At 41.6% G+C, this 288,358-nt stretch overlaps 6 protein-coding genes across 9 annotated transcripts; 4 read left to right on the top strand and 2 right to left on the bottom strand.

The window, feature by feature from the left end:
- The first annotated feature begins 460 nt into the window (after window positions 1-460).
- Window positions 461-11,401, top strand: LOC137333343 (tubulin beta-3 chain). The gene is made up of 4 exons (XM_067997496.1): window positions 461-568; window positions 6,580-6,688; window positions 7,386-7,496; window positions 10,043-11,401. Exons 1-4 carry the CDS (start codon window positions 512-514, stop codon window positions 11,116-11,118), a joined length of 1,353 nt encoding a protein of 450 aa, XP_067853597.1. The 5' UTR covers window positions 461-511; the 3' UTR covers window positions 11,119-11,401.
- Window positions 11,402-19,380: 7,979 nt separating this feature from the next.
- On the top strand, window positions 19,381-70,833 carry def8 (differentially expressed in FDCP 8 homolog). Of its 2 annotated transcripts, XM_067998033.1 has the most exons (12): window positions 19,386-19,754; window positions 30,938-31,066; window positions 37,505-37,599; window positions 38,909-39,058; window positions 44,745-44,886; window positions 48,778-48,942; window positions 52,595-52,722; window positions 54,435-54,548; window positions 55,388-55,468; window positions 56,402-56,542; window positions 57,746-57,855; window positions 66,968-70,833. In XM_067998033.1, exons 2-12 carry the CDS (start codon window positions 30,949-30,951, stop codon window positions 67,059-67,061), a joined length of 1,338 nt encoding a protein of 445 aa, XP_067854134.1. In that variant the 5' UTR covers window positions 19,386-19,754; window positions 30,938-30,948; the 3' UTR covers window positions 67,062-70,833. The 2 variants fall into 2 exon arrangements, with proteins under 2 accessions (XP_067854135.1, XP_067854134.1); XM_067998034.1 differs by lacking the exons at window positions 57,746-57,855; window positions 66,968-70,833 and adding an exon at window positions 56,978-57,455 and having other exon boundaries at window positions 19,381-19,754.
- Window positions 70,834-74,680: 3,847 nt separating this feature from the next.
- On the top strand, window positions 74,681-122,510 carry LOC137333723 (mitochondrial inner membrane m-AAA protease component AFG3L2-like). Of its 2 annotated transcripts, XM_067998035.1 has the most exons (17): window positions 74,681-75,033; window positions 79,077-79,161; window positions 80,588-80,650; window positions 81,794-81,897; window positions 84,069-84,218; window positions 87,491-87,562; window positions 89,537-89,661; window positions 91,377-91,647; window positions 92,371-92,508; window positions 92,731-92,884; window positions 95,241-95,348; window positions 99,996-100,121; window positions 100,786-100,896; window positions 110,601-110,716; window positions 111,733-111,933; window positions 113,966-114,160; window positions 120,877-122,510. In XM_067998035.1, exons 1-17 carry the CDS (start codon window positions 74,893-74,895, stop codon window positions 121,090-121,092), a joined length of 2,376 nt encoding a protein of 791 aa, XP_067854136.1. In that variant the 5' UTR covers window positions 74,681-74,892; the 3' UTR covers window positions 121,093-122,510. The 2 variants fall into 2 exon arrangements, with proteins under 2 accessions (XP_067854136.1, XP_067854137.1); XM_067998036.1 differs by lacking the exon at window positions 111,733-111,933.
- Window positions 122,511-131,033: 8,523 nt separating this feature from the next.
- Window positions 131,034-151,457, bottom strand: dbndd1 (dysbindin domain containing 1). The gene is made up of 4 exons (XM_067998037.1): window positions 151,206-151,457; window positions 142,152-142,298; window positions 135,034-135,174; window positions 131,034-132,870 (listed from the first exon to the last, which is right to left on the bottom strand). The coding sequence occupies exons 1-4, from the start codon at window positions 151,234-151,236 to the stop codon at window positions 132,695-132,697; spliced, it is 495 nt and encodes a 164-aa protein (XP_067854138.1). The 5' UTR covers window positions 151,237-151,457; the 3' UTR covers window positions 131,034-132,694.
- A 15,315-nt stretch (window positions 151,458-166,772) lies between these two features.
- gas8 (growth arrest-specific 8) lies at window positions 166,773-186,972 on the top strand. The gene is made up of 11 exons (XM_067998038.1): window positions 166,773-167,046; window positions 169,284-169,376; window positions 169,830-170,027; window positions 171,179-171,385; window positions 172,908-172,962; window positions 176,107-176,312; window positions 176,909-177,076; window positions 180,656-180,742; window positions 181,822-182,031; window positions 183,674-183,739; window positions 184,864-186,972. Exons 1-11 carry the CDS (start codon window positions 166,987-166,989, stop codon window positions 185,011-185,013), a joined length of 1,500 nt encoding a protein of 499 aa, XP_067854139.1. The 5' UTR covers window positions 166,773-166,986; the 3' UTR covers window positions 185,014-186,972.
- A 1,062-nt stretch (window positions 186,973-188,034) lies between these two features.
- Window positions 188,035-198,426, bottom strand: uraha (urate (5-hydroxyiso-) hydrolase a). Of its 2 annotated transcripts, none has more exons than XM_067998040.1 (3): window positions 198,145-198,426; window positions 194,435-194,570; window positions 188,035-193,932 (listed from the first exon to the last, which is right to left on the bottom strand). In XM_067998040.1, the coding sequence occupies exons 1-3, from the start codon at window positions 198,423-198,425 to the stop codon at window positions 193,843-193,845; spliced, it is 507 nt and encodes a 168-aa protein (XP_067854141.1). In that variant the 5' UTR covers window position 198,426; the 3' UTR covers window positions 188,035-193,842. The 2 variants fall into 2 exon arrangements, with proteins under 2 accessions (XP_067854141.1, XP_067854142.1); XM_067998041.1 differs by lacking the exon at window positions 198,145-198,426 and adding an exon at window positions 197,651-197,780.
- Window positions 198,427-288,358: the final 89,932 nt, after the last annotated feature.

A 288,358-nucleotide genomic window follows, 5' to 3' on the forward strand; every position in this document is an offset into this window, starting at 1 on the left:
ATTAGCAACTTAGTACATTTGCATTTTCATTTCTTTTTCAGTTATAGGCACATTTTAAAAAAAATAATGGGGGTACCAGAATTTTGTAACGCGACAGCAATTCTAACACGTAATGTATTTTTCACAAAGGCCTGCTTGTCCAGTAATACTAGTGATCTAATCCTATGGTAAATTCGCAGTTTAGCATCATGTCTGTGCTTGCCCTTTTGTTTCTAATATGGCATGCACAATTGTATTGCCAGTATTTGCACCACTGGCTATGCCTTTCGTGGGAGGCGATTCTGGCGTTGCAGGGATGTTGCAGTGTCCCCGTGATCCTTATTGGCTGCTGAGTCTTGTCTCCCAGGAGACTGACGCAATCCTTGCCTGAAATCAACCTGCTTGTGGCATTGATCAGCTGGTGCAGTGAAATGGTATAAAAGCGCAGAGAGCACCATGCTACCGCCTTCTCCAGCCAGGATCGCCAGCTGAAAACTCTCACGACCGCAGTTAAGAGGCAAACAGCGCGAGAATGAGAGAAATCGTCCACATCCAGGCTGGCCAATGTGGCAACCAAATCGGTGCCAAGGTAAATGTTATTGCTCCAATATTTGATATAGGAATATTTATATGATTATGATAAATCGCGCTATGTATTGAAGTAACAGATTATGCCTGGAGAGAAAAGCTGAAGAAAAATGTACTTAAATATTGATAACTGTAACCTTTTGTGAAATAAAACCCACCATACAATAAGGCAGTGATGTGCAATATTGTTTTTGCTATAAATAAAATGCATTGTGCTATATATAAGCTGCTTTGTTCAGTTGTTAAATAGAATTATTTCTGTTTTTTCCCCATTTTTCTTTGTACAATTCATCCTGTAAATCTAGATGATTGTCATCACATTTTCAGTTTGGCATTATTTTAGTTAGGACCTCGTCGTTCTTTTGTTAGATTTTTTAATCATTTCTGGAAGGTTTGTTCTGGAACCCGCGCCTGTGGCTGCTTTTAGGCAGAGACGCAGGCTCTGCAGACAGCCACGCCCGAGACTGCAGATAGCAGGGGAGAAAGGGATTAGCTCAGCTCTGCCGCACTGTCCGAGGACAGCACCACCGCAAGCAAACCCTGTATCTGCATGGATTCAGCGCCGACAGGATGGAGCCGTGATTTTAATAATAGGGAGACAAAGAGCCTCCATTCAGAGTTGAAGTCATAATAACGGTCCGATCTCTAAGATGAATGACCATGGCAGGGGGCATTGTCATCTCTCTCCTCCTCTAATCACGTAGAGAATGCATTAAAATATTTTTTAAAACGTTCACTCAAATGTTTAACGATAGCGTTCGGTAAAGCTGCAATAGAAGTGGTAATCTACAAAATTGTTTTAGTTCATATATTGTTCTGTCATGCAACCGCTTCGTGCATTTAAAGGGTGACAAACACGAAATAGGCTTTAGACGAAGCACTAATCTGTCATATGGCGAATCTCTGCTCTTGCCAAATAAAACAAGTCTGATCAAAACGGCAACCCTCTGACTGGAATCAGAATCAACCTTGGAGCAGAGCTTGAAATCTGAATAGAGGTTAATTCATGCCCTCGGAAAAATCTCGACCCATTGATGGACCACGTCTTTGTTCCAGTGATGAAGTGTTATTAGAACGGTTGTTTAAATATCATACAGGAATTATTACAACATATCGCACATGGCAAGGCGAAACAACGTCCATCCAAGACAAAGATAGGTGAAATGAAAATATTGGAACAGACTTAAATGTAGAACCTGTCGAGTAATCCAATCCGCAAGGGCTGGGACAAGGTTATTTGTATTTAAATCCGTTTCTGGGTATCTACCGAGTGAGACACTCAGATTGTTATGTGAGTGGGCTTTGAATGGTTGTCTGCAGGTGGCTTCTTCACCAATCACACCATCAAGAGGGATTCGGGGTTAAATATGGGCGTGGTTGACTGATGCAACCAGGGAAACTGCCTTAATTAAATCGAGGCATCAGGACACAAAAGAACCCTTTTCTTTCTTTGCAGACAAGCAAAAATGAAATCTTTCTGATGAACGTCTTAATTTTTTGATGTGGAGATGCCGGTGATGGACTGAGGTTGACAATTGTAAACAATTTTACAACACCAAGTTATAGTCCAGCAATTTTATTTTAAATTCACAAGCTTTCGGAGATTTTCTCCTTCCTCAGGCAAATGTTTCAAGATCTCCTTGAAGCCTACGCATTTATACATATTGAACAATAATACATGGTGTTTACAGACTGCCCCTGCAACTGCCCGTTGCCAAGGCAATCACCGTGTTCAGACAGAGAGGTGTTACCTGCAGAACCTCCGAATGACCCATTATATTAAAAACAGATAACATTTGTTCGCTGGTGGGGTAACGTGTAGCGTGACATGAACCCAAGATCCCGGTTGAGGCCGTCCTCATGGGTGCGGAACTTGGCTATCAATTTCTGCTCGACGATTTTGCGTTGTCGTGTGTCTCGAAGGCCGCCTTGGAGTACGCTTACCCGAAGGTCGGTGGATGAATGTCCATGACTGCTTTTTTGAGGGGGAAGAAGAATTGGATCATTCCAAACTAAAGTGGTCCAAACAAAGCCAGGGGAGATTCTTGCTTCACCTCTGGTGAGATTGGATGAACAAATTGAGGATAGGTAGACACATTGATTTAGACAGCCAATGAAAATGAGCAGTTACTTTCTCTTAGACCACCAAGGATCTCTTAACATTTACAATTTTTTTAATAATCAGATAAAATCTATAACACCTGCCATATCATCATGGCTCCTGTTCTAGGCAGTATATAAGCGTGTCCTGAATAAGCAATGATTCATGGCTTATTAAACAGCAGTATGGCACCATGTATCGGTAAAATGGCACTGTGTTCATGTCTTCACAGAATAGGCAAAAATAAACAATAGAATGTTAATTTGGAAATAAAAAGAAAAAAATGAAAGCTGGAAATCTGAAATAACAAAAATGTTGGAAATGCACAACAAGGCTTCCTGCATCTAAAATAAGAAAAAAAAGCTTAACATTCAGGGTTGAGATGCTGTTAAGATCCTGATGGACCTGCTATGAATTTCAAGCATTTTATGTTTTAATTTAAAATGTTAGGTACATAAAATAGAAATAACAGCACAATAGGAGGGAGAGCATTCAGCCCATTACATGTATTCCAGTACATGTACAATGGGACATTTCTACTGTTACATTACTTTGAAGATAGCAGTGAATGGATGCATTTGCTGCAGTATTTACAGGAAGAGGACTTCAGATGGAAAATAAGTGACTGTACTGTGCATGGAGGTGATCCTGGCCTGTGCACATGGAGATGGTCTGGCTTAGACTACTGATCTGAACAGATCCCATTTGTAGAAGGTCAGACATGCAATTTGGATGCATAATGGCTGCAGGATACATTTTTAAAATAATTTCATTTGTTAGAACTTTAATGAAGATCTGTTCTATCCAGTCAAGAGTGGGAACAATATGGTCTGCAGTAGTATCAATGAGCATGGAGACAATCGCTAAATAGTTGGTTGGCAGGAATTGTTGTTCAGGTCCCTTCCCCCAAAGACCCCCACCAATCAAGTTGAAAATCAGTTAAATTTACCCAAACAAGATAGAGATTCAAGTGATAGACATGCACAAGACTCAAGTCCATGACTTTCTGGTCAATGGACAAATGTACTACCATTCACACTACTAACCATTTATCCTAGCAAGCTTTTCAGAGTCCTAAACTCCAATAATGTAGTTTCATATAATGTAAGTGTGTAGTTTTATGAAAGCAGATAGCAGAAATGTCAAAGAAAGAAAGAACTTACACCTTCCATATCCTCAAAGCGCTTCAGTCAATTGAATATTTTTTTGAATAGTAGTCACTGTTGTAATGTAGGGAAGCACCTCAGGCAATTTTCACACAGCAAGGCCCCACAAACAGCAATGGAATAAGTGATCAGATAATCTGTTTTTGGTGGTGTTGATTACTTCAGTGATAGATTTGTACCTGCGCTGTACAAGGATTCGGATAAAATGAAAACCAAAAATGGATCAGTCAAGAAATGTTTAGTTTTTTACTGCTTGTCTGCTTTATCTGAATATAGTTTGTTACTTTATGACACTGGTAATAAAAACAATAATAATGCTTTGATTAGTTTTGAATGTCTCCCATGAAACAAGATGGCAATAGCCATTCTTTATATTTATGAAAATCATTCTCTAAATGACATTCTATTATACAAGTAAATGAAGATGAGACCTTTTTGTCCACTGTTTTATGGCAATCCATTGTTATAGTCCTGAAGTGGACATTTTTGGTGAGTTCTTTTGTGCTCATTAATATGAGAAATGCCTTTGTTGAAACATTGAACATTTTGTTGTGGTTTTGTGACCATGTATCAGCATCAATACTCCCATGTCAGGTACAACATGGGCCTACTGTAGACTAAAGTTCATACTTTTTTGGGCCAGTAACATACCTAATCGTCACATTAGAAGAGCACGTCCTCACTACATGTTTGATTTTCCACTTCTCAAACCAGCCATACTAATGGCCTCTGGGGAACCCTTCCAATTTGGATCAAGTTGCTGTTGGCTTTGTACTCTGGGCTCATGTCTACTAGGAGCTGGATTCCTATCATGCAGGATCCTTATAGTCAGCAGAAAGAGGAGACTTTCATCTCTCTCTTCTAGTCTAGCTAGATTTGATCACTGTGCCATCCACTTCTCCTTTCAGAAAGGATGAAATGTATGCATTGATAAAATAGCAGAATTTTACTAGCAAAAATCATTAATTTGCACCTGCTGCCTTTTAGAAAGATTAAATATGAATCTATTAGAAACCGGAGGCAGCTGGGTCTGAGATGAATAATAGAACTGGGAGGGGCCCCAAAGTGCTAGATTGCATCCAATTTACTCTCTGGAGGCCACAAAAGAAGAAATTAAATCAGTGCCGTATCTGCCAGCTGCACTCAAGACCCCGGCTGGTGTTGAAAAGTAGGTGAGCTTGTGATGAATGAGACAAAGTGGGAAATTCAGATTTATTGGACAGCTGAGGGCTCCCACTCAATTAATTACCCCCAGGAGATGTAGAATAAAATTACAGCTACAGTGTGCACTCAAACAACCAAACCAATCCCTAAAAAATTAGGTGGGGTAAAATATACCATAAAAGATAATGCTGGCACTTTCAGTACCATGATCATCTGCTGAAGGAAACATAGTACTGTACCTTGCACTGTGCAAGATTAAACCCATTGCAATGAATGATCCCTCTTTTAGAAAAAGGGGAACGTAAATAATGCGGGTAAAATGTTATACAGTACTGTAATGTTCTTCTGTTGAAAAAGAGTTTCACAAGATTTATTCACAAAGCCAAGAAAATACAATTCATTTGGTAAGTCTTACTGTTAACAATAGAGTTAACAGTTATTGTTCTCTTTTATAGGGTGGGTGTTTGCAACTAGTCTGCATGCAGCTTTTAAGATGCAATGATGAAGTGGTTTGTGCTAGTTGCAGAAATCTAAAAGTGGATTTATATTGGCTTCCCTTGACTTGCTGGTTAAATGCCTTCCAATTTTACTAATCTTATCATACTACTGATTTAGTTATTTAAGGGAGAAAAGTTACTGTTACCTTCACTGATATTATACCATTTTTTTCCCAAAATACAAAGGTAATCAAATTGCATTTTTAAAACATTTAGAGAGTGCAGCATGTTTCCAATACAAGTAAATTAATATTAGATATTTCCATGGTATTTCAGAATGAATTATGTTTATGAAATATATTCAGCTCACAAAGAAAATAGTGGCTGAAAGGTTCATTTCTCATCTATGCCTTTAATATATTTTGCTACCTGATATCAGTGAATTTGATTGATGTTTTAAAAAGTTAGCATCTGGAAAAAATTCTATTTCATTTTGAGTACAAAGAACATATAAATGAAGTGAAGTGAGATGTACTTAGTTTTACTTGCTGTCCCTACACCTGCTGTTTCTGATATTATGATAATTGTTGCCTGTCAGCAAACAGACAGCCTCTTCAGACAGTCATCATCACAAGAGACCAAAAATAACTTTGGGCTTTTTAATCCTTAAAAACATTTTTTTTGAATCTTTGGAAATTAGATTCCAGCTTTACTTGGGAGAAGATACTACATTTTAGTATTCCAACTGAATTCAAATTGTTGCAAGAATCCTTTTAGAACTTGGCTAAGGCAAAACAAAAACTTAACAGAAATTATTAAAGCAATAGACCTGACCACATTATTATAGTCATAAATAGGGACATAGGAATAGAGCTGGACAAAAACAATTAGAACTCATGTATATCTGCACTGATTGAAGACCTGTGCCAGTGACGTACTGTGCTATTGACTGATGAAAATAATTACCCTATGTCTATCATTCTGTCACGTTTGAATAATTAAGCACACTGAAATCCATACATTAATTAGAGCAGTCATTTTCCCTCTCTTTCATAAATACACACAGCATTTAGCTTAATGCTAATCAATCTGGCTGTCTTGCCGGACATCTTGCATTTCTTGATCTTCCTTCTTTTCTTCTCAGTTTTGGGAAGTCATCAGTGATGAGCATGGAATCGACCCCAGTGGGAATTACGTGGGTGACTCAGACCTGCAGCTGGAGAGAATTAGTGTCTACTACAATGAAGCATCTTGTAAGTAATACAGAGCTACACAATGTTAAGGTTCAGTGTGAACTGTGTGATGTCAAGGGGAAACTACAAATCAGAATTAGGTGCATTAAATATAAAGGCCAAGAGTGTTTATATGGAAATCTGAAAAAACTACAAATTGCCTGCCTTATTTGATATACTGGGGTTTCTCAAAGTTGTAGGAGATGTACAACATTTGGTTCAAACACTTAGCTGAATTAAGTAGATTCTAAATAATAAAATGCATGAAGTATTAAAACCTGTTGTGCAAATATCCAAATATAGATCCTAAAAGATCCTAAGTTAAAATTAACTCTGTTTCCTATCACAAAATCTTAAAGCACTTGAAACATAAGCTTGGTATTGTCTAATCACTACTCTCTGATTCAATTCTTTTAAATCTTTGTGATGTCCTATTGCCCCTTCATCTTAGTTTCTCAATAATAAAAAAAAGCTCAAATTTGGCATTAACATAGCAGTTGTACTCTCAAGACACCACACACATGGAATGGGAAATATGGATTGGAATAGCAGGGAATCCTCTTAGGAGACAATGATAGGGATGGTGCCAGGGCAATGAGAGTGGAAGCTTTCTAATTTGGGAATGTATATGTTTGGAATAATTTCTTAGCTGTGCCACATTTCCCCTTCACAAAAGCAAAAGACAGATTTACTGATTATCCTGATGTTATCTTTGCAGCTCTTAAATATGTACCCAGAGCCATCCTAGTGGATCTGGAACCAGGCACAATGGACAGTGTTCGATCAGGACCTTTTGGACATCTCTTCAGACCAGACAATTTTATTTTTGGTATGTAGAAATCAAGGCAGAAAAAATGAGAAATGATAAACAAAACTAAGGTTTTCTATCTATTACCTTCAGGTAACACATATAATTAAGTTTGATTGCATCCCTTGTGGTAGAAATCGGTCATCATTGCACCTGTATCCTGGACGGAAAACAAGGGTAGAAATGACCAATTGCGCAGGGCTCTAATGACGCCTGAAAAACGTCCGATGCCATATTGATCTCTGAGGATTTTCAAGCGTCTTGGGTAGCTGCCTAAAACAGGCACTAGGCTCCTTGCATATACTAATGAGGGGCTTAGCACCAGTGTTAGGTCCCCTTTGAGAAATTGGGCTGCTCTGAGCTGTGCAGGTATTGGGTCTGCTTCGCTCAGGTTTTCCGGGCGTGGATGCACTTTCGGAAGTGTAAGTTTAATTTTTGTTTTAAATTATGGAGCCAGGTGAAAGAGTGCTCCTCCTGGCCACAGCATTCCTGTCTGCCGAGATCAACCCCCTCCTCCTGCTGTCCCCCCCCACCCCAGCACCTACCTGAGGGCTGTTGCCTGCGAGGCAAGCGGCCAGAAATTCATGTGCTTCAATGAGCGAGTTGCCTGTGAAGGCCCGACAGGCACCAGCAGCTCGCCAAATTATTGAAATGAAGGCTGAGGGCCCAATTTTGGGCTGGCTAAGGGCTTCACTTTTTGGACACTAAGGGAATTAAGGGAAATGGGGATAGGGTGGAAAAGTGGAGTTGAGGTAGAAGATCAGCCATGATCTTATTTAATGGCAGAGCAGGTTTGAGGGGCCATTTGGTCTATTCCAGCACCTATTTCTTACATTCTTATGCCTGTGCAGCATTGAAAATGGGTGTGAAAATGGGCCCAGATGAATTTCTACTCAGTTCACTTCCTGACGTCAGATTTTTGTAGCACTCTTGTGTCAGCATTTTCTCATTATAATTTCCTATGTCCACATTTAAACTGGCATTCTCCTGTGTAAACTTGACACTCATTGTGCAGTCGTCAGTGTCTCTCGAGCAACTTTTGGTCCAGTATGTGTCAGCTCAACTTTTTTTTGAGTGTTCCCCCCTCAGTGAATATTGAACTCAGTTTAAAGAATTATTTTTTATCTTTATATAATTTACATAAATTCTGGAAGCTCTGTTATGATTTTTATGCCAAGATTTTGTTTTCCAAGTGCTGCAATCGTGCTTGTCCACCACGGACTCTTTCCCAACCATTCCAGACCTGGGACACTAGCCCCATTCCCACTCTGCTGCTCCCCATGCCGCCCCTAGCCACCTTCCACAGCAATAGTCTTTACCACACTGCTACCCTTGTAGATTGGCTACTCTCTATCCCATTCCCATGCGCTGTGATTTTGGCAGATTTGGACCTTGTACCTTGAGTTTGTCCCCCAACTTTCGCTGCTTCGGGCCTCAGTGCAAATATTTGCAGTCTGTTCAGGCCTCGGCTCCCTATGTTGCTTTCTCTTTCTTTCCCTCACCCTCAGCCCATTCAAACTTGACTCCCCAAGTACAATGCCATTGGAAATCGACTACAAAAATATTAAAATGTTGTGTCTATGTACACCTGCTGTCATAGCTTTCCTTTTATAAATGTAGACACAGCTATTTTTAATGGAAACTTCCTATGTGTACTTGTCACCCTGTAATTACATTCTCTCAGTGGGAGAGGTGCTGCAGCACCACCATTGGCAGAAAGGTGAAATTACAGCGTGACAAATTTACATAGGCAGTTTCCATTATAAATATGGGTGTGGGAATTTATAATGGAGAAAAAAAATAGACAGAGACCATGACTTTAAAATGGGAACTGAATTACACCTGGTTATCCTGGAGCATTATTCCATGCCCTTTAACCCTGCATTAGCTAAAGACCAAGTTATAGTCCAGCAATTTTATTTTAAATTCACAAGCTTTCGGAGGTTTCCTCCTTCGTCAGGTGAACGATGTGAAAATCACATCGTTCACCTGACGAAGGAGGAAACTTCCGAAAGCTTGTGAATTTAAAATAAAATTGCTGGACTATAACTTGGTGTTGTAAAATTGTTTACAATTGTCAACCCCAGTCCATCACCGGCATCTCCACATCTTAGCTAAAGACTACATTGGTTTTGACTTCCCATGTGCAACACCACAGGAAATTGACTGTCTTACAGAGATTAATTATGTTTTACAGATGAAATGTTTTTTCTCATTTTAAAGTGTATTTGTATCTATAAAATCATAATTGTCTGATTAAGACAAAGTAAGCAAAATCATTTAATCGCAGTGATCATATAATCACTATAAAAAAGGCCAACTTTGACATTCTCCTCTTTGATCACTGACAATAGTTACATTTTGTTTCCTGTGTAATCACCAGAGAGAGAAATCAAATCACAAAGCAAAATAAATGGTTTCTGCATTAAGATATTTACCTCACCAGGGAATCCATTCCAAGATATTCTATAGCAGTGGCTATTTCTACACATTTATACCTTGCATGTTCACTCTTTCTCGTTTTGTTTAATGTTTATGAATGTGATTGACTTTCCTCTTTATCATAGGACAAAGTGGAGCTGGAAACAACTGGGCAAAGGGTCACTACACAGAAGGTGCAGAGCTTGTGGACTCAGTCCTTGATGTGGTGAGGAAGGAATGTGAAAATTGTGACTGTTTGCAAGGCTTTCAGCTTACTCACTCTTTAGGTGGAGGTACAGGGTCTGGCATGGGAACCCTGCTTATTAGCAAAGTACGAGAGGAATACCCTGACCGAATCATGAACACTTTCAGTGTTGTTCCTTCTCCAAAAGTTTCTGACACAGTGGTAGAACCATACAATGCCACCCTCTCCATCCACCAGCTTGTAGAAAACACAGATGAAACCTATTGCATAGATAATGAAGCTCTCTATGATATCTGCTTCCGGACCCTCAAACTTGCAACACCCACTTATGGAGACCTTAACCATTTGGTATCAGCTACCATGAGTGGCGTCACCACTTCCCTGAGGTTTCCTGGGCAGCTTAATGCCGATCTGAGGAAGCTTGCAGTGAACATGGTTCCTTTCCCACGTCTCCACTTCTTTATGCCAGGATTTGCTCCTCTCACAGCCCGAGGAAGCCAACAGTACAGGGCTTTAACTGTCCCAGAACTCACCCAGCAGATGTTTGATGCCAAAAATATGATGGCAGCTTGTGATCCTCGTCATGGTAGGTACCTGACTGTAGCCACTGTCTTCAGAGGCAAGATGTCCATGAAGGAAGTAGATGAGCAGATGTTGGCTATCCAGAGCAAGAACAGCAGCTACTTCGTGGAATGGATTCCCAACAACGTTAAAGTGGCTGTCTGTGATATCCCACCCCGTGGACTTAAGATGTCCTCCACTTTCATTGGAAACAGTACAGCTATCCAAGAGCTTTTCAAGCGCATCTCAGAGCAGTTCACAGCTATGTTCCGCAGGAAGGCCTTCTTGCACTGGTACACTGGTGAGGGTATGGATGAGATGGAGTTTACTGAAGCAGAGAGTAACATGAATGACCTGGTGTCTGAATACCAACAGTACCAAGATGCCACAGCAGAAGAAGAAGGAGAGATGTATGAGGATGATGAGGAAGAATCTGAAGCACAGGGTCCAAAATGAAACCTGAATCATTCATCGTCCATTGAGATGATTTGAAAACACAGTTTACCTTAAATCTTCTCTTACCATGCTTTTAATTGTCTTTGCTACGAGTTAGCTCAGTCATAGATTACTTGCTTCTGGTAGCCTTATCCTCTTATCCTCTTTACAGTCAGTATTGGTCAGTAACCAACTCTAAGTTCTGGATATTTAAATCTCCCAATTTTATTTTAATAACATGAATTCCTGATATTTTATTTGTTACTGTTTTGTCAATTTATTTTTTGAATATTTAATAAATTATTGCTGTGAAACATTTTCTGATGTTTGGCATTTTATGGAAACCTGTGATTTAAGAATTTTCTAAATTATTCAAGTTAAAAGAAAACCAACATATATGTGTCAAGGACTGGCTGAACAGTTATGCTGTACCAGTATTTCACTTATCTCTTACAATCTGTTTAGTATAGTCTGTTGCTAAAGAATGACACCAACACATTCATATACATTACTGTCCCAACTCCAGCTCCCATAAAGCCTAATGCATATGCCTCACATTAAAATTACAGTAATGCTTCAAAGCTTTGACAAAGTTTGAAGCTTTATTCTCTGGTTCCCTGTATTTTCCACCTATTCCAAATTCTATCTCCAGGTGTTTGTTTCTAAACCTCAAATGGCCATCATTTTCATCCCATGCTAACTGTAATCTTCACCCACTATGGCTATGGCTGACTACAGCCCTACTTTGATTTGTAATTGACCATTTCTATGGTGTGCATTATGTAGCTGACATTGTAAACAGTTCCCTCTCCTCAACTACTGTCCCCCTCTCTTTTCAAATCTACTGTCATCACTCCCCTCCTCAAAAAACCTACCCTTAACTCCTCTGTCTTTGCAAACTATCGCCCCATCTCCAAACTCCCTTTCCTCTGAAAAGTCCTTGAATGTGTTGTCACCTCCCAAATCTGTGCACATCTTTCCAACTCCATGACTGAACATCTACAATCAGGTTTCTACCCATGTCAGTGTCAGCCTTGGCTCAGTGGTAGCACTCTCTTATGAGTCAGAAGGTTGTAGGTTCAAGTCCTACTCCAGAGACTTGAGCACATAACCTAAGCTGACACTTCAGTGCAGTACTGATGGAGTGCTGCACTGCTGGAGGTGCGGTCTTTCAAATGAGACATTAAACCGAGGCCCCCTCTGCTCTCTCAAGTGGGTGTAAATCATCCCATGTCACTATTTCGAAGAAGAGCAGAGGAGTTCTCGCTGGTATCCTGGCCAATATTTTTCCCTCAATAAACATCACGAAAACAGATTATCTGGTCATTATCTCGATGTTTGTGGGACCTTGCTGTGTGCAAATTGGCTGCACGTTTCCTACATTACGACAGTGACTACACTTCAAAAGTACTTAATTGGCAGTAAAGCACTTTGGGGCATCCTAAAGTTGTGAAAGGCACTATATAAATGCAAGTTCTTTTTTCAAATTACATAAAAGAAAAATAACTCCTAATCAAGTCAATGCAGAAAAGTAATTAAGAAATTAAATACACTTTAAACTATTTAGTGTAAGATACCAACATCTCCCTCAAGCATAATGTACCATAAATGAAGTCTTTTAAACACCAATAACAATCACATCCTCACCCTGGCTCCACTGGATGATATAGTGATAAGGCTGTCCAGTGGACCAGTGAAATGGTCAACTGGGTAGTCTTACCACTGGATGGTCGTCCTGCAGAGCACCACCCTATGCAAACTCCAACATATCCAAAACTCAGCCACTTGCATTCTATCTCCAACAAAGTCCCACTCACCTATTACGTTGCTGCCCTCCATGGGTTCCCTTTCCTCTTTCCCCCCCCCCCCACCCCCCACACATAAATTTCAAAATCCTCATTCTCATTTACAAATCCCTGTATGGCCTTGTCAAATCCTATCTTAGCAGCCTCCTCCTACATCCCAGCCTATGCTCTGTGCTCTTCCAACTATGCTGTACTGTGTGATCCCCTTCATCGTGATAGCAGAGCCTTTAGTCATCACACCTCTGCACTCTTGAATTCTCTTCCTACACTCTGTTTACATCTTTCCCAATTGTCAAAAAACCTCCTCACAGCCTATTTCTTTAGGCAATGGGAGAAAAGTGTCACTCTGTTGCCATGTCTGTTTCCGCCTCTTGAAGCATCTTGAGACATTTTGCTGTATTAAGGGCATTAAAGAATGTAAGTTGTTGTCTTCCTAAAGGACCAGCTTATCCTCGATTGAAGCAGACAATAACAACAAGGTAACAGAGGCCAAATCCAACAGTATCCATCTCCTTTATGATGCATCTAATAAATGTTCCCAAGTCAGGGCCCTGGTAGACAAAAAATAAGTTCCGAGCCTCGAAATTCCTCCAGACAGCTGTATCACCAGAAGTGCGGCACAGCAGAACCTGCCTGCCAGGGTGCCCTAGCACCAACCCTGTCATTCTCAGGTTGGCAGGCTGCAACTAGTGGGGTGCCGCAAGGATCGGTGCTTGGGCCTCAGCTATTTACAATCTATATTAATGACTTAGATGAGGGGATTGACTTTAATGTATCAAGTTTGCTGACGATATAAAGCTAGGTGGGAAAGTAAGCTGTGGGAGGACACAAAGAGTCTGCAAAGAGATATAGAAAGGTTAAATGAGTGGGCAAGAAAGTGGCAGATGGAGTATAATGTGGGGAAATGTGAGATTATTTACTTTGGTAGGAAGAATAGAAAAATAGAATATTTTTTAAATGGTGAGAAACAATTAAACGTTGGTGTTCAGAGAAACTTGGGTGTCCTCGTACAATAAACACAAAAATTTGGTATGCAGGTACAGCAATTAATTAGGAAGGCAAATGGCATGTTGGCCTTTATTGCAAGGGAGTTAGAGTACAAGGATAAGAAAGTCTTACTACAGTGGTACAGGGCATTGGTGAGACCTCATCTGGAGTACTGCGTACAGTTTTGGTCTCCTTATCTAAGGAAGGATATACTTGCCGTAGAGGTGGTGCAACGAAGGTTCATTAGATTAATTCCTGAGATGAAAGGGTTGTCCTGTGTAAAGAGGTTGAATAGAATGGGCCTATACTCTCTGGAGTTTAGAAGAATGAGAGGTGATCTCATCGAACCATATAAGATTACAGGGTAGATGCTGAGAGATTGTTTCCCCTGGCTAGAGAGTCTAGAACTAGGGGGCATAATTGCAGGATATGGGGTCAGCCATTCAAGGCTGAGATGAGGAGGAATTTCTTCACGCAGAGGGTTGTGAATCTTTGGAATTCTCTACCTCAGAGGGCTGTGGATGCTGAGTCATTGAATATATTCAATTGTAAACAATTTTACAACACCAAGTTATAGTCCAGCAATTTTATTTTAAATTCACAAGCTTTCGGAGATTTTCTCCTTCCTCAGGCAAATGAATATATTCAAGGCTGAGATTGAATATATTCAAGGCTGAGATTGAATATATTCAAGGCTGAGATTAATAGATTTTTGGACTCTATGGGAATCTAGGGATATGGGGATCGGGCAGGAAAGTGGAGTTGAGGTCGAAGATCGGCCATGATCTGATTGAATGGCGGAACAGGCTTGTGGGGCCGTATGGCCTACTCCTGCTCCTATTTCTTATGTTCTTAATTCCTAGGGACAAGGTCATTATAACAAAGGCAGATGGAGCTTATACATATACAATACTTTCTGGATATTCACCTGGGGATGGGTGGGGGGGAGGAGGACAGAATTTCAGAGTCGCATCTCACCACTCCATAAAGGGATCAGGTCATTCCAGCCACAGATGCCATTTACGATGCTGGAGATGACATTTGCCGGTTTCTGAAAAGCAATCAATCTCTCTGTGATCTATTGCCATTCAGAAACCAGTAATGCATGCCTTCTCATGCTGGGATAGGTTATGCCTAGATCAAGGGAGGTGGAAATGGCTGGATTTCTGGTAGGTGATGTCAACCTGCCAGACCCACCTCCTCCTTTGAGCACTCACCCTCACCTTCCCTTCGGGATTTCAGAACCTTCAAGAAAAGGGATGGAGATCTGACAGAAACAGATCTCGTCCCAATAATCTCCCACCTTCCCAGATAATGGAGGCTTTACATTACCAGATGTCAAGACTTTTAGCCCCAGCTTTCTCTCACCAAGAGGATCTGGGCAGGTTTCTTCCCCAGTCATTCTGTTTGCCCATTATGAGAAGTTGAATAGGATCCAGTGGTCAAAGTGTGGTGACTACCTTGAAAGGATACCAGACTAGGACACCCATGAGATGTGGCAAGAATAATACCCTGCAGATAGTCAAACCAAACACCCTGACAAACTTAATATGTAAAGTTGTCAGTGATCAGTCATTTGGTGCTTCACAGGCTGATCTAACTTCCTTCAAGATCCACTCAAAAATCTCTTCGTTTATCCAGGGTAGTCTGTTAAGGTAACTGACAACTGACTTGCCTGTTGGACAGGATAGGGATGCTGCCCCATACCATATTTAACCTTTGAAGATGTCTCCTCCAGCATCGGTAGGCATTCTCCAGCACTTCACCGTGCCCAGGTTTTTCTCTTTAAAGTTTAGTGTGCCGTACTCCATGTTTAAATTACTTTCTTCCTCTGGTATTTTACACCATTCACTGGTGAAAAGAAAGACAGATGGCTTGCTCTGAAGTCTCTGCCAAATGCTGCTGTGTAACCAGCTGCAAAAAAGGTATTTGATATTTTAATTTTCCCTACTTCCTGCTGCTAGTGTCAAACTTTAGTGCCTTTCAATTGAAAAATAGCATTCTGCGATCCTTTGTATGTTGAGCTTGCAGTCTATGAATAACCATGAAGCAGAGGTGAAGTACATCTTGAAAGAAAAGTATAGATAATCAAAGGAGGAGTCAACATAGCACTTACTCCCACCTACTAACGGCCAGCTCAGGACTGAATGCACACTACTTGGCCATCATCCGTTTTGCCAGAGAATTGTACACAATCAGATGAATATATGGGGAGGATAGGAAGAAAGAACTTGTATTTATCCCAAAACATTCACATCAAATTATGTACTTTCTGAAGTGTAATCACTGTTGTAATATAGGGAAACACAGCAGTCACTTTGTGCACAGCAAGGTCCCACAAAAGCAATGGGATAAACGATCAGATAATCTGTTTTTGGTGGTGCTGGTCGAGGGATAAATGTTGGCCAGGACACTGGGAGAACTCTTGCTCTTCTTCGAATAGTGCTATGTTATCTTTTACATCCACCTGAGAGGGCATACAGGGCCTCGGATTAATTTCTCATCTGAAAGACAGCATTTCCAACAGAGCAGAACTCCCTCAGTACTGGACTGGAGTGTCAGCCTAGATTATGTGCTCAAGTCTCTGGTGTGGGGCTCAAACCCACAACGTTCTGACTCAGAGACGAGAGTGCTCTGAGCCAAGGCTGAGAGTTACACATTACTTTATTCTGTGTAAGGTTTCTACAAAGTTCATAGGCATGAAACTCCTTGGTACACTGTTTAACTGACCTTTTAGCCAGCTAAAGTAAAGAGAATGAATAAATGAAAATATGGGAGAGAGGGATAAGAACATGCAAACCCATTGGTGACACTTACCAGCTTAGTCAGTTCTTTGTGTCATCATAACTATCAAAATCAATTGAGACAAAGCAAATTTTTGATATACGAATATTAAAGGTTGAGGCGATACAATATTACTTTGGGCCCATTCATAGTAAACAGAGAGGATATTAGCAGTAATAGAACCTACAATTTAGAATGTACATAGTACGTAGAAAGATATTAGCAGGCAAATGCTTCATATGTCTATACACCATTCCTCTGTTGCATTATATTAATCGAGGTACCAACCTAAAATAACTTACACAGTAAGGGTAGAACCTATTCCACCAGCTCACAAGACTGATCCCAACAGTACAGCTGATTACTGTAAGAAGGTTGAAATGGTTTGGGCATGTGTCTCAGACTGAAGAAAAAATAAATTCTCTGGAAATCAAATGGGGCTGCCCCAGATGTGATGGATAGATAGTCTTCAAACTGTGATGGAATAACCAGAAATTTAAATTAAGGCAAATAGTTGTCGATAGAACTCTGTAACAAGCTAGGTGAAAAACATAAAAGAACTGGGAAGATGTTTAATATAATAATTAATATAGATTTAAAGACTAAATTACTTAATCTGCAACACTGAAGGATAAATTTTAAATCATTGTATGTTGTAAAATGTTGAGACCAAAGTTTGTAATTGTAAGGGAAACTTATAAGGTGATTTTTTTATGTAGCACCTTCCTCTGTTGGATGCAATAGGTACCATCAAAGAAATGTATTTATACAGGTGAAGAACTATAAGAATGATGGGAATTATTATCTTCGGCTATTTCACAATTATGAATCATTAAGAATGAGGAAGGTCATTCGGCCCATTTTAATTCATTCATTCTGAAACATTCATGTGGCATCTAATTGTTTCTTAAATGATTCCAGGGTTTTCACCTCCACTACTCCATCTAAAATCTATTCCATGGAATTTATCTTTCTTTGTGTGAAGGATAACTTCCTGATATCAGTCCTAAAATTTCTCTTTTACTAGCTTGAACCTGCATCCCCTTGTCCTACTCCAACAATTTAGTTTTAAGTAATGTTTCCAGATTTACTTATTCCATACTTTTTACTACCTTATACATCTCTGTAAGATCACCTCTTAGTCCACATTTTAATGAAATCTGATCTATCCCCAGCACCTCCTCTTTCTCATCTATATTCTGAGATCAGCCTCCAAATGTACTCTGATGACACCCAGTACTACTATTCCACTAACTCCAATGCTTCATGCTGTCAAACTGCCTGTCCTATAGCAAGTCATGGGTGAGTCAAAAATTCCTCCAACTGAACAATGGAAATCCTGCTGCCATTGTTTTTACCCCCTACCATGCACTCTGCTACCTTGCCGCTGATTTCATCCTCTTCACTGACCACTCACTTAGACTGACTGAGACCGTGCAACCATAAACACTAATCTGTCAAAAACTCAGCTACTAGTACCCTGTTCCACACTAATTCCAGTTCGTCCATCCCTTCCTATCCTCACGGACCTACCTTGGTACCTTAAACCAATGCACTAAATTCTTGTTCTGATCTTTAAATCCTTCCGTGGTCTCACCCCCACCCTATCTCTGCAACATCTCCAAGCCTGAAATCCCCTCTTCATCCTACAGTCCTCTGGCTCTGCCTTTTGTGTATATTCCCTTTCCTTCAACCCACTATTGGTGGCAGAGTGTTCAGCTACCTTTGCCCTACTCTCTGGAACTCTCTCCCCAAACCTTTTCAGCTCTGTACTTCTCTCTCAATCTTTAAAAACTTTTCATTTTGAACAAGCTGTAAGGACAGACTACAGAAGCTAAGTTTATTTACACTAGAGAAGGCTGAGAAAGGAGCTTATTGAGCACTCAAGATCCTTAAGGGTATTGAAAGAAAAACTTGCATTTATATAGCGCCTTCCACAACCCCGAGGACTTCCCAAAGTCCTTTACAATCAATTAAGCACTTTTGACGTGTAGTTATTGTTGTAATTGACGAGTTGCACCCTGAAAATCTAATTACCACGGCCCTGAGAACAATAATGGGGACGGGCATGGAATGAAGCTCAGAAGAGGGACAATGAATGGACAGATCAATTTAGCTAATTCACATAGACTGTGGTCAATTTTTGGAATGAACTGCCCAGGGAGGCGTTTGAGGCTTATAACATCAATAACTTTAAAGGGAATTTCGATAGTCATTTGTGGAGAAAATCAATTAAGTGATATAGTTAGTGAACTGTGTATTCCATTTTCGAACTCTGGCACTGGCCTGATGGATTGAAATGGTCTTTTCCGGCCCTATATATTCCTATGTTCCTACATTGTTTGCCAAACAGAGGTCTCAATTATTGAAACATGTCATTGGGTCAGAGAAACTTTGTTCGGTTGCTGGTGCATGACATCACTGCAATAATGAATCATGATGCAGTTTCAGTTTTCACGTGATAGTCCAGTCTTTGATCAAGCTGTCTCCAATTTCTAAAATGTAATCCAGACACCAAAAGTCCTTTTTAAAAAAAACCGATTGCGCTGTTTTTTTAAAACTTATTCTTCTATTCTAAAATGTGGGAAGCGGCAATTAATGTGTTCAATGAACCTTCTGAAGTAGCAAAGAAAACATCACAACTCAAGGAATGATCCCACCCCTTACTCCGCCCCCTGTTGGGTTTTGTCTCGGCAAAAAGTGGGACTCCCATCTCTAAATGTTGTCCCTGCACGCCACGAATAAAAGAAAGGCCTCTTTAAACAGATCGGATTTTTTTTTGCGACAAGTTGCCGCATCACCAGTACATCTTTAAGATATTACGCCCAGGTTGTGCGGGAGTTGTGTAGGTCAGCCAGTATCCCGAGGTGCCCTGCAGCCTATTAGGTTGTTGGTTGTGGACGGTGCGGATCGTTGATTGTTGGAGCTTCGTCGGGCGGGTCCGGCGACTGATCCGAGCTCGGTTCAGCTGACGTGAGAAGGCGCAGCGGGGCAACATGTCGCTTTGTCTCGTTCAAGTGCTTCAGACGGTCTGATTTGCTCCAGCCCCGGTTTCACTCCCATTCTGGCCGTAACGATGAGGTACAGTGTCCGACCGGTTTCTGTTGTGGTAACGTATCCATGCAGCAGTTGTCAGGTTCTCGGCTGAAATGAATGCGATACAAAGTATCCCCTCCCTCACTGTAGATACAATGATTCCCCGGGTCCTGGGCCCAGCTGCTCCCTCCTATCCCTTGTACTGTACTAGTTATAACTGATCTGAAGCTGTAGTAATTGTGTAATCCTAGATTCATTACTCGGTCTAATGCTACTTTGATGCACATACCGAAGTAGGAGGTTCAGAAATAGGGTATTATTGTATATTATGCTTTCAAAATCTCTATTCTGTGGTTCGTGAAGATTTCTATTTATGTTTGTGCACGTCTGTCACACGATATGCTACTGCTATAGTAATTGTAGATTTAGCTGCTTGCACTCTTAAACCCATACTTCCTGCAACCTACTGATAATTTAAAATCGTTTTTAGCTAAAAATGAATTATCCAGTAATTTGAATTAAGCAAAGTGGGAACGTAACACTTTAAACTGAATTATCAGATAGTTTGTATCGAGTAGTTGACTGTTATCTTTTGTCCTTGTATTGTATTCAGGTTGTTTCCTGGATCCTGCGTGGAAGAAATGTTTTAAAAATGTAGTTAACCTTGTTTTTGTAATTATAGGGTTGACATTACCGTAAAAATCACCTTAATGTTTGTGAAACAGATGAGGGGATTTCCAGCAGACTAAATTTGAGATTAATGTAAGAGATTGCGAACAGAGAGCGGAAGACACCTTTTTACACAGAAGGTTCAGAGGCTGTAGAATGCACAGAGTTGGTGATTGCAACAGACACCATGTCAATATTTAAGAATAGGTTTGATAGGTGGTTGAAGGAAAAGGCAATAATGAGATACGGGAACAGGGCAGGCAGATGGGACGAGGGTTACTGTTCATGTGGAGGATAAACACCAATATGGACTAGTTGGGGTAAATGGGGTGTTTCAGTGTTGTAATTTCTATGTAATCTATCATAAAAATATATTCAGCATTTAAAAATTTACAGACTATAAGCAACAGATGCACATTCAGATGTCAGCCTTGGCTCAGTGATAGCACTCTCACTTCTGAGTCAGAAGGTTGTGGGTTCAAATCCTACCCCATTCCACAGCCCCTCAAAACTTTTGTGTGTGTGGGGAAAAACATTCCTCCTGCTTTTTGTCCTAATTGTTTGCATTTAAGCTTCTATGTCTCCTCATTCTAGACCCCTCAATCACTGGAAACTGTCATTTCCTATCAACCCTGTCCCATCACTTCATAATTTTAAATACTTTGATAGAAAACAGATAATGGGGTGATTTTAACAAAAACAACCCTAATTTTTCAGGTCTTTCTCCATATTTGTATTTCCTCATTCCAGGCAGAATCCTAGTGCTGTATCCTCTCTGTTGACTCAACATTCTTCCCATAGCGTGGAGCCCAAAACTGCACTCGCTATTCCAACTATGGTCTTCATAAGGTTTTATATAGATACACTGTTACATCTCAGCTTTTGTATTCTATACTTCTTGCCATGTAACCCACTATTCCTTTTGATTTTCTTGATGGCCTTTTCACTTGAGTTGCTACTTCCAATGTCTTGTGAATCTGAATCTCCAAATCCCTCTGCTCTTCTGCATCACCCAGCTTTCCACCATTTCAAAATATAATTATTACTTTTGAATTCAATCTACCACTTTATTTGCCTAATCCACCTTATCATCAATATGCCCTTGCAACTTCTTTTGGTCTTCAGAATTATTTTACTATTTTAGTATCATCTGTAAGTTTGGACACCATTCACTCTAGTTTATGACCAAAGCCAACTGTGGCTAACTAGAGAAGTTAAAGATAATATTAGATTAAAAGAAGAGGCTTGCAGTGTTGCCAAAAAGAGTAGTAAGCCTGAGGATTTGGGAGGGTTTTAGAAATCAGCAAAGGATGACCAAGAAATTGATAGAGGGAGAAAATTGAATGAGAGTAAACTAGTAAGAAATATAAAAACAGATTGTAAGTGTCTACAAGTATATAAAAAGGAAAAGATTCACAAAAGTAAACATGAGTCCCTTAGGGGCTGAGACAGGAGAAATTATAATGGGGAATATGGAAATGGTAGAGATGTTAATCAAATATTTTGTATCTGTCTTCACAGTAGAAGATGCAAAGAACATACTGGAAATAGTGGGGAACCAAGGGTCTAATGAGAGTGAGGAACTTAAAGTAATTAAGATTAGTAAAGAAGTAGTACTGGAGAAATTAATGAGACTAAAAGCTGACATCTCCTGGACCTGATGACCTACATCCTAGGCTTTTAAAAGAGGTGGCTGCAGAGATAGTGGATGCATTGGTTTTGATCTTCTAGAATCTAGGGAATTCTGGAACGGACCCCATGGATTGGAAGATAGCAACTGTAACCCTGTTATTCAAGAAAGGAGGGAGAGAGAAAACTGAACTATAGGCTAGTTGGCATGACATCAGTCATCAGGAAAATACTAGAATCTATTATTATTGATTATAGAGATGGGCAATAAATGCCGGCCTCGCCAGCGATGCCCACATCCCATGAACGAATAAAAAAAAAGAGTTAAGGGGAGTTTCTCAGAGTGGTTGGAAGCGAGTAGCAGTTCTGTTCTGGGATATCAGTGATTTGAACATAAGTATATAAGAAATAGGAGCAGGAATAAGCCATATGGCCCCTACAGCCTGCTCCACCATTCAATAAGATCATGGCTGATCATCTACCTCAAATCCACCTTTCCACCCTATCCCCGTATCCCTCGAGTCCCTTAATGAACAAAAATCTATCGATCTCAATCTTGAATATACTCAACGACTGAGCATCCACAACCCTCTGGGGTAGAGAATTCCAAAGATTCACAACCCTCTGAACCCCTTGTGACTATGACCCCTAGTTCTAGAATCTCCAGCAGAGGAAACAGCCTCTCCGCATTTACCCAATCAAGCCCTCTAAGAATTTTATATGTTTCAACGAGATCATCTCTCATTCTTTTAAACTCCTGAGACTATAGGCCCGTTCTACTCAGTCTCAGGATAACCCTCTCATCCCAGGAATCAATTTAGTGAACCTTCACTGCACCCCCTCTAAGGCAAGTCTATCCTTCCTTAGGTAAGGAGACCAAAACTGTACTCCAGATGTAGTCTCACCAGAGCTCTGTATAATTGCAGCAAGATCTCCTTACTCTTATACTCCAACCCCCTTGCAATAAAGACTAACATACAATTTGCCTTCCTAATTGCTTGCTGTACCTGCGTGTTAACTTTCTGTGATTCGTGATCAAGGACAAAAATCCCTCTGAATACCAACATTTTAGTCTCTCACCATAAAAAACATTCTGCTTTTCTATTCTTCCTACCAAAGTGGATAATTTCACATTTCCCCACATTATACTCCGTCTGTCACTTTCTCGTCCACTCATTTAACCTGTCTATACCCCTTTGCAGACTCTGAGTCCTCCTCACAGCTAACTTTTCCACCTAGCTTTGTGATGTCAGCAAAGTTAGATACATTACACTCGGTCCCCTCATCTAAGTCATTGGTATATATTGTGAACAGCTGAGACCCAAGCACTGATCCTTGCGAAACCCCCACTAGTTACAACCTGCCAATCCAAAAATCATCCATTTATTCCTTCCCTGTTTTCTGTCTGCTAACCAATCCTCAATATATTATCCCCAATCCCATGAGCCCTAATCTTTTGTAACAACCTCTTGTGTGGCACCTTGTCAAATACCTTTTGAAAATCCAGATATATTACATCCACTGGTTTCCCCTTATCTACCATGTTAGTTACACCCTCAAAAAGCTCTTAATAGATTTGTCAAACAATTTCCCTTTCATAAAATCGTGTTGACTCTGCCTAATCATATTATGATTTTCTAAGTTTTCTATTACTACATCCTTAATAATAGTTCAGATTTCTCTCTCCCTCCTTTCTTGAATAACAGGGTTACAGTTGCTATCTTCCAATCCATGGGGTCCGTTCCAGAATTCCCTAGATTCTAGAAGATCAAAACCAATGCATCCACTATCTCTGCAGCCACCTCTTTTAAAAGCCTAGGATGTAGGTCATCAGGTCCAGGAGATGTCAGCTTTTAGTCTCATTAATTTCTCCAGTACTACTTCTTTACTAATCTTAATTACTTTAAGTTCCTCACTCTCATTAGACCCTTGGTTCCCCACTATTTCCAGTATGTTCTTTGCATCTTCTACTGTGAAGACAGATACAAAATATTTGATTAACATCTCTACCATTTCCATATTCCCCATTATAATTTCTCCTGTCTCAGCCCCTAAGGGACTCATGTTTACTTTTGTGAATCTTTTCCTTTTTATATACTTGTAGACACTTACAATCTGTTTTTATATTTCTTACTAGTTTACTCTCATTCAATTTTCTCCCTCTATCAATTTCTTGGTCATCCTTTGCTGATTTCTAAAACCCTCCCAAATCCTCAGGCTTACTACTCTTTTTGGCAACACTGCAAGCCTCTTCTTTTAATCTAATATTATCTTTAACTTCTCTAGTTAGCCACAGTTGGCTTTGGTCATAAACTAGAGTGAATGGTGTCCAAACTTACAGATGATACTAAAATAGTAAAATAATTCTGAAGACCAAAAGAAGTTGCAAGGGCATATTGATGATAAGGTGGATTAGGCAAATAAAGTGGTAGATTGAATTCAAAAGTAATAATTATATTTTGAAATGGTGGAAAGCTGGGTGATGCAGAAGAGCAGAGGGATTTGGAGATTCAGATTCACAAGACATTGGAAGTAGCAACTCAAGTGAAAAGGCCATCAAGAAAATCAAAAGGAATAGTGGGTTACATGGCAAGAAGTATAGAATACAAAAGCTGAGATGTAACAGTGTATCTATATAAAACCTTATGAAGACCATAGTTGGAATAGCGAGTGCAGTTTTGGGCTCCACGCTATGGGAAGAATGTTGAGTCAACAGAGAGGATACAGCACTAGGATTCTGCCTGGAATGAGGAAATACAAATATGGAGAAAGACCTGAAAAATTAGGGTTGTTTTTGTTAAAATCACCCCATTATCTGTTTTCTATCAAAGTATTTAAAATTATGAAGTGATGGGACAGGGTTGATAGGAAATGACAGTTTCCAGTGATTGAGGGGTCTAGAATGAGGAGACATAGAAGCTTAAATGCAAACAATTAGGACAAAAAGCAGGAGGAATGTTTTTCCCCACACACACAAAAGTTTTGAGGGGCTGTGGAATGGGGTAGGATTTGAACCCACAACCTTCTGACTCAGAAGTGAGAGTGCTATCACTGAGCCAAGGCTGACATCTGAATGTGCATCTGTTGCTTATAGTCTGTAAATTTTTAAATGCTGAATATATTTTTATGATAGATTACATAGAAATTACAACACTGAAACACCCCATTTACCCCAACTAGTCCATATTGGTGTTTATCCTCCACATGAACAGTAACCCTCGTCCCATCTGCCTGCCCTGTTCCCATATCTACTCTTTGTTACTCTCTTTGAATTAGTTTTTAATCCAATTTGCTACCCTCCACCCTAATCCATACCCCTTAATCATCTCCAGTAGGCTTCTTTATGGTACCTTGTCAAAGGCTTTCTAAAAGTCCATATATATACCGTATCCACTACATTTTCTCCATCCATCCTATCTCTGACCTCCTCAAAAGATTCATCAGGTTTGTTAAGCATGATCTTCCTTTCTGAAGTCCGTGGTGGCTGCTTCTAATTATTTTCTCTTCATCTTGGTATTTAGTAATTTCATCTTTAATTAGGTTCCAAAATTTTTCCTGCCACAGATGTTAAATCAACTAGCCTCTAATTACCCAGGTTAGGTCTGTCTCCTGTTTTGAAAATGGGTATTACATTGGCCATTCACCAGCCCTCTGGCAAACTTTAGCCCTGAATTATAATTTCTAAGGCCTCTGCTATTTCTCTCTTCCCTCACCTTCCCCTCAGGATTTATAAATGTGTACTGTCAGGTCCTGGCATGTTGTCCTCCTTTAGCCTAACTAACTTCGCTAACACTTTTACTTATTACAATATCTCTCATGTTGCTTTTAACCAGTTCAGGAGTTACCGCCTCTCCAATATCTTACTTTTGTAAACAAATGTAAGGAGTCTTACAACACCAGGTTATAGTCCAACAGCTTTATTTGAAATCACAAGCTTTCACCTGATGAAGGAGGAAGCCTCCGAAAGCTTGTGATTTCAAATAAAGCTGTTGGACTATAACCTGGTGTTGTAAGACTCCTTACATTTGTCCACCCCAGTCCATCACCAGCATCTCCACATTTTGTAAACAATGAAGCAAAGTACTTGTTCCGTATCCCTGCCAATTTCTGCTCCTCTGTTAACTCATTATCCTTTTCCCCTCTGGGTCCCACCTCACATTTAACCATGTATTTAATGATACTGTAAAAATGCAAGATGTGAAGAGGTAGGAGTTATACACTAATAAAATACTCCGAGCATTATAACTTTCAGTTCCCATGGTGCATATATGGTACATTTTTCATATGTACCTGTGCTGCATGATTGTCTCCATGGAAACTCCATAAATGCATAATATATGAAAGTTGAATGCCAATCATGACTGATGCAGTTCTTTTTGGAGGCCAATAACTATTTGTGTGCTAACGTTTTCAGATGAGTACACCAGCCGCCCAGGGATGGTGATGAAGTTATGAAGAGCTCGCTGAACTAAGTTTAGATTCTTAAAAATTTTTTGCTTGCATGCACAGCCAGATTTAAGTATAGGGTGCCCCAGAATTAATATTTTATACCTACACTGAAAAAGTGAGCGTGTGTTTTGCCTGCTCTGAGGAGCACATATGTCAGGGCTGTTAACTCCTCCTCCTCCAACTCCTCCTCCTCCCTCTCCCCCCCCCCCCCCCCCCCCCCCCCCCCAAAGCTGGCATCAGTAGTGTGCCTGCCCACACATGCGGCCTTGGAGGGAGGCTTACAAATGTCTCAAGATTAGCTCTGGAAATGTAGCAACTGCACAAACAAAAGTGGATGAACGCCAGGTGTAATACCTCTCACGGATTCTAAACCTGTAGAGTTGCTCACTGAAGCAGACTTGTTGTAATTGGAAGCCATCCCTCTTTTTAAGCAGTCACTTTCACTGTAGAATAAAGGCAAGCATGCTCTTTCTGAACCTGATCTCTCCAGCAGCAACTTTACTCTTTCATTCCTTGCAAAGGTTCTCAGTTTCTGTCACCTTCCAACTAAAAGACTTTCTCCAAGTGTTGCACGTTGATGCTAGTCAGTTAATATTTCTAACAGTACTTTCCTGAGCATGGTCGCTGTGATTGGGGGCCTTACAGTAGATGCTAGATCCTATGGCCTGAAGTTTACTCCGAGAGTGCAACCCAGAAGTTGCACCTGAAATTGCATCCGAAGCTGCGCCCATTTTGCCGATGTCGGGTTACACCCAAGTATCGTCCCAATCTCATTAGAATACGCCTGAACTTAAAATGCACATAAATTAGCTTAAACAATCTTGGGGCTCAAGGAAATGCCGAACCTACACCAACATGTTCCTTCTTTGAGTCTTAAAATTAAAAGTTTCAACTCAATTCACCATCATTCATGCAAATTAGGCACAGCATGTTCAGGATCCCGCAACCGGGGAAGCTTTTCAGTTTCTAATGTAACTTATATTTTTGCCATAAAAATGCATTAAAAGAAACAGAAAATACAAAGCAGGTCTCGTTGATATTAAAATGTTTTAAAAAAATTTTTTTTTTTTAAATCGCAATTAAGACTAGAAAAACGGCTCTTTCCTGTTGTACCTGAAATTCTGGTGGCAATGTTGAGACCATTTACCACCCACCTGACCCCCACCAAACAAGTGCAATTGGAGGATACTTGCATTGGAGAGTCAGTGTGTGGACAGTTTTGTGGGCGGAGAATCGGACGGATGGAAATGATCGAGGAGACTTGGGCGTGTTGTAGCTACGCACGTAATTGGTTTGCACCCAGATTATGGGGGTAGTATCTGGGTGCAAATGCAGAGGAAACTCCTGGCCTACATCTGTGTCTCTGGTGTGTGAAGTTATTAATTGGAGCAATGTGAACAGCATTGCTGAACTGCTGCAAAAATCTTGTATTTGTTTTGTAATCTTTTGTTAACCTCATCTTTGGTTAATCAGTTTAATGAATCATACAAATATGAGTATAGTAGCTGAAATCCTCTCGAAATTTGTAACATCTTCCTTTACTGCTGCTCTTGACAATATACTGAGAATTGCTAAGAAAATTAAGGCATTTTTGTCTTGAGAAAATACAACATTTAAAATTCAGTTCACTACACCATAGCCTAATGAAAATGCCATGCTGGATTTGTACATCTAAGTATATCTATGTTATGTTTTTGTTTTGGGTACAACCTGTCTAAACTTAGAGGTTCTGTCACTACCAGTTGAAAGTGCCCAGGAGGAGCATGAGGTGCCTGGCCCTCCCATCTGCTCCCTCTTCCTCCCTGCCTCTGTCTTGGCCTCTGCAAAGACGTGACTGAGATAATGAGCTTGTGGAAATCTTGAGCTGTGTTCTACTGCTCCCTGGCTCAGCATTGGGCTCCAATGCACTACACTTCCAGTAGTGAGAGTATTTTTAAATACAGCATTAAACAGACATTATATAGCAACAATTCCAGGAATGCTGTTATAAAAAATTGGAGACTAGAGGTAGCAGATATTTAAATATGAATTAAACTTTGCACTGAAGCATACACAAAGTTTCCGGCATTGGCTTATTATACTTATGAACGGCTGAAGGAAATTTTTTCAAATCTTTACACAACCATGTTTTTTTAAGAAACAACTTTCAGGTCCTTTATTTCCTTGCTGTTGTGGAAAGTCAGAGCCTTATTAATGTGGTAAGAATAGTTTTTTTTAATATACCAATAAAATTGCACTTTTAAAATCTCTCCATTTCATTTTTTAAAAATGTGTGTGTTCGTTCGAGGCTGTGTTACCGTGAGCCTTTGCCTTCCTTAGTGCATGAGTATGTTGCTGGCCTGAATCAAAATGCACTTAATATCCAAAAACTGCAATGGCGGATGGTTTGTGAATGAGACACTACTGTGGAGTACTTGTTAGGTAACTAAAAACTATTCCATTGATGGGACCACATAGCCCATGCCTGCTACTGAGGCAAATATTGCACAGTGTCAATCAGTAACTGCTGTAAGACTTCATCCAGATATTATGTAGTGATAATCAGTGGTTGCTCACTCACATACATTCAGTATTTAGAATTATAGAAGTTTATAGCAAGGAAGGAGGCAATTCAACCGATTATGTCTGTGTAGGCTCTTTGCTAGAGCAGTTCAAAACTAATCCCAATGTCCTGCTGTCTCCACAGCCCGGCATCTTTCTTTGCTTTTACTCTTGAGATGCAGTAGTCTCCACCTCATCTACTATCTTTTTGGCAAAACATTTCATGCTCTAATAACTGCATAAATAAATTTTTCCTTAACCTCCTTAATCTCTTATTTGGGTGAACCTCTGAAGCAACCATGGATTATATGGACCTAGTCTAAGAACTGTTGTTTCTAAACTAATTTTTGCAAGGGTTCTATTAGTTGGGTAAACCATTGCTCCCCAACCGCAGTCACAAAGGTTGTATCAATGATTTACATTGTTTAGCATGTCATGTGAACATGATTACAGTTTGCTTATAATTTTAACTTCCAGCCTGCTTCACCTTACAACGGTCTCATTATTTTTGCTTTCAATGAGAAATAACACTTCAAATACTGTTGACTGCTAAAGTTTTAATTAAGGGTTGCTCTATTGGCTCTTTTTGTGAATGTTGTGGGGGGGGGGGGGGGGGTGGAAGGTGGAAGGAAGAGAGCCTCGTATAGCAAAAGATTACAACATTCATTGTTAAACCCTATGTTCTCATAGTTTAAATATGTAGGAAAGCAAACTGATCAAATTTTGCGCCCAGTTAGTTGCATAATCATAACAAACAACTAGTTGGTACATGCTTTCAGCACATAAGCAACAAGCAGATATGGTTGAAATCTAGACCAGAATATATTTTCCCGATTCATTAAGCTGATGATCCTTGTCAACCTAGCTTATTTTACAAAAGCTTACATTTGAGTGTTGGCATAAAATTTACTCTCTCAATATTAGATTTTTGTTTTCAACCTGACTGTTAATTGTCATGTTGCTTTTGAAATTTTCAAATGGAGATGTACACTGCAGTAATTCTTTGATAAGGTCCCAGAGAATACTTGGTTCTTTGCAATGGGTTGTTCATGCTAGACTGAGGTAATGTTTCCTACTGTACAACAGACTTTAAATTTTGTACTTGGGATTGGGTGGTGGGGGGGGTGGGGGGCAGGGAATGGATGTTATAGCACACGTCATGAGATGATGGAACATAATTTTGTAGCCATGACTCGTACTGTACCTAATCTTAGGGTCATCAGGAACTGCTAAGCGGAGACCATATACTTCTCAGTGATTTTATGGTGGTCAGTTTGTGAAAGACGTTGGAGAGGCTTGTGAACAGCGGGCATGGCTGGGGAATGGTCTGCTGCACAAGAATTTTTTTTTAAAAGGGGGGACTTGTATTCAGATATTGTAATCTTGTCTTTACTGCAAACATACTGAATTATTGCATCATTTACTCTCAGACTTACTGCAGATTGATTTAAAAAGTGTGCATTTGTAGTCGCACTGTGAATAAAACTATAGAGAAAATTAAAGCAAAACAAGAAATACTGGGGCAAAAGAATAGAAATAAAGTAGAGTAGGTATAAAGATTGAGCTAGCATTAGTTGACTGAAGTAATTGATGGTGATCATTGAACAAGTCCCTGCCAACTCGACATTGAGGCACTAGGTCTGCAATTGTGGTTGAGACTGCCGTTTTCTTGCTAAGAAGCTCTCGTTTGTAACAAACTATTGTAATATTTTTAGTACCCCTGTGAACAGCCCAAATTCACACAGTCACCTCTTGCATAAATTCTGGTATTACACTAAGATAATTTAGTACAATGTTAAACACCTCTTGCTATAATTTCCCATTTCTGCTGCAATTGATTTATATTTTACTTAACATCTGAAAAGGGATTAAAATATTGAAAAGATTTTTCACTTCCTTGGAATATGTAGTATTGTTTTTAAATTATTCTTTCTATTCAGGTCAGACTGACATGGAATACGATGAAAAACTGGCACGATTTCGACAAGGCCATCTCAACCCCTTCAATAAAGATCCAGTTGGAAAGGTGGAGGAAGGCGACAAGGAAGAGGGTGATCTGTCAGTAAAAGGTTAGCATAGTGGAGTTTGACTCTTAAGTCTGACAATCTAGAGTGTAGCAACATTGGGAATGGTGGAACCAGCAGCCTAGTTTTGTGGTATTTTCCATCATGTACAGTTTATGGGCTAGTATTTCCCAAGGGTTACAGAACAGACCATTGTGAATTGGAGTCAGGGGCAAGAGGTGATGCATATTCCTTTGCTTTGTCGCTCCCTAAAGAGCCCAGCTTGTAGTAGCCCCACCATTACCCCAGCTGAGATCAACCCACTATAGCACAAGGCTGTATAAATTTGAATAATCTGACTACCGCACCACTTTGGAAGAGGGAGAGATTTCCTTTGTGCTCTATACAGATAACTGTGTGTTTGCGAAGGTTTCATTACAAATAGCAAATAGAGGAAACTGGCCCCCATGATGCATTCATCCACTTATCAAATTAGCACAGAAGAGCAGAGTGGTGCATCCTGTTTTAAAGCTTCAACAGCAACTAAAGCTCCACAGCACTGGGAGATGCATCTAGATTCATTCCTCTGCAACCCTCTGAACTCCTGATCCACAGGGTGATAGAAAAAAATTCTAACATCATCCTTGAACTCCTGTTGTGTGTTATATTGCTTTGAGCAAACAACTGCATATGGGCAAAACCTAGGATTGGATCAGCTGGCTGGCATCTTGGTTGCAGGATCTTTTTTATTTTCTCTTGGGATGTGGCGACACTGGCCAGACTTGCATTTGTTGCCCAGAGCAGATGGTGGGCTGCCAATTGAACTGCTGCAGCCCTTATGATGGTGCTCCCACAATGGTGTTAGGTAAAGAATTCTAGGATACTGACCCAGCAACGATGAAGGAACACAATATATCCAAGTCAGGATAGTGTGTGACTTGGAGAGGAACTTGCAGGTGATGGCATTTCTAATACATTGCTGATCTTGTCCTCCTAGGTGGTTTCAAGGCCGATAAAAGCAGTCTAGAACCAGCAAAAACTTGATAGCAGAAGTCAAAATTTAGTTGTAGGCGGCAGAAGAACACCCAGAAGTTAACCAACAGCCTTAAAGGACAAATCAGCAACTAAACTGTATGGAGAGAATGAGTTGTTTAAATGGCACTTACGGGGTTCTTGCTGAGCGATTTATCACCTGGCGAGTCAGGTGCTGGGCCTGCCCAATTTTACAAAAGTGTCCTACAATGAGTATAGGACCCTTATTTAAATATTATAATGAGCCTTTCACATGCTTCTGGCACATGCTGTTGGCACCTACGGAGGAGCCTGATCCAATATGGTGGATGGCACGGAATGTGTATGGGCACATCACTTGACATATTGGACCATTTTTCACCTGTAAAACGGGCGCAGCACAATCAAATTTCTAGGCCAAAGTGCCTAAACTCTGCACAATATTCCAATGTGCCTCACCAATGATCTATAAAAAGTTACAAAAATGTGTTTTGGCTTACAGTAGTTAAAGTCCTCTAGATATATTCCAGTACATGATTAGTCTTGTTGATAACAGGTTCAAACTGACTGTGTACCTCCTGTGAATGATGAACTATCCATAAATCTATTAATGGACACTTATCTCTTGTGTATTGATCCTGCCTCTTCTCTGTTCAGTTACAGCATATGCTGTAGAGAATAGGAAAAAAACAAGCATATGGCATGTATAGTTTATTATTTGATATTGTGATTTATTTCTTTAAGTTTCAGCAGATTGATTCACTCTTTCCCATACATACATTTTTGAGATGCAAACACCAACAAATCACAGCAGAACATTGTCGTATAAGGTGTTTGCCTTTTTTAATAAAAGAAAGCCTCTAATTCATCTTGTGTCTATTTAGGCTACTCCCTCAAAGGACCTGAACAGTGACTTTAAAGGCCAAACATGACAATTCTGCTCCACATCCTAGCCTACATATGAGCAATGCTTTTCTTTCGAAAGCTTAAGCTAATTTGTGTGTGTGCAAGAGAGAATGAAATGAGAGTGGGTTGCACAATAGGTAGATAGTGGTCTTATTTTACAGAATACATATGTATATTTTTTGACTTTGCTCATAAGATGCCTGACTCCCAAATTTTTGTCTGGATATGCTCCTTTGAAGCGCCTTGGAACATTTTACTACATTAATGGGACTCAAAGCGGATAAATCCCCTGGACCTGATGACTTCCATCCTAGGGTCTTGAGGGAAGTGGCAGTAGGGATTGTGGATGCTTTGGTGATAGTTTTCCAAAATTCCCTGGACTCAGGAGAGGTCCCGGCAGATTGGAAAACTGCTAATGTAACACCGTTATTTAAAAAGGGTAGTAGGCAGAAGGCTGGAAATTATAGGCCAGTTAGCTTAACATCTGTGGTGGGTAAAATTTTGGAGTCTATTATTAAGGAGACAGTAACGGAACATTTAGATAAGCATAATTTAATAGGACAAAGTCAGCATGGCTTTATGAAGGGGAAGTCATGTCTGACAAATTTGCTTGAGTTCTTCGAGGATATAACGTATAGGGTGGATAAAGGGGAACCAGTGGACATAGTGTATTTAGACTTCCAGAAGGCATTCGACAAGGTGCCACATAAAAGATTATTACTTAAGATAAAAAATCACGGGATTGGGGGTAATATTCTGGCATGGGTGGAGGATTGGTTATCGAACAGGAAGCAGAGAGTTGGGATAAATGGTTCATTTTCGGACTGGCAACCAGTAACCAGTGGTGTTCCACAGGGGTCGGTGCTGGGTCCCCAACTCTTTACAATCTATATTAACGATTTGGAGGAGGGGACCGAGTGCAACATATCAAAATTTGCAGATGATACAAAGATGGGAGGGAAAGTAGAGAGTGAGGAGGACATAAAAAACCTGCAAGGGGATATAGACAGGCTGGGTGAGTGGGCGGAGATTTGGCAGATGCAATATAATGGAAAATGTGAGGTTATGCACTTTGGCAGGAAAAATCAGAGAGCAAGTTATTTTCTTAATGGCGAGAAACTGGAAAGTACTGCAGTACAAAGGGATCTGGGGGTCCTTGTGCAAGAAAATCAAAAAGTTGGTATGCAGGTGCAGCAGGTGATCAAGAAAGCCAACGGAATGTTGGCTTTTATTGCAAGGGGGATAGAATATAAAAACAAGGAGGTATTGCTGCAGTTATATAAGGTATTGGTGAGACCGCACCTGGAATACTGCATACAGTTTTGGTCTCCATACTTAAGAAAAGACATACTTGCTCTCGAGGCAGTACAAAGAAGGTTCACTCGGTTAATCCCGGGGATGAGGGGGCGGACATATGAGGAGAGGTTGAGTAGATTGGGACTCTACTCATTGGAGTTCAGAAGAATGAGAGGCGATCTTATTGAAACATATAAGATTGTGAAGGGTCTTGATCGGGTGGATGCAGTAAGGATGTTCCCAAAGATGGGTGAAACTAGAACTAGGGGGCATAATCTTAGAATAAGGGGCTGCTCTTTCAAAACTGAGATGAGGAGAAACTTCTTCACTCAGAGGGTGGTAGGTCTGTGGAATTTGCTGCCCCAGGAAGCTGTGGAAGCTACATCATTAGATAAATTTAAAACAGAAATAGACAGTTTCCTAGAAGTAAAGGGAATTAGGGATTATGGGGAGCGGGCAGGAAATTGGACATGAAGCTGAGTTCGGATCGGTCAATGCCCTGTGGGTGGCGGAGAGGGCCCAGGGGCTGTGTGGCCGGGTCCTGCTCCTACTTCTTGTGTTCTTTAGATTTGTGGTTGGGATCAGATCAGCCATGATCTTATTGAATGGCGGAGCAGGCTCGAGGGGCCGATTGGCCTACTCCTGCTCCAATTTCTTATGTTCTTATGTTCTTATTAATGATGCTATATAAATGCAAGTTGTTGTTCAAGACTCTATATCTGGTTTTCCCTTTACATCTGACTGTAGATTTCAATTCCTTTCAATATTTCCATTCTAGTTATTACCATTATCTTCTTTCTATGTGGGTCAGCAGTTTTCACCCCCAGTACAATCCTCTAACCTTTCTAGTCAAGTGATTAATCACCACTGCTAGGGTGTGCTTTGAGCCCATGGCTAGTAATGCTTTGTAAATTGTTGATAGACTTGATACTTCTGTCTTGATAACTCTGCGGCATGTGAGTGAATAATAAAATAGATTGACATGTTTAGTTATAAAATTGTAATTGGTTTTCCATTACTGACAGTGGATTATCAATTTGATAATTTAGTCTTACTATTTTCCCCACTGTGTTTTCTATCTACCAGGACAGATTAAAGCACTTAGTGTTTGATTTTTTTTCCCCGATTAATGCAACACATTTTGCTTATCCAGTTAATTCATGTTGTAATTCTTGTCATTGAACATTCAAAACCTTCCCACCTGTGAGTCTTGAATGTTCATTGTTGAAACTTGAATATTCTGGTAGATGAGGGTAAAGAGTTTTTGCATCAGTGACTGCTTCTGCAGAGCTTTCCCTAGCTTTTGTTGTGCTGTATTTCCTTTAATTGTTGAGTCTACTAGTAAGTTTTTACTGGGTATTTTTGGAGGGCAGCTGGTAGATGCATCAACACACCATCAGAAAATAGTATGATGTGGTTTGTACCTCCGTTTTCCTTTTGTCACAATCTTGACCCCACTCAATCTAGCTAATGAAGAACATGATGTACTTCCCCTCCCAAATTGCTAGATGCTCATCCTTGGGATTAACTGAATTTCATAATACTGGAAGACCCTTGTCAACTGTACAGTTTGGAACAGGAATTAAACCATTCACCCTCAGGGAAAGGAATGCATATGTGTATCTCATGAAGTTTTCTGCTAAAGTTTCATCTAATTTTTTATGATCCTCTCTAGAAAATATATTCCAGTAAGTCAAACAATGTGATTAAAATTGTTACAGGTTAGAATGTGAGTTTGCCTGCTGAATTCCAGATCTCAACTAAGTCAATTTTATTTATTGAGGAGAGGGAGATGGATTGAAGACCATATAATTTACTTTAGGACATGAGTTGAGATTCTACTAGTTGGAAGATACCCTCACTGTTCAATTGGAATGGCATGTTGGGGAATACTAAAATGGATAGGTTAGTGGGTCAATGCATTGCCTAGTGTGTTCCTGGGCCATAAAGATCAAAAGGTCCCAGGTTCAATCCACAATCTAAAATTAATTAGCTGATCTCACCTGGGACATCATTGAGGGCCTCATGCCCCTGAGTAGAGAGTGGAAAAATAATCAGCCATTGTCCCTGCCCCAAATCATTATCCAGTGACCCCTGCTTTAAAGTGTACAAATGTGCACATTGTTTGAGGACTGGATTGGGCTCAACTGTGATACTATATGGTTTTAAATAGTCTGCTAACACTCACATATCTGGACTAAATTCTATATTAGAGGAAGTACATGTGAATTGCTGCCTTGTATGGAAGAAGTGTTCAGGGTCTAGGACAATGGTGTGGGAGGAGGTGAATAGCGAGGTGTTGCATTTGCCGCATTTCTACGGGAAGGTGCCAGGGGAAAGGCAGTAGGTGGTTGGGTGGTGCAACTGTGTACCAGAAGTATCATGGAGGGGATAGTCTCTCCAGCAGGCTGAGAGCAGAGTGGAAGCTGTGTTTGCATGTGGGATCGTGCTGCAGGTACTGGAAATGGTGAAAGATGATCTGGTGAATGCAGAGGCTGCTGGACTGAAAGGTGAGGACAGGGAAGAATGATTATACAGATGAAACACCAGCAGGTTGCTGCTGTCTGTAGTGCTGTAACCCAGCAGGAGTCACCTTTTGGGGGGGGGGGGAGCTGGAGAAAATTGAAAGTAAAAAGTTGAAATCAATCAAGAAATCACTTTTAAAACTTATAGCTGCATTATGGCCAAATCAAGCATTAGAATGTGCAGGCTCCATTGGATCAGCAAAGAGTCTTTCGCTTTCCGTATCCATTGGGGCCAGCTGTGTGCTACATAATGAAGAGCCGTATGACTGCTGAAAGCGAAAGCTAAGTCTGAAGTAACCAGTCTTATGACTCTTGAGGAAGATGGGAGGTACATCAGAGAAATTACGTAATGCATACCCAGTGAACGAAAATTGTTGACACAGCAGTCTACTTCCTCCATTTGTTTTTAACTTGGCAGCTGAACCTTTTGAGCTAAATGAATTTAAAATAAAAGGTGTGTATCTTTCGCTTGAGTCTGAAATTTTCTTTTAAATTTTTTTTGCTGATGTATTTTAAAATTACTAAGGGCTTAACAATGAATCAGCCATTTCTGCATTGAATCTTCTGCAATGAGATTTATATTAAGCTGGCTGGAGAATACCTCTTAATCCCTGTTGGTGATGGCAGTATTTGCACGAAATTCTTTCAAACTGCACACATGCTTTAATATTAATCCTGTAATTGTTGCTTCTAGATGTATTTCTGAATCCTTTTCTCTTTCAGTAGCTCATATTTCCATTAATGAATACTGTTCTTTGTATTACAGGACTACATACAGACTCCTTATACAGGGAGGTCAATGCACATACAGACAGAGTGATGGATCTTGGCCTGGCTGAGGATCACTTCTCAAAACCAGTGGTGAGTATTGATTTTTATATAACATTGCAGTAGCATTAGTGTGTCATTGAACTGCACTAAGCCTTTGCTGGTAATGCAGATAAGTAAGACATTTAAATTGCTGAGTACAAACCAGTGGGTTGGACAAAGTACTTTTGGAGAAGTACTTAAATTCTGTACGCAAGAACTGTTTTCACGGAATGAAGCTGAAACATTTTTTTTAAATAAAAATTATTGTGGTCTTCACCCCAATTCTGATGCCAGGTTTGGTTGCAGTACAGATTCCTCTACCTAAAATGTCGCTCATTATACTCTGCAGCGTAATCTTCTGTGGAACGCTATTTGAATTAGAGTTAAAATTGTTCATATTGTACTTTATGACACTATTCTCTGAACACGAATTCTTTGTTCTTGAATGGCGATCAAAGAGCAGGCTCAAGCATGAGGTAATACCATATTTCCCCCTCCCTCAAATTGTGGAACAGTCCAACAGAAATCTATTTTTACAAAAGTCGGTGGAGGGCAATTTTCCTCTGCTGTGCTCCAAAATAAAGTCCAAAAATGAATGCGATGTGGAGTAAAATGGGCGTTAATAATTTGCTCCTAAGTAGCACTGTACACAAACCCCCTCCAAGCTGGTGACTACTCCTGACTGCACCTAGAGGGTTCAGGGGGGATAAACTGCGGCCAGAAAAACCTGGCGCTACTGATTCCAGAGCTGCCATTTAGGTGGTAACTATCTTGAGGGAAAAACTATTTCCAGGAAAGGTCTTTGTTTGGTGTTTTTGAATATATCTCAGAAATGGCTTTGCTGCTTCTGTACTTGTTGCAAAATGCTGTTATTCCTTTACACTTGGTGATGGAGATTGTGTTAGTGCTGTGCTACCTGCCCTTTTGCAATATGACTTATTTGGAGGCAGACAAGAGGAAATAACCACAGGTCCCCTTGACAACTGCTGGAGGCATTCGCCTGGTCATCTCCTTCCCTACCACAGAGTAGGAATCCACTCTCTCTGATCGTACAACTGTTCCATGCCACCTGGAATAAAGAGAAGCCCACAGTCAATCCAGCACATTGTTCAGGTCCTGGTGAGTACACTTCCAGTGCACTCCACACTAATTGCTCCCAGAAAGCATCAGCAGAGAAAGGTCGACCCTGGTATGTTCCATCTAGCAGTTTGTCTGAAAAGTATGCTCGTGCATACGTGCTAACAGGTTTTAGTGCTGGTTTCTGTTTCTGGGCCACTCTTAACGTAAGCACATAAGGAGTTTAATGATCTTCACTTTGGCCATTGTCTGCTTTCTGATGAGGTGTTTTTGTATTATGCAGGGTTCATTTGTGGCTTTGGACATTGAAAATCTGAAGCGTGCAATTGATGAGGTGAAACAAGTTATATTAGACTTGCCGGAGCACTCGGAGAAGCAGAAAGATGCTGTTGTTAAACTTATTCACCTCCGGCTTAAACTACAAGAACTGAAGGTTTGAAATGTGCATTGTAAAAATAAAAACGCTACTTTTTTTTGTAATCCTGAATTGAAGGGAGGGTAAACTACAAAATGATGTTCACTAGTATACTAATCTGGTGGGCAATAGAGGGACAGGTTGGGGTTTCTATCCACAGTATTTCATTAGTTGAGTAGCAAGAGGGGTAGAGAGGGGAGCATCAGGAAGATGCCAATAGCCTTTTCAGTGGTTAGGAGGGAAAATGCTGTTGTCAAGTAACATCGGCAAAGGATTTGAACGAGCTGCTTGGCCAAGAATGTCACATCACATGGGGGGGTGGCAGGATTCAACAGAAGCATCTTGTTTAAACAAGTTGGATTTGGTTTCTTTGCATTTCTCAGCACTGGAACTAAAAACAGAATGGTGCCATGAAACCATTGCATTTCCAGCAACTTTCCTCAACAACAATAGCCTGCGTTTATATAGCACCTTTACTGTAGAAAAATATCCCAAAGTGCTTCACAAAAACATAATGCAACAAATGGACACCAAGCCAAAGGAGGAGATGGTGGGAGCACTGACCAAAAGATTAATCCAAGAGGTGGATTTTTTAAGAGGGTCTTAAAGGAAGATAGAGAAGTGGAGAGGTTTTGAGAGGGAATTCCTAAGCATAGGGCATAGGCGACTGAAGAGACAATGGTGAATGATGGGGCAGGGGGATATGCATGAGTGGCTGGAGTCAGAGGAATAGAGTTTGTGGGGGGGGAGTGGGGGTTTATATGGCTTGAGATTAGAAATGAGGAGGGTCCGGGCTATGGAGGAATTTAAATACAAGGATGAGAATTTTAAATTTGAGGCATTGGGGGATTGGCAGCCAATGTAGATCAACAAGGACAGAGGTGATGGGTGAGCAGGACTTGGTGTAGGATCGGATACGAGCAGAAGAGTTTTGGATGAGCTGAAGTTAAGAGGGTGGAGGATGGCAACCTGGTCAGGTAAGGATTAGAATAGTCTAGTCTGGAGATGGCCAAGGCACAGATGAGGATTTTGATGGCAGATGGGCAGAGGCAGAGGTGGGCAATGTTTTAGGTGAAAGTAGGTGGTCTCAATGAGAGGATATAGGGTTGGAAGCTCAGCTCGGGGTCAAATAGGATGCCGAGGTTGGAAATAGTCTGGTTCATCCATAAACATTGGCTGGGGAGGGGACAGGAGTTGGTGGCAGGATTACGGAGTTTGTGGCAGGGGCTGAGGATGGTGGTTTTAATCTTGTTCAGCTGGAGGAAATTGCGGCTTATTCAAGACTGGATTTTCAACAAGCCGCCTGACTGCACAGAGGCAGTTGCGAGAGGTGATGGAGAAGAGTAGAGCTGGGTGCCGTCAACATATATGTGGAAGCTGACCCTCCCCCTCTCTGCGGATGATGTTGCCAAGGGGCACCAATAAATGAGTTATTTAGTCAAAAGTGGAGGCTTGTGGACGTTTGGCATTGAAACTGGAAAGTTGATAACTGCACTCCCTCCAAACTTGCCCAGAAGAGTGGGGAGGGGGGGTGCTTCATGTGTGTCAGGACTAGAATTTGGCGAATGTAGATACAGGATATGCTCTGACATCTTCTAATGTAACAACCGGGTATAACTCTCTCAAAATCACTACTATACCAATCTTGGAACTTTGGAGCCTGACCTTTACTGATTTTTTTCTTCTTTGATGACTTCATTGATTACAATTTAAATATTTACACTGTGCACATAGACAGCAAGAGATTTCAAAACTTTCATCCGATTGTGAAGCCCATTCAAAATCAATAGTTCTGTTCTGCGGTTCATTTTGGTTTTATATGTCTAAAGGAATTGCAGATTTATCATACTGCAGAAAATGCCAGGTTTTTGCTCATCTTGCTGTTCTTGACCTTGTTGTATGAAACCTTGTGTGCTCAACTTTGTCCAGTTAGGAATGGTAAGAATGTGAATGCCTGTAGTACCCTCATTAATGACCAGTTCAGATTACATTCATGGGAAAAGGTATTTGGATATGTGAGCTTTTCAGCAAGAATGCTTTACTGAGCCAATTATTTTTTTTCTCATTTATGATGTGAGGCCCTGTAGTCCACACTGCAGATGTTAAGTAACATAGCAGTTAATTCATAAAATTTCCATTATTCTTGCGTTGGTTGCACTGCGTCATTACCATCTCCTGTGCTAAGTTACGATGGATTTTGTTTCAGCTGTACATTTTCAAGTTGCTTTTGGATTTATTCTGCTTTGGGGTTTGGCAAAAGCAATTGTCTTCACTGTAGATCAGCACAATCTTTTGTGAGGGCAATGTTGGCATTATATTATGAAAATAATAGGCAATCTGTTGTTTACTGTGAAAGAAATTATATAATTGGCATAGATGTATTAACATGGCCATTATTCAAATGGAGTTAGCAAATGCAGTTGGATTTTTCAGTGCAGTTCTTTGCGAAGGACGAATTGTGTGTGCGTTTTTAATAAGCCATGCTTTTAATGTGCATTTTAACGTCCATTTGGTTTAGAAAACATTTTGGGCTGGATTTTGCTGTGAACGGTGAAATTTGCACTTGCCCGTAGCCTTTCTAGGAGCTTTTGCACGCCAAGTTCCTCTAAATGAGAGATCCAAAAAACACAGCAAGCTCTACAGGGTATCTGGGACCTGAGAACAGGGCGAGCAGCAGTGTATCTCCATAACCAATCAGATTGAAGTATCTTTAATGAGCAGTGCAGACTGAACTAAGAAGTGTAAGTTAGAATAGTGAATTCAATATCTAATCAGGTGCAGTGAACGAAATAAAGAGGGGGAAATAAATATTGAATTAACTGAGTTAAAGGAGACCGAAAGAAAAACATTTTTTATTTAAATGTAATTTTTTTTAAACGTCCAACAAGAATTAAAAGCTGAAGGAATGAGGCTCCACATTTGTTAGTTAATTTTCAGTGCCAGAGAGGTTGTTTAGCAGTAATTAAGACTTACCATACCATTAAAATGGTACTTAGACTTGAAATGATTTGACTTAACTTATGTTGACCAGTTTAATCCGTATCTGCGACGTCAGTACAGGAACTTCATGCCGTTCAATACATTTGAACGGTGAGCCAGCCGGTGAGATGCCATATTCGTGCAGCTTTTGGAGGAGCAGGGCATCTGGTACAGCAACTTCTGGATTTCTGCTTTTAACTGCACATGTGCAGTTGCTGGAAGCTACTGTCCAATTTGCACATGAATAACGGTGAGTGCTGTTAGCCTCACTGTTATTTTTACAGTAAAATTTGGCCCATTGTATTTGGTTTTTCTCCATCTCCAGGTAAACCAAATGTACATATCAATAGCATGTTAACTAGTGACATCACACTGTGTCACTCATAATGGCTGGTTCAGAATCTCCTCCGAATGGGCTGGAATTTCCTGGATCGTACTTACACAGAAATTATGCTAAAATTTACGCCGGCTTCTGTGCCGATCTTACCGATGGGAACTTTTACCTAAATTTCCTGTAGAACTCACTTGCTTACTCTGGAATATAAAAATTGGCACAAAACAAGTGCAAATTCAGTGATATTGTCTTGCATTCTAATTTCTAAATATTTGGAGAGAGGTTTAAATTAACAGTTGTTTCAGTCATAGTTATAACAAAAGTTGATCAAAATGATAACCTGTATGCTAATATTTCTAATTCATTGTATATTTCTTTAAATAATTCAACTTGCCAATAAATTAAATGTCGTTTTTCACTAAGTCCTTGATAAGTGCAACTAATTCAGGAAGCCCAAATGAGAATTTTTAGAAAACCAGATTTGAATAGTAGCTACAACTGGATTACATTGTCTCATACAGCCACTTTTATAATTGTATTTCTGAATCGGGCCAGTATTTATTTATTTTGATTACTTACTTGTAAAGTCTCTTCTACCCAATGCATCAATCTCTATTTCAGAAAATCATATAATAACGAAGAAGTAAGTGACTCTAAAGAACTCTGCAGTTGTGCTTTAGGCATTTGCGAAACATAAGTAGAAGAATAAAACTTCATGACCACAGTTCTTTAGAAATTACACATGCACCAATACAGTCCTATGGAGGATGCTCCGAATCTTGCAACTTATGTATTTTTTTTATTTGTTCATGGGATGTGGGCGTTGCTGGCAAGGCTGGCATTTATTGCCCAACCCTAATTGCCCTTGAGAAGGTGGTGGTGAGCCGCCGTCTTGAACCGCTGCCGTCCGTGTGGTGAAGGTTCTCCCACAGTGCTGTTAGGTAGGGAGTTCCAGGATTTTGACCCAGCGACAATGAAGGAATGGCGATATATTTCCAAGTCGGGATGGTGTGTGACTTGGAGGGGAACGTGCAGGTGGTGGTGTTCCCATGTGCCTGCTGCCCTTGTCCTTCTAGGTAGCAGAGGTTGTGGGTTTTGGAGGTGCTGTTGAAGCCTTGGCGAGTTGCTGCAGTGCACCCTGTAGATGGTACATACTGCAGCCACTGTGCGCTGGTGGTGGAGGGAGTGAATGTTTAGGGTGGTGAATGGGGTGCCAATCAAGCGGACTGCTTTGTCCTGGATGGTGTTGAGCATCTTGAGTGTTGTTGGAGCTGCACTCATCCAGGCAAGTGGAGAGTATTCCATTACACTCCTGACTTGTGCCTTGTAGATGGTGGAAAGGCTTTGGGGAGTCAGGAGATGAGTCACTCGCTGCAGAATTCGGGTTGAATGTTCGTTTAAATAAGTTGGTGCTTTGGAGGGGAATTTGCAAAAGTATTTGAATCTCTAGGGCAAACACTGCAGTTTCTATTTAACAATTAAAATTATTTGTATAGAAGGAAATAAAAACAGTATTTTTGAACAAGGAACTGCCAATAGTTGTAAAAGTGTCTCTTTCCTAAACAAATTAAAGTGTCAGACCTGGGAAATGCAGATACTCCTCCAGTTACGCCAATATCTGTTGATTTTGGGTTCTGCTGTGTTTACATTTTTTACATAGGATGTAAACCTATGCCAGCGCATTGCTGGCATCATTGCAGGAAACTCGCATGAGCTGGTCTTTTACATGGAGGCGGAGCTATGTGACTGAACAGCAGAGGGTTTTGCCGGATGTACCTCGAGAGACACAAATGATCGAGGAAATCTGTGCGTAGTAATGTTTTGGTCAAAATCGGCGTAAGTTAGTTAACAGACAAATTTTCTCAGGGAAAAAGCAGCGCAACTTCATTCTTACACCGATATACCGCCAAAGTTCCAGCAACTTCTGGGACAATATCAACCAGCTCCCTTTACTCCAGCCTCTGGAGAGCATATTCTGCTGCAACACTGACATTTCTATTCCTCACATGAGTCCTCCATTTATTGATAGTTTTGTGCTGTGGATTGTGTCCTCTTTTCCGACTCTCCAGAATTGGATTCCCCTACACTTCAGTTGGGGCCCTTGTAGGTTGTATAAAGAGGAGCTTGGGATTAGTTTTAGAATCTCATTTGCTGTGCCATCCACTGTCCACTTGCCATTAATTCGGACACCATGGAGGGGTGGGAGGAACCATTTAGGAAATGGTTAAATCTGTGAACTTGCAAGTGTGGCTTCCACAGACGATATGGTCCTCCGTTACAAAGTTAGTGAGAACCTCTGATTAGACACATTGAACTGTTGGGGTAAGATTAATGTAAACAGGCCATTGTTAAATAGATGTTTAACAACCTTTGTATTGGCTTTCTTTATAGGATCCTGATGAGGATGAGCCAAATATTCGAGTTCTGCTTGAGCATTGCTTCTACAAGGAGAAAAGCAAAAGTGTCAAACAGTTCTGTGACAAGTGTAGCACCATTATATGGGGCTTGCTTCAAACTTGGTACACGTGCACAGGTGAATGCCTGATATTTACCCCAGTTTGCATTCACTGTTGCCTAGATCTAATTAAATAAAATCTACAGATAAACATATCCACAAATATTTCTTTTTGAATACCCACTTTGGACTAATACTAATATTTTAAATATATTTTTAGATCTACTGTAGTATTTTTATAATGAGGCTAGTATGGTTGTCAAGCTGAATGGGCCATTTCCTCCTGCTGAATCAATGAAGTCACAGTAATTTCCCTTTTTGCTTGGCAGCATAGTTGTGAGATTAATTTTTAAATGCTGAGTTTTATGCTTCATAGAATCTGAATTTATGAAATCAAAACTTGAATTTTTGTTTGGATTAAATCTGGCACTTAAGCCTTCATTCAGGTGAGTTATTATAGTTGTTGATCTAAGATATTGGAACTTCATAAGTCCTTGTGGACCTCTTTTAAAAAAAATAGTTACAGCACATCTTCAATAGGATCTGTAGTACTAGTGTGTTTATCTGAAATTGCTAACATTTTATATGTCCAAAATCATTTCCAATATGATTTTTATATATACATATTAATGTTCAGACACTTTAAGATGCTTTGTGGCCAAATATTCTATTACAATGACATGAAATTGGCAGGCATCGTGGTCCTAAATGAGTTATTTTTAACAATCCTCCCTCTTGATGGATGAATGGACCGAGACTGGCTCAGTAGAAGTCCTTGAGACAATGACACAATGTTAACTATTAGGAGAAAACCTTTTGGCATTCTGTGTAAAGTGCTGCTATTGTGAATGTCCCTTATCTGCTTCTGTTCAGCATAATTTTATCTTTACTGAAAAATAGCCTATTGTTTGCTTAAAATGCAACTCTTTTTATATTCCCACAGCTAGCTTGTAATGCTGGAGTATGCAGTAGTGGTATTCAGGGGCACATATTTGTACAGTAAAATGTTGCTTATACAAACTTCTTGCTCTTGTGCTTAGTCCAGCCTTTTAGACCCCCTCAGTTCAGTAATTGTGATGGTTCTTGGTGCTAAAATTGCCGCTTGCACGTGCAGAGTTACAATTCCGCCTTCAGCAGTCTGGTCACTTGACCTTCCCATATGTGATGGAAGGGTAATATCAGCCAGCAATGCCAAAAGCACATTGTTGGTATGTACAAGTGGACAGAGAGTACAATCTCCCCAGGGCCAAATCCAAGATAGGTTACCTTTTGCATCACTGGTGTAGGCTGTTTGTGCTGCCTGCATTTGAAGGTATCAGATGAAACCCTTGTCTCAGGAGAATTTCAGTGTCTTTAATGAAAAAAGAATTGGGTAATTTATACTAATAGGATTGCTTTTAACAGTATATGGTGCAATATGAAATGGCCATTAATTTGTGATCTTTCCTCTTTTTCCACCCCTCCCTTGTTTTTATGTGGGGAGGAGGAAGAGAGTTACTTTTAAGTGTTGGTGGGGTGATTAAGCAAAATATATTCACACAAGCTTTTAAAAAGGTACTGAGATGATGGGTGATTAAAATGTTAGTGATCTGAGCTTTGGGATTTTTATATATGTGTGCGTGTGCGTATATTTTCCAGAATTTGCTGTTTATAATCAGCAAGTCAGGCAGCATCTACATCTGTGGAGAGAAAAATAGTTAACGTTTCAGGTCAATGACCTTTCATCAGAATAATAAGGTATTGATTAGCCTGTCTAGGCGATTAATAAAACATATTACACCCACTTTGTTGGGATGAATCTGCTCCTTTCTGGCCATGAATTGAAGGAGGAAAATAAAACAGGCAGAGACATAGGCAATCAGTCAGGCCTTCAAACAGAAAGCTGCAAGGACAGGATTTGGCCAGGCTCAGAAGTAGTATGTGGAGAGTAGTTTAGGGTTATTCTGCTGAAGTCAAAGTAAGACGATCCACTGATGTGAAGTGTAGCATGTTAATTTGTGTTATTATGCAAAGACCAGTTATACTGACTGAATTAAGTGATTCCGATCATAACGGTTGCTCTATCTTTGTATGCTGTGAAATAAAGCATCTTAACAATTTGCATCTAGCATCGTGCCACCAAGTGTTTTCTCAGTTCGCCTTCAAAGAAATTGAAGTATAGGTGCAAATATCCAGTTCAGATCCTGAAGGAATACTGTTAATATACTTTTGGGTTACGCTATCATATAGTTAGATATTGGGCAATACACTCACAACCTTAAGCGCAAGATACTCATTGCTTAGGGGAGTGACTAGCATTGCTGTTTGAGAGAATATCTATTGTAGGACCTTAAGCTTGTAACAATGTCACATAACTAATTCGAGGTAAAATATTGCACATATTACTGATACTGAAAGATAAAGGCCGTACAGATATATTTGTAATACTATTTAACCAAGTTGTTTAAGTTGCAAATAGCCTTGTTCTTCCCTCCCCAAACCTCTAATTTCCATTTATTGATGCACGTTCATCTTGCCTATCAATTTTGTGTCATTGAAAGATATATTTATTCTTCTTCCATCCTCAAAACCTTCCTCTTTTTTTCTCAGTTTTTCACATGATTATAAAAGTTATAAGCACAGCCAAGAGAAGTTTTTCTCACTCTTGTCACCAATGGCCAAGTGCTCATTCATCATGGTGTGGGACTGGACACTCAACTAAACATCCACCTCTGGCCCTGACATAAACATCAAGCCACCTGACCAACACAAAGAATCTCATGCCAAAAAATACCATTAACTCAGAATTGTTGTTTAATGGCTTAAAACTATATTTCAAAAGCTGAAAATAATGAAATTATATTTTTCCCTCAGCTCCTACTTTACTGTTTATAAATTTTCTACATGGGCTATATAGTCTGCTCTGGGTATTGTAGTTTCATGGGAGGAGGATGAAAATTATAAGTCCCTTGATGCATCTCTTGCACGCAATTTCTCCATAGGAGGTAGAACTTGCTAGGCATTCTCCCAAGTAATTATGACATGGGTTGCCAGGCTCCAGAAACGTCTTGTGATTGACTCCTTGCAGGCATTTCTAGCATTAACTAATTTTATGCACAAGTTTAATGACTTTGTTTCCAAAACTGTAATTTTTTGTTGTTGCTTCTAGCTAATATACTCACCTCTTAAGATGATAAACAGCAGAAAAACCTGTCTGAAGAAATTATTTGAGCAATTTGGTTCATTTAGTGATATATTCTGTTTAATGAATGGTTGCTTTGAAAACAATTGACTGATTTGATTGCTCAGTTTTCCTCCTTGGTTACCAACCAAATTGAAGTGCTTTTGATTCGTACAAGTTTAATTGCTGGAATATTTCATTGGATGAAACAAGGACTTATGTTAACTTTTGCTCTAGGAACCTTGTGACATCTTTTGAAGTGCAAGACAATGGATGGTTTTTGGATGAAAATGTTTTAATTAGGTAAATCATCATGCATGAAATGTAGAATAACATTCCCCTGAAAGAACAAAATTGCTCTATTGGCTGTGCTTTGCAACAGTTTTAAATAATTGGTAGAGGTATAGACACATCTGATTTATACACTGAATATTGTTAGTACTTTTGACTGCAAACTAAAGTTAATTAGCAAATGGTACAAGTTAACAAACTGATCAGGATGAAAGGGATTCCCAGGAGACAATGCTTTAATAAATAACATAATTCAGTTGTAATGCAATTTGATATTAATTTTATTTCTTGTCAAGTAAAGTTATCTCATTTTTTGAAATCCTGCCACACTAACTCAGTGCATTGTACACTTGCAGTCCAGTGTAAAATCCATGCACCAATACTGAGCATTCTTGTCCAGAAACGAATGTATTGCCAGGAAGATAAGTCCAATAAAGTATATGAGCAGCTGTGGTTGATTTATCCCTCTGACGCTGCAGGTCACCATTTTTAACTGAGTTTAGTTTCCTTGTTGGCAGGTTGTTACTACCGTTGTCACAGTAAGTGTTTGAACCAAATCACCAAATCCTGTGTAAGATCAAAGGTTAGCCATCAGTCTGAATTTGAACTCAATATCTGTCCAGAAGTGGGACTGGACAGGCAAGATTACCGGTGTGGAGAGTGTCGGCAGCCAATTTCTCTACGTGAGTACAATGTTGTAATCTGCTTTGAAGCATTAAACAATTATCATATTAATTTATACTTTAAATGAACAGCATCTCTGTTCCCTTTAAAGGTGAAGAATGGGGAAGATTTGCATCAAAATCTGGTTGCCTATTTGAATCTTAATGAATATATCAATGTCTTCCATCACTAACTAATATTTTGTTCTTCAGCAATTCAAGATTGCTCAGAGCTAGCCCACGAGTAGAAAGCTAACAACTTGATCTGTATTTAATGAGCCTTCTGCAAAGGAGACTAATTCGTGCAATTTGGTACTTTCCTATGTATTTGTGTATTTGTACAGTAGGTCTTGACAGCATGATTGGATGATTAGTAGAGCTTCCTTAGAGCGATGGCTACTAGTGTCGAGGTGTCATGACTGGATTCTGGGGACTTGTCTTGTAACTTATTTTCCTTACTGTTTTCAAAAGATGATGGGGGAACCACCAGATAACAGCATGTGTGGTAACTTAGGATCACACTAGAAACACACTTGGAAAATCTGCAGGATATCTCCAGTAAATGTGATTGCGAGAGGCCAATGCCTTTTTTTGTTTATGGAGGATTGAATTAATAAGAGGGACGACTCAGTGACAGACAGGGTTATGTGGTTTTTTTAAAAATTTCTTTTTCTGAATCACTTTTGGTGTCTGGACAAAGCAGATCTGAAAAATGTATTCTACTATGGAGTAGTAAGGTAATCGAGAACAAAATAGCATAGCCAGAGAAACTTATCTGTAATTGCCCTTTGGACTAGAAAGTTCTTCATAGACTATTAATATAGGTTCAGATGTAATGTTGAGGTCGCCATTAGATGATTTAGAGACAAATTTGTATGGCAGATTTCACTGTTCTTTTCAAAGTTGAATAGGCTGTAATAACTAACCAGTTTTTAAAAATCCTTCTTTGAAAAGCTATCTAGGACTTTGAGGCTTTGGCTGAGCATCTCAACTTATCTTGTTCTTTTAACTTAGCATGCAGAAATTCTGAACCCAGAATCTTCACTTTTTAATGTTGGGCTTCTTGGTCTAGGTTATTGGTTATCGGTATTTGCAGGTGGACAATGTTAGCTATCGAAAGGAAGACAATGCTACAGGCTTGCTACTAAGTCAACAAAAATAGGGAAAAATGTAGAAATCTCGTGTAATCTATTGCCCTCTAGGACTTCATAGGTCTAGGGATCCCAGTTTGAAAGCCTATGTTTTACAAGGCTGAACTGATGTACTCTAGAGAACTTCTGCTAACTATGGTCCCCTGATCCTAAACCATGAGCTCTTCATATTTTAAGCAGTGACCCTCCAATAACAAAGTTGTTGGCAGAGCACACTGCCGACAATATACTGTAAAGATTCACTACTGAAAATATTCAGTATAATTTCTGAATGTTTGTATCAACATTTCAAACTTCATTTTTGATACTTCGTTTCAAGTCCTGACTCCTTCATGAAGCAATCCTTTTGAGAAGGGAACAATGTAAAATTGATTACTGTTTTGCAACTTTGTTTTAAATTTATAATGTAAGATTCGGCTTCTTGAGCTTTCGTGTGAGTTATAACTGTATCCTAAAGTCTTCACTTGTTTTATCCCACCTCAGTTGTACAATTCAGGTTCTGCTTCAATAATTTACTTGGAAGAAATTGGAGAAATGTAGTTGGTTATATTTATATCTAATGGGAGTAAAATTACGTTTTTAAAATGTAGCCATTCAGCATATCCAGCTTGTTAAGTCACCCAATTCTGGCCATTTTGTGTCTCCTGCTCCAAATCTATATTCCTGAACTCCTTGCTGAGTCAGCAGTTAATTAAATCCCCTCATGAATACTTCAGCTGAATCAATATTTACAACACTAGATGGCTGTTGTTTTTTTCAATAAGTCAATAATTTAAAGTGTGATGAAGATCAGATTAAATTTTGCTTGTGGCCTCTTCAGGTTACAATCACATATTCTAGCTCGCTAAAGAAAATCTTAAGACGCCAATCGATTTTTCTTTTATTATTGTAAAAACTTAGATAATATTCCTAGGCCTCTTCTCACCACGAAAATTTGGCTTCCTTGGCACCTTCATAGCACAATGACTAAAATCTACAAATAACAACAATGTTGGGTTTTACAGTTCAGCCTTTCTCCCAACACTTTTAACTTGTGTTCAAAAAGGCAGTTTCCATAAGCAGAACAACGCTTATGAGCTGAAAGTTAGGCCCTTGTGCATGTTGAGTGGAATAGCATGTTACCAGTTAATTACATTATAACAGATTATAATTACATTATAACGGGAGAACCGTCACCACACGGACTGCAGCGGTTCAAGAAGGCGGCTCACCACCACCTTCTCAAGGGCAATTAGGGATGGGCAATAAATGCTGGCCTCGCCAGCGACGCCCACATCCCGTGAACGAATAAAAAAAAAAGATTGGAGACCACATGGACATTCACCACCTTCTCGTATCTATTATGAAAAGGGTAAATACCACACTGTCAACTAAGACAGACTAAAAATTAATAATCAGATTTATTTATAAGTGGATAATTATACAGAAGCAGTAAAAAGTAGTAAGATAATGATGGTACAAATTCTGGGAATACAGTAAGATAAAATCCATTCATAAGGGTCAAATATCCTCTTCTAGAAAGTATTTCTTAAACCATTCATTGTATGATGAGGCTTTTGGATGAAAATCTAGTGTAGATCCACATACAAACATTGAGTTGTTGAAGGTGATGAGAGTCTTTGAGAGTATGTGGTAGGGATGGCCACATTTTCTGATTGTGCCCAGAGATCCGGCCATACTGCGTGACCTAAAATCAGCATTCACCCCACTGAACCATTGCCTCCTCAGCTTGACTATCCTGGCCACAGCCCTCACCCCAGAGTTTTCCAATGCCCTTCTAGCTGACCACTAAAGCTGCATCCCACACAAACTCCAATTCGGCTAGAACTCTGCTGCTCATATCTTTTATTCCCGCACCCAACATGGCCACAATGATCCTGCAACACACAATGCTACTATATTGATGGTTACAGCTATACCAACATGCTCGTTGTGTCAGTGTATGCTCTTGTATATTTTTTTGTGTGTGACATTTACAACCATACCAGTATGTAAAATTTTGAAACATGAATGTCTTCATATAGTCCAGGAACATTGTGCAAAAAATCTCTGAAGTGTACCTGACTGAAGATGGATGGGATTTCTCCAGTCAGGGGGATGGGATTATTTTGCTATCTATTTCTCCACGACCAGCTCCATTATTGTAATATCAAATTCTCCTCCCCCCCCCCCCCCCCCCCCCACCAACAAAATGTAATGCCATGTTACTTAAGTGGCATGGTCCTGTGACCTGATGATGAATGGACATCACTGGTATTGACCTCCTGACTTGTTTGGGCCTCGAATGTGAGCCTTTGTGGTCCTCATTTTGGAGATGCTTAAATTTGTCCTATACATTTTGTCTTGTAAGATGAGCCTTTAAGTGGAATCTTTTGCATTATCAAAGGAATGTAAAGGATTGTCATGAAATTCAGATTCAGCTCAGCTGCTCCCCCTTGTGCTTGTGTCTTCCACCTCTAATTTTTTTTTGAGACTTCTGCCGTCACTCATGCTTTCTTCACCTCCTTTATTTTACACTTCAGGTGGTGTGCCTAATGAAGTGCGAAAGTGTGACTACACAGGACAATATTACTGCAGCAGCTGCCACTGGAATGATGCAGCAGTCATCCCTGCACGTGTCATACACAATTGGGACTTTGAAACCCATAAAGTGAGTGTCATGGGTGGGAGGAAGAGGTAACATTTGTGTTTGGGAGAGAGAACACTCTGGTAACAGCTATGAAGATGGAAACTAGAAAATAGTTAAGAGGGGGTCATTAGAAAATGATGCTGACCACAAGCAGAATTGCAATTCCAGTATATAGTTTTTTATATATTAATCTTGTAACTTGGTATAGTACTTATAAACCTACATGATGGAATCCAGAAATACAAAAGCATGTCTTTCCTCTTTCACACTGCCCCCACCCCCCAACCGCATTTATAGGGAAACCACTGCAACATGTTAAAATAGTGGGAAAAATAAGAAGTGAAACAAATGATTCAATATTGAATCTCTTTTGAAAGAGATGCACAGTATACCATCAATGAGGTCAAACTGTGACAGATGATTAAAATAACTATCATGATGAGTTTGTCTGTAGAACTTAGCCTGATTTATGGAAACTTTTATATGCATAAACACTCTCATAATCATGTATCCACATTTTCACACTCTTGATATGTATGCAAAACAAAGTGAATGCAACTGTTGTGATTTGAACTGGCTTCAGATAGGTTTTTCTCATGACCAACAGGCAAAAAAATGCTTCCACATGCAAGCCCACGTTCCCTAATAACCATGTGATTTTCTTGCAAAGTAATATGGAATATTGGGCTACGGGTGAACAATAAACCCTTTAAGATATGCACTGAAAATGGTGCGAGTTGCCACCACGTGGTTTAGATCTCTGGGCCAGGCATAGAGTGTTTCACTAGCCCCAGTTTGTTTGCTGCCTGGCAGAGGTACATCAAAGCAGCTTTGATACTCGGCAACAGTTATACTCATTCTTTGCTTTGAAGTCAGAACTGGAGCAAAGGAAGATACCGTAAAAGTAACCTTCCCAATCTCTCAAATCTATAAATAAAAACTGTTCAGTGACACAGGAATTGCCAGGCCAGTTTTCCTGACCTGTTTACACCTACGGAACATCACCTCTGATTTAAGAGTGATGATTTTCCTCCATGCTGGGTTGACTCGCACCAATAATGGCAGTCAGCAGTGATACCTGTTTGTCAATCCACCTGGCTAAGGTTAGCCATGATGTGGAGATGCCGGTGATGGACTGGGGTTGACAAATGTAAAGAATCTTACAACACCAGGTTATAGTCCAACAATTTTATTTGAAAATCACAAGCTTTCGGAGGCTTTCTCCTTCGTCAGGTGAACGAACGAAGGAGAAAGCCTCTGAATGCTTGTGATTTTCAAATAAAATTGTTGGACTATAACCTGGTGTAAGATTCTTTACATTGGTTAAGGTTAGGCATTTAAAGTGACATTGACACCTTAGTCAAGACGTGCAATTCCCCAGTACAAAAGAACAGACATCCTTCAGAATGTAAGGGAGACGTTTAAACTTTTCACAATATTACCAATCTACTTATTCCCATAGAAATATTAAAAATATAGTCTTTATGATTTTAAACAAGACAGATCTTTTATGCATCATAGCAACATTGTAGTCCAAGGTCTGTTGTGGTCTCGTATAAACAATGTGAAAATGGTGCCACCGTAGGATGTTATTATGTATTACCAGAAAGAGAGTGTGAATGCATTTAAACTTGAGGCTTCTATATGCAACAGGGGTCCTGACACTTGCAAATATTCATCAGCCATTGCTACTTGGGACAGTGCCTGATTTTTTTCCTTTCCCTTCTCATTAGGTGTGCCGCTATAGTATGAGGTACCTCACACTGATGATATCCCGGCCAGTACTGAAACTTAGAGAGATTAATCCACTACTCTTCAATTATGTGGAGGAACTTGTGGAAATTCGGGTACGCCTAGATCCAGTGTACACTTTACACCTGAGCATGTGCAACAAATAAGCCTGATTTCTATTGATTAAATTCAACCAGAACTGCATGTTACTAAAGGTACTAACTAGAAAATAATGTAAATATTGGGGAGAATTGTGCAGACCCTCCAATTACAAGCCAGTTTGAGACTCAACACATGATTTAAAATGTTACACTCATGTCAATATTCAAGTTATTTTAAGTTCTCAAAGCTATTTTTACTAACAGTTTATACTTTTTGAATGAAATCAAATATATCCCATTTTAATTTAGGGGAAACTGCATGAAAATCAGTTGTTAAGCAAGAAAGTAATCTGTAGTTACAAATACATGAACATTTGATCCCTGTGCGTCACTGCTATCCTTGAAGACTTTTCACAATTTAAAAGTTAATCTTTCTTTGTTTGAATTGGAATTTTCTGGAAATTTTCAAGGTTGCTACATCACATGTGCTGCTGAGATTTCACCCCCCCCCCCCCCCCATAGAATGTCTGGCATAAAGGAAAGGCAATGTCTGCCCTATTTTTTTTCCCCTTGGTTTTGGGGGTGGGGAAAGATAGAGAATTTAGCCTGTTTGAGTGCTCTGTCCAGAACATTTGGCAGAGTATTTTGTGAGAAAGCTGAAACGTTAAAACTGAGTAGAATTTGTTCTTGATAAATTCCCACTATCTATTAAGTTATTTTCTTTTCACTTTACTGTATGATTTCTATTGAAACTTACTGAGAATTTTCTGTGAACTGATCTTGAAGGAGTGAAAAGCATGTATGTTAAAATTGTTTCATTAGTTATATGTATTGTGTTTGGTTTCTGCCTGCAGAAACTCAGACAAGACATCCTGTTAATGAAACCCTATTTCATCACGTGTAAGGAGGCAATGGAGGCAAGGCTATTGCTGCAGGTTAGTTTATTCTGTCACCAGAGCCATGTCCATAAGTGATATTGCATGCTGCAATATTGATTCAAAAGGGAAAACAAAAACAGCGTTTTAGTCCAAATTGCCTATTTTGAAATTGAAGTTGTAGGAAAAAATCCACCAGGCCAAATCTTGCAGCATATGCCATTAGTTAGACCTTTTCCCTCCCCCTTCAGCTCAAATTTTTTGCGCCGTAACTTGCTGGAAGTACGAGCTGATAATGGCATGGTGAAGGCAACTGGGTTTCTGGGACCTTAGTTAATGGTGAGACCAACAGTGTATCTCCTTAACCAATAAGACTTTCTCAATCCTTTAATTGACCTTCCTTCTCCATCGTTCCTCTGTTATTTGAGTGGGTGAATTGGAGTCAAATCAGGCACAGAAAGAGAAATAGAGGGAAAGAAAGATTGGATTAAGAGAGAGAGGGGGCAAAAAGGAAAATTAAGAATAAAATTGAAATTTTAAAAATATCTAACAACAATTTACTACATGCAGGCATGAGATTGAACAGTTCAAATTGTTCCTTTTCCTGGCCTCAGAGATTGATTGGTATTGCATTAACACTTTTATATTGTTATAAGGGTACTTGCACTCTTAATCACCAGCCCTAACTTTCTGTGGCAAGTTTAATGGGCAACTAATGTGCAAATCCAGCAAGTCCTTAAAAATAATAGGGAGGCTAGGGGCGAGATGCCGTTTGTGTGAAGCAAACAGCAGAGCAGTGTAAATTGACCCTCAAGTTCGGGAGATTCACAACTCACGCTGTATCGCTTAATCCCTTAAACTTGCCGGCCGATTTGCGCATTAATAACAGCGCGCATCGTTAATATGCCGTTATTTTTCCAGCATGATTCGGCCCATCATATCCATCTTTGTGGAAGAAATTTTCAATGTACCTCTAAATGTTTGCATTTACAGTTACAGGATCGACAGCACTTCGTGGAAAACGATGAAATGTATTCTTTACAGGATTTAATTGACACCTCCACTGGGCACCTGAGCTGCACTTTAACTGAAATCCACACCATCTTTGCAAAACACATCAAACTGGACTGTGAGGTACAGTCAGACTTTTACTTTTAAGGGACCCTTTAAGATTACATCAGTCTTCAAAGGGGAGACGGGTAAAGTATCTTAGTTACCAGCATCACTTTCCTCAATCCCACGCCTTCAGAAAAATCTTGCACATTATAGTGCTTCTTTAAAGAGCATTACAGTATTGGTTCTCAAAGTGGTGTTTTTTAATGTCAAACTTTAACATTGTTTGTCAGAAAGAAGACTTGCTAAATCCAGTTTCCTGTCACCTAATTCACTGAATTGTTAAGTGTTAAATTAAGAGCAATAAGGAGGTGCATCTGGAACTCAGGCCTTGCACTTCATGCTTTAATTTTTTTTCAATAGAATGGTGAAATATTTTGCTTAAATGTTTTGCCAATTATACAACTGCCATTGCTGCATTGCACTTTGGGCCTAATTTAAATTTTTTGTCAACAGAGCAAGTTGTGCTCCCCCAATGGCTCAGCTGAATAAGGCAGTGAAAATCTGAGTGATATGGACCAGGAAGGACCTAAGTTGATCGACAGCCTGGACTGTTTTGCTTGCTCTAAACTGGGGTGGTGGTAGGGGCATTACAGTTGGCCTCAGCATCTCTGGGTTAAGAGAGGAAGGTAGAGTGTGAATGCCGCTTCTGATTGCCATACAGCAGTCCCTGCTAGAAGTGTGCATGTGTAGACATTGGGAGGAGTACAGGATCAGGCTCAGTGCTGATGTCCTCTCTCCAAATGTTTGAATAGCCTGAAAACTATTTGCACATTTAATCACTAATGGGCTGAGTGCAAAAAATATATTATGAGGGCACCGAGAATGACATGCCAATCATGCCAATTGTTACCCATTAGTTCTACTAACTGCTTTCTGCAACAAAATATCTAATATAATTGTGTATTTGCAACTTTTGAGTTCATAATTTTCACCTGTGTATACTTTGAATAGAAAATTACTACATAATTACTGCATGTGTAAAACAAACTTATTGACTAAGTTCTAGTCAGTAGTATTCCACATGATCTATCTGTAGATTTTTTTTCAATCTCTAGTCAAATATATAAAATAAAATGTTACAGTAACTTTAGAAATTCTTTGTTCCAACGATTGTATTAAGCTATATTTTAAAATGATGAATTGTATCAACATGTGGAAAAGTTGGGTTTATAGAAACAGGTAGCTGTGAATCAATCTTTGATTCTGTTGCTTCTTTTGTAGCGCTGTCAGGCTAAAGGTTTTGTCTGCGAGTTGTGCAAAGAGGGAGATGTGCTTTTTCCATTCGACAGCCACACGTCAGTGTGCCAGGATTGTTCGGCTGTATTCCACAGGTTGGTACAAAGAATTCTAGGTAATGTTTGCACCACTTCCTGGTTGATGTAGATGACCAGGCCCAATCACACTGTAGGTGTCAATTCCAGACTCTTAAATTTGCAGCTTGACCCAAGATAACCGATTGACTCACAGTCTATGCATCAAGGAATTCATATTAGGATGGGCTTACATTGGAATGGTACTTCATTTTTCTTTTAAATGGGAAATGTATTGCAACTGTCTGTTAATATTGCCAACCCATGAACTGATTAAAGACCACTACCAGTATAACTGCTGTCAAAAAAGAAATGAGGAATCAACTAAAACAAATGGATTGGCGTAGGCTGCTCAATAACACTCCAGTAGAGGACCTGAAACTTTTAAAAGTATAATGCTGAGCTTGCAGGATAAATATATTCCTAAAACCAACAAATTCAGACTAAACAAATAAGACCTAAGTGGACTAACCAGCAAGTTAAAAGTGAAATAGAGGAAAACAACCTCTACAAATCTTGTAGGGTGAAAGGGGAAGGGCTTCACTGAGTGTATTTTTTTTTTAAATGGAGAAACGTGTTAAAAAGGTGAAGAGGGGCAAGAGGAACCTAGAAAGAAAACATAGCAGCAGAGGCTGAACACAATTTTTTAAAATATATATAAAACTTTCAGTGCTACAGCAGTAAGAGGGCAGTCTGAGAAGAGGCAAGTAAGCTGGAAACTGAGAACGAACAGGTAAAGAAACTGAGAATTTGCAATTATGCAGCGAATTTCACGATTTCTGGACATCCCAAAGTGTTTCCAAACCAATTAAGTACTTTTGGAGTGTAATCTCTGTTGTAATGAGGGGAGATGCAGCAGCCAATAGCAATGAGATAAATAATTAAATAATCTGTGTTGCTGATGTTAGTTGAGGGATAATTATTGGCTGGGATACCGGGAGAGCTCACATGCAATTCTTTGAATATTGCCTTGGGATCTTTTAAGTTCATCTGAGAGGGCAGACAGGGCCTCAGTTTAATGTCTGATATGAAAGATGGGACCTCCAAGAGTGCAGCACTCCCTCAGTATTGAACTGAAGTATCAGCCTAGTTTAAGTGCTCAAGTCTTTGGAGTGGTGCTTGAATCCACAACCTTCTGTCTGAGGGGAGGCAGACACCCAAATGAATATATATTCTGAATAATTACTTCCAAGTAGTCACAAGGGAAGACACAAGCAACATAACCCTCCCCAAACAGAGAGCCTAACGTAAGTCAATGACTTTAATATAAACGAGACGCAACCAACAGAGTACCCTTTGTCGTCCAGTACTTCCCCGGAGCGGAGAAACTACGCCATGTTCTCCGCAGCCTTCAACATGTCATCAATGAGGACAAACACCTCGCTATGGCCATCCCCACACCTCCACTACTCGCCTTTAAACAGCCACCCAACCTCAAACAGACCATCGTTCGCAGCAAACTACCCAGCTTTCAAGAGAACAGCGTCCACGACGCCACACAACCCTGCCACGGTAACCTCTGCAAGACATGCCAGATCATCGACACAGATACCACCATCACACGAGATGACACCACCCACCAGGTGCATGGTTCATACTCCTGTGACTCGGCCAACGTTGTCTACCTCATACGTTGCAGGAAAGGATGCCCCAGAGCATGGTACATTGGCGAGACCATGCAGACGCTGCGACAACGGATGAACGGACACCGCGCAACAATCGCCAAACAGGAGGGTTCCCTCCCAGTCGGGGAACACTTCAGCAGTCATGGACATTCATCCACCGACCTTCGGGTAAGCGTACTCCAAGGCGGCCTTCGAGACACACGACAACGCAAAATCGTCGAGCAGAAATTGATAGCCAAGTTCCGCACCCATGAGGACGGCCTCAACCGGGACCTTGGGTTCATGTCACGCTACACGTTACCCCACCAGCGAACAAATGTTATCTGTTTTTAATATAATGGGTCATTTGCTGGCTCTCTCTGCCTTCCGGATGTTTCTGCCTCTCTCTCTGTTTTTTTTTTGTCTCTTTTTTTTCTCTGTTTTTTTTCCCTGTTTGTTTTTTTGTGAATGTGTATTCGGGGGTTCTGCAGATGACACCTCTCTGTCTGAACACGGTGATTGCCTTGGCAACGGGCAGTTGCAGAGGCAGTCTGTAAACACCATGTATTATTCAATATGTATAAATGCGTAGGCTTCAAGGAGATCTTGAAACATTTACCTGAGGAAGGAGAAAATCTCCGAAAGCTTGTGAATTTAAAATAAAATTGCTGGACTATAACTTGGTGTTGTAAAATTGTTTACAATTGTCAACCCCAGTCCATCACCGGCATCTCCACATCATGACTACCATCGACACCACAAACTGCCGGCTCACAGTGGAAAGGATATCCAAGAAGATCGCGCATTTAGACACAGACATCAAGTTTTTACAGAGCTGCAAGAAAGCAGACAAGATCCCGAAAGGACTCCAGATCACGAACCCACTCAAGTCCACATACAACTCGGATTACGCTGAGAGACTCTGCCGCCGTACCTCTCGCACACTCCGCAACCATCTCATACACCAACTCTACAGCAGACGCCACAACCTCGAAACCAAGATAGAGTCCATACTCTCAACCTGTACTCAGGACACAGCAGACCAGCTACGTTATACCGCCAAACAGACGAGGCAACGGAACTACGCTGCCTACATGAAAACCAAGAGCAGGAAGCTTGAGAAACTCGGCATCACCACCAGCAACGACCAAGCTTCCCCTGGTACCACGGTTGCAACCACAGGGAAGTCTATTGTCAATTTATCCGACCACACCCTTCAACCAGACGAAATCGAAGTTCTCAGCCGAGGGCTCAATTTCTGCCCCACTACCAAAATGGACCCCACTAGTCTCGCGGCGGACACAGAGGAATTCATCAGGAGAATGAGGCTCCGGGAATTCTACCACAAACCCCAAGATTTCAGCAGCGAACCCAATGAGACAATCGACGATCCGGAACAGCAGACAGAGGGATCCGCGGTACAGCAACCGAAGAGGAAAGAGTCAAACTGGACTCCTCCGGAGGGTCGCTGCCCTCAGCTGGACATGTATGCTCAAGCTGTCAGGAAATGCGTCAATGCCAGATTCATCAGCCGCACTCAGAAGACAGTCCAGAATGTCACCCGAGCACAACGCAACGCCATCAACGCTCTCAAGACCAACCGCAACATCGTCATCAAACCAGCGGACAAAGGAGGAGCCATAGTCATACAGAACAGAACAGACTATTGCAAAGAAGCATACCGACAACTGGACAACCAGGAACACTACAGACGGTTACCCGCAGATCCGACCAAAGAACACACCCACCAGCTCAACAAACTGATCAAGACCTTCGATCCAGACCTTCAAAGCATCCTACGCATTCTCATCCCACGTAATCCCCGCGTGGGAGACTTCTACTGCCTCCCAAAGATACACAAAGCCAACACACCCGGACGTCCCATCGTATCAGGCAACGGAACCCTGTGTGAGAACCTCTCTGGATACATCGAGGGCATCCTGAAACCCATCGTACAGGGAACCCCCAGCTTCTGTCGCGACACTACAGACTTCCTACAAAAACTCAGTACCCACGGACCAGTTGAACCAGGAACACTTCTCACCACGATGGACGTCTCGGCACTATACACCAGTATCCCCCACGATGACGGCATCGCTGCGACAGCATCAATACTCAACACCAACAACAGCCAATCTCCGGAAGCCATCCTACAACTCATCCGCTTCATCCTGGATCACAATGTCTTCACCTTCGATAACCAGTTCTTTACCCAAACACACGGAACAGCCATGGGGACCAAATTCGCACCCCAATACGCCAACATTTTCATGCACAAGTTCGAGCAGGACTTCTTCACTGCACAAGACCTCCAACCAACACTATACACCAGATACATCGACGACATTTTCTTTCTATGGACCCACGGCAAGGAATCACTAAAGAGACTACACGATAACATCAACAAGTTCCATCCCACCATCAAGCTCACCATGGACTACTCCTCAGAATCAGTTTCTTTCTTGGACACACGAATCTCCATCAAAGACGGGCACCTCAGCACCTCACTCTACCGCAAGCCCACGGACAACCTCACGATGCTCCACTTTTCCAGCTTCCACCCTAACCACGTCAAAGAGGCCATCCCCTATGGACAGGCCCTGCGAATACACAGGGTCTGCTCAGACGAGGAGGAACGCGATGGACACCTACAGACGCTGAAAGACGCCCTAGTAAGAACGGGATATGACGCTCGACTCATCGATCGACAGTTCCGACGGGCCACAGCAAAAAATCGCATAGACCTCCTCAGGAGACTAACACGGGACGCAACCAACAGAGTACCCTTTGTCGTCCAGTACTTCCCCGGAGCGGAGAAACTACGCCATGTTCTCCGCAGCCTTCAACATGTCATCAATGAGGACAAACACCTCGCTATGGCCATCCCCACACCTCCACTACTCGCCTTTAAACAGCCACCCAACCTCAAACAGACCATCGTTCGCAGCAAACTACCCAGCTTTCAAGAGAACAGCGTCCACGACGCCACACAACCCTGCCACGGTAACCTCTGCAAGACATGCCAGATCATCGACACAGATACCACCATCACACGAGATGACACCACCCACCAGGTGCATGGTTCATACTCCTGTGACTCGGCCAACGTTGTCTACCTCATACGTTGCAGGAAAGGATGCCCCAGAGCATGGTACATTGGCGAGACCATGCAGACGCTGCGACAACGGATGAACGGACACCGCGCAACAATCGCCAAACAGGAGGGTTCCCTCCCAGTCGGGGAACACTTCAGCAGTCATGGACATTCATCCACCGACCTTCGGGTAAGCGTACTCCAAGGCGGCCTTCGAGACACACGACAACGCAAAATCGTCGAGCAGAAATTGATAGCCAAGTTCCGCACCCATGAGGACGGCCTCAACCGGGACCTTGGGTTCATGTCACGCTACACGTTACCCCACCAGCGAACAAATGTTATCTGTTTTTAATATAATGGGTCATTTGCTGGCTCTCTCTGCCTTCCGGATGTTTCTGCCTCTCTCTCTGTTTTTTTTTGTCTCTTTTTTTTCTCTGTTTTTTTTCCCTGTTTGTTTTTTTGTGAATGTGTATTCGGGGGTTCTGCAGATGACACCTCTCTGTCTGAACACGGTGATTGCCTTGGCAACGGGCAGTTGCAGAGGCAGTCTGTAAACACCATGTATTATTCAATATGTATAAATGCGTAGGCTTCAAGGAGATCTTGAAACATTTACCTGAGGAAGGAGAAAATCTCCGAAAGCTTGTGAATTTAAAATAAAATTGCTGGACTATAACTTGGTGTTGTAAAATTGTTTAATATAAAAGAGATGGAAGTCCGAGACAGTCTAAAAGAGCTCAAAACAAATAAATCCCCAGGGATTGATGGTATTTATCTCGAGTGCTGAGGGACACAGACTAGAGTGCAGATTTGTGAGGCGCTGATTATCATTGAGGGAGTCACTGGACACTGGTGAGGTGCCAGTAGATTGGAAACAGATGAACATGGCGCCCATATTCAAAAAGGGGAATAAAACAAACACAACAACTACAGATCCATTATTCTTCCGTTCTATGTAAAATAATGGAACTGATTATCAGGGGTAAACTTGATTTATACCATAATAACCTAATAAACAGTAGTCAACATGGATTCAGAAGAGCAAGTTCCTACCTGATCAACTTTCTTGATTTCTTTGAGGAAGTAACAACCCATATGGACTGTGGGAGGGCCTACAATGTGATGTACCTATACTTTCACAAACAAGGCTATTAGCTGAATTCAAAACATTAGAAATCAAGGCACACGGGGAGTAGATAAGAAATTGACTGAAGGGTAGAAAAAAAACTCTTTAGACGAGTTATATTGGAGTTAGGGGCAATACTGAGTGGGGTGCCCTAGGGGTCAGTGTCAAACCACTGCTGTTACTGATTTATATAAATATGCATTCAGAAACTCAATACAAGGTGGTCAAATTTGCAGATAATGCCAAACTAGGAGAAGCAGCTCTGAAATTACAGAATGTGTTGGATACAATATGTAAGTGGGCAGAATAATGACATGATATTTAATGCAGATAAATGCACTGCACATAGGAAGAAATATTAAGTGACACAAGTACTTCATGAATGATGTTGAAATAGTTAAGGATGAAACCAAAAGAGACCAATGAGTCTTGGTAAACTCAACGTTCAACATATCCAACCAATGTAAGGAATCTTACAACACCAGGTTATAGTCCAACAATTTTATTTTACAATCACAAGCTTTCGGAGATTGTCTCCTTCGTCAGGTGAGTGAGTGAAAGGTTCTCAAATCGCATATCTTATATTAGGCTGGGACACCATCACACCAATCAAAGGTGTCGTTGGTGTTCAGACAGGTTAGCCACGGAAAACAGTAGGTCCCAGTATGCTGAATACACATTGTGTCAAATCACACAGAGAGAAAGAGACCCAAAAGGCAGAGATAGAGAGAATATTAAAAACAGATAACTTTTTTTTCCCCTTGCTGGTGGGGTTACGTGTAGCGTGACATGAACCCAAGATCCCGGTTGAGGCCGTCCTCATGGGTGCGGAACTTGGCTATCAATTTCTGCTCAACGATTTTGCTTTGTCGTGTGTCTCGAAGGCCGCCTTAGAGAACCTGGAATTTCCAGAGACTGTTATGAATTAAATATCCACCAAAGTTCAGCAGGATCCAACAATTTCTTCAAGGATGATATTTTTTCTTTTCAGTTTCTTTTTCCTTAATCCTTTTCTTCATGGCATTGTATTTTCTTTGTGTATTTTGTAGAATGCTATGCAGATCAGGGAGTGGGCAGGAAGGAAACTTATACTAAATACAGGTTTATTGTATCCAGAAGTCATCTGTACAGATATCATATCATTTGTGCTTTTAAAAGTATGGTGGGGAGGGGAAAGGGATAGAATGTCCATAAGTGGAGCTGATATTGCATCTTCAGAAACCAGATTAAAAGTGGGTTCTAGTGATTAGAATATTAGTACACTGGAGTGTGTAGCCAGAGGGGTAGAAAATAATTGCAAGGGGCCAATAGTGAGTTTGTGTAGAGCAATGTTTCGGCCCTATCTAGAGATGTGTGCAAAGTTCTGTACTACAGTTGAGACGTCCTGGTTTTGTGGTGAACATAAGAAATAGGAGGAGTAGGCCATCCTGCCCCTCGAGCCTGCTGCGCCATTCAACAAGATCATGGCTGATCTTCTACCTCAACGCCATTTTCCTGCACTATCCTCATATTCCTGATGCCTTTAATATCTAGAAATCTATCTATCTCTGTTTTGAATGTACTCAATGACTGAGCCTCCACAGCCCTCTGGGGTAGAGAATTTCAAAAATTCACCACCCTCTGAGTGAAGAAATTTCTCCTCACCTCAGTCCTAAATGGCCTACCCCTTATTCTGAGACTGTGACCTCGGGTTCTAGACTCCCCAGCTAGGAGAAGCATCCTCCCTGTATCTACCCTGTTGAGCCCTGTAAGAATTTTGTATGTGTCAATGAGATCACCTCTTATTCTTCTAAACTCTAGGGAATATAGGCCTAGTCTACTCAATCTCTCCTCATACCACAATCCCGCCATCCCAGGAATCAGTCTGGTGAACCTTCGTTGCACTCCCTCTATGGCAAGTATATCCTTTCTTAAGTAAGGAAACCAAAATTGTACACAATACTCCAGGTGCGGTCTCACCAACGCACTATATAATTGCAGCAAGACATCTTTACTCCTGTACTCAAATCCTCTTGTAATAAAGGCCAACATACCATTTGCCTTCCTAATTGCTTGCAGCACCTGCATGTTAGCTTTCAGTGACTCATGTACAAGGACACCCAGGTCCCTTTGAACATCAACATTTTCCAATCTCTCACCATTTTAAAAAAACTCTGCATTTCTGTTTTTCCTACCAAAGTGGATAACTTCACATTTTTCCACATTATATTCCATCTGCCACGTTCTTGCCCGCTCACTTAGCCTGTCTATATCCCCTTGATGCCTCTTTGCATCCTCCTCACAACTCACATTCCCACCTAGTTTTGTGTCATCAGCAAACTTGGAAATATTACATTTGGTCCCCTCATCCAAATCATTGATATAGATTGTGAATAGCTGGGGCCCAAGCCCCTGATCCCTGCGGTACCCCACTAGTCAACCTGAAAAAGACCCGTTTATTCTTGCTCCCTGTTTTCTGGCTGTTAACCAATTCTCAATCCAGGCCAGTATATTACCCCCAATTCTATGTGCTCTAACTTTGTTCACCAACCTCCTGTGTGGGACCTTTATTGAAAGCCTTCTGAAAATCCAAATACACCACATCCACTGGTTTCCCTCTTATCTATTCTACAAGTTACATCCTCAAAGAGCTCCAGTAGGTTTGTCAAACATGATTTCCCTTTCATAAATCCATGCTGACTCTGCCAAATCCTAAGTGTCCTGTTATCACATCCTTTATAATAGATTCTAGCATTTTCCCTACTACTGATGTCAGGCTAACAGGTCTGTAGTTCCCTGTTTTCTCTCTCCCTCTTTTCTTAAATAGTGGAGTTACATTTGCTACCCTCCAATCTGCAGGAAATGTTCCAGAATCTATAGAATTTTGGAAGATGACAACCAATGCATCCACTATCTCTATTGCCACCTCTTTCAAAACCCTGGGATGTAGATCATCAGGTCCTTGGGATTTATCGACTTTCAGTCCCATGAATTCTATATCCAGAGTAAAAAGGACTCGATGAAAAGATGGAAGATGAGCAGATAGTTTAGAATCAACTGCTTGACAGAGGGTGGTGAACGTGTAGAATAGATCGCTCTGAGAAGTTGTAGGAGAAAGACGCATCGTATTTTTTGAGCTGTGGGACCAGCCTGACAACCACAATGGCCTTTTCCATTCCTGAGCATATTTGTTTCCATGCTATTTCATGTAAATCAGAGGCCCTGTTTTATCTGTAGGCATTCTAGTGAGTTTGATTTGCAGTAATAAACATGTCTCTGTAACTAGTATGTTACAATGGTAACTGGTTATTTTTGTTTTATTCTCAGAGATTGTTATTATGACAATTCTACCACGTGTCCAAGGTGTCCACGGCTGTCAATGAGAAGACAATTTCAAATTGGACCAACGCACCCAGACTGAACCCCAGTCCAAACGAAGGATTGTCAACCGAGAATTTGTGATGCTGATCATTTCATTTCCTGCCAGCTAACTTAAGCTGAGTGGTGTGGGAAGATAATGTAGATGTTAACAATGGAGGTGTTTAATTCCATTATTGGACCAAAAAAGTAGTATAAGCCATTGAGACCTGGATTAAGTGCACGTATAAGAAAATTTAAAATGTCCCTGAATTTGTGAAAGAAGTCTGAGTACAAACAGTCAATGAAGGACTAAAAAGGCAGCTCCTAATCCAAGGAGCAGTTATAGAAATTGAAATGAGAACCTTTGAAAGGTGTTTTCTTAGATCTTTTAATGGTCTATAAAATCCAACCAGCATAATACCAAGAGGAGTGCACTTTTATATACATTTCTTCCTGAGCACTTTCTATTTAAAATGTATTTCAGTTTTGTTATATGTTTAGTCCATCTACATCTGACTGACTGCAGACACATTCACTGTATTTAAATGGATTCCAGGAAAAAGATTCTGGCCTCATGTGAGAGGATTCGTTAAGAAAAAACTTGCAGTAGTATAGCGCCTTATCACATCCTCGGGACAAAGACAAAATGTTAGTAATAGTGCCTTTTTTATTTTCTCTTCACTAGCATCAGTCCAATAATTTGACAAAGGAGGAAACGCTTCCCTAATAACTTGTGCTTTGTTAAATCTACCTTCAGGATTAGTGGGTCAGATGTTTAAATTGGCAAATAGTAAGTATAGATCTGGGCCTGTTAGCATTTCAGATAGCAGCATTAGCAAGTTCTGATTCTTTAGTTCAGAAGCTAGAAACTGTAATGTGAAAGGAAGGGGTGGAGAGTGAGCACAGTGGAATTGTGTTCCATTTGGGAACAGAAGAGCTGATGCTTTAGTGAGCCAGTGTTCCCAACCTACATGTAGGAATGGAGGATGAAAATGCCTTGCAGTGAGTGTGCACCAGTTTAAAAATCTAATCCTGTGCAGCATTAGACTGTAGGCAGTGGTGCATCTGGTAGCAAGCTGTTTAAACATGATTGTCACTGCCATTTGTCATTCTGAAGTCTTTTTTTGTCATTCGGGTGTCTGACACATAGAAAACCCATTACTGAGTCTCCAAAACAAGCTACTAAGAGATCTACACAGGCAATGACTCATCTGGAGAGATACAATCCACTTACCTAAGCATGGAGTTATATGTAGGTTGGCGGACCCCCCCCCCCCCCCACCTACAAAGCATTGGTAAACTTCCTGTTGTTTGTCCAGCCAGGGCCATCTGTTACGGCATTTGCATTTATTTGGACCTGAATTTGAAGAATCCAGTTCCCAGTAATAGGTCTAGCCCTCCAGGGTCTATTAGTGAGCCAGGCTGGCCAGTCAAACATCAACAGTACATTTGAATACTGCTGATCTGCTTGGCTCAGGTATAGGTTCACTGGCACAAAATATTGTTTATTCTGCAGATTGTTACAGTGTTATGATATGAAGTGGACACCTGGATTTTAATTTGTCTTGCTGGAAATGGTAATAAACCAGTAATCTTTTGTTAAATCGAATACTTTGACTTTGTTGGACCTGTCACATTGTTGTTTTTGTTGAAGGAGAAAAAAAACGAATGTAATTGATGTTATATTGTAATTCCCAATGAAATTTGCTAGTTTAATAAAAAAAACTGTACAACATTGATCACTGCTGAACATTCAGAATTGACTTTGGATCAACTGTATTCCTTTGAAATGTGTGGTTATCCTTTTTTGGTAAGTCAGCTAATTAGAAGCTTGAACTAGCAGCCAAGTTTCGATGCTCACCCCTAGTATTTACCCCTTTGTTGCAGCTCTAACCAGTATCTAACCAAGTAAAGGATACTGGTTGTTCAATGGGAAAGAGGGATCTCAAATGATATAACAAATGAGTTGGCTTAGTATACCTGATGAAATAAATACAGTCAGTTCTATGATGATGGCTCTTCTGCCATCTGTGTTGACTTTGACAATCTGATAATATGGGTGGGGGTAAAAATACACTTCTTATTACACTAAATGTTAGATGTTGACACTTACTCCGGTCTGATACTTTTCCTATGAATAGTTAACTAGTACTTGGTAATGTGACAATGTGACTTCTTTTAGATGATGTCTCTTTGAGGAATTATGCAGATATAATCAAAAGCAAAATACTGCGGATGCTGGATATCTGAAATCGGAAATTATGCGGATATAATCATTGAAAACAAGATCAAAAGCAAAATGGAAATCTTTGTCTCTGCATAAAGAGCTTGTTATGATCTATAATCCCTTTCCTGGTCTATTGTTGTGACTTTCTTAATTGTTTTAAGATTATCACAATGGAGGGAAGGGAGGGGAAGTACCTGAAGCACTTATTAGGCCTTGCATAGCTTGATGTGCTGGTTTATCCCCTTATCCTTAACAAACCCTGAGGTAAAATATAACTCTTCAATTACTGTACAATCCTTTCTGAATTCCCACCACCACTACTATATAAAGAATCATGCTGCTAATTGAAGTTTTTGTATCAAAAACTGCATTGTGTTATAGCTAAACATTGTTATGCACTTCCTGAAAAGTTTTAATTTCCTAAGTATTGCCATTCAGATCGCCTCCTAAAGAAATTGTGCTTTCACCATTTTGTGCACTTTTAAAAAAAAATCATTTGTCTTTTTTTAAATTCAAATATAACCTGTTAGTTAACAGAGGCCAACCTGACGAGTGGTCTTTGGGAGGTACATGCAGCAATGTCTCTCTACTCTGCATAAAATCAGGCCAACCTTTTGTTTCCTTCAATCCTTTTGAGTACTAAAGAGGAATATGCATGTGAAAATATATCCATTAAATGAATACAGGCCAGTGACTCTTTAAGTGGGAGGTTGATTATGGCTCTGTATAGTTCTTTCACTTAATGATGTTTGGAATTGAAAAAACTATGGATTTAAAAACAGAAAATGCTGGAAATACACAGCAGGTTGATCAGCATTTGAAAGAGAATGATAAGCTATCGTTTCAGGCTAATTAAAAACAGAAAATGCTGGAAACACTCAGGTCAGGCAGCATCTGTGGAGAAAGCAAAAAGGTTCTTGATTTAGGCCTATGACTCCTTCATTGGATTCTGATGAATGGTCATAGACCTGAAACATTGCCCTAACTAAATTTCTAGCATCTCCAAGATTTTGCTTTTTATTCAAGTTCACTTTTGGGTTAATACTTCTAATGTAATATGATTGAAACATTAGGGTATCTTTCTCTTTTAAATGCTGATCAACCTGCACATTTCTACCACTTACATCATTTTCTTTAAGTCTTGGTATCTAAAAAGGAAAGCTGCAAAAGTATTTGTTTAAAATCTGACCAAAAAGTGAGTGGAAATGTATTTACAGTAGTGGTATTTAGAAAATACAAGTACTTTTCATACAGTAAATTGTTTAGTCCTTGGGACAGGCAGCTTTAAAATATCAACTCTTGAAACTTATTACAGAACAATTTTTTCCCTCTGAAAATGATGACGGTTCTTGGCATGTTTGTTAATTATATATATAATTATGACCAGAGATTGATTGAGATATATATATATATTCATAATCCCTGGTAGTTTTAATGTAATTTAGTTTGCATAATCGAAAAGAATACTGTTGTATACTGTCCACTAAGGTCAACTCGTGACATCTTGTGCTATTCCTTTTTAAATATACTGTATATGGTGCTTAAATTACACTGACCATTTCTTGTAATGTGCAGATTAAATATTTAATAAATTTATTATATTTCAGGGTTTGTTCATTTTTTTCATTGGACCTCTGTTCAAAATTCTGGCCACTTGATATATTACCCAATTCAAATGAAAGCTGAAATGTTTGATCACTGTGCAGTTGTGACTGTGTAGAATCTCATTTAAATATCACATTGCCTGTCAAAATATAAATCACAGTATTAGTGACTGAATGTTTAAATAATGCTAATGTATAAGCTTGCATGGTTACATGGTTGGGCTGACATTTCTTGGTTAAGGTATCTTAATAAGCAGGAAGCTATATTTGTTAATGTGAACTACAACATTTACATAGCACCTTTAACAGAAAAAAAATGTTCACAGAAACATAAAGAAATAAACAGACACCAAGCCAAAAAAGGAGAAATGAGGAGGGTTTGTCAGGTACGTATTAAAGAAGGTCTTTTAATGGAGGAGAGAGAGGTGAGCAGTTGGAGGGCTGTAAGAAGGGAATTGCAGCATATGATTAGCAGATGGCTAAAGATATGGCCAACAATGGTGGAGAATACACATGAGGCAGGTGTAAGAGAAACCTAGGGGGTGATTTTAAACCCCAAGAACAGGTGCGTTGGGGGCGGGTGAGAGTTGAAAATAGTTGTTTTTTGGGTCGTGACCACAACCCGGCTTTATTTCCGGATTTAACGTCCGCGCATAAAAGTACAGGCTTCCTACTGGCAATGCGAAGTCCTAAAATTTTGCAGTTGTGACCCAAAAATACAACTATTTTCAACTTCCACCTGCCCCCAACCCACCCGTTCTTAGGGTTTAAAATCACCCCCTACAGTGGGAGGGGGTGGTTGTAGCACAGATGGGAATTGCAGAGAGAGTGTTGAGGCCATAAATGGATTTAAGCTCAAGGATGAAAATTTTAAATTTCAGGCACTGGCGATCGGGAGCTAATGTAGGGCAACAAAAGCTGGGGTGATGGGTGAGCAGGACTTAGTGTAGAATAGGACACAGGCACCAGGGATATTTCAGATAAGCTGAAGTTTATTAAGGATGGATGACAGAACCAACCAGGAGAACTTTGGAGTAATCAAGTCTGCAGTCGGCAAAGGCATGAATGGGATGAGCGAGAGGCAGAGATAGAAGATTATTACAGAGATGGAAGCAGGTGGTTGTGATGGGGAGAATTTTTTTTCTATTCATTCTCCGGATGTGGGTGACACTGGCGAGGCTGGCATTTATTGCCCATCTCTAGTTGCCCTGAGAAGGTGATGATGGGCCGCCGCCTTGAACCGCTGCAGTCGGTATGGTGAAGGTGCTCCCACAATGCCGTTAGGTAGGGAGTTCCAGGTTTTTGACCCAGCAAGGCTGAAGGATTGGTAATAAATATCTAAATTAGGGTAGTGTGTGATTTGGAGGTGATGGCATTCCCATCGCCCCCAAGTTTTGGGGGAATATTATTATTATACAGCTGGAATTCAGGTGAGTTGGGAACAGGTTACAAATCTATTCAACAATGCTGAATGTTATAGGGACCTGATGGGAAGGAACTTGTGTATATTCAGAATGTGCGTACAGATGTGTGTGTCTCCATACTCAAATGTCCTTCATGTGAGTTCTTTTTTGGAGAATCTGCATGAACTCGGATAGTAAAAATTTGATTTAGAAACTGAAATGGGTAAAACCATTTGAACATTAAGGGGAGGCGGGGAGTGCGTTGCCGGGGGTGGGGGGGATTCCAGAAATCCCAGGATGGCGGTGAAATTGCTGAATTTAACAGCAGGACCTCACTATCATTTTTTAATTCTGTTTCCAGCCCAACGGCTGGCCGGCTGCCAGGCAGGTAAGCCAGTGGTAGAAGGCTGCAGCCGGGGAACATTGGGAATGGTCCCTGGCAACCGGGAAAGATCTGGGGTTGGTGGGGGGTGAGTTGGACCATCAATTGTAAGGGTGGGGAGACCGGGAGAGGCGGCGGGGTGGTTGGACTAGCAATCGGGAGGGAGAGGGGAAAGGCTTGGGATCGTGGATTTGGTGAGGGTGGGCGGGGGGGGGGGTCGGCCGATCATGGTAGAAGATTTGCTTGAAGGACCAGTGAGAGCACTTCTGCTCCGGACTCATGAGCAGTGTAATAAAAAGCACTCACCTGCTTGATCCGGCTCCTCCCATCTCCATTTTGCTGCCAGGTTTCCCGAGCCCTGGGAAACCTGGCCGGCAGCCATTAAAATTTAAATCAGGCTCCCAACTGCACTGTGGGGTTGGGGTTCGGGTTACACAATTTTTAATTTTTTAAATGTTGTTTGGCGGGGAGGGGTTTAAAATTCCAACCTAAATGTTTGACATTGAGATCCATGCTTTGTAAAGAGTCTGAGCGTTTATTGAGAATGCTTCGAAATAAGGGAGCAAATAGGACCTGAAAGAGGAAGAACAATAGTTGGCAATGAATCTTGTACTTTGCCCTCACCTTGAAGTGATATTTCTTTTTTAAAAATCACCTTCAGCAGTCCCACAGTATGGTTAAGCTGCAATGTTAAATGTAACTAACTTGCACAGAGAATCGATTACCCTGACATGTTGTTGCCTTTGAGTTATAAGGACAGACCATGACCGGAAGCTGACCCAGCACCCTCATTAATATATATATTAGAAACCTAATAAATTATTAGAAATCAAACAGACCACTTGAGCAAGGGCCTTCTATTTCTAACCTACTAGGAACCTGACAAATACATCATAGCTTCCCAGGCTGAGGGTAAACGGGCTTTCTGGATCTAGACTTTTTTTTGAATGCTACATTACTGAGATGTTAGAAGATGGTTATAGCTGTCAAGTGGTAATTTGAATTCCTCAGAGAGGAAAGGAGAAAACCAATTACTTCCTCATTCTGCTCTGCTGAAGAATGGGAATCGCTAAATAGCATATCTCCTTGATAGCGTGCGCAAAATCAGGCAGTCTATGGAGTATCTCAGAATTAAATCCATACCTTTTGCTTTTTGGCTTACCTAGTATTGATGCATCAGTTCAATATGTTACAGTTACCAAAACATAAATTTAATTCATAAGATGATATAAAAATAAACTGGGGAGGCTGTCTTACTAACTGCAAACATTTTCCCAGCACGGTAATGATATATCTTCAAAGTCCTTTGCATTCTTCAATTCTCAAGTTCATCCTAACATGTTCCTGCATAACAGTGACTGCATTTCAACAAGTATTTCAATGTATGTGAAGCACTTTGGGACATTGGGAGAAATGATAATGTACAATAAAAATGCACATTATTTTTGATTGATGGTATTAGTTTGACGCAGTGGCCAAACGTTCAAACCATATGGCAATACTGGGGCATATAGTCTAGGCTGGTGCTGCAGTGAGGTACTGGAGGAGTGTTGCATTGTCAGAGGTGTGACCTTTCAGATGAATTGTTAAACTAAAATTGTCTGCCTGTTCAGGTGGGCACTATTTGAAGAAGAGCTGAGGAGTTCTCCCAGGGTTTTGGCCAACATTTATTCCTCCAACACCACCAAAACAGATGAACTAATTTAAAATAAAAACAGAAAATGCTGGAAATATTGAGTGGTTCCAGCATTTTCTGTTTTTATTTCAGATTTCCAGCATCTGCAGTATTTTGCTTTTATTTTAGATTTTTAAATTTGCTGTTGGGGGATTTTATTGTATAGAAAAGTGGCTGATCTTTGCTTTTTTTTAAAATTTAGAAATATAGCCCCAATTCTTGACTCTCATACAACAGAATGGTCGCCTATAATTTGCAGAGCAGACCTGACACACACAGTAACAGAGGCTCTGATTTCAATGAACACAGTTATTTCCAGAACTGCAGTCCCGGAACATACCAGCAGGCAGAACGTTTTTCCATCCGGAGCGCATTAATTAAAGGACTGGGGACCTAATTGGAGGAACCCTTGCAACTTGCCGTTGTTGTGCTCTTTAAACTGTTTCAAAACACAAACTTTACAGAAGGAAAAATAGGGACGGGAAAGTTTGTCACTTTACGTCTGAATAAATCTAATTTTATTTTAAAGCTAAAGTGGATCGTCAAATAACGTTGCGAGCTTGATGTCCGTGGTCGCGGCGGGAGGCGGGCAGCCTTTCCAATGAGCTGCGGCCTGACATTGAGGCGTGGAGCGGAGGCCATGGCGCTCGCGTTGAGGCTGCTGTCCGGCTGGTCGCGCCTCTTCACCCGGGGCCGGGGACTGTGGGGCGGAGTAAGGCCGGGGCAGCGCGGCTGCTGGCGGGTGAGAAGGGGACCTGGGGGTGTGTGTCCTGTTGTAGCTGCTCCTCCGAGTAACAACCAAGATGATTGAAAAGTGTCATTGTGTGAATTTATTCCGTGTGCCCTGTTGTTCAAGTGGATGTGCCGAGATGATGAACCTTACGGGTTCCAGTAACTTACAGTCCTGTCATGAACAACAACAACAACTTGCATTTATATAGCGCCTTTAAGGTAGTTAAAACGTCCCAATGCGCTTCACAGGAGCGATTATCAAACAAAATTTGACACCGAGCCACATGAGGAAATGTTAGGACAGGGGAAAAGAGATAGGGTTTTAAGGAGCATCTTAAGGAAGGAGAGAGAGGCAGAGAGGTTTAGGGAGGATATTCCAGAGCTCAGGGCCTAGGCAGCTGAAGGCACGGCCGCCAGTGGTGGAGCGATTAAAATCGGGGATGTGCAAGAGGCCAGAATTAGAGCAGCGCAGACAGCTCGGAGGGTTGTAGGGCTGGAGGAAGTTACAGGGCTAGGGAGAGGCAAGGCCGTGGAGGGATTTGAAAACAAGGATGAGAAATTTAAAATCCGAGGTGTTGCTGGACTGGGAGCCAATGTAGTCAGCGAGCACAGGCGTGATGGGTGAACGGGACTTGGTGCGAGTGTTGGATGAGCTCGAGTTTATGGAGGGCGGAAGATGGGAGGCCGGCCAGGAGAGCATTCCATTAGTCAAGGCGAGAGGTAACAAAGGCATGGATGAGGGTTTCAGCGGCAGACGAGCTGAGGCAGGGGCGGAGACGGATGATGTTACGGAGGTGGATGTAGGTGAACTTGGTGATGGAGATGGTATGGGGTCGGAAGCTCAGCTCAGGGTCAAATCGGTCAAGGTGGTTGCAAACAGTGTGGTGCAGCCTCAGGCAGTGGCCAGGGAGAGAGTTGGAATTTATGGCTGGGTCCGACGACACTGGCTTTGGTCTTCCCAATATTTAATTGGAGGATATTTCTGCTTATCTAATAATGAATGTCGGACAAGATACGTAACACGTCGTAGGTGGTGGTGAGGTAGAGCTGGGTGTTGTCAGCGTATATGTGGAACCTGACATATTTTTGGATGATTTCGCTGTGGGGCAGCATGTAGATGAGAAATAGGAGGGGACCAAGGATAGATCTTTGGGGGACTACAGACGTAATGGTCCGGGAGCAGGAAGAGAAGCCATTGCAGAAGATTCTCTGGCTACAACTCGATAGATAAGAATGGAACCAGGCGAGGACAGTCCCACCCATACGGACAAAAAGAGAAGCATTAGAGGAGGGTGGTGTGGTCATCCTTGTCAAAGGCTGCAGACAGGTTGAGAAGGATGAGGAGGGATAGTTTACCATGGTCACAGGCACATAGGATGTCATTTGTGACTTTCATTTCTGTGGCAGGGACGGAAACCTGATTGGAGGGATTCAAACATGGAGTTGCTGGAAAGCTGGACACGGATTTGGAGAGGAAAGGGCGGTTGGTGATGGGGCGGTAGTTTGCAAGGACAGAGGGGTCAAGGGTGGTTTTTTTGAGGGGGCGGTGATGACGGCAGATTTGAAGGGGAGGAGGACAGTACCTGAGGAGAGGGGCCCATTAATAATATTAGCTAACATAGGGGCCAGGAAGGGAAGTTGGGTGGTCAGCTTTTTGGTGGGAATAGGGTCGAGGGAGCAGGAGGTGGGTTTCATGGTCAAGATGAACTCGAAGGGAGCGTGAGAGGAGAGAGACTAGAGTTCAGGGCTAGGGAAGGGAGGGAACCTTGGGGGAAGTTTGGCTTGGTGGGCTAGGGGAAGTGGCAGAGGCAGCTGAACGGATGGTCTCAACCTTCGTGACAACGAAGTCCATGAGCTCCTCACACTTGTTTAAGGTGAGGATGGAGGGGCAGGGGAGAAGGATTTAAGAAGATGGTTTGCAGTGAAGAGAAACTGGGTGTTATCTTTGCGTTCCAGAATGATCCTGGAATAGTGACCAGTTTTGGCAGAGGAGAGCAGGATCATGCTTGTTTATCGTTAATCGTAGAATCATAGAAAGTTACGGCACAGGAGGAGGCCATTCTTTATATCCTTGCCGGCCGAAAAACAGCCATCCAGCTTAATCCCGCTTTCCAGCACTTGGTCCGTAGCCCTGTAGGTTATGGCACTTCAAGTGCACATGCAAGTACTTTTTAAATGAGTTGAGGGTTTCTGCTTCTACCACCCTTTCAGGCAGTGAGTTCCAGATCCCGGCCACCTTCTGGCTCCCGTCTAATCCTTCCACCAATTACTTTAAATCTATGCTCCCTGGTCATTGACCCCTCTGCTAAGGGCAATAGGTCCTCCCTATCCCCTCTCTAGTCCTGTCATAATTTTATATACCTCAATTAAATCTCCCCTCAGCCTATTTTGTTCCAAAGAAAACAACCCTAGCCTATCCAATTGTTTCTCATAGCCAAAATTCTCCAGCCCTGACAACATCCTCGTGAATCTCCTCTGTACCTTCTCTAGTGCAATTACATTTATTCTCTAATGTGGTGACCAGAACTGTACGCAGGACTCAAGCTGTGGCCTAACCAATGTTTTCTACAGTTCCAGCATAACCTCCCTGCTCTTATATTCTATGCCTCGGCTAATAAAGGAAAGTATCCCGTATGCCTTTTTAACCATCTTATCTACCTGTCCTGCTACCTTCAGGATCTGTGGACATGCAGTCCAAGGTCCCTCTGTTCCTCTACACCTCTCCGTTTCCACCCATTTATTGTGTACTCCCTTGCCTTGTTTGCTCTCCCCAAACGCATTACCTCACACTTCTCTGGATTGAACTCCATTTGCCACTTTTCTGCCCATCTGACCAGTCCATTGATATCTTCCTGCAGTCTACAGCTTTCCTCCTCACTATCAACCACACGGTCAATTTTTGTATCATCTGCAAGCTTCTTGATCAAGCCCCCCCCACATTCAAGTCCAAATCATTAATACAAACCACAAAAAAAAAGAACGCCATTTTACGGACACCCAGGCCGCTTGCATTTTCTGCGGCCTGGAGGAGTCCGTTTTCCACTTGTACACTGGGTGTGCGAGACTGCAGCCCCTGTTCCATTATTTGGAGGGGCTGCTCCTCAAGTTCTGGCTGCATTTTAGTCCCGCGCTCCTGATCTTTGGCCGCCCGGTGAGGAGGGGGGCGGGCAGATCGGTGGACGTCCTCGTGGGCCTGCTCCTGGGCCTGTCCAAGGTGGCTATCCACAGGTCCAGGATGCTCGCGGTCCGTGGGGGCGGTCGCTCGGCCTGTCTGCCTCTCTTTCGCGGGTTGCTCCGCGCCCGGGTGGCCCTGGAGATGGAGCACGCGGTGTCTGCCGTTACGCTTGAGACTTTTCGCGACCGTTGGGCACCGCAGGGACTGGAGTGCATCCTGAACGAGGATAATAAAATTTTGATTTGAAAAAAAAATTTAAAAAAAGAAAAAAAAAAGTTCTTCCTGGTGTCCTGATCAATATTCATCCCTCAATCAACATCTCATTGCAAATTGGCTGTAAAGTGCTTTGGGGCATCCTGAGGTCATGAAAGGTGTTATCTAAATGCAAGTTCTTTTTTTAGACCCAATCCTACTTTTAGCACAATAAGTTTTGCTGTAAATCAGAACACAAAACTAAACTTGTTAAATACAACCTGCTATGTGTTGCAGTTGTTTTTGCTGAAAAAGATTTAATTTTATTCTGTCTATTTTTGAAGAAATGCTTTTAGAATCGTATTTTTAACATGGTAAATCGAATGCTGGAAACAAAGATTGCACAGTTTGAAACCACTACACTTTTTTTGTCGCACAAACTAGTGAAGGAGTATCATTGAAATATGTTGAAAGATGATTAATGTAGCATAACAGCAGCTTTATACAGTTGAAGGAAACACTACATTTAAACTTAAAATAGTTTCAAGTCTTGTTTTAACCAGACTTGGGACAGGACACTTTGCCAAAATGAAATATTTAATAATCCTGTTAGAAAAGTGTGTTGCATTTTGATGCTTATAGTGAGAATTCCCTGTGCCGAGTTTAATTTTTTGTTCTGAATCCAGTATATCAGACCATGCATTGGCAGAAATTCCGGATATCAAGAAAATATGATGACATTTAGATTGCTCTGTTCGAAACAGCCAAAAGGTAATGTGTAAATGAATATATTTTTATTTATATCATTGCCAAACTAGTGATTTACAATGATTTTTTATTACTGAAATTTAGTGTATGTATATTTTGTAGAGTCAACTTAGCAGCTTTGAAGTCTAATGTAGTATGGTAACTGCTGTAAAAGTCAGTGCGACAATAGGCTTCTGGCAGATTACTGCCAATTTTTTGCTCCCATCCCCCTAAGAGATTGAACTTGTACAGTTGGCGACCTTTAAAAGATCAAAGGCTTTGGAATTACACTGAATATTAACCTACAAATGCTAAATGTATTCATATGAAATTCATGTGTCCCGGTTAAGACATCAGTTAAAATAGCAGACGTAGAAATGGTGTCTGAGCACATTAATTGTTCATTGGCTGATATTTGCACCATATAATTGTAAGGCCAAGATGTGTTAGTTTCCCTCATCTCAATCAAGGTAATTTTATTAATTTTCTTAAAATGTTGGAGGTTCTATCAGAAACCAGAAGGGACTTGTCAATCAACTCTCCTTTGGACTATGTGCAGTGTTAAATGCAGCACACGCATCAACATTGATCTATAGAACATGGGGCCTGATTGTAAAGATGCGGCATTCTACTAATTCCTACCCACTGGTCTGGATCTAACATGGTCGTCTTGGACACGTAAAAGAATTACTTGTGTTTTTTATTTGTCTAGAATTTCCTTTTTTTGTAGATTCATAGAAAGTTACGGCACAGAAGGAGGCCATTTGGCCCATCGTGTCCTTGCCGACCGCAAAAGAGCTATTCAGTTTAATCCCACTTTCCAGCACTTGGTCCGTAGCCCTGTTGGTTATGGCACTTCAAGTGCACATCCAAGTACTTTTTAAATAAGTTGAGGGTTTCTGCCTCCACCACCCTTTTGGGCAGTGAGTTCCAGACCCCCTCCACCCTCTGGGTGAAAAAATTGCTCCTCAGCTCCCCTCTAACCCTTCTACCAATTACTTTAAATCTATGCCCCCTGGTCACTGACCCCTCTGCTAAGGAAAATGGGTCCTCCCTATCCACTCTATCTAGTCCCGTCATAATTTTATATACCTCAATTAAATCATCCCTCAGCCTCCTTTGTTCCAAAGAAAACAACCCCAGCCGATCCAATCCTTTCTCATAGCTAAAATTCTCCAGCCCTGGTAACATGCTCGTAAATCTCCTCTGTACCCTCTCTTGTCACATCTTTCCTGTAATGTGGTGACCAGAACTGTACACAGTACTCAAGCTGTGGCCTAACCAATGTTTTCTACAGTTTTAGCATGACCTCCCTGCTCTTATATTCTATGCCTTGGCTAATAATCACCTTACCAGTAGTTGTTTTAATCATTATTGGAATTATTTCATTAAGCCGCATTACTTTAAGTATGAGGAGAGAGAGATTTAATTTAATTATTTCTTGTTTCAGGATTTGAGAAGTATTTCCCCCAAAATAAACAGGCAGCAGGACCAAAAGCCAATGACACTAAAGGTAAAGCACTCTTGGATTTTGACTCTGAGAATGCACTTCTTGATGGGATAGTACACATGCTTGTACTAGTGCCTCTAATACCACTACTGTTCCACTTCTGGTATTTGTAATGGCCAAATTTTTTATCACTCACCTTTTTAGCTCGGTTGGCAGCACTCTCCATTCTGAATCAGAAGGTAGTGGGTTCAAGTCCCACTCCAGAGACTTGAGCACATAATTCAGGCTGACACTGCAGTCCAGTACTGAGGGATCCCAATATTGCGCTATCGAAGGTGTCTTTTGGATGTGACGTTAAACCGAGGCCCCATCTACCCTCTCAGGTGGATGTAGAAGATCCCATGGCACTATTTTGAAGAACAGGGGAGTTCTCCCTGGTGTCCTGGCCAATATTTATCCCTCAACCAACATTACTAAAAAAACAGATTATCTGGTCAGTATCACGTTACTGTTTGTGGAAGTTTGCTGTGTGCAAATTGTCTGCCACGTTTCCTACATTACAACACTGACTATACTTAAAAAGTACTTAATTGGCTGTGAAGCGCTTTGGAACATCCTGAGGTCGTGAAAGGCACAATATAAATGAAAGTCTTTTTATTATTCATTCTCGGGATGTGGGTGTCGCAGGCTGGGCTGGTATTTATTGCCCATCCCTAGTTGCCTCGAGTAGGTAACTGAGTGGCTTGCTAGGCCACTTAGGGCACATAAGAGTCAACCATGTTGGTGTGGGACTGGAATCACGTGGGCCACACCGGGTAAGGACAGTAGGTTTCCTTTGCTAAAGGAAATGAATAAACCAGTTGTCTTTTTTAACAACCGTCTGATGGTTTCATGGTCACTTTAACTGATACCAGATTTATTTCCAGATTTTATTTTTAACTACCATGATGGGATTTGAACTATTGTTCCCTGGATTATTAGTCCAGGCCTCTGGATTACTAGTCCAAAAACATAATCACTACGCTACCGTACCCATACTATATTAGTTGATGTCACCTAATAGTTTATCTAGCTATTGGCTCATTGCTTCCCCTTCAATTAAATAATTCTTGTATTCAGGTGGGTATGTCTTGATGGGAGGATTTGTGCAGATAAAAGCTTCTAAATACAGGAGTTATCTCAGTAATGTGATGCCTTTGTCTACAGCAAAGCCAAAGGAGTCTGGAGGAAGTACTGGAGGTGGGGCAGGAGGCAGTAGTAAGAAAAGCGGGAAGAAAGAGGAATCCACCTGGTGGAACCGGATACAGAAGGTTTGTTTTTTTGGGAAAGTCAGTTCTCCTTTTGCTGACTAATAGGCACAGCTAATTAGTGGCTTACAAAGTAGAATACTGTACCTTTAATGAAATGTAAAAAAAATTCCTGTCCGTCCACTCTGTAATTGAAACAAGTGACCTCAGTAACTCGCTGTATAGAGATAAAATCTACTGAACTAGATCTACATACATAGAAAGTCAAGTTTACATTGAAGGATTCATTATTATTGTTTAACATTTCTAAATGAAAGAATTGCTTTAGTTATCATTCTTTCAGTTTCATTGCAAATGTGACTCAAATGTTACTTTTAACTTTGTTACTTTTAATGTGTTATCGCCTACCAAATCCATATCCATCTTTCCCATAACTCCATGTTTGAATCCCTCCAATCAGATATCTGCCCCAGCCACAGTGCTGAAATGGCCCTTATCAAAGTCACAAATGACATCCTATGTGACTGTGACCGTGGTAAACTATCCCTCCTCATCCTTCTCAACCTGTCTGCAGCCTTTGACACAGTTGACCACACCACCCTCCTCCAACGCCTCTCCTTCGTCATCCAGCTGGGGGGGACTGCGCTCACCTGGTTCCATTCTTATCTATCCAGTCGTAGCCAGAAAATCACCTGCAATGGCTTCTCTTCCCGCTCCTGCACCGCTACCTCTGGAGTCCCCTTCTATCCTTGGCACCCCCCCCCCCCCCCCCCCCCATTTCTCATCCACATGCTGCCCCTTGGCAACCTCATCCGAAAACACAATGTCATGTTCCACATGTACGCTGACAACAGCCAGTTCTACCTCACCACTACCACTCTCGACCCCTCCACTGTTTCTCATTTGTCACATTGCTTGTCAGACATCCAGTACTGGATGAGCAAAAATTTCCTCCAACTAAATATTGGGAAAACCGAAGCCGTTGTCTTTGGTCCCCGCCGCAAATTCCTTTCTCCAGTCACTGACTCCATCCCTCTCCCTGGCCACTGTCTGAGGCTGAACCAGACCGTTTGCAACCTTGGCGTCCTATTTGACCCTGAGATGAGCTTCCGACCCCATCACCAAGACCGCCTACTTACACCTCTGTAACGTGGCCGGTCTCCACCCCTGCCTCAACTCATCTGCTGCTGAAACCCTCATCCATGTCTTTGTTACCTCCAGACTTGACTATTCCAATGCTCTCCTGGCTGGCCTCCCATCTTCCACCCTCCATAAACTTGAGCTCATCCAAAACTCTGCTGCCCATATCCTAACCCGCACCAAATCCCGTTCACCCATCACCCCTGTGCTCACTGACCTACACTGGCTCCCAGTCAGGGAATGTCTCAATTTTAAAATTCTCATCCTTGTTTTCAGATCCCTCCATGGCCTCGCTCCTCCAGCCCTACTACAACCCTCCAAGATCTCTGCTCTCTTCCGATTCTTGCTTCATGCACATCCCCAATTTTAATCGCTCCACCGTTGGCAACCATGCCTTCAGCTGCCTAGGCCCTAAGCTCTGGAATTCCCTCCCCAAACCACTCCGCCTCTCTACCTCCCTCTCTCTTCTTTAAGACGCTTCTTAAAACCTACCCCTTTGACCAAGCTTTTGATCACCTGTCCTAATATCTCCTTATGTGGCTTGTTGTCAAATTTTGTTTGATAAAACTCCTGTGAAGCACCTTGGGATGTTTTACTACATTAAAGGCACTCTATAAATGCAAGTTGTTGTTGTTGTTGCTGCTGCTGCTGCTGTGAGTGTATGAATTTCTAGTGTTTTGACCGCATGAATAATTCAGAGAGAATAATAAATACTTTTTTAACAAAATCAAACATCACAAGTTACGTCACACCACTAACACAGAGCAGTTGACTCTGACGTGATTCTCTGAGCATAAACACATACGCATGTGCCATATTATAACGTCATTCATTGAATAAGCATGCAAGCTTATTCTGATATTTAACCAGGATTTCAATCGTTATTTTCCATCTAGCAGTCTTAGTACTTTTTCATTAGTATTTCACAACTGAAAAAACTTTTCACTAGAAAATTAACTTACCAACAAATCTTGTGGTGACTTAATTGGCGTTAGTTTCCATTACTAATAATTCACTTCAGAGGGACTGAATGGCTGACACAGGAAAACATTTTTATGCAATGTCTTTTATATTGTTCTGTTTATTCATTCTAGGGAGACCTTCCATGGGATGATAAGGAATTCCGATATTTGGCTGTGGGAATAGCTGGACTTTTCTCTGGATTCATCTATTTCTACTACCGAGACCCGGGCAGGGAAATCACTTGGAAAGATTTTGTAAATTATTACCTGGCACGAGGTGTGGTAAGTAATTTTAAAACACAAGAAATCTGCCTCCCCATTACAAAAAGAAGTGCGTGAGTGTATGAATAAGATATATCACGTGGCACGTGTACAGCTTGGGCTCCCTCATGGCCTATGATCAACACACCATGTAACATGGTACTTAACCATAGAGATGAGGAAGGCTCCATGTTCCATCACTGTTGGGCGACCCCACCTGACATGGTTCCAGCTCTGATTCCTGCTGGAAAGTAGATATTAGGTGAGGACGCAATATGGCTCACTTATGATGTTCTCAATTGAACTGACAGCAGACACTTGAGTGTAGATTTTCCTGGTTCAGGCTCTAAGGCTCCATCCTGGAGCTGTGGTGCGCTTTACGTCTGTCAGTTTGCTCACAGGCTGACTTTGTGGGTCCATCCAGGTATGATTTTCAAAGCCTTTCTAAAGGCTGTCTTTAATGGGTAAAAATTAAAAAGCCTTTATAAAAAGGTTTTATGGGGCATAGCGTTAACTGACAGAAATCAGTGACAGACAAAATATATATGGAGGAAGGAAATGGAGTCCGTAGCAAAGTGATGGAGCCATGCAGCACCTTAACTCCCTGTTTGATGACTGGCAAGATGGATGTGCTGCTGTATCAGGTGGGTTTGAGGAGAGCTGTCCTATTTGTCACTCCAGGGCACTCTCCCCAGAACACAGCACACGGTTAGCAGGAGCCGGTGGTCATGCTCAGTGCTGTGTGCAGTTCCTCGCGTGAACTGGGAACTGATGCAGAAGAGAGTGGCATACCTTGAGGGAGTTGCCAAGGTAAGCCTCTCTGCTCCCCCCCCCACCACTACTTTGGAAAATGTGGTGACATTGGCAGCCATGTCATGCCCCTAGTGCTAGTCGGTTATAGAGGAGATGGAGTAGCACTTTATTCTGACCAAGCATCAGGCACTGGTTCCATGCCTCTGTGGGCAGCATATTGGCTGATGGTGCTGATAATCCCTGTGCTAGACTGGACATAGGTGGAAGCAAAAAAATCTGAGTGTGCTGGTAATCTTGCCTGCCGCTGACGGTGCTGTCCCTATGGTGCAGGTTGGGTGCAAGCGTCCTTGCAGCAGGTGGAACAGATCTGCAAGCGGTTGACCCGGAGCCTGCAGAGCCAATTCACTGCAGTCATTGACAGGTAGGTGTGCTAGGGCCTGCTAGATATCATTGAATCATCACATTTTACAGCACAGAAGGAGGCCATTCGATCTATTGCGCCTGTGTTGTCTCTGAAAGAGCTATCCACCGCCCCATGGCCTTCCCTTTCTCCATACTCTTTTTAATAGAATCATTGATTTTTTTAATTTTGGTTGTTGGCATCATGGTGGGTGCAAACTTGCCCTATTGCCCCCCGATCTCCTTGGCATGCCTTTTTATGTTAAGTTCCACTTGAAGCGTGAAATATTGCGACTGGGATGCTTTCAAAGCAACCTCAGCATTAAGGTAAAAGTCACTTGCCAAAGGGCACAGACGCGGGGTATGTTCCCGTTAGATGTTATGGTGCACTCTGGGTGGAATGAACCTTGATATTGTGGGTGATGCTTAACAGATCTCGTCTTCTTTAAGGATCTTCTTGTTTTGCAGTACTCTTGGAAAGAGTTTCTGTACAGTAAGTCTCATTATAATGGCAGGGGTCTTGCGGGGGCGGTTGGGGAGTCCTACTCGGTGGGTCTTCTGTCTAAAAATTGCACATTTCAGTGAGCCTGCTAAGGGCCTCCATTGACATGCTGAATGCTTGTGTAATTTGCCTACCGCTCCAAATGAGTGGGAGTGAAGTACTCGGTTATGTATCTCCAAACTGAAAGTAGGTCGGGGATGAATACAGTATGGACTGGATAGAAGTGCTCGTAGCCCAATTTCTCATTCCGCAGTAACCCGAAATCCGCCACCACCAACAACACCGCCGGACAGAAAATCATCCCTTTGCTGTTTAGGCTCACACATGAAGTGTGCCAGCACCAGGTCTGCCAGCATCTTTGGGGTTGTGCACTAGGAGGTGAAAAAAGGGCAGAAAATTAAGACTGAGAAAATGAAGAGTTTAGTCCAAATATTAACTGCCAACATGTACAGGTCTGTACTGTACTTGCTGTTGCAGTACTCCGTTTCTATCACTGTATACCAGTGGGTTTAACCTGTGGTACTAGGGCTACATGGCAATCTGGCCCTTGATACCTGGTGAATTTAGTCCTATTTGTGCTTTTATTTCTTATTGGCAAGTTTGTCCTATTTGAACTTTGTGGGCCTGAAAGTTTGGAAAGGGCTGTTTTGTGCACCATTGCCTCGTTTGGTGAAATCCAGAATCAGAGCACCTAGATCTGTTAGTACCAGCAATTTGAGATATATGCAAGTTAATGGGAACATGGATTTAAACTTTATATGTGGTCCCTGAGGCTCTACGATCTATGCCACATGAAGACAAAAGCTTGGACACCCCTGTGGTAGGCTGTTAATAAACTGTGAATGTTGTAGTAACCTCTGCTGGCTGGAATCTGTTACTGTAACAATGTGTTTATATCACTTTCCTTATATTAAGGATGCTAACGTAAGTGAGGTATACTGAGCAATACTGCCTTTGCCATGGCAACGGACAAACCAGTAAGTAGCAGTCTGGCTTCCTCTGAAACGGCTCCCTATATCCGGATCCGCACTTATGTGATTTGTATTTGTGTCTGCAAATCCACAATGGCATCCTGAGTTTCCAAAGAAACATGTGTGGTCATTTTTCACTTGACTTGCTTAGAATTACTTATTACTTAGAATTACTTATTACAATTTAAAATAAAATTGCTGGACTATAACTTGGTGTTGTAAAATTGTTTACAATTGTCAACCCCAGTCCATCACCAGCATCTCCACATTATTGGAGGGAGGGTTGCATTTACTGGTAGGTTTCCTGATGTGCATCATAACACACTTTGGTATCTGCAACATCAAGCCACCAGCAGTGGTGGTCTTACTAGAGGTGTGGAGCAACAGGATTGGAGTGCAATTCAGCTGCTTTGTACTGAGATTTGCAATGGAATTTCAGTTCAAGATTTGTTTACCTATTCATACTTGGGAAAGTGTGAATTTTAATTCAGAAGCTATGAACTGGTTATTACTGTACACTGACTGCAGATCAGAACTTAAGAAGCTGTAACAGTTCTCTGGAGTGTTAAAAGTATCACATTAATTGTCTTTTCACATGTATTGAAAAAACACATTTCTCACTATTGCTGGCACAGGAGTCTCTTCATTCCGTTTGTTTCTCATTTCAGGTCGATCGCCTAGAAGTTGTCAACAAGCAGTTTGTGCGGGTGATTTTCACCCCAGGAACTACAACTGATGTAGTAAGTCGAGTTTAACCTAAACTGTTTTGTCCCGATGTAGTGAAAACTTTACAAACAGTTTTTTTTTGAAGGACAGTTCTGACAAAGGGTCATGGACCTGAAACATTACCCCTACCATCCTCCCTCCACAGATGCTGCTTGACTTTTTTTTATTCGTTCATGGGATGTGGGCATCACTGGCAAGGCCAGCATTTATTGCCCGTCCCTAATTGCCCGTGAGCCACCTTCTTGAACCACTGCAGTCCGTGTGGGGAAGTTCTCCCACAGTGCTGTTAGGTAGGGAGTTCCAAGATTTTGACCTGGCAACGATGAAGGAACGTCGATATGTTTCCAAGTCGGGATGGTGTGTGACTTGGAGGGGAACGTGCAGGTGGTGTTGTTTCCACGTGCCTGCTGCCCTTGTCCTTCTAGGTGGTAGAGGTCGCGGGCTTGGAAAGTGCTGTCGAAGAAGCCTTGGTGAGTTGCTGCAGTGCATCCTGTAAATGGTACACACTGCAGCCACGGTGTGCTGGTGGTGAAGGGTGTGAATGTTTAGGGTGGTGAATGGGGTGCCAGTCAAGCGGGCTGCTTTGTCCTGCTGACGATTTCCAGCATTTTCTGTTTTTATTTAACATTAAAAGTGAGACTGGCCAAGAGAGGGTGCTCATGTCCAATATGCAGCGTACTCAGCAGCAAGGCTAGTGAATACTCCTTTAAAGCTATAGTAACCTGAGTTAAAACCTCAAGCGTTTGGATCTCATTTAGTATGGAATTTAGTTATAAGTAGCAAAAAATATTTGGTAAAACCTTAGAGGAATACATTAAGATAAGATTTATATGGACTTGTAATGTTTTTGTAGCCTTATTAAATGTGATATATATATTTTAAAATGTTATTGATAATTTTCTTTAAAAATCAATGGTGATTAGTGCAACTACTGCCCACTTGTAAGTGGACTGAGATGCTCTGGATATTCGGCAGAACATCTGATTATTATCTCCTTTTTCCCCTCTTCTGAAGCCTTCTCTTTGCTGCATGTATTCTCTTCACCAGGCGAGAAAGCAGGGGCAGCAAGCTAAATTTTAAAACTACTTCCTTATTTCATGGGTTGATTAGTTTATCTTAATCTAGGTGAAGAATACCTCTATGAGGGGGACTACTTTAAGCACCCAATATTTTTATCAAGCATCCCTGCTAAAGCATGACCCATCACTTGCCTGAACTCCAACTTCATAAAAGCATGTGCATCTACACCAGTATGATTTTTTTTTTCATTTTATGGCTTTTCTGAGACTGCCAGTTCGTGCTCAATTATGGGCAGGTATATAATGTGGACCTATGTCCTTTGATGCTGTCCAAACTCATTTCACATAAAACAATGATCTGGGTTGCATTTAAACCCAAGTCTCAGGTCAAAGGACAATGAGTAAAACTTCTGTCCGTCAGTCTCCCAAAATGTATGTACATAAGTGTTCAATTTTTATAAAGAATCCCAATGTTGAGGATTGAATGTATATAAATTTGTATTAAAAAATCTAGGGAAAAAAATGCTGCATTGTCTTGAAAGGAGGATCGTAACACCTATATTTTAACTTATCTGTGCTTCATTTCATTATCACTGTAGAGGAATAATCTATTTGTTTAAGGTACAACCTCTGCGCATTTAATTGATGCTTCAGAGAATATTGAAAAGATTAGGCCAAAATCTCTGGATATAAAGTTACACATTTAATTTTGATCAAATAAAATGTTATTAAATTACCAAATTTGTTACTCAACAAAAGTACTAAATATAGGATGATAAGAACATAAGAAATAGGAGCAGGAGTAGGCCAATCGGCCCTTTGAGCCTGCTCCGCCATTCAATAAGATCATGGCTGATCTGATCCTAACCTCAAATCTAAATTCATGTCCAATTTCCTGCCCGCTCCCCGTAACAATTATAAGTCACTGTATTATTTACTAATTTGGTATGCTATTCCTTTTTCTCTCAGAGCTATGTGTGGTTTAATATTGGAAGTGTGGATACGTTTGAGCGCAATTTGGAAAATGCACAGCAGGAAATAGGAATAGAACCAGCAAATCGTGCAGCAGTAGTGTACAACACCGAGAGTGATGGGTGAGCAGGAAACAGAATGTGTGTATGGTCTTTTAAAATAAGTATATGTGTAGGTGTATGTATAGTGGTGTGTGCATAGTGTCGTAATAACTCTGTGCTGGGTACTTTCATTCAGGCGATAGGGACACTCCGGTCTTGTAGAAGTTACTAAGCTCACTGGCATCAGATCTTGATTCAATTGCATCTAGATGATCCTTTTTGCATTGTCTAGATCGGTAACTCCAAACCAGTTTTCCTAAAAGACATTCTACAAATCTTTTGTACATTTTTGCTTTAAAGGGGACAATGAGGGCGAGACTTGATCTTCAAGAATAATTTACTACTATGTACAATGTTGTGAATTAACAGTAATTCCTGACGGATGTTTTTATGAGCATGAGTAAAATTGGAGTATATATCCCATATATCACAATGGTGTATGTTGGATTCCCGGACCAAAAATGATTAAAAGGCTTTCAGAAAAGACACAAAATAAGCATTAACCAGATGTTGCAGTCATGAATAAAAGAAGAAGAAGTATCTAAAAGTTTGCTGAAATATTACGGTTCAATTTGCTAAAAATATTCATCAATTCAAGTTAAGGATGGACGTCAGACAGGTTAATCTGTTGAATCTGCTCTCATGCCTGTTATCTTTCGCACCAGAACTTCTGAAGTGTCTTTCTTTTTCCTCAACTAAGAATTCTCCTCTGTTGTGGTCAACAAGGTCTTTGATCCATTTAGCTCATTTCCCGTGCTTCTATCTTGACCTTCTCACAAACATGAGAGTCTCCTTTCCATCCAACCAGCCATCATATTTGCCAGATAATTTTCTGCTACCAAATGTATATTCCCCTCCCTTCCCTTCTTCGCTATCTTGTTCTCTCTGTGACACCCCGGTTCACTCTTTCACCACTCCTACTTCCAGATGCATCACGTGCCCATCCACCTCCTCCCACATAGTTGTCCAGGGTCCCAAACACTTCTTCGAAGCGAGACAGCAGCCTAGTATATTGGATTCACTTTTCGTGGTGCGGTCCCCTCTACGTGGGGGGAAACCAAATGCAGATTAGGTGAATACTTTGCTGAACACATCGGTATTGTTCACAAGTGCGACCCTGAGCTTCCTGTGGCTCATCGCTTTAACTCCCTGTCCCATTCCCACTCTGACTTCATACACTGTTCCAACAAAGCTCAATGCAAGCTTCAAGAACCCTACAACACTCTGATCTGAACACAAACTTCAGATACTTCAGACTTAAGCTATATTTTCATTTTCAGACCTGTTTTAATTTCATACTTGACCCCCAGGTTGTTATGTTTTCCATCTCTCCCATTTTATCCATTTCCACAGGCCTCCCACTTCCTCAGCTTTTTGCACACCCTTTATTTCTCTGATGTCTTAAAGCTGCTCTATATTACTTGTTTGAGATGATCTGTTACATCATTCCAATCATGATTCCTCTCTGTGTTTGATAATAATTCCCCCCTTTCCTTTTTCTGATTATATTAATTTGCCTGTCCACCTCTTATTTTTCAGTTCTAAAGAAGGGTTTGCACTTGAAATGCAAATGTACCTGTTTTCTTCACAGATGCTGACTGCCTTGCTATGTGTTACCAGCATTTTCTGCTTTTGTTTTAAGTTAATTGACAGATTGTATAGTAACTTGGGTTAATGCAATTATTTTATTTCGAGTCTTTTGTTTGTTCTAATCTGCATTTTTGTTCTGGCTGCAGTTCGTTCATGCTAAGTATGTTCCCCACACTGTTACTCATTGGCTTTTTGCTCTATACACTGCGACGAGGATCTATGGCAGCAGGCCGTGGGGGTCGAAGTGGTGGACTCTTCAGTGTGGGGGAAACAACAGCAAAAATACTGAAAGATGACATTGATGTCAAATTTAAGGATGTTGCAGGATGTGAAGAAGCCAAATTAGAAATCATGGAGTTTGTCAACTTTCTGAAAAACCCTAAACAGTATCAGGAATTGGGGGCCAAGATCCCAAAGGTATGGAAACTATATTTTGTACAAAACTATGTTTGAAACATCAGATGAAAGCATAGCAACTTAATTGCAAGAATTTTCCAATTATAGTGTCTTAACATGAGGAATGTTTTGCGACTGTAATATATACACACAGTGCTAGCAAACCGTTGTCAATGTTACATTGTGCAATAAACTTCTTTCTCTCCTACACCCACACTCGAGTTGATAGTTAGTTGACTTACATATAAGCAGGCTATTGGTAACTGTGTCTTGTGGGATATTACAAAAAGAGCAGCAGAAGAACATCCAATATTAGAGATAGAACAGTACAACTGTGACTACACCTCAAAAGTACTTCATTGGCTGTAAAGAGCTTTGGGATGTCCTAAGGTCATGAAAGGCCCTATATTAAAGCAACTTTGATTTTTCTTTGGCAGATAAAGGAAAACAGTCTGATTATTTTAATTAGTTGATGTGTTTTTACTTGTAATTTATAGAAACAATGGCAATGCAGAAGTGTAAAATATATAGAGATATATTTGAGAAAGTTAGGGTGTATAGATTGTATGCAAGTCCAATTTATGTTGCAGTATTTGCAAAGTCACATTAAAAATGCTGTCTTTTTAGTTAGATTTATTTATAGATCAGCTCATTTTAATTCTCCAGATCTTGGAAACAAACCTGTGCTACTGCAGATTCTGAACCTGCCCAATATCTGTAGTAATGAGCTCTCATTGGTTACAGGGCGCTGTCCTATCTGGACCTCCAGGAACTGGGAAAACCCTACTGGCTAAAGCGACAGCTGGGGAAGCAAATGTTCCTTTTATAACTGTGAATGGATCTGAGTTCCTGGAGATGTTTGTTGGTGTTGGACCTGCAAGGGTAAGAAAGGGAACTGCTATATGTCACCTGAATTGAGTTCGAATTTTTTAGTATTGTGTCTTTCTGTTCGGCAACTGACACTGCACCAAAGCCAGAAGTGAACCTCGTATGATGGGACATCTGTAAGGATATTACAGCATTAATATTTTTATATTTACACGGCATGTTAGAAAACAAGAATTGGAGTACTTGCCAATGTTTGTCTGGTGGTTCCTATTTCAGGTGAGGGACATGTTCGCAATGGCACGGAAGAATGCACCCTGTATTCTCTTTATTGATGAGATTGATGCTGTTGGAAGGAAGCGGGGAAGAGGAAATTTTGGCGGACAGAGTGAACAGGAGAACACCCTAAACCAGCTGCTGGTTGAGATGGATGGTACGTGACAAGGGTAGATGTCGGCATCTTTGTTACACTGGTTTTTGTACTACCCAGTTAATATTGACTAGGAATGAAAAAATATCAAGTGTATGTATTCTATCTGCAATAAGATTGGGTATAGCACACACCGTCACACATTTCCTGTAATGCTTTTCTGTACACTTGATATCCCCAACCCATTTTCAGTTCTTGGGGCCCATTGAAGGCCTGAAGCCAGTTTTTAGTGATTTAAGTGTTTTATATAGGCTTTGCCCACTGTATTCACAGTCAGCAAATATAGCATCAAGCATGTAAAGCACTGAAAACTGGATCTAGGGTTAGAACGGGTAAGGGGGTAGCAAACCGACTGGGAACAGTTTGAAGGAAGAACTTTCGCCAGTACTGTCAAATCCCAGGACCAGTTTACTCCCCATATGAGTAAAGCCCAAGACCCCTACAACTATTTGCCATCGCCAGTGCTGCAAGATGCCTACTTTCAACCCGCTACATCATGCCTACCATCTCGTGTATCATGAGCTTTAAAAAATGTAAGATGAAAAATTGAATACATAGGTAAAGCAACATATAATAATGATTTATGGTTTTTGCCGTAGAATTTAATCCCCATAATGCCGGTAAAAATTCAAGAATACCATCTATAATACATTAAAATGTGTCAACCTTAGCTCAGTGGCACTCTCGCCTCTGAGTTAAAAGGTTGTAGGTTCAAGCCCCACTCCAGAGATTTGAGCACATGACCTAGGCTGACACTTCAGTGCAGTACTGAGAGAGTACTGCACGATCGGAGGTGCTGTCATTCAGATGAGACGTTAAACCAAGGCCCTGTCTGCCCACTCCGGTGGATGCAAAAGATCCCACGGCATTATTCGAAGAAAAGCTGGGGAGTTCATCCGGTGTCCGAGCCAACATTGATCCCTCAACCAATGCCTTAAAAAACACACATGATCTGGTCATTTATTTTGTTGCTGTTTGTGTGACCTTGCTGTGTGCAAATTAGCTAGCCCGTTTCCTACATCCTGAGGTTGTGAAAGGAGCTTTATAAATGTATTTTCTTTATTTCTTTAACATTCTTGTGTAAAGTGCACATTTCCTGTAAATATCACACTTCCTGTAACACTTTCCCCATCACATTTTTTTGATAACACCGCCTTTTGTTATAAAACAATGTGTCCTCTGACTTGCAGTGAGCATTACCACAAGGGATCTGCTAGTGTAATTAAAAAATAATTTTACATTTCCGTCCCTGTAAATCAATAACCCAAATAATATATTACAGATTACATGGCATAACCTCTCTGTTGTTTACCAGTGTATCCTCCAATTCACTGTGTGCAGCGCCACGGACCCCGCTAGTCTGTATGTGTGAATGAGAGAGAGATACATCTAGCATATGGTGTTGCATTTTTACGTGTAAATAGTGTTTCTATATGAACTTGTATCTAGTATCACTCTTTAGTGTCACACTTTTATATGTAAATTTTGTGCACAAATTTTTAAAAAACTGTTAAAAAAGCTAATCTTTTGCAACCTAGAAGGACATTTTTCCAGCAGCAAAAAATACCTTATTGACTCGGGATTCAGAATGTCAGTGGCCTCTATTTGACCATGTGAGTCACACTTTAAAAAGAAAAACAGTCAACCATAAATACACTTGTTTAGTTACACCAGTGTTCTCCAATACATTAGCCACGTGGTGAATTGGGAATCTGGATGTGGCAAATTGCATTTCCGATTAGTAAATTAAAAAAATTAGTAATTAACATCGGGCATGTGATTTCAATGTTCATATTTGCACGGCGTATGTATGTGTACTTTGATCTTTTTGTGAGTTTGTTGGTAAAGTGGGAAGATGAAAAGCAGAATGTGGAGGTGTTTTTGATCATTGTATGTGCTTTACTTCCTTGGTTACTGCTTATTGGTTATCTTCTAAAATGGTGTATCACTCGGGCACCATGGAAACATCAGCAATATTGTATGGAGAGGAGAGTTGTCATCGTGGTCAGCTTGACCAATTGGAATAACTGCTCCAGGCCAGCAAAACAAAGCAAGCCCAACCAATAATGGCAAAGGGCAAGCAGCATCCCACCACATCCTGGATGGAGGGCAGGCTGGGGCTGCCACATCTTGTGAAATAAAAATAAAGGATTGATTAGCACAAAGTCGCTTGCTGAGAATAAGGTGGATAATTTGAAGAAACATTTTGAACATATGCGTTCTGGATTTGACAGAAAATTTCCAGTCTGATAGCGTAGCTGGGTTGTCTATATTCTCTATCAATATTAGTACCATGTTTTTATTTGTAACTATCTGATCATACTGTTGTTTAATGTCCTAATTTTAATTCTCCTTTTAGGGTTTAATACGAGCACCAATGTTGTTGTTCTGGCAGGAACAAATCGACCTGATATCCTTGATCCAGCACTGATGAGACCTGGGCGATTTGATAGGCAAATTTATATTGGTAAGTTGACAGCTAATGCATTACGAAGCCAACAAAATTCATGACTCGTTGGGCCCGATATTAGGAGGGCGGCGGGTTCGCAGCGGGGGGGTCAACTGGGCGCGTGGGTAACGCGCCCAGCGTAATCAGTGGGTTTGGCACGCAATCGCAGGCTAATTACAGCCACTTACCTGTGCTTCCGGGTTTCGCGCTGGAAAGCTGCGCAGCGGGCGGACTGCGCATGTGCAGCATAGGCTGTCAGCTGGAGGAGCTCTATTTAAGGGGGCAGTCCTCCACTGACTGATGCTGCAGAAAATAGGAAAAATTACAGCATGGAGCAGCCCAGGGGGAAGGCTGCTCCCAGGTTTAATGATGCCTCACTCCAGGTGTTGTTGGATGGGGTGAGGAGGAGGGGGAGGACAGAGATCTTCCCCCCGGCGGGCGGGAGGAAGCGGCCTGCCTCTGCCACCAAGAAGGCCTGGCTCGAGGTGGCAGAGGAGGTCACCTGCACCACCAACATATCGCGCACCTGCATACAGTGCAGGAGGCGCTTCAATGACCTAAGTAGGTAAGCCGAAGTGAGTATACTTACTCATTCCCCTACACTCCATCTGCCACATCACCGCCCCCACCCCACATCTCCTTCTGCACTGCCAACACTACTCTATCACATCACTCCTCACACCCACTCAAAGCTCATCCTCATCTTACCTGCACTTACTCACCTTGCCAGTATTCATCCCACCACTACCACTCAACCCAATCCTCATACAATCTCATGGCTCTATCTCATACTCACCCTCTGATGCATCTCTTTCACGGTCAGCCTCACTCAACCTGCCACTACCTGTGCTGCAGCCACAGGGCATGCATCACATATGTGCAGTAGGAAGCGTAAGGCAAACGTGCCGTGACCATGAAGGGGATGCACAAGGGTATTTGAGGGTTTGTCATGGTTTTTACTTATATTTAATTTCTGATCAACTCACATAACATATTATATTGTCACCGCTACTGCCACACCTTTGTGAATCTTGTCTGGTTTGTGCAATAATGCCCTTTCCTGAGGATCACTATGAAGACCCACAACTGATGCCACCCATTGTGTCGCTGCAGAGTGGGTGTAGGTGTATTTGCAGGGCTCTTTTGTGCAGACGACTGAGAGACGTTGGCGATGTCCCCGGTGGCATCCTGGAAGGATGCGGAGGAGAAGTTGTTGAGGGCATTGGTGACTTTGACAGCAACAGGTAAGAAGATGGTGCTCGGGCCAGCCGGGAGCAGCTCGGCATGAAGGAGGCTGCAGATGTCCACGACTACATGTCGAGTGACTCTGAGCCTCCGTGTGCACTGCTGCTCAGAGAGGTCCAGGAAGCTGAGCCTCGGTCTGTATACCCTGTGGTGAGGGTAGTGCCTTCTGCGACGCATCTCTCTCTACCATTGCCCTCCCTCCTGCTGTGCAGGTGGATGTGTCACAGCACTGTGTTGTGGGGCTCCACGTGTCAGAGGTGGACGGCGAGGCTGGTGAGGCTGTTCGTCCTCCGAGGAGGTCATGCCTTCAGCTATGGCGGCCCCCATCCGGAAGATGTACATTTGAGGGAGTCCGCAAGGTAGGTAAATGTGTCTGGACACCGGGGTAAGTGTGCAAGTTTGTGAATTTTATTGTTAGGAGGAGGGTGGTGGAGGCCAAACTTTGTCCAAAGTGACAGAGTGGCCTCCTGCAATGAGTGAGGGTCTCCCCCCCCCCCCCCCCCCCCCCCACCTGTCAAATGGACCTTTGCAGCTGCCACAGGCTGATGGCTGTAACACGTCCATTTCAACTGGGAGTGTTTCCCCCAGTACGGGAAACAGTCTCAGTTGTTTGGAAAATCCCACCCCTCCTAAAATATCATGTTAATCAAGTCTGTAAACGACCTGAAATACCTAAATAAATTACCTTAAGTGGCATCCCGCCGGCTTTAATTGCTGGCAGGAGTCCCACATGTGGGGGCTGCGCGCGCATGTCAGCACGTCACTGGGGAACCCGGAAGTGGGCAGGTTGGAGCCGGGCTCCAGACACGCCCCGGGAATCCCCGATTTTCGCAGCCCGCCCGCCACGAACGCACCTGCTCGGGGGTGAGAAAATCGAGCCCATTATGTGAGTTGCCTGAAGGTAGATAAAGATCAGGTTATTTGTGGTAGGCTTTTTTCTCCAGTACCTGAACACAAGAACATAAGAAGTAGGAGCAGGAGTAGGTCATCCGGCCCCTCGAGCCTGCTCCGCCATTCAACAAGATCATGGCTGATCTTCTACCTCAACGCCATTTTCCTGCACTTTCTCCATATCCCTTGATGCCTTTATTATCTAGAAATCTATCAATCTCTGTTTTGAATGTACTCAAAGACTGAGCCTTTACAGCCCTCTGGGGTAGAGAATTCCAAAGATTCACCACCCTCTGAGTGAAGAAATTTCTCCTCATCTCGGTCCTAAATGGCCTACCCCTTATTCTGAGACTGTGACCCCTGGTTCTAGAATCCCCAACCAGGGGAAACATCCTCCCTGCATCTACCCTGTCAAGCCCTGTAAGAATTTTGTATGTTTCAATGAGATCGCCTCTCATTCTTCTAAACTCTAGAGAATACAGGCCTAGTCTACTCGATCTCTCCTCATACCACAATCCCGCCGTCCCAGGAATCAATCTGCTGAACCTTCATGGCACTCCCTCTATGGCAAGTATATCCTTTCTTAGGTAAGGAGACCAAAATTATACAGAATACTCCAGGTGCGGTCTCACCAAGGCCTGATATAATTGTAGTAAGACATCTTTACTCCTGAACTCAAATCCTCTTGTAATAAAGGCCATTTGACTTCCTAAATGCTTGCTGTACCTGCATGTTAGCTGTCAGTGACTCATGTACAAGGACTCCCAGGCCCCTTTGCACATCAACATTTCCCAGTCTCTCACCATTTAAAAAATACTCTGCATTCCTGTTTTTCCTACCAAAGTGGATAACTTCAGATTTTTCCACATTATGTTCTATCTGCCATGTTCTTGCCCACTCACTTAGCCTGTCTATATCCCCTTGATGCCTCTTTGCATCCTCCTCACAACTCACATTCTCACCTAGTTTTGTGTCATCAGCAAACTTGGAAATCCCCTCATCCAAATCATTGATCTAGATTGTGAATAGCTGGGGCCCAAACACCGATCCCTGCGGTATGCCACTAGTCACAGTCTGCCAACCTGAAAAAGACCCGTTTGTTCCTACTCTCTGTTTTCTGGCTGTTAACTAATTCTCAATCCAGGCCAATATATTACCCCCAATTCCATGTGCTCTAACTTTGTTCACCAACCTCTTGTGTGGGACCTTATCGAAAGCCTTCTGAAAATCCAAATACACCACATCCACTGGTTCCCCCTTATCTATTCTACTAGTTACATCCTCAAAGAACTCCAATAGGTTTGTCAAACATGATTTCCCTTTCATAAATCAATGTTGACTCTGCCAAATCCTATTATTATTTTCTAAGTTTCTAAGAGATTGGGAAATGTTAATGTTCAAAGGGACCTGGGTGTCCTTGTACATGAGCCACTGAGTACCAATAAAATTCCTGACTTTGTTTGATTTGAACTATGTTGGTAGAGCTGTCATAGTGTTAGGAAAATACCGTGCTGTTTTGCCACAGGGCTGCTTACTGTTTGTAATTTTTCAATGGATGGGATAATAGAGGTAGCAGTAACAGTTTATGTTTTGATGGCAAAGGTACTTTGGATATTGCCAGACACTAAAAGGGCCTTCGTACAGGTTTTTAAAATGTTTTTCTTTGAATTTGTCTTTGGGAGTTTAGAAAACTATTGCTGCTTAAAAGAGTAGGATTTCTTTGCAATATATAAAGTTCAATCCCCTTCGCCTGATTTATTTTAAAAAGTCTTTCACGTGCAATATAAATTGGTTTGTTGGGTCTCGCTTAAGAGTGATTTATTAATGGTGGGTCAGTATTTCCTGCTATTAACCTCCAAGATGCATGCGAGTAATTGGGAAAGCTCAAAAGTAAACTGTAAATGCATATCTCCAAAGTCTTATTTTGTTTATAAGTCAGAATAAATCATGAAAGATCTCCTGGCGTGTATAAGAAAAATTATATAATTTCTCATAGTAGAATCACTAACAAACATAAGACCCCAAGAATATTAAAAAGGAAGAGAAGATCGTCCTGTTTTGAGCTGTTCAGCCTTGCCTCCTTTGGAGTTAAACCAGATATCAGATAATAGCTTAAGGAACAGCCTTAGGTTCTGTTTTCCCACATCAAGATTATAATTTTTCACTCAGTGTTATATGAACATGATTGTCCAACTTTGTAAAACGGTTCCACAACTGCTTTAATGTAAGGGGAGATGGTCACGTCAATATTTAAAAGCTTCTGCAGATGAAGTGGATAGCATTTATACCATAAGTAGATTAATGTAAAATTGTGTCACAGATGGGGTCCTTTGCCACAGCTGACATTACTACAACTAAAAAAGAATCTTTAAATATGAAATGTGTATTTTTGCTCAATCAGAAAATAATGGTGTGTACTATTTCACAGGATTTAATCGATTTGTGAATATATAGCAAATATATTTACTGCGAAATTAGCCAGTTTTATAATAATTCATCTAAACTTTGTCCTGATGTTTTGACATGCAGGTCCTCCTGATATCAAAGGACGAGCATCGATTTTCAAGGTTCATCTGAGTCCATTGAAAATGAATCCTAGTATCAGTAAAGAAGCATTGGCACGTAAACTGGCTGCACTGACTCCTGGGTTCACTGGTGAGTCCCAGAAAAAGGCAATGAACTCAATTATATTGCTGACCTTATGTGGTGTAAAGCTAGTAACATTGTACATAATTACCAAATTTATAACTAAGAGCTTATGTATGTAGTCCCCAAGTATTCATGAGACAAAGAAAAGTTGAATGAGTGTTGCAGTTTAAACCAGTATAACTGTTTGAAAAAAATGTTTTGTCACAGTACAGATAAGGGTATATGACAGACTTGACTGTTGCTCATAACCATTGTTTAGATGGGCTTGGTGATTTGTGGGCTCACATACTATTATTGCACTTCTGGAACTTGGACTTAAATCCATGTCAGATAGATGAGACGCAAACCTCCCAGATAGATAGCTATCTGAAATGAGTTTGGAAAGTGTTAATCTAGTTCCTGGCAACACAAAACCTACTGATTTGTACTAAATTGGCAGTCTCTATCAGAGGTCTGCAGTGAGAGATCTTACATTGGTACGGTTGGGGCAGTGCAGAGGTAGTTTTACCTCATATCTGATTCATGATCTGCTTGGCCTTGGAGAGTTTAATGCTGACACTTGGTAGAAAAAAGGCATTTTTTATTCCCTAATATTGAAATTCCCATCATTCAGAAAATGATGATTTTGTAACTTGTATCTGAGACTAATGTGGCTTATTGTTCTTTTCAGGAGCTGATATTGCCAATGTATGTAATGAAGCTGCTCTTATCGCTGCTCGGCATTTAAATGAATCGATCCACGTGAAGCACTTTGAACATGCAATAGAACGTGTGATTGGAGGTGAGGACCACTGATATGTGTTTACTGTATGTTTAGCATCCGATGTTTTGATCTTATTTCTGTTCTCTTTGATTGCTCAACCTTGTATATGCAGGATGGTGATGGTCCCTAGTGATGGTGAGTTCTGATGGTTCTTTCACTGGTTGCAGGAGTAAGCAAGTTATGATCTTAGAAAGAATGCTTGGAGTTTCCACTGCTGGTGAAATAGTCTGTTTATTCCTTGCTTCTATAGCTTCTGGTAGGACTCCAAATGGATCTTTTAAATTCTGGACTCTCCACTGCTGCCAACTCTTTTGGTGCTTGTGAAAAATCAAAACAATTTATATCTGTGTGAAATTAATGAGCTTTTTCCCATAGAAGAAATGTGGGCATGAAGGCAAAATCTTCTTTTTTTAAAAAGTTACATACAGATAGTAACGAACTTGGCAAGTCAGCCTTGCCGTTTCTTTATATCTGTGTCACTCACACAAAGGTTGGCGACCAGAAGTATTTCCCTCACTCGGGCACGCAAAATGCATTACCATCTAATAGATACTGATAGAACTTTCACAGATACATTGTTCAATTCACTGGTCTAGTTTTTCCATATAGCAAGTCGAATAACTGAAGAGATATTTACGTGTTAACAGGAAGCCAGATGTACGTGTATGTCACCAATGATTAAATAACCCTCTTTGATTAAGAGGGGAAAAATAGAGTGAGAGTAAACTTGCAAGGAACATAAAAGCGGACTGTAAAAGCTTCTACAAGTATGTAAAAAGAAAAAGATTAGTGAAGACAAATGTAGGTCCCTTACAGTCAGAGACGGGAGAATTTATAATGGGGAACATGGAAATGGCAGAGCAATTAAACAAATACTTTGGTTCTGTCTTCACGGAAGAGGACACAAATAACTTCCCAGAAATGCTAGGGAACCAAGGGATTAGTGAGAAGGAGGAATTAAAGGAAATTAGTATTAGTAAAAAAAATAGTGCTGGAGAAATTAATGGGCTGAAAGCCGATAAATCCCCAGGACCTGATAATCTGCATCCCAGAGTACTAAAAGAGGTAGCCATGGAAGTAGTGGATGCATTAGTTGTTATTTTCCAAAATTCTATAGATTATGGAACAGTTCCTGCAGATTGTAGGGTGGCAAATGTAACCCCACTATTTAAAAAAAGGAGGGAGAGAGAAAACAGGGAACTACAGGCCAGTTAGCCTAACATCAATAGTAGTGAAAATGCTAGAGTCTATTATAAAGGATGTGATAACAGGACACTTAGAAAATATCAATAGGATTAGACAAAGTTAACATGGATTTATGAAAGGGAAATCATGTTTGACAAACCTACTTGAGTTTTTTGAGGATGTAACTGGTAGAATAGATAAGGGAGAACCAGTGGATGTGGTTTATTTGGATTTTCAGAAGGCCTTTGATGAAGTCCCACATGAGAGGTTAGTGTGCAAGATTAAAACACATGGGATTGGTGGTAATATACTGGCATGGATTGAAAATTGGTTAACAGACAGAAAACCAAGAGTAGGAATAAACAGGTCTTTTTCAGGTTGACAGACTGTGACTAGTGGGATCAGTGTTTGGGTCCCAGCTATTCACAATATATATCAATGATTTGGATGAGCGGACCAAATGTAATATTTCCAAGTTTTCTGATGACACAAAACTAGGTGGGATCGTGAGTTATGAGGAGGATGCAAAGAGGCTTCAAGGCGATTTAGACAAGATGAGTGAGTGGGCAAATACATGGCAGATGCAGTATAGTGTGGATAAACGTGAAGTTATCCACTTCGGAAGGAAAAACAGAAAGGCAGAGTATTACTTAAATGGTGATAGATTGGGGAATGTTGATGTACAAAGGGACCTGGGTGTCCTTGTACACCAGTCACTGAAAGCAAACATGCTGGTGCAGCAAGCAGTTAGGAAGGCAAATGGTATGTTGGCCTTCATTGCAAGAGGATTTGAGTACAGGAGCAAGGATGTCTTACTGCAGTTATACAGGGCCTTGATGAGACCGCACCTGGAGTATTGTGTGCAGTTTTGGTCTCCTTACCTAAGAAAGGATATACTTGCCATAGAGGGAGTGCAGCGAAGGTTCACCAGACTGATCCCTGGGATGGCAGGACTGTCATATGAGGAGAGATTGGGTCGACTTGGCCTGTATTCACTCGAGTTTAGAAGAATGAGAGGGGATCTCATTGAAACATATAAAATTCTGACAGGGCTAGACAGACTGGATGCAGGGAGGATGTTTCCCCTGGCTGGGGGGTCCAGAACGAGGGGTCACAGTCTCAGGATATGGGGCAGGACATTTAGGACTGAGATGAGGAGAAATTTCTTCACTCAGAGGGTGGTGAACCTGTGGAATTCTCTACCACAGAAGGCTGTGGAGGCCAAGTCACTGAATATATTTAAGAAGGAGCTAGATATATTCCTAGACACAAAAGGCATCAAGGGGAATGGGGAGAGAGTGGGAATATGGTATTGAGATAGAGGATCAGCCATGATCATATTGAATGGCGGAGCAGGCTCGAAGGGCCGAATGGCCAACTCATCCTCCTATTTTCTGTGTTTCTGTGTTGTAGCATGATCACTTAAATTGATCTTTTTCAGCATGTATTCATGAATTTGAATCACATCAATACTTTCCTGTTTAATATCTATCTGCAGAAAAGCCTAGTATCTTCCTAGAGTCTTCTATAGCCAAGTTTTTATTCTTTCAAAATATAGTAACTCTGGGATACCAGCTGATTGGGTTTAGCGTCCCTCTATTGAGAGCTAAATGCACATGAACAGGTTCCCTCTAAGCTGCGCGCGTGCATGGTCACGCAGCAGTCTGTTGTTTGCCGCGCACTTATTCATTCCATCCGCGCACCAAACCTGGGCCACGAGGTGCCATCGTCAGTCACATCCGATCTTCATATCCACCGGAACGGATGCGCCGGAATTTGGAATTGGCGCAGGCCCTGGTTGTCCTCTTGCTTTGTGTCTGCAACTGCTCCCGGACTTGCTGCCCGTGCTCGGATCCAGCTCTGTGTGCACCCGTGACCGTGGAGAATCAGTTTGAAGTGGGCGTTTCGGGGTCGGGGGTGGGTGTCCCAGGTGTTGGGTGTTTAAACAACTAGGTCCTGTAGATCAAGATCCTTTCAGGTTCAATCTCCTCTCTGGCTGAGTTAGCCAATGGTGGGGACACTACATTTACCTTCCGTGTTACTGGACAGGCAGGAGAGAAAGGTTCCATGTTTGCTCCAGACTTAAATCCAATGATCCCTCCTGGAAAGTGTATGTGCATTCAAATAAGGTCATTTCTGAATTCCATCTGCGTTTCCCCCATGATCAAATAGCCATCGGCAAACACGGCACTGCACAGGCCAGACCAGGGATTGGACCTGGGACCTAGTGTGCATGGTTTGATTCCACCGCAGGGATGCAAATTATTAACTGAGCCATCGCTATACCCCATTTGTGCCAGGTATCTATGGCACTGGCGAAGTTTGAAGCACCGACAAGGCAAACGTTTCCAGTTGCACCTCAGATAGTAGGGCCACCTCTGCCTGCAGCGTTAATAGAAGTATACAGCCTTCACTGTCCCGGCTCATATGTGAAGAATGGTAATTTGGATGAGGTACCGGAGGACAGCTAACACTCTGAGCTGTGCCTCAATGTAAGTCTCTAACTGAAGAGGAGTATAGGGAGAAAGTGGAAAAAGTGGCAGATTCCACAAACACGGGAACAGTGTGCATCTGCATGCCTAATTGTGAAGGTTTAGGTTTTTGCAATGGTGGAGTGGTTGTTTGTTCCCATCACTGTTAGGGGATATAATGTGTTGAAAAATATCAGTAACTTCTGTACTGGGGTCTCAATGGACAGATTCTGAGGCTAATTATTGAGGGAAGTTTCTGTACATTAGCAGAAAATTCCAGGCTCCTGCCCTTGGGAAGAGACAACGTAATGAAGGTCAGAAAAAGCAGAAGGAAGTGACTGACTTTTTCCTTATACTTGTGATGTGATGTGATGTCTGAAGTGTGACATCTCAAGTGTGATGGACTCATGCTAGATCCAAGACATATACTGTATATCAGGCACAAAAAAATTACTGATCTCATGAAAATAATGAACTCCAAGGCACATGTGTATCGGGGTAACTAACACGCCATAACTGTTTTAGCAGACAATTTCACTTTGTGCTTGAACAACCCCTGGCTGAGCTGAACCATCAAACCATATAGCTGCTCCACATGACTCTAACAGAGACACAGCCTTTATTTACACAATAAAAACATCCAAACCAGCGACAATCACCCTCTCCTCCATCATCTGGCCTGTCATCGACAGACTCTGGGTCTCAATCAGGATGTCCCCATTCCTCTGGTGACAGTTTTTACTTCTGAAATTTCTATAACCAGTTTTATTTAATTAAAAATCCTTGACAGTTCGCCTTGTTACAATTATCCATTATTTTGTACATTTGTCCTGTTTGTTTTATACCCTTATTAATGTTTTCTAAAAAGATGTTCTATTCAAAGCTGTGATTTTCTTTTACGGTGGCGCACACACCCTTTATATTGGTGCACAAACCCAAATTCATTCCGCACATGGCCAAAAAAAATTAGAGGGTACATTGGTTGCTACCTTTAACACCAGTAATATTTGACTTCTGTAGAAAATGTTTTCCTTTTAAAGCATATTATAATTTAAAGGTATTCATTTCTGCAGTTCTGTTTACATTCTATCTCTATGATAAATTATGCTTCCTTGGGATTGTGGACTCTCTCTTTCCTTTCTGATTGATCCAGCAGTGACCAATCCAACTGCAAAATCAGAAATAGAAACCAACCAAGACAGTTACCGATGTGGGGGCTTGTAATGCAATGTGTGCAATTCCAGCGACAGCAGCAGCTATGTATCTGTCCAAACTCTCAGAAAGGGACAGTGCTAAACATCAGATACCGTTCCCAGGCTTCAGAGTACCTGTAAGCAGTGCCATGGGGGGATCTATTAGTAACTGTAAAAAAAATCCGGTGATTGCCTCCATTTTTATTGTGCTTATAAGCATTTTATTTTGGGCTTTTGACTTTTTTGAGGCACAATGAGGAGTTTACTTTGGCTGCCCTGGTAATCCATGCAATGTCAGACTATTTCTTGTATTCAAATAGCTGCTGTTTTGTGTACAGTAGTACCTCCCAATAATAGTTAATTGCCCGAGGAGAAAGTGGAGAGTTTGCCAGCAGAGGTTGATCCAGAGGACCGGGGTGGTGCGTGGTGGCCTCAGTTGTTAGTGCACATCAGCAGAGGAGCAAGAAGCAGTGGGACTGAAACCCAAAGACCAAGAGCAGTGAAGTGCAGTGAGCCAGGGAGGGTGAAAGGTAAATCCACGGGATCAGTGCAGGCAAGGAAGCTAGTCTGAGGGACAGCTATAGGGAGGTAAGGAGCACACAAGATCAGGAGCAGTAATAGGAGCTTGAGGAGCCAGTCCAGCAAAGGGTGACTGAGGAGTTCTGAAGGATGAGTAGAGTCAGTGACCATAGGAAGCAAGCGGAAAGCAGCAAAGTAGAGATTGTTCAACAGCAAGGGAGCAGCATCCAGAGCAGGAACAGATCAAAACTAGCTCAGCATAGAGTGAAAAATTTCCAGTGGCGAACAAAAGACAGGCTGCAGAAGCAGTCCAGGTACTGGAATAGAGCTAGTTCAGCAGAGAATAAAGTCTCAGTAGAAAACAGCGGGGAAAGTGGAAGTCACAGTAAAAACCAGAGGAGAAATGGACTTCAGTCCAGGAGAAAACGCGTTTCTGTCCAGCACTCAAGACGACAGCAGAGTAAAGCTGAGAAGCCAGTTGTGCACTGAAGTACAGTCCTGAAGCTCAGCAGGTAACCGCAGTAGAAGGGGGAGATGATAACTTTAGGCTGGAATAGGTTACCTTAAACTTGAGGCAATCGAGTGGCAGAGTAAAGTCACAGCAGCTGAGACATACGGTGTAGTCCAGGCGAGCAGTGCAGTCCTGATGGCAGAGGAGTCCAGGAGCCTGGGAAATCAAATGTGAACAGAGTTCTTGTTGTTGAAAAGAGCACAGTATAAATATAGAACAAGTTGGGTCAGAGGATTGGCAATGTGCTCTCCACAGGTAACATTAAACTTATAGCTTAAACTTGCAAATGTAAGGAATCTTACAACACCAGGTTATAGTCCAACTGTTTTATTTGAAAATCACAAGCTTTCAGAGGCTTTCTCCTTCGTCAGGTGAAGTGTGGGATTCCTTGAATGTTACCGCATTTATAGTCAGAGAACAATACCTGGTGATTACAGATACTCTGACTATAAATGCGGTAACGTTCAAGGAATCCCACACTTCACCTGACGAAGGAGAAAGCCTCCGAAAGCTTGTGATTTTCAAATAAAACAGTTGGACTATAACCTGGTGTTGTAAGATTCCTTACATTTGTCAACCCCAGTCCATCACCGGCATCTCCACATCTTGAACTTGCAGATTGAGCTAAAACTATTAGATAGTGGTGTAGTCATTTTGTAATTCCTAAACCCACAGTCCCTTTGTAATTAAAAATGTTTTATGAATTTTAGTTTTGTGCCTGTACATAATTTTTTTGGCATATGTAATTGATATATTGCTACAGTTAAGAAATTTCCACCTGTACATTAACAACAATGCGCATTTATATAATATAAGGCTAATCTTGCTATCACCCGTGCCTTTTTACGCCAATAGTTTCTCACAGACAAGGCTATCTCTGACCACGTCCCTGTATACCTCAACATCCACATTAACAAACTTGAAATAAATCTGCCTATTGTGTTTATGGACTTTCAAAAGGTGTTGGATAAAGTACTACATAATAGATTTCTTAGCAAAATTGAAGCCCATTGGATTAAAGGAACAGTGGCAGCATGGATACGAAATTGGCTAAAGAGTAGTGGTGAACGGTTGTTTTTCAGACTGGAGGGAGGTAGACAGTGGTGTTCCCCAGGGATGAGTATAAGGACCAGTGCTCTTTTTGATATATATTAATGACCTAGACATGGGTATACAGGGCATAATTTCAAAATTTGCAGATGACACAAAACTCAGAAATGTAGTAAGCTATGAGGAGGATAGTAATAAACTTAGGAGGACATAGACAGATTGCTGAAATGGGCAGACTCATGACAGATGAAATTTAATGCAGAGAAGTGTGAAGTGATACATTTTGGTGGAAGAATGAGGCGAGGCAATATAAGCTAAATGGTACAATTTTAATGGTGAGGAACAGAGAGACCTGGGGATGTATGTACAAAAATCTTTAAAGGTGGCAGGACAAGTTGAGAAGGCTGTTAAAAAGCATACGGGATCCTTGGCTTTATAATAGAGGCATGGAGTACAAAAGCAAGGACGTTATGCTAAACCTTTATAAAACACTAGTTAAGCTCCAGCTTGGGGTATTGTGCCCAATTCTAGGAACCACACTTTAGGAAGGATGTCAAGACCATTGAGATGGTGCAGAAGAGATTTACTGGAATGGTACCAGGGATGAGGAACTTCAGTTACGCAAAGAGACTGGAAAAGCTGGGGTTGTTCTCCTTAGAACAAAGAAGGTTAAGAGGAGATTTGATAGAGGTGTTCAAAATCATGATGGGCTTTGCTAGAGTAAATAAGGAGAAACTGTTTCCAGTGACAGAAGGGTTGGTAATCAGAGGACAGAGATTTAAGGTAATTAGTAAAATAACCAGAGGTGATGAGTAACATTTTCTTTTATGCAACAAGTTGTTATGATCTGGAATACATAGCCTGAAAGGGTGGTGGAAGCAGATTCAATCGCAACTTTCAAAAGGGAATTGGATAAATACTTAAAGGGGAAAAATTTGCATGGCTGTGGGGAAAGAGCAGGGGTGTGGGACTAATTGGATAGCTCTTCCAAAGAACCGGCACAGGCACGATGGGCAGAATAGCCTCCTTCTCTGCTGCATCATTCTATGATTCTTGATTCTCTTAACTTTGAAACTTAAATAACCTAAAATTGTACCATACTGAAATTGCTTAAGCACTTAGCTCACTGTGGCCGTTATAGGAACATAGGAACAGGAGTAGGCCATTCAGCCCCTCGTGCCTGCTCCGCCATTTGATAAGATCATGGCTGATCTGTGATCTAACTCCACATACCTGCCTTTGGCCCATATCCCTTAATACCTTTGGTTGCCAAAAAGCTATCTATCTCAGATTTAAATTTAGCAATTGAGCTAGTATCAGTTGCCGTTTGCGGAAGAGAGTTCCAAACTTCTACAACCCTTTGTGTGAAGAAATGTTTTCTAATCTCGCTCCTGAAAGGTCTGGCTCTAATTTTTAGACTGTGCCCCCTACTCCTAAAATCTCCAACCAGCGGAAATAGTTTCTCTCTATCCACCCTATCCGTTCCCCTTAATATCATATAAACTTCGATCAGATCACCCCTTAACCTTCTAAACGCTAGAGAATACAACCCCAGTTTGTGTAATCTCTCCTCGTAACTTAACCCTTGAAGTCCGGGTATCATTCTAGTAAACCTACACTGCACTCCCTCCAAGGCCAGGATGTCCTTCCGAAGGTGCGGTGCCCAGAACTGCTCAGTACTCCAGGTGCGGTCTAACCAGGGTTTTGTATAGCTGCAGCATAACTTCTGTCCCCTTGTACTCTAGTCCTCTAGATATAAAGGCCAGCATTCCATTTGCCTTATTGATTATTTTCTGCACCTGTTCAAGACACTTCAATGATCTATGTACCTGAACCCCTAAGTCCCTTTGGACATCCACAGTTTTTAACTTTTTACCATTTAGAAAGTACCCTGTTCTATCCTTTTTTGATCCAAAGTGGATGACCTCACATTTGTCTACATTGAATTCCATTTGCCACAGTTTTGCCCATTCACCTAATCTATCAATATCGCTTTGTAATGTTATGTTTTCATCTACACTGCTTACAATGCCACCAATCTTTGTGTCATCGGCAAACTTAGATATGAGACTTTCTATGCCTACATCTAAGTCGTTAATAAATATTGTGAATAATTGAGGCCCCAAGACAGATCCCTGCGGGACTCCACTAGTCACATCCTGCCAATGTGAGTACCTTCCCATTATCCCTACTCTCTGTCGTCTTTCGCTCAGCCAACTTCCTAACCAAGTCCGTACTTTTCCCTCGATTCCATGGGCTTCTGTCTTAGCTAACAGTCTCTTATGTGGGACCTTATCAAATGCCTTCTGGAAGTCCATATAAATAACATCCATTGACATTTCCCTGTCCACTACTTTAGTCTTCAAAAAATTCAATCAGGTTTGTCAGGCACGACCTACCTTTCACAAATCCATGCTGGCTCTCTCTGATTAACTGAAAATTCTCGAGGTGTTCAGTCACCCTATCCTTAATTATAGACTCCAGCATTTTCCCCACAACAGATGTTAGGCTAACTGGTCTATAATTCCCTGGTTTCCCTCTCTCTCCTTTCTTAAAAAGCGGAGTGATATGTGCAATTTTCCAATCTAGAGGGACAGTTCCTGAATCTAGAGAACTTTGAAAGATTATAGTTATCCTATTTAAAGTTTAGTTTTGTTTTGAAAAGTACAATAGAGAGGGAGAAAGGAGGATACATTGAACATCTAAACCAAGATCTCACTGAACGATGTCTGAATTTGAATCTGCATCTTTCTTTTGCTACTGATCACCTTTTTTTCTCATGTTTCATTTTAGGATTAGAGAAAAAAACACAGGTCCTGCAACCAAATGAAAAAAAGACTGTTGCATATCATGAGGCTGGACATGCAGTTGTTGGCTGGTTCCTGGAGCATGCAGACCCTCTGCTTAAGGTAAAGAATTAACTGTTATCGCTGTATGTTTGGAAGAGAAGTAGTGTGCATGAGAAGTAGGCATTAAATATTTTAACACTGAATAGGATGTGAGAACTCAGTAGCACAGCACAGTGCAAGTAATGATCTGTGCGAAGGATTGGCAGTTCGCTGGTTTTTCACTCTGATTTATCCAGTCCAGAAGTTATTACTGTCAAGCTGTCTGCCTAGTGGAGGTACTGGATGAAACAAGATGGTTCTTTCAAAGAGGTGGAAGAATCTGAGGAATGATCTGTGATACAGAAGTACTAAAGCAAAGAAAATGCATTATAAAAAACAAGTGATGAAATGGGAAGTAATGTAATGGCACTGTTTTTCGCCGGAAAGTTTTTGAATGAGTTTATAATTGATTTTTTTTTAGGATAAGCATAATATCCAGAATCACCTATAAGTCAAATGGCCCTTTAAATACCACAACAACCTAGAAAGAAGATAAAGGGATAATTTTACGAGTTTCCACTCATGCCGAGGAGCCTCACCATTTATTTTAATAGTCAAAAAGCAATGCAAGGACTCGTAAATTTACCTCAAGAAGTATCATCAATGTACTATGTATGTCACCAATTCTTTAGGAAACATTGAACAGTTTAATTTCTTAATTATATGCTCTTCTTATTTTGCTGAATTCAGATTGTGATTGCACCCAAACTATAGATGAAAAATGCAGAAGAAATTTTTTCCCTTTGTTTTTTTTAAAATCTGTTTTGTGTCAACAAGAAAATTTTCATGCCCGTACATTTTCTGCCGTTCATGTGTCCTGCTGATATTTTATGGTGATTCTAAATGTATAGACACAGCCTTGATGGCAGGCATTATTGAGGTTTTTTTCTTTTTAAGTGTATTGAGAGTATTTTGACACATTTCAACTGTTGACATAGGCATAGCATAGATTCTAGGTCAGATTTAATGCAGATTCCTAATGTTTCACATTGAAATTTATAAATATCTAAATGTGTGATGTGTAACTCTTTCTGCAGGTGTCTATTATACCTCGTGGGAAGGGCCTTGGCTATGCACAGTACTTGCCCAAAGAGCAGTATCTTTACACAAAAGAGCAGCTTTTTGATCGTATGTGCATGATGCTTGGTGGCCGTGTGTCCGAACAGATATTTTTTGATCGCATCACGACTGGTGCTCAGGATGATTTGAAAAGAATCACACAGAGTGCTTATGCCCAGGTAAATATCCATTCACATGTAATTATCATCTAACTTGTTTTGTTGGAGTTGGGAGAGTGTTGGCTCCAACACTTGAAAACATCCATCCAGAGGACCAGAGTTTGAATCCCAATTTGACCTGTGATTCACTCTTGGGCTTCTCGAATAAAGTTTCTCCAGTTTCAAATGAGTCACCTGCAGAAGGGGGGCTCCCTTCTTGCACGACAAAAGACTTTTTTTTTCCCTGGGACAACCAAAGAAGTGTGTTGTCCACGTGCCTAACGTGCTTTCCTCCTGGTGGGTGGGGGAAATGTAAACAATTTTAAGAGTTGTGTTACCACCAACATTTGTTCTTTTACATGTGGTAGAAGGCATTTTAAAAACATTCTTTTCATAACTGAATTCAGCCATGATGTATAACTGTCCTAGTAGAATGTATCTTAATTTGAGTTACCATTTTTATTTTTAACCAAACTTAATAGTTTGATTTGACATCAATTTTGCAATGTCAGTATATTTTAATTTTATATATGTGCTATTTAAGAGAAAAACATTTTCATTGTAGTGTCAAGTGCAAATTGCCTGATCTTGCTAAGTGTCTGTTTGCACTATATAGGAACATAGGAACAGGGGTAGGCCATTCAACCCTTTGAGTCTCTTCCGCCATTCATTGAGATCGTGGCTGGTGTTTATCCTAACTCCATCCACCCGCCTTGGCTCCGTATCTCTTAATACCCTTGGCTAGCAAAAATCTATTGATCTCAGATTTAAAATTATTAATTGAGTTGGCATTTATTGCTTTTTGTGGGAGAGAATTCCACACTTCTACCACCCTTTGCATGAAGAAGTGTTTCCTAACTTCTCTCCTGAATGGCCTGGCTCTGATTTTGAGGTCATGTCCCCTTGTACTAGACTCCCCTACCAGCAGAAAAAGTTTCTCTCCATCTACCATATCAATTCCTTTCAAGATCCTAAAAACCTCAATCAAATTACCCGTTAGCCTTCTATTTTCCAGGGAATACAAGCCTAGTTTATGTAATCTCTCCTCATAATTTAATCCTTGGAGCCCTGGTAACATTCTGATGAATGTGCGCTGCACTCCTACCAAGGCCAGTATATCCTTACTAAGGTGCAATTCTCAGAACTGTACACAGTACTCCAGATGTGGTCTAACCAGGGCTTTGTATAGATGTAGCAAAACCTCCTCCCCTTTAGATTCTAACCCTCTAGTTATAAAAGCTAACATTTCATTAGCCTTTTTGATTATTCTTATACCTGACCACTACATTTTAGTGATCTGTGTACATTGAACTTCCGCTGTTCCTAGCTTTTCACCATTTAAAAAATACTCAGATCTCTCCTTTTTTGGTCCAAAATGTATGACCTCACACTTACTTGCGTTGAAATCCATCTGCCACAATTTTGCCCACTCACTTAATCTGTGAATGTCTCTTTGTAGTTTTATGGTCCCTTCTACACTACTTACTATGCCACCAATCTTTGAGTCATCGTTAAACTTGGATATATGGCTCTCCATTGTATTATCTAAGTCATCAATAAATATAATGAATAGTTGAGGCCCCAGCACAGATCCTTGTAGGACACCACTAGTCACTTCCTTCCAATTCAAGTACATACCCATTATCCTTACTCTCTGTCTCCACCACCTAAGAGATCAATGTTGACTCAGTTCTATATTCATGTTTAATGATACATAAAACGATAATGTTCTGCTCTCATGTGCATGCACTTAGTCGTACTTAATTATGCTCTTAATTATTTAGAGGATCAGCACAGTAGTAAATGACTCGTTACACAATCCTGTAAGTGGCAGACTTGATCTGCGGAATGCTTCTCCCTATGATTATGCATAGTTATCTCATCTTATGAAGCTGATACACGAGCTCTGCATCTGACCAGCTAACTTAGAAACAACTGGAGATCAAGCTTTGATCACGTCTGCTCTACATGGCTCAGCTATTCATTTAGTGTCCTCACCATCAGGGAGTTCTGATCTGTTTTTCTTAATCCTCTTTTTTCCCCCATTTATCAGATTGTTCAATTTGGTATGAGTGAAAAACTTGGGCAAGTGTCCTTTGACCTTCCTCGTCAGGGTGATACAGTTGTTGAAAAGCCATACAGTGAGAACACAGCACAGATTATTGACGAAGAGGTTCGGGCTCTTATTGGTACAGCAAACCAGAGAACCTTGGCATTATTGAGAGAGAAGCGATTGGAAGTTGAAAAAGTAAGTGATCGTATTGTTACTGGGCATTATTTCTGCACAACCAGACTTCCTTCCTTCACATCACTGTACTATGCACTTCAGTTTCTATTGTTCGCCATAGACTTTAGCCATGAAACCATTCTGTTTTCTTTTGAAAATTCCTAAATCCCAAGGGATTACTTGGAACTAGTGTCCTGCAGTTCTAGGGTTCGTGCACTAATGACTGCTCAGCCAACATCCGGTCAGTACTAACCTGTAAAGTCCTTAATGTTGGTTCTATTACTCCTTTCAGGTTTTCTGATGCCTTCATTAATGCCTATGTAGCTGGGGATTATATTTTCATAGTTTAGCTCTTATTAATACAAATGTGGCACCGTTGTCATTTTAACTGATACATATTTTAGATGGAAATATCCGCTCTTTGCATGTTCAAACTTGGTGTCTTTTTTTAAAAGTATCCCTGAGTAAAACAACCAGTGAAAGAGTACACAATATCACGTTGGTAGCAGACACTAAGCAGATTGCTTCTGTTACTGAGGCCATTTTAATGGACTAAGACTGTAACTGACCAGATTTCATCCTAATTTTTTCCCTTTTGATTTGAAAACTATTGGGCTAAAAAGTAAACGAGAACAAAGTGAGACTAACATTAAAAAAAACCTCTTGTACCCCTTCTTCTCTTCAATTTGTAGACTGCATTGCTGACTTCAAAATGGGTAAAACTATCACTACCTCTTTCACGTAAGGCCTTGGTGACAGTGATTTTTAAACCATGTGTTGGTTGTTTATCCCCGCCTGCCTCCAAATACGCCATGGGAACAGGAGTAGGCCATTTAGCCACTCGAGCCTGTTCCGCCATTCGGTGAGATCATGGCTGATCTGTGACCTAACTCCATGTACCCACCTTAGCCCCTTACCCCTTAATACCTTTGGTTAACAAAAATTGATCAAGCTCAGATTTAAAATTAACAATTGTGCTAACATCAACTGCTGTTTGCGGAAGAGAGTTCCAAACTTCTACCACCCTTTGCGTATAGAAGCGTTTCCTAACTTCACTCCTGAAAGTCCTGGCTCTAATTTTTAGGCTATGTCCTCTAGTCTTAGACTCCCCAACCAGTAGAAACAGCTTCTCTCTATCGACCCTATCAGTTCCCCTTAATATCTTGAAAACTTCTATCAAATCGCCCCATAATCTTCTAAATTCCAGGGACTACAACCCTGGTTTGTGTAATCTCTCTTCATAATTTAACCCTTAGAGTCCAGGTATCGTTCTAGTAAATCGATGCTGCACTCCCTCCAAGGCTAATATATCCTTCCTAAGTTGCGATGCCTAGAACTGAACACAGTACTCCAGGTGTGGTCTAACCACAGCTTTGTATAGCTGTAGCATAACTTCTACCCTCTTGTATTCTAGTCCTCTAGATATAAAGGCCAGCATTCCATTAGTCTTTTTGATTATTTTCTGTCCATGACATTTTAATGATCTATGTACATGGACCCTTAAGCCTTTTTGGATCTCCACTGTTTCATGTTTTTCACCATTTAGAAAGTACTCTGATCTATCCTTTTTAGGTCCAAAGTGGATGACCTCACACTTGCCTACGTTGAAATCTATTTGCCACAGTTTTGCCCATTCACTTAATCTATTAATATCTCTCTGTAATTTTATGCTTCCATCTACACTGCTTACAAAGCTGCCTATCTTTGAATCATCGGCATACTTGGATATGTGGCTCTGTATCCCTGTAATTTTCAAGGTGTTCACTCACTCTATCCTCAATTATAGACTCTAGTAATTTCCCGACAACAGATGTTAGGCTAACTGGTCTATAATTCCCTGGTTTCCCTCCCTCACCTTTCTTAAATAACGGAGTGACATGTGCAATTTTCCAATCTAAAGAGAACGGTTCCTGAATCGAGAGAACTTTGGAAGATTATAATTAAGGCTTCTGCAATCTTCTCATCTACTTCCTTTAAAACCATGGGATGGAAACCATCTGGTCCTGGGGATTTGTCACTCTTTAGTGCCATTAATTTCTTCATTACTGTTAATTTGCTTACGTTATGGGGGATGGGAACCTGAGCGGGGAGTCAGAAGGGAATAAAATTGAGAGCAGCAAGAGAGGGGAAGACCCAGAGAAATCTACAATACAAATAGTACAAACAGTTGTTCAAGAACAAGTGAAAGGGAAAAGTGTAGAGCAGCGGAAAGAAAGTGTACTTTAGGCACGACAGAAAAAATAAAAACTAGAAGGCGTAAGGCGATTAACCCAGCATCAAAGCTGTGGCAGGGGGTTGGGAACCTGAGCAGGGAGACAGAGGAAAGCGTGTCAGGAAGGGACAGAAGGTATGGAGTAAAAGGTAAAGTATTAAAAAAGGAAAAAGCAGGAACTAAGTGTCACAAAACATATTTGAAAGTTCTTTATCTGAATGCACGTAGCATTCGTAACAAAATGGACGAGTTAACGGCACAAATAACTACGTATGGGTATGATCTTGTGGCCATTACAGAAACATGGCTGCAGGGTGACAACGACTGGGAATTAAATATGCCAGGTTATTTAACAATCAGGAAGGACAGGCAGGAAGGAAGGGGAGATGGGGTGGCTATGTTAGTAAAGGAAGGAATCACTGTAATACAGAGAAATGATATTGGGACAAAGGATCAGGATAATGAAACAATTTGGGTAGAGATAAGGAATAATAAGGGGAAAAAAACACTAGTGGGCGTAGTATATAGGCTTCCTAATAGTTGCAACTCTGCTGGAAGAAGTATTAATCAGGAAATAGTCAGGGCATGTAATAAGGGAACAGCTATAATTATGGGGGATTTTAACTATCATATTAACTGGACAAATCAAATTGGGCAGGGCAGTCTTGAGGAAGAGTTTATTGAGTGTATTAGGGATGGATTTCTTGAGCAGTATGTAACTGATCCTACAAGGGGGCAAGCAACCTTGGACCTGGTCCTGTGTAATGAGCCAGGATTAATTAATTAATGTCCTAGTTAAGGATCCCCTTGGAATGAGTGACCATAACATGGTTACATTCCATATCCAATTAGAGGGTGAGAAGGTTGGTTCTCAAACAAGCGTACTGAGCTTGAATAAAGGAGACTATGATGGCATGAGAGCGGAATTGATTAAAGTGGACTGGGAAAATAGATTAAAGGGTAAGACGGTACATGAGCAGTTCATTCAAGGAGTTATTTTACAACTTTCAAAAAAAAAATATTCCACTGAGGAAAAAAGGGTGTAAAAGAAATGACAGCCATCCGTGGCTAAGTAAAGAAATTAAGGACATTATCCGACTAAAAACAAGGACATATAAGGTAGCCAAACTTAGTGGGAGGATAGAAGATTGGGAATTCTTCAAAAGACAGCAAAAAGTAACTAAAGGATTGATTAAGAAAGGGAAGATAGATTATGAAAATAAATTAGCAAAAAATATAAAAACAGATAGCAAGAGTTTCTATAGTTATATAAAAAGAAAAAGGGTGGCTAAGGCAAACGTAGGTCCCTTAGAGGATGAGACCAGGAAATTAATGATGGGAAACATGGAAATGACAAAAATGCTGAACAAATATTTTGTTTCAGTCTTTACGGTAGAGGACACTAAGAATATCCCAACACTGGACAAACAGGGGGCTTTCGTGGGGGAGGAGCTAAATACGATTAAAATCACTAAGGAATTGGTACTCAGTAAAATAATGGGGCTCAAGGCGGATAAATCCCCTGGACCTGATGGCTTACATCCGAGGGTCTTGAGGGAAGTGGCAGTAGGGATTGTGGATGCTTTGGTAATAATTTTCCAAAATTCTCTGGACTCGGCAAAGGTCCCAGCAGATTGGAAAACTGCTAATGTAACACCCTTATTTAAAAAGGGTAGTAGGCAGAAGGCTGGAAATTATAGACCAGTTAGCCTAACATCTGTGGTGGGTAAATTTTTGGAATCTATTATCAAGGAGACAGTAGTGGAACATTTGGATAAACATAATTTAATCAGATAAAGTCAGCATGGCTTTACGAAGGGGAAGTCATGTCTGACAAATTTGCTTGAGTTCTTTGAGGACATAACGTGCAGGGTGGATAAAGGGGAACCAGTGGACGTAGTGTATTTAGACTTCCAGAAGGCATTCGACAAGGTGCCACATAAAAGATTATTGCTTAAGATAAAGAATCACTGGATTGGGGGTAATATTCTGGCATGGGTGGAGGATTGGTTATCTAACAGGAAGCAGAGAGTTGGGATAAACGGTTCATTCTCGGACTGGCAACCAGTAGCCAGTGGTGTTCCGCAGGGGTCGGTGCTGGGTCCCCAACTCTTTACAATCTATATTAACGATTTGGAGGAGGGGACCAAGTGTAACATAACAAAGTTTGCAGATGATACAAAGATGGGAGGGAAAGTGGAGAGTGAGGAGGACATAAAAAACCTGCAAGGGGATATAGACAGGCTGGGTGAGTGGGCGGAGATTTGGCAGATGCAATACAATATTAGAAAATGTGAGGTTATGCACTTTGGCAGGAAAAATCAGAGAGCAAGTTATTATCTTAAAGGCGAGAAACTGGAAAGTACTGCAGTACAAAGGGATCTGGGGGTCCTAGAGCAAGAAGATCAAAAAGTTAGTATGCAGGTGCAGCAGGTGATCAAGAAGGCCAACGGAATGTTGGCTTTTATTGCTCGGGGGATAGAATATAAAAACAGGGAGGTATTGCTGCAGTTATATAAGGTATTGGTGAGACCGCACCTGGAACACTGCATACAGTTTTGGTGTCCATACTTAAGAAAAGACATACTTGCTCGAGGCAGTACAAAGAAGGTTCACTCGGTTAATCCCGGGGATGAGGGGGCGGACATATGAGGAGAGGTTGAGTAGATTGGGACTCTACTCATTGGAGTTCAGAAGAATGAGAGGCGATCTTATTGAAACATATAAGATTGTGAAGGGGCTTGATCGGGTGGATGCGGTAAGGATGTTCCCAAGGATGGGTGAAACTAGAACTGGGGGCATAATCTTAGAATAAGGGGCTGCTCTTTCAAAACTTGAGATGAGGAGAAACTTCTTCGCTCAGAGGGTAGTAGGTCTGTGGAATTTGCTGCCACAGGAAGCTGTGAAAGCTACATCATTAAATAAATTTAAAATGGAAATCAACAGTTTCCTAGAAGTAAAGGGAATTAGGGGTTACGGGGAGTGGGCAGGAAATTGGACATGAATTTAGATTTGAGGTTAGGATCAGATCAGCCATGATCTTATTGAATGGCGGAGAAGGCTCGAGGGGCCGATTGGCCTACTCCTGCTCCTATTTCTTATGTTCTTATGTTAATTATGGTGAGTCGCCATCCCTAATTCAAAATTAGTTTCCTTGGGGTGTATAAATACTGATGCAAAGTAATTATTTAACATGTCCGCCATTTCCTTATTTTCATTTACAGTATCACCATCATCAGTTTTTAAGGGAGCCACGTTGCTCTTGACCACCCTCTTTTTCCTAATATAATGTAAAAAAGTTTTGTGTTGATTTTGACATCCCCTGCAATTTTCTTTTCATACTGTTTTGTCATCTTTTGCTGTTCTTTGTATCTCTCCCAGTCGCCAGGATCTGTGCTAGTTTTTGCATTTTTGTATGCTTTTTCTTTTAGTTTTATGTCGTCCCTTACCTCTTTTGTCGTTCATGGCTGTTTTATTGGCAAGTAGAGCTCTTGTCCTTAGGGATATGAATTGGTTCTGTATCATGTTAAATTCTTTTTTGAACACCTCCCACTGATCTGTTGTTTAACCCATTAACGGATTTGCCCAGTTTACTGTGGACATTCTCTGTCTCATCCCATTGAAGTCAGCTTTACCTAAATTTAGAATCTCAGTAGCTGATACGGGTTTCTCCCTTTCGAACACAACGTTGAACTCAAATCATATTATGATCGCTATTAGATAAATGTTCACATACCGTTAGGCTGTTAACCAAGTCTGGCTCATTACTCGTTATTAAATCTTATATGGCCTTCCCCCTTGTTGATTCTAGGACCTATAGTTGCAGAAAGCTGTCCTGAACACACTCAAGGAATTCGCTACCTAGAATCATAGAATGGTTACAGCACAGAGGGAGGTCATTCGGCCCATCGAGCCTGTACCTTTCTGACTTGAGCTCCTGCTTATCCCAATCAAAATGAAAGTTAAGATCCCCCATTAAATCCACTCTGCTGTTGGTTCATGCTTGTCTAATCTTTGCATTTATACATTCTGCCACTTCACAGCTGCCACCAGGGGGCCTATACACAACTCCCACTACAATCTTAAATCCTTTTCTATTTCTCAATTCTACCCGTAAAGTCTCCACTGCCTGCTTACCTCTCGTTATATCCTCTCTTATCATTGAAGTAATTTCATCCTTAATCACTAAGGCTATTCCTCCCCCTCTACCAGTTTCCCTATTCATATCACAAGGGGCCAGGGATGGGGGAGAGACATTACTGAACACAGTTTCTGTCATTAGGTATAAAAGACTAACAGCATTCTGCAGAAAGTCCTAAAGCAGCAAAAGCATTTTTTATTCAAATAGCCAAAAATAAAGGCTTTCCATAACAATACTTGTCCCTTAAAACATATGGCACCAAAACAGCAGCTTTGGAATCAGAAGCATCAGGTTTTTCTATGAGTTCTTACCTCAAGGCGAGGCACATTTCTTTTGATGTCACTGAATTGAGATCTGTAATTTTTTCTGTCTTACTTTTGTCAGGTGGCCGAACGATTGTTAGAGAAGGAAGTACTTGATAAAAGTGACATGATTGATCTTTTGGGACCAAGACCATTTTCAGAAAAATCCACATATGAAGAGTTTGTAGAAGGTACTGGCAGCTTTGAGGAAGACACCACCTTACCTGAAGGTCTGAAGGACTGGAACCGTGAGAGGGAGGAGATTAAAGAGGAACTGCCGCAAAAACAGTCAGCATGAATTATGTTAAGCACCTTTCTATTTTCTGCCAACTGGAGAGTTTAGTGCTGTCCAAAATGAAATGTTTGCTTTGATAATATGAAATGAGAATGACAGCACTGTAGGTTCTCATTTAAGACAGTGCTTGGTAATTATAGACGGTATGAAGCAGTTCATGCAGCTACATGTTGCATTGACCCAGGTGGTGTGTTGATTTGTTACTGAATTGGAAGCAGTTTGGACTGAACCTGTAGGATTCCTGGAACTAGGCTGAATCTGGTAAAGTAATTTCCCTCCCTCCCTGCCTGTCTGGAAGGAGCATTCAGTCTGTTTATTGGAACATGACAGAATAAGTTGAGTGAACCTAAAGGAGAGTTGGAAAAATAAAACAGAAAATGCTGGAAATACTCAGCAAGTCAGGCATTATCTGTGGGGAAAGAAACAGAGTTAACATTTCAGTTCGAACTGAAATGTTAACTGTTTCTTTCTCCACAGATGCTGCCTGACTTGCTGAGTATTTCCAGCATTTTCTGTTTTTATTTCCGATTTCCAGAATCCATAGTATTTTGCTACTGGAGAGTTGGAAAAGTTACTTTAGTAAATAGACCAAATTTCAATAATTGTAAGCTGACAGTTTCAAAAAGATTTGAAGTTGATGTAAGTGTGTGAGAATGTTCATCTATGAGCACACAAATTCTTCACCAGGACTACGGTTGTCAATGTTTTTTGGTTTCCTTAATTATTTTCACTATATACAGAATCAAATTTAGCAACTTTAAATGTTAGGCCACCCAAGGCCCATTTCATTTTTAATTGTGTACAGTCCTAAGCTGGTGTAGGGTATCAGTATATTTGTAAAAATTAACAACCTGCACAAAATGTATTTCAATGCTGTTAAATTGCAGTTCACACTGCTGTCTTTCAGATAATGGCCTAAACAAATGCAACCTGATATATAAGCATTCAAATAAGAATGTTACCCTGTATGTTGAGTAGTTAGTTTTTTCAAACTGATCATGTTTCATTGATAGTCAATGTCTTGTTGTCTTAGACACTGTTACAAGTTTAGGGTCTATCTTGGGTACAGTGTTGCCAGTCACTCCCATAAGTGGTCTGAGTGCCTTGTGTTTAGGGACGTGTACATACTGTCCAATACTTGACTGTATGATACTGTAACCCAGGGGTGTAACAATTAGATCCCTTTGTGACCTGAACAGGTTATTGTGTCTTTCACACATGTGCTTCTCAAATCTTTAGAGCGGTGGATTGAGAAACACTTAGTGAAACAAGGCCATCTATGAATTGTTAAACTGCTTTATTTCATAGACAGCAAGTGAACATACAAAATAACAGTCAAAGCAAGTTCCACCTATTTAACTCAATCTTACTTCTCTCTGCAAAAAATGGGAACAATAATAAATCCTATCCCTTTTGTGGACTGACTGATTAGTTTACTTTCGGCATCACATTTCCTTCTGGGCAACTTCTACCGCAAACCAACATTGACCTTTTGCATTTTTTTTGTAGCTGCTGGCCAAGAGCTTGCAGACTCTTGTCTCTTCTTTTAACCTGACTGCCCATATGCCCCTTTGTGTCTCCAAAGTTTGGGGGGGGGGATGGGGATGGGAGGCGGGGCGGTGGGGCGGCGGCTGTGCTGTGCAGCTGACTTTCTTGCATTGGTAGACCTGTCAATAAAAGCAGCAGCTACTAATTTCCCCCTTGAGATGTGAGTTTAAAAAGGACTTCTGCTTTTCTCAAGAAGAATGGGACCACCTTGGCTAATGGGCCTGGGATCAGACAATTGACTCTCATTGCTGTGAATTCCGGCCCATCTCGCTTCAGTGCATGTTTTCAATACCTGCAGCATGTGACCTTTCTTTTTGAACCTTTGTAAATTCTTTTGTTTTAAAACACAACCCTTAAACATAACTCAATCCTAAAATTCTTTCCACGAAGAAAAAAATGGTCAAAAATCCTGAGAAGTGATAGACACCTTGTTAATTCCCAAACCCACGACCTCTAATACCTAGAAGGACAATGGCAGCAGGCTCATGGGAACACCACCACCTGCACATTCCCCTCCAAGTCACACATCTTCCTGACTTGGAAATATATCGCCGTTCCTTCATCGTCGCTGGGTCAAAATCCTGGAACTCCCTTCCTAACAGCACTGTGGGAGAACCTTCATCACATGGACAGTTCAAGAAGGCGGTTCAACACCACCTTCTCGAGGGCAATTAGGGATGGGCAATAAATGCTGGCCTTGCCAGTGATGCCCACATCCCATGAATGAACAAAGAAAAACTTGGGTGACCACTGATATGGAATGTATTTGAGTCAGACTTAAAACACTCATGAAGTCTTAAATACTTCTGGTTCCATTGTTGCCACTTAAGTATAGTTGATTTTATTTTTTAATACGTGATTACAAAATTGATCATTTTTTTCATCCAGTAGCCCATCTTTCTCATCTCCAGAAGATAAAATCTTCATTTCCATTCTGTTTCCTGTAATCTTTGAGCTTTTACTTCATTAAGGTCAGGTATAGGCACTAACCTTATAGTGATAATATTTATTAATTCTTGATGTAAGGTGTATTGTTCTTGAGCTGCAATATTTCCTTAATCTGCATCAACCCTTCTGAAGAGGAATCATCCTACCCATCACAAACATGACTGCTGGTAGCTGTGATTGGTTAACCACAACAGAAACTTTCAGTTTATGCAATTTGCATTGGCTGAGGACTGAAATGGCCACAGAGGCTACCTATGAACTCAATGTAGGATAATTGGTTATAATGGATTTTACCACAATCTGTGCCGTTTTAATTTGGCGTGGAAGATCGTCAGGGTGAAAAGTAAACAATATGTGGGGAAAATTGTCTTATGGTTTCAGTGTATATCTAAAGTGCATATACAATCTTGCCAAATTGAAGCTAAGCTGGAAGATCACCAGTCTTCGATTTCAATCTGGGATGGCCTGTTCTTCACTTGGTAAGACTGAGCAGTAAACCATTCATCTTGTGTTGCTTATATTGCCACCCCCACTAAGTTGGTTTTTAAGTCTTGTACATTAGCACGGTGCAGTAATTTAATAGTTTTCATAATTTCTCTTCACAGAGAAGTCTACATCTGATGATTTATATTTGAGTTTTTTTTCCTCCTCCACTGCCTTCAAGACAGAAGGCATTTGCTCTTCAGAGTTCCATGGGCACCCTTCAATACCTTATCTAAGTGGCTGTTATTTATCAGTGAGTTTTGATATTATTTATGTGTGAGTTTTAGCAACGAGTGTCTTCAAGCTATTGGTACAGGGGCCATCAAAGCCAAGCCTGAACAACGAGCATACCTTCCAGTAGAAGTCACTGGATACTGATTCACAGGAACCTTGGCCTATTCTTCTCCCAAATCCAAGATAAAGACACTGAGATAATTTGTAAGGCCCCTACCTCCACCCTGCTGAGATCAGCTAATTCATTATATTCCAGGGCTCAACCTTGGGACTTTCCCTGCCCGTTGGAGTCAGCTGCTCACTAGTTAAAGCTCGAGAATTGCCGGTTACTGGAGACATTCCTGACACAAGGTGACTGTTAGCATTCTGTATATTTTAGCATCTTAATGTTTGAATTCATTTGGGGATTATGCTGTCAGAATATAATGGTTGGTTTTGGTGAGATATCAGATCCTATGATTACAATGACCTTGTGTTGTGGCCTTTTGACAACATTTGTATACGGTGAATATTGCTGCATACTACTAATCATGCAACTGAACTGTGCTATGACTGCAGCAAGTAGCGCAATTGCCCGCGTGTCTTTTGTATAGAGAGGATTTACTCTGAACAGATGTTTTAAATTCTGTATGTTCATGTGGCAACAACTGACTGTTATACAAAGAAATAGTTAAGATTTTTTTTTGCTTGCATTACAGAGCTGTATTTAATTATTGCACTGTGGCTTTTTTGTAATCATTGTGCCTTACCAAATCTTATATCGGCCACAATACGCCATGTATTTGGCAATGGAAAATTGGCAGTAGCTGAATTTCACAGTATTGATGAAGTCATTTTATTTAGCTGTGGTGTTTTGATAAATTCTTAAGAAAGGCAAATAGCATAAATAAACTATTAAAAAGTAAAACTGTGACGCATTGCCCAGATAAATAGATGCCTACCCTACTGTCTTGTAGTCTTTAAAGTTAATGTAGTTCTGTGAAGAAGAAAAAACCTACACAAGAATATATAGATTTCAGTAACCTGAACAGGTCATAATTGATGAATCAGTTTAATGCCTTGAAATCAGGTTGTTTAGGGCAGGCTCTTGGCAGGATTCCCACCTGCAGCAGGGGGCCCACCTTGGAGAGGGAGTGCAAAGTGGCTACTGCAAGTCTCAAGTGTCTGGAACTGTGAAACTGGGCCAGTTGCCTGTTGGGTAGTATTGATAGAGACCCCATTTCAGTGGGTGAAGAGGAGAATGTAAATTTTAAAGGACTTGCGTGGCCTTTAGCAACACTGGGTGTCAGAACATGCTGGCGCTACCAGTATTCAGCATTGCCATAGCGATAATAATGCAAAATGCAATGTACGGCGTCACTCCATCATTACTATCTACTTTGAATAGGCTTGTCCATATTTCAATGAGTATATTGAATATCTGCCATCATTTCTGGCAGAAATTTCCAGAAATGGCAAAATGCCTGAGGAAAATCTGGCAAACATATCTTTTGTTTCCTTTTTTATTTGTGGGAGAAAGTTGCAGGTAAAATACATAACTAAGGAGCAATCTAGTAGCTCAGGCTGACCAGGATTTACCTGAGTAAAAATTAAATTCAGAAAGATGGATGAATGCGTTCACCTTCACTTACGTTGGACCTCATTGTGGTTGTTTGCGAGCCATTTTAATGGTAAGGTTGGAATGAGTGACAAATAGGGCTGATAAAGGGAATAAAGGTCTGAAGTATAAGCAAGAAAATTATTTTGGAACATCATTGATCCCTGAGGATATTAACCTCTACACTGTTCTATGGACATCCTGCTCAGAGATCATCCAGATATTGCTGGTACATCACCAATGCTTCTAAATCATAGAATCTTACAGCAGAGAAGGAGGCCATTCAGCCCATCATGCCTGTGTCGGCTCTTTGAAAGAGCTATCCAATTAGTCCCACTCCCCTGTTCTTTCCCCAGAGCCCTGTAATTTTCTCCCCTTCAAATATTTATCCAATTCCCTTTTGAAAGTTACTATTGAATCTGCTTCCACTCCCCTTTCAGGCAGTGCATCCCAGATCGTAACAACTCGCTGCATAAAAAAAATTCTACTCATCTCATCTCTGGCTCTTTTGCCAATTACCTTAAATCTGTGTGCTCTGGTTACTGACCCGTCAGCCAGTGGAAACAGTTTTTCCTTATTTACTCTCTCAAAAGCCTTCATGCTTTTGAATGCCTCTATTAAATCTCCCCTTAACCTTCTCTGCTCTAAGGAGAACAATCCCAGCTTCTCTAGCCTCTCCACATAATTGATGTCCCTCATCCCCTGGTACCAGTCTAGTAAATCTCCTCTGCACCCTCTCCAAAACCTTGACATCCTTCTTAAAGTGTGGCGCCCAGAATTGGACACAATACTCCAGCTGAGGCTTAACCAGTGATTTATAAAAGTTTAGCATAACTTCCTTGCTTTTGTACTTTATGCCTCTATTTTAAAAAAAGTCAAGGATCCCATATGCTTTTTTAACAGCCGTCTCAACTTATCCTCCCACCTTCAAAGATTTGTGTATGTACACCCCCAAGTTTCTGTTCCTGCGCCCCTTTTAAATTTAGATTAAATGTAGTTTAAGTTAATATTGAACTATAATCTTTTTGAAATCTGTCACTATAAATTTCTAACAATGTATCAAATTCCTTAATTTTATGTACATTAATCTTTCATTGTCAAACCATTGTAAAGATTCAACTTCAACTATTTTGAGTAAATCAAATGTCGAAATCTTATAGGATCACATTCAATTTTATCTTTTTCTGCAGTAGCAGGATGGAATTGATCAAATCCTTTCAATTATAGTAATTTCTTTTTTCTTTGCCAATTTTTCCCCTCATCTACTGATGACACTGATCCTTGCTGGAGAATAGTTCCATGGACATTGGCAGCCCTCGCTATCTCGTCAAAGTGTGTAAGCCTCAATTGTGAGTGTTGGTAGGGTCTTCAACAGTGGAGGGAATCACAGCTGAACTAAACCTGTGCCCATCCAGTGTCCACATTTGTGGACTTCCCAGCAGCAATCACTAGATAACAATCAGGAATAGGAACCCATTCTGATTTTTATTTTGTTACTTAGCTCAAGGTGCTGAAACCAAATGTAACACTCCAATCGCTACCTCAGAAGAGCTCAACCAACTTAGCACAGACCAAGAAATGAAGCGTGGACTTTCAGCTGTGTATGACATAGTGCCGTACCACACAATGTCATCACCCACTAAGCCTTCAGAAGAGCTAAATCATAGTTTCAAGTTGTCCTGCTTTTGTGAAATTTTCTACAATATACTTGATTTTTTTTTAAACACAATTCTGAATGGCTTGCGATATCAAGCCAATGTATGTCTCCAGCTTTTCAGTGAATTAAACATGGTTTGGGCATAATTCTTAGTGAAAACATAATATATGATCTTTTAGTTCATAAATTTAAGTTTTGTTTCAAGATTTGGGCAAAATTGCATATTAAAGAAAGATCTGAAAACTGACAGTTCCAGTCAAGCTGTAGTTTCACAGATTTTTTTTCAACACAATGGTCAATATACAGTTGTTGGTGTTAGTCACAAATCAAATACAGCTGACATAAAGTAAGTGCAAGAGACCAATTAACATAAAGGAGCAAAGTTTAACATATTAAAAATCTTGCACACACTTCCTGTCTACTTTTGCATTATAAATTCCTACGTCCACATTTATAATGGAAACTGCCTATGTAAACTTGTCAAGCTATAGTTCTACTCTCTCCAAATCGGGGTGCTGCAGTGTCACCATTGTGCGTATTACAGCGTGACAAGCTTACCTGGGTAGTTTCCGTTATAAATGTGAGCATGGAAATTTATCCTAAAAATATAAAAATAGGTACAGAATGACAACTGTGTGCCTTGTCCAATTATCATCGGCCCTTAAATCCTGCTCATCCTGTAGACTACACTTGACACCCCATGTGCAGTGCCATGGGCGATCAACTACAACAGTAAGTTACTCGTGGTGGTTGGAAGAAACACAATCTTTTAAATAGTTGTGCAGGGTTTAAACACCATCAGCCAAGTAGAAAAGTGCTAAACTAAGCTCAAAAATTTCCTCAGTATTGGGAAGACCCACCTCCTGCTCCCTCGACCCTATTCCTACCAAACTGCTGACCAGCCAACTTCCCTTCCTGGCCCCTATGTTAGTTAATATTATTAACAGTTAACGGTTCCCTCTCCTCAGATACTGTCCCCCTCCTCTTCAAATCTGCTGTCATCACACGCTCAAAAAACCCAGCCTTGACCCCACTGTTCTTGCAAACTATCACTCCATCTCCAACCTCCCTTTCTTCTCCAAAGTCCTTAAACATGTTGTTGCCTCCCAAATCCGTGCCCATCTTTCCCACAACTCCATGTTTGAATCCCTCCTATCAGGTTTCTGTCCCTGCCACAGTACTGAAACGGCCCTGATCAAAGTCACAAATTATATTCTATGTGACTGTGACCATGGTAAACTATCCCTCCTCATCCTTCTCAACCTGTCTGCAGCCTTTGATACGGTTGACCACACCATCCTCCTCCAATGCCTCACCCCCATCATCCAGCTGGGTGGGACTGCACTCGCCTGGTTCCGTTCTTATCTATCCAGTCGTAGCCAGAGAATCACCTGCAATGGCTTCTCTTCCCACTCCGGTACCGCTACCTCTGGAGTCCCCCAAGCATCTATCCTTGGCCCCCTCCTATTTCTCATCGACATGCTGCCCCTCGGCGACATCGCCCAAAATCAGATTCCACATGTACGCTGACGACACCCAGCTCTACCTCACCCACCATCTCTCTCGACCCCTCCACTGTCTCTGATTTGTCACACTGCTTGTCCGACATCCAGTATTGGACGAGCAAAAATTTCTTCCAACTAAATATTGGGAAGACCGAAGCCATTGTCTTTGGTCCTCGCCGCAAACTCCGTTCCCTAGCCACTGTCTAAAGCTGAACCAGACCGTTTGCAACCTTGGCATCCTATTTGACCCTGAGATGAGCTTCCTACCACATACCCGCTCGATCACAAAGACCGCCTACTTCCACCTCCGTAACATCGCCGGTCTCCGCCCCTGCCTCAGCTCATCTGCTGCTGAAATCCTCATCCATGCCGTTGTTACTTCTAGACCCGACTATTCGAATGCTGTCCCGGCTGGCCTCTCATCTTCCACCCTCCATAAACTTGAGCTCATTCAAAGCTCTGCTGCCCGTATTCTAACTCGCACCAAGTCCTGTTCACCCATCACCCCTGTGCTCGCTGACCTACATTGGCTCCCAGTTCGGGACCGCCTTGATTGTAAAATTCTCATCCTTGTTTTCAAATCCTCCATGGCCTCACCCCTCCCTATCTCTGTAATCTCCTCCAGCCCTGCAACCCGCTCTATCTCTCCTCCTTGAAGACACTCCTTAAAACCTACCTCTTTGACCAAACTTTTGGTCGCTTGTCCTAATATCTCCTTATTTGGCTCGGTGTCAAATTTTGTTTAATAACGTTCCTGTGAAGCGCCTTCGGGACATTTTACTATGTTAAAGGCACTATATAAAAGCAAGTTATTGTTGTAAATGGGTAAGTGTTTGGCTCAGTGTGCCCATGATTTAGTGGAATGTCACTGCTATTTGTCCTGTGAAAGCATGCCTAATTTACACATGAATTAATCATGCTTATAAGTTACAAAAGTGCTTGGGTTGATCTCTCGATGATGATTTGAGCTGGCTTCTCGTCTGTGTGTGTATGTATATATAATATATTTATCATTCTTTTGAAATGCCATTGTTCTTCCCTTGTGGCTAGCTCAGTACAAGGGCAGCCACCTCGACATGGGAGAGCAGAGTAATCTGGAATCTTTCTTAACCTGTGCTGATGATGCTCTGTGTTTAAATGCCACGGGGTGTGGAGTACAAGCTGATGTATTTTTATTATATGCCCCTAAAGACTGACTGATTTCCTACATGGTGATTTAGCTGAGTGCCCAGTCACCTGATCCAAATCTACCAATAGAGGTTGCCAGTCTTAATGGCAGTCCTGAGAATGCACCTACTCCTTTCTGTTTGGGAAGTATGTGTTCTACTGCTTTCACTAATGGGCCATGCATATCCGTGTTTCAATTATTTTTATGGTGAGGAACTTATTAGCAGTAAAAAAACAAATGTGAGGACTTTTAAGAACTAAACATTCTTGTTATCAGTATGTTCATCATAAATGTTGCATGTCTCAATGAGAATCAAGACTCACTGCATCTTCTACTTAAGTCAATCTTTCCTAGGATCTCACAGCTGTGAAACTCTGCCTCCTTCAGTCTTTCTTTCCTCCTACTTTATTGGTCTTTTAAAATTTGAACATTGCATCACCTGATCACTACCTCATAATCTATTCTTTCTTTTACCTTTTCAGCACTGGTATCCTCTCTATGTGTCTTGGTCTTTACACATTAGTTTCTCGATAATAAAAAAAACTGTTACTAACCGATGAATTTTAGCTGACACTGGTATTTAAACTTTGGACTATCTTCTGATTATTTTGCTTTCCAGTTATTTGCAAGTGGGAGATGAGTCATTGAACAAAGCATGCATGGAGAACAGATGCTTTAACACTACAAGTATTAAGTTCCCATGTTTCTAACCACGTAGAAAGGTGGTCACTTATCAGTGAGAAAATATCGGGGCAATGTAACAAGAATAATGAGATTACACAGATTAAACAAGAACGGTGTTCCATTTTATTTTCTACATTCAATTATTGTATGATAAATGACTTAAAATGATCTGCTATTATTATAATGTAGCTTTAAGGGACCAATCTAAAAGATGATTAGAACTCTGGGCTTATTTGTGAGTCTGAGAAAGTTCATTTAAAACTTGCAAATAAAAACATTATAAAGGAATTTCCTGAACTCTGGCAATTCAACCACAGAAAATCACTGCTTGTCGTCTGTTGCTGATGTATTTCCTTGAATACTACCATATGCTTTAAAGTAAAATAATCAACTTCATTTGATACAACACCTGGATCCAACCACAACATTCAAATTATACCTTCAATGTCTGTAAGATTGAGGAGGGGGGAAGAGAGCTAGTATCCTTTTTGAGAGGAAATAAGAGTTGCTTTCTTGAAGCTGGTCACACAGATAAATCTTAATTTACCTGGATAACTTACTACAACTATAGAGTTCACATCAGACTTATATCATTCAAATTAATTTTGTTAGCTTCAGGTAGTGCATTATTTGGGTTTAAAGTAATGGCTTTTGTACAACAGGAATTAAAAGCTGAATTCAGTTTCTTTGTGTGTAAATCACATAGAATCAGAGTTAATGTTTTGGCTCAGTTAGGCCTTTATTTCCCATTGAAAATGTTGTTCACAAGTTTAGACAGATAGGACAATGCATTTAAATCATTAAAAAGATAAATATATCTGGAAAAAAATGAAGCCTTGATATAAACTCAGTTTGAGGCCTGAAAAAGAAAACCAGTGATTTTATTTAAAATGCTTTTATTCCATGGGTATTAATGATAATTTCAGTGCCAATAAAACTGTTCTATAAGATTTATAGGAACCAGTGTTTGGTGTTCAGATTCTGCCCAGAAATGCTGCCTGAGAAATACGGAATAACTCCTTCATCCTGATGTCTCACTCCAGAAAACTTAATGGACACTCACTGGTTATTTGTCTTTCCTCCCATTGAAAGAATTCCTCTAACATCGTCGTAGGTGAGATAGTTCCTATTTACCTCCATTTATATTGGTTTTATTCTTCCTGTTGTGCGTTCACTAACTGCACTCTCCTCCCCCTGGATATGCTGTGGAGAGCACATTGCCGACTGTTACAAATTCTATCTGCACCTAATGTGAGGTGAAGTGGAGAGTCTGTCAGACTTTTCCACTGATGCAGCTGATTGAGAATGTATTCCTAGTTGGACAGTGAGTGGCAGCTATTGTCTGGAAGTCTATAACCACATTGGTGTGGAGTAAGCACTGTAACTCTTATGATATTGTTCTGTTTCATGAGGGATGTTTTAAAAAAAAAAGTGATAAACATAGCCACCTGACTAAATAAAAAGTCCCAGTTCTTCGGATATTTCCATATAGCGTCCTAAGACGGTCACAGCACTGGCCCATACACAGCACCAAAAGCATGAGAATGGAGTGCAACTGATACTTTGATCTTCATAGCTTTGGTGACCTAGGGTAAAAATCCCTTCACTGAAAGCATGAACGTCATGTAATTCACTGCAGGGACAGTTTGTGCAAATCTGTTTTTGTTAATTTAGTGACAAACTGAAGAATGGGGAAGGGGAAGAACAATCACGAATGATGCAGCAGAACTATTCAGCACTGTACATTTGGTTCCTTACTGAAGCAAGGTTCACTCTTATCCCTAGGGTTTTTTGTGTGTTTCGACTGTGTGAAAATGGTTTGACATCTCCAAAGGAACATCTGGGTCACCTGGATGCTTCCTATCCCGGCCCTGCGCACTTTTGGCTCTTGTCCATGAAGGGGATTTTAAATGTGTTCCACGTGAGATGATCGGATGCATAAATGGTTGGTTCAGTTCTATAAAATAAAATGTTAACAATTACTGTATGATCCATCTTACAGACTCTAACATCCCAAGATGTAAAATATATCTTGATCCTTTTTCGATCACATGAGGATGTTTTACTTACTGATTTTTTACTTTTTTAAAAATATAAATAATCTATTATGTTTACTTTTGAGTTTTTTTTAAGATGTTTTAGCAACGCTTAACAAGACATTTACGCAACTACAGGGGACCCAACTTTTATAAGATAAATGCAATAACATTTGTAGATATCATATGATCAGACATCATGTGATCAAATGTCACATGATCCGATGTTATGTGGTCATAATGTCACACAATCAAACTTCCAGGAATGCCAACAACCAGAGTTAGCAACCCAACAGTCAGCTCCACCACCACTTTCCCCATCATCAGCCAGTTCTTGTCTAGGTCCCTGCTTTAAAGCACTTTATGCATCATTGGTGTTTGCTGATTTATGTACTCTTTAATAAACATTTATTTCCATAAACAAAGATTTCCTCATAATATACTCAAATGTTCACTGTTTACGCAATTTCTAAGTTTTTATACAAAAAATTTACCTTTAAGTCCAAAAATGGTTCACTGTCATTCTCAGAAGAGAACATTTTTTAATTGAATTTTAGCCAAAATGAAGAGGAAAGGGGTTTGTCATGATTGGCATACACAGTGCCCTATCAGGAGGAACCCAATAATTCAAATTCCTCTTGATATCTCTCGCAAGTTTCTGTTCCTATTCCCTTTCTGCAGCTCTTACTATCTTTTTTGTCTTCCTTTGCTGTTCTTTATATCTCTCCCAGACCCCTGGATCTACACTATTCTTTGCACTTTTGTATGCTCTTTCCTTTAGTTTCATGTTATCTCTCACCTCTATTCTCGACCATGGCTGTTTTATTTGGTAAGTAGAATTCTTGCCCCTTAGGGGTATATACTGGTCCTGTATTAAGCTAAATTCTTTTTTGAACACATCGCACTGCTTTACTTTTATGCTGAATGCAAAACTTAGCATGTGTTTTGTTTAACCAAGGTTGTGATGAGCATCAATGAAAGAAAAATAAGGATCACTGAAATACATGATAGCAGAGTTTTGAACGAGTTTATGGAGGGTGGACGATGGGAGGCCAGCTAGGAGAGTATTGGAATAGTTGAGTCTGGAGGTAACCAAAGCATGGATGAGGGTTTCAGCAGCAGATAAACTGAGGCAGGGGTGGAACGGCATATAGTTATATTCTGGCAAGTATCTCCCTGTTCCTTATTTTTCTTTCATTGGTGCTTATCACAACCTTGGTTAAACAAAATATATGCTAAGTTTTGCATTCAGCATAAAAGTAAAGCAGTATGAAACCAGGAAAGACTAATATCTGATATAATGACTGTGTGGCTTATCCTCCAAACAGTTCCAGCACTTGACATGTATGCAGGACCATTTGTTTTCGTCCTGGAATAATTTTAACTTTAGTTTGTGTCTCGTCTCTGTACCTTGAATTGCTTAGAGCCTTTGGTAGAACATTAGTTCTAGTTTTAGCCTCTTTTGTTTCAAAATGTTATTCATATTTTAATTTTAGTCTTGGAACAAAATTTGGTCAAAAATTTAGATTTTACTTTCCATATTTTCATTCTCGTCTTTTCAGATATATTATCAAAACTTGTTTCAAAGTTCACTTCTCGTGTAACTGAAAAAATGTTGAGAAATAAACTGTTGCTTGAATAACGACTAAGAAGGGAGAAGGTCACAGAGAGATACGGGGGCAGGGTGGGAGGAAGTAATTAAGAGTGGGAGGAGGCTTGTTTGGAGTATGAGCACTAGCAGAGATCAGCTGAGCCAAATAGTCTATTTCTGTGCTGTCGATTCTGTGTAATATTTTCTGCATCCATTTTAATTTCCAACATGTTTCGAAAGCTGTGGATCATAGACCATTTTATTTAAATCCTACAAATAAGTTTAATTTTAGTTTTAATTTAATCTATTTATCTCAAATCTTTGTCTTTTAGTTTTAGCCTTCATATAAATTTAATCCTAATTTTAATTTAGTCGCCAAATATACAATCAGTACGCTTCATGTCTATTTTCCTCCTCATTTTTAGAATGAAACAGCACTGGGCAGAACTAGAGAGCTCAATCTTTATCTCAGCGTGTGCTCACTGATACTGACCTGCACATGAATCATGTGGTGGATTCTCGTCATCAGAATCAGCAAAAACCTCTGCAAGTTCTTGGTCAGACATGTCCGTGAGTTCAGTCAGATCCATGAGGTCGAAGTGTACCTCGAGAGATGAGACGCTGCTGAGAGGCTCTGTGGATACAAATACACAAAAGAAAATGCTTGGTATGCATGCTGGTGCACTTTAACCCGCAGCTACCCAAAATTTTGGGTCCCGCTGTGGATTCAGAATGGTGTTAAGAATATTGCATGGAGGACCTTAGCAGCCATGTTCCTAAGTAACTGAATGGTATCCAATCTATAAAATATTACAATACAAAATGCAGATTTAGTGGGAGTGCTGCGTGCACCTTTTTCCATAGCATTGCTCACAATTGAATTCTGTATAGAGTACTGAGTGAAACCGTGTCACAGAAGCATGATTTACAAACAGAATCTGCTCATTTTTACCTTATTTTAATGTGTTTCACCCTCCTGTTTGTTGTGGGGAGTGTTGCACCTCACTGTGGTGGGGGATGGGGAAAGGAAATCTATCTTCTTGGAGCTATGATGTGGAGATGCCGGTGATGGACTGGGGTGGACAAATGTACAGTCGTACAACACCAGGTTATAGTCCAACAGCTTTATTTGAAATCACAAGCTTTCGGAGCTTAGCTCCTTCGTCAGGTGAGTGAAGAAGGGTTTCCATAAAAGCATTGCATATATAGTCAGAGAACAATGTCTGGTGATTACAGATAATCTTTCCAACTGCCCGTTATCGCCCCTCGGCAGGGAGATAATTCCAGCAATCAAAGGAGTGGATGGTGTTCAGACAGGTTTAGTCTGGGACACATTACATTCAAGAATACTGAATACACAAGGGGTCAGATAACAAAGACAGAGAGAGAGAGGCACCCGAAAGGCAGAGAGATAGAGAGAATGACCCATTGTATTAAAAACAGAACTTTTTTTCGCTGATGGGGTTACATGTAGCGTGACATGAACCCAAGATCCCGGTTGAGGTCGTCCTCATGGGTACGGAACTTGGCTATCAATTTCTGCTCGACGATTTTGCGTTGTCGTGTGTCTCGAAGGCTGCCTTGGAGAATGCTTACCCGAAGATCGGAGGCTGAATGTCCTTGACTGCTGAAGTGTTCCCCGACTGGGAGGGAACCCTCCTGTCTGGCGATTGTTGTGCGGTGTCCGTTCATCCGTTGTCGCAGTGTCTGCATGGTCTCGCCGATGTACCATGCTCCGGAGCATCCTTTCCTGCAACGTATGAGGTAGACAAAGTTGGCCGAGTCACAGGAGTATGAGCCATGTACCTGGTGGGTGGTGTCCTCTCGTGTGATGATGGTATCTGTGTCGATGATCTGGCATGTCTTGCAGAGGTTGCCGTGGCAGGGTTGTGTGGTGTCGTGGACGCTGTTCTCCTGAAAGCTGGGTAATTTGCAGCAAACGATGGTCTGTTTGAGGTTAGGTGGCTGTTTGAAAGCGAGTAGTGGAGGTGTGGGGATGGCCTTAGCGAGGTGTTCGTCGTCATCGATGACATGTTGAAGGCTGGAAAGAACATGGCGCAGTTTCTCCACTCCGGGGAAGTACTGGACGGCGAAGGGTACTCTGTTGGTTGTGTCCCATGTTTGTCTTCTGAAGAGGTCTATGCGATTTTTCGCTGTGGCCCGTCGGAACTGTCGATCGACGAGTCAAGCGTCATATCCCGTTCTTACGAGGGCGTCTTTCAGCATCTGTAGGTGTCCATCGCGTTCCTCCTCGTCTGAGCAGATCCTGTGTATTTGCAGGGCCTGTCCATAGGGGATGGCCTCTTTGACGTGGTTAGGGTGGAAGCTGGAAAAGTGGAGCATTGTGAGGTTGTCCGTGGTAGAGTGAGGTGCTGAGGTGCCCGTCTTTGATGGAGATTCGTGTGTCCAAGAATGAGACCGATTCTGAGGAGTAGTCCATGGTGAGTTTGATGGTGGAATGGAACTTGTTGATGTTATCGTGTAGTCTCTTCAGTGATTCTTCGCCGTTGGTCCATAGGAAGAAAATGCCGTCTATGTATCTGGTGTATAGCGTTGGTTGGAGGTCCTGTGCAGTGACGAAGTCGTGCTCGAACTTGTGCATGAAAATGTTGGCGTATTGGGGTTCGAATTTGGTCCCCATAGCTGTTCCGTGTGTTTGGGTAAAGAACTGGTTGTCGAAGGTGAAGACATTGTGATCCAGGATGAAGCGGATGAGTTGTAGGATGGCGTCTGGAGATTGGCTGTTGTTGGTGTTGAGTACTGAGGCTGTCGCAGCGATGCCATCATCGTGGGGGATACTGGTGTAGAGTGCCGAGACGTCCATCGTGGTGAGAAGTGTTCCTGGTTCAACTGGTCCGTGGGTGCTGAGTTTTTGTAGGAAGTCTGTAGTGTCGCGACAGAAGATGGGGGTACCCTGTACGATAGGTTTCAGGATGCCCGCGACGTATCCAGAGAGGTTCTCACACAGGGTTCCGTTGCCTGATACGATAGGATGTCCGGGTGTGTTGGCTTTGTGTATCTTTGGGAGGCAATAGAAGTCTCCCACGCGGGGAGTACATGGAATGAGAGCGCGTAGGATGCTTTGAAGGTCTGGATCGAAGGTCTTGATCAGTTTGTTGAGCTGGTGGGTGTGTTCTTTGGTCGGATCCGCGGGTAACCGTCTGTAGTGTTCCTGGTTGTCCGGTTGTCAGTATGCTTCTTTGCAATAGCCCGTTCTGTTCTGTATGACGATGGCTCCTCCTTTGTCCGCTGGTTTGATGACGATTGTTGCGGTTGGTCTTGAGAGTGTCGATGGCGTTGCGCTGTGCTCGGGTGACATTCTGGATTGTCTTGTGAGTGCGGCTGATGAATCTGGCATTGACGCATCTCCTGACAGCTTGAGCATACATGTCAAGCTTAGGGCAGCATCCCTCCGGAGGAGTCCAATTTGATTCTTTCTTCTTCGGTTGCTGTACCGCGGATCCCTCTGTCTGCTGTTCCAGATCGTTGATTGTCTCATTGGGTTCGCTGCTGAAATCTTGGGATTTGTGGAAGAATTCCCGGAGCCTCATTCTCCTGATGAATTCCTCTGTGTCCACCGCAAGACCGATGCAGACACTGCGACAACGGATGAACGGACACCGCACAACAATCGCCAGACAGGAGGGTTCCCTCCCAGTCGGGGAACACTTCAGCAGTCAAGGACATTCAGCCTCCGATCTTCGGGTAAGCGTTCTCCAAGGCGGCCTTCGAGACACACGACAACGCAAAATCGTCGAGCAGAAATTGATAGCCAAGTTCCGCACCTATGAGGACGGCCTCAACCGGGATCTTGGGTTCATGTCACGCTACATGTAACCCCATCAGCGAAAAAAAGTTCTGTTTTTAATACAACGGGTTATTCTCTCTCTCTCTGCCTTTCGGGTGCCTCTCTCTCTCTCTGTCTTTGTTATCTGACCCCTTGTGTATTCAGTATTCTTGAATGTAATGTGTCCCAGACTAAACCTGTCTGAACACCATCCACTCCTTTGATTGCTGGAATTATCTCCCTGCCAAGGGGTGATAACGGACAGTTGGAAAGATTATCTGTAATCACCAGACATTGTTCTCTGACTATATATGCGATGCTTTTATGGAAACCCTTCTTCACTCACCTGACGAAGGAGCTAAGCTCTGAAAGCTTGTGATTTCAAATAAAGCTGTTGGACTATAACCTGGTGTTGTACGACTCTATTCTTGGAGCTAAATTACGTTAGCCTGCATGTTGTGGGTAGCCCCAGGTCTACAGGAAAAGTGAAGCCTCTCAGACTGCTGCCCAAAATGGTTCAAAGTGGGAGTATGTGTGTAGCTGTGTACCATTCTGACTGCAGCTCCTCCAGCAGTCATTCTTTAGAGAGTGATAGAATTTGTGAGGCATGTATGGGATGCAGTATGCTCAGTTTATGATCTTGAACTGGCCTTCACACATTCTGCCGCATGTGATAGTTGTGGGGGTCTGCCTCTACCCCACTCGTTCCATTTCTCCTATATCTTGTTCCCAGCCCTTTTCAGAATTTTTATACTGCCTTTTGATTTGGAGGCAAACATGGTGCAAAAGGTAGCAATGTATTTGTGGGATTTTGTTAATGAGTGGAGGTACAACTCCAGAGAGGGTTGGCTAAATCAGTGTTTTTGGAGTGTGGCTGGGTGCTGGACAAAGGATTTAATTTGAAGGTAGTGGTACCTGTCATGTCGGGTGAGGTAGAATTTGTCAACCAATTATTGGAAGAGGATAATATGACCGTTGTGGAGGAGCAGGCCAGCCTGTTGACGCCTTTCTGTGCCAAGCTCAGAATCCACTCATAGTGAATGCACATTGGAGTTCCCTGCTGCATCAGATTGGAAGAGGGATGAATAAGCTCCAGGATGATTTTCAGTGAGATACAGGCCTCCTCCCAGACTGAAAGTGTCTTTGTTACGTTAAGGTTTCTTGACTCTTTCTGAAAGATCTATGAGAGGAAGGCTATGTAAGCAGCTGGGTGAGTGGTACTGGTCTCCATGGCAGAGGTTATAATAGCATGGGTTACATCATTATGATATGGGAAGCAGCTATCTACGGGTTTGATGTATACACTTGACGTTATGGGTAATGGTTCATATAAATTAAGAAACAATTTGTAAATCCCAATAAATCTTGCATCCTGATTGGAATTCCAGTAGGATTTGCATCTTCTTGATCCAAATTCACACCAGATTAGGCAGCACATTGCGTATAGTCTATGTTAATAATGTGTTTTGTGGTAATGTGAAGCCAAGTACAATCTGCCTGTATTATGTTTCCTGTCCCAAAAACCTGGACCTGTGAAGGATAATACTATACAGTTAGTTTGTTCTCCATTTGGACTGAATCTAATTTCCCCCAGAGCTGCTGCAGTGAATAGTGGAGGAGCCTGCTATGTCTGACTGCCAGAAAAACTATGGAGCCTATGTGGAGGTAAAAGGAGTATAGGGATAATAAGAAATTAAATAAGTTAAATGTGGTACGACACTCTACAACAGCAACATTTGTTTTCAGATCAGCCATATCCAGAAAGATCACATCAATATGTAATTCAGATGAGGTGCACAGATTACCAAAGTAATTAAAAGATTACTTGCAAAGTTAACCTATTAATATGCACAGCTACAGCTTTTATCATTACTTATGGCTTAAAATGGCTTCAGAGGAAATCTTATTTATTTGTTTGCAAACAGAATAAACTATCGAAATAAATCATTGTGCCACTTGCTTGTGATATCATGATGATGAAAATGATGCACAGCCTTTCACGTTCTTTTCCATCCCCCAACAAAATGAAAACTGCATTGTGACCTGTTTCGATGCTACACTTGATCTTAGCATTAACTGAGTCAGACAAAACTGAAAATTCTGAGTTTAGGAAGAACATTAGATCATATACCACTAAAACTGACATTTTGGTGAGGATGCGAGTTGTAAACACAATGAAAATACCAGACCTCAGAGGGCTGATTTTAACGTGCTATGAAGCAGGCCTGAGTAATGGACTGTGCCTGGTGCCTGAGGAACTATGCTCCAATGAGAAGAAGGGAGAAAATTGGCGCAAGAAAAATATTAGAACCATTTCAAGACCAGGACTCAGATGGTTAAATAAAAGATTGTATAAAGAGTAAAAATAATTCAAGTGAATCAGAAAGGGAGGATACTGAAGGAAATGATGAGTGAAATAATTAAATTGCAAATACTGTACAACCTTCCGGACTCAATACTGATTTCAATAACTTCAGATCATAACCACTGCTCCCATTTTTTCGGACAGCAAGTGCTGGTGATGGTTCTGCTGTTGCCAGTCACAGCTCCTCTACAATCTTTTGTTTCTTAACTTGTCCCATTACCACCCCCTTTACCTTGCACCATCATCCCTTTTGTCATTTAATCACTCCTGCCCTCCATCCTATCACTGACCTTCCCTTTTGTTCTTTCCTCCCCACCCCTCCCTCCCTCCTTTCCCTGGCTCTGTACTTGCTTAAAAACTTTAACTCTTTAACATCTTCCAGTTCTGACAAAAGGTCTTCGACCTGAAACGTTAAGTCTGTTTCTTTCTCCACAGATGCTGCCTGACTTGCTGAGCTTTTCCAGCATTTTCTGTTTCTATTTCAGTTTTCCAGCATCCGCAGTACTTTGCTTTTGAAATTGAAAATAGAACGTGATTTAATACAAAATTTGCTTGGTCACAACAAAAATTTCAGAGTTAAACTACAATTGGGAACATTAAGGGGTAGGTGATGAGAATATGATAATATTTATAAATTATTCAGAAGTTTTAACACGAGGAATAAATGTCAGCGTCCAAGCATTGGAAGGGAGACTCCAAATTTATGCCTTTATGGCTACTTCTCAGAACAAGGAACAATCTTTAAGGGATTAGACCTTGGACCTTTGCTTTTTGGGAACAGTAGGAGAATTAGTGATGATAAAAAATAGTGAAATTCTTTACATTAAATTTAGAAATTAGAAGGACAGGGTTTGAAAGATGGGAAATCAGTACCAAAATGATAACTGTGATCTGAGCATTATTAATTTATGAAATAAATTGCTGTTCATGCACTGGAGAATAATTCAGTAGTTATCCAAAAATTAATTGATCTGAACCACAAAACAGCTACAGACTTTGGCCTGAATCTAGAGCAGAGAAATGATGGACAGGATGTAAAATGTTGTTCTTTTTTGAGTTCCCCGCAGCATACAGTCAGTGGGCAGGCAGGCAAACTATTCCCAAACATTTACCAAAGTTGCTTTCAATCTGAGGCTGGCCTGGATTATTTGCCTGCCAATTTTTCCTTCCTTCCTGTTTAATAGCACGTGGCATGTCATTTTCCAGACTGTGACCAAGATTGTACACTCACTGTTTGGAAAACTGTGAGTAAAAACCTGCAATGCACCAACTCATGGTACAATGTACAAGAGCATCAATGCGTATCTTGTACACTGGAACACTGTTGAAAATTTTTATGAACTCAGCAGGACTTTCAGTTCCTTTTACAATTGATCGGATAATCAGATTCAGGATGTTATGGATGCATTTTAAAGTAATAGAACAAGCAAGTTAATATATTAGGGCAGTTAATACATACGCCTTCTCTCTACCACCTGCAGTAGTCCTGATGTGGAAATTGGGATTCCGTCCTCCTCGTCTGCAGGGGGGATGTGAGATTCAGAGTTAGCTGACTGTTCTTGATCCTTTGGTTTCTTTGGACTCTGTTTGCTTTTGTCAAACTCTCCTGGAGTGGGAGAATGTGAGGGGAAGAAAAAGACATTATTTTAGAAATGCATAAAGCAAAGATTTACCCATCATTCCCATCTTCACTGCCCTAAACTGGTTCCTGGTTCTCCAATGCATCACATTTAAAATTCCTCATCCTTGTCTATAATCCCTCCATGGTCTTGTACCAAATATGAAAAAATGACTGCATGTGCAGATATATATATATATATATATATATATATAAATAAAAGGTGTATGTATTCTGCAGTATATATATAATTGTATATGTGTGTGTTGAGTGGAATGTGGGTGTATTTGCTTTTTGTTTTTGGGGTGTCTGAGAGTGAACAAGAATATTGGGGCATATTTGATTGAGATTGGCTCTGGGGAGAATTCATACAACACAGTGTGGCTCTTGGTAGCATGTAGTAGACTGAACTTATCCATATCTGTGCACATGTAGAGGATATGTGCAGTTATACATGCATACACATACACTATCGAGAGGTATGTATGTATTTGAATATAAGGATATGAACTTGTGTGGAGGGGCTAAAGTAAGTGTGTATTTCTGTTCAGAAGTAAGTGCTTTTGTTAATGTATACAGGTATACTACTACTTATGTGTGGCAGGGGTATGTGCGTGTTTAAGTGTGGGAAGTGTATGTGTTAATGTAGAGCGTGTCCATATGGAGATATTTCACTGCACAAATCTTTTATGTAAAGCAATTGCTGTTGGACTTGCCTCCATCTGGTAGGGATGGTAATTAATTAATTTCTCAGCTAGCAACTCATTAAATATTGACAGCTGCTTTGGCAGGTGCCCTGCCAATAAATAACTGTACTACATGACATGAAGGAAAAGACCAAATAGAATCCTCTCACATTTCAGTGATGGTGCATTCTATCAAACATTACACAGAAACCACAATAAAGAGTATTCAATAAACTGAAAAGAAAAACAAACAAAACCACACTGATGATAAAAGCAGAGGTATAGAATATTGGACGGCCAAATAATTCCTTCTTATTTTCTGTAATGTTGATAATGTTACTAGAAATTAAGATTCATCAGACATTATTAAGATAAAATTCTACTACCTCAGGCAGAAATTACCTATGAAACTTACAAAAAACATAAAAACAACCTCTCCTCTTTTGTGATAATGTTTGTTAAAAGTTCCACAAGAGATAGATAAAAAGCTTTGAATGTGCTTCAGAGTTCAATAATGCTATCACCATTGAAAATAAAACCATAGCCCCTTGTGAGCACATCATCTAATGCCATGCTTGAATTAGTAATATGTGTGAAAGTATATCAGTGTATTCGTACTAAAAAAAAAACCTGAAAATGCTGAAATTATGAAATCCTGGAAATAGACACTAGGTTTGACAGATTCTGTAAAGAGAAAAGAAAGGTGTAGACCCTTAGTAATATTTTTTTCTTGTTAGCAAGAGTCTGAAGTGCATGGAGAGCCATCACCACACTTAGCAGTCTCAAAACCAGACTACTGAGAAATATACATAGATAGAGTTTCTGTTTACGTGATACAGAGTGAACACACTCTCTTTACGACATACCCTGCTTACCTAAGCCCAGATGTTAGCAAGCTGGAACTACTGGAAATGAACTGTGGGGAGACTCTTAACCCCCAGTCTCTCCAGGTCCCATTAAGGAACCACACTGGGCTGACATACATTTATCCTTCCACCACCAGATATGTTATTTTGGTGCCATCTTGACCCCAAAGAGAACATCCTTATCTCAAGCCTGCCCCTAAGAAGGACAGTCACTCTATAGCTCACCATAAAATGTGTGAGTGATTTACCATCATGCCTCCCTCCATTGCATGGATGTACAATATATCCCTTTGAACTGTGGAGCATCAGCAGCAAGTGCTTGCCTCTCTGTAACCCAATAATGGTAAGCACAATCTTTAGCTCTGACAAATGGATCTATGCCCAAAATGTTAACCCATAGAAACAGAAATACATCTAAGTTACAACAAAGAAAGAGGCCATTCAGCCCAGCCAATCTGTATCGACATTTATCCTCCAGGCCAAAAAGTGGTCCTAATTAAATTTACCCGCTCTGCTCCCATATTCCTTCACTTACCCATTCAATCTAATCTTGAATGTTGACATAGTTTCTGCCTCAGCCACTAACCCGGGCAGTGAAATTCAAAGCCTCACAACTCTTTATGTAAAGAAGTTTCTCTTGCTCTCTGTTCTAAATCTTTTACATTTAATCTTGTATCTATGGTCTTTTGTTCTAGACCTCTCAATTACTGGAAACAGTCTGCTTCTATCTACCCCGTATCATCCTTTCATAATTTTAAACAATTTTACAACACCAAGTTATAGTCCAGCAATTTTATTTTAAATTCACAAGCTTTCGGAGGCTTCCTCCTTCCTCAGGTGAACGAAATGAAATTACAATTGTCAACCCCAGTCCATCACCGGCATCTCCACTTCATAATTTTAAACATTTCTATCATATTGCCCCATAATCTGAATTGTTTTAACAATAAAAGCCACAATTTTTCAAGTCAGTCTTCATATTTGTATTTCCTCATACCAAGCAGCATTCTAGTGCATCCGCATTGTACCCTCTCTAGCATCTCAATATCCTTGCTATAGTGTGAAACCCAATACTCCACTCTAACTGCTCTTATTGAGGTTCTACATAGGCTCCTCATTTTTTGACTTTATATTCTATACCTCTAGTGCTAAAACCTAGAATTCCATTAGCTTTTTTATAGCCATATCAACCTGTGGCGTAACTTTAATGTCCTGTGAACCTGTATCCCCAAATCCCACTGCTTTTCCACAGCACCGAGCCTACTTTGATTCAGAGTATAATTACTGCTCTTATTTTTTTAATCAAAATGTATCACCTCACACTTACTGATACTGAATTCCATCTGCCACTTTTTAGCCCATTCCTCATCTTGTCAATATCCCTTTCTAGCTTCCTTTGGTCTTCTAAAGAATTAACTATATCTCCTATTTTGATATCATCTGTAAAGTTTGACCCACTTCTCCTAGGCGTATATCCAAATCGCTGATAGGCACAGTGAATAGAAGTGACCCCAAACTGAATCCTGTGGGACACCACTATCCAATTCTAACCACCCTGAAAAACTGCCCTTAACTCCCAGGGAGTGATTTTAACCTTACCTGTCCAGCGGAAACCGGGTGTGCGGGCAGTTAAAATCGTCCAGGTTACTGAGCCGTCCGTATCCCATGATTGTTATGCAGGCTTCTGGACAGGTGGCTAAGCTGCTTTAAATATGCAGATAGGGGTTCAATTACATCATCAGGCCCCGAATGCAATTTTATCTCCAGCCTGAGCAGGGAAGTCACTGCAGCTTTCCCGCCAGGCTGAACCAGGTCAGAAGAGGATCGGGGTGTGAAGAGGTCCTGAAATGTAACTTTTTCACTTTTCTTTGTGGAGCCAGGAGGAGCCCCACAAGGAAAGTTTAGGCCTCTCTTCCCCCCCTTCCTGCCAGAAGTTAAAATCGAGGCACTCTGTTTCCTCCCTTCTCACCAATTTTTAATCCAGTTTGCTATCCTCCCCTAATTCCATACCCCTTAATTTTCTCCAGTGCTCTTCCGTGTGGTACCTTGTCAAAGACTTTTCTAAAGACCAAGTACAGTACATCCACTACATTTCCCTCATCTACCATATCTGTAACCTCATCAAGGAATTGTTTGAGGTTTGTCAAGCATGACTGTCCCTCTTAACATCCATGCTGGCTACTTCTTTTCTTCTTACAGATGCTGATGGACCGACTGAGACTTTCCAGCATTTTCTGGTTTTATCTTGATGTATTAGTGAATTGCCCATTCTCTGTTCCACAATTAGTGTGCATTTCTATTGCATATAACCTTGCTGATACTTTGTTGTATCCTTCAATTGTGAAAGCAATCTTATGTAATGACATACTGCTTCACATAAGGAAATCAAGACTTCCTTAAATTAAAATTATGGAAATGATAATTTTGCATGAAAGAATACTTTTAATGTTTACTTTATTTTAATCTATTATTTCCCAGTGGATTCCCACTTTGTTGCTGTTTACATGGGAAGGAGTGACCAGTCTTACAGAAGACTGTAAGCTACAATCTTCTCAGCAGCAACTGTCAATATTCCTGCATAATTGTCTGATAGGAGACAGGAGGATGCCTTTTATTTGTTGGATAGGTTAGTTGACTATTTCCACACCCCCCACCCTTCTCCCCTGCAGGCCAGAAGGAATAACCTCTGTGAAGGATTTGTTTAGAAACTGGTAGAGAACATCTTAATATACCAGTTGGTTGCGAAACCTTTAATATACTCATTTATTTAAGCTTTGCTAGTGAACTACCCATTCTCTGCTCCAAAATGATTATGCATTTATATTTCTTGTACATAACTTTGCTGATACTTTGATACTCTTATCAACTGGGGAAGTAACCTTGTGCAATGATATCCTATATCACGATGTGGAGATGCCGGTGATGGACTGGGGTTGACAATTGTAAACAATTTTACAACACCAAGTTATAGTCCAACAATTTTATTTGAAATCAAATTAGATTTCAAATAAAAATTGTTGGACTATAACTTGGTGTTGTAAAATTGTTTACAATCCTATATCACAGCACAATAATTGTAGAGCAGAGAATGGGCAGTTCAGAACATGGTCCCAGTTAATTTAACCCTAGATATTTTCAAGTGTATTTTCATACCCAGCCCCCAGATCATATCCCAGGAGCTGTAGTCCCAAGCCTCAACAGTTTTCTCATCAGCAGTACAACAAATATCTGCTTTCAGCATGTTTAAAGGACCTACACAGGGCAGCTTGTGAATTCAATATTCTAGATGTTCAAGTCCAACGTCTTGTACCGGGCTTATTCATCACCAACTGCTTAATCCCTTGTGTGAGAGGCTTTAGCAAAAAACTGACTGTCTCTTCAGGGTACTCAAGGACAGGTTGGTGTGTACTGTAGACCTCCATACCTACAACTGTTTTCCCTTTTTGCCTCAAATCCACCTCACATTTTGGGTTTGGATTGGGTATAAATCCTGCACATGGTACATGATTTAGTTTTAAATGTATTAATTTCTGCAGTGAATTTTATGTTTGATATTCATTGTTCGCACTTAAGTAAAGGTTTTTTTTATCATAAGAACAGTCAAGAATGAAAATAGCCCATTCAGCTCATTGAAGCTTGTTCCTCCATTACTAATTTAACTCACCCAGCTGCATTCTAAACATCTAAAATTGTTTTTTTCTAATTTAAGTTTGTCTTCTTTTCCTGTTAGCCTGACTTACTTTGAAGTAAAATGTTGACTTTAATTTATTTATACCCAATAAACAAATAAATCCTACAGTAGATATCATATAATAATTTGTACATAGTCTGAAAAAGTCAATTTATTTAAAGAAATTAAATATTCATGAATTATAGAAAGATCAATTCCAGTGACCTTTATATATGTATCCAGCAATGTCTAGCAAATGGCCTTTTTGAGGGCAGCTATGTTGATTTCTTTGCTAAGACCAGTGTTTGAACTCAGAACAACACTTTGCATGTTAGGCCCGTAATGGGTGATATGTTTTTAAGATTGAAAGAACTAATTTGCATTTATATAGTGCCTTTCACAACATCAGGACATCCCAAAAGTCTTCACAGTCACTGAAGTGGTGAGCAAGATGTTAGCCAAAGAGCTGGGGATTAAGAGGATCTTATAGGAGGAGAGGGAGATGGAGGAATTTGGGGGAATTCCAGAACATAGGGCCTAGATAGCTCAAGGCGCAGCCACCAATGGTGAGGCAGAATGGAGGAATGCATGAGAGGCCAAAGAGTTTGGGGGCAGCGAGGGGGGTGTTATAGAGCAAGGCAGGAGAGATGCTATGGAGGGATTTAAACACAAGAATGAACATTTTACATTTGAGGTATTGGGAGACCAGGAGCCTAAGTACATCAGCAAGAACAGGGGCGATGGGTGAGCAGGAAGATGCGGGATAGGACATGAGCAACAGAGTTTTAGATGAGCTGAAATTTAGAGGGTGGCTGCCGGGGAGAGCGTTGGAATAGTCAGGTCTGGAGGTGACAAAAGTATGGACGAGGCTTTCAGCAGCAGATGGGCTGAGGTAGGGGTGGAGCCAGACTATATTACAGAGATGGAAATAGGTGGTCTTTGTGATGGGGAGGATATGCAGAAACTAAGCTCGGGGTCAAACTGGAATTGCAGACAGTCTGATTCATCCTGACACAGTGGCCAGAGAGGGGGTGGAGTTGGTGTGAGTGTACAGAATTTGTGCCGTTGGCCGAAGTCGATGGCTTCAGTCTTCCCAATGAAGGAAACTACAATTTATCGAATACTGTATGTCAGACAAGCAATCTGATGGGACAGAGGTAATGAAGAGGTCAAGAGAGATGGTGGAGAGGTAGAGCCTTTACTAGAGAGTTAAAATCTAGGCTAAAGCTATTCTGCATTTCGATGAACGGTTTTTTAGGAAATAGTCTTTATTGCCACAAATTTCCTTTGAAGTTCTCCCAATAACTTCATTGAAGATCGGCAGAAACCAGTTCATGTGGTTTATCTGGGGTTTCTGTTAATCTTTCACTGGGGGCAGCCAATCGGGAGAATGCCCAGGGAAATTCCCGGCTTATGTTTTTTTGGGGGAGGAGGATTAATAAATAAGACTTTTTCTAATACCTAATCTAAATTTATTCTAAGAGGTGAAGTTTTCATCATGTGTTAATATTATGTTTACCAATGAGATCACTTGATTGTAATAAACTTTTTGACTGTGCTGTAATATTACAAGATATAGTACTGATGATTACAATGTCTATTGTAGGTAATTGCTGCATGTGAAAATGGGACTATAAATGTCAAAATCAGATCCTGTTATCAGTAACAGTACGAGTTAACATAACTGCATTCCTATATTTCTGAATAAATCACGAGTTCTTTTGACTGTATCTAAAAGCTTAATAAGCAGTTGGGTGTAAAAATGAGTAAGGCACTTATCTTTACATGCCTATGATCATGACACAGAGTTCCAGAACTGGCTGAAACATATCAGACATCAGTGATGAATTCAGTCAAATCTTGGCCACATCACCAGCTGGAAAGCACGGTGTATCTGCTCGTGTGTGTGCGCGTGTGTGTGTGTTTTTTTTGGAGGTCAGGGGAAAGGAGGGCTGTTAGCTGAAAAAACTGGCAGTATGTTTCACCCTGCATGCATTCAGACAGGCAGAGATCAATGCTTGCAATACAGTTATGGAGAATTATCTCCATATATAAAGCTTTGTCTTTCACACAGCTTGATTTATATGTGTTATTCTTTAGTAATAGAATGTGGTAGATACCATTAAAGTGTAAGAATTTGTTAAAGCACTATATAAATCAAGTTGTTGTTGTCATATCTACTTGTCTCCCCAAATGTTCCCTTTCTAATGCTGACGGTCCTGGGGTATGGTTCCATGGACATTGGTTGCCCCAGTAGGGCAGTCAAGAAAGTGAGTGTCAACAGATTACTCCTCCATGTGGTGGGGTGGGGGTGTGGCCATGATTAAGCCCACATGTGCAGCTTCCAGCAGAGATCATTGGACAGTCATCACAAACACAAACCATAACTGATTTCCCTCCTCCCCAAAGTAGGGACAGTGGATATTACTTAAGACAATTTTTTCTTAGATCACTTCATGGCTTATTGAGTTTAGTACCTGAGCCATACAGAAAAGGAATCCTAGAATTGATCCCTGGTCTCTACTGAGTTAGCTGATTACAGCTAGGATGGCTACAATTGGCTTCAGTGCTCCTGAGTTAGAGGAAAATAAAATTAGCCAGGATTCCTGTTACATGAGGAACATAAGGAATAGGACCAGGCGTAGGCCATTTGGCCCCTCAAACCTGCTCCGTCATTCAATAAGATCATGGCTGATCTTCTACCTCAACTCTACTTTCCCACCCTATCCCCATATCCCTTGATTCCCTTAGTCTAAAAATGTTTTGTTGGCTCTTGAAGTATACCTATCTGGAAGTGGGGTGAGGATAGCATTCGGTTCAGCTGTGATGCCCCATGTGGTTAATTAGCTTGTCACTACTCTTAGTCAAAGCTCAGACATGAATAACGGCAAAATACTGGAGGACAAGTACTAGAGGACTACTACTGGTGCCCATGGAACCGTACCATGAAACCAATGCTTCAAGGAAAGGGAGAGAATGTTGATCATGATACCCCCCACTGATTTTTTGATTACAGTAACTGGACAGTTAAAGCAAATTAATCAACATGGTGTTTTTTTTAAATTAATTTCACTCGTGTCTGATGAAACAAAAATTTTAAATAAAACATGAAAGCAGGTCCTCAGCACTAAAGTTACTGGTGCAGTAATGACCTGCAATGTAGACATGTTCCTCAGTGGATGTATCAGTTATAAATTGTGAGAAATCAGTGATACACTGAATTAAGTGTTTTGCATGAACAGTTTCTGGATGAAATCTGTGGAAGGCAGTTCTTACTGTTTGAAATTGTAAAATAATTACATGAAATGTGAATGATATAAATATTTAAACAATAAGCCATTGAACATTAAATATTGAGCACAATGTTAGACAAGGGATGTACTAGGAAGAAGTTCACCAAGACTAGTCATTTTGTAATAAGTGAACATTAAAAGATACATATAAATCACAGTAGTCAGGTGCACAACCCTCATATTGGTTACACGCGAAACAGATCAGAGAAATTGTTTCTTTCCAGTTTAAGTATTACAAAAAAATATTCCTGACTTAGTCACATTTTGGTGAATATCACTTTTATAAATAATCTGTGATGTAAAACATGTTCACCTCGGCAGGCTATAAAGAACTCCAGATATAAAGGGTTAACTCTTTTTTAGTGTAAAATGCTGCTTACCCTGAGCTACTGCCCCTCCTTGTTTCTCCATCCAGACAGTCTGACTCGATCCCACCTTCCTGCAAACTCCACACCATCAGAGGGGAACAGAAAAGGGAGAAAAAGGCGAGCGCGTAAAAAAAAACAACTGTAGTGCCAGAGATCAACACCACCCAGATCTGAGCATTGCACCAGCACCAAAAAAACAATGCAATGCAAGCATATCAGATCGCAAATTGGAAGATTACAGTGCAAAGTAAGCATTGCATTGCAAATGAGGATGAGAGACTGCAGACGGTCTCTGGCAGTCAGCCCAGATAGAGGAACTGTGATCGGGGTGTACCATTCAGCACGCTACCTCACTCAATGAATCATCACAGACTTTCTCAATAGTATGGCCAACAAAATCTGAATGAATTTAGTTACACAGCGCTGTGTGATAGAGAAGCAGGAAAAAATATTTATGCAGCAGTTTTTCAACAGACAAGAAAACTACCTCAATAATTCATATGGACTACACCATCTTTTGTTGCATTGTCCCACAGGGATTTTTTTAACATCGTCTCCAGTTTTTTTTTGACAGTTTTCTCTTGCAAAAATGTTATGTGTGTTAAACGGAGCGCGTGATCAGAGGTCAATCCTTTGTTCACAATGAAAGCTGAAAGTCATACGCACTGCATTTTGAACTACCATTAAAACATTTTATTGAATGCTCAGTATTTGACAGGGCCAGTACTATAACATACGGTAGGTAGCAGTTGGAGAGGGGCGGGGAGAATCTAAAATGCAACACCATTCTACAAATAGCATTTCTGTGGGTTCTGTGTGAACTCTATTGCCTTACCTGTAGTGAACAAATTGTCCTGGTTTCTTTTTACATATAGTCTGGCAGAGGAAGAAGATTTGGAAAAGAAGCCAATTTTTGTGCAAACGGTGTCCTCAAGGGATAAATTGCTCTCAAGAGGCTACGGTCTCCTGAATCTAGATTTTAGCTTAATCATAATATATGTGTCTAAATGTCAAAGGACAGAATTGGTACTTTTCATGGTGTTAGAAACAACCAATGCAATCTAATGAAGGTACTCTGAGGTCACATTTTTCATGACACTGTATGGTCTTTCTCCCCTCCCTTTCATAAATTTCCCAAAAAAAGATGGTATTACTGCAAACACTATTATGCACTGGTGTTTGGAAGAACACTGCAGCAGTAAAGGTTAATCAGATAAATATTATCAATGCTCAATGTGTTAATCAAATGCTATTATTAGTTAGCTATGGTCAGAAAGTATGAAAAAGGGAAGGGAAACTTCTGAAAATGTTTTGCTTCCCCAAAAATTGTCACTAGCATTTCCTCTAGTTTATTTCTGATAATGATATTATTGATCTTAATCATTTTTTTAATGTTCATGGTTAAGTGTTAGCTTGCACCAGGGATAGAACTTTTGCCTGAGTGAATGGGTCATAGACTCAGGACTTGAGCACAAAACTTAGGCTGATACTTCAGTGCTGCACGGTCAGAGGTGTCATCTTTCGAATGCGATATTAAACTAAGATCCCGTCTGCCTGTTTAGATGCATGCAAAAGATCCCATAACACTATTTGCAGAAGGTCCGGGAGTTTCCTTGTTCAAAAGCAAAATACTGCGGATGCTGGAAATCTGAAATAAAAACAGAAAATGCTGAAAATACTCAGCAAGTCAGGCAGCATCTGTGGAGAAAGAAACAGAGTTAATGTTTCAGGTCGATGACCCTTCATCAAAAGTTTCCTTGTTCCCCTAGCTAACATTTATCCCTTAACCAATACCACTAAACACAGATTAATTGGCCAGCCATTCATCTCATTGTTGTTTGTGGGACCTTTGTGCAAATTGGCTGCTGCATTTGCCTGGATAACAACAGTGACTGCACTTCAAAAGTATTTAGTTGGCTGTGAAGCACCTTGCGACATCCCGAGGACCTGAAACACACCATATAAATGGAAATTATTTCTTGTTATTTTTCAAAATCTCATTGATAGCCATTTTCTAAATTTATATATTTTTGGATGAATGTTTATGCTCAACAATTATGTCATTAGCAAGGAATGGAACACTTTTGGACACCCGAGGATGAGGAGGATTCACCCAATTTCCTATTCATTAATTTAAATGGATGGAAAATTGGGAGGGCTCGGTTATGCATATGTACTCCTTTCCAAATGGTCCTTCACACCCAAGCGCAATAAGAAGAATATTCACCCCCCCATTGTCACCACCAAGCACTCCGAGGTCAAATTTAGCACAACCAGCCACTGAGTCAAGCTGCCTACACTCTACTGAACAATGTAACAACTCCAGCCTCTGAAAAACATCACCTACACCACCATACGGCTTCTCTAAATGAAATTGCCTTCAATTTGTGCCAAACTGTAGCATTTTAATGCCATGTTCCCAAAACCTCATTGAGGCTGCACAAACTCATTTCACAAGGACTCTTACACCTGGCAAAGAACGGAGACTCTTCCCATTACAACATTTCCTATTTTACAACAGTGGCTATACTTCAAAAGTACTTCTTTGGTTGTAAAGTACTTTGGGACGTCCTGAGGTCGTGAAAGGCGCTATATAAATGCAAGCCTTTCTTTATTAGTGGACTGGATTTGAATTCAGGCCCCAGAGCTGAGGAGACCAAACATCCCACTCTCCCATCCAGTTCCATTGATATTCATTGTTGAGCTACTCTCTTTAAATAAAAGAGAATACAAAATACATTAATAACAATGTATGGCTGAAAGTCTGGTGTGGGACAGAGGGGTTCCTTTTCGTGGGACACTAGCACCAGTACTGGGACAGGAAGCAGCTGTACCATTGGGACCGGCTGCATCTGAACCAGTCTGGGACCAAGGTCCTAGCGGAAAGGATACATAGGGTGGTTAATAAGACTTTAAACCGATAAAGGTGGGGGGGGAGGGAGTGAAGGGTTCTGGCAAAAACATTTGTATAAAAGATAAAACAAGAGTAAGAAAAAGGGACCAGAGTAAAGTCCAGGCTAGTGTTGTAGGAACCATAAATACTCCAGGTCTGGGAAACAATAAAATAACTGAAATAAACACCGAGGGAGTGATAAATAAGAAAAATGATAAGGCAAAAAGTGTAAAAGAAAAGGAACAACTACTAAAGATGATTTAAACTGCATGTACAGCAATGTACACAGCGTCTGAAATAAAACAGGGGAACTGAAGGCAATAATCCGAAGTGAGGAACAAGATATAGGAGGAATAATTGAAACATGGCTACATAAAGAACAGGACTGGCAACTAAATATTGCAGGTTATAACTTAATCAGAAAGGACAGGGAAGAAAGAAGTGGGAGGGGGTGGGGTAGCTGTACTAATTAGAGATAACATAATAGCAGTAGAAAAAAAGGGACATAACTAACAGAAGGATAGAAACGGAATCCATATGGATTGAAATAAAAGATAAGAAAGGATTGATCACACAAATAGGGGTACACTACAGACCACCTAATATTGGAAAGGAGGTAGAGGAAGAAATATGTAAGCAAATAAGTAATGAGTAAAGGGCATGGAATAATGACCATGGGAGATTTTAACCACTCCCAAATAAACTGGCAAGAAGAGGTAGGAAAAGGAGTACAAGGAATGGAGTTTTTACAATGTGTGCAGGACTCATTTCTCACCCAGAATGTAAAAAGACCAACAAGAGAGGAAGCACTGCTGGATCCAGTAATGGGAACTGAACCAGTACAGATAAGAGAAATAAGCATAGGGGAGCATCCAGCCAATAGTGATCACAACATAACAAAGTTTAAAATAAAGATTGAGACGGACCTAACTAAGTCAAAGACTAAAGTAATAAATTGGAAGAAAGCTGATTTTGAGGGGATGAGAACTAGGTAAAATAAACTCGAAAAATTTACTGACAAACAAAGAATTAGAATAGCAGTGGGAAACATTTAAAATAGTGATCAATAGAGCCAGGAGAAATATATCCCACTAAAAAGCAAAAACAAACTAGCCAGTAATGACACACCATGAATGAATAAAGAAATAAGGGCAAAATTGAAACTAAAGACAAAGGCATACACTAAGTATGTAGACAACAAAGGAGAGGATGACAAAAGGGAATACGAAAAGGTTAGGAAAGAAGTCAAAACATAATTAGGAAGGCAAAAAGAAACGATGAAATTAAATTATCAAGGACTATCAAAAAATAGTAAAGTATTCTACAGACACATAAATAACAAAAGAAAAATCAGGATAGGGATAGGGCCACTAAGAGACACACACGATAAACTTACAGGCAATAACAGCGAGATGGCAGAAATAGTGAATAATTACTTTGCTTCATTATTTACCAGGGAGACTAATATGGTGGGCATGACATTAGAAGAAGAGATCAAAAAAGATGTAAAGATATTTAAGATAGAAACGGGGGAGATAATTGATAAACTAATCAAACTTAGAGAGGATAAAACCCCAGGTCCGGATGGTTTGCGTCCGCACATATTAAAAGAAGTTAGGGAAGAGATAGCAGAGGCACTATTACATATATATAAAAATTCATTAGAAAAGGGAATAGTGCCAGAGGAATGGCTGACAGCTAATGTGATTCCTATATTTAGAAAGGGAAATAGAACAAGTCCAGGGAACTATAGATCAATTAGTTTAATGTCGGTGGTAGGAAAGATAATGGAATCTTTACTCAAAGATGAAATAGAAAAACATCTAGAAACCAAAAATATAAAGAATAGTCAGCACGGATTTCAAAAGAGAAAGTTATGCTTGACCAACTTTACTGAATTATTTGAAGAAGTAACAGAAAGGGTAGACAATGGTAATGTAGTAGATGTAATATATTTGGATTTTCAAAAGGCTATAGTAGATTCATGACTAAGGTCAGAGCATGTTGAGTCAGGGGACAAGTAGCAGAATGGATAGCAAGTTGGCTACAAAACAGAAATCATAGAACAGGGTTAAAAGTAGTTACTCAAACTGGTAGAAGATGGGAACTGGTGTTCCACAGGGATCGGTGCTGGGACCACTGTTGTTCACCATATACATAAACAATTTGGACTCGGGAATCGGAAGTACAATTTCAAAATTTGCTGACGACACCAAATTCGGGGGTATAGTTAACACTGAGGAGGACTGTAACAAAGTGCAGGAAGACATTAATAAATTTGCAGAATGGACGTGTAATTGGCAAATGAATTTCAATATAGATAAGTGTGAGGTGGTACATTTTAGTATGAGTAATAAGGAGGCCACATACTCCTTGGAAACTAAGAGTCTTAACGGGGTAGAGGAGCAGAGGGATTATGGGATTCAGATACACAAATCCCTAACAAGTAGCAACACAGGTTAATAAGATGATTTTTAAAAAGCAAACCAAACACCGGGGTTCATTTCTAGAGGGATAGAATTGAAAAGCAGAGAAGTTATACTAATGCTAAATTGTACAGAATCTTCGTTAGACCATACTTGGAGTACTGTGAATCGTGCTGGTCTCCACACTATAAAAAGGATATAAAGGCACTGGAGAAGGTGCAAAAAAGATTTACTAGAATGATACCAGAAATGAGAGGTTATACCTATAAGGAAAGATTGAATAGGCTGAGGCTCTTTTCTCTAGAAAAGGGAAGACTGAAGTGTGACCTGATAGAGGTCTTTAAGATTATGAAAGGGTGTGATAGGGTAGACGTAGAGAAGATGTTTCCACTTGTAGGGGAGACCAGAACTAGGGGCCATAAATATAAGATAGTCGCTAATAAATCCAATAGGGAATTCAGGAGAAACTTCTTTACCCAGAGAATGGTTAGAATGTGGAACTTGCTAGCACAAGGAGTAGTTGAGGCTACTAGTATTGATGCATTTCAGGGGAGGCTAGATAAACACATGAGGGAGAAAGGAATAGAAGGATATGTTGATGGGATTAGATGAAGAAGGGTGGGAGGAGGCTCACGTGGAGCATCAACACCAGCATGGACCTATTGGGCCGAATGGCCTGTTTTGTGCTGTACATTCTTTGTAATTCTTTGTAACAAAAGATGATTTTCAGAAAAGTCTCAGTTAAAAAAAGATCTTTTAATAGCAAGTAATTTCAAAAGAAATAAAGTGGTGGTAGATGGTTTCAAAATTTTGCTCCAGGGGCATATAGGGAACTAGGGAACGACTTAATAACAGAGACAGTGAATTATCTGACTCTCAAAACCTTTGCATTATAGAACTTTACAATGAAAAGTGCTGATGGGAATATGTAACAAAGGCATTCCCTTCAACACTTGCTTGGCAAATGTGATGACATGAATTCATGGTTAAAAATGTCTTTTTAAGCATCAAGGCATACTGACTGGAATGTTCCATCTTATGCCACGAGTTTGTGTTTCAATCCCCAAGTCCACTGTGGCATGCATCATTTGCTGATAGTTCATTTTCATGCTGCCCTACATTGCTTCTACCATTGAATATTTAGAAGCATATTTCCTAGGTAACTATTTCCAAATATAAGGTGGTATTCTCACCACAGTTGCAGAGGGGAAAATTAATCGTTAAAGCAACACCTTGCAACAGCCTGAGCTGTTACCAATGGTAACCACAATATCTTAAAATGTGACAGACTGCAAGTCTGCTGGAGTCAAGAACACTGTTTGTGAAGAATTTGCCCAGTGCTGTTACAATTGTGAGACTTCGTATGAAGATCACACCATTTAAATTCTTCAAAAATGGAAATGTCGGTGAGAAGATGGTGGTGGGTTGTGTTTTGCTATCAGTTAGTCACAGTGTCAAATACTCCCAGGCTATGGATGTGACTAAGCCCTAAAGCACTGCATGACTTTTCGATTTCCCAAATTGCATGTTGTCTCTGGTGTTGGATTTAAAGTGAGTCTGAGAGAGGAAAAAAAAGATAAAATTATTTATCTGAATGGGAAAGTGAAAATTTAAGATAAAAATGTAGCTAAAGTTGGGGGATGTAAAAATGTTTTTTGGGCAGCATCATGCATCCTGTGCAATGAAGCAGGAAGTCTTCTAACTTCCCATGATTTTCCAGTGTGATGAAGGGCAAAGAATGAAAGTGATGTGAACCGTACCTTGCCCCAGCCGAGATGTGGCAGCAGCATTACTGCTCTGGTGATGGCTGACTATATCCCAATGGTAACAATCAATTGAATTCGATGGAAGGGGAGCCATTTAGAAATACTCAAAAGGCAAGATGTCAAGCTTTGATCATCAGCATTGTGCTTATTTATTTTAAAATTATGCTTTATTACCATTTGGGAGGGTTTCCCTTTTCTTTATATTAGTTTATAAAAGTCAACAGCAAGAGCAATAATTTATACCTGGGAACCAACAGAATATGCACTATTATTTATTTTCTATCTGCTTAATATGCATGATTAATGAGACCCTCATTAATCTGAGTGCCAGAGTATCCAATATAATTTTTTCAGAACCAGCAGTGCACAGTTCTTGTTGATAATTCAGCTGACATTGAGATTGATTAACTCAAATCACGCATACCGTAATTGGTAAGCAAAATGCAGCTGCTCCTGAGAGGTCAGGGCCCACATAATTTTCCATCCATTAATTTCAAAGTGGGCCCTGAATTTGCTGTGTTGACTTCCATGCCCAAATTCCCGATTTGCACTCCCCCTGCACGAAGCTCTGCGCTATGTGCAATAATCTGTAAAATTTACTCTATATGTGACGTTAAAGATACCCATAGTTTAGCCTTAATAATCTGGTAACCTCAATAGCCAACATTTTTAGCTGTGGCAAATTGAATTGAAAGAATGCGGTGAGATGGCCTGTATGTTGGCTGTGCAATAGATTTACTTGTTTTGTATTTAGTGTTATGGATGTATGCTTTAGTCCAGAACTAATCAATGACCACATCACAATTGGGTTAAGTAAATAGATTGGATATGCAAATGAAAACAATCTAATTAAAGTAAAAATCCTATTGTGAATCAAAGCGGGGGCAGGGGTGGGGGGCTTTCTGCTTCAGTTTATGGTGTTATGGATGTACATGTGTGGGTTTATGGAGACACTTATTTGTTTCATGTATAAACGTCCTATATAAATACGAATTGTACAAAAGTCCTAATAATATAGCTAAAACTCTTTATGGCTTAAACAGCAATGCAATACATTGAGAATAACCCAATCATTATCATTGAACACAGAGCCTCTTTTATGAGTGAAAGACTCACATCACTTGAGTCTAGTATGGGAGTCAGACTTGACTCAATGGTAGCACTCTTGTCTTTGAGTCAGAAGATTATGGGTTCAAGCCCCTCTCCGGGATTTGAGCACATAATCTAGGTTGACACTTCAGTGCAATAGTGAGGGTGTGCTGCTTTTCAAATGGAATGTTAAACCAAACCTTTGTGTGCCCCCTCAGGTGGGACTAATTGGATAGCTCTTTCAAAGAGCCAGCACAGACACAATGGGGAGAGTGGCCTCCTTCTGTGCTGTATGATTCTATGATAATAACAGTGACTACGTGTTAAAAAGTACTTCAATGGTTTGGAACATTCTGAGGATCTGAATTGTGCCCTATGAATGCAAATTTTTCCTTGCAGTGAACAGTAAAATTAAAAGCTATGCTAATGACAATTAAAATTGAAGCTGAACATATGTTTAACGAAGACTAGATGTTCCAATTGGCATTATTTTAATGCTAGTATTAAAATAAATGGGTTAACACCGATTGGAAAATCTAGGCTTGAGAGTTGATTGTGATTACATCAAGGCTGGGTAATATTGTGAGATAATTTACATGATGGTATAATAAATAAAAAAAAAAATTTCAGTTATAAAACATTATTATTCTTCAGACGCACCACAGGCTATATCCAGAATGAGATAGGCTTGTGATGACCCTCCTGCCCTTAAAACAGAACCTCTTTTCAAACAGCTGTCCCTTCCCCAATCTGAGTGATGGCCGTATTTAAAAGCACATACATTATAATGTAATTAAGAGCTTTGTACACATTATAAAAATATTTTAGAAGATTCTTAAATTAACTGTGGAACGTTTGGAATGATGAGACATGATTAAAAAGATACTATAAATTATAACAGAGTTTGTTATTGCCTTTAGTTAGAAGCCTTGTCTAATTGAAAGCTTTGTTGTGTGCACGTGGGGATATGTATTCCTGCTGCTGACAATTGCATGCTGACAATTAAGCTGTCTGCTGGCACTGGCAGCAAATGTCCCAGATCTGCTCACAAAAGAAAGGGAACACTGCACACACAGTTTCCTCTGCTCCCACAGTGTACATACTTAAAGAGGTAGTGTTCAGGGATTTTCCATGCTTCAGCTCCCTAACCTTAGCCAGATCATCAGGAGACAGTGTAAAATGGAGGCTATATGCTTTTGGGAAGAAAATCAATGAGCAAGTCACCCCAAGTTGCTCTGGACAGTCACCAACAGGCACAGCAGTGGGTCATCTGGCTTCCCTGCAATGGAGAAATGGTGCATAGCTCAGGGGAACCTAAATATGAAGGGGAAACAGAATGAACCAAAAAGATTAAACGGCCTTACAAGCCTATCAGTGATACTAAAGCTGTTCTTCACGGTTTTGAAGACATTTTTTTGCAGTAGAGATTAATAGCAGTAATGTGTAGTTTTATACTTACACTGTTGACTTTACATTCTTGCCCAATAGCCTGCCTCTGAGATTGGCATTAATGGTGCAGAATTGGAGAAGATATGAGCCAGAATTTGCTGTCAAAATAACGTCAAGGCTAATGGCGCTCACCGTTATTTATGGGTAAATATGAATATCCAAAAGTTGGGTCCGAGTTGCGCCGTTCATAGATTCATAGAATGGTTACAGCATAGAAGGAGGCCATTTGGCTCATCGAACCCATGCATGCTCTTTGTAAGAGCAATCCAGTTAGTCCCATTCCCCCGCTCTTTCCCTATAGCCCTGCAAATTTTTTCCCTTCAAGTATTTATCCAATTCCCTTTTGAAAGCCACGATTGAATCTGCCTCCACCACCCTTTCAGGCAGTGCATTCCAGATCATAACCACTCGCTGCGTAAAAACATTTTTCCTCACATCGCCTTTGGTTCTTAAATATGTGTCCTTTGGTTCTCGACCCTTCCGCCAATGGGAACACTTTCTCTTTATTTACTTTATCTATACCCTTCATGATTTTGAACACATCAAATCTCCTCTCAACCTTCTCTGTTCTAAGGAGAACAATCACAGCTTCTCCAGTCTATCCACGTAACTGAAGTCCCTCATCCCTGGAATCATTCTAGTAAATTTTTTCTGCACCCTCTCTAAGGCCTTCACATCCTTCCTAAAGTGCGGTGCCCAGAATTGGACACAATACTCCAGTTGTGGCCGAATCAGTGTTTTATAAAGGTTCAACATAACTTCCTTGCTTTTGGACCCTATGCCTCTATTAATGAAGCCCAGGATCCTGTATGCTTTTTTAACTGCTTTCTCAACCTGTCCTGCCACCTTCAAAGATTTGTGCATATATACCCCAGGTCTCTCTGTTCCTGAACCCCCTTTAGAATTGTACCATTTAGTTTATATTGCCTCTCCTCATTCTTCCTGCCAAAATGTATCACTTCACACTTCTCTGCATTAAATTTCATCTGCCATGTGCCTGCCCATTCCACCAGCCTGTCTATGTCCACTTGAAGTCTATTGCTATCCTCCTTGAACTTGCCTATTAATTGCCCATTAAACTCGCCACAGAAAGTTAAGTCTGGTCATTACAAGCGCAAGTACCCTTTTGACGAAGTGATAAGTGTTAATGACTGCCAAACAACCTCTCTGGCACCAAAAATTAACTATTACAAGACTGAAGTCTCATTCTTTCAGGTTCTGAATTTTTCGGGGAGATTTTAAAAATGTCAAATTTTAAATTTAAACTTTTTTTTCTTACTTATCCTTTCTGTCTCTTTTTCTCCCTCTCCCTTAATCCAATCTTTCTTTCCCTCTCTTCAATTTTCTTTCTGTACCTGATTTGACATTGAATTCACCCCCTTTAATTCACCCTCCTTCTCAGTCCTTCCTGTGTTTTTTTCCCAATCCTTAAATCTCCTGTTGGTTGCCCTATTCACTCAGGTCCCAGGCACCCTGTTTCTTTATCAGCTCGCACTTTCAGCAACTTTGTGGGCAACATTTTTTTGAGCTGAAGGATGCAGTGGCAAGTTTAACTAATGGCAGACGCCGTTTGATGGCCTGCTGCAGCAAATTCTGACCCGTTGTTTTATAGCAATTCCCAGAGTCCTCCTGCTTCCATTAGACACCTTCTCCAAGAGCTGGTGATTTTTTTCCAGCAAGTCTTCCAACTCAGGTTCCGGGGAAAAGCTTTTTTTAAAAAAAAATGCTAAAACGGATGGTGAAATAGTCAGGCCAGGAGTGAGTAGCTGTGAACACATTCAGCAGAGAGAAGCTATCTGTAGGTACTACTGATGCTAATGCAAAACCCAACCAAAACATTGGAAGGAGAACTAACTGAGCAAAAAACTGGTTTTAACAGATTTACCCTTAATTGAGTTTAATCAACTGGAAAAGCTACCTCAATGTGTATAAATTTTCATTAAATGCAGAAAATCATTGTTAAAGCACAATTTTTTTCACCTTCATAAAATTGCATGAACACATTATAAAATCGAAACCTGTAACCTGCTACATTAGATTAATACAGGCAAAAGTGCTGAAGGTTGCAAAAACAAATTTGTAAATAAACACAAATAAAATAAAAAATCTATGTGAGGAATTTGGCAGAAATACTTCAGGATCGTTGCAAACATATAGGGGGCAATTTTAATCCTACGGTGGGTGGGCAGTTAAAATCGCCCAAGTTACTTAACCGTCCTGGAGTTGAAGGGTTCGAATTTTCACCTGCTCTCCTAAGCAGGCAGCAAGAACATCTGGTCAAACCCAGCGGGGTCCTTTTTAACATATGTATGTCAGGTCCCGATGAGCAGGAAGCTACAGTGAGATTCCCACCAAGCCAACCCAGCGGCAAGCAGGATCGGGACCAGAAGATGTCCAAAAAGGTAAGTTTTACATTTTTCGTTTAGTTTCCACGTGGGCCCAGGAGGAGGAGTGCTCTTCTGGGTCCCACAAGGAAAGCTTAGGCTTCCCCTGCTACAATCTCACCCTCTCTGATTGCATATGCCTCGGCAGCCGATCCTGCCACTTAACTGCAGTCGGCAGGCAACCTCCAGTTTGCCAAACCTCAGAAAACTCTTCCAATCCCCAGTGCTTCAAAACCCCGGGACCTCTGCCCCAGTGGTGAAAAACCTTAAGAGTTCCATAACAGTGCTGCCAAACCACAGGATACCCACAGTGTTATAAAACCTCAGGATCCCATCCTCTGTTGATAGACTCCAAGACTCTCCTCCCCAGTGTTGTAAAACCGTAGCATCTCACTGCCAAGCTCCAGGGCCTCCACCTCACCTGCAGAATTCCCAGGATTATACCCAGTGCCACCAAAATCTAGGATCAAAAGGATTGGGTTTTATGTATAGGGGCACTGAATACAAATGCGAAGGAATAATGTTGAATTTGTACAAGACATTGGTTAGGCCACAGTTGGAATTTTACATGCAGCTTTGTACTACCCATTATAGGAAGGATTTTAAAAGCATGGAAACAGTACAATGAAAATTCACTAGAACAATACCAGGAATAAAGAGTTATAGTTATGAAGAAGGGCTTAAAAAAATGTGATGTTTTTACTGGAACAGAGAAAGTTCAGAGGAAATCTAATGGAAGTTTAATTATGAAAGGATTTGAAAGGTTAAATAGAGAAAGATAGGTTGGAAAATCAGGTAACAAAGGGCACAGACTCAGGATTATTGTTAGAAGATTGATAACAGAAGTTAAAAGATTTTTTTTCACACAGAGGGTTATTGGAAAATGAAATGTTTTGTCATAGCTGCCTTTTGAGGCAGAGAGAATTATATAATTTGTTGAAAAGTAAGAATATAAAAGGTTATGGGTAAAAGGCAGGAAAATGGGTTTAAAGTAGATACTTGAAGAGCTAGCACCGGCCTCCTTTTGTGCTGTAATTTCTAAGACACCCACCTAAGGTTGCCAACCCTCCAGGATTGTCCTGGAGTCTCCAGGAGTTAAAGATTAATCTCCTGAAAAAGAAAGACTTGCATTTATATAGCGCCTTTCACAACCTCAAGACATTCCAAAGCACTTTACAGGCAATGAGGTACTTTTGAAATGTAGGAAATGCAGCAGCCAATTTGCACACAGCCAGCTCCCACAAAGAACAATGAGATAATGACCAGATAATCTGTTTTAGTGATGTTGGTTGAGGGTTAAATATTGGTCAGGACACTGGGGAGAACTCCCCTGCTCTTCTTCGAAATAGTGTCATGAGATCTTTTACATTCTAAGAGGGCAGATGGGGGCTTGGTCTAACATCTCATCTGAAAGACGGCACCTCCAACAGCACAGCACTCCCTCAGTACTGCACTGTCAGCCTAGATTATGTGCTCAAGTTTCTGGAATGGGACTTGAACCCACAACCTTCTGACTCAGAGGCAAGAGTGCTACCACCGAGCTAAGGCTAACACCCTGAACACTGTTTGAAGCAACTCAGGAGAAAAATCACAGGGACATTTTAAAAAATTGTGTTTTTTTCTCATTTTCTTTGCACACTTTTGTTCATTAGCTATAAAAATATTGGAGGTGGGAAGAAAAGGTGTTGGACTGAGCGGGGCGGCTGAGGGGAGAGGTCATATGACAAGACCTATAGGAATACATCCAACCAGAGTTGACAACCCTACCCCCACCCTAGTGTTACTAAATGGCAGGTATCTACCCTTAATCTGGTACGCTTGCTTACTGTTTTGCTGTATGTTCTGGCATTTAAAAAGGTAAGAAATAAAAATTGAGTAGAAAAGGAATATATAGTGATGATCAAGACCATTATTTTACAGTTTTCACAGAAAAATTGACCGCATCACAGAACTGGATCTACAAAACATCAGTAAAAAGCCTGATGGTGCAATTTGAATCATTCAGTCACCATAAATCATTTTCCTTGATAATACATTGTGCATTATATGGTACAATACCCCTGTTATTCACCATGAGCAATACCAGAGTAGATCTGCGGGTATATATTTTTTAAAAAGTCTTGGATCAAGTGCAACAGACTTCAAGTATCATACTTTTCTGTGTGCAAATTTTGAGTTACAGAATCATGGTAGCTCACTGAGTACTTTACACAGTCCTGCATGATATCAGCCACTAGCTGTACATTGATAGAGTGGTATCCTTTTCTATTTACAAATGTTTCTGGCTTATGTTCCAGTGCCCTGATAACCATGTGTGTACAGTCATTCATGTCCTGCATGCGAGGGAAGCCAACCACTGCTACAAAGCCACAAGTTCTCTCCCGTTGACTGCTGAGGTCAGTGGGGAAGTTGATGTACTGCTCGGCCATGGTAAAGAGGGCATTGGTCATCTGCTTCATGCAGCTGTGAACTGCAGACTGGGAGATGTGGCTGATGTCCACTGTAGCAGACTGAAAGGCTCCTGAGGTGTAAAAATTCAGGGCTGTGGTGACTTTGAGGGTGTTATGGTATGCCCCCCACTAACCCCCCCCACCCCAGTCCAGAGACAGCCTGGTGTAAATTGACACAATGTAAATTTTAGATGGTGTTGGTGCGTTTTCGAGGAAGGGCATTGGGACTCTATTTTTCTATCTCCAGTCCTTCTCAGACTAATGGTCTCCACATGCTGTGCATTACCTGTGGTCCGAAAGGTGGTCAGGTGATTTAATCCAAGGTACATGAGTGCCACATGGGACCATCTTTCCTCTGCTCGCCCCCCCCTCCTTTCCCAGTGTGGAAACGACTGCCCTCTTCCACTGACACACCTCAAAGAACGGAAACAGCATGTGGTCTTTATAGCTGCAGACATGGTATTCCACCAAATTGTGACACATGGTGCTGAAGCCCCAACAAGCCATGTCGTGGAGCCGCCCTGCATTACTTTCTTTTTAAATATATATATTTAAATATATGTTTTGTCCAATGCTGTTGGGCTGTGACGTTTTGGTGGAAGTGGTCAAGGAAACTATGAAGGTGATGAACTCACTGATTTTCATTAAAAATGTCACCTGCTTTACTGTAAAAAATAAAATTACCATAGTCCTATTCACCTCAGTGGGTTTGTCATCTGTTGGCAAATCTGACTCAGACAGCTATGCACCATCTGTCTTTAGCATTCATAGGCTGGAAAATATTTGACCAATCTTTCTCTTTCTGAAAGAAATATAGGCAGATATTCCCTTCTATACAAATCAGTTACCATGGGGATTGTTACAAGTATTGCTGCAATTTGTTTTGTTGTAAATATGCAGGTATCCACAAATATTTCTTAATCTAATGTAAATCCTGGATATTTGTCCTCATGTTTCAGGAGACTATTTCCTGGTCGTTCAGGCCCCTCAATGGAGAGGGATTGCACTGGCTTGTTCCGGTGGGTTTCACTGCCTGCCCTTCGTTGCCAGGGAGTTGTTTACCTGTTGCTATGGTAGCGGTGCACGATTCTCGCGATGCTTTGACTCTGGAAAAGAGGCCGGGGGCCGGGGGGTGTTTCTTCCAGCTGGTCCAAGGTAACTTTGGCGGAAGAGTCGCGAAAGTCCCGGGAAAACAGGGCGTGTAGCCTTTCACGCCCCGATTTCTCGAAACTTTCCCCGACTCTTCCGTCGTAGTTACGGCGGACGAGCGTGTCGGAAATTCACCCCCCACCCGGTGTCTCGCGGTGTTTGGTTGCTGTGCTCTCGCGATGTTTCCATGGTGCTGTCGATAAACAGACGGTTTGGTCTGTCCGGTCTGAGCAGCAACGCCAAGATGGTGAGTGTCGGTGTGGAGCTGATATATTAAAATAAACGGGCACAGACTCGGCTCTAAGGATAAGCTGGAGTCTGTCCTCTGGATCTGGATGGGGAGGGGAGGGGAGCAGCAACAGATTTACACTCCCCTCCCCTCCCCTGAAGGCACTGACTCCTGGCTGGATTTGCCAGCCCAGACAGTGATTGCCAGCAGGCTGTGCCACAAAGAAGGTATCAGCGACCTATGGAGCTAATTCTGTTCTCACCTGATGTCCACACATTTATACTTTCCAGCAGGAGGAATCCAGGCTGTTCCTGCTCCCCTCTGCCCCAGGCACTAGTAATGAACTAACTTGCCCTAGTTGAGATTACCTGACTCAACATAGATTAGATGTTTCCACATCGTTCACCCGAGGAAGGAGGCAGCCTCCGAAAGCTTGTGAATTTAAAATAAAATTGCTGGACTATAACTTGGTGTTGTAAAATTGTTTACAACATAGATTAGAACAGCGATTTGACCTTTTTTGTGTTTAATTCACAAGATTGGAAGATGTAGTAATACGTGAAAGGTGTCAAAAGATGTAGAACTGACAAAAAAGATGGAAATTTTTATGTGGTTAGAGTACGTCAGGGGACAATACCCATCTTTTTACCATCTACTGACCCACTAACAAAATTATGTTTTGAAATGTGAAATTTCAGAATGCAATTTTGTTGGGTTGTTAACAGGCATTCTCCTGTTTTTCATTTAAAGAGGAATTTCACCATGGTATTGTTAAAAGTGCACTGAAACAACACAAAGTTAGCAACAGAGGCTTAATTTTTGATGTATGTATAAACTGCTGAAATGTACCTGTTAAAAAAATGTGATTTCACCCCATACATCAATTTGGCAATGCCGGTGAGAGAATGTATTAAATTGTAGCTATCTGAAAAATTAAGGGGTTAAAATTAAAAAGTTGAAGGAACAATGTACCCCAGGATCCCAACCAGAGTTTCCACTTTGCATCTCCTAAGGTTTCATCCCATATCTCAGACAAGTTTTGGTACACACTGGTTCACAGTCACATCACATGTAACTCCTGCTGCCTTGGACGGTGTGGGGGAAACGTGACTAAATGAGTTAAGAAAGAAGGAATTTCCATTTTATCACATCTCTCTGGACACTCCAAAACACTTTATATGTTATGTTGCTATATAGGTTAATGTGGCAGCCATTTTGCACACTGCAAAATTCCCACGACCAGCAATGGGATAAATCACCAGTTAATCTGTTTTTGGTGATGTTTGTTGGAAGATACAAGGTCGATGTAGCATTCTCTCAGTACTACACTGAATTGTCAGCCTAGATTATGAGCTCAAGCCTTAAAATTGGACTTGAGCTCCCAACCTTCTGGCACAGAGGCGAAGAGTGCTACCAACAGAGTCAAGCTGGCACTTGTTATGGTATTTTGGTATCGATCCTTTCTGTAAAATAAAAACCATCTGGAAGAATGAGTACTTAAAATTACTTTTAATAAAAAGATACAATTCTTAATTAAGTATTACTGTAAAGGAAATGCTATAAAGGTTAGAAGTTTAATTGTGTATTGGGATATGTAAAAGTTTTGAATGATGGAATTTACAGAGTTTTTAATGAGAAAAATATTTTAACACCATTATATTTCCTTGTGTTAATTCCCCTTAGTTTATTTGTATCTCTGATAAAGACAAGATCTGGACGCTGCATTTTTATTTAATGTAATTTTTATGTACCTAAAGTCTTACTGAGTTTTTAAAAAATCCTCTTTAAAATTTTGGGATATTGTTACTACGACTCAGCCGATTCCCCCTTCTTCCTTTATCTTAGTCTCCAGATAGAGGGACAGAAGCAAAACTGAGCCTATTGTGTCTGTCACTGTACCAGAAATTGATATGAAAACAGGGTCAGCCTGCAAATGGGAAATTCCTTGTGCACATTGAAAATTGTTAACTTGGTTGAGCAAAAGATTTTGCGTCTCCATTAGTAATTAAAAATGTATATGCACTATTATTTTAGAAAATTCTTGGTAGTACAACATTAACCAGTCTGCTGCCAAAAATGTGAAGTGAAGCAACACTGCTCAAACAAAATAGTATCAGTGGTAAACTGACCTCTGAGGAAACACAGTATATTCTCGGTCCTAGAGAGAACAATACCAATCTTACTGAGGTTTCATTAGCTTTAGTTGTTTATAGCAAAAAAAAATGTAATAGTAACAAAAGTTTTCCATTTAACAGCCACCCAAAAAGAAAGGAGGGAAAGGAGGCAAGAAAGCAAAAACACCAACAGTGGTCGATGGAATTTCTACAGATGCAATGTCTAAGGAGCAGGTAAAATTCTTCTGAGCTGTGAAAATTAAGATATATATGAACTGTCTCTGTGGCGCAATCGGTCAGCATGTTTGGCTGTTAACAGAAAGGTTGGTGGTTCGAGCCCATCCAGGGACAGGAGCTTTGAATTTAAAAGATCCAGAGGAGAGATGAGGAGAATTTATTTTACGCAGTGAGTTATGATGATCTGGAATGCAATGCCTGAAAGAGTGGTGGAAGCAGATACAATAGTAACTTTCAAAAGGGAATTTGGTAAATACTTGAAAAGGAAAAATTTGCAGGGCTACGGGGAAAGAGCAGAGGTGTGTGGGACTATTGGATAGCTCTTTCAAAGAGCATGCACGATGGGCCGAATGGCCTCCTTCTGTGCTGTATGATTCTATATCTGTGGAGTACTTCATTGTTCAAGGGTTTCAGCTGAAAAACTAATTATTCATATTTGACCGTACACAGTTGGAGGAACACATTGTTAGGCTGCGTGAAGAGCTCGATAGGGAACGAGAAGAACGGAACTACTTTCAGCTTGAGCGTGATAAAATTCACACTTTCTGGGAGATCACAAAGCGGCAGCTGGAGGAGAGGAAGTCAGAATTAAGAAACAAAGACCGAGAAATGGAGGATGCAGAGGAACGACACCAGGTGGAAATTAAGGTAATGGGCCTAATTCAGCAAGATAATTGGAAAATTAACACATAAGAATAGGTAGGCCATTCAACCCCTCCAACCTGTTCAGCCATTCAATTAGATCATGGCTGATATGTACCTCAATTCCATTTACCTGCCTTTGTTTCATATCCCTTGATACCCTCACCTAACAAAACTTTATTGATCTCAGTCTTGAAAATTTCAGTTGACCCTGCACCCACAGCCTTTTGGGGTAGCTAGATCTAGATTTCCACTATACTAAAAAAGTGTTTCCTGATTTCACTTCTAATTGGCCTAGCTCTAATTTTAAGATTATGTCCTCTTGTTTTGGATTTCCCCCATCAGTGGAAATAGTTTCTCTGTATTTACCCTATCATATTCCTTTATCATTTTAAACACCTCGATTAAATCAACCCCCTAAACCCAAGGAAATACAAGCCAAGTTTATGCAACCTGTTTAAACCCTGATATCACTCTTTCCTGAGGTTTGGTGCCCAACACTGTGATGCAGTATTCCAGATGGGTCTAACTAAGGCTCTGTACAACTGAAGCATCACTTCCTCACTTTTGAATTCCAACTCCCTTGAGATAGAGGCTAACGTTTCATTAGCCATTTTGATTAGTTTTTGTACCTGTGCACAGGTTTTTAGTGATTTGTGTACATGGTCACCTAAATACCTTTGCTCCTCCACAGCTCCTAATCTCTCACCATTGGAAAAAATATTCCGAATTGACTTTCCCAGATCTAAAGTAGATGACCTCACACTTCCCCACATTAAATTCCATCTGCTACAGTTTTACCCACTCACTAAGTTGGTCTTTAACATAAGTAGTTTATGTGCATGGGTGAATTTTCAGAGATGATGGGAGATTTAATAGACTAAAAGCAACTAGTTTATTAGAAATTTCAATTTTTCCTATAACTTGCATTTCTGCCCCACACATTCCAAAACCAAGAGGGATGTTGGGCACAATCAGTACTGCTTTTTATTTATGCCCCAGGAAGTTCATCAGAGCTGGAAAAAAAATCCACGATTGACTGAGAAATAGTGGGGCTTCTCGAGGAAGAAAATATTTCTAGTAAGTAGGATTTTTTTCTAAATTGCAAATCATTTTCAAGTTCCCTTATGATGGTTTATGTTTTCTTCTTTCCACAGGTCTACAAGCAGAAAGTCAAACACCTATTGTATGAACACCAGAATAACCTCGCAGAGTTGAAGGCAGAGACTACAGTGGCCAAGAAACTGGAGCAAAAAGAGCATCGTGACCAGGAGGCTGATCTACTAAATGATACGAGAAACTTAAAAGTGGAACTGAAGGAACAAGAGCTCTCCAATGAAAACATGGTGAAAACCCTGAAACTGGTACGTCCATGTAGGGACAAAGATGAAGTCAGCTTAATACAAGGTGCTACTACTGCTTTAACTGTAAAATTAGGGGTGAAGTAGTGGATATTAGCTACCTCGATTTCAGAAAGGTTTTGACACTGTCCCACATAACAGCCTAATTCACAAAGTGCGTGCCAATGGATAGATGGCAAAGTATTAGGCTGGATTCGTGCGTGGGGGGGGGGGTATCAGAGTGGAAGCTACTTGACATAGGCGTTCTATAGGAGTCGATATTGGAGTCACTGTTTTTGATTTTTATAAATGACTTGGAAGATGAAATATTGTCCAAGGTGTCTAAGTTTGAAAATGACACCAAATTGGATGTAGTTGGCTAATGACGCTAACCAATGTATGATAATCCAAAGGGAAATGGACAGAGAGGTTGAGAGATGGAATTCAGCACTGTAACATGAGAGTAGGTAGAAGAATTGTAAATGTGTACTACATATTAATCGGTACCTTGCTTGAGGTAACAGAGCAAGAAAAAGATTGAGAGTTTTGGTGAACAGATAATTAAAAATGTTGGTTCAGTGCTGGTAGACAACTTGGCATGTATAGCTAAGCATGTGACACAAGTCAAAGGTGATTTTAACTGCATCTGGAGTAGTGTTTGGTTTTGGTCTACATATTATAGAAAACATATAATGTTATTGGCGGGAATCCAAAGGAGGGCTACAAGGCTGCTTCTTGAACTTAGAGAGTTGGGATATGATAGAAGCTTGTCCATCCTGGGTCTTTACTGTCCTGAGTGGAACATAATTGGGGTGGACCAAATTTTTTGGTGAATATTGAGAAATTAGATCCAGGAAAGTTCTTAAGTTGAGTGGAGGATTCGAGTTTAAAGTGAAGGTTGTCAAAAGAAAATGAAAGTCTAGGCAATATTTGATTCAATAGGATGGTGATAGAAATGTGGAATACATTACCAGTAGGGTGGTGGAACAGAATAGCACAGCTGGTTTAAAAAAAGACTGGATAAATTCCTGTTAGTAAATAAGATTCAGAGCTATTAGTTCTAGAGTCACAGTAAGGAAACAGATGGGAGATTTAGACAAGTAGCCTCAATTGACCAGTGGCCTTCTCCTGCCCAAAACACTACTCTGTTACTATGATTGAATTGTGGAAACAAAAAGGTTCCTCCACTTATTTTAATTCTTCTGTGCCAAGTACCATTCCTTCAACAAACTACAGGGGGTGATAATGTTTTATATTTAATTTTAACACTACTCCAGTACTTTGTACTACAACAAGTAATTAGATCCAGACAGAACAAGTGAAGGTAGCTACATTAATAGTTTCTCCAAAATATTGCATTTTGACAAGAACAGGCTTCTGAAGAACTGCAAGGTACTTTTAGTTAATAGATAAAATGAGAAAACTGGAAATCTGAAATAAAAAGAGAAAATGCTGGAAACGTACAGCAGGTCTATCGGCAAGTGTTGACCCTTCTATCAGAGCTCTGATGAGTTTTTAATGAAGACTTGTTTCATATTCACTACAGAAAAATGATGAAGAGATTACAAGATTGTGGAATGACTTTGAAAAACAAACAGAAGGTTAGTCTGACTTTTGTCTGTTTGTAGAAAAATCCTAAAATGAAAACTGTTATAATCACATCTAGTAATTCTGATCCCCCACCAAAATACAAAAGTCCATTTGAAGGACTTGGGTGTGAGTCTTAAATTGCCAATGAAAGAGAAGGAATTCTGTTAGTACAATCGAAAGCTGCTAAGGCAAAAGACAAGAGAATATATAAGCGATAACCAAGAAGAGATAATAATAACACATAGAGTATTGTATGCCAGGGAATAAGACACATAGAAGGAGATTTTGAGGCCTCTTGCCCAGTGGAAATGGGTGGTAGTGCCTCGAAAATGACATTGCCCCGTTCTTGCCGATTGTGTGGTCAATGCTATCGTCCTTGGGGCTTATCGCGGGGCAGCCGGAGCGCCACCTGTATCAGGCTGTAGACCCTTTTAATATGCAAATCGGGATCCTATGACACCCATGGGACCCCAATTGCCATTTTAAAACTTAACTGGGCGAAGCACGCGCTGTGCCGCTCTGCACAGTTTCAGCTGGTGAAGCAGCTTAGGATGCAAGTTGTAATCTATTTTTGTGGATTTGGTAGGACCAGGAGTGATTTCTGGGCTTCATAAAAACAACCAGTGCCACTGCCACACCCCCGGGTCACTCTCTCCTGAGAATGGACCAAAACCCCCCCCCTCCCCACGTGGACCGGACCTACCATTACCCAGAGGCTGTGGCAGCCTGGAGCCAGCAGGCTGACCCATGCTGCTTGTTTTCTCCCTCACGGTCCGCCGACCATGTGTTAATGAAGCCCGGCCCTTAAAATGGACCAGATCTTCCGGCCACCTGAAAACCACATAAAGGGAATATCTACCCTATGTACTGATGCAGGGGGTAGTCACTTTCTGTACAATGTAATTATGTTTCTTATTTGCGGGAGACACTTTTTCCAACTCACTGAGTATGTGTCTTTCATAGGAATAGGAGTTGGCCATTCAGCCCCCTCAATCCTGTTCTGCTATTCAGTCAGATCATGGCTGACCTGTACCTCAACTCCATTTACCTGCCCTTAATCCATATCCCTTTATACCCTTACCTAACATAAAATCCATCAATCTCAGTCTTGAAAATGTCAATGAACCCAGCATCCACAATCTTTTGGGGGGAGAGTTCTATTTTTTCTCTACCACTTGTGTGAAAAAGTGCCTCCTGATTTCACTCCTCAATGGTCTAGCTCTAATTTAAGATTGTGCCCCCTTGTTCTGGATTCCCCTACCAGTGGAAATAATTTCTCTACATCTACCCTATCTCATCCATTTGTCATTTTAAACACCTTGATTCGATCACCTCTCAACTTCTAAACTCAAAGAATACAAGTCAAGTTTGTGCAACCTGTACTCTTAATTTAACCCTTTAAGGCCCAGTACCATTCTTGTGAATTTACACTGTTCCCTTCTAAGATCAATACATCCTTCCTGAGGTGCGGTGCATGAACACCTAAATCTCTTTGCTCCTCCACAGTTTCTAGTTTTTCACCATTAAGAAAACATTCCGATTTGTCTTTGTTGGATCTAAGTGGATGACCTTACGTTCCACACATTGAACTCCATTTGCCACAGTTTCGTACACTCACTTAATCTATCTGTGTGTCTTTGTAACTTCCTGGTCCCATCTGCACAACTTACTGTGCCTCCTAACTTGGTATCATCTGCAAACTTGGATATACAACTTTCTATTCCTTCATCCAAATCATTGATATATATGATGAAAAGCTGAGGCTCTAGTACAGATCCTTGGGGAACACCACTGATCACACCCGCCAATCAGAATTTATTCCCTTTATCCCTACTTTCTGTCTCCTACCTCTTAACCAATTTCCAGCCCATGTCTTAAAGTTGCCTCCAATTCCAAGCACTTTTATTTTTGCTAATAATCTCTTGTGTAGAACCTTATCAAATGCCTTATATAGATAACATTCATAGACACTTCCTTATTCACCACCTTAGTGATCTCCTCAAAAAATTCAAATAGATTAGTCGAACATGACCTACCTTTAACCCTTTCAGATTCCGATTGGATGTTTTGGCGATTGTGGATACTTGTTTCAGCAGCTGCCTCCTGATTATATTTGGATGTTGCTACTAGTTTAGCCGTTTAGATGGTGATTATAATTGAGACAACAAAGTAAAATGAACCAAAAGAGTATATGTGAAAAGTCTTCTAATTAAATTCTACGAAAAGCCAATAATTTTTATCATATATAAAATCTGATTTGTACAACAAGTGTTAAGATTGTGACCTAGATGAATCCTTACATTGTTTGAAAAGAGTCCATTAAAGGAGACAAACATGAAACATGATGTTAAATTTGTCTGGTCTTTCTAACATCTTCTAATTAATGTTTTAGAGCTTTAGGACCCAAAATTGGTAGGATCCCACATTGCTGTTGGAAACATGGCAGGGCAGGACTTCACTCTGCCAACAAGCCAGACATCTGATCCTGTCTCAAATTCCAGGAATGGGGTCATTGAGGTGGATGACCTATGATTGTGGAGGCACCCACCCCAACGAGGAGATGGAAGATTGGAGCAGCACCACGTTGCTCTGATACGAGGCTCTTCATTTTTCAGTCATCTCTTCGGCCCATTTTTAATGTTTTCCAAACCAATGCTGGCATTCTAAGTAAATTGATCACCTCTGAGGTCGATTACCTTTGCTCACTAAAATGTTTGGGGCCTTGGGAAGGCCCTGTACAGAACTCAACAGGCATGACTTCCTCTGGGCCTAAGGAGGGTGCAATAGATGGAATTCAGAGGGTAGCTTGGGAGCGCTCCCGTACACATGCCCTCAAACCTGGCAGTAGACTTGAGGACACTTTTTCTCCTCCCATCGCAATTTGGGCTCAACTTACAGGGCGATATCCTACCAGATTTTGGGTTCCATACCAAATTCCTGGCACAGTGAGGGATCCACCCAAATTGCGCTCTCCCCCACCCCAGGAATTTCAGGCCCTATAGACCTAAGTGAAATGACATTTTTAACTGAATTATACAATTTCTACAGTGAAGGAACTAGTTTTTTTTTCTTTTGTTCTGGATATTGCAGTGTATGCATGATTGATCTATTTAACTTTGAGAAATTCCTTCTAACTGTGCCTTTGCCACACTCAGATATTGAAGCCAAATATCAGAAGAAGATGGACGTGCTGCGTGAAGAGATGGAATTGAAAAGAAAAACAGAAATTCATGAAATTGAAGAAAGAAAGAATGGTCAGATCAACGCACTGATGAAAAACCATGAAAAAGCCTTCAGTGATATCAAAAATTACTACAATGACATTACTCTTAACAACCTTGCACTCATTAACTCATTGAAGGTTAGAGTGTTCCATGTTATTAAACAGATATGCTGTAGATGATAGTACAAGTAAAATCACAGCTGTTTCTCACTTTGCTGAGTGAAATAATAATTACGTTTCTACAAGGGGACTGAATACTGTACACTTGTCAACTCTGGGAGCTGAGTTTAAATCAAGCCCAGTTTGATGGGATGAAAAGCTCTTCTTTTGTGGTGGCTGTAAGCCCCTATGAGAAATGGGTTGGGATAGATTTGGCCTAATTTGTAGGGATATGGGTTTAGGGCATAAAGCTGTTCACAATTGTCTAAGAATTGTCAATTTTGTACAGAGAGATAATAAGGTGTGGGAAATGGAGGGGCTGCTCCTTTGAGACTGGGCATAGAGGACATTTTTGGGGCGGAATAGAGAGAGCTAAACTATTCTATGTATGGGTGCTCCCAGACTACCCTGTAAATTCCATCCATATAATAGATATTAATAAGAACATACAAATGTATATTAATGTTTTTTTTATTTCTTGTGGTTGATTTACTCCAACATATTAACTCTTGATTTTTGTGAGCAGGGTGTCTAATGGCCAGCTCTGATCTTCAGATTTTGCTCTAATTCCTTAGGAACAAGTGGAAGAGATGAAGTGGAAAGAAGAACGACAGGAGAAGGAAATGGCTGAGCTACAGTCTCAGAACAGGCATCTGACAATCCCACTACAGAAGGCACGGGAAGATGTGGCACAACGTAGTAAACAATTAGCTAACTATGAGCAGGATAAAGGTTTTCTTACAGTAAGTGTCTTAGTAGCTAGATGATGCGTACACCAATTTGGCACTTACTGACCTCATTGGTTTTGGCACTGTTTTAGTTTTGCTACCAATAATTTTTCTTTAATCATTGGTTGTAAATTTTATTTGGTGCATATGCTGATATGTAGTGTAATGTACTATAATTTTAAATTTCCCCTACTGCTCTGCTAAAAGAGAATTTAATATCATTGTGTCCATGAACACTAATTTTACCTTAGTAACTTAAATACTTCAGTGATTTTGACCAAACTTCATAAACAACTTGTGTGAAACTGTTCTGAAATGGGTGTGCTCGTACCAGTCTGAATCTTGCAATCTGTGAGAGGGATACATTTTCTCACCATTGAAAAATACTTCATCAGATTTAACCAAACATCTCAAAAATCCTGCCCTTTTTAAATAAACACTGGGTTCCTTTCACAGGCTTGTGTTCCCTGATTTAATTTACAGTTTTACCAGATTTTAACTAGACATGGTGTTATTTGTAAAATGAACATACTTGGAGGCAGTCGATGTCTGTAAAAAAAAACTTATGCCACTTTTTATTTTATATTATTTCTTGGGATGTGGATGTCACTGGCAAGGTTGACATTTATTGCCCATCCCTAGTTGGCCTGAGAAAGTGGTGCTGGGCTGCCTTCTTGAAATACTGCAGTCCATTTGGTGAAGGTATTCCCACAAAGCTGTTAGGTAGGGAGTTCCAGAATTTTGATCAAACAACAATGAAGGAACGGTAATACACCTCCGATAATGTGTGAGGAGCTCGTGGACTTCGTTGTCAGTAAGATTGAGACCATCCGTTCAGATGCCTCTGCCCCATCCCTCCCTTCCCCTTTCCCACCAAGCCAAGATTCCCCCAAGGATCTCCCCTGTCCTAGCCTCGAAGCCATATCTTTCTCTAGTTTCTCTCCTATCTCCCCTCAGGCCCTCACTGAGGTCATCTTGTCCATGAGACCCACCTCTTGCTTGCTCAACCCTATTCCTACTAATCTGCTGACCACCCAACTTCTCTTCCTAGCCCCTGTGCTAGCTGATATTATAAATGGTTCCCTTTCCTCGGGTCGGTCCTCTCCCTCTCAAATCTGCCATCATTACCCCTTTCCTAAAAAAACCTATTCTTAACCCCATTGCTCCTGCAAACTACTGTCCCAACTCCAACCTCCTTTTCCTCTGCAAAGTCCTTGAACGTGTTGTTGTCTCCCAAATCTATGTCCATCTTTCCCGCAACTTCATGTTTGAACCTCTCAAATCAGTGTTCCTCCTCTGCCACAGCACTGAAACAGCCCTAATCAAAGTCACAAATGACATCCTCTGTGTCTGTGACCATGATTCACTATCCCTCCTCATCCTCTTGACCTGACTGCAGTCTTTGACACGGTTGATCACGCTATCCTCCCCCAACGCCTCTCCTCCATTGTCCAACTGAGTGGGCCTGGTTCCATTCCTACCTATCCAGTCATAGCCAGATAATCTCCTGAAATGGCTTCTCTTCCCAGCTCCACACTGTTGCCTCTGGAGTCCCCCAAGGATCTATCCTTGGCCCTCTCCTATTGCTCATCTACATGCTAGCCCTCGGCGATATTATCTGAAGACATGAAATCAGGTTCCACATGTACACTGCTGACACCCAGCCCTGCCTCACCATCTCTCGACCCCTCCACTGTGCCTACGTCGCCACTATCTCAGGCTGAACCAGACTGTTCGCAACTTCCGTGTCCGATTTGACCATGAGCTGAGCTTCTGACCTCGTATCCTCTCCAGCACAAAGACCGCCTACTTTCATCTCCCGTAACATCGCTCGTCTCTGCCCCTTTGTTGCTGAAACTGTTATCCATGCTTTTGTTACTACCAGACTCGACTATTCCAATCCTCTCCTTGTTGGCCTCCCATCTTTCACCCTCCATAAACTTGAGCTCACCCAAAACTCTGCTCCCGTATCCTAACCACGCAACAAGTCCCACTCGCTGACCTATATTGGCTCCCAGTCCAACAATGCCTTGATTTTAAAATTGTCACCCTTGTGTTCGAATCTATCCATGGTCTCTCACCCCTTCCTATTTCTGTAACCTTCTCGAGCCCTATTACCCTCCAACTCTCGCCTCTGCATCTCCCACTTCCTTTGCCTTTACCGTATGGCGACCACACCATCAGCTGTCTAGGCCTAAGCTCTGGAATTCCCTCCCTACCTTTCCACCTCTTTCCATTTTAAGACCCTCCTTAAAATCTACCTCTTTGACCAAGCTTTTACTCACCCATCCTAATATCTCCTTCTTTAGATAAGTGTCAATTTTTGTCAGATTACCCTGCTGTGAAGCACTTGGGATGTTTTACCTCACTAAAGGTGCAATATAAATTCAAGTTGTTGTTATATGTCCAAGTTTGGATGGTGTGTGACTTGGAGGGAAACTTGGAGGTGATGGTGTTCCCATACATCTGCTGTCCTTGTCCTTCCAGATGGTGAAAGCTGCGGGTTTTGGAGGAGCTGCGGAAGAAGCCTTGGCGAGTTGCTACAGTGCAACCTGTAGATAGTATGCGCTGCAGCCACAGTATGTTGGTGGAGGGAGTGGATGTTTAGGCTAGGGGATGAGGTACCAATCAAGCGGACTGCTTGGTCATGGATGGTGTCAAGCCCCCTTAAGTGTTGTTACAGCTGCACCCATCCAGGCAAGTGGAAAGTATTCCATTACACTTGTGCCTTGTAGGTGGTGGAGAGACTTTGGGGAGTCAAGAGGTGAGCCACTCGCTGCAGAATACTCAGCCTCTGACCTGCTCTGGTTGCCATGGCATTTATGTGGTTTGTCCAGTTGAGTTCCTGGTCAGTGGTAACCCCCAGGATGTTGATGATGGGGGCCTTGGCAATGGTAATGCCATTGAATGTCAAGGGGAGTGGTTAGGCCCTCTCTTGTTGAAGATGATCATTGCCTGGCTCTTGGGTATCTCAACAACTTTTTTTTTCTGCTTCAGTGATCATCTTCTTGTACCTTGGGTTCCTTTTTGAAAGTGGCTATGCTGGAAATTATCTATCTGTGAATTGGATTGGACCTGAAATACATTCTAGCCTGTCAGCACTTTACAGTTGTAGTACTTGAGTATTTGGCCATGACAGAGTGTTGGGGTGGGGTGGGGAGGGGATATGTGGAGGGGTTGTTTGAGAAATGGCTCACTTTTTGTCTCAAATCTGCCAAAATGTTTGGTTGTAGTAACAATACTATTAATTTGCTATAGTGTAAATGTTAGTGCTGTATTTTTATGTGCTTTAAGGGGAGAAAAAACTATCTGAAGGCTAGCCCAATCTCCTGCTATACCCGAGTTATGGTAGGATTAGTAGTTGTGGACCTAAGCGCTTTCCAGAAGCAACGTAGCACCATCTTGTGGAGGAAAACCATGTGCAGCTAAACATGAAGTAACGTTAGTACCCAGTTATTAAAATGGCTTTGCCTTGGGTGGCTCATTCTTTGAGTTAAAGGGGAAGATGGGAGGCAACAGGCCAATGGAAAAGAACGTAACAGTTAACAGTTGAAGCCATTAAGGTGACATACAGTTTGATTTTTCTTTTCACAGCGAGCTAGAGCAAAGCTTAAAATTATGGACAAAGAAATGAAGCAGTTCAGATGGGAGCATGAAGTACTAGAGCAGCGCTTTTGCAAGGTGGGTTACAATAAAAATATTTACTAAAATGTAGCTGGCGGAATCCAAACTACAAGTGCCAAAAGCACAGTTGTGAGCTTACACACTAAGGGAGGTACCTCCCAAAAGTGCAGTAGTTGTCTTGGCTGGTTCAAGATCACGTGTTCTAATGCTGTGGTGGGATATTGCAGAGGTAATGGTTGTGACACAAGATTTGAACTGAAATTGGAACATAGGAACAGGAGTAAGCCATTCAGCCCCTCGAGCCTGCTCTGCCATTCAATTAGATCATGGCTCAACTCCAGTTACTTGCTTTAGCTCCAAATCCCTCGATGCCCTTTAACAAAAATCTATCAATCTCAGTCGTGAAAGCTCCAATTGTCCCAGCATCCACAGCCTTTTGGGGAGAGAATTCCAGATTCATGGACAATACTGGCAAGTTACTGACACTTACAGAAACACATTTGAGTCAGAGGCAAAATTTGAAGCTTAAAGCTAGAGAGATTAATAATAATGATCCTGAGGAGGAATTTCAGTAGTGGAACATATTGTGAGAGAAATTAAATGAGAAACATTTTCACAATGAGAGTACTAGGGAATCCAACATAGCTGAAGAGAGACAGCAAGACAAATGGAAAATGGTAATTTTAATAAAGGGTATGAAATTGGGACAGATGAAGTCTGTACAAGAATGATTGCTAGAGATGAAAGGAGAATAGAAAAATTGACTGATGTCATCAGTTGCATGTGAATTATATGTATATGATAAATGATAACCAACTTTTTAGCTCTCCCCCAATTATAGAGCAAGGGTATTTAACACATGTCCATTCCTGTGCTTCTTATAAAATATATCGCTAACAGGAGACTGGATGTAACAAGTGTAGCATTAGATATGATAATTTTACACAAAATAACCCGATTCTATATTCAGATTAGTGAAAGAAGTAATTTTTCTTATGACCAATTAAAAAAAAATGCCTTCCAATGTTCATTCAGTTATTCAACCATGTGAAATTCTGTTAATAGAATTGACATGGATGATTTGTTTCTGCTTAGTTTTACTCATTTCTAATGTCTTATGTGTTTTTTGAATTAAGGTTCAAGAAGAGCGAGATGAGCTGTACAGAAAATTTGCGAAAGCCATTCAGGAGGTTCAGCAGAAGACTGGCTTGAAGAATGTTATCCTTGAGCAGAAACTTTGTGTATTGTCTGACTGCCTGGAGAAGAAAGAAGCACAACTGAATGAGGTCCTCGCTGCTTCCAACCTCGACCCAACTGCACTCACTATGATCACTCGCAAACTGGAGGTATCACCACATAGTTCTGCTTTTTCTTTCTCTCTCCTTGTCATAGTGGATTGACTCCTTGTAGCTTGAAGGTTGGGGAACAATTCATGTCTCATTGGGAAACTCCTGAGTACATCCTTAAAGTAGCTACAAAACTATAACGCAAGGCTACAAACGTCCATGTATAAGTTAAGAGGATAAACAAAAAAAAAATTGTGAAATGCCAACATATTAAAATCATACCATTTTTGTGTACGTTTATTACCCCTGCATTAAAAAATCTAAAAAGTTAAGCTTTGACTTTTTAATCCTCCCACATTGTACTGGCTGACTGGATTATTGGTGACATGGTCAACCAGAAGTCAGCATCTGTCACAGCATTGTACGGCTAGGAGTGCGAGTCCAAGGCTGAGAAATTCGATTTCCGCCCAAAACAGGTACAAAGTCAGCAGAGCAGCCGCTGCACTCACCCGTTTGTGACAGCTTGAGGCCCGAACCAAATTTGGAATCGGGCCATATATAAATGTTGCCAACAAGCTGCGGGCACCCTGTTTTGCCTTGCTGGTTGTGGGAGGGTGGGAAATCAGCCTGTTCCTATGCTGAGCTGGCTGATGGGTCGGTGGGAGAAGGCGATCTGGGGGTGGGGCAGGGCAGGGCAGGGCGGGGGGGGGGGGGGGCCTCAAACAGGTGTCATTGGGCCGGAGTTTTATTGTGGACCCAGGAGGAACACACTGAAATAAAAACTCAAAATTTCCTGGGCCGTTTTTTGAGCGGCCTCCAGTGATCCCTTTAAGGATATAACTGGGTGGAGCATGCACAGTGTACTTTTCTTCTGTGGATGTCTTGAGGACGTGAAAAGCGCAATAAATGCAAGTCTCTCTTAATGAACAAAGAAATTATAACTTTGCCATGAAATATATAGATGGCTTTCTTTTTAAGGTGAAGTGAAACTGCTTATTTTGCTTCTGAAGTTTTAAACCCATATCTCGATAAAGATCTGAAATTGTTCCACCAACAGCATCTGTTTGGCACATCTATATCAGGGACTTCACTAGGAATGTGAATTAGAAGGTACATGATGAGGAGCCGTGGGATAAGTCAAAGTCACAAAGTTGGACAACTGTACAGTAATCTGGCTGGTGGTCATTGAATTTTTCATGTAATATATAAAACTGATGTAATGTTAATTTTATTTAAAAGACGTGTCCACTGAGGCTAAAGTGAGTATAAGCCAGGAGAGTTTGCTAGGGGGTGGAATGAATAAATAACTGTGTACATTGGGGATGAAATGAGTAAAACGATGACAAATGTACATTGGGATTGGGACTGCAGGGAATGGGACATGTATGGAGCAAGAAATGTTTTTGTTCATAACACTGGTAGTGGTCAACTAATTTACCGCTTGTTTTACACTTATTACTCCTCATGAACAAGTATCTTTTCATGTAACAGTATTTGCTGGCAAGAGGATAATCTTTGCTAATATTCTGATTTATTTTGGGACTGAAATCCCTGTGTCAGTATTCAAAATGTAATGAATTGATGAAATCCAAAACCTTTTACACCTCTTCCAGTAGCTGATTCAGATTCTGGAAATGATGTCAAGCTCTGATTACATTATGTAGAATGTAACAGTTCTTTTATCTGTTTGGTTCTTTCTCAGGATGTCCTGGACTCCAAGAACAACGTTATCAAGGACTTACAGTATGAGCTGGCTCGTGTTTGTAAGGTAAGATACGAGTGAAATGTGACACAGTTCTAGAGATGCATTAGATCTCAGGACACCAGTATCTTATTTTTTTCAAAGCTTAAAAAATCCACTCATCAACAAGCTTGGTATTATGATTGGGGTTTTCCTTCCTCTGTCCCTTTGACCCAGTGCACCACCTTTGGATACGCTGTCAGACAGCAATAGCTACACAGATCTTTGGACACTTGTTGATGAAAAATAAAATTGTTACTTTTTAACATTGCTCTAAGACTTTCTGGAGGATGTTCATTATTCCTCTAATTAGCAGGAGACTATTTGCTTTGTATTTGCTGTAAGAGAACCACTGTGACTAACTCCCAGCTGCAAAAGCCAGTTAGTATTAATGACCAGTACCTCAGTGGTTATTCACTAACATGTTGATAGCTAAAGCTTAATTTAAAGGGGTTGTCTGTCATCATTTTTTTTTAATTTGGAAAGGAAGATGAGCCATATGTCATTTGTGATATCCTCAAGAGATACAATGATGACACAATTTATGGCAGATCATGTTTGCAAACAAATAGCTCAGCAGATAGCATTCTTATCATAGTCAGATGTTTGTGTGTTCAAGCCTGGTTCAAGGTCTGAGCTTATATTTTAGGCTAATATGTAAATGCATTACTAAAGGTGTGCTGTACTCATGGAAGTGCCGTCCTTTGGATGATGTTAAAAATCGAGGCACATTCTGGTGGTTCAGGTGAATGTTAAAAATCCCATTGCACTATTTGAAGAGCAGGAAGATCTCCTGGTGTTGTGGCTAACATTCTCCTCTCTCAACCAACACTACCCAAAACAAATTAATGATCATTCATCTCACTCTCGTTTGTGGGGTTCTGCTGTGCTCATATTAGCTGCCAGGTTTGCCTCTGTAATAACAGCTGCTGCACTTCAAAGTAGTTCATTATATGCTTTGAGGCATTTCTTAGAAACTGGATAAGGTACTATATAAATAGAAGTCTGTCTGTTTGCCACTTTTTCATAAAGGCTGTGTCCCCTTGAAGGTATATGGTTGCAATGAAAAAGATAACTTTTAATGTAAAGCCATAAGCACATGTTTTCTATGGGATTCTGTAATAAAGTTTGACACTCTGCTTTTTACACAGGCTCACAATGACTTGCTGCGAACATATGAGGCAAAACTCACTGCATTTGGAATCCCAGTAGATGAGCTTGGATTCAAACCACTGGAGACTGCCTTTTGTGGACAAAGCATTGGTCAGGGCCCAGCTGGGCTGGTTGCTGCTCCAACATAGACCTGGGCTGTAAATTACACTTTCTAATGACATGTAGAACACTTGGTTACCAATAAATATGATTGGTAACATTCCTAATTATGATGCAATACGAAGTTCTCTGCAAACCTCCTGTTCAGGAGGCTTTTTAATATTGAAAATGAATGAAGCTTGTACATACTTTATAGTTTTGAGAACTTGTAGTGTCTTTTTAAAGCTAAGAATAAATATTTAAAATATACATTCAGAAGAAAACACATTGCCTCATCATGATAGGGTCTGATTAGATTCCTGTATACCAGAATAAGAGTTTTTTTTAATTGAGCAAAAACACAAAACCCCATGACCTTTTTTGCTGACTGTTACTATCTAATTTTTGCTGGTGATTAAACACTACCAGTCATTAAATTGTATTTGTAGATATGCAGTAATTTCTGGCTGTGTCATCTCCCTCAACTTCACTCAATGCAGCTAACATTTAAAAAAGTCCAGAAATACTTTGAACTATTAAACATGTATAATCACGTTTTGCATGCGGAGCTGTATGGCTGTTTAAAGAATACCGTTGAGGGATTAATTCCAGCTTCAGTTTCAGGTTTATTGAAAACTAACCTTAGTTAAATTCGCAAAAAAAAAGGACTTCTAACACCAGCATTGAACTATAGAGGCTTATAGGACAAAAGAACACCATTTGGGCTGTCTGTGCTGGCTCCTTGTTACAGTAATCCAAACCTAATCCTACTGCCTCAGTCTCTTCTCATAGACTTGTGCTTCAAATATTTATCCAATTTGCCATTTAAAAAATGCATTGGTCTCTGCCTCAACCTGTGGCAAATCGTTCCATACTTCAATAACCCTCTGCATAAAGAAATTTCTCCAAACCTTTCTTCTCACTCTCTTAGTAACACTTTTAAAACATGAGCCCTCATCACCGACTCGCCAACCAGAGGAAATAATCTTTCCCTATTCACGCTATCAAAACTCTTAATAATTTTAAAGGCCTATATTAAATCTTCTCTTAGCCTTCTCTGCTCTGTTGGAATAGTCTCAGTAACTCAAGTCCCTTCTCATAAATATAGTTTCCTGCCTCTGACATCATCCTAGTGAATCAATGCTGTACAGTCCCTATGGATTTAATGTCCTTTCTATAATGGGGCACCCAAAACTGCACACAGTACTCTGTTACCTAACCACAAATAGTACCACCAATTACTCAACAATCAGTATATTATTTGTCAAAACCAGAAATTATCTGAATTGTATTCTTCTGGGCATATTAACTGCCCACTACTGCTCCCAGTGCATTCAGAAATGAACATTTTCTGAAATCTTTCAAGAACTGTCTTTTGAATGCTCAAACAAAGCGAAGAGTGAGATCCCCCCACTACATGCAATCATCTATCTATATATTATTAAAAAATCTTGTATAGGGCATTCATTACCTGTCCACAAACCTCACCTCCTGTTTTTATCATTTTTGCACATGCATTTTCTATTAATATTTCCCATTCAATTTTACTATGTCAACTGTCATGATGAGTTGGAAGCTCTGGCTACCAGGTGGCTTTGTGAAGCGAGTTTCTAAATTCTGTCTTCCCAACTCCCTTATCTTGTATATGAAAATAATTGGGCCAAAAATTGCTTTCAAAAAGCAGTGAGCCTAACAGCGCTCACTGTTATTAATGGCGAAATCAAAGAGCAAGTTCCGGTGACCGTACATGCGCAATGAAACGTGGAAATCCAGAACTTGCTCTTTCTGTTTCACCAGTGATCTGTCAGCTTCGTGTTAAAGGGACTTTGCGGCTGCAAGCAATGGACCAGCGCCAACTTGCTGCACTTCCTAGCTGGAACCTAACTAATCTTGCCACAAAACAGGTATGTTGAGTTTGTTAGTTCTAAACTAAGTTTTAATAGCTGGTAAGTATTAATGACTGCCAAACAACTTTTCTGGCACTAAAAATTAACTATTGAAATGTAGAGTCTCATTACTCCTGATTTTAATAGTTTTTGGACATTTTTTTAAAAATTGGATTTACTTTTTCTGTCTTTTAATTTCACTCCTCTATCTCGCTTTCTCTATCTTATTTTATTGTACATTTACTAACCTTGTCTGGCACTTCCTGGTTGTTAGTTTGTGCTGTTTGTGAGTGAACGGCACTTCCTGGTTCTCACAGCATGGCATGCTTCAAGCTGATTGGTTGAGGGGCCTTAGAGATCCTTTCACCACTCACACAGCCTGGGAAAGAACGCTGAGGTTTTTTGAACTTGCAGTTCAAAGAAGTTGCCGCCAAAAAGAACACGTTAACTTAGTGGGCAACTTTAAATCTAATGAGTGGCGAGCAATTTCTGGCCTATATTCATTGGCTGATTGTGGGCAATGCCACAGGCAATTTACTAGTAATATATTAAAATTCTTCAGAATTCTTGTTTATCATTTAATATCATTTTGAAACACTTGGTGATGCCAGCTTGTATTACATTTAAAAGGTAACACTAATGGCTGATATCTAGGCCTTCCACCATTAGTGGTGCTGTAGTAAGTGGCACATGTCCACCTGGGTATTTTGTTCTTGCTATTTCCCAAGTCAGGTAAGTTCTTCATTTTTAATTTTATTTAAAATGTAATAATTTATTTCCCCTTGAATGTTTACTTCTACTGTTTCCCCCCCACCCCCAAATCCAGCTCCCACTCTTCGCTGCAATGTTTTTTAATATTCACTGCCAATCGACCCACTCGAAGTTCCTGCCTTCTGCACCAAATACTGTCTTCAGACCCACTGCATTAAATTTATAGCCCCACTTTGGGAAAATTTGCTGCTGCCCGACTTGCGTTTTTTAAAATTCCTGCCTTGTGCAGGGAAACTTCGCTGCCACCCATCCAGTTTACAGGCCCTGCTCACTACCCCAGTTCCACTCCTTAACTTTTAGGCCCTGTCTGGGGGAAACCCTGATTTTTGTTTAATCCTTAAAACAGTGTAATGTCCATCATGAGCAATGCCACTGGAGATTATCTAGTCAACTTATATAGAAAAAAATAAGATGGTATTTGCAGGATATCTTTTAATCAGTGTTGAGAAAAGAAACATCTGCATAAGTTGTACACTGGGCATTAACTGCCTCACTCGTAGAGATATTTATCATGCCTCACTACTAGCTCTGGCTTAATCTATTTATTTAAAATAAAATTTAACATGTTCTAGATGCAACATAATTGTGAAAATAGGAATATCTGTACAGTTGCAAATATTTCCACAAACAAGAGTGCCTTCCAATAAAAACATTTTCACGATTCAGGTTTTCATAAACCTTTTGAGGGCTGCGTTGGTAATCCATCAAAATCAAAAACAGAAAATCAAACTCTTTGTTCAATGGATTCAGAAGGTTTTACAATTTTATGCATTGTTTCCCCACTATTTCTCCCCTCCTGTTAGGCAATAACTCATGCCCTCCAGCACCTCACCTAAGTGCTCATTCTTTTACGTGCAAGCCTAATTAGTGATAATTGGCAGGCTACCAGCTGCAGAGGGTATCACAGCTCAACCTGATCTAGTTCACATGTTCATAGTTTTGAGAAGTCACTGGCTAATGATCAAGAGCAGGAACCTTGGCTGATTTTCTTCCCCACTGCCCAAAGGACCAAGATTCCATCCATTTTAATACTTTATATATTATATTCACTGTTACAAACATAGAATGGTGCCCGATATCGTGAGTTTCCCAACAGGCGGATTAGGTTAAAATTGCCCCCACTCTCTGTGTCCATGTAGCTTACTACTGCTACTATTTTCAATCTAGGAACAGGAGAAGGCCATTCAGCCCCTCAAGTCTGCTCCGCCATTCAATTAAATCATGGCTTATCTGCACCTCAACTCCATTTACCTGCCTTTGCTCCATATCCCTTGATAGCGTTACCAATCAAAAATTCTATCTATCTCAATCTTAAAAGGTCCAATTGTCCTAGCATTCCCAGTCTTTTGGGGGAAGAGAGTTCCAGATTTCTACTAGCCTGTGTGTGATAACGTGCTTTCTGATTGGCTCCTGGATGGCCTAGCTCTAATTTTAAGATTACGTCCCCTTGTTCTTGATTTGCCACCAGAGGATATAGTTTCTCCATATCAAATTCTTATAACATTTTGAGCACCTCGATCAGATCACCCCTCAATCTTCCATACTGAAGGAAATACAAGCCAAGTTTATGCAACCTATTCTCATAAATTTATTGCCCTAAGCGCCAGTATCATTCTGGTGAATCTGCCCTGCACCTCCTCCAAGGCCAGTGTATCCTTCCTGAGGGGCGGTGCCCAAAACTGAACGCAGACTGCAGATGGGAGCTGTACCGTTGGGATGGCCTTCATCTGAACCGTGCTGGGGCCAGTGTTCTGGCGAATTGTGTAACTAGGGCGGTAGATAAGGCTTTAAACTAAATAGTGGGGGTGAGGGATCAAGTAAGGGAAGATGTGATAAATTAAAGAAAGAAGACAAGGCAAGAGAGCAAGGTACAATAAGGGAAATGATAATCAGTGGTTGGAAGGGACAGAGCATGCAAACTTAAGAGTGCGCCAGCAGATAAGGCTAGAGGTCGAAAAATTGTAAAAAGACAGCACTAAAGGCTTTGTATCTGAATGTGCATAGCATTCGTAACAAAATGGATGAACTGACAGCTCAAATAGAAATAAATATGTATGATCTAGCCATTACAGAGACATGGCTGCAAGATGACAAAGACTGGAACCTGAATATTCAAGGGTACTTGACATTTTGGAAGGGCAGGAAGCTAGGAAAAGATGGAGGGGTAGCTCTGTTAATTAAGGATGACATGAGTATAATAGAGAAATGACCTTAGTTCTAAAGACCAAGATGTAGAATCAGTTTGGGTAGAGATAAGAAATAGTAAAGGCAGGAAGTCACTTGTGGGAGTAGTTTATAGGCCCCCTAACAGTAACCACATTGTAGGACAGGGTATACAGGAAGAAATAATGGGGGCTTGTAAGAAAGGTACAGCGATAATCATGGGTGATTTTAATCTACATATAGATTTGAAGAATCTGATTGGCAAAGGTAGCCTGGAAGATGAGTTCATAGAGTGCTTTCGAGACAATTTCTTAGAGCAGAACATTCTAGAGCCAACCAGAGAGCATACTATTTTAGATCTGGTAATGTGTAATGAGACAGGATTAATTAATGACCTCATTGTAAAGGAGCCTCTAGGTAGCAGTGATCACAATATGATTGAATTTTACATTCAGTTTGAGGGAGAGAAGAGTAAGTCTAAGGCTAGTGTTTTAAACTTAAATAAATGGAATTATGAGGGCATGAAGACAGAGCTGGCTAAAGTGAACTGGGAACTTAGGTTAAGGGATATGTCAGTAGAGATGCAGTGGCAGACATTTAATGAGATATTTCATAACACTCAGCAAAGATATATTCCAGTGAGAAAGAAAGACAGACTCTGGGGGAAGGACGTACCATCCGTGGCTAACTAAGGAAGTTAAAGATAGTATCAAATTGAAGGAGAAAGCATACAATTCTGCGAAGATTAGTGGCAGGTCAGAAGATTGGACAGAATATAAAAAACAGCAAAGAATGACAAAGAATAATAAGGAGGGAGAAATTAAGAGTACAAGAGAAAGTTAGCTAGAAATATAAAAACAGATACTAAGAGTTTTTAAAAAGGAAAATGAGGGTTGGTCCTCTAGAGAGAGAGAGAGAGAGTGGGGAATTAATAATGGAGAATAAGGAAATAGCGGATGAATTGAAAAGCAATTTTGCATCCGACTTCACTGTAGAGGATACTAATAATATGCCAGAAATAATTGTGAATCAAGAGATGAAAGGGAGGGAAGAACTTAAAACATTTCGAATCTATTATTAAGGAGGCTACAGCACTTAGAAAATCTCAATGCAATTAGGCAGAGTCAACACGGCTTTGTGAAAGGGAAATCGTGTTTGACTAATTTATTGAAGTTCTTTGAGGAAGTAACAAGCAACGTGGATAAAGGGGATCCTGTGGATGTGGTGTACTTGGATTTCCAGAAGGCTTTTGACAAGGTGCCACATCAAAGGCTACTATACAAATAAGAGCTCATAGTAGCATGGAGGTGTCATCCATGCGCAGTGGGTAGCACGCTCGCCTGAGTCAGAAGGTTATGGGTTCAAGTCCCACTCCAGAAACTTGAGCATAATAGTCAGGCTGACACTCCCAGTGCAGTACTGAGCGAGTGCTGCACATTCAGAGGTGCCTTTGGGAAGGTCATGCCTTACAAATCTGATTGAATTCTTTGAGGAAGTGACAAGGAGGATTGATGAGGGTAGTGCAATGGATGTTGTCTACATGGATTTTAGTAAGGCATTTGACAAGATCTCATGGCAGACTGGTCAGAAAGGTAAAAGCCCATGGAATACAGGGAAATGTGGTGAATTGGATCCAAAATTGGCTCAGTAACAGGAAACAAAGGGTAAAAGTCGATGGATATCTTTGTGAATGGAAATCCGTTTATCGTGGTGTGCCACAGGGCTCAGTGTTGGGTCCCTTGCTGTTTGTGGTATATATTAATAATTTGGACTTGAATGTAGGGGGGGGCACGATTGGCAAATTTGCAGACGACACAAAAATTGGCCGTGTAGTTGATAGTAAGGAGGGTAGCTGTAGACTCCAAGAAGATATCAATGGGTTGGTGGAGTGGGCGGAAAAGTGTCAAATGGAGTTCAACCCGAAGTGTGAGGTAATGCACTTAGGGAGGGCAAAGAGTAAAAGGGAATACACAGTAAACGGGAATATATTGAGAGGGGTAGAGGAAGTGAGAGACCTTGGAGTGCGTGTGCACAGGTCCCTGTAGATAAGGTTGTGAAGAAGGCATACGGAATGCTCTCCATTAGCCGAGGTATAGAATACAAAATCAGGGATGTAATGATGGAACAGTATAAAACGCTGGTAAGGCCATAACTGGAGTATTGTGTGCAGTTCTGGTCACCACATTACAGGAAGGACGTAATTGCTCTGGAGAGAGTGCAGAGAAGATTTACAAGAATGTTGCCAGGGCTTGAAAATTGCAGCTATGAGGAGAGATTGGATAGGCTGGGGTTGTTTTCCTTGGAGCAGAGGAGGCTGAGGGGAGACTTGATTGAGGTGTACAAAATTATGAGGGGCCCAGATAGAGTAGACAGGGAGTACCTGTTTCCCCTAGCGGAGAGTTCAAGAACTAGAGGACATAGATTTAAGCTTATTGGCGGAAGGATTAGAGGGGACATGAGGGAAAAATATTTTTACCCAAAGGGTGGTGGGTGTATGGAATTCGCTGCCCGAATTGGTGGTACAGGCAAGGACCCTCAACTCTTTTAAAACATACCTGGACCTGCACCGAAAGTGCTGTAAGCTGCGGACCGGGTGCTGGAAGGTGGGATTAGAATGGGCACCTGGTTGTTCTTCGAGCCGGCATGGACACGATGGGCTGAATGGCCCCCTACTGTGCTGTATCTTTCCATGGTTCTAAAGGATTGGTTAGCTAACAGGAAACAGAGTGTAGGCATAAATGGGTCATTTTCAGATTAGCAAGATGTAACAAGTGGAGTGCCACAGGGATCAGTGCTTGGGCCTCAACTATTTACAATCTATCAATGACTTGGATGAAGAGACCGAATGTATGGTTGCTAAATTTGCTGATGACACAAAGATAGGTAGGAAAGTAATTAGTGAAGAGGACATAAGGATTCTGTAAAGGGATATAGATAGGTTAAGTGAGTGGGCAAAAATTTGGCAGATGGTGTATAATGTGGGAAAATGTGAACTTGTCCACTTTGGCAGGAGGAATAGAAAAGCAGTATATTATTTAAATGGAGAGAGTTTGCAGAACTCTGAGGTACAGAGGGATCTGGTTGTCCTGGTACATGAATCACAAAAAGTTAGAATGCAGGTACAGCAAGTGAGTAGGAAGGCAAATGGAATGTTGTCATTTATTGCAAGAGGAATGGAATGCAAAAGTAGAAATGTTTTGCTACAGTTGAACAGAGCAATTGGTGAGACCACATCTAGAATAGTGTGTGCAGTTTTGGTCTCCTTATTTAAGAAAGGACATAATTGCTTTAGAGGCAGTTCAGAAAAGGTTCACTCAAAATGATTCCTGGGATGGAAGGGGTTATCTTTGAGGAAAGCTTGGACAAGTTGGACCTGTATGCATTGCAGTTTAGAAGAATGAGAGGTGATCTTATTGAAACATATAAAGATCCTGAGGGAACTAGAAGGGGTAGATGCTGAGAGAATGCTTCCCCTTGTGGGAGAGACTAGAACTAGGGGCAACAGTTTGAAAATAGGGGGTCTCCCATTTAAGACAGAGATGAGGAGAAATTTTTTCTCTGAGGGTCATGAGTCTGTGGAACTCCCTTCCCCAGAGAGTGGTGGAGGCAGGGTCATTGAATATTTTTATAGCTGAGTTAGATAGATTCCTGATTAACAAGGGAGTCAAAGGTTATAGTAGGTCGATGGGAAAGTAGGGTTGAGGTTGCAATCAGATCAGCCATGATCTTATCAAATGGCAGAGTAGGCTCGAGGGGCCGAATGGCCTACTCCTGCTCTTAATTTGTATTTTCGTATGGGGTTTGACCAATGTTCTGCAACTGAAGCATAACCTCCTCCCCTTTGGATTCCAACCCCCTTGAGATAAAGGCCAACATTCTATTAGGCTTTTTGAATCTATCACTAATTTATATCAATTTATTATACTGTAACATAAAATAAAACAAAACCTACATCCCATTTCCTGAATTTTTCTCAAATCTAAACACAGGCACAGTGATATTTCATTATAATGTAACTAAAATTGAATCTGTAGTCCATGTTCATGCTGATTTGGGGACTTAGGATCCTCGATAGGTACTGTATGAGAAGGGACTCAGGAGAAGAGCAATGTGGTACTTCTGACTTGCATCTGAGATGTTGAAGACAATCTGAAGGAATGCAATATAAGAGAGGATCAGCTGTACACGCAAGTCGGACAAATTCCTGGCTTTGAGACACTATGCGGGTAATTTTGACTGTGTGATTATGTAAAATGGACTGGCGACTCGCCATCACCCATTTTACACTATTGCACAAAGTTGAAATTACCCCTTAAAAAATGTCATTGTTTAAATCTATACCTCAAAATTTCTTCTACAACAGGATAAGAGTTTAAGAAATAATTTAGTAAGATCTTTCTTCATGGAACATTCCAAAGTTGAGAGCATTTGCCTCAATTAGATAGGTGCAGTGCAAATCATTACAATGTACTCTGATGGTTCTATCAGTCACATGATAGATTAAAGTCTTGTCAAGTCTTATTATGCATTGTCTTCTAATGTAAATGTTGCATATTAGTAATAAATTTCACTTTTTATCCTGTATTGCGTGATTTCTATTGATATACATTGGAAGTTAAAGTTTTAAACACAGCGTTTTTGCAGTTGTTACCTCTATGTACGGGTAGAAGCTGGCCATCTTCAACGATTGCCAGTACTCGTCTGTCGCAAATTTCATCTTGTATATCCCAGAAATAAAAGTTTGTGATGTAAGTAAACCTGGGCACCTGCCATCTGAGTTAGTAACCCTGCAGACACAGAAATGCACAGTGAAATCACAACATATAATGGGATTTGCTTTTTAAGTTTTTAACTCCTTTAAATATTAATTTCTCAATTACTATTTTTTTCACTGTAAGCAAGCATCACCACAATTGTATTGCATAATAAATTTCTAGTTATTTACAATATAGCAATTTTTTTTTAAGACTAAAATGTGGAGAAAACTGCACCATAAAATACTGTTCGATGTTACTCATTTTTTCCAATAGTATTTGAACCCTGGCAGAATTTGCAGTGACATGAAACAGATTCTCTGATTATGTTTTCTGCTATAAGAAAATAATTTTACATTGAGTGTATAGCACAGAAACAGGCCATTCGGCCCAACTGGTCTATGCTGGCATTTATGCTCCACGTGAGCCTCCTCTCACCCCTCTTCATCTAACCCGATCAGCAGTCCCTTCTATTCTTTTATCTCTCATGTGCTTATCTAGCTTTCCTTTAAATACATCTGTGCTATTTGCTTCAACTGCTCCACATTCTTACCACTCTTTGGGTAAAGAGGTTTCTCCTGAATTCCCTATTGGATTTATTAGCGACTATTTTATATTTATGAAATCTAGTTTTGGACTTCCCCCACAAGTTCAAACATTTTCTCCACGTCTACCCTATCAAAATCTTAAAAACCTCTATCAGGTCAGCCCTCAGCTTTCTCTTTTCTAGAGAAAAGTGTTCAGCCTTTCCTGATCAGGATATCCTCTCAGTTCTGGTATCATCCTTGTGAATCTTTTTTGCACCCTCTCCAATGCATCCATATCCTTTCTATAATATGGAGACCAGAACTGTGCACAGTACTCGAAGTGTGGTCTAACCAAGGTTCTATACAAGTTTAACATAATTTCTTTGCTTTTCAATTCTATCCCTCTAGAAATGAACCCCAGCGCTTGATTTGCCTTTTTTAAAATGGCATTATTAACCTGTGTTGCTACCTTTTGGACAAAACTGCCAACAACTTATATTTATATAGCACTTTCAACATGGAAAAACATCCCAAGGTGCTACACAAAAGTGAAATTAAAAAATGGGGGTTGAGCCAAAGAAGGAGACATCAGGTCAGGTGACCAAAAGCTTGGTCAGTAAGGTGGGTATTATGGAGGGTCTTAAAAGGAGGAGAGTAGAGTAGAGTGGAAAGGGTAAGGGCAGGAATTCCAGAGTGTGGGGCCACTAATGAGGTGAATGGAGGGGGGATACAGAAGAGTCCAGAGTCAGAGAACTGGAGAGTTCAGGGTGTGGGGTTGTAAGGCTAGAAGAGGTTACTAGATAGAGAAGGGCAAGGCCATAAAGGGATTTAAACATAAGATGAACATTTTAAATTTAAGGCACGAGGGATCAGAAACCAGTGTAATTCAGTGAGGACATGGGTGAGGGGTCTTGGTGCAGGATAGGATACAGGCAGCAGAGTTTTCGATTAGCTGAAGTTTATGGAGGGCAGAGGACAGGAGGCTGGCCACTAGCTTTGGAATAATTGAGTCTGGGAGTGACAAAGGCATAGATGAGGGTTTCAGCAACAGATGGGCTGTTAGAAACAGAGGCAGGCAATGTTACAGAGGTGGAAGTAAGCAGTTTTTATGATAGAGAGGATATGGGTCAGAAGCTCAGCTCATGTTCAAATAGGATGCCAAGGTTGCAAACAGTCTAGTTCACCTGTGGCTGGGGAGGAGGATGGATTCAATGGAAATGGTAATGACTTAGTGATGGGGTTGAAGATGATGGTTTCAGTCTTCCCAATGTTTAATTGGAGGAAATTGCAGCTGATCCAAGACTAGATATTAGACAAGCAGTCTAACAGAGTCCGTGGAGGTTATTGAGAGATGCAGAGGTAGAGGTAGAGGTAGAGTTGGGTCTCATCAGTATACACATGGAAGCTGACCCTATGCCTGCAGATGATGTTGCCATGGGGCAATATGTAGATGAGAGCCAAGGATAGATCCTTGGGGGACTCTGGAGGTAATGAGCAGGGGGGGGAGGGAATGGAAGCCACTGGCTATTATTGGATAGGTGAGAATGGAACCAAGCATGGGTACCTTGCACTGAGCTGGACAATGGAGGAGAGGGGTTGGTCCACCATGTCAAAGGCTGCATAGAGCCAAATACTGAGTCTTAAGTGATCAAGAACACTATCTATGCCAGTGTCCAGAAATTGCTTAGTGCAATCCAGGATTGACAGGCGCAGCAGTCAGACTTAAATTTATAAAGTGTAAAGTTTAAAGGGTTAACCAAATTAGCATTGTTAGCTGGTAAATTATCACAGTTATCAGAATTAGTTTGGTGATTACATTTTTTTAAAGAAAAGGTAGAATATCTATGCTCCTACTGTTACTGCTACTATTTAAAATTTGGGTGAGCTGTGCAGAGTCCTCTCACTGATCATTGCTTTTATATTGCACTTCTGATCATGGGTCCTGTGCAACCAGCAATATCCCCAGAGTATACCTGCTAGATGTGCTAAGCCCAGCCACCAAGAACTACTGGCCTTAAGTAAATCCAGCATGTTTGCTATAGGGATACTGCCCGTTATAGGAGACCTGTACACCAGGAGGCAGCAGCCTTAGCACCCCATTAAGCACAATATAAAAGCAGCTTGTTCAAATCGCATTCTGAGAGGCTAGCATCTGTGAAATCAGCTCTCGAGTTCACACTGGTTAATCTCTCTTCCAGTCAGGATAAGATTTAGTTGTGCAAATGCTAATGTCTCAATCAAACTGAAACAGCACCAATATAAAAGTGGTTTAAATCTTTCTCTTTTATCCTGATGGTAGAAATGTAGATGCAATTTTTCATGAACCTACTAGGATTTACTAACAACAGGAAGCCAGGTCTCGCAAGAGTTCAGCCTGAACAAGTGCAATTAATAAGGCGACATTTTCCCATTTAGCAACTGGAATAGTGACATAATAGGTTTACTGTTGTGTCCATCACTCCACCACACTAAGGGGAAAGGCGGGATCAAGTGGTTAGTCTAATAAAATCACCTTTAAATAACAGATTTTACTCCCATTTGCTACTTTAATGAATTTAAAGCCGTTAATGATTTGATTTGACATACCCTCTTGCAACCTCTCTCCATTCTTTGTTCTCTAGTCTGGAAACGCTGACAGCCACATGAGCAGCAGGGACACCTTGTGCCGTGTTGAGTATGTGGGTTGTTAGAGGGCTCTGTGCCATACTGCAGCCCGGGGAGTTATCCTGTTACGGAAGATTTGTTTAAAAACTTACCTTCAGATATTTTATTTAAAAAATACCAAGTATATTTGTTTCTAGAAAAATGTTAACATAAGACTGTTTAATATATTCAGAAACACTTGTGCGAACAGTCACATCTTTCATCTTTATGATACTTCCTTTTCCCCTTCGTGTGGGTCACAGCAGCAATTGGAGGATTATCACACCGATTACCAGGTGTGTTGTCTTTTGGCATTTGATTTTAGGAATTGTATTAGTGTTTTGCAGATAACTCCAAAAATATATATATATATATACACACATAGCTTCACGTTTAGAAGTTTCTCTTCGGTTCCCATATAAAATACGGACACTTGCCTGCCGTGGAAGTTATTTTTCCCGAACTTGCCGGTTCCGAGGTATCCGCCAGCAACGAGGCACGAATCTCGGAAGTGCTCCAACCAAATGCCTGATAGGTCTGATCTCCGGGATTTAAACTCCGCTGCTGTGTTGCCGCCACGTACACCAGCATCAACTTCACGTTGATTTACATAAATGTTGTGGAACAGCAGATTATGGGATTTGTATTTTTCTTCTCCCCACCTAACTGGCCAGAAATCGCTCCCCAAATAAGGGAGGCGTGCAACAGCGCTCTCCATTTTTAGTGTCCAAGTGGGGGAGCAAGTTGCCATGTTCGCACACGCAGTGAAACGCGGAAATCTGGAACTTGCTCCTAGCGTTTCCCTGGTGATTTGACAACTTCGAATTAAAGGGACATCGCACGCTGTAATCAGAGAAATCATTGAGAAAGCGCCAATTTGCTTATCTGCCCAGCTGGAAAGTACCTACACTTAAAATTACAAGGTCTAAACTAAGTTTTAACAGCGTGGTAAGTCTTAATGACTGCCAAACAACTAAAAATTAATTTTTAAAAATGTGGAGCCTCATGTTACTCCCTATTTTAACAAGTTTTGGTCATTAAAAAAAATTAAAAATACTTTTCTCTTCTGTCTCTTTAATTCAATTATTTCTTTGGCTTTTTAAAAAAAAAATTAAATTTTTATTTATAATGCCACACAGAATACTAACTTTAAATGCAGAAAAAGGCGAAGTGGTACATTTTGGTAGGAAGAACGAGGAGAGGCAATATAAACTAGAGGGCACAACTCTGAAAGGGGTACAGGAACAGAGAGATCTGGGGATATATGTGCACAAATCATTGAAGGTGGCAGGGCAGGTTGAGAAAGCGGTTAAAAAAGCATACGGGATCCTGGACATTATAATTGAGGCATAGAGTACAAAAGTATGGAAGTCATGATGAACTTTTATAGAACACTGGTTTGGCCACAACTGGAGTATTGTGTCCAGTTCTGGGCACTGCACTTTAGGAAAGATGTGACGGCCTTAGAGAGGGTGCAGAAGAGATTTACTAGAATGATTCCAGGGATGAGAGACTTTAGTTACGTGGATAGACTGGAGAAGCTGGGGTTGTTCTCCTTGGAACAGAGACAGTTGTGAGGAGATTTGATAGAGGTGTTCAAACTCACGAAGGGTCTAGACAGAGTAGATAGAGAGAAACTGTTCCCATTGGTGGGAGCGTCAAGGACCAGAGGACATAGATTTAAGGTGATTGGCAAAAGAGCCAAAGGTGATGTGAGGAAAAACTTTTTTACACAGTGAGTGGTTAGGATCTGGAATGTATAGGTGGTGGAAGCAGATTCAATCATGGCCTTCAAAAGGGAACTGGATAAGTACTTGAAAGGAAAAAAAATTGCAGGGCTACGGGGACAGGGCGGGGCAGTGGGACTAGCTGGATTGCTCTTGCATAGAGCCGGCGCGGACTTGATGGGCCAAATGCCCTCCTTCCGTGCTGTGACCTTTCTATGATTCTAAATGAATGACGTCTGCTTGCCTGCTTGAGCAATGCAGCCTGACTCAGGGCATGACTTCTCTTCCCGACAGATTTTGTGGGCGTGTCTGCTCCTCACAGACTTTTCCAGCCGTGCGGCAACTCACGCTGCACAGAGGCTGGGTTGATAGTGCACATTTTTTTCAAGTTCAAGAAATTCGACGCCACAGACCCCGCAGTAAGTAAATTCATTAATTTAATTTGCAGGAGTGTCGGTGAGCGTTGCCTTGCTGCTCTGCGTGATTTCTGGCCCATTGTCTGCTGCCATAGATATTTTTGATAGGAGATTAATGTGGACTTTTAAAATTTCATTCTTGGGATATGGGCGTCACTGGCAAGACCAGCATTTATTGCCCATCCTTAGTTGCCCTTGAGAAAGTGGTGGTGAGCCGCCTTCTTGAACCGCTGCAGTCCATACGGTGAAGGTACTCCGACAATACTGTTAGATAAGGAGTTCCAGGATTTTGACCCAGTGACCATGAATGAACAGCGATATATGTAAAATGTCAGGATGGTGTGTGACTTGGAGTTTATGATGTTCCCAGGCACCTGCCACCCTTGTCCTTCTAGGTGGTCGAGGTGCCTGCTGCCTGAAGTTCCTACGCTACCACCTCATCATAGACTAGACTAGCAATCAGTGGCCTGCTGTAGACAGTTACAGTCCTGCAGCTGGTAGTTTCTTCACTTAATGAAGGAGTCTGGTTTGTTGCTGGAATGGAGGAGAGATGTTGTACTCATGTAACAACAAAGTTATGTGTAATTTTGTTGTGAGGATGTATCACAAGAGTTATGTTATTTTTGAGGCCATTTGCATAGCTGCTTCTACCTCCCTTCTGTATTCTTCCCAATTGAGCCCTCAACCATCCTATAGTCTGCAGTTTCTCTCTATTTTCCCTTTTGATGCACTAATTTCATCAGTGAGACCTATGACCTGCTTCCTTATTCCCCTACCATTCCAGCGCATGACCAGCAAAGAAAGATTGTGCTTGACAAATCTGTTCTTTGAAACGGTGACAGATATGGTGAACGAGGGAAATGTGGTGGATGTGGTGTGCATGAACTTTCAGATAGTCTTTGACAAGGTACCACACAGGAGATTACTGGAGAAAATTAAGGGGTACGGATTAGGGTGGAGGGTAGCAGTGTGGATTAAAACTGGTTAGAAGGGAGGAAACAGAGTAGGAGTTAAGGGCAGTTTCTCAGAGTGATTGGAATTGGGTAGCAGTGACCTTAATGGTTCTGTTCTGGGACAGCTTCTGTTCACAATGTACATTAACTATTTGAATATAAGGCTAGAGGCAGTGATGTCCAAATTTGAAGACGATACTAAAATAGGAAACAGTAAATAATTTTGAGGATCATAAGAAGTTGTAAGGGGACACTGATAAGGTGTGGAATAGGAATAAAAGTGGCAGATGGAATTCGGTATCACTAAGTTTGAGGTAGTACAATCTGGTTTTAAAAAAAGTTAATAATTATACCTTTAATCATGGAAAGCTTGGTGATGTGAAAGAGCAGAGGGATTTGTGGGTTCAGATTCACAAAACAACACTTCAAGTGGATAGCCCATTATAAAAGCTAATGGAATATTGTATTTTATGGCAAGAGGTATAGAATACAAAAGTTAGATGCAATGGTAAATTTGGCTAAACATTGGGTTAGTTTCCACATTGTATGACACTCAGCTCTGCCTCCTTCACCAATTCAAAGGCTGTTGCTACACATGGCAACTGTCTGTCTGACATTAAGACCTGAATGAGTCCAAATTTCCTCCAACTTGATACAAGCAAAACCAAAGCTAGGAGGTGCAGAATCTCTGTACATTGCTTGATCCTATCCAAGCCTCCTCCTCATTCATTCTGTCATCTAGATTGCTCTTTATCACCTCTGAAACATTGTCTCACTTTACTCATCCTCTCCCTCACTGCTGTGCAGCATCTATTCCATGCCTTTATCTTCTTGAGGTTTAACTTCTCTAATGCCCTCCTCCCTGCCTCTATGCTCCACAAATTACTTGTTCCAAACACTTCACCCCATGCCCTCACCCATACAAGGTCGCACTCTTGCACCACTTCCCATCTTCTACAAGCTCTGTGTGTCCCAGCAGATTGACTTCAAGATTTTCATCCTCACTTTCAGATCCCTTGCCCTACTTCACACACACTTTTGCATTCTCCTGCAGCTTTATGTACAACAACAACAACTTGCATTTATATATCGCCTTTAAAGTAGGAAAACATCCCAAGGTACTTCACAGGAGCATAATAAGATGAAAATTGACACTGAGCCAAAGAAGGAGATATTAGGACAGATGACTAAAAGTTTGGTCAAAGAGGTAAGTTTTAACGAGGCTCTTATAGGAGGAGAGAGAGGTGGAGAGACGGAGAAATTTAGGGAGGGAATTCCAGAGCTTAGGGCCTAGATAGCTGATGGCACGACCGCCAATGGTGTCCCTTCATCAAAACAGAGGGTCTAGATCCGAAACATTAACCCGTCTTTAGGAATTGTGATAGAGAGTTTAGACCCAAAACATTAACCTGATTTTTCAGATACTGACATAGGGTTTACACCCAAAACATTAACCTGTCTTTTCTCTTTTCAGATGCTGATGGACCTTTTATTTCCAGCATTTTTTGCTGAGTTTGTTGCTACATGTGTGACAGGAGGCCAGACTTCAATTGGCTAAACTTAGAAAGATACACCTGTGAGGTAAATTTATCAGGGAACACTTCCCTTCAGAAATTGAATCGTGGCCTGATGTATAGAAACAAAGGAAAAATACATTATTTTCTATCTACTTTAGCTATGACATCCTTTTTGTTAATTTAGGTTTTATAAATACTAAAATGCTAAAAACAAATTAAGAATATTTTCCTTGAATGAATTGAAGATGATGAATACAGGAGACACTGTACACTATTTGCCTTCGGTAAATACAAACGGTGTGGGCTGAGGGTTTTTGGCGATATTCACCTCACTTTGCTCGCCAGCTTCTTGTGTTGGATTACACAGTGTCCAAGCCTAGCAAGGCCCGGGGGCTGCGTCTATGATCTGTGCTACAATATGCTGCCCCAGGGAAAAAGAGGTTGCAGATTTGCATCTGTCATTCCCTCACAAAGAAAGCCTCCAGCCTCAACAGGGCCATTAGAGAGAGGCACCATGACTTATAGCCATAGGGAGGGCTGGAAAACCAGAGTTGTTCCAGGCCCCACTTCTGCCCTTATTAACAAGTGACGGAGGACAAGGAGTAGGTCAGTCTCCCACTTCCTGTCAATTGTGAAATGCTACATGGTGCTCGAGGACCTAAAGGAAATTGGAAAAAAAACTTGTAAATAAAATGGGAATTTAAGTAAGACTTCAGGTCAGTCACAGTTTCTCCCCTCCAGTTTATTGTAATATTATGAGTGGAAGCTGCTACACTCATATATCTCAATATGAGAAATCCAATTCTAAAGATATTGGGTGTCTTTCCTTATTGCGATAATCCTAAAAATAATGATCATTATACTGCAGCTCATTAGAAAAGAGTTAAAAGCATTCTCAGTCCAATGAAGAATGTTAATGCAGCAATAAATAAGGTCTGTGTGTAATAAGTTACTTTTTCAAACATTTAAGATAGTAGTAGGTTTACATATTTAACCAGGTTATAGACAACTAACAATATAAGAGTTTACAGTAAGTCTATCAAGAGTGTGTTTTAAGAAATCCGTTCTACTCCAAGTCATTATACCTTTCCAAAGATTCAATCGCAAAACCACAACCACTACAAATGTCACTTGTATCTTTGTAGGTTTCACTGTCTCACCTTTTTTGTGACGAGATGATCCTGAATATGCAAAAGCCGCAGTGTACTCATTTAATCAAACGTCCCCCTGAGATGCATGCGCGCAGAGATGGCTGATTATCGACAGATGAAAACCTGAGCGGTTAGAATGAATAATTTCAGCATTTTTGGATTTTAGTCCCGCAGTGACCTTGAGAGTGTCCCTGTTTGCAATGCAAATCCAAAGTGTTTACCTTTCACAATGACAGCTTCTGTCAATACCCATGTCCATGAGCCTCCTGAATCCTTCACGTTGGTAACATATCTAGCATTTGCAGTGAAAAGATAAACCTGGTGAATATTTTTTTCAACAAAGTGTAGAGTGGAAAGGTCACTACCAGTACTTCAAGTTTTTGGATGTGGGGAGGGGGTCGCAAGGTTAACAACTCATGCAGGCAGGGAGAACACTGGAAATCCAGCTTTATGCTGGAGCCAGTAAGAGAAATGTTAATGAGTTATAATTCTCTGCTTAATAAAAGTGCTGAATTTGTAGGATTTTTTGTACACAGTTTTATTCAATGAGAGGAGATGCAGGTTATACAAAAGACCAGCCAGCATTAAGTAGAACTATTGATAATTTATGTAGCAAAAATGTAAAATAAATTCTACAGTTGTGCACAAGATGTAGAAATTTCAGTAATAACCTGGTAGGTAAGTGAAAGGTCAGATATTTATGGTTGATTATATTTTGCTTTGGGCTTTGCTGTAAAGATAAAGATAATAACAATGGCTAGTGTATGGGATGCTCATTGTGCATTAGGTACTGTTTAAGCAACTGAAAAACAACAACTATGTTTTGGATATAGGCCCATTATTCTAGTGAATGTTAGCGAAAGCTTACCTAGATATCAAGGCTAATAAATACACTGTTGAAGGTACATGGAGTTGGGACTCACCAGTGAGAGTGATTCAAGTTATGGAAGCCAGATGGAATCAAAAATAAGAAGGGTAGAAATGAGCCAAAAATGTAACAGTTGAATTGTTTTCTCCATATTTAGTTTGATAAAGAAAACATGCTAGTGCACTGCAAAAGAGTCCTGTGGTTCAAGGAGGTGGCACTCACTGCAACAGCTATAGCCACCTCCTTTTACAAAGTGCCTACCACATTCTTGGAAGGTCTCTGGCTCCTGACTGTCCGTCCTGCTGCATATCATTACGAGGACATGCATATCTGGCTCCCTGAAGTTTGTCAACTTGTTTTTCCAAACTGGCTGCCATCCTTCTCTCCCAGATTGCCATCTGGTGCTGCTGATGCCCCACAGCACCTCATGGAAGCCCAGTTTTGAGCTGCTAGATCTGTTATGAATCTATCCCATTTAGCACGGTGGCAGTGCCACACAACACTTGGATGGTGTCCTCAGTGTGAGGACGGGACTTCGTCTCCACAAGGACTGTGTGGTGGTCACTCCTACCAATACTGTCATGGACAGATGCATCTGTGACAAGTAGATTGGTGAGGATGAGATCAAGTAGGTTTTTCCCTCGTGTTGGTTCTCTCACCACCTGCCGCAGGACTCAGCCAGCTCGGTCAGTAGTGGTGCTACCGAGCCACTCTTGGTGATGGACGTTGAAGTCCCCCACCCAGAGTAGATTCTGTGCCCTTGCTACCCTCAGCGCTTCCTCTAAGTGGTGTTCAACATGGAGGAGGACTGATTCATCAGCTGAGGGAGGGCGGTGGGTGGTAATCAGCAGAAGGTTTCCTTCCCCATGTTTGGCCTGATGCCATGAGACTTCATGGGGTCTGGAATCAATGTTGAGGACTCCCAGGGCCACTCCCACCTGACTGTATATCACCGTGCTACCACCTGGTGGGTCTGTCCTGCCGGTGGGACAGGACATACCCAGGAATGGTGATAAAGGAGTCTGGGACATTGGCTGAAAGGTATGGCTATGTCAGGCTGTTGCTTGACTAGTCTGTGGGACAGCTTTCCCAATTTTGGCACAAGTCCCCAGATGTTAGCGAGGAGGACTTTGCAGGGTCGACTGGGTGTGGTTTGCTCTTGCCATTGTTGTGTCCGATGCCAAGTGGTCCGTCCAGTTTTATTCTTATTATGACTTTTTCCAGCAGGATTGTACAACTGAGTGGCTTGCTAGGCCATTTCAGAGGGCAGTTAAGAATCAACCACATTGCTGTGGGTCTGAAGTCACATATAGGACAGTAGGTTTCCTTCCCTAAAGGACATCAGTGAACCAGATGGGCTTTTACAACAATCCATTAGTTTCATGGTCACCATTACTGATGCTAGCTTTTTATTCCAGATTGTATTTAATTAACTGAATTTAAATTCCCCAGCTGCCATGGTGGGATTTGAACTCTTGTCGCTGGATTATTAGTCCAGGCCACTGGATTACTAGTCCAACAACATAACCACTATGCTACCGTACCAAGGATTGGGTATGTAACAGTGGAGTCAAGTGAGAGCAGTCCCACCAAGCCAAACAACAGGGAAGTGCCATTGGAGCAGGATGGTGTGCTCCATTGTATCAAAGGCTGTTGAGAAGTGAAGACAAGGTGGGGTAATACACCATGGTCACAGTTGCAGAGAATGTAATTCAAGACTTTGTTTAGGGTCATTTTGGTGCTATGGAAGGGGCAGAAACCTGACTGGAGAGATTGAAACAGGAAGTTGTGGAAAAGATGGGCGTGGATCTGGGAGACAACAACACCTTCAAGGACTTTGGAGATGGTAAGAGAGGCTGGAGATTGGGTAGTATTTTGCAAGGACAGAGGGTTTTGGAGTATGACGGTGAGGATGGCATTTCCGTCCATTATTGTACTGGTTTAAATTTTTTCCACCATCTCACAGAATAAATATATTGCAAACTAGACCACCTGTAAAGAAACTATCTGGCTGTAAAGAGCTTTAAAACATTGTACGATTCCATTCAGGAGAAGGAAAAGGTTTCAACTTGGCTCCTACATGAAGCAGGATTTTTTTTCTTTAATATGTGTTTTTAAAAAAATCTCTACATACCCAGCACACCAAATACTCGTGAAGATCTAACCTTTCTGTCGGATTCAGGATGCTTTTCTTTCCTTTTCATGTAAAATAACGGGCGATTTTACCAAAGCACTGTACAGTGTTACTTCAGAGTTTAAGGAAGCCCATAGGAAACATTAAAACTTGGAAAAATAGAAAAGCTCCTTTAATGGGCCCAGCCAGGTCAAAATACTTTGCTAACCTGCACCAGCGAATCCCCTTAGGTGTCCTTATACACAAATGTCAGTGTATCTCATTCCTATCCTCCTTGTGCACTTTGTTAAAATGTAGGGATCTGATGATATTTCCTTTAAAGAGACAATACCATTTCATTACAAATGCCCTTAACTTACTGGTCAGCTCACGTCATTAAAATGCCATTAGTCTTCAGACCACTTTAAGTTCCATTAAGGTCAAGTACTGTGATTTACTGAAATAGTAGTTGGGGGAGAGAACTTTTGGAAAATGTTTACCGATATTCAAACAAAGCACCTCACCACAGCCATCCATTCTGCACTATCTACCTATTCATTTCACAGTGGTTTCTCACATATGTTGTCCTTGCAATAAGTCAGTTATTCACACAATGTATGCAGTTTTTATAACATTGCTGCCTCCTAACTTAAACGTGAGTGAATTCTATTCCCCTTTTTTCCACTTTTGGACTGATGGAGGTCAATGAATATTGTCACAGAAGAAAATAAATATGAAGGACCTTTCCCTTTATTGGCTGCAGATGTTAACCTTAATCTGTTTAGTGAATCTGTGTCCTGTATGTACTGTCTCTCTGTCTGATTGCCTTGACAATGGGCAGTTGGAAAGATTATCTGTAATCACCAGGCATTGTTCTCTGACTATATATGCGGTAACCTTCAAGGAATCCCACACTCACCTGACGAAGGAGAAAGCCTCCGAAAGCTTGTGATTTTCAAATAAAACTGTTGGACTATAACCTGGTGTTGTAAGATTCCTCACAAATATAGTTTAAACTGCAGTGTCTCTAAATAATTTAGCCTTTGAGTAATGAAAAAGATTTGAAAATATAGCAGCCAGGAGATTGCCTATAGACCTGTCCTGTTCTGTGGTCGCTCACTTGTTCTGCAGTGATACTCTATACGTTCCCAAAAGGGTCACAGGTCATATATCGTAACTTGCTCCTACTGACTGAAGTCTGGTTGGCAGCCACAGACTCTTGCTCCACTTCCACAACCTCTACTACTGCACGGTGGGGGCCAGATCATTGTTCCCAGGAGCTTCCGCATGAAACATTGACAGCTATGTTACCTCTTAAAATCCAGGTTTGGAAGAGAAACTTGACACGTAGCTGCTCTGTGCTACTCTTTGTTCAGAAATGGTTTTCCATTAACCAGCCCTGTATTTAGGATATCGTGCCTTAAATCTCACTACAAACATTAATGCTGTTGTAATCCTTAGCAAAAATTACTGTACATATATATGTTCAGTAATTCTAACATTCCTCATAAAACATTTATGCTCTGATCTGACAGTTTTTTTTGCAGTCAGGCATCATTTCCAATGTTTAATAGAGCTGTCAGATTTTGGTCTTAATAGCATTTACAAGATAAATAAATAAGAATCCAACATTATTTACAGGCTGGGACTTTTATAAACTGGGTTTTAGCTTTAAGTCAGTTTGCCTCAACCAAAGCTAAGTACAAACCAAGGAAATAACTACTTTGAGGCCAATCAGTTTCTATTCCTCAAAATTGTCTTATAGCTATATAGGGGTCCAAAGCATGAGTGGAGTTCGTTAACAATAATATGGTAAAATTCTCACTGTGATAGTAAAGGAATTTCACAAGGTAGATGAAGCATCTTTTCCAAACACGGGCTCCTTCATCTTGAAACTTCAGAATGTCACCCCGGGAGTTGGTGGGGGGTGGAGGGTCGGGGGTGAGGGGTGGGGGGGAGGGAGGAAGAGTCATTTTCACTTTGGGTGAGGGCAGAAAACTGGTGATTGCGGATCGGCCGCCCGCTGTACACCCCGCCCGCTGTACACCCGTCTGATTTTTCCTTCCATTGAAGTGAATAGAAATGAAAATCTGACAGGGTGTATAACAGGCGATCGATCCACAACCGCCAGCTTTCCACCTGCACCCAAAGTGAAAATTACTCTCCCCCCGAGTACACAGTGAGATCCCTTTATTATCAATAGCATCTAACAATAATTATGCATTAAATTCAATGGGGTAAATTTCAACCCCGAAGAACGGGTGGGTTGGGGGCGAGTGGGCAGGTGAAAACTGTCGATTTTGGGAACGGGACCGCGTCCCTGCTCCGACCTGCCGACTGCCGGGTTTGACCCAGACACGTCTGGGTGTGTCTGCGCTTCTGAAACCCGGTGCCGGCGGGACGATATTTAAAGGGCCATTTGAGGTACTTAAAGTACTTAAGGATGCTAAATTTTTGAACTACACAAGCCATTTTAACTGCTTCTGAACGTGTCTCCCATGGCCTCTGAAAGACGCCATGGAAACGGAGGCCAGTTGCAGCGGGCACCCATTTGGCCCTTTAAATCAGTGATTGACATATGAAGAAAAGGTGAGTTTTTGCAGCGGGGCAATCAGTTCTCTCAGTCAAACCCTTGGCTGGGAGTTCTTTGTGTTTAGACTGAGGTTACTTGGTTCACACTCAGAATCCTTGTGTTCACACATATTTACCAACATTTTAGACCTCCTCAAACTGACAACATCAGGATTGGGGGGGCGCAATGGATTTATTCAACAGTACATCTGAGGAGGAGGCACATCACCATCCGTGGCAGGCACAGCGTGCAGTTCTGGGGGTTGTAGCTCCACAAGTCAGAGGTGCACCACAGGGACCTGCAGAAGAGCAGGGAGAGGACCAACGGAGGGGCCGAGGTCGCAGGAGGCACTACCCACGTAAGAGGGTCTATACGGACAGAGACTGAGCTTCCTGGTCCTTTCTGAGGAGCAGTGCCTGTGAGGACTCAGATTGAGTCGCCAGGTGGTTGCAGACATCTGCAGGCTCCTTCGTGCAGAGCTGCTCCTGGCTGGGCCTGGTGGCCATGCATTGCTCGTCGCAGTTAAAGTCACCACTGCCCTCAATTTCTTCGCATCCGGATCCTTCCAGGGCGCCAATGGTGACATCACCAGGATCTCAGTTGTCTCCACATAAGCATATACGACAGGTCACTGATGGCTTGTTTGCCAGGGCATCCGACTACATCAACTTCCCCATCGACGACATCAGCCAGACTGAGAGGGCAGTGGGTTTCCACCATCTGGCTGGCTTCCCACGGGTTCAGGGCGCAATTGATTGCACACACATAGCAATCCGAGGACCTGCACATGAACCAGGACTGTTCATCAACCAAAAGGGATATGACTCCATCAATGCGCAGCTCATCTGTGACCATCGGAAGAGGTTTCTGCAGGTGTGTGCCAAATTCCCTGGCATCTGCCACGATTCCTTCATGTTGCGTTAATCCAACATTCCGGCCCTCTTCCACGCACAAAACAGACTTAAGGGCTGACTCCTTGGAGACAATGCATACCTCCTGCAGACTTGGCTCGTGATACATCTGAGAAACCCCATCACTGAGGCACAACAAAGGTACAACAACAATCACATCATCACCAGGTCTGTCACTGAACAAGCCATAGGAATGCTCAAGATGCGCTTCAGGTGCCTGGATCGATCTGGGGGATGCCTTCTGTACTCTCCGGTGAGGGTGTGTAGAATAATAGTTGTATGTTGCGTCCTGCACAACATCGCTCAACATAGAGAGTTACAGGTGGATGAGGTCCCATGCAGTCATGAAGCATCAACACCTACCATCAACATTGAAGAAGTGGAGGAGGACGACAGGCAACCCGTCGGCAGAGCAGCGGCACAACTGGCTGCTCGTGATGCCAGGGAGTCCCTCATATCTGATAGATTCTCATAAAGAGTTCTGCAAAATGAAGATAGTGAAGTACTCAGACCACCTGGAACAACCACCACCAACATCAGCCGCCACCCCCCCCCCAACCTCCGTTTGCACTAAACAACCATTGTAAACGGGCCCAATGTAAACGCGCCCAATGGGTGGCATCAAGTCTTGCCGTTCATGATGAGGCACGTGCAAGGGTGCTTTCACAAAAGGGACTCAAGAATGGATAAGACATGGCAGTGGTGGTGACAAATATGACATTTATTATGAATGTAATTAAAAACAAAGAGAAATGAGAAACATGACATTTCATCACAGACACCCTTGTGCACACCCTTGGTGATCACAAAACCTTCGCCTTCCTCTTCCTACTACTTCTACGTGGTGCATCCCTTGTGGCTTCAGCAGAGGTAGTGGCAGGACCCTGACCTGACTGCTGAGATGCTCTCGGCCCACGCCCTCTGGATTTTGGAGCCCGTGAGGGCCCCGCCAAATACTGCTCCATCTGCACCTGCACCTGTGCAGGGGCAGACTCTGCCATCAGGAGAGGAGGCAGCATTGCGGATACCAGTTGAGAGGGGGGCAGTGGGTGAGATGTGGGCGCATGTTGAGTGAAATCCCCACTTCCATGTCCCCTTTCGCCATCATCCCTCTGCTGGACCAGGACCACATCACTCCCACCACTCTGCTGGACAACAGCTTGGAGCAGATCTGTGATGCATTCTAAGGCCACGGCTAAAGTATCTGTCTGCCTGTTTAAGGCAGCAGACATGTTGGCATCCAGAGTCCGCATGGCTGAATGCACTCATTTGACAGCCGTGCTTGAAGTTCAATGGAGGCTGCCATTCTCTCCATCGCAGACATTCCCGCACTTACCTGCGCCACCAGTCCACCAATCCTGGAGGTGGACTCCTCCATCCTCTCCGCTATTGTGGAGGGCGTGCGTGGCACATCTTCCAGTACGTCGCAAAGGCGCATCTGTACCTTGATCACTCTCCTTCTCAAGGATGGCCCTTGGGGTTCAGCATCTGTGTCCAGCTGAGCAGAGCTTGGAGAGGAGTGCACCCACTGACGCGGATTCTCCACAGCTGCCCCTGCCACCAGTGTCTGCTCATGCTCACTTGTGTGGCAACCCAACTAACTCTCTAATAGGACCCACCGAGGTGTGAATATCTGATTTGGTGCATGGCTCGCTATTATGTGACAGTGCGCCCTCTGAGGTATTGCCCTTGTCCAGATCATCTGCTGCTTTGACGCTCCGATTTGACGCTCGACCATTGGCAGCCGTGCCTTCAGCTGCATAGGCTCAAAGCTCTCGAATTCCCTCCCTAAACCTCTCCACCTCTCTCTGCTCTTTTAAGGTGTTCCTTAAAACCTATCTCTTTGACCAAGTGTCCTAATATCTCCTTATGTGGCTTCGTGCCAAATTTTGTTTGATATCACTTCTGTGAAGTGCCTTGGGATGGTTTACTACGTTAAAGGCACTATGTAAATGCAAGTTTTTGTTGAACGCGTCTACATTGGTTTTTAGACTGGTCCAAAGCAATGGCTCCCATACAAATGGACAGCTGCTCCGGATGCACTCTAGCTACCGCTGTAATATGCAACACTGCAGTAGCACATGAAATGGCAAATCTCCATGTCTGGCAAAATATGCGGATTAAACTAAAATATCTTTTATTTGGTAAGTGATATCTTGTTCAATTTTATCTTCAAATAATACAGACAAAGAAGTACTTTGTACAGAAAGCATCTTCCCCCATTCCCAGCCTTTCCTTCTTGCCCCTCTGGATTGGGAATGACTGGTAAATATGAATTTGTTGTGGATCAAATATACGTGATTTACACGAGGATATAATTCCTTCCTTGGTGCTCCCAATGTAGTCTCAATTTTCACAAGAAATTGCCATTCCCACCCCTTCCCCATTATCCAACATCACGTTCTTCTGGGGTAGAGTGCAGATTTCAATGTAAATGTTTGAAGAGTTTCCACAGGAATCAAAATTCTCATTGGTTCAAAGAAACATGAACCTGCTGAATATTTTCTTTAAAAGTCACAGTACGCTTTATCATGGTGTATTCTGGTTAATGTAACAAACCTCTATAAAGAAATGCTACATTGTACTACCTATTCTATCCACTGAGTGATGCTATGCATCTACTACTGAGTTTGTGCACACTGGTGTTGTAACAGAACTAGGACCAGAAACTGGTTAAGGACGAATCACTGGTTAAACTTCTGCTGGAGTATTGTGTCCAATTCTGGGCACCACACTCTACAAAGGATGTCAAGGCCTCGGATGGATGCAGTGGAGATTCACCAGAATGATACCAGGGATGAGAGACTTGAGTTATGTGGAGGGACTAGAGAAGCTTGGGATTGTTCTCCTTAGAATAGAAAAGGTTAAGGGAGGAGTTCAAAACTATATGGGGTTATGATAGAATAAGTAAGGAGAAATTGTTTCCACTGGCGGATGGGTCGATAATCAGAGGACACAGGTTTAAGATAATTGGCAAAATTGAGATTAGAAATTGGTTGTTACATAAGATTAGGGCTCATGGGATTGGGGGTAATATATTAGCATCGACAGAAAACAGAGAGTAGGAATAAATAGGTCATTTTCGGGTTGGCAGGTTGTAACTAGTGGGGTGCCGCAAGGATCAGTGCTTCAGCCTCAGTTGTTTACAATATATATCAATGACCAAGTTTGCTGACGATACAAAGGTAGGTGGGAAAGTAAGCTGCGAGGAGGATGCAAAGAGACTTCAAAGGGATATAGACAGGTTAAGTGAGTGGGTGAGAAGGTGGCAGATGGAGTATAATGTGGGGAAATGTGAAATTATCCACTTTGGTACGAAGAATTGAAAAGCAGAATTTTTTAAAAGGTGAGAGACTAAGAAATGTTGGTAGTCAGAGGGATTTGGGTGTCTTTGTACATGAATCACGGCAAGTTAACATGCAGGTACAACAAGCAATTAGGAAGGCAGATGGCAAACTAGTATGACAGGGGGATGGGAACCAAAGGGCAGGTACAGAAAGGACAAATTCAGACCAGGAAACGGGAAGTAGAAAAACAGTTAGTGACGTAGCTAGCGACTCAGAAAGGCAAAAGAAGCAAAGGTTAAATAGTGTTCAGCACAGGAATTTGACGGGGTTAAAGGGTATATACTTCAATGCAAGGAGTGTTACAAACAAAGCAGATGAGCTAAGGGCAGAGATAGACACATGGCAACATGATATCATTGCTATAACGGAAACCTGGCTTAAAGAGGGGGAAAATTGGTAGCTCAATACCCTGGATATAGAGTTTTCAGGCAGGATACAGTGGGTGATAAAAAAGGAGGGGGGGTAGCATTATTGGTTAAAGAATCAATTACAGGTGTGAGAAGGGATGATTTGCTAAATGGATCATCAATTGACGCCATATGGGTTAAGCTCAGAAATAAAAAAGGGGCAGTCACACTACTAGGAGTGTACTATAGACCCCCGAATAGCGAAAGGGAGATAGAAGAATAAATATGTAGGCAAATTTCTGAGTGCAAAAATAAGAGGGCAATAATAGTAGGGGACTTCAACTACCTTGACATCAACTGGGATTCAAACAGTGTGAGGGGCACAGAGGGCGCAAAATTCTTGATTGGTGTCCAGGAGAACTTTTTTAGCCAGTACGTGACAAGCCCAACAAGAGGGGATGCAATTCTAGATTTAGTCCTGGGAAATGAAGATGGGCAAGTGGATGAAGTGACAGTGGGTGACCATATTGGGGATAGTGACCACAATTCAGTTAGTTTTAGCATTATTATGGAAAAGGACAGAGTTAAATCAGGAGTAAATGTTTTAAATTAGGGGAAGGCAAATCTTACAGAACTAAGGTGATTTGGCAGAAGTGGACTGGACGCAACTACTTGAGGAGAAATCAGTGGCAAGCCAGTGGGAAGCACTAAAAAGTTAAATTCTACGGTTACAATGCAGACACGTCCCCTCAAAGAAAAAGGGTGGCACTGCCAAATTTAGAGCCCCCTGGATGTCTAGAAGTATATGGGGCAAGATAAAGCAGAAAAAGAAAGCTTATGACTGTCACAGAAAACGAAATACTGCAGAAAGCCTAGAGGAGTATAGAAAGTACAGGGATGACGTAGAAAAGGAAATAAGGGAAGCAAAGAGAGGACATGAAAAAATATTAGCTCGTAAGATTAAAGAAAACCCAAAGATGTTTTATCACTACATTGAGAACAAGAGGATTGCTAAGGAAAAGGTGGGATCTATCAGGGATGATCTATCAGAGTCTCCAGCTATCCTCTTCACTATCAACTACACGGCCAATTTTTGTGTCGTCTTCAAATTTGCCAATCATGCCCCCTACATTCAAGTCCAAATCATTAATATATACCACAAACAGCAAGGGACCCAACACTGAGCCCTGTGGCACACCACTGGAAACAGATTTCCATTCGCAAAGACATCCATCAACTTTTACCCTTTGTTTCCTGTTACTGAGCCAATTTTGGATCCAATTCGCCACATTTCCCTGTATCCCATGGGCTTTTACCTTTCTGACCAGTCTGCCATGTGGGACCTTGTCAAATGCCTTACTAAAATCCATGTAGACAACATCCATTGCACTACCCTCATCAATCCTCCTTGTCACTTCCTCAAAGAATTTAATCAGATTTGTAAGGCATGACCTTCTCTGAACAAATCCATGCTGACTATCCCTGATTAAACCATGCCTTTCCAAGTGACAGTCTATCCTATCTCTCAGAATTGATTCTATAGTTTGCCCACCACTGAGGTAAGACTGACCAGCCTATAATTGTTCGGTCTTTCCCTCGTACCCTTTTTAAACAATGGCACTATGTTTGCAGTCTTCCAGTCCTCCGATATCTCCCCTGTATCTCGTGAGGATTGGAAAATGATCTTCAGAGCATCCGCTATTTTCTCCCTGTCTTCCTTCAATAGCCTAGGAAACAATCCATCCGGCCCTGGTGACTTATCAAATTTCAAGGATTCCAGTCCCTCTAGTACTTCCTCTCTCATTATGTTTACCTTATCCAATATTTCACACCTCTCCTCTTTAACTACTACGTCCGGATCATCCCTTTCCTTTGTGAATACAGAGACAAAATATTCTCTGGAGTTTAGAAGAATGAGAGTTGATCTCATTGAAACGTAAAAAATTCTTAGAGGGTTTGACAGGGTAGATGCTGAGAGGGCGTTTCGCCTGGCTGGAGAATCTAGAACTAGGGGTCATAGTCTCAAGATAAGGGGTCGGCCATTTAGGACTGAGATGAGGAAAAATTTCTTCACTCAGAGGGTTGTGAATCTTTGGAATTCTCTATCCCAGAGGGCTGTGGATGCTCAGTCATTGAATATATTCAAGACTGAGATCGATAGATTTTTGAACATTAAGGGAATCAAGGGATATGGGGGTAGGGCAGGAAAATGGAGCTGAGATAGAAGATCAGCCATGTGCTTATTGAATGGCGGAGCAGGCTCGAGGGGCTGTGTGGCCTACTCCTGCTCCTATTTCTTATGTTCTCAAAAGAACCAGAGGGGAGACGAGGAGTATTTTTTTTAATGCAGCGATTTATGATGATCTGGAATGAAAGGCTGGTGGAAGCAGATTCGATAGTAACTTTCAAAAGGAATTGGATGTATACTTGAAAAAGAAAGAATTGCAGGGCTATGGGGAAAGAGTGGGTGGTGGGACTAATTGGAAAGCTCTTTCAAATAGCCGGCACAGGCACAATGAGCTGAATGGCCTTCTTTCGTGCTGTAAGATTCTATGAATTCTCTCATGTCTTTAGTTTAAACTAGAGATCTGTGCCAAGAATTTCCTTGGGGGTTGTCCCAATCAGTCACTGTAACGTAGTGTTCTTGTATATTTAAAAACTGGTTGAGCTAAGAAAACCTGTAACTTTGCACCACTTAATGTGGGGGGCATGGGGGGAGAAACCTGGGGGATATTTTGAAACTTGCTGGAAGCTTTATTATGATTGTTCTAGGGTGTATTTACACTGCACGGCAGTTTCATATTGCACCAATGCAACAGGTATAAGCTGCTTTTATATTGCTGTCTGGTTCTTAAGAGAGCAAGCTATCTGTCCTGTTCTCTGTATTTAGTTGTGGATAGTTCAGCTGGTCTCCCTGTGATTGGCTACACTGTAGGGCTTACCATTTTGTACATGCGTAGACTGATGGTAACGTTTTGCCTGTGCACATTCTCAAAGTAGTGACATTATGATACATTAAGTTCTGCCAATATCACCAGGCTCCAGAGCAGCGAGATTGAACCTTTTATCAGAATTAGTGCTTTGTGCAGATTCTTCCCCCATTCCACCCCATCCCTAGTATGCACTATCAACAAAGCTTGAGAGGGTGAGGATCCAAATGAGCAATATCTTGAATTGTTCAATATCTTTCACATAAAGTTTAATTCTGCCCGAGTAGTGCCCTATGAAATGAGGTGAGCGTAAAGATCTGCATCTAACGTGATTCTACCAAAGAGTACACCCTCCCTGGCTGGTGGGAGGAATGTGACAAACATTCCACAGTCCAGCAATTTAATCAAGATTATTGTAGCATCTGATTTTCATGGAAAGCCCATTAGAAAAATAACACTAGAATGTTATGATTCAGATTTTCTCTCAAGATTTTTGTACGGCGTTCATGGCAAAAAGGCAATTTCCATAAATAGTCACACGTTTTCACGATGACATCAGTACCAAAATGTGCTGCTACTGCTGGGATATGAATTTGCTGGCCCCAGGAAGACCAGCGGCAGTTGGGAAGACCCAGTAAAAAAGTTTTTTCAATACAAGTCTTAAATAATCAGCAAATTATGTTGCTGCCAGTTGTGCAAGACCAGTGCTATGGGAGTTGGCAGCTGAGAACCAATCTAAAATCAGCTAGAGTATAAACGCGGTCTAAATCTGGAGTTAGGACCAACCTTACAATGGAGCAAAGTGGAGTAAGACTTTTTAGAACAGTGTGTCTCACTTTTCTTCAGTGTCAGATCAGACCACAGGTTGGGCTGCTCACTACAAATATCAATGAGTGGAGTGTGTGATGCACACTTCACCCATTGGTACCTAAAAATTGCACTGGGGTCCTATTGATGTCATCGGGCCCCGACTTGCATGGGCTAATAAGGAATAAGGCACCCACTTGTTTTTGGTGGATGCATGCGCTGCCATTCAAGAAATTCCATCAATATGGTGGGAATGGCCCGGAAAGTTCTGTGCTCCAACTTCTTTGCACTACTACCCTGTTCCCATCTCAAAAATGGAGCAAAAATCAGTCACTTTGCATCAGCATTAAACTTGTAGTGCAAGTGCTCACTAGACTTTTTTTGGAGTTAATGCTTCCCTCATAGTCGGTAATTATTCTAATTGATTCAATCAGCTTCTGGAAAGCTGATGAACGGTATTTAATAAAAGTGATTTTGAAGATATCTTATTCTTAGTGGTTTACGGGGCCTGGGAGTGATTATGATAGACAAGGAAATGTTCCCTTACAATAAAGCACCTTTCACAGCCATAGGATGTCCCAAAGCGCTTTACAGTCAATGAAATACTTTTGAAGTGTCATCACTGTTGCAATGTAGGAAACAATGTTGTAATGAGGCTCCTCGCTTATGGCACACACTCCACTCTAATGCAAGGTACACACAAAATGGTGAACTACAAGGCCACTGGTATGAAACTTATCAAGGCTATTTCACATATTAAACTGTTTCTCTTCTCCTCGCCCCCCACCCCCCTCACATAGCTAATACATGTGAAATTGTTGGAGTTAATTAATGCTATCTTGCTGAAAATATTCTGTAGCAGTTGACCATTGTAAATTTTTGCCTCAGATGCACAGAAATTTAATTGTGCCTCAGGCAGACTATGAATGCAGTGAAAAGCCACAATGTTATTCTCTGTCACATCAGTGCAAATTTAAATCAAAGAAAGTGAACTGTGTTGAACAGTTAGCTGCCTAAATGGATGAATTAATTTAGAGCTTCATTTGTATTAATTTTCCAATCAGTAAGTTGACATAACATATGACACTCATCCAATCATGAGTGACTCAGTTGATGTCATAACTGCACCTTAACAGCACATCAATGTTACCGTCAGGAGAAAGAAGGAAAAGGAATAGGGGTGTGTTTGAACCATGTTGGTAAAACACTAGGGATGAGATAGAAAGAAGAGCAAAAGGATTATTTTCCTGTACTTCTACCTTTGTGCATTCTACATGGTGCTTATTCCTCTGTGATATGTGTTGCTCCCAATTAGAAGTGCATAGACCTATGTAATGCTGCTGGTACTGTTTGACATCAGTATCTGTTCTGAGATGTATAAGCTGAAAGCGAAATTACAATGACACAATATGTGCAGTATAATAGCCCTATAATAAAACTATTGAGCATGCTCCTCTGTAACAAGGTTGGGGAGACTTGGGATACTGGGAGAGGAGGCACAGTTAGAGTACAGACAGTTTGTGTGATACACTGGGCGCACACAGATCACATCCTGCAGGAAGTTTGAATTCTTTTTATTGATTCTCAAATTTTTCTCCTTAAGACTTCGAGTCTTGATGTATTGTGCTTCCAAGGGCATCAGTTGCCCTCTGGACCTTGCCTAAGTAGCCATTATTCATATGTGCACCTTGACCAAGAATGTTGGCAGACTATTCAACAGGATATCCTTGGGTCAGGAATGTTCTTGAACAATGCCTCCATTTCACTGGAAACAACTTCATACAAAACAAATAGAAAACAGATGAAATGCTACTTTTTCTCATTTACACCAGTTTTTACCTCTGTAGTGCACTAATTTCAGGATGCAACCTGCTGGTGATAATTTCAAGTTCTATTTGTACGCTCATCTGACTCCTCTCCTAGAATGGAGGAGGCATTGTTTCCAAAATACCTGCCACAAGTTAATTGCAGATTGATCATTTTGGATTCAGTGCTCTAAAATACCTGTGCCTATTCAGGTCCGTTGCCTCCTTCTTCTGATTCTCTCCCCTCTTAAGGCAGTGACTAAGGTTGGTGTACAGTTTTATGAGGAGACCTAGAAACCCTAAGGTAATTGTGCTCCCAAAATATAATTCTGCTAATTAGAAATATTATTAATGATCCAGAATATTATTAGTTGTGCATCACATTTCCTCTTCTTCCCTCTTGTGACTTCTGCTAGGGCAAAGTTTCACGGTTGCTAACAGCCCATCGGTGCTGCCCCCAATTGGCCTTTCTTCTTGTCTGAACCTAAACCGTGAGGGTGTCGTGGCTGAGCCCAAACCTGTCCTCACCTGACATCCACGCGTGTATGTCTTCACTGGGATTGCTCAGTAGTTATTAGGTGTGGAAACCCTAGCTAAATCCTGCCGCCCCAGTTGGGGGGAACGCTGGTTGAAATCAGCTGATTCAGCACCAATCAGGAATGAAGACAGGGACCTATAAGGCACATAATGCATTACCATTAAGTCACTGGGAGAGCTCCCATAGAGTCTGTTTCTAAAGTGCTTGTTCCTATAAAAGAATTCCATCCTTTGTTCTTTTTGGATTGATTAATCTAACTACTAGATTACCCATGGGAACAATAACTGTTGGAATCTGAAAGTCCTGATTGCAATCCTCTTGTTGCTGTAATTTGCATTGCTAGGACCTCCACCCATTTTAAATTATAGGACACCTCAATGTATTGCAGAATTGGTTATTTTCTGGGTGTTGTGAACTGCCAAATTAATCAATTCTATTCACAATACATGCTGACCACACCGGTAATTGTTAGTCTCAGTAAATGTTTTAACAGTGGGACACTTGGTAACTGAAGTGAAAATATAGTTGGAACAAATGCAGTGAAGTTTTGTACCAGCCACACCTGTATTAGGTAACGTGGACGGTAGTTTTCACAATGGGAGGTGGCCTGGGGCACACAGGACGTTCTGCAGATCAGCTTGAATAATAGTGTCACACCTGAATAGTACTTCGGAAGAATTTTAATTAGAATCAACAGCAAAAAATTTTGCTAAAAAAAAACACTTTCTTCTCTGATATATTTAGAAATTTGATAAAGCAGAAATCTATTTTTGTGCAATTATTTAAAGTCCCTCATATAAAATGACAAGAATATGCTGTCCAAACCAACTAAAATACTTCCACTTTCAAAGTTAACACGAGTTTACTAGAGAGATGGAAAAGCAACAGCTTTGCAATTGCACCATAACCCAAAGATACCTCACTCAACCTTTCAGGTGCCAGTCTCACTGACTGCTCCCTCTCCCTTCTCCTGTCCCAGGTGTGTGACTACCTCCCTCCAGGTGTCTCTGGTTTTCATGCCTCTAACACTCTTTCACCATCGCCCTGTCCGAGCCGCTGACTGCCTCCAGTGTAAAGGAAAAAGCTGGTTCAGTGCTTTGTCTTGAACAGAATGTTTTACTGGACATCTGTGTTAGGAGATTGTGAGAAAGTACAAGCCCATCACACTGCAGACTGGATTATATTTCTGTCACCGATCTGTGTTACTATCACAAGCACTATGGTTATCATCACAATTCTTCCTGTAATCTCCTGACACTTATTTTTCCGGATGATGTACTGCCTGTTCTGCCTCCGTTACACTATACATTAATGTAACACAAAGGGAGTGTGTCCATTCACTGCAGAGATCCCTAATTAGGGGAAATCATGGTCTGTATATCTATATACTATAAAAACATTTCATAACATTAAGAGCTCTGAATAAAAACTTTGAGACTTTACCTGAAAAGAAACTCAAGGTTCCACTCATATTGACAGTAATTCAAGGACGCATTTACCAGGACTTGGCAAAGTTAAAACATGACCAAATGGAAAGGGTTAAAAGTTAACAGAACATTATTTCCACACATGTTATGTGACCGAGACTCAATGCATGTAATGAAAATGCAGGTTTCAGAGAGTCAGATAGTTACCATTTAATTTGTTGTTTCATTGCAGAAAGAAATTGGGAGATGAAAGAAAGAAAGAATATTTTACGGTCATAGGATGTCCCAAAGCGCTTTACAGTCAATGAAATACTTCTGAAGTGTAGTCACTGTTGTAGTGTAGGAAATGATGTTGTAATGAGGCTCCTCGCTTATGGCACACACTCCACTCTAATGCAAGGTAGACACAAAATGGTGAACTACAAGACCATTACCGGTATGAAACTTATCAAGGCTATTTCACATATCAGACTGTTTCTCTTCTCCTTGTTCCCCCCCCCCCCCCCCGCGCACACACACGCACACACACACACGCATACACACACACACACATAGCTAATACATGTAAAATTGTTGGAGTTAATTAGGGTATGCCAGCATGGATTTGTTAAAGGCAAATCATGTTCAGCTAACTTGTTGGACTTTTTTTGAAGAGGTAACAGAGAGGGTAGATGAGGGCAATGTGCTTGATGTGGTGTATATGGATTTTCAAAAGGGATTTGATAAAGTGCCCTATAATAGGCTTGTCATCAAGATAGAAGCCCATGAAATAAAGGGGACAGTAGCAACATGGATACAAAATTGGCTAAATAACAGGAAGCAGAGAATAGTGGTGAATGGTTGTTTTTCAGACTGGAGGGAGGTGTACATGGTGTTCCCGAGGGGTCGGTACTAGGACCACTGCTTTTCTTGATATATATTAATGACTTGGACTTGGGTGTACAGGGAACAATTTCCAAATTTGCAGATGACACAAAACTTGGAAGTGTAGTGAACAGTGAGGAGGATTGTGATAGACTTCAAGAGGATACAGACAGGTTGATGAAATGGGCGGACAAGTGGCACGTGAAATTTAGCTCTGAAAAATGCAAAGTGATACATTTTGGTAGGAAGAATGAGAAGAGGCAATATAAACTAGAGGGCACAATTCTAAATGGGGTACAGGAACAGAGAGATCTGGGGGTATATGTGCACAAATCATTGAAGGTGGCAGGGCAGGTTGAGAAAGCGGTTAAAAAAGCATACGGGATCCTGGGCTTTATAAATAGAGGCATAGAGTACAAAAGCAAGGAAGTCATGATGAACCTTTATAAAACACTGGTTCCGCCACAACTGGAGTATCGTGTCCAGTTCTGGGCACTGCACTTTAGGAAAGGTGTGAAGGCCTTAAGGAGGGTGCAGAAAAGATTTACTGGAACGATTCCAAGGATGAGGGACTTTAGTTATACGGATAGACTGGAGAAGCTGGGGTTGTTCTCCCTGGAACAGAGAAGATTAAGAGGAGATTTGATAGAGATATTTAAAATCATGAAGGGTCTAGACAGAATAGGTAGAGAGAAACTGTTCCCATTGGCAGAAGGGTCAAAAACCAGAGGACATATATTTAAGGTGATTGGCAAAAGAATCAAAGGTGACATGAGGGAAAACAATTTTATGTGGTTATGATGTGGAATGCATTGCCAGCAGGATGTGGTGGAGGCAGATTCAATCATGGCTTTCAAAAGCGAACTGGATAAGTACTTGAAAGGAAAAAATTTACAGGGCTACGGGGATAGGGCGGGGGAGTAGGGCTTGCTGGATTGCTCTTGCATAGATCCGGCACGGACTCAATGGGTCGAATGGCCTCCTTCCATGCTGTAACTTTTCTATTATTCTATGACCTTTCCATGAATGCTATCTTGCTGAAAATACTCTGTAGCAGTTGACCATTGTAAATTTTAGCCTCGGGTGCACAGAAATTTAATTGTGCCTCAGGCAGACTATGAATGCAGTGAAAAGCCACAATGTTATTCTCTGTCACATCAGTGCAAATTTCGATGAGGTGCTGCTTTAACTGTTTGTGACTATTATCCTCTTGAAATTTAATAAGAATAAAGATTTTCTGAAATATTAGTTCATTGAATTTTCAACAATGTAATGAAAAGCAATTTTGTGCTTTTAAGTTTACATACTGTACAGGAATCACTTCTTGGAATAGGCAGATGGGTGACTAAGCAGTTACAAAATCAGTAATGCATTTCTTTCCCCTGCTCCCTCAGATAAAAATCTCAGCTTGAAAATCCATAATCCAAATCTCAGTTCCTGTTGTGCTCTGAGTTAATAGTTCTCATCTTGTATAACAACTGGGGTGTCACAATTTGCTTCAGTGCCACTGGGCTAGGAAAGAAAAAATGGAGCCAGAGTTCCCACCTTGTGATTGCTATCCATGGCCCCTGATGGAAGCAGACACATCCTGTGTGGATGCCAGGTGGGGGCATGTTTGGGCATCATTGGCTAGACTTGCACTTGAAGGGTACCACAGGTGAGGTGGTGAAGGGCAAGTAGCCCCTGTGGAACTGAACCATAGCATTGATCAGCACCTTCAGGAGCCAAGAGGAAAATATAGGGATGTGGGTGAGAAAGGGACCAAAACGGACATTCGTTTCTGTGTCTGGTGAAGTAGTGATTTCTCTGTCCTCACTGGTAATAGAAACGAGTAAACACATTTCCCATTCCCACAGTGTTGCGAGGACCTGCCACAAGGTAGTATCAGCACTATGGAGCTCCGCCGTTGGGTACTGTCAATGATCCTGGGTCTTTCTAGTAGGTAATGTTAACATTGTCTCTTGTTTGAGTATCCAGGTAGTGCAAACAATGGATTTAGATAAGATTTTCCTCCACTAGCCACTTCCCTTCACCCCGGAATATCTACAAGTACAAAGATAAGTCAAAGGGATCGCTTGATGGGTCAGTGAGTTTATTCAGTGGGTAGCTGAGCCATACAGACCAGGAGTGTCTCAACGTCTCTCTCACACACATGCACACAATGGAGTTAAATTTTAATTTTATTTTCACAGCCTGGGCGGCAATCTGGTGGAGCGGATTGCTTGCCTATTGTAAAACCCTCCTGATTTTCATTCTATTAATTTCAATAGAACAAAAATTGGGCAGGTTCTACAAAGGTTGAGTGAATTGCTCTGCCAGATTGATACCCAGACAGTGAAGACAAAAATTTACCCCAATTTGCCCACAGCTATAAATCCAAAGAGCAGGTAAAATTTCAAACTATAGGACAAGGTTCAGTCTTTAGTCCTATGACCCTCCAAGAACTCTATGTTGTTCCTACTTTGGCTGCTTGTGCATCCCCCATTTCCTTTGACCCGCCATTGGCAGATGTGCCATCATCTATCTCGTCCCCACTCTCTGAAATTTCCTCCCTAAACCCCTCTGCCTCTCCACCTCCTTCTTTAACACTCTCCTTAAAACCTAACAATTTGACCAAGCTTTTAGTCACCCTTCCTATTCCTTGGATTGGTGTCAGTATTTGTCTGACTACGCTCCTGTGTAATGCCTTGGGACATTTTTCTAATTTAAAGGTGCTATATAAATGCAAGTTGTTTTTATTGTTGTCATTGTCATTGTTGTCATATTAAAAGTAGTAATGGCAGTCATTGTAGTAAAGACAAACTTAAGTCCCGGATATATAACAGGCCTATGTGGGGAAATTTAGCATTGTGTTTTTTTTTAATGTGTTATGCTAATAAACATTATATTTCATGGAAGATGAAGACAGGTAAATTACCCATTGTGTTATTTCAGGGTTGGACAGGGGTTGAGAGGGCTAAGAATGCTGGGATTTCTCCTTAACACTCATAATTTGACAACAATTTTACAACACCAAGTTATAGTCCAACAAATTTATTTTAAATTCCACAAGCTTTCGGAGGCTTCCTCCTTCGTCAGGTGAACGGTGTGGAAGGACGAAGGAGGAAGCCTCCGAAAGCTTGTGGAATTTAAAATAAATTTGTTGGACTATAACTTGGTGTTGTAAAATTGTTTACAATTGTCAACCCCAGTCCATCACCGGCATCTCCACATCATAATTTGATGACAGTGAGTGACACTTTTTTCCGATAAAGCCCCAATAATCCATAAATTGTTTGTTTCCCCTTTTCTACCCACTAACTTAAAAAAAAAGTTACCTATTTTTATAAAAGACAAACATGTGACATTTAGTAGATGGAGTTCTGGCTGAATTCAGAATTGAGCACTGAAGGACATTTGTCCTGAAGCTGCAGGGCCAGAACTGGTAGGTAAGAGACTTTTTTTCTATAATTAGTACTTGTGGATAGCATAGTAATTAGTGTGCATAATTGTGCTGTCTGAGTTTGTAAATTGTGTGTTAAAGTACAGTAAACTGGTGAGAGCAGAGATTGTGGAGGGAGTTTGCCTTGACTTGGAGTAAGCCACAGTAATGTACTTAGTACACTCACTTTAGACTTTTGTACCATGTATATAAGCTTTTTTTATATTTTGTATTGTGTAAGTTAAAGTAAAGCTGTAAATGATTACAATATCAGGTCAGCTGTGGCTTGAGTTGCGTGAACCTTAGTGGATGAGGTATTTTGAACATCCAGGGCAAAGGCGCTGACAGGAAGCATCTTTTTTTTATTTGTTCATAGGATGTGGGCGTTGCTGGCAAGGCCAGCATTTATTGCCCATCCCTAATTGCCCTTGAGAAGGTGATGGTGAGCCGCCTTCTAGCTGCATGTACTCAAGCTCAAAGTTACTGAGCTTTAAGAATAGTAGGAGACACTCCGTCACATATGGGAGGCACAGAGGTTTCTGGAGTACATGTTCCAAGAGATGGCTTTTCCAAAAACAGACAAGAGGATAAGGTTTAGAAGGGGGTAAACACTCATTGAGGTGGGAAGATAAGTAGGAAGAAAGTGCAGGGGTTCTCTGAGGGCATTGCATTGGCAAGTAAGTTTTCAATGCTGAATAGTTGCTCCAAGTAGAAAGACTTTGGGGAATGAAACTGTGAGCAAACTTATGGCATCATCTGTGCTGTATCTTTTCTATGGTTCTGTGGTTCTACGGAGAAAAGGGTTGCCCAAGGGGGAGTTGAGGGCAGGAACACGGTGAGAATCCAGTCGCCGATGTTCGGTGGAGGAAATTTTGACTCATCCGGGATTTGATGTGAGACAGGGAGTGGTGATCATGGGGTCAAGGGAAGTGGTGGAGAGGTAGAGTGGGTGCCATTACCATACAAATGGAAGCTGACTCAAGCCTATAGATGATATAAGTAAGGAATAGCATGTAGATGAGGAAGAGGAGGAGGCCAAGGATAAATTTTTTGAGACTCTAGGCTCGAGATGTGACTGTGCTGGGATGGGATGGGATGGGAATTGCACTGATATATTTGGACTGATAGGAACAGGTCAGGAAATCACTGGTTAGGCTCCAGCTAGAGTATGGTATCCAATTCTGGGCACCACCCATTAGGAATAACATCAAAGCTTTGGAGGGAAAGTAGAGGAGATTTACCAGAATGATACCAGGGATGAGGGACATCAGTTATGTGGAGAGACTAGAGAAGCTGGGATTGTTCTCTTTAGGGCAGAGAAGGTTAAGGGGAGATTTAATAGAGGCATTTAAAATTATGAGGGGTTTCGACAGAATAAATATGGAGAAACAATTTCCACTGGCGGGTGGGCCGGTAACCAAAGGACAGAGGTTTAAGATAATTGCTAATGAACCAGAGGGGAGATAAGCAGATTTTTTTTTTACTCAGCGAGTATTGTTATGATCTGGAATGCACTGCTTGAAAGGGTGGTGGAAGCAGATTCAATAGTAACTTTCAAAAGGGAATTGAGTATATACTTGAAATATGCAGGGCTATGGGAAAGAGTGGGGAGTGGGACTAATTGGATAGCTGTTTCAAGCACGATGGACCAAATGGCCTCCTTCTATGATGTACGATTATGATTCTATGAAGCTCTCACTGTTAACATTAGATAACAACTTGCATTAATATAGTGCCTGTAACGTAGAAAAAAAGGTCCCAAGGCAATTCACAGAGGCATAATGACAAAAATGGACTCTGAGACAAAAAAGGGGAAATTAGGAGGGGTGACCAAAAGCTTGGTCAAAAAGGTATGATCTAAAGGGGGTCTTAAAAAGGGAAAGACAGGAAAGAGAGGTGAAGAGGTAGAGGGGTTTTGGGAGAGAGATCCAGGGTCTGGGGCTTAGATGGCTGCCAATGGTGAGGCAAAGGGAGGGCGATGCACAAGAGGAAGAGAGGAACAGAGAGTTTGGGGTGGCGATTGTAGGGATGCAGAGATAGAGCAAGGCAAATCCATGAAGGGATTTAAACACAAGAATGAGAATTTTAAATTTGAGGCATTGGAGCACCAAGAGCCAATATAGGTCAGCAAGGTGATGGGTGAGCAGGACTTGATACAGGATAGGATATGGGCAGTTGAAGTTTACGCAGGGTGGATTGGCCAGTCAGAAGACCATTGGAATAGTTGAGACTGAAAGTGACAAGGGCATGGATGAGGGTTTCATCAGCAGATAGGCTAAGGCAGGGGCGGAGGTGAGCGATGTTACAAAAGTGGAAGTAGATGGTCTATGTGATGGAGAGTATATGGGGTCGGAAGGTCAGCTTGGGGTTGAATAGAATGCCAATTTTGCAAACAGTCTGGTTCAGCCTGAGACCATAGTTGAGGAGAAGTTGCCATCATGGTGGGTACAGAGTTTGTGGCAGGGGATGAAGATAATGGCTTCAGACTTTCCAGTGTTTGGCTGAAGGAGATTGCAGCTCATCCAAGACTGGATATCGGACAAACAGTCTGACAACACAAAGGCAGTGGAGGGGTCGAGAGAGATGGTGGATAGGTGGAGCTCGGTGTTGTTAGCGCACATGTAGAAGCTGACCCTGTGCCTACAGATGATATCGCTATCATCAGTGTTTTAGAATAGGTGTAATCTAAATATTTATCTCTACTAGACAGCAGACCTGAGGGAAGCATTCTGAAACTAATGGTGCATTCTTTCTGCACTGTGATCAGCATTGGGAGGGATTGAAGTGTCCTTGCTACCAGTGCTAGCAAAACTTCCAGCTCCAGGAAGTCATAAATAGGTATGCACTCACATTAATTAATTGTATGACAACATCTTTGTGAGCTCAGCCCTAAACACTGTGGAGATATAATCAAAGCTCTGGCATCCATTCCTTCTCTGTCTCTGAAAGATGACAAATGAGAATTAGTGAAGGTCAACTGGATGATACATATGATATTACTAGATTGTGGACATTAATATACAGAACACAGCTGCTGCAGGGTCAGTTCTGCTGTTATCTTGCAGCACAATAAGAAGTTGCTTACAGTCCTCGTGTCTGAATGTAATTTTAATAGGGGATCATAGTCATGGTAGCAACTGAAAGGGAATTGTCTTCATGGAAAAAAAATTGGCATACTGTCATGCTCCAAGATTTCTGACCTTGGTGTAATACATTTTTAAAATGCTACCATTGAGTTAAACTTAGCTTTCAAGAACCTAAATTCATAGGACCCGGCTGGGGATGTAGATTGAGATGCAGATAACCTATGTACACCAGCATGCTGGAGACAATGAGATAGTTTAACATTCCAGTAATCATTGAAGTTCATTGTTGCTATAACAAATCTTTTCATTTTCAGTAGGGGTCATTGCTAAGTTAGGTTGATGAGTTCCACTCTTGGGTTGGGTTGGGGGCGGGTTGGTGGTGGGGGGAGGTGGGGGTTGTTAGTCGGTTTGACTAAAAACTGACACTGGAGTCAGGCTGACAGAAGAAAATATGAGAGATTGCAGGAAAAGGAGGCCCAGCCCTGGGCTAAAATACAGAATGCAGAAGTTATTGGGGGTTATATTGGATAACCCTTGCCTGGTGATTTCTATGATTGCTGCGAGCAGCCAGTGCTACCTGTGCTGTTGAGTGGCTGCTCACCAGCAGGGGACCCAGATATTGCGGGGGGCTAGCACCGCTTAAAGAGAAGGTGGATTGTGGCTGCACGAAGTGGTAGAAGTCAATTGGGAAGTGAATCTGTGCTGCAATTTAGTGCAGCATGGTGATGATGGGACCTATGGAATTTTTTATGAGCAACAACTGGGCTGCTTAACGTCTGCGTGACTCTGATATTTGCAAAATCATAGAAAGTTACGGCACAGAAGGAGGCCATTCAGCCCATTGTGTCCGTGGTGCTGAAAAGAAGCTATCCAGCTTAATCCCACTTTCCACCACATGATCCATAACCCTGTAGGTTACTGTACTTCAAATGCATATCCAAGTACTTTTTAAATGAGTTGAGGGTTTCTGCCTCTACCACCCTTTCAGGCAGTGAGTTCCAGACCCCCACCACCCTCTGGGTGAAAAAGTTTCTCCTCAGCTCCCCTCTAATCCTTCTACCAAATACTTTAAATCTATGCCCCCTGTATTCTGACCCCTCTGCTAAGGGAAATAGGTCCTCCCTATCCACTCTATCTCATCCCATCATAATTTTATATACCTCAATTAAATCGCCCCTCAGCTATGTTCCAAAGAAAACAACCCCAGTGTATCCAATCTTTTCTCATAGCTAAAATTCTCCAGCCCTGGCAATATCCTCGTAAATCTCCTCTGTACCCTCTCTAGTGCAATCACAACTTCTTGTAATGTGGTGACCACAACTGTATGCAGTACTCAAGCTGTGGCCTAACTAGTGTTTTATACAGTTCTAGCATAACCTCCCTGCTCTTATATTCTGTGCCTTGGCTAATAAAGGAAAGTATCCCGTATGCTTTTTTAACCACTTTATCTACCTGTCCTGCTACCTTCAGGGATCTGTGGACATGCACTCTAAGGTCCCTTTGTTCTTCTACACCTCTCAGTATCCTCCCATTTATTGTGTACTCCCTTGCCTTGTTTGCCCTCCCCAAATGCATTACCTCACACTTCTCTGGATTGAATTCCATTTGCCCCTTTTCTGCCCACCTGACCAGTCCATTGATATCTTCCTGCAGTCTTCAGCTTTCCTCCTCACTATCAACTGCACGGCCAATTTTTCTATCATCTGCAAACTTCTTGATCAAGCCTCCCACATTCAAGTCCAAATCATTAATATATACTACAAAAAGCAAGGGACCTCTTACTGAGCCCTGCGGGACCCCACTGGAAACAGCTTTCCAGTTGTAAAAACACCCATCAACCATTACCCTTTGTTTCCTGCCACTGAGCTAATTTTGGATCCAACTGGCCACTTTCCCTTGGATCCCATGGGCTTTTACTTTTTTGACCAGTCTGCCACGTGGGACCTTGTCAAAAGCCTCGCTAAAATCCATCTACACTACATCAAATGCGTTGCCCTCATCGACCTTCCTTGTTACCTGCTCAGAAAATTCATTCAAGTTAGTCAGACATGACCTTCCCTACAAATCCATGCTGACTGTCCTTGATTAACTCGTGCCTTTCTAAATGACGATTTATGCTGTCTCTCAGAATTGATTCTAATAATTTGCCCACCACCTAGGTTAGACTGACTGGCCTATAATTACTCGGTCTATCTCTTTCTTCCTTTTTAAACAACGGTACAATGTTAGCAGTCCTCCAGTACTCCAGCACAATGCCTGTAGCCAGGGAGGATTGGAAACTGATGGTCAGAGCCTCCTCTATTTCCTCCTATGCTTCTCTTAACAGCCTGGGATGCATTTCATCCGGGCTTGGCAATTTATCTACTTTCAAAGATGCTAAACGCCTTAATACTTCCTCTCTCACTATGTTTATCCCATCCAATATTTCACACTCCTCCTTAACTACAATCTCTGCATCATCCCCCTCTTTTGTGAAGATAGATGCAAGGTATTCATTAAGGACCATACCAACATCTTCCGCCTCCACACATAGGTTACCTTTTTGGTCTCTAATAGGTTCTACTCTTTCCTTAGTATTCTGTTGCTCTTTATGTATTTATAAAACATTTTTGGGTTTATCTTAAATTTACTTGCCAGTATTTTTTCACGCCCTCTCTTTGCTTTCCTAATTTCCTTTTTAATTTCACCCCTCCACTTTCTATACTCCTCTAGGTTTTCTGCAGTATTGAGCTCTTGGTGTCTAACATAAGCTTCCCTTTTTTGCCTTATCTTACCCTGTATGCTCCTTAACATCCACGGGGCTCTAGATTTGGCAGTCCCACCCTTTTTCTTTGTGGGAACATGTTTACTCTGAACCCCTTAAATCTCCTCCTTGTATGCCTCCCACTGATTTACCTTCAAGTAGCTGTTTCCAGTCCACTTTTGCTAAATCACTTCTCAGCTTGGTAAAATTGGCCTTTCCCCAATTTAGAACTTTTACTCCTGTTCTATCTCTATCCGTTTCCATAATTATGCTAAAACTAACTGAATTATGATCACTACCACCAAAATGCTCTCCCACTGATACTCCTGCCACCTGCCCAGCTTCATCCCCTAAAACAAAATCAAGAACTGCCCCCCCTCTTGTTGGGCTTGCGACGTACTGGCTAAGAAAGTTCTCCTGAATTTAAGAATTCTGCGCCTTCTACACCTTTTGCACTGATTGTGTTCCAGTTAATATCAGGGTAGTTGAAATCCCCGACTATTACTGCCCTATTGTTTTTGCACTTCTCAGAAATTTGTCTGCATATTTGCTCTTCTACCTCCCTCTGACTGTTTGTTTGGGGGTCTATAGTACACTCCCAGCAGGAGTGTACTTAATACAAGATACAGGTCTGAACGGAGATCAGACATCGTTCATGTAAAACACAGATCCAGATCCTGTCGCTATGTTTACAAACTTAAGTTATTTTAAAACATTGAATAAAGGTTGCATACTACTAAATCCCACACCCTCTAATCTGCATGCCAGACCCCACCATTCTGAGTTTGTGCTGGGCCTGCGAGACAGCGTGCACCAAGGTTCTCTGCTGATGCACTAGAGGCCTTGGTGCAAGAGGTAGACAGAAGAAGGGGCATCCTATATTCACAGTGGGGCAAGAAGCCCTCCAGACATATACTCTCTTCACCACCGGAGCACCATGGCTGCAGTATGTACCATCTGCAGGATGCACTGCAGCAACTCGCCAAGGCTTCTTCGACAGCACCTCCCAAACCCGCGACCTCTACCACCTAGAAGGACAAGGGCAGCAGGCACATGGGAACAACACCACCTGTACGTTCCCCTCCAAGTCACACACCATCCCGACTTGGAAATATATCGCCGTTCCTTCATCATCGCTGGGTCAAAATCTTGGGACTCCCTTCCTAACAGCACTGTTCACCACACGGACTGCAGCGGTTCAAGAAGCAGCTCCCAACCACCTACTCAAGGGCAATTATGGATAGGCAATAAATGCTGGCCTTGCCAGCAACGCCCACATCCCGTGAATGAATTAAAAAAATGCTCAAGAGGCAGTAGGGGACGAAGTCAATGCCAGGCGCATAGCACCACGAACATGGATGCGGTGCAGGAAGAAGTTCAATGCTTTGACACGAGTGGTCAAGGTGAGTGAGGTCAACTGGCATCTCCTACCAAGTGCACCACTAGCCGCATCCACTGCTCCATGCACCACAGCCCCCATCACCCACCTACCAACAAACTCTTTCAATCAGTATTCAACTCTTCCAATCAGATGCTTCATCTCACCCTCACACATTACCACTGTTGTAAGCCGCAGGTCACACACACACAGCTATTCAACCATGACAGCCATATCACCCAAAAGTCTTGCAGGACACTCACTGACACACGTTCCGCTTTCTTGCAAGAGAAGGTGCCGCATAACAGGAGGCAGCTAGTGGCAGTGGCTCCATGAAACATGAACCTGCTATCCTCTCTCAGGATGATAGTGTTCCTGTTACATCCCTGCCACTCTGCCAGTGCCCTTGCTGTTGCCTGTCAGCTAGCCAGCCCACTTCCTGTAGAGTATTGAAACTTTATTATAGGAATGTAGGAAGATAGGAATAGGAGTAGGCCATTTAGCACCTCGAGCCTGTTCCACCATTCAACGAGATCATGGTTGATCTGTGACCTAGCTCCATATATCTGCCTCAGCCCCATATCCCTTAATAACTTTGGATAACAAAAATCTATCAATCTCAGATTTAAAATTAACAATTGAGCTAGCATCAACTGCCATTTGCAGAAGAGCGTTCCAAACTTCTACCACCCTTTGTGTGTAGAAGCATTTCCTAACTTCACTCCTGCAAGTGCTGGCTCTAATTTTTAGGCTATGTCCCCCAGTTCTAGTATTCAAGTATAGGCGACCTCCAAAAACAGGTACAAATGCATCAGCAGCCAGAAGCAATAATCCATCAACTAACCTGTAACTCCAGCATGATCCCTTTAAATAGCACTGGTGCAGGGTCCCCCATGCTGTTTAAGCCCTGTTCAGCTGTGCTAGGTTAAGACAGTGCGTTGGCTTCAGAATCGCATCTGTCCCTTTAAATCAGAGTTGCACACTGATCTACCACATATTCTCCCTACTTTACATGATGCCAGTGTTCGTTGACTGCGTGTGCGCAAACGCCTTTACCAATATGGTGTCTGGCGTATGTTACCCGCCATTCCGGACGCCATTTTCCGAGTTCAGGAGGCCGCGTTGCGCCTACAAAACGGGTGTTGCGCGGCCCAATTTAGCCCCCAGTCTGTTTAAACCAAGAAATGACCCATTGATGGAAGAACACCGTGTTCATTATTTTGTATTATTACGCAAAGACGGGCACCTCAGCACCTCACTCTACCGAAAGCCCACGGACAACCTCACGATGCTCCACTTTTCCAGCTTCCACCCCAACCATGTCAAAGAGGCCATCCCCTATGGACAGGCCCTACGAATACACAGGATCTGCTCAGACGAGGAGGAACGCGATGGACACCTACAGACGCTGAAAGACGCCCTCGTAAGAACGGGATATGACACTCGACTTGTCGATCGACAGTTCCGACGGGCCACAGTGAAGAATCGCATAGACCTCCTCAGAAGACAAACACGGGACGCAACCAACAGAGTGCCCTTCATCGTCCAGTACTTCCCCGGAGCAGAGAAACTACACCATGTTCTCCGCAGCCTTCAACATGTCATCGATGACGACGAACACCTCGCTAAGGCCATCCCCACGCCTCCACTACTCGCCTTCAAACAGCCACCCAACCTCAAACAGACCATCGTTCGCAGCAAATTACCCAGCTTTCAGGAGAACAGCGTCCACGACACCACACAACCCTGCCACGGTAACCTTTGCAAGACATGCCAGATCATCGACACGGATACCACCATCACACGAGAGGACACCACCCACCAGGTACATGGTTCATACTCCTGTGACTCGGCCAACGTTGTCTACCTCATACGTTGCAGGAAAGGATGCCCCGGAGCATGGTACATTGGCGAGACCATGCAGACACTGCGACAACGGATGAACGGACACCGCACAACAATCGCCAGACAGGAGGGTTCCCTCCCAGTGGGGGAACACTTTAGCAGTCAAGGACATTCAGCCACCGATCTTCGGGTAAGCGTTCTCCAAGGCGGCCTTCGAGACACACGACAACGCAAAATCGTCGAGCAGAAGTTGATAGCCAAGTTCCGCACCCATGAGGACGGCCTCAACCGGGATCTTGGGTTCATGTCACGCTACACGTAACCCCACCAGCAAAAGGGAAAAAAAAGTTATCGGTTTTTAATATTCTCTCTCTCTCTGCCATTTGGGTCTCTTTCTCTCTGTCTGTGTAATTGACACAATGTATATTCAGTGTACTGGGACGTACTGTTCTCCGTGACTGGCCTGTTTGAACAACAACGACACCTTTTGATTGGTGTGATGCTGTCCCAGCCTAATATAAGATATGCGATTTGAGAACCTTTCACTCATTCACCTGACGAAGGGGATAATCTCCGAAAGCTTGTGATTTTAAAATAAAATTGTTGGACTATAACCTGGTGTTGTAAGATTCCTTACATTTGTCCACCCCAGTCCATCACCGGCATCTCCACATCAGGGCAAAGACAAGTGTTATTGATTGATACAAGTGAATCCAATTATAACACTATTGCTGTGAAATAAAGCAACTTAATGGCTCGTACCAAGCCGTGTCTTGCCAAGTGTTTATTTGGCCTACCTTTCGCGAGATTGAAGAAGTACACATGTGGAAGACCTGAATATCCAGTTCATTGCACTGTGGGTTACACCCAGGTCATGCTTTCGTACAAATATATATATATAGGGCAGTTTGGGTCAATTCCCATAAAAAATAAGATGCTCAGACCGCTAATAGGAGTGACTGATGCCACTGAACTCAAGGAGGTATCGATAGCAGACCCGAATATGTAGTACGTACCTTTTATGAATAAGACCCTAGAGATTTTATATGTGCATTGTTTTAGTATTCAAGAATCTGAAGAAAAATTATGTTGGGATGGTTTCAGTGGCCAGTTCATTTGTTCTGGACTAATACATCTCTTCACCTGTGCTTGTCGGTAAGGAGGAAATCCATTGGGTCCTAAGTTTGCCTTAGGCATACAACTTTGTTTACCTCGTTGCAGGAAGCACCCAGGGATGATCTAACCCTATTGCTTTTTATAAAAGTTATACTGTACTGATCTGAGTTGAACCATCTATGAACTAAATGTAAATATAGTAATTGACTATTGTTTTAAATAGGTACTGTTTTAAATTAGACCCCCTCCTTGTTTATTTAATGAAGACAATGTGTAACTTGATTTATACAGAACAGAAAGTGTTAGCGATTCAATTTCTGGTCTATGCTGAGTTAACTAATCTTAGCTGGGTCTTCAGCAAGTGCATTGTGATTGACCTGGGCAAGGAAGGATGATTCAGCCATGGTTCCTTTTCCTAATTCCTTTCCAGTGACCCCTACTGGAAAGTTTAGACGTGTGAACATTGCGTGTGGAGCAGGCTTTTCTGTGATGCCGTCCACAGTCAAATGGTCCGCTAACATTCACTGCCTAGGCTCATACATGAGGAATAGTCACCTTGATGAATCCCCAGATGGTGACCAGCACCCATTGAACCATACTCCAGCATCAGTCAGCAACTTCAGGAGAGAATGGGGGGTGTGGGGGAGGGGTGGGGGAAATTGGCAGGTGAGGAGGAATATCTTGTCAGTTAAACATTTGGGTAATGTGATTGAATTCATTTCTTGGTTTTCCTCTCATCCTGCCTAATTTTTCTCTCCTCCTATCCTGAAGGAGCTGATTCATATTTGGGTAGAGTTGCATGGAAACTGACCACCTTCTGGTACTTCACAAAAGTAGCCACTCTTTTTGTGCGAGTCTGGAGAGCAAGTGTTGGCAGGCTATTTGTCTGCATGTGCATCGCAGTCGATATCCCGTGCTCATCCGACATCTACACGTACACTTTCAGCAGGAGTCCCTGAAGAGCTATCAGGAGTGAGAACCCTGGTTGATATTTTGGCCCTTTTTGGCCCAATGATGTTGAGCCCAATTGTAGTATCTCTACCGCTCCCCTGTTTGAGATCAGTTGTTGACCAGTGATTGAACCTGGAACCTTCCTGATATGTGTGGCTCTGAGCTACATTTGCTCCTCTATTTGAGAGAGCGACGTGTTAATATTTCACTTTTTATGGTTGACTTTAACTTTGGTTCACTTATGGCTCTGCTGCCACTTTCAAATGGAGCAGGAATCATTGAACTGCCACCACATAATGAAACTGCTAACATTAATCACACAGAAAACAGCAGCAGAGCAGAGTCTGCCAACTGACCTTGGCTCTAGACATGTTTTGGTTGGTGGCCAAATCTTTATTCTTCAACTGACAATGGACTTACTGCAATTTTGTGTTTGGATATCAAACACACATTCACATGCTGCGTAATTTTCATTTAAATGCTATCAGTCACGTCCTGCTAGTTGAAGGGTTTGGTTGTGTCAAATTCTTTGATGTTTCATTGCAGCATAGTTTATAATTGATGCTGTCTACAATTTAAGGAGATATTTGATTTCAGTTAAACTTCTAGCCAGGCTAAAATTCAGTCTAAACACAACACTGTGACCGGGCTCCCCTCAATTGCTCAGAGGATAAACAAGGTGTTAATGGTACTACAACTGGTCCAAGCATTCCCAGGCCAGGCACAGAAAAAAAATCAGATAGGGAGCCCACTCCTGAACGCTATCCATTCACTCTTGCTTAAATGTCTCAACATTGAGTGAGATCCAGGTCAGGCTGAACTCTGATGCACCTCGCAGCTGAATCGATGGCTGATGTCACTTAAGGTTAGCCGCATGGATTGGCCACTTGCTGCTGTCGCCCTGCATGAGTCACTGTTTCAGAAGGAGATCAGGAAAAAAAATTGGAAAATTTTAGTTTAAAAAAAAATGCTGACAGTACCCCACCGTGTAGAGCACTGTTTCCTTTATGTGTGCAGCTTAAATTCTGACAAGCCAATGCCTCACTGTACCTTCAATCAATCACATATCATAGTCTTATATTTAGGGCATTTTAAGTTGGTCAGTTTTTGCTAGTATTATAGATTGGCATGCATAAGTATAGATCAGGGTGAGAGACCTAGAAGATTGCAATGTTGGTGAAATTTGAACGGGATGCAACCAGTTAAAGGAGGGAAGAATCCTTCAAGCTTTTAGAAAGGCTCAAAAAGCCTTTCAACCTCTTTGGCAACCTTTGATAAGCCTGGTGGCAGAGGGGACAAAGAAGGTCCTGGCAAAAATGACGTGAAATGAAGCCCAATGTGGAGGAACAATACGTAGTCTGGGGATAACTGATGGAGCAACCCAGCATCTGACCCCCTGTTTTATGGTTGGTGAACTGAATGTTATGCTGCATGAGCTGGGTGCTAGAAGTGTCACCCTCTTTGTCACTCCAAAGTACCCTCTTCAAAGGGCAGCAGTGCAGCATGTTACGACTGAAAGAAAGAAAGACTTTACACTTACACAGTACCCTATTAGAAGGGCGATTTTCATATCTCTACCACGCTGTTTGCGCTTAAAATTGGTGAAGTAGTTGGTCTAAAATTGTGTGTAACTGAAACGCCGAGTTTCCACCCATTCCAATTTTCGTACAGACCTCAATCAAGATGGCTAGTGTTCCTGCGGGAACCCCCTGAATGTATGCTAATTGGGTTCAGATGACGCAGTTAGGACCCCAGTGCCATTTTTGTCTCTGCCCACCTGATTACTGACAATTTCTGCTCCTATCCCACCAAACATAGTGATGGACAACTGGATGCGTGTTTGGCACACAATTTTATTGAAATCTTTTGTGGTTTGGAGGCTTAAAGACTTTCATATTACATAGAATTTACAGCACAGAAACAGGCCATTTGGCCCAACTGGTCCATATCGGTGTTTATGCTCCACAGTAGCCTCCTCCCACCCCTCTTCATCTAACCCTATTAGTGGAAACACCTTCTCAATGTTTACCTTATCAAACCCTTTCATAATCTTAAAGACCTTTATCAGGTCATCTATTAAATGACCTAGCAGCTGTGGGTTCTGCAAAAGTGTTAGCTGCTGTTCTAAAGTGGTGCTTCCTTTCACTTCCGACACTTCTGCCGCTCAACTTTAGGGTGCTGTTGTGGACCCTTCTCATTTGGCCGCGCTTCCCAATTTCCCATCTACAAATCAGCGCGCTGCTTATTGGGGAGGGCATTTTGTGCTGGAAACTCACTATAATGTGGATCCTGGACCAAAATGGTTTAGGTCCCCTGCTGACTCCTCCAGGTGGGCTCTGCACACACCCTGCCCATCGCCCCTGGCCCGCCCGATGTACAGTCCACATGAAAATTCCCCCAATGTTTCAAAGAACTTCACAGAAATTACTTTTGAAATGCAGTCACTGTTGTTATGTAGGTAGATATGCTAGCAAGATCCCACAAACAGTAATGAGATAAATGCCCAGTTAATCTGTTTTTCTCTGATGTTGTTTGAGAGAAGAATGTTGGCCGGGACATGAAGAGAATTTTCTGCTCTTTCTCCAATAGTGCCATGAGTTCTTTAACATCCACCTGAACAAGCAAATGGGTCCTAGATTTTTATGTCTTATCTGAAGGACAGCATCTCTGATAATGCAACAGTTTTTCAGTAATTACTGAATTAAACAAAATATGGCTGTACCAAAAGTTGTGGTAAAAAGCCTTATGAACAAGTAAGTGGGCAAAATAGTGAGGGGAAAAAAACACAAACCCACTTAGAAAATGTCTTTCTAATGTATTAGTTTGACTTCCTCTATCCTTTTTAAATCTTCACTTCCATCTTCAACAGGTGCATAGCAATCCTGGATACCTGTTATACATGAACGTATAGATGTTTCAGTCTAGATCCAGTGTAAACAGGAAGAAAGAGCAGAATGTTTATATGACATCATTGCCCATCCATCATTAGAATAATGAAATTAAGTATCTGCCTCTTGCTGACACAAGTTTCCTGAGCCATTTAAAATGCCACCGGAAGTGCGTATGATGTATATTATGGGCAGAGATTAAGTGCAACTGATTTCTGCCCATATTTCCACACTGCTATGCCCCAAGTATGCCTATTTATGGGACTTAACATTGTCTAAAATCAGGCCACTTTTGTTTGTTAGTAAAACTACCACTCCTTTAAAGAGATGAAATTATATAAGAGGTTTGATATATTCTTGTAAAATTCCCTCTACCCATTTGATAATGTTTTTGGATAGTCCTTTGGTAATCCTCTGTTCAAAGTACTGAAAATACTTCAAAAACTGACATTCCTGAAGGTCATAGGTCACACAGCACTACAGAAGGGACAGAAGCTCACAATGTAAAATATATTGTTCATTAAACCATTCACTTGACAGATTAAAATGTATATGTAATAAAAAGTTCACCATCCAATGTATATTATAAAGAACACCAGACACCTCTGATCTAATCTCTGGTTTCAAATGATCAATATGAGTTAGTTGAGAGTGATTAGATTTCTGTTTTCATGGGATTACAGGAGAATAGTTAAACATTAATATGAGTTCCACATCACTGGATATGGTAATCTTTAACTGAACAAACGTAAAGAGATAAATTAATTTACTTCTTTGCTGCCAAAACAAGTTAAGTGCTACATTTACAGTTACTGCAGTGAAGAGTATCAAATGTTCTCTTTACAGTGTGGTCCATATTAATAGTGACTGGCAGCAGTATCAGAAATCACTGGAAAACTCATAAGAAAACTTATCAATCGGAAAAGGTGGTAGAGACTGTAAAAAAAAACCTGGCTGGTAGTGTGTTACGGCTTGTAATACAATCTTAGGATGTAATGCTGAATACATTTAAACCTTTAGTCCTTTTGGTTAATGATATTATCACAACCCTGATCCTTCACATCCTTCTCTTATTCTCTTTTGTCGAGAATTTAACTCCCAGTTCTCTTCTGCTTTACTTCTTAGTCATCATAAACAATTGAGTTCTCAAACACATGAAATGAGAGAAGAATTCTGCATTCAGCAAACCTTATGCTGCAACAGAATTCCTATTTCTCATCTACATGCTGCCCTTTGGCGACATCATCCGAAAACATAACGTTAGGTTTCACATGTACGCTGATGACACCCAGCTCTACCTCACCACCACCTCTCTCGATCCTTCCACTGCCTCTGATTTGTCATGCTGCTTGTCTGACACCCAGTACTGGATGAATAGAAATTTCCTCCAACTAAATATCGGGAAGCCGTTGTCTTCGGATCCCACCACAAACTCTGTTCCCTAGCCACCGACTCCATCCCTCTCCTTGAGGCTGAACCAGACCATTCACAACCTTGTCGTCCTATTTGACCCTGAGATGAGCTTCTGACCCCATATTTGCTCCATCACCAAGACCACCTACTTCCACTCTGTAACATCGCCCGTCTCTGCACCTGCCTCAGCTCATGTGCTGTTGAAACCCTCGGCCATGCCTTTGTTACCTCTAGACTTGAATATTGCAATGCTCTCCTGACCGGCCTCCCATCTTGCATCCTCCATAAACATGAGCTCGTCCAAAACCCTGCTGCCAATATCCTAACTTGCACCAAGTCTCGTTCATCCATCACCCCTGTGCTCGCTGACATAAATTGGCTCGCGGTCCAGCAACGCCTCGATTTTAAAATTCTCATCCTTGTTTTCAAATCACTCCATGGCCTCGACCCTCCCTATCTCGGTAACCTTTTCCAGCCCTACAACCCTCCAAGATCTCTGCGCTCCTCCAATTCTTGCCTCTTGCGCATCCCCGATTTTAATCGCTCCACCATTGGTGGCCGTGCCTTCAGCTGCCTAGGCCCTAAGCTCTGGAATTCCCTACCTAAACCTCTCTGCCTCTCTGCCTCTCTACCTCTCTCTCCTTCTTTAAGACAATCCTTAAAATCTACTTCTTTGACCAAGCTTTTGGTCACCTGTCCTAATATCTCCTTATGTGGCTCAGTGTTTGAAAACGCTTCTGTGAAGCACCTTGGGACGTTTTACTACATTAAAGGCACTCTATAAATGCAAGTTGTTGTTGAATCAACATCTTGATTGTTCTTGTCAACAACTCTTGTATTTTTCCGACCAAGGTGTTGAGGGCACTTACTGTTGCCCCAGCTGCAATCACCCAACTGAGCACACATATATTTAAAAATCATGCATATGATATGCAATTCCTATTCAGAAACCTTAATCTCTATTGTCATAATTTTCAGTAATTATTTCATGTTAACATTTACAATGTATTTCCTATTTAAACATTTATAATGGGATTTTCTTTGTAAACAGTTGCCTGTCATAATGCAGTTGCAGGTCTCCAGCCAACCTAACTCATTCTTCCATTAAAATCCATGATCCTCCCATTACAGTATCTAACTGTCTCTTGAAGATCTCCAGAATTTTTGCCTCCACAACCTTATCTGAAAGACACTTCCAGGTATTGATTACTCTTTGTATGAAAAAGTGTTTCCTGACATCAGCCCTGACTTTGCCCTTTACCAGTTTGTACCATATTCTGCAGTCATGGTTTAATATGATTGTTCTGTTGACCAATACAAGACTTCTCACCTTTGGCAGGATCATCCACAGGGGCATCTCTGGATTATGCCATACAAGCCACAGAGCCTAAGAAAACAGATATAATGATGCATCTTCTATAGTGGATAACTGTTGTCCTTCATACTGCCATCATACCCATGGAGCGCTCGGGAAGAAAAAAAAAACCAGTATCTCTAGTTTTTCAAAATGTCTTGGAAGCTGTGTAGCCTCATTTCACCCAGGTGCACAGTGACATATCACTATTAAATCAAATAATACAATTTGACTGGAGCAGAGCAGGTTGGCTGTGTAGTTGATCTGATCACCAGGTACAAAGCAGTAAACCTCCTCCTCCTCTCAGCTCCATGATGTTACCTTTTAAAGTTCCTACAAAACTGGTGCAGGTCAGTCAGTGGGGCTGTGGGTAACAACAACTTATATTTATATGATGCCTTTAACATAAGAAATTTTGCAAGGCGCTCAACAAATAATTATAAGGAAAACAGACCCGAGAGAGAAGGGAGAGATTAGGAGGGGTAATCAATGGCTTAGGCAAAGGGATGGGTCTTGATGAAGTTTTTAGAAGTGGAGACAGAAGTGATGAGATGAAGTTGTTTAGGTAAGGGGTTCCAGAGAGTAGCACCATGGCAGCTGAAATTACCCCCATTGAATGACAAGTTCTTCCAAAGCAGACAGGTCTTTCTAAATAGACAATATGTAAATAATTTAAAATATAGTACTATAAAAATGTATTCATTCGCAAAAAATCCTTTTTATAGTTTAATGTTTTTGTATTTTATACAGTTACAGGCATGACCATTACTTTATTTCACCTAATTTTTAAAAATGTGTTATTTCCTGCTGATGGTTTAAGTTAAAATATTTCAATGGAGTTAACTATCCTTTAATTACTGGTGAAAGTCTATGTGATTATTTGATTAAATGGGTGCTTTTAATTAATTCTTTGACCAGTGCTTTTATTCTTCATCTTGGCTCCCCACTTGCATTCCATTTACATATATACCTGCAGCATAATTCCTCTTTAACTTTTGTGTGTTGCTGTTGCACTTTCTGGAATTTTCTGTCACATGTTAATACTCAGGATCTTGTGTGCATTAATATATTCATGGAGAAGGTATCTTGCTTGGGTTGTGCTATTTGAAACTCATAAATTATTTTCTGCATGAAAATTGATTTATATAATGTAATGTTAATAGGTTTATTACATGTATTGGACCACATAATAATGTCAGAAGCATTATTTGGATTATATTATGTATCAATAAGGTTTAAACACTGATATTGCAAAAAACCAAAAAGTATTGAATCTGTTGGTGGTAGTAGATCTAGGAAGGATTGTGACTTATGATGTTGATGATATTAAAGGTTTAATTTATCCAAATATGACAGACCAACTGAACGTTATTAAATCAACATTAATTGGTGTTTTAGTTCATCATAGATAAGTAATTACCACTTTTTACATCAATTTTCTACTTGCTGCTAATAGAGCAGTAAGATTAGTAACAATTTATTTACATTTCCCAAGATTTGTTTTGTATAGAGTACATAATGGGAGCGAAATTGGGCCATGTAGCGCCCATTTTATAGGCGCTACGCGGACCTCTAAGCCTCAAAAATGGCGTCCAAGATGCGCGCGCACACTTCTGGCACCAGTAACTTCACCCACACCTCCCCATTCATCTACAGTCCCATACTCCTTACCTTTCCTTTCCCACATGCTGGAGAACAGATTGCTCGACCACTGTGATGCCCTGGAAACCCCATTCCTCAGTGGAATCCAGAGCCCAGATAGTAGCAGTTTGAGCTTCCAAAGCAGCAGTCAGACCTTGGATGGCAGATGTTTGTGCTGCAATGGAAGCTGTGACTTCGGTCACCAGATGCTGCATCATGGTGGGTTCCACAGGTGTGCTGATGGAGGTGACCACCCATTCCATGTGGGAAAGGATGGATTCCATGTGGCAAAGTCCTGTGCCAAGTTGGAGCTGAATTCCTCCATGCCCCTTGACATTGTGTACAGGTTTTCTGGCAGGCTTTACAGTGCACCAAGCATTTGGCTGTGTACGCTCATCAGCCGCCTTCTGTAGCCTGGCCCATTGAAGTCGTCATCTGACTCCTCAGCAACAGAACTAGTGTGCAACCTTGCCCTCCGGCAAGCTGGCACCTATGGTATCCGTTCCCCCCGCCCCAGCTCCTGCGCACTTGTGCCCAGTGTCTCACCACATGCAGATCCCTCCTCTATCCTAGGCTCTAAAGTACGTACAGTGTTATGATTACACATTGCTTCCTCCCTCAGCTCATCGCAGAAATGAAAACCAACACCAAATACAAATTCATAACCATGTTTATAGATTTACACATGAAATGATTCAAACAAACTGATATTATTCACCCTTGTGCATTCCCTCAGTGCCTGTTGTTCGTGTGCCTTTAACTTTCCTAGTGATGCTATGAGGTGCATCCCCAGTGGCTGGAGCATGGGTGGTGGAAGGTTGCTGACCTTCAGTTGAGGAGTGTGCAGATAGCCTTGGAGGACGACCTCGAGCAGCTCTGGGCCAGGAGGACTCGGCTTCAGATTGCACCATCTCAGCCTGGGCTGCAGCAGTCTGTCCTGGCTGGCTGACAGGCAACAACAAGAGCACTGGTGGAGTGGCTGGGGTGGGAGTAGGAATGCTGTCATCCTGAGAGAGGACAGCAGGTTCATCTTCCATTGCGCCACTGCCACTCTGCCGAGGCGGCGCCTCAGCAATCCTGGTGATCTGCTGGAGAACAGATTGCTGGACTACTGTGATGCCCTGGAAACCCCATTCCTCAGTGGAACCCAGAGCCCAGATAGTAGCAGTTTGAGCTTCCAAATCAGCAGTCAGACCTTGGATGGCAGATTTTTGTGCTGCAATGGAAGCTGTGACTTCGGTCATCAGATGCTACATCATGGTGGGTTCCACAGGTGTGCTGATGGAGGTGACCACCTGTTCCATGTTGGAAAGGATGTTATTCCAAGCTCTGCGCAAAGCCCTGTGCCAAGTTGTAGCTGAATTCCTTCATGCCCCTTGACATTGTGTGCAGGCTTTCTGGCAGGTTTTCCAGTGCCTCAAGCATTTGATGGTGTACGCCCATCAGTCGCCTTCTGTAGCCTGGCCCATCGAAGTCCTCATCTGACTCCATAGCAACAGAACTAGTGTGCAACTTTGCCCTCCGGCAACCTGGCACCTGTGGTATCCGTTCCACCCGCTCCAGCTCCTGCGCACTTGTGCCTGATGTCTCACCACATGCAGATCCCTTCTCTATCCTAGCCTCTAAAGTATGCACAGTGTTAATATCTGAGCTGGTGGCTGTGAGTGTAAGATCGAGTGACGGTGTGTCTGCATCATCACTGTCGTCTTCCTCTGCCTCCTCTGACTGTGCCAGTTCTTGGGTATCTGCAATGACCAAGGGACACGGCTTGAGATTTGATGAGGGGAGAGGAGAAAGTAAGACATGTGTGCTGACACCATCCGTAGCACGTGAGTCAGAAAAAATTGTGGGATGAGGGAGAAGTGGGGAGCGAGAAGGAGGATTAGGTATGCAAAGACCCTCATCATCAATACCTCCAGCACCGCCAGTGGCCACGGTCTCAGCGATGATCCATCCAATGATAGACAGCACCGTCTCCTCCATGGGGGTGAGGACGTGTAGGCGTGCCTGTGCTCCCCCAGTTCTTTCCTGCTGCCTGTCGTTATGGGCCACTTTTTCCTGCAAGAAAGAGGGAAGTGTGTCAGTGAGTGTCCTGCAAAACGTGAGCGGGTGATGTGGCTAGCAGGGTTGACTAGCTGCCAGTGTATGTGACTTGTGAGTTGTGGGTGTGCGGCTTGCAAGAGTGGTAATGTGTGAGGGTGAGATTCAGCATCTAATTCGCAGGGTCGCATACTGATGGAAAGAGTTTGTGGGTAGGTGGGTGACCGGGGGGTGTAGTGTGTGGAGCAGTGGACAAGACTAGTGGTGCAGTTGGTAGGATATGTCATGTGACAGTTGAACTCACTCACCTTCACCACTCATGTCAAATCATTGAACTTCTTCCTGCACCGCATCCATGTGTGTGGTGCGATGGTCCTGGCATTTACCTCATCCGCCACAGCCTCCCACTGCCTCTTTGGTCCGAGAGCGGGAGGAGGGTCCGAGAGGTGAGCGCAGTGTAAAAGGAGAGTCCAAGAGCGGGAGGAGAGTCCGAGAGGTGAGCGCAGTGTAAAAGGAGAGTCCAAGAGCGGGAGGAGAGTCCGAGAGGTGAGCGCAGTGTAAAAGGAGAGTTCCGAGAGGTGAGCACATTGTAAAAGGAGAGTCCCGAGAGTGGGAAGAGAGTCTGAGAGGTGAACGCAGTGTAAATCTAAAGCAAATCGTGGCAGCAGAGCTCACACCCGTGATATGGTCCTTCTGCACTATGTGGGATGTCATGGACTTCCCTGGCGACCATGTGTGCAGGAAGTGTGTCCAGCTGCAGCTACTGGCTAACCGCATTTCGGAGCTGGAGCTGCGGGTGGATTCACTGTGGAGCATCTGCGATGCTGAGATTATCGTGGATAGCATGTTCTGTGAGGTGGACACACCGCAGGTAAAGGTTACGCAGGCAGAAAGAAAATGGGTGACCACCAGGCAGAGTAAAAGGACTAGGCAGGTATAGCAGGAGTCCCCTGGAGCCATCTCCCTCTCAAACAGATATACCGCTTTGGATACTGTTGGGGAAGATGGCTTATCAGAGGAAAGCAGCAAGAGCGTGGCACCATAGGTGGCTCTGCTGCACAGGAGGGGAGGAATAAGAGTGACAGGGCTATATTGATAGGGAAACAGATAGGCATTTCTGCGGCCGCAAAAGTGACTCTAGAATGGTATGTTGCCTTCCTGGCGCTAGGTTCAAGGATGTCATGGAGCGGCTGCAGGGCATTCTAGAGGGGGCGGGTGAACAGCCAATAGTTGTGGTCCATATCAGTACCAACGAGATAGGTTAAAAAGAGGGATGAGGTCCTGCAAGGTGAATTTAAGGAGTTAGGAGATAAATTAAAAAGCAGGACTTCAAAGGTAGTGATCTCAGGATTACTACCAGTGCTAGTGAGTATAGGAACAGGAAAATAGACTGGATGAATGCGTGGCTGCAGGGATGGTGTAGGAGGGAGGGATTTATATTCCTGGGACATTGGGACCGGTTCTGGGGAAGGTGGGACCTGTACAAGCGGGACGGGTTACACCCAAGCAATGTCCCAGGAATATAAATCCTTGTGGGGGTGTTTGCTAGTGCTGTTGAGGAAGGTTTAAACTAGAATGGCAGGGGGGATGGGAACGTGAGCAGGGAGACAGAGGAGGGGGAAACAAGGATAGAAACAAAAGACAGAAAGGGAAGAAGCAATAGTGGAAGGCAGAGAAAACAAGGGCGAGAAACAAATAGGGCCATAGTGCAAAATAAATCTATGATGACTAGCAATCGTAAAAAGACAAGTCTAAAGGCATTGTGTCTTAATGCGTGGAGCATTCGCAATAAGGTAGATGAATTAACAGCGCAGATAGATATTAACGGTTATGATATAGTTGCGATTACGGACACATGGCTGCAGGGTGACCAAGGATGGGAACTGAACATCGAGGGGTATTCAATATTTAGGAAGGACAGGCAAAAAGGGAAAGGAGGTGGGGTAGCATTATTAGTAAAGGCGGAAATCAATGCAATAGTGAGGAAGGATATTGGCTCAGAAAATCACGATGTGGAATCTGTATGGGTGGAGCTAAGAAACACCAAGGGGCAGAAAATGTTGGTGGGGGTTGTCTATAGGCCCCCAAAAAGCAGTGGAGATGTAGGGGAGGGCATTAAACAGGAAATTAGAGACGCATGCAAGAAGGGTACAGCTATAATCATGGGTGACTTTAATCTACATATAGATTGGTCAAACCAAATTAGCAATAATACTGTGGGGGAGGAATTCCTGGAGTGTGTACGTGATGGTTTTCTAGACCAATACATTGAGGAACCAACCAGAGAACAGGCGATCCTGGACTGGGTATTGTGCAATGAGAAAGGATTAATTAACAATCTTGTTGTGCGGGGTCCCTTAGGGAAGAGCGACCATAACATGATAGAATTCCTCATTAAGATGAAGAGTGGAGTAGTTGAATCCGAAACTAGGGTCCTGAATGTAAATAAAGGAAATTTTGAAAGTATGAGGTGCGAGTTGGCTATGATAGATTGGGGAACTTTACTAAAAGGGATGACGGTGGATAGGCAATGGCTAATATTTAAAGAACGTGTGCAGGAATTACAACAATTCCTGTCTGGCACAAAAATAAAACAGGAAAGGTGGCTCAACCGTGGCTTACAAAAGAAATTAGGGATAGTATTAGATCCAAAGAGGAGACATATAAAATTGCCAGAAAAAGCGGCAAACCTGAGGATTGGGAGCAGTTCAGAATTCAGCAAAGGAGGACAAAGAGATTGATGAAGAGGGGAAAAAGAGAGTATGAGGGAACATAAAAACTGACTGTAAAAGCTTCTATAAATATGTCAAGGGAAAAAGATTAATGAAGACAAATGTAGGTCCCTTACAGTCAGAAATGGGGGAGGTTATAATGGGGAACAAAGAAATGGCAGAACAATTAAACACATACTTTGGTTCTGTCTTCACAAAGGAGGACACAAATAACCTGCCGGAAATGTTAGGGAACCAAGGGTCTAGTGAGAGGGAGGAACTGAAAGAAACCAGTATTAGTAAAAAAAATAGTGCTAGGGAAATTAATGGGGCTAAAGGCTGACAAATCCCCAGGGTCTGATAATCTACATCCCAGAGTACTAAAGGAGGTGGCCCTGGAAATAGTGGATGCATTGGTGATCATCTTCCAAAATTCTATAGACTCTGGAACAGTTCCCACAGATTGGTGGGTGGCAAATGTAACCCCACTATTTAAAAAAGGAGGGAGAGAAAAAACAGGGAATTACAGACCAGTTAGCCCAACATCAGTAGTGGGGAAAATGCTACAGTCTGTTATAAAAGATGTGATAACAGAACACTTGGATAGCATTAACGGGATTGGACAAAGTCAGCATGGGTTTATGAAAGGGAAATCATGCTTAACAAATCAACTGGAGTTTTTTGAGGATGTAACTAGTAGAATAGATAGGGGAGAACCAGTGGATATGGTGTACTTGGATTTTCTGAAGGCTTTTGATAAGGTCCCACACAAGAGGTTAGTGTGCATAATTAAAGCACATGGGATTGGGGGGAATATACTGGCATGGATTGAGAATTGGTTGACAGATAGGAAATAGAGAGTAGGAATAAACGGGTCTTTTTCCGGGTGGCAGGCAGTGATTAGTGGGGTGCCGCAGGAATCAGTGCTTGGGCCCCAGCTATTCACAATATATATCAATGATTTGGATGAGGGAACTAAATGTAACATTTCCAAGTTTGCAGACGACACAAAGCTGGGGTGGAATGTGAGCTGTGAGGAGGATGCAAAGAGGCTTTAAGGCGATTTAGACAAGTTGGGTGAGTGGGCAAGAAAATGGCAGATGCAGTATAACGTGGATAAATGTGAGGTTTGGTTATAAAAACAGAAAGGCAGATTATTATCTGAATGGTGATAGATTGGGAAAAGGGGAGGTGCAACGAGACCTGAGCATTCAGGTGCAGCAAGCAGTTAGGAAGACGAATGGTATGTTGGCCTTCACTGCAAGAGGATTTGAGTACAGGAGCAGAGATGTCTTACTGCAGTTATACAGGGCCTTGGTGAGACCACATCTGCAATATTGTGTGCAGTTTTGGTCTCCTCATCTGAGGAAGGATGTCTATGCCATAGAGGGAGTGCAACGAAGGTTTACCAGACTGATTTCTGGGATGGCAGGACTGATGTATGAGGAGAGATTGGGTCGACTAGGCCTATACTCACTAGAGTTTAGAAGAATGAGAGGTCATCTCATTGAAACATATAAAATTCTAACAGGACTAGACAGACTAGATGCAGGGAGGATGTTCCGGATGGCTGGGGAGTCCAGAACCAGGGGTCACAGTCTCGGGGTATGGGGTATGCCATTTAGAACCGAGATGAGGAGAAATTTCTTCACTCAGAGGGTGGTGAACCTGTGGAATTCTCTACCACAGAAGGCAGTGGAGGCCAAGTAATTAGATGTATTCAAGAAGGAGATAGATGTGTTTCTTAATGCTAAAGGGATCAAGAGATATGTGGAAAAAGTGGGAACAGGGTAATGAGTTAGACGATCAGCCACGATCATTTTGAATGGCGGAGCAGGCCGGAAGGGCCAAATGGCCTACTCTTGCTCCTATTTTCTATGTTTCTATGTTTCTTCAGCTTTTGTCCGGAGAACATCCTGCCCCCCCTGCGGATATAGGATGGCCTTCCGCCTGTCCACCTCTTCCACCATCCGAGAACCTCTACCAGGTACACACTCTCTCCCAGGCACAGCCATTCTTCAATATCTTCCAGCACTTCCCAAAGGACTTCCTGCAGCCACAGTGCATCTCCCCTTTAAGAGGTGCAGGCTGCCTTTAAGTCGAGCTAGTCACGCCCGATATCGGTGCCCCCTGATGGTGCGTGCAGCCAATCAACAGCGCATGTAGCACTGGCTGCACGCAGCAGTCATTCAAATCATCAGGCAGCACGAATGTTACGTGCTGCCTGCATCACAACCTACGGACGCGGGTTAATCATGCACTGTGATCCCAGCACCCGTTTTCGGGGGTTATCCAATATAATCCCCATCTTGTTCAATATCTTCTGTTTTTATTCAGAATTAATTGCTTAATGATTAAAATGGGCTGTAATGCAAATATTTGAAATTGGCTTTGTACTTTATATCTCCAGTTTATAGAAATTCTGATCCAAGCATAAAAACCTGTGATAAAATTGATAATCCATTTTTCAGTGTTCAGTTGTGTTTGTTTTATATTAAACTTTTGCTCAACTGTTTACATAAAAATTCTGATTACATTTGAATAACTGCAGGACTTAAAGTGTTGCTTCTCTAGATTCTGATTCAGTCTAAGGGATTGAGTCATATCTCTCCTAATAGAGGTTCATTGTGCTATAAACCAGTTTGTATTTAGCCTCAGATAAATAGTTGACATCTAGCAGGAGGGCATTGGACTCACACTTAAAGGATCTGTGTTTGAATGTCAACCTTGAATGTTCTGACAGAGCTTCCTCTATTATGAATGTGCTTTGCTGGTTCTCAAACCGGACTGTTAAATGGAGTGCATCATTATGGAGCAGTATTATATTTTAAGGGGGAAGGGATATCAGGTCTTATCCTGCCTCAGAAATGTTGGCTGTTGTATGATGAAGTTGATGGTTTGATGCGGCCACAGATTATGCTGCTTTTGAAGGGACAGCAAAGAAGCAAAGCTTTGCAGTAAAATGAATACATAAAAAGAGTATTTATTTATTTCTTCTTCAGTTACTTCTCCTTATTTAAATTAGAATTTTATTTTACTGAAATCCAGCATTTGGATGTTTAGATGGTGAAATAGTCATCTGCAGAATCATGCACTCCTCATGTGATCTCGAATTGATCCGAAGAGGCATCACATCTTTTGTGGTCATGGTCATGAATATTCCTTTATTTAAAAATTCCTTTGACTATTAAAGCTTTCTGTGTAGCTACCGCTTCTTGCTGACTTTTCTTTACAAGCCCTTTGTACGGTACTAAATTTATTTTCACTTTATAAATACATTGGGCACCACCTTTCTGGGCACTCGGAAGCGAGTTTATAACTGAATATCCACTACTGCCATAGCTGGTAGTTTCCTTCTTTTTCTGGCAGTGGATATATTTAAATATACTGGTTGATCATCTATTGTGTTGCTCACTGTATATGAATTATTAAAAAAAACACGGACTAGTGGAAAGGGGGTCACAGGGTCCTGATCAAAATGCAGATAATAAGAAATAATATCAAAGCTGTAAATCTGAAACAAAAAGAGAAATTCCTGGAATGTGCAGTAGATTCATCAGCTTCCACCTAACAGAACTGACCTGAATTCAGAAACTCAATGCAAAGTGATCAAATTTGCAGATGATACCAAACTAGGAGGGACAATGGAATCGAAACAGGCAGCTCAGAAATGACAGGATGGGGTAGATTTTAACTTTCAGGTGGGTGCCCGGCAGAATGCGCCAGTTATCGGCCGTGGCGGGAGGTGGAGCCGTTTCAAAACCTGACCCTCATTTAAATAAAACGTACGAGCTGCCCGCCCCAACGGAAGCCCCTATGCAGCTCACCAGAGGCTGCCCAACCGACAGCAAGGTAAGTCCTGAGGGGGGAGGGTTTTGCAACTGCAGAGATTGGGAGCTAGGGCAGCAGTGGCCCAGATTTTTTTTATAGGGCCCAGAGGAGCACTCCTGGGGGAAACGTTAAATTCTCTATGGATGGATGAATTAAGATAGGCCGAATGGCCTTCCATATCTGTAATTATCTTGTGCTCTGAAAAGAAAGGCTAACATTTCAGGTGGGAATCCTTCGTCAGAAAGATATGGGGTGTACTTTGCTTAGCTGTATTATTTTTATTCAGATGATCTATGTAATATGTTTATTAAGATTGCTTCTATAGAAACAGAGTAGGCCTGATTGTAACACTTCCGCTCGGCAGGAATGGTGCGGGTGGAGTGGTTAAGTTGGCAGATGGTTTGCGCCATGTTCCCAATGCGTTCCCACTCTCTCATCCTAAATTGCCTGAATTCAGGCACGGGAATGCCGCCTGCCCCAGAGGTTCAGGGGCATAATTTTAATTGCTAAGTCGCGTCCCGATTACGTCATTGGGATGCACACGCCATTTTAACTGTGGGCCCGATTCAGGATTGCACAGTCTTGAATCCACCTGTAAAAGCTGAAGGCAGGCAGGATCCTGGCTACAGGAGGCCCAGGAGACACCAACTGACCTCACAAGGATACCTTGGGCCTCTACTGCCCAGACTCCCCTATCTTCCTGATCGTGGACTTTCCCAACCCCCGCCCCCCCCCCCCCACCCCCATTCCTGACTTACCTTGCCAGTGGCCATTTCCTTGGATTCCTGGCAGCGACCTGAACTCCCCATGAATTCCAAATCCCGCCCGCCAGCGATGATGTCATTCCCACTGGCTTCAGGTGGGAGTCAGTATTGGAGGTCGCCAGCGAGGCCCGGGAGTTAAAATTTTTTGAGCCACATGCTCCGGGGGAGTGGGGGGAGGTGCGGACAGATTGCCAGCTGCTTCGACCCCCGCACCCGCCCCAAGTTACAATCTGACCTTATATTTTCATTTATTTATATTCATATAACATATCTATTATTCAACTGTGGTCCTGTAGAAACTATGCTGAAATCCCTCGAGTCTCACTCCACGGCAGAAGTGGATTGCACATTACAGGTTCGAGGCTTGTTGTTGAGTTAGCCAGTCTGGAAACTGGAGGCTCTATGACATTTTTAACACTTTGTTTTGCTCTCTGTTGGCTGATTTTGATGTTGAATTCCCACATTACTCTTTTCTTACCTCTCCCCTCCCCCCATTCATTGTACTGTATAACCAGAGTCCTATCCACTCAAAATGGAATTTCACTGCAGCTGCATAATCATAGAAAAACTATAGGGAGATAAGCTACTGTCTTGTCTTCCTAGATGGTAGCATTGGTAAGCACAGATCAGTATGACTGATGGCCTACTGACTTGTAGGTTAGTGAACCTGGCAGTCATTCCTTACTGTTGACATTGTGGTTCTCCAGTCATACCCACCTATGACTCAGTACAATTCCATTGACAGATGGTACACTCAATGCAAAGCGTGATAGATGAAGTAGTTTTATTTTGACATCTCAAATGAAACACTATTTCCACCAGGAATTCCACCTATCTGCTTAATTCACAATTAGTGTGTCCTGGTGTTTCGATTTTTTTTTAATGATGCTCGCTAACTAACTGTCTTCAATTCAGCTAATGGAATTTTGAAGATTTTTGAACCTGTTGTGTGAAGATATCATAACATGGCTGGTGATGTGGCTTTCTGTGAGAAAGGCTATGGCCTATGTACATCATTGGTATAAAGTGGGTCATACACCTATAGTTATGAGTTAAAATCCCAGGAGGGGCCAACTTTCCAATCTGCTTACCTTAATATTTTTATCATTTCTAATTCACCAGATATCTGATTATGATTGAAGAGCATTTTAGTGGCACTTTTCATGATCCCACACCCTTGCTGCAGGACAGTACTGATGCTGTAAGCTATGATAGGAATATATGGGCATCTTATCTGCTCTCCTGAGTAGAATCTGAAAACAGCAGCAGATATCCTACATTTCAAAGATTGGTATGAGTGAGGTCTAAACCCACACAGCCAGGCAGATCTGTTCTAACAATGGTTAGGTCATTATTTTTTGGTTTCAATTTATGTCCTTAGATGGCAGCAAAAGTACCTCTTGGTATTGTGTTAAATTCAGATTTTATTATGTGTTCTGATGAAGAAGTGTGGGAGAAAGGAACCAATGCATGTTTTTCTAGAATGCTTTCAAAGAGTGTAAATATGTAGCTCCAGGAATGAATTTAGAACGAGGAGGATTGCTTTGATCTGAAGTGGATAAAGTGGTCAGTAACCACTGCCGATTTTATGCTCCTGAAGATTGCAATTGTTTCTTCTGTAAATGTTTACAATTTAATATGTAAATCAAACAAATTAACCATTCCACACAAAATAGTTACTGTCCATGACTTTACTCCATACGCTTCAGTGTGAGCTACTTTTGTTTTATTTTAATTGTCGTGACACTTTTTTACAGTCGCATTTGTTACATTTTGGTGCAATCTCAGAACTCACTCGGGTCAGCACTGGGCACTTGTAATGCTCACAGTTGCCTTTTTTTATTGTGTAATTTGCAGCACAGCGGCATGTGGGGCATAGGTTAGCCATGAGGACTAGAGTTCACAAAGGATAGTGACTGATCTAGGATTGGATTTCCACGTTTGCAACATTATCACAAAAATGTTTTCTGTTGTTGGGTTTATAGGGTAAGTTGAGCTCTGCACACTTCTAAATATACAGCCTTCAAAATGCTGCCAACAAAAAAAAAATCTTTCTGAACTGTCATAAATCTACTGACCAAGATTTTAGAGGCCTATTAAACACACCTCACCAGTTCCTGACCCAATGTGTCTAGTTTTAATGGGCAAGAACTTCGTCCAACATTGTAGCGCGGGCCTCAAAAAAGTCTCTGAAGATGACCTTACAAAATTGGGAGCAGAGTGCATCAGTCACTTGCGGTCCCACACCCAATTTTGTGATGATTACCTGAATCATGAGACCCTGCTGGAGGCCCCAGGGCCTTGTAAAATCAGGACGTCCAACTGTAGCTTTGATGTGAAGCAGTTTCACTTTGCAGTTATAATGTAACTGTGGCCTCAATGCGAAGTCAAGGCCTGACTTGACACTGGAGCAAAGTGGAGTGAGACTCCCTTGAGTTGGTTCAGGCCTTAACACTCAATGGGCGCAAAACTGAAAATGCTTTGCACCAATGCTAAGCTTGTGGTGTAGATATGCCTTTTGAAACCTGCTGCTGCGCTGCTTCTACTGCTCCAACTGAGTCAGGAATCATGGTGACACGGCTTTTAGGGTATTTGCCAACTGGAAAATTGGCAGAAATTGCTGTTCGGTGTATTCTTTAAGCACATAATGACTGAGAAGCAAAAAATAGATTTGGCTCAGTCTCATTTTTTTTTTGAACATGCCTTAAAAATATCATTTGGAATATAGTATTCCTAGCTATAGCAACATAATAAACAAATATTGAGTTATGGGTTAGAACAAAATTAAAATCAATAACATTACATCTCAACAATCAACACACTTATCAGAGGCAAATATTGCTCCACAAACATATCTGCTGAGTCACCAGCCCGTTTCAGTATACAATTCCTGCATTTATAGAAACATGGTACTGAGCAGCCAACATCAATTAACTTTCAAGATTGGTGGTTAGTAATGCTTGAGCCTAACACAAAAATTATCTTTGTAGATTTCTATAGGATTGGCAATCACACATTATTACCATCAGAAAGTTACTTATTTAGAGATTGACTGCAGCTGTAAATTTTTTGTGAATACCATAGTCAGGTGCACATTCATGTAGGTCTGATACAGCATAAAAATATTCCAGCTTATTCCCGATTTAAGCTTCTGTTCACAAAGCTTGTGCAGTTGCACAGAAGTAGGGTTTTCCAACAATTTATAGCTACTGCCAGATTCTTTCACAGATGCTGGTCACTCCTGAACTGCAGAATCCTGAAAACCGAAGCTAATAAATTGGTGGATCAAACTCAGACATGAACCCACAAGATGTGAAGTTGCTGTTAAACTGCCACTCTACAGAGAGTGAATTATAATAACTTCAAACGTGGTTACTAATTTAGGACTGAAAATTTGAATTTATTGATGAAAAGCTATTTTGATAAAGAAAGAAATTGATTTGTATTTCCATCTTGACAGTCAGCTTGTTACTGGCATGGAGTTCCAGCAAGATCATTTGATGCTGAAAAAAATAGGCTGGGAAAAGGGAGATTACTACTCCCTTTTCTTCTAGTTAGTGAGTTTCTAAAAGGTTACTTGAACACAGAGAACATCGGAGCAGAACCTGATTCTGTTCTCACCTGACGACCATTCACATTTGTCAGCAGCGGTCACTGGATTATGATCAGGTGCAGGAACCTTATCTAATTTTTTGCCTCCCAATCCCAGGGCACTGATGCCAATTGTAAGATCCTAACTGTTGTATTGGCTGAAAAGAGCTTATTCAGCACAGACTGCATTGAACTCGGGACCACTAGAAAAATATCTGGTTGAGCATTGGACTGTGGGGTGTAGGGATAGCTGTTGACTTAGGTGATCAATACTTCAATATGCATTATAGTCCCTGTGCTGCTGGGGCAGGGCCTAGGGTTGGAATATTGTCAGGGTTGAATAATGAAGATGTGAGGATAGATAAATACTCTAGAAGTTTGCTTGATTTCCCATGGATACTGAGTATTTTTGCAAAATTTCCCCTCGAGATTAAAAATGGGTTACTTGAATATGTGTAGTCTCTGCAGGCAGAGGGCCAAGTATACATATACCAAAGCAAATGAGGAAACTATTTTAGTGTTGCACAATCAGTTAACTCCAGGGAAGATATTTGTACAGCTCCAAGTGAAGCCTACCACGTAAACAGACAAAGGATTGCTTCATAAATGCTGAGATTAATTTACTTATTGAGGAGATGTGGAAAAGACAGATTTGTTTACAACTCAACGCTCCCAAATCCCACGATTCATAAAAAGACCTGAGGGAGATCCCAAATGTATCAGTGGAATCTGCTGGATCAAGAGGACAGGGAATGAATGTGGGTCACGTACATTGACCTATATAAGTAGGCAAAAATGAAACTGGTCACAGGGCATTGGTCCCATGAGTTCATCGGGAAGAGGAAATACTGGATCCACCTCAACCGCTCCCACCCCAGCCCATCACCCCCAGAATAAATACCCATAGCTAATCCATACAAACACAATGAGAAATTAGTCAGCCAGCTGCTGACTGCGGGAGACCATCACTGGGATAACATCAATAACTTTTATATTTAATATAGGCAATCCAGGGAGAGCAGCACTCATAAGTCAAATAGTCTCCACTACTCTTTGTCTAGGATTACATAAGAAAAATGGCCAAATTGACAAGGTGCTGGTGCTAATGAAATTGTATCCCAACATAAGTCAGAACCTTTAGGAGAGGAGGAGAGAAAGCTGAAAAAAAAATAGAAGCCTGGATTTGATTTCTGATCTGTGCTGAATTGGTTGATGTCACTCGGTGCAGCAAATAGGATATTCCAATAAGTCTCCGTGATCATTGGGTAGGGAGGGAAAAATCAGGGCTAATGCTTCCAACTGCTATTCAGTAACTCCTGCTGGAAAGTGTACATGTGAACGTTGGATGGGGACAGGATCAGGCTTGGTGAGAAAGAAAGAACTATGAATTACAATAATGAATTAGTCAGATTGGGAACAATCAAATCAAATTGTATTGTCTGCCAACATGTGCAATACTGGGCAAGTTAGCATCACCACATTATATATTGATTCTTGGTTGGAATTTTATTTTATAGAACTACATAATGATGTTCTTGCTATATTGTTAATTGAAAAAAGGGAATCATAATCTGAGATTTACAAACCTTTCATGGGATTCTGATTACATTTATGATACCTAATAATGCAGGGGTGTTTATCACAACATCATGGGGTGTCTGTGTAACATTTTTATAGAACATCCTCTTCACTTGTATTTGGACTGCAAACTTTTAAAACTCAGAATTGCATTGTGCTGCACTTTTCCTGCAGTGGGTGTGAAGTCAAAGTGATGTGAGACTACCTGCTAGGAGTGACCTTATTGCATTTCACTAGATTAGATTTGTGTGACTTGGCACCTAGATTACATTATATAGTTTGTGTTGACCCGAGGCTGGAACTGCCTTTGCATTGACACGATATGAAGCATAACTGGCCTATTAGTAACATTTTGTTCGGCCCAGCGTAATACACACAAAGGAGTCATTTTCTGAGGGAAGCTTCTGGGTATGGAGCTTCACTAGAAGTGAGCATGGAATGGAGATGGGCTATAACACTGCTGGGCTGATTCTATGACCTGCGCTCCTGTCTAATGAGGCTACACCAAAGAGTGGAGTTTGCAACATTACCCCATAGGAACAAGAGTAGGCTTACAGCCCCTCAAGCCTGTTCTGCCAAGAATAGGATCTTACCGTATATTGTTTATTTTAGGTTAATATTACAATAATCTGTACCATGATTTGTTTATATTTCAAATCATGTTTTATTAAAACCACACCATTAAAATTTTTTTTGATTTATTTTCCCCCCAGGCTTTTATTTTAAGGCTTATTTATTCATTGGATACTGCATCCAAGACTGGGTCGTCCGGAGTAGCTCCAATGGTGTTACAATCAGCCTCAATATCTCTGGCACTGAAGGGAAAAATCAACCAGGGTCCTTGCTACTGATCACTAGCCACAAATTCCTGCTGGAAAGACTGTAGGCCTGATTTTATCTCCCCGCACCTGACAAGAATGGGATATGCGGAGGGTTAAAATATCAGCAGCATGGTACACATCTTGTCCATGCCAAACCTGCACCCCACACCATTTTAACAGGCATGTTTTGGGCAGGTGAGGGTATCATTGAGATGCAACAGTCGGGGTCTGATGATGTCATTCAGATTGTGACTTTATTTTAACCCTGGGCTGCGTGACTCATGCACAGCGCCGATCACACCCGGGGACCCTGGCATGAGAAGGCTCCATGGCCAGAAGAAGCCTAGATTAGTAAGCAGCAGGGCAACTCCGCGCTTTACAAGGAATCCTTGGACCTCTCCTGCCCTGAGCTTTCCCCCTTCCCCCAACTACAGCCAGGGCCCCTCTACCCCCACTCCACTTACCTGACTGCCAAGGACCGTTTCCTTGGGTCCCTTGTGACGGCCTCCTACTGCACTCACCCCCTACCCGCCCGCCAGCCCCACGTTCACCTCTCAACCCAGGTTAAAATCGGGACTTGTGTATCTACTTTTCAGGTGAGAAAAGCTGCAGTGACAGTCCCCCATTGTTGGATATCCCATCAACACTCTGTCCCTAGGCTCATACATCAAATAACCACTTAGGCAAGACACTAGAGGGCTAGTGCCAGTGGAATAATAACAGCAAGAGTCAATACTTTCAGAAATGGGGATAAAATAAACAGTGAGGAGGATAGTAACATACTTCAGGAGGACACAGTTAGACTGGTGAAATGGGCAGACACATGGCAGATGAAATTTAATGCAGAAAAGTGCGAAGTGATACAATTTGTAAGGAAGAATGAGGAGAGGCAATATAAACTAAATGGTACAATTTTAAAAGGGGTGCAGGAACAGAGAAACCTGGGGATGTATGAACACAAATCCTTGAAGGTGGCAGGACAAGTTGAGAGAAGGCTGTTAAAAAGGCAAATGGGATCCTTGGCTTTATAAATAGAGGCGTAGTGTACAAAAGCAAGGAAGTTATGTTAAACCTTTATAAAACACTGATTAGGCCCCAGGTGGAGTATTGTGTTTGTTTCTGGGTACCACACTTTAGGGAGGATGTCAAGGCCTTAGAGACGGTGCAGAGGAGATTTATTAGAATGGTACCAGGGATGAAAGACTTAGGTTATGTGGAGATACTAGAGAATCTTGGGATGTCCTCCTTGGAGGAGAGAAGGTTAAGGGGAGATTTGATAGAGGTGTTCAAAATCATGAAAGGTTTTGACAGGGTGAATAAGGAGAAACTGTTTCCAGTGGCAGAAAGGTCGGTAACCAGAGGACACAGGTTTAAGGTAATTGGCAAAAGAATCAGAGGCGACATGAGGGAAAAAAAATTTATGCAGCGAGTTATTACAATTTGGAATGCACTGCCTGAAAGAGTGGGGGAAGCAGAATCAATAATAATTCTCAAAAGGGAATTGGATAAATACTTGAAGTGGAAAAATTTGTAGGGCAATGGGGAAAGAGCAGGGGAGTGGGACTAATTGGATAGATCTTTCAAATAGCCGGCACAGGCATGATGGGTCAAATGGCCTCCTTCTGTGCTGTATCTTTCTATGATTCTAACTTTAGACCTATTCACTGGGTATGATATATAGTGTAAGTGTATATTATGTTTGATAATTTGCTAACAAACAAAAACTAATAATATTATGTTAGGATGTTGGAACCGAAGTAAGTGTCCAAACAAGTACCCTAGAGCTTGGGGAGCAAATATAGGGAGTGATTTTCAATTCAGGCGAACTTCAGGTGGGGCAATTGCACCACCTGCCCCAATGCTGCCGACAGGGGGCTCGATTGGTCTTCATTATAATAAACCAGCACTGAGGGGCAGCTCACTGATCGGGAGGTGGGGGAGGGGGAGGGAAATCTGGCAGGTCCTTCGCAGAGTTGAGCCAGCGGGGACAACTTTGGGGTGAGCTGCAGAGGGACCGGCAGTGGGAGGGAATTTCTGTGGGGTCAGGAGGAGCAGTCACAAATACCACTTAAAAAACTTACTGTGAGTGTCATCTGAGAGGCCGCCAGTGGTACCTTTAAGGACCGTTGGTTTGGCTGCTCTATGTTCATTTCCAGTGGAGGAGCGCATGCAACGCCTGCTCTGCCCAACAGAAGACCAAAATTACACTGGGATCCTAAATCTGTCATAAGACTCGGATCTAAATATATTAACGAGGCTGCCGCCTGTTTTGGGGAGAGCTCTGGCCACCTAAATCGAGACCCACTTGAAAATCGCAACAGGTGAGCCTTGAGCAGCAAGTCAATGATAAGTTGTTAGAAAATATCCGACTTGCTACCACCCCATTCACGCTGATGATGTGGTACCCAGTTGCTACAATTTACAAATTTTGGTGTTCTGAATTATGTCCTATATCCACTATTCAAGCACTGGTTTGCCAGGGCTCAGGGACTGCGGTTAAGAAACCCACGTAATACATCAGCATCATCTTTATTACCCTCTCATATGGCCTCTGCTCCAATCAGTACATTCACATGAAGTTAACCTATTTTCTAAAGGATGCCAAATGTTTGACACAGTGTTGCTATCCTGGTAACGTTAATAAGTTGCTCAAGTTTCACTGTGTAATGCCATTAGAGTTACTCGGTTGAATTTTTACCTTGTATTTCACTTTCAATTGTTTATTATTCTAAACCGCCCTGAGGAATGTACCTCTTACATTAACACATCAGCTTGGCAAGTAACCAAATGCCACTTCCTTTAGAAAATGAGTAGCCGCTTCCCCAATGGTACAGCTGGGTTAAGGCAGTTAGTAAGTCTGAGATAGCTGATCTCAGCCAGTTAGTGGTAAAGAGGCTACAATTTGTCTCAGTGCATCTGAGTTGGGGGGATGGGCTAAGGTTCCTGCTCCCAACCAGTTACCCCTGCTGCAAAGTCCATGTATGTGAACACTGGGTGAGGATAGAGTCAAGCTTAACTATCTCGCTGCCCCCCACCCCTCCCACCCCCCACTACCACTGCCATCACTATGATGATAAAATAGACTGCCAATACTCATGGATGAATAATGGATATTTAGGCAAGTTAATGGAGAGTGACCAGCACCTGTGGAACCATGCCTCAGCAAGGACTCAGCTTCTTCAGAAGAGGGGAGAAACTGGCAGGAAAAGGAGGAAGTAAAAATAAAGTTCCAGTTTGCTACTATAAGAGGGTTATTAAGACATCACATAATTGTTCACATAAGTGCACTCATCCAGTTGATTCGTATTTCAGTCAGAGCCCCTGAGGTGCTATGTTTCAAGTAAACTGTAAATAACCCTTTATATAGCTTCCATTAATGGTCTCAACAGATGGAGCCAGCATGCTGATGGGAACAAGTGGCTCCAAAAGATTATGCTATACATTGAAAGAACTAAGGGTAATGCACCAAATAGCTGAGTCAGTGGTTGTGCTAACAGGCACTAAAGGGAAGAGAAGTAAAGGACTGTGTGTGGTTTTGCAGACTACTTCATAATTTGCTAAAGAAATTGGTGTGTGTGGTATGTTGTCTTAGATATATTTGGCGGTAAATGTTGAAGCAGTAAATAAATGCGGATTATACTGGTCCCTGGAGTATTAATGGAAGCTATAATTTTAATGTAAATTGATTTTCGTAAAATGGAATAACTAATGTATTTCAATAAATAAATCATAAACCATTAAAAATTAATATTCAAGCTAAAGGAACAATGAAAAGGACATTTTAAAACAGATTTGTATATGTGTTGCACTTTAAAATATGTGCCAGTAATCTTGCATTGATGCTGCTTATGAGTAGTTAAGAACTCAGAGTACAGTTTCTGATATTTAGGTTACAAACATGGTTTGCCCATCATCGTAATGCCGAAAATTTGCTGCAGCAATCAAATGACTGAGGTAAAGTCAGAATATTATGAAGCTTGTTGATACTGAAAGATGCAGGGTCCCACAGGGACCATTTATCTATCATTTTACAAAACTTGCTTAAAATGCATGTAACTTTTTTCTTCCCTCCCCAAACCTCTTATTTGCATTATAAAATATTTATTTTTCTCCTACCTCCCATGGTGGATTGGAGTATTACCTTAAGATTCAAGTAATTTATTGATATATTTGCTTATTCTTCCCACCTCCCTCCCTAAAATCTTCCTTATTTTTCTCAATTATTTACATGATTAAAGGGAATGTTTTTCTTTCCCTTACTTTCTGTGGTAAATTTATACAGACAGAAATTGTACCAATTTCAGGGCACAGGACACCTGAAAAAAGTCTGTCCTGAAATTGGGTCGGGTCACGTTTCACGTGGCTGTGCGGTTGCATAAAACAGGTGTTAGGCCCCTTGCATATACTAATGAGTGGGAGAAGTGCTCCTCCTGGTTCCACTGTACTTCCGACGGCTGCTGCCAGCCTTGATGGGCCCCTTCCACTGTCCTCCCCTCCCCCCCACTTCTGGACTTATCTCAGGGCAGCTGCCGCGAGGCAGGCACTCTAAAATTGCATGCTTCCATCGAGCGTGTGTGTGAGCCTGTGGATGCACGACAGGCATTAGCAGCTGACCCTGAATATTTAGATGAGGCCCGAGGACCAACTTCTTGCAATCCTCAAGCCTCCATCTTTGGGCGCTGAGATCATTCCCTGCGCCTAGTTTGTGCCGGCAGGCCAGCGCTATGCAATTTCAACCCATAGTTCTTTCTGAATCTGTCGTTGATGTAGCACTACACCAGTGAGGTTTCTACTACTCTCAAATCTTCAATGACCAACACCTTGAACAGGTGGTCATTCATCATGGCTCTGACCAACTCAGACTACATTGTCCAAACTCAGCATCCCTGACAAGAAACACGAGTCCTCCTCACTGGCAGAAAAACTCTTGCCCAGCAATACTTCTAGCACAGAATTTTTATTCAATGGCTTAAACTATATAAACTGCTGAAAAAATGACATCTCTTTACTTTTCATTTTTTTTCTGTTGTTGTATGTCACAGTTGCTTGTACATTTTCCCGTGGGTTATCACAGGATGCAGGTTGTCCCAGTCCATTTTGGCCTATTGTTAGTTCTAAAAGAGAGTAATGAAAACGATAGGGGTGAAATCATGGCACCCCTAAAGATCGATATTGAGCTTAAATAGTGAGGTAATCCTTCCACTTTATAAATCATTAGTGTGACCGTACTTAGAATACTGTGTACAGTTCTGGTCACCGCTGTACAAAAAGGATATTGCAGCTATTGAGAGCATACAGAAGAGAGCAACCAGAATGATTGAGGGGATTGGATTATAAGGAGCAATTTTTAAATTGGGCGTGTTCCTACTGGGAAAAAGAAGGTTGAGAGGTGATACGTTTGCTGTTTTTAGGATGCTAGATGATGTAGACCATGACAAGCTATTTCACCTTGTCGAGAAGGGTAGAACCAGAGGACACAGCCTGTGCTTGAGGGAAGTAAATTCAAAACTAATCTGCGGAAACATTGGGCCTGATTTTCAATCCGTTCGCCAGGTGGAAACTGGGGAGGGGGGCAGTTAAAATGAGGGCAGTCATTTACCCACTCTGATCCCGCTGCCTTCCCGTCATGTACCAATGTTAGCCTGCTCATTAGAATAAGCGAACGGGACACTCGCAGGGTCCTTCTTTCAACATGTAAATTGGGGCCCAATCTGCAATTTTAGTCGGAAGCCTGAGCGGGGGAGCAGTGATATCTTCCCCATCAGGCCAATGAGGTAAGTGATTAATTTTAATTTTAGGTTTCCTTGTGGGCCAGGCGGAGCAGGAGCAGGCATTCTCCTCCAAGCCTCAAAAGGAAGGGGCTTCCCTTGACCTGGGAACCCCCACATCCAGAGCCACCTTCATCACTTACCTGAGTACCTGGCTGCGGCCTCCTGCGGCCGAATTTCCGCTCCCGCCCATCAGCCAGGTAGTTGATCTGGCCCAGTTCAGGCAGGCCAGTGAGAAAATTTATGGCAATGAGGCCCAGCTATTAAGGTTGAGCCAGACTCCACGTCCCCAGACTCCCTGCCAGCTTCTGGGCTTACGTGCACCATACCCATCCCTCCTTTAAAATCGGGGCCATTATTTCAGTGAGCGAGTGATAAATCTATGGGACAAGCTCCCTAGGGAGATGGTGGAAACAGATTGTATTGATTCATTCAAATGCAAATTAGATAGACTTCTTTCAGAAAATAATATTTTGGGATACAATATATGAGTAATTTATGACATGACTATATCAAGTATAGCAGGATTGCTATAAAACTAGCAGAACGTCCCTGGTTTTTATAAAACTAGCAGAATTTCTATGGTTTTGCTACAGTGGGAGACTGATGGAACCCCGAAGAATTTTGGGGCCATACTATGTTACAAACGTTAACCTAAATAAAACTTTTGAAGCTCGTCCTGTAGCTTTTCTTCACATAATTTTGAAAAACAACCAAATAGATATTATTAGAGAGTGCTGACATATTATTAGAGATAAGCAATCTATCATTTGGCTCACTAAATGTAGCTGGAAAATTGTGCAACTGCACATCTTCAAACTGCATAACCTGTTTTCAGCTCACAGAGTCACAGCTCTGGGCAAAAGTATGAAATCTGAGTTGAGGCTTTAGAGAGGCTGAGGCTTTGAAGTAAAACCTTTAATGAAGGCATTAAAAGATACAAAGATACATTGTGTGAAATACGTAATTTAAAAAAAAATTTGGGCGGGAGAAATTTCAGTTACTGAGAAAACAATGGCCGACAATTTTTTTTTCAAAAACTGTTTTGAGTGATTCAATTTGTTCACTTTTTTTTCTGGTAGGCCCTCATGTCTGCTCATTCAAGATTGGTTATTTTCATGAGTCCATAGTAGTTTCTCATTGGAGTTCTATAACTGCTTATCTTGCTTTTGATTCATATATTCTCTACCTCTTCAGTTCTGATTTGTTGCTGTTTTACTTTACAATCAACAAACTGTTGCGTCCAAAGTATGATTGTAAAAGTATGATGACAAAAATGTGACAACAATAAGTTTAATAAAGGTATATAGTATACACTGTTCCCTTGTAACATGCATTGAAATAAAAACTGATAACACTGCAATTCAAAATCCATATGGAATCATTAATTGTTCAGCTCAGATCCTGTGAACAGACTGCAGAAGTCTGCCATCCATTGCAGTCTATGATAGACACTGCAGCAAAAAAAGGAAAATGGAATGAATGCATAGTGTCCCTCTTTTAGATAATACACAAGAGAGCACAGCGTGTTTCAAGGATTCAGATGATGTTGATAAAACCATTCGCTTTGCTTTCACATTTTATAATTTAAATGAACCTCTCAATATATTGCTACCTCTGTATGTTACCCATATTTATAACACTTGTATGGGGAAATACCAATGAAAATAAAAATCATTGGGCTGGAATGGGTCCATCAGATAAACACGTTAAAAAGTAGACGTTTGTTAAAAGTGGTGAAATCTGGGGAGAAAACATTAACAAAATGTTTAGCACTTCTCTGAAGATTCATATCACACCAAAAATGGATTAGCAAACCTTAGTGGAAAGGTTGTTTTGTACTTGTTAAGGGCTTCTCATAGGCCAAACAAGGAGGGGGCTTGTGCACAATTGTTTATCACTGAAGGCGCATCAAAAAGTGACTATTTTTACACCAGACATGGTATTACTGAGCTGAATCAATAAGAACATTTCAAAGTATTGCCACAGGCATAGGCAGAGATATAGGAGCAGCTAACAGAAGCATTCTGTTGGCCAGCAAAGGAGGATGGTACATACTCTAGGGAAAGAGGAGAAAAATGTTAAAAACTGATTGTTAATTAACAAATTGATGGTTGTTCTATTCAGCTTTTAAAACAACTAGCCAACTGTAGGGGCTGTAGATATTTATAAAGGCATGAGATTTATTTCTTATAGAGTGTCTGGATACATTTGCCCTCCAGCATTTTGGAGGGCAAGGCATTTGTGTTTTCTCACTGGTCACTTTGAGCTATTGGGGCTGATTTTCATCTTTAGATCTGTCAGTTCTAAATGGTTAAGAAATGGGGCAAATCTTGTTCAAAAGGTAATATGCAAAAATCACTCAATTCCCTGATGTAAGCTCTTTTGTATGATTATTCATAGCACCAGGTACAGACCCTGATGGGTCCAAGGAGGACATGGGTGGTGGATGATTGATAGCTGCTAAAGTTGAGATGGAAATGCATGAGATGGTTGTGAGGCAGGTTGCTCTTTGTGCCATTGCACACCATCCTCATAGGTCAATATAGCAGCATGCCTAAAAGAAGGTACAGCCAAGTTTCAGGCCACAAGTGCCTGGTGCTGTCCCTACATGTGCCAGCCTTGTGCTGCATGGTAGCTGCTGGTGTCCTTGCAGCACATGGCACAGCTTTGCATCTATCTTTCTGCTCAGGTCTCAGGCAGATAGAAGCTCTTAAAAAGCCAGGTCCCTGTGGTCAATGGCAGGTGAGTGTGCCAGGGTATGAAGAAATGGTGGTATCTTGATTGGTGTGGCCAGCTTTATTTTACACAGTACCAAGTATTGTCAACTGTGATTGGGGTGCTTCTGAAGAACCATCCAGCAAAGTGGGTAATCAGGCATTCACAAATCATAGCGACACCATCTTTGGGAAAAGGAACCCCCACCAGCACTATGTCTACCAAAACTACGGTAATTTCACCAATCTTTGAAGATATAGGTGTGTACGTGCTGATAGAAATGCAAGGAGTACCTCTTAGGCAGCCTGACCTGCCTGATATCCTTCCATAGTTCCTCCTCTTCTTCCAAACATGTCAGCTCAGAGGATTGCAATTTGGAACCTCAATGGTTCCAATAAAAATAGCTGGAAGCAAATAAAGAATAATTAATGACAATTGACATAAAGGCTTTTGAGAGATTTGCCTGCAAAATTCAGTGCGCTTTAAATGATCTCCCACCTGAAGGTCCACTCCTAGCAACTGCCTAGTGCCACATTTTCTGGGTGTGTGTTGAACATGTCGTCTAGCATGTCTGAAGGTCAGGAACTAAAACAGGGGCCTTTCACAGCCCCTTTTTAAAACAATAAAGAAACGCCCACCTGCATTGGATGGGAGTTTCTATTATCTGCCCCAGATCTGAGGGGTGTGAAATGGGCAAAAATCAAGTGGAGTTCATGTATGCACAACTATTTATGAATGCAGGGCGCATAATGCTGCATGGATACAGTTAATGATGCCCTGGATTTAGGGGAATTCTGCATTTGAGAGAAATGCAGTTCCCTCATCCTGTTTCCAGTTGTCCATGGGGAAGTTATAACTCTGGCAAACAATTCATCAATCACCTGCTTAATACATCCATTTGCTGCAGATTGACTGATGCTGCTGATGCACCCTGTGGTTGATTGAAATGAGCCTGAGGCATATATTTTAGGGCTGAAGTGACCTATATAATCACTAGCAGTGCTGTGCTGGCCTTGGTGTTTTACTGCAAGTCAGTTTTTGACAAGAGTTTCACATGCTAGACATCCAACTCCCCCCCTCCCGCCCCACCTGTCCTCTCCTCAGAAATGCATATATTATGCTTAGTGGGCAGACATCCAGCGTAAGTGATCTCCCCTTGTACTTATGGTCCGTTATGCCCTGATTACACCCATTTATGGAGTGAAACCAACATGAAAATCCTCATTACTGTGAATGTTCAGTGACATATTCATTTAGTTTATTAGGCTCTGAACTATTTCTTTCACATCATTCACTCTTGATTGCATTTGCTTTGATGAAATCCTGGTACAGCCAGCTTTCAAAGCTGTTGTTTGAGGCATCTCTGGCATCTAAAAGCTGAATGTAACTTAATTCGTTTGAGAGTCTGGGGCAGAGAAGGAGAAGAAAAAGAAAGTTAAGGAGAGAGAAGCTGAAGAGAAGAGAAGCAGTAAAGGAGACAACAAAACAAAAGCTATCAGAGACAGGTAAGAGAGTGCCCATATTCTCTGACTTTACATGTGCAATGCCCCAGGAGATGGACTTGTCATATATTTAAAAACTTGCATCTGTATGCACTTCCTGTCAATGGTTTCCATTATATATTAACTTGTCACACTGTAATCTCATCCTCCTCCCAAATGGAGGCACTACATTTTTTTTTCATAAAATATACTTTATTCATAAAATTTGCAGCAATACATACAATACAGTTGTCATATCACATTCCAAATGTACACAATACAGATTATACAATTTGCAGGTTACACAAGTGCAGTTCAATGAACACATTGTACATAATTACAGTTCATGACACTCTAGGGTGCCTCATTGCATTACACTCAATACAGATTATTGATTACAGATTCATTACAGGAACATTACATCAATTTGAATTTTACATTCTGCCCAGGGTTTTTTTTCCCTGATTGCAGCCCCTCGGTATACAGTGGCAGGAAGGCTCTAAATGGTTGCCTTTCCCCACAGAGCCTTTGCGGCGGCCGCACCCAGCCTCAGTGCATCCCTGAGCACGTAGTCCTGGACCTTGGAATATGCCAGTCTGCAACACTCGGTCAAGGACAGCTCCTTGCACTGGAAGACCAGCAAGTTTCGGGCAGACCAAAGGGCATCTTTCACCGAGTTGATGGTCTTCCAGCAGTAGTTGATGTCCGTCTCGGTGTGCGTGCACGGGAACAGCCCGTAGAGCACAGAATCCTGTGTTACGGAACTGCTCGGGACGAACCTGGACAGATACCACTGCATCTCTCTCCAGACCTTCCTTGCAAAGGCACATTCCAGGAGGAGATGGATGACGGTCTCGTCTCCACCGCAGCCTCCTCAGGGACAGCGCACGGTGGCACTGAGAGTCCGGGAGTGCATGAAGGATCTGACGGGAAGGGCCCTTCTCACCACCAGCCAAGCTATGTCTTGGTGCTTGTTTGAAAGCTCTGGTGATGAGGCGTTCTGCCAAATGACATTGGCAGTCTGCTCGGGGAACCAAACGACAAGATCCATCATCTCCTTTTCCCACAGGGTCTCGAGGACGTTACATGCAGACCACTTGCTGATCGCCTTGTGGTCAAAGGTGTTTTTTTCATAAACATTTCAATGAAGGACAGGTGGGGTGGAACGGTCCAACTGGATGGAGCGTTCCGTGGCAGCGTGGCCAGGCCCATCCTTCGCAACACCGGGTATAGGTAGAACCTCAGCACGTAGTGACACTTTGTGTTTGCGTACCAAGGGTCCACGCAATGCTTGATGCAGCCGCACACGAAAGTGGCCATCAGGATGAGGGCCACGTTGGGCACGCCTTTCCCCCCTTTCTCCGGAGATTTGTACATCGTGTCCCTGCAGACCCGGTCCATTTTTGATCTCCACATAAAGTGGAAGATGGCTCGGGTGACTGTCGCGGCGTAGGAGCGAGGTATGGGCCAGACCTGCGCCACGTACAGCAACACCGAGAGCACCTCGCACCTGATGACCAGGTTTTTGCCCATGATCGAGAGGGATCGTCGATTCCACATTCCCAGTTTCTGCTTCACCTTAGAGATACACTTCTTCCAGTTCTTGGTGCACGCCCCGGCCCCCCCGAACCAGATCCCCAGCACCTTCAGGTAATCCGACCTGACGGTGAAGGGGACAAAGGATCGGTCGGTCCAGTTCCCAAAGAACATGGCCTTGCTCTTGCTACGATTTACCCTGGCCCCCGAGGCCAGTTCAAATTGGTCGCAGATGCTCATCAATCTGCGGACCAACAGCTGATCCGAGCAAAAGACGGCGACATCGTCCATGTACAGGGAGGCCTTGACCTAAGTGCCTCCGCTGCCTGGGATCGTCACCCCTCTTATGCCCCCATCCCTCCTGATGGACTCGGCAAAGGGTTCGATGCAGCACACGAACAAGACGGAGGATAGAGGGCAGCCCTGCCTGACTCCAGATTTGATCAGAAAGCTTTCTGATTCCCACCCGTTGATTGAAACTGCACTACTGATGTCTGTGTAGAGCAGTTGGATCCAATTGCGGATTCCCTCCCCAAACCCCATTTTGGAAAGCACGTCCATAATGTACGTGTGGGATATTCTGTCAAAGGCCTTCTCCTGGTCCAGGCCGCTCAGGCAGGTGTTCACCCCCCCCCCCCCCCCTGTTCTGTATGTAGGCGATCGTATCCCTGAGTAGCGCCAGGCTATCAGAGATCTTCCTGCCGGGTACAGCGCAGGTTTGATCGGGGTGGATCACCACCTCCAGGCCTGACTTGACCTGATTGGCGATGACCTTGGACAGAATTTTGTAGTCCACGTTAAGTAGTCAGATAGGTCGCCAATTTTTGATTTCTTCCCTCTCCCCCTTCCGCTTGTAGATGAGGGTGATGATGCCTTTCCTCACGGAGTCTGACATGCTGCCTGCTAGAAGCATACCCCCGTACAATTCCAGCAGATCTGGGCCTATCTAGTCCCACAGAGCAGAGTACAACTCCACCGATAAGCCGTCGCTTCCGGGAGTCCTAATCTTTTCGAAGGAACGGACGGCCTTTGTCAGTTCGTCCAGAGTTAGCGGGTGATCCAGACTCTCCCGCTTGCTGTCGTCTAGAACCTGCGTGATAGACGACAAGAAGGATTGGGAGGCCGCGCTGTCTGTGGGCTTCATGTCGTACAGTCCGGCATAAAAGGATTTGCAGATCCTCAGAATGTCGGGCTGCGAGGACGTGACCGAGCCATCCTCTTCCTTTAGGCTGCTGATCACAGAGCTCTCTCTGTGCACCTTTTGGAAGAAGAAACGCGAGCAGGTCTCGTCCTGCTCCATGGAGTGGACTCTGGACCGGAAGATGATCTTGGAGGCCTCGGAGGCAGAGAGTGAGGCTTGCTGGTCTTTCACCTCTCTGAGTTCCTCCCTGACATCGATCCCCATCCACTGTAGCAGGAAAAGATTCTGCATGCTTTTCTAGAGTCGGGACATTTCCCTCTGCCTCTCTCTCGCCTTCTGAACACCTTTTGAGGATGAAGATCCTCTTGATGTTCGCCTTGATGGCTACCCACCAGTGCACTGGGGAATCAAAGAGGGGCTTTACGGTTCTCCAACCTTTGTAATCCCTCTTCAGTTCCTCAATGTTTCCCGGGGTCAACAGTTTCGCGTTCAGCTTCCATGTCCCCCTGCCCACTCTCTGATCGTCCTGTAGGTGACAGTCGGCCAGGAGGAGGCAGTGGTCAGAGAAGAACACCGGTGTGACCTTGGTGGATCTGACCTTGAGCGTCGAGGACACAAACAGGAAGTCTATCCTGGAACGGATGGACCTGTCTGGTCTGGACCAGGTGTATTGACGCGCCGCTCCGTCTGCAGGGTTGCTGAAGACATCGCACTGCTTGTCGTCTTTCACCGCTTCCATCAGGAGTTTGGACGTGGTGTCCAGTTTGTTGTCGGCTCTGCCGGATCGTCCAGCCGCATCGATGATGCAGTTGAAGTCACCGCCAAGAACGACCGTCCTGGACGTCGCCAGCAGCAGTGGGAGCTGCTGGAAGACGGCCAGCCGCTCGCTCTTCAGAGCCGGGGCGTACACGTTGATCAGCCGGAGCAGAGTGTTTTTGTACATTACGTCTGCTACGAGGAGGCGACCCCCCAACACCTCCTTTACTTCGGTGATGGAGAAGTTGCCTCCCCGTAGCAGAATCCCCAGGCCGGAGGCACGGCTATCGTTGCCTCCCAACCAGATCAACGGCCCATGGGCCCACCGCTGCGATCATTGCCGGTAATTGCTGAGGAGTGCCAGCACTGGCAGGGGGGTATAATTACAGTATGATAAGTTTAAATAGGCAGTTGCTTTAACCATAAAACTTTACACACTATTTAACAAGTAGTTGGAGTGAGCCTTTGTCTTAATGGTAGCATTCCCATCTCTGAGTCAGAAGGTGCAGAGTTCGTACCTCGCTCTAGACAGTCCTGACGGATGCTCTGGCTCTGAATTCTGGGTCAACATCCGGCAGGGATACTTGCATCCAGTGTATGTGGGTGCCCCCCCATACCTCCTCATCGTATGGGTTGTGGGAGCCCATAAAACTCTCCTGCAGCGTCTGACTAACCTCCCTATCGGCTGGAATAAGATAGTTAAGGCCATGGAAGGACCATTAACATTTACGGCCTCTCAGATTGTTCATTAGCCTACGAGTCCTTCCACTACTGCACACTATTCTCCAAGGGAAGAGTATGAAGGCATGACAAAAGTATCCTTAGTGAAGGCAAGCTAAATGATTCAATGAGTAAATGCAGCATTTTGTGTGGTGCTGAGGCCTGATTTGTGCTGAGCTAACACATCCCAGCTGGGATAACAGTAGAGCTTCAATAAGCCTCCATGCCGCGGTCAGTTTCTGCTATAACTGTGGACGTAGGAATTTATAATGGAATATGAAAATAAAGACAGAAAGTATGATTTTAAATAGATACTGAATCACACCTGCATGCTGTGGTCCAATTATCCTCCAGTCTCTAACCCTGCTTCACCTACAGGGTACACTTGGTCTTAACTCCCAGTTTGCAATGCTGTAGAAAACTGACTAATGAAGAAGGGATGGAACCAATTAGAGATTGGAATTGAAAGTAATGGAATGGTAATTATATTAATTATTTCACCTCATTTTTACAGAAGGAGGTGAAAATGGCACTGCAGGAAAATTGGGACTGGAAGTACAGAAATCACCAGACCATAATGGTATTTATCTCAGAATACTGAAGGAGGTTGGGAAGGAGATAATGGAAGCACCAACCATAATTTTCCCCTCCTAAGGACATTGCCTCCTTGCCAGGTACAATTCCATGAGTGCTGGTTGCCCTCTGGTCAACTGGTCATTCTTCACATTTGAGCCCAGATAGAGAGTAATGGCAGGCTGTTTGACTGTTGGGGGCATCACAGCTGAGTTTGATGCTGTCTTTGTCAACTTCTACATGCACAAGCACTTTTCCAGCAGGGTTACTGGATAACAATCAGCTGTGGGATTCCTGGATGTTTATCCCCCCCTTTCCTGACCAGGGTCATGGGGGCTTATTGTAATAGCCACACTACGACCCTGGCTGAGATATGTTCACTCAGCACGGATCAGGCCTCAGTACCACGAAACATGGTGCATTTACTCATTGATTTATGTAGGTTGCCTTTACAAAAGGTACTTTGATCACTAACTACTTGTTAAATAGTGTGTAAAGATTTATTGTTAAAGAATAACTGACAATAGGGAAATCTATCCTCGTTGCTACGGTAGCAGAGTTGAACAGTGCAGCACGTCTAACCTTGTCTACCTGACCTGGCAATGCTTGACATTGTTACTTTGGGTAATGTGGAAGAATGTTCCCTCTCTCACCTTGATGAGTCCAAATTCACACAGACACAAAACACGGGGTAACTGTGAACTACCTGGTACTGCAAGATATCATATTAAATCCTACTATCCATCATAATAGTGTTATAAAATATCACATTTAATAGAGCTAGTATTAGATATAATAAAGCTGTGTTTTTTAAGGTGAGGACAAATAATTCTGCATTTCTCTGTTATGAATTCAGGTATCTGCCACAGATCTACTTGGGTTCAGTGATATTAGTCATTTCCTTAAGCGGTCTGATCGCCTGCTTTTTATGCAAATTGACTCCCACTGCTCCGTATCTATTAGTACCAGGACTCAGGAGAGTAACAATGAAACTTCCTTGTGATCTGGACTGGATTTGTGTCACTCACGCACATGAAGCCCTTCCATCTTTCTGAGATGGGCTAAGTGTTGTTTGGTTCGATTTGTAAACTGCTTCATCCACAGTAAGCAAACCATACAAACCACTAAGAGTGATGAAAGTCACGGTACAATCAGTACAACTTCTATTCGTGTATTGTTACAACAATAAAGAACACGCAAGCATTAGCCCGCTCCAGTCTAACTCAACTTAAAAGTACAATCCCTCTGTGCCCTGTCCTACCACCCAGGACAGCAGTCTGCTCCTTTTGCTGCTCGACTGACTCTTGCAGAGGAGTTTTAACTCTCCCCGAGTGGCAGGAAAGGAGTGGGGAAACAGTTAAAATAGAGATGCTCCATTTCCTGCTCCATTCTCACCAGCCTGTGATTTTAACACCTTTGGTTTTGAAGGTGGACGAGGTTTCCACCGGAATGCAAATTCAGGTCCCAGGACATATGCGGGACCCTGATGGCATTTTAAACCACTCCCGAGCGAGGCGCCCTCCACGGCCACCCCGCTAGGTAAAACTGGCGGAGAGCCAGCAAGACCATCTCAGGCAAGTTTAAAAAAAAATAGCTGTCACTGAGAGCCAAAAAGGTTTTCAACACCAAGGCATGAAGTATCCTTTTGAATAATCAGACATCACTAACAAATTGTCTATTATTGAGTCTCTGAGAGAACTTCCCATCTCACGTTGTAATTACCATTTGTATGCCACCAATCCACAACTTAGCACGGGGCTGTCTCGGGAAGCTCACCCCTTTTAGACAAGCTATTGACAAAAAAAATCACAACATAGCTAATGTCCAAGGTCTTTCCATAAACAAATGTCCAGGATCCTAAACACTGACACTCTCGTATCATACCCATTGACATAAAAACAATGGTGTTCTTGAACAATTATCTATGCTTAATCTTGTAAAACCATTTGGAAGCAGGATGCTTCAGATGATATGTATTAGTCATTATTTCATTGCAATAAAACAATACCATTTATGGTATAGTTTGTCCAAAGTGTGACTCAAAGCCAATGTTAATTTAGCAAACTCTTGTTCTGGTTTATACCAGTTACTTCCTTTGACTGAAAAGTCTCCCGTACTGTCTATATCTTGCTATGATGGTGCCGCATCATAAAAGTCTGGGGAAAAAAATGTAGATTTGGCTTGTAGATCAATGTCGATGAGATGACAATTTTTCCCCTAGTCTTCTGTTCTTTTCTCCCCTTCTTTCCTTACTGATGGTTAAGGTGTATTTCCATTGGGGTGGCCACCCTTCCAGTATCTTGCCCAAGTAGCCATCCTTCATGTGTGAGCCTAGACAACAACAACTACCATTTGTATAGCACCTGAGTGTAAGAAAACATCCCAAGGTGCTTCAGAGATGCGTAATCAGACAAAAATTGACACCGAGCCAAAGAAGGATCTTAGGATGGGTGACTAAAAGCTTGGTCAAAGAGGCAGGTATTAAAGAGGGTCTTAAAGGAGGAGAGAGAGGCGGAGAGATTTAGAGAAGGAATTTTAGAGCTTAGGGTCTAGGCAGCTGAAGGCACAGCTGCCAATGGTGGTGTGAAGTGGGGGCTAGGCCAGAGTTGGAGGGGTGCAGAGTTCGAGGAGGGTTGTCGGACTGGAAGAGGCTACAATTAGAAAGGGTTATAGCATAAGAGGAAATATCAGAGTTTTAGTATTTTAATGTTTCAACCTTCATTCAAAGTAACATTATAATGCATTGTTAGTTAATACAGCAATTGACTGCTAAACAATATAATGAGATTACAGGAAACAGGTCTTACTAAAGCAGTTACAGATCACTTCCTAAAGAGTCAAATTCAACTAATTGGTACAAATTCATCAATCAATCTGAGAGTCCACAAGGATAGAACATTTGGAAATGGAATCCCATAATGAGTGCATTAAAGAGTGTTCTTATGAGTTTGGCTTTGACTTGCATTATAGAGTTGAAAGGGACATTAGGGCCTTTTACATTATAGACCGGGTCTTGGGAGAACAGCTTAACAACACCACTCTCGTAAAATTACCTTCAAATTATGCAATCAGTCTCCACTTTCACTGTCAACTGGTGCAAAAGAGAAATTATCTGTGCATGCACAGATTGGCCTGACATTTTGGCCAGCACTCATGTGCAGCATTAATCGTGTGGTGATGTCAGTACAAAAATAAAAAATATATTTGCACATGATGAAGTCATGATACAATGTAATGCCATCATAGAAACATGCTCCTGCTACTGTCACTAGTTCCATTAAGACTAGCAGCAGACAGAAAGAACTAGTGAAAAATGGGTCTTACTTACTGTTGGTCTAAACAATTCCAGCTGGTTTACCTTGACGTGCCCACTGGCTGTGAAAGAACTGCACTACAGGAGGTGGTGGCTGAAGAACAATTATAAAAGCACCTTATTGTCATGCCAGAAATACTACTGGACTAGCCTTGGGCATAGTGAGTGTCAGCTGATCTGGTGAAATTTTCCACATTGTTAGGATACCATTTGTATTAAGAAACATCACCGTCACATTGTTCGTGCATGACAACATTTACAAAAATGCTGGGTCCTTTTCCTCGTCTATTCACTGTAGATTATAGGATTTCAAACTGGAATCCATTGACATGAGGATCAGATATCTGTCCATCTGGGTCTGGGCATACTGCACACAGCAGGGCAGAGTCTAGAGAATTCAGTATTCTACAGTTTTTTAATATATATTTGTTGACTTTCTGGCATGTTATATTTGTTACTGTAGCATTTGAGTTTTATCAGAATTGCCTAAGCAGAATTTTGCTAATTTGTAATAAATATTTTGTTAAATACACCAATTTTTGACTTAAAATAACCAGATGACATACAACTAGAGTGATTGAATTGTTAATGAGCAATCCAAAGTGAGATGTGATCTGTTTTTGCATGTTACCGTAGCTTTGAGTCAATGAGAAGGGTCGCTGGGCTCAATTAACTAAAATGGTCATATCATTGAGACAACATCTTCAGCCATCAATGTAGATGGTTTCTTTTGTTTTCAGTCAATGTGGGTGGAATACCTTATGTGAGCTAATTAAATCATGAAAGGCACTTACCCACACATCGACAGTTCCCATTTAAAAGGTGGGGGGGGGGGAAGCAAAATACGGCAGATGCTGAAAATCTGAAATAAAAACAGAGTGCTGGAAACACTCAGCAGGTCAGGCAGCATCTGTGGAGGGTTCTGTGGCCTTTGTGCTCTCACAAAGAGTCATCAACCTGAAACGTTAACCCTACCTTCCTCTCTCCATAAATGCTGCTTGACCTGCTGAGTGTTTCCAGCGTTCTCCATTTAAAGGGAAAACATTTAGGTCAGAATGGTAACCTTGAGTGGCAGCTTGATGAGCCTATCCCATGCACACACAGTTAAGGGAAGGGCTACGTTAAAGGTGCTATATAAATGCAAATTGTTGTTGTCAGTGAATTCTTTTTGTGCATGTCTCTCTTTCTTTCTCCCAGGCCAGACATACTGACAGATATAGCCTGTAATAGAGAACAGTGAGCCCATTAGCTTAGGAATGGCTTGATTGAAAGTGTGTTTTTGCCTAGAATGATGGCATGGTTGTGTTTCATTATTTTTCACAGAACAAGGGGTGATAGGAAATTGCTGAATCTCACTGTGAAAACTGTATTCTATTCATTCATGTATTTTATGTAAAATAAATCAGTCAGTCAGTTTACAATTGTGTTCACCTTACTAGAGTATTTTTCAGTCCGCCTTTCACAAAGGCAGGAGAACTTACTTGGCAGCACTTGTGAGATTATGTTAGCCAGTGCACATGACAAGGGTTCTATTTTATTATCCTCAGGTCACCTTATCATTTAACTTATTTTGGGCAGCAAAGGTGCTCTCTGGATTGTAGGGGACATAAGGTTTGCTTATGGGATTGACTGGTGACACAGAACCCAAGAGATATCCAGCATAAGACTCACAACATTGTAACAGTTACCTAATACGAATAAAAATGTTTTCTGCAATGTTTCCCATTGGATTTCCATTCCTTTAGAAGTTAGGATATGGATTCCCAGAAGTGTCAATATGTGTAAGGGGTTGAGAGAGTGTGTCAATATTTGCAAGGAGATCCACTCACACAAAACTACTGCTTTAGATAGAGCTCAGGATATAAAACTCTGGGCAATGGGCTAAAGGCCAACAATGGAATGTTGGCCTTATCTCAAAAGGGCTGGAATACAAAGGGGTAAAAGTTATGTTACAGTTATATAAAGCTCTGGTTAGACCCAATCTGGAGTACTGTGTTCAATTCTGGGCACCGCATCTCAGGAAGGATATATTGGCCTTGGAAGGGGTGCAGCGCAGGTTCACCAGAATGATACCGGCGCTATAAGTGTTAAGTTATGAGAACAGGTTGCAAAGATTAGACTTGTATTCCCTCGAGTATAGAAAATTAAGGGGCGATCTAAGTTCGCTGATTAAGTTGATTAAAGGATTTGATAGGGTAGATAGTGAGAAACTATTTCCTCTGGTGGGGGAGTCCAGAACAAGGAGGTATAACCTTAAAATTAGAGCTAGGCCGTTCAGGGGCGATGTCAGGAAGCACTTCTTCACACAAAGGGTAATGGAAATCTGGAACTCTTTCCCCCAAAAAGCTGCTGAGGCTAGGTCAATTGAAAATTTCAAAACCGAGATTGATACGTTTTTGTTAGGCATGGGTATTAAGGGTTATGGAACAAAGACAGGTAGATGGAGTTAAGATACAGATCAGCGGTGATTTAACTGAATGGCGGAACAGGCTCAAGGAGCTGAATGGCCTATCCTGTACCTATGTTCCAAACAATATTTTGTGTACAGAGATGTGACTTGAAAGGAGAGTGGTAAACAAACATTAAATGGCTGATTTTAACCCTGCCCGCCTGGAAGAAACCAGGCAGGCAGGGCAGAAAAAATGGCCCGTACGACTTACCTGCACCAATCCTGCTGCCTATCAAATCCCTCAATCCTGGTTATGATCTTCCGATCAGGTGAGAGGGACACCCACCGGATGGCAGCAGGGTCATTCTTTAAATGTGCTGATCAGGCTCCGATGAAGTAATCCGGGCCTGACTGCAATTTTAACCAGAGGCCTGCGCGGGGAAGTTGTTATGGCTTTCCCCTCCAGGCCAACCTGGTGGCAAGAGGAGCCAAGGCGGTGATTTAATTTTACTTTAGTTTTGTCGTGGGCCAAGAGGAGCAGTATAAGACCTCAGGTTTCCTTTTCCCCAGGCTTCATTCCCCCCTCCCAACCCTCTGGCAACCACTTGCCTACATTCTGGGGACTGTTCCTTCGAGTCCCTGACGGTGGCCTCACGCCAACCTGAATCCCACTCCTGCCGGCTGGCCAACCGGGTTCGGGCGGTAGACTGACTGGACCTATGCCGTCCGCTTTAGCCCCCATCCACGCGATTCCCGGCTGGGAGTTAAAATCGATGCTTAAGCTTCTTTGGAGTAGTAGAAAATAAAAACTACATTTTGCACCTAGAATAATGGGATTTGGAGTAATTCTTAAATATGTTCAGACTAGTGCAAGTCCTATAACTTTGCCTGTTCCTGATTAGAAGCTTATATTTAACAAGCCACCGACTTACTTTTTTGGGTTTAAATCCATCTGCGAAACTGCATACTAATTTTACTCAGACTGTCAATTGTACTTTTCTACAGAAAACTTGTTGCAGCAGCTCCGCTGAGGCCAGTTCAGGTATTCCAAAGATCTCACCGATAGACACTTTGAACTACAAACAACAGCTGCTAGTGTGTAATGTTAGCTTGGTCCAGACTTGTAGGCTGGCAGCTATGGTCTCTGTGAAGATAATCTAGGCTCCAGATATTAGGGACTTGCATTTCAGTTCCACTTTTGTTTTAGATTTCATTAGATTTACTGGACATTTGTTGAAATGTATTTCATTTTGCGCCCTGATGATAGGTCATCGACCTGAAATGTTAACACTGTTTTTCTCTCTCTGCCTGACCTGCTGAGTATTTCCAGCATTTTCTTTGTTTGTTGCATTTTGCATTTTTTTATTATATGTTTAACATATACAATATGAGATTTCTTTGAACACTGAGTGTAAGAGTAAAGGTGTATTTACACAACTATCCAGAGTAATTCCAGTGCAGTTTACTCAAGAGTACTTCTTAGATAAGCACATAAGGATAAATGCTGTGACTGCACTCCCAGTGGGGACTCACATCTGAAGGGAGCACAGGTCAGAATATCACTACTGCAGTGTTGTAGCCCTATCTCCAACCTCCATTCCCTTTCAACATGGCTTCCCAGTGGAAGTGCTGGATTTACCCTATAATACACAAAAGTTGTGTTATTCTCCTACCAGAGTTAGATAAGAGGGTTGATTTTAACTCCATACACCCAACGGAAACAGCGCAGCCGTAGATTTAAAATTGAGGTGGTCAGCTTATCTTCCAGCTCAAGTGGGGCTTGAACCCATGACCTTCTAACTGAGGCAAGCATGCTATCACTGAGCCAAACTGACCCATTGGGGAGTTGAGCTTTATTCTCATACTTTATGATATTGGCTTAATCCCTCAATCTGTTATGGACCTGTAATGATTCACATCAGTTGTCATCCAACACGTGAGGATCATTTTGTTAGATGTATTTTATGATGTCTGCTGTTACTCCTTATCTATGAAAAGCATTTAGTCACATGATTGCTTTTCAGCCCCAATTTTAACCCCGCCCACCCGTTAGCATTCGCGCCCTCTGCTATTTTAACTCCTGAGGTTTAGGGAGCGTCAAAGCAGCCTGCCGCAGCCAGGAGCCTTATAAATATTTAAATATCAGAGCCCAATGATGTAATTCGGGCTCCACTGCTATATTAACATTGAAATGTGCAAATTATGCACAGTCTTGGAGCTGTCAACAAAAGCAGGATTGGGGCCAGAAGAAGCCCAGGTAAGTTCAATCGTTTTCATTTTCTTTGAGGTTTCCTGTTCCTCCTGGCCCCACAAGGAAATGAACCCCCTGCCTCGGCATTAACTTTGCTGGGGAGCATTCCCATGGGTCTCCGATGGCGGCGTGCTTTCCCGCTCCTGCCCGCCGGCCTCCACATCATCCCCGCTGGCTTCAGACGGGAGTCGGCGACGGGACTGTTTAACGAGACCGCAGAGTAAATATTGCCCAGGCCTCTCTCTGGCGCTGTCGTTGGCACACTGCATTAATTAAGCAAATCATTTATTTACATAAATACTAATTGCATTTGGTCATTTACTATAAGCAAATAGTTATTAGAATACTCACATCTCAGATACATTAAAATAAACTTCTTATATTATCTGCTGAAAATAAGTATAACAGAAACTTAGGGAAGGTCTTATCTGTAGTGTGGTTCCTTGGCTTGTCTTTACAAGCATTAACCTGTATTTCAGCTTTTCATTACTGGCCCAGACATACCTTAGCGCAGTCTCCACCTTTCACTTTCATGGTATTTGCCTTTGTTTGCTGTCCTCTTTCACTCTTTCCTCAAGCTCTTTACTCATCAATATGTACTTTGGCAACTTTCTGTTATTCTGTTCATCTGCTAAACTTTAATGTCTACCACTCCTTCTGGGCTTTTGTCTGTTCCCACTTCGTGGGATCATTTTAACTGTCCTTTTCTTTCTGTAGCATACTCTGTTGAAACTACTTTATTTTGTATTTGTTCTCCCAGCCCAAATTTGTTTGTAATAATCCACTCTGTCTTAACTGTTAGGTTTGGTATCACTAGTTCAGATTCCCATTACACTCCTCCTTTTGCTAGCATCTTTCTATCAGCATGTTTCGCATTAAACCGCTATACCATACTTCCAGTTCATGGACATTTTTTGCTTACTGTATCCCAAAATATTAAAGCCTTCTCCCATCCAGTAGTCAGTAGTCACGTAAACCTTCATTCTTAATCAGTTTTTGCACATGAATGTTACTGCATAGCAATGTCCAACAATCACCTTCTCCCCAAAACGAAATGCTTGGGCAGTACTTGGCATATATTACAGACTTACACATCAAATTATTAGGACTTCCATGTTTACACTGCAGTCTCAGCAGAAAGGGTCTCACTGTGTCATGATAAATATCTACATCATGATACAAAGTGCTGACATTAACTCACTAGTATCAAGAAGCTGCAACGGCTTCTATCAGCTTTTTTCTTTTGCATATAGTTATTCTGGAAGAAAGCCAGCAGGAATGAACATTCTTACTTGGAGAGAGGTGGATTAGGAATTCGAACTCTGGATGTTCTGACTCCGAAGTTGAGGGAAGAATTCTGCTAAACTATTGGAAATAATGGACACTATATCCCACTAAACTGCCAAGGAAAGTTGGTGAATACATACCTGTTCGACTTCTAGACATACACTTCCTGTTAAACTCTCAGGAACTTTAGATATATAAAACAATGTTATTTTTAAAGATAATATGAAACAGACTCACCCCTTTCTACAGGGCACAATCTACAATATGTAGTTGTGGTTTAAAATAATTTAAAAATTGGGTTGTTACAGTGAAAGCCACAGGCTTCATTTCGCACACTATTGAGTTCCTGAACTGAACAGTGCTGCTGGAGGGAGGGGCTGATGGAGGTCTGATGCAAAATGAGCCGAAAAGCCACTGTTACATGCCTGCTAATAAATGGTACAAAGAGACATAGGAACATAGGAACAGGAGTAGGCCATTCAGCCCCTCGTGCCTGCTCCGCCATTTGATAAGATCATGGCGGATCTGTGATCTAGCTCCATACCCTTAATACCTTTGGTTGCCAAAAACCTATCTATCTCACATTTAAATTTAGCAATTGAGCTAGTATCAATTGCCGTTTGTGGAAGAGAGTTCCAAACTTCTACCACCCTTTGTGTGTAGAAATGTTTTATAATCTCACTCCTGAAAGGTCTGGCTCTAATTTTTAGACTGTGCCCCCTACTCCTAGAATCCCTCACCTACACTCTTTCCAGCAGGAGATCTGTAGCCTGGGGAGACCATTGGGGCTGAGGGAGAGAATAGAAGGATTCATATTCTTACCATAAAAATGAAATGGATGGATGATTTAGTAAAAAAGACAAGACTTAGTATTTGGCATTATTTGCTCTATAAATCTAACATAGTCATCTGACAACTGGACTGAAAGTAATTATAACTTCATCACTGCAGTTATGACCCAGGTTTTCACTCATCTTTATTAAGTATTCTGGAAGTAATGGCCCGGAATTTGCTCTGAGCGGCGAACGAACAGTGCTCACCACTAGGAACATAGGAACAGAAGTAGGCCATTCAGCCCCTCGTGCCTGCTCCGCCATTTGATAAGATCATTGCTGATCTGTGATCTAACTCCATATACCTGCCTTTGGCCCATATCCCTTAATACCTTTGGTTGCCAAAAAGCTATCTATCTCAGATTTAAATTTAGCAATTGAGCTAGTATCAATTGCCGTTTGCGGAAGAGAGTTCCAAACTTCTACCACCCTTTGTGTGTAGAAATGTTTTCTAATCTCGCTCCTGAAAGATCTGGCTCTAATTTTTAGACTATGCCCCTTACTCCTAGAATCCCCAACCAGCGGAAATAGTTTCTCTCTATCCACCCTATCTGTTCCCCTTAATATCTTATAAACTTCGATCAGATCACCCCTTAACCTTCTAAACTCTAGAGAATACAACCCCAATTTGTGTAATCTCTCCTCGTAACTTAACCCTTGAAGTCCGGGTATCATTCTAGTAAACCTACGCTGCACTCCCTCCAAGGCCAATATGTCCTTCCGAAGGTGCGGTGCCCAGAACTGCTCACAGTACTCCAGGTGCGGTCTAACCAGGGTTTTGTATAGCTGCAGCATAACTTCTGCCCCCTTGTACTCCAGTCCTCTAGATATCAAGGCCAGCATTCCATTAGCCTTCTGATTATTTTCTGCACCTGTTCATGACACTTCAATGATCTATGTACCTGAACCCCTAGGTCCCTTTGGACATCCACTGTTTTTAACTTTTTACCATTTAGAAAGTACCCTGTTCTACCCACAAACGATCCATGAGATTTAGTGCAGGAATTTCCTCTAATGGTGAGCTGCAAAAAGTGCAGCGTCCTCTCGGGCATCTGTGAGCTGTGTGAGGGGGGAAAGGATCGCTCTGTCCCCTCAACCAATCAGATTGAAGCATGCTTGACAAGCCGCACAGTCACAGAACCAGTAAACTCAATGTAAAATCAGTTAGAGAAAGCAAAATAAAGAGAGGGAGAAATATTGGCCTGGAAATTGTGCAAAGTGGCGAACGGACATCGCTCGCCGCTCGTAACTAACTCACCCACAAACTTTTGGCGGGCTTCTGGGCACCGACTTGCTTCACTGGAGACCTGCAAGAAGTGCAGTGGTCTTTCCCAGGCTTCTGTGAGCTGTGAGAGCAGGAAAAGGATCTCTCTCTCCCCTCAACCATTCAGCTAGAAGCATCCTTGACAAACCACGCAGCCAGAACCACACAAACCACACAGACTAAGAACCAGGAAGTGTCAGATAGATTAATAAAGAGAGGATAAGATTAAAGGACAGAGAAAAACGAGACAGAAAGTAAAAAATAACAAGTTTAAATTAATTTTTTTAAAAAAAATGTCCCCAACAACAATTAATATCGGGAGGAATGAGACTCCACATTTTTAAACGTTAATTTTCAGTGCCAGAGAGGTTGTTTGGCAGTCATTTTTTTTTATAGAGAGATTACTTTATTTTCAGCTGGGGAGAGCAGCAAGTTTGCACTGGTCCATCCGTTCAACCAACGAGATCTCTTTAACGCAAAACTTTCAAACGAGCAGGGCAAACGGTAGAGCAATTTCTGGATTTCTGCGTTTGATTGCATGTGTGCATTCTCCAGATCAGCCATGATCTTATCAAATGGCAGAGCAGGCTCGAGGGGCCGAATGGCCTACTCCTGCTCTTAACTTGTATGTTTGTACGTATGTTCGTTTGTCCAGAACTTGCTCTTCCATTTGCCCTGAAACAACGGTGAGCCCTGTTAGGTTTGCCGTTGTTTTATGAGCAATTTCTGGGTTATTGAATTAAAAAAGAGATAAAAGAGACAGAAAGAAAAAGTAAAAAAATAAAAATAACTTTCTTTTTAAATGTCCAACAACAATTTAAATCAGAAGGAATGAGACTCCACATTTTTTTAAGTTGCTTTTCAGTTCCAGCGAGATTATTTGGCAGTCATTAAGACTTAATACGCCATTAAAAGTTAGCTTAGACCTAAAAAACTGAGCGTGCCTTTTTCTGTGTCAATTAGTTTGATTCCAGGTGGACAGGAGAGCAACTACAAGCTGGTCCATCCATTTCACCGGCAAGCTGTCCTTCCCGCGCAGCTTTCGGATGAGCAGGGCATCTAGTAGAACGACTTCTGGATTCTGGATTTGCTCTTTGATTGTGCATGTGTGGTCGCTGGAAGTTGCTCTTCCATTTGCCCTTAAATAATGGTGAGTGTTGTTTGGCTCTCTGTTATTGTTGGAGCAAATTCCAGGCCAGTATACTATGAGTTTATGCAAAATTTAGTTGAAAAGATACCACAACCTGAAAACTGGCTCCCAAAATAATGCAGTTCTGCTCCATGTGAGCTCTTATTGTTCATCTCTAAGGACAGAATAGAATTGTGTGATCTGTCCCGAAGGCTTCATCTATTCTGAATGAAGGGATGTATCCAATGCCTCTACTATTATCCACTGTTGGAGATAAAATGAGTCAGAAAAATAACTGATCTTAAAGAGAGATTCAACAACAGTGTTCCTGTTAGAAATCAAATAGGTACTTTGATATCTATTCCTGATAATTTTGTTTGGATATTTTACCATAAACCCTGAATGCTCAGGGTCAGTAGTTAAAGACAGCTTTAGTAGCTTTGCACCTGATGGTGCAAAATAGTTGAATTAACTGACACAGTTGAAATAACACAATGAACAGACTAGTTTAAAGAATGTTGGATACATTTTCTTCTGATTTCTAATGGGAGCAAAAATGTAAGTGGGAATATAAAACTGATTTGACCCCTGTATCTCTACTGCTAGAAATTCAGCTGTTTGTACTAGTAACTCTTCAAAGCCAGTTATCTTGATGAGTTTATCATGACTCACTAACATAAAATAAAACCATGTAAATGCTAATCATAATTTCTATCTTCCCCTGTCATTTAATCCTCACTCCAGGCCTCCACAGCCTGCCTAAAAATAAATAGAATGACTTGCATTTATATAGCGCCTTTCATAACCTTGGGCCGCCCCAAAGTGTTTTACAGCCAATGAAGTATTAACCTCACTGCTAATGTCCTGTAAAAATATGAGTCATAGAAAATTTCAAAAATCATTCCCTAGACAACAGCTGATGGTTTTTCAGCACGTCCAACCACTATGACGTGTGATTTTTAAAAAAAATCTGTTTTCCTGTCCACACATTTTTAAATCAGTCATGGAAAATTCACTCCCATGTCTAATTCTATTCTTCTCTCATTGGTCAAATGGGTTATAAGAATTTCATATGAACACATTAACGCTTTTGCTACTAATATTGCACCGTACAATTTTAACACGAGAAAAACCTGAAATAAAACAGAAGATAATGGAAATGCACAGCAGGGACAGGCCCATCAGCATCAGCGAAGAGGAAGACAAGTTAATGTTTCAGTCAGACCCTTAAGGAGAACAGTTCAACATAAAAATTTTGCTTACCGCTAAGAAATATTTACCAAACAGCGATTTGTAAGTCCTGATTATTTTTCTACCCTCCCTTAGGATTAGCTCCTTCCTGGAGTATGGCTCCCAATGCTAAGGCATGATTCAGCAGCGGTCACTGCATAATGTTCAGGAGTAGGGACCTTGGCTGATTCCCCCTTCTCCCCAGTGCAGGGGCACTGGAGAATCAACTAACTTAGTACAGGTCAGGAATTGAACCCAGCACATGTAATACACTGCCTTTACAAACTGAATCATTAGGGGAACTAGCTTTTGTGTTTTGAACATGGTTATTTAGTTGTTAAGTTGTGGTGGTAATGATAATTCTCAGTATGTAACAGTGCTACCTTGTGCTCTTCAACAAGTTTCATCCTGCACAAAGTCAAATATTCCCTCTTGTTGAATTGTGCCAAGGAAAATTATGCCAAGTCAAACATACCACCGTCTGATTCCACTGTCTGCTTTTGTTTAAATACCCACCAAACATGTTCAGAAACCCTGGTTGTCATGCCTGGGATAACCAACTACAGACAAATTGACCACAAGGAAATTCCACATGGCTATATACTCGCTAAAGATGATCAGCAGAGTTACACCCTAAAACATTTTCTTTTGCTAAGCATGAAAACTTAGCTAAGAAATGGAAACATCATAGGGTTTGTAGTATTACTGTCACTGTGATTTCCTATATTATTGAAGGAAGTCACAAACCACATGCAGTGGAAAACCCCTGTGCCCATAATTTGAAGTTGTAAGAAAGG

Source organism: Heptranchias perlo, chromosome 16, assembly GCF_035084215.1.
Source record: "Heptranchias perlo isolate sHepPer1 chromosome 16, sHepPer1.hap1, whole genome shotgun sequence".
In the NCBI taxonomy this organism is placed as follows: Eukaryota; Metazoa; Chordata; class Chondrichthyes; order Hexanchiformes; family Hexanchidae; genus Heptranchias; species Heptranchias perlo.

What these genes read in the sequence shown, in the direction of transcription:
- def8 (XM_067998033.1), top strand. Translation starts at nt 30,949, where the DNA reads ATGGAATACGATGAAAAACTGGCACGATTTCGACAAGGCCATCTCAAC. An exon ending in ACATCAAACTGGACTGTGAG is followed by an intron (nt 56,543 to 57,745) that starts GTACAGTCAGAC and finishes CTTCTTTTGTAG; the next exon opens with CGCTGTCAGGCTAAAGGTTT. An exon ending in TGTTCGGCTGTATTCCACAG is followed by an intron (nt 57,856 to 66,967) that starts GTTGGTACAAAG and finishes TTTTATTCTCAG; the next exon opens with AGATTGTTATTATGACAATT.
- LOC137333343 (XM_067997496.1), top strand. Translation starts at nt 512, where the DNA reads ATGAGAGAAATCGTCCACATCCAGGCTGGCCAATGTGGCAACCAAATC. An exon ending in GCAACCAAATCGGTGCCAAG is followed by an intron (nt 569 to 6,579) that starts GTAAATGTTATT and finishes TTTTCTTCTCAG; the next exon opens with TTTTGGGAAGTCATCAGTGA. An exon ending in ACCAGACAATTTTATTTTTG is followed by an intron (nt 7,497 to 10,042) that starts GTATGTAGAAAT and finishes TCTTTATCATAG; the next exon opens with GACAAAGTGGAGCTGGAAAC.
- dbndd1 (XM_067998037.1), bottom strand. Translation starts at nt 151,236, where the DNA reads ATGGAGAAACAAGGAGGGGCAGTAGCTCAGG. An exon ending in GCAGGTGGTAGAGAGAAGGC is followed by an intron (nt 135,175 to 142,151) that starts GTATGTATTAAC and finishes TTGTATCCACAG; the next exon opens with AGCCTCTCAGCAGCGTCTCA. An exon ending in ACCACATGATTCATGTGCAG is followed by an intron (nt 132,871 to 135,033) that starts GTCAGTATCAGT and finishes TTTATTTTATAG; the next exon opens with AACTGAACCAACCATTTATG.
- LOC137333723 (XM_067998035.1), top strand. Translation starts at nt 74,893, where the DNA reads ATGAGCTGCGGCCTGACATTGAGGCGTGGAGCGGAGGCCATGGCGCTC. An exon ending in AAAAGCCAATGACACTAAAG is followed by an intron (nt 80,651 to 81,793) that starts GTAAAGCACTCT and finishes CTTTGTCTACAG; the next exon opens with CAAAGCCAAAGGAGTCTGGA. An exon ending in ATGCAGACCCTCTGCTTAAG is followed by an intron (nt 110,717 to 111,732) that starts GTAAAGAATTAA and finishes CTCTTTCTGCAG; the next exon opens with GTGTCTATTATACCTCGTGG.
- uraha (XM_067998040.1), bottom strand. Translation starts at nt 198,425, where the DNA reads ATGGAGAGCGCTGTTGCACGCCTCCCTTATTTGGGGAGCGATTTCTGG. An exon ending in AAAAATAACTTCCACGGCAG is followed by an intron (nt 194,571 to 198,144) that starts GCAAGTGTCCGT and finishes CTGTGTCTGCAG; the next exon opens with GGTTACTAACTCAGATGGCA. An exon ending in GCTTCTACCCGTACATAGAG is followed by an intron (nt 193,933 to 194,434) that starts GTAACAACTGCA and finishes GCATTCCTTCAG; the next exon opens with ATTGTCTTCAACATCTCAGA.
- gas8 (XM_067998038.1), top strand. Translation starts at nt 166,987, where the DNA reads ATGGTGCTGTCGATAAACAGACGGTTTGGTCTGTCCGGTCTGAGCAGC. An exon ending in TGGTGAAAACCCTGAAACTG is followed by an intron (nt 171,386 to 172,907) that starts GTACGTCCATGT and finishes TATTCACTACAG; the next exon opens with AAAAATGATGAAGAGATTAC. An exon ending in TAGAGCAGCGCTTTTGCAAG is followed by an intron (nt 180,743 to 181,821) that starts GTGGGTTACAAT and finishes TTTTGAATTAAG; the next exon opens with GTTCAAGAAGAGCGAGATGA.